This window comes from Oryctolagus cuniculus, chromosome 6 (genome assembly GCF_964237555.1).
Source record: "Oryctolagus cuniculus chromosome 6, mOryCun1.1, whole genome shotgun sequence".
Lineage (NCBI taxonomy): Eukaryota > Metazoa > Chordata > Mammalia > Lagomorpha > Leporidae > Oryctolagus > Oryctolagus cuniculus.
The window spans coordinates 2,581,324-2,864,086 of NC_091437.1; the positions used below are offsets into that span (position 1 = coordinate 2,581,324).

The 282,763-nt window shown below is 55.8% G+C and overlaps 2 protein-coding genes across 10 annotated transcripts; one reads left to right on the top strand and one right to left on the bottom strand.

Annotated features, from left to right (window-relative positions):
• Nucleotides 1–36,310: 36,310 nt before the first annotated feature.
• CAMK4 (calcium/calmodulin dependent protein kinase IV) lies at nucleotides 36,311–214,139 on the top strand. 3 transcript variants are annotated; one of them, XM_051834544.2, is made up of 12 exons: nucleotides 36,396–36,546; nucleotides 36,807–37,074; nucleotides 120,133–120,211; nucleotides 137,878–137,940; nucleotides 140,071–140,153; nucleotides 152,061–152,133; nucleotides 181,950–182,040; nucleotides 184,115–184,189; nucleotides 200,388–200,463; nucleotides 205,615–205,741; nucleotides 208,080–208,232; nucleotides 209,861–214,139. In XM_051834544.2, exons 2-12 carry the CDS (start codon nucleotides 36,911–36,913, stop codon nucleotides 210,263–210,265), a joined length of 1,389 nt encoding a protein of 462 aa, XP_051690504.2. In that variant the 5' UTR covers nucleotides 36,396–36,546; nucleotides 36,807–36,910; the 3' UTR covers nucleotides 210,266–214,139. The 3 variants fall into 3 exon arrangements, with proteins under 3 accessions (XP_069932070.1, XP_051690504.2, XP_051690505.2); XM_070075969.1 differs by lacking the exon at nucleotides 120,133–120,211 and having other exon boundaries at nucleotides 36,311–36,546; XM_051834545.2 differs by lacking the exons at nucleotides 36,396–36,546; nucleotides 36,807–37,074 and adding an exon at nucleotides 37,277–37,650.
• A 2,151-nt stretch (nucleotides 214,140–216,290) lies between these two features.
• On the bottom strand, nucleotides 216,291–236,085 carry STARD4 (StAR related lipid transfer domain containing 4). Of its 7 annotated transcripts, none has more exons than XM_008248409.4 (7): nucleotides 235,884–236,015; nucleotides 227,886–227,970; nucleotides 227,655–227,768; nucleotides 226,621–226,670; nucleotides 224,157–224,283; nucleotides 220,562–220,676; nucleotides 216,291–219,801 (listed from the first exon to the last, which is right to left on the bottom strand). In XM_008248409.4, exons 3-7 carry the CDS (start codon nucleotides 227,757–227,759, stop codon nucleotides 219,572–219,574), a joined length of 627 nt encoding a protein of 208 aa, XP_008246631.2. In that variant the 5' UTR covers nucleotides 227,760–227,768; nucleotides 227,886–227,970; nucleotides 235,884–236,015; the 3' UTR covers nucleotides 216,291–219,571. The 7 variants fall into 7 exon arrangements, with proteins under 7 accessions (XP_008246631.2, XP_008246628.2, XP_008246629.2 ...); XM_008248406.4 differs by having other exon boundaries at nucleotides 227,876–227,970; XM_008248407.4 differs by having other exon boundaries at nucleotides 227,876–227,979; nucleotides 235,884–235,980.
• Nucleotides 236,086–282,763: the final 46,678 nt, after the last annotated feature.

Genomic DNA, 282,763 nt, shown 5'->3' on the forward strand with positions numbered 1-282,763 from the left:
CCTTTTTCCTCTCTGAGTTTATTTACTTGGATCTTCCATTTCTCTTGGTTGCCTGGCTAAACAGCTGTCAGTTTCGTTCATCTTTTCAAAATGCCAGCTCTTTGGTCCACTCGTCTTTTGTTTACATGTTCTTTTCAGTTTCTATTTCATTTCTCTTCTGCTCTGGTATTTCTTTCCTTCTAATTCTGAGTTTGACTTGTTCTTGACTTCCCAGGTGCTTGAGTTGTTTATTTAGAATGTTTCCTTTTTTTCATGTGTAGGTACTTACTGCTATAAACTTTCCTCCTCATACTGTTTTTGCTGATTCCTACAGGTTTTGGTATGTTGTGTTTTTATTTGTTTCAATAATTTTTTTAAGATTTATTTTATTCATTTGAAAGGCAGAGGCAGAGAGAGAGAGAGGTCCTCTTCCATCCACTGGCTCACTCCCCAAATTGCTGCAATGACCAGGGTTGGGCCAGGCCGAAGCCAGAAGCTTCTTCCAGGTCTCCCACGTGGGTGCTGGGGTCTAAGCCCTTGGGCCATCTTCTGCTGCTTTCCCAGGCACGTTAGCAGGGAGCTGGATTGGAAATGGAGCAGCCAGGATTCAAACCGGCACCCATATGGGATGCTGGTGCTGCAGGCTGGGGCTTTAACCCTCTGTGCCACAGCTCTGGCTGCTCAAGAAATTTGTTAATTTCCCTTTTGATTTCCTCATTCAAAAAAACGTTGTTTACTTTCCATGCATTTACATGAATTTCTTAATTTTCTCTTATTGATTTCTAGTTTTATTCCATTGTCATCAGAGAAGATATATGCTGTGATTTCAATTTTTAGAAAATGTTTGAGACTTGTTTGTGGTCTTTCATGTAGTCTAGCCTAAAGAATGTTCCACGTGCTGATGAGAGGAATGTGTGTCCTGCAAGTGTTGGACGTTCTTCAAACGTCTCTTAGGACCTTCGGATCTGCCTTGTAGTCTAATTCATGTGGCTCCTTGTTGATTGTTTTATCTGTACATTCTGTCCATTGATGAAAATGAAGTGTTGAGGACCTTAACTGTTTCTGTGTTATGGGCCATCTCTCCCTTAAGACTGATTTGCTTTATGTAACTGTCTGCCCCACCACTGGATGCATATATATATATATATATATATATATATTTATATATATACACATATATATGCACTTGTTATTCCTCTTGTTTAATTAGTCCCTTATCATGGCCTTCTCTGTCTCTTTTTACAGTTTCTGATTAAATTCTGTTTTGTATAATGGGAGCTTACTCCTCTCGGCTCACTATTTCATTTAATTGTCTATCTTCCTCTGCTCTTTTACTTTCAGTCCACATGTGTCTTTACTGGTAATTGAGTTTGTTGTAGACAGTGTATCATTGGGTCTTTAAAAAAAAAAAAAGAAGAAAAGATCCACTGGGGCTAGTGCTGTGGTGCAGCAGGTTAAAGCCCCAGCCTGCAGTGCCCGCATCCCCAGTGGGCACCAGTTCACGTCCCGGATGCTCCACTTCCATCCAGTTCTCGGTTGTGGCCTGGGAAAGCAGTAGAAGATGGCCCAACTCCCTGGGCCCCTGCACCCACGGGGGAGACTTGGAAGAAGCTCCTGGCTCCAGCTTCAGATAGGCTCAGCTCCGACATTGCAGTCATTTGGGGAGTAAACCAGCAGACAGAAGACCTCTCTCTCTGGCTCTATTTTTCTCTGTTACTCTGTTTTTCAAATAAATAAAATAGATATTTTAAAAAAGATCCATTAGGCTAGTCTATATATTTAAATCGCAGGATTTAATCCATTGATATTAAAGCTTATCATCGACGTTAAGACACACTCCAGTCATTGTGGTCATTTTCTTCTTTTTTTTATAAACTTTTTTAAAGATTTTATTTATTTTATTTGAGAGTTAGAGTTGCAGACAGAGGTAGAGACAGAAAGGTCTTCCTTCTGGCACCATACGTGGAGGATTAACCTACTGCACCACAGCGCCGGCCCTGGTCATTTTCTTCTGATTATCTTGTGCATCCTCTGATCCCTTCTTCCTCTTTGACCATCTGTGTGGTTTGGTGGAGTTGTGTGTTGTGTGTTTGGTGGTGTTGTGTGGTCTGGTGGTATTGTGGGTTGGACCATGTGGTTGTGTGGTCTGGTGGTATTGTGAGTTGGACTGTGTGGTTGTGTGTTCTGGTGGTATTGTGAGTTGGACTGTGTGGTTGTGTGGTCTGGTGGTATTGTGTGTTGGACTGTGTGGTTGTGTGTTCTGGTGGTATTGTGTGTTGGACTTTGCCATTGTGTGGTCTAGTGGTATTGTGTGTTAGACTGTATGATTGTGTGATTTGGTGGTATTGTGAGTTGGACTGTGTGGTATGGTGGTATTGTGTGTTGGACTGTGTGGTTATATGTTTTGGTGGTATTTTGTTTTGGACTGTGTGGTTGTGTGGTCTGGTGGTATTGTGTGTTGGACTGTGTGGTTGTGTGGTCTGGTGGTATTGTGTGTTAGACTGTGTGGTTGTGTGTTTTGGTGGTATTGTGAGTTGGACTGTGTGGTTGTGTGATTTGGTGGTATTGCCTGTTGGACTGTGTGGTTGTGTGTTTGGTGGTATTGTGAGTTGGACTGTGTGGTTGTGTGGTTGGTGGTGTTGTGTGTTGGACTGTGTGGTTGTGTGATTTGGTGGTATTGTGAGTTGGACTGTGTGGTTGTGTGATTTGGTGGTATTGTGAGTTGGACTGTGTGGTTGTGTGATTTGGTGGTATTGTGTGTTGGACTGTGTGGTTGTGTGGTTGGTGGTATTGTGAGTTGGACTGTGTGGTTGTGTGGTTGGTGGTGTTGTGTGTTGCACTGTGTGATTGTGTGGTCTGGTGGTATTGTGTGTTGGACTGTGGCTGTGTGGCCTGGTGGTATTGTGTGTTGGACTGTGTGGTTGTGTGGTCTGGTGGTATTGTGTGCTGGATTCTCTCCTCTTTCTTTCTTGTGTATCTGCTCTCTGTTGCGTTGTGCACTTCCATGTGCTTTCGTGATGGTAGTTACACTTTTGCTTCTGGTATGGGACTCCCTTAAATTTTTCCAATAGGGCCGGTCTGGTGGTGATGCAATCCCCCATTTTTCTTGCCGTAGAAAGTATTTCTCCTTCACTTCTGAGGGGTAGCTTTGCTGGGTGTAGTGTTCTTAGTTGGCAGTTTTTTTCTCCCAGGGCTGTGAAGAAATCTGGCTCTCTCCTGGCGGGACGGTTTCTGCAGAGGCGTCTGCTGCTGGCCTTGAGGGGATCCCTTGTAAGTGACTTTGCTCCTGCTGTTTTTAGAATTCTCTCTCTGTTTTGCACATTTTGGTTTGGCTGTTACACACCTTGGAGAGCATCTTTTCTTGGTTGAATCTATTAAGGGTGCTTTGAGCTTCCTGCACCCAGATGTCCATGTCTTTCCCAAGATTTGGAAAGTTCTCACCAATTGTCTCGCTGCATAGGTTTTCTATGACTTTTCCTTCTCTTGTCCTCCTGGAAAATCCACAATGCAAAGGCTTACTCCCGAAACAATGTGTCATAAGTCTCAAATGCCTTCTTTGTTCTTTCAGGTCTCCCACATGGGCGACTTGAATCGTCACCACTGGCACCCAGGGTCTACACTGGGAGGAAGCTGGAGCCAGGGCCTAGAGCTGGGTTTCAAACCCAGTGACTCCAGTATGGGATGTGGGTGTCTTAACCAATGGGCTAAATACCATACCCATACCTCTTTCTTTTTTTTTAATCTGACTGCGTTATTTCAAAAGACCTGTCATCGAGCTCAGAGAGTCCTCCTTCTACCTGCTGCGTTCCTGTATTTTTTATTTCAGTTCTTGAGTCCTTTACTATGAGGGTTCCCTGTTGAGGGTCCTCTCCCCGGTGCTTCCTGGGACCGAGGGCGGAGAGTGTCTGGTCTGCAGGCCCTCGGTGTCTCCAGCAGGAAGTGACTCAGCTGCCTGTGGCCAGGGTGGGGACAGAGGGGGCCTCCCACTTACCCTTTCCCCACTGCAGGAGGCCCCCGTGGTTCAGGGTTGTGCCTGGTTCCCTGCTGGGTAAGGCCTTCTAGCCTCTACCCGAATATCGGTGAGGTGGCGAGTGGTGTTTCTGTCTGCGAGTGCGTTGTGATTCACTTAGCCAGGAACTCTTGATGTGTACCTGGGCTGTTTTCTACTTTTGTTATAACAGCAGTGCTGCAATGCAGAGTCCTACACATAGTTTATGGGTGTGTGTACTAATTTAGTTGTATCTTAAACTCCCAGAAATGTGATGACTAGGTTGAAGGGCAAGTGCATTTGACAAATATTGTCAGATTCCTGCATCGATTGTGCTGTTTCTTACTCCTTTCCCATGGCTTTGCCACTAGAATGTGTTGTCACACTTGGATTTTTGAGGATAAATGAGAAACAGTATCGTAGTGTCATTTCAAGGTACATTTTTCATTTATGATTTGAATTAAATAATTTTACATGTAAAAAAATAATTCATATTTATTTTTCTATGAACTCCCTATTACTATCTTTACATCTTTGTAAATTTGTTGACCATTTATTTATTTATTTATAACGAAGCAGTATTTGGAATTACAGACATTGTCTCCTGTGATACGAGTTGCAAATCTGTATTCCAGGAGTGCCATTTCTCTTGGGTCTCACTGAAATCTGCCAGACAGGAGTCTGTATTGTTGTGATTTAGTTGTTCTTTTACATTTCTGAATGCTGAGTCCTAGAAAGTCCCCTCCAAACCCAAGGTAATAAAGGAATTCTTCTATTACTTCCACTTTTATATTTCCAGGTATCAGTTTCATCATTAGAATCTACCCTGTGGTTTAGTCTGGGATGTGGATCTAATTGTATGTTTTCCAACTGCCCAAGCACCATGCATTAAAAAGTCCAGCTGTTCAGGATTTTCGATGTTCAGCCTTTACGCCTTATTCATTCTCAGTGTGAATTTAGCTCTGTGTCTAGACTTCCTGTCCTTTCAGCAGAGTGTAAAGTGGGAGGCAGAAGAGACCACTGCTAACGTATCTCACACTCAGCTAAGCTTACCACTTGCTAAGGAAGATTGAAAACACGTTGTTAGGACACCATCTTTCTTAATAAAACCAAGAGCGACCCTTGCAGAGCCTGGGGAAACCTGGGAGTCAGGGGCTGACGTAAGAGAGGGTGAGGACTGGCTGCGGCTGGCCCGCTGGCCATGCCTGGAGGGACCCTGACCTCCCAGCGGTGCCCTGAGCCAGCGCCCGGTTGCTTATCTGCAGCCTTAGACCAGGGACCATGCGAGAGTCAAGTGTGCAGGGTGGGAACTTCTCTTTCTCTGTTCTGTTTTCTTCCATCTACACAGGTCTCGCCGTGGGCCTCTCGGGAGGGAGGTGATCACGCAGCCACATGAGATGTGGAGGCTCTCTCCGGCCCCTGCACATATGCCCACAGGTTGTTCTGGCCTCCAGTTTCCCCCACTGGCTCTAAGCACTGTGAGCAGAATGGGGGACGGTTGGCATTTGGGGGTTTACAATCTCATTTAGAATATATTTTATGAAATGTGTGCTCTGATTCTGTTACTAGTCAGGGAAATTACCAGCCTCAGAGGAAGTCGTGTAGATGCCAATTGTGTGCACAGATGTGCACCTGGCCGTCCCGGAGAGGAGCACACATCCAACCCTTCCAGCATTTCAGTGGAATTAATATTTCTCACTTGAAGAAAAAACCTCAGTATCAACAGAAGCATCTCTAGGGGCCTGCACCGTGGCTCACTTGGTTAATCCTCCACCTGTGGTGCTGTCATCCCATATGGGCACTGGGTTCTAGTCCCAGTTGCTCCTCTTCCAGTCCAGCTCTCTGCTGTGGCCCGGGAAGGCAGTGGAGGATGGCCCAAGGGATCGGGCCCCTGCACCCACATGGGAGACCAGGAAGAAGCACCTGGCTCCTGGCTTCAGATGGGTGCATCGCCGGCCGTAGCAGCCATTTGTGGAGTGGACCAATGGAAGGAAGACCTTTCTCTCTGCCTTTCTCTGTCACTGTCTATAACTCCCTGTCAAATAAAAGATTAAAAAAAAAAAGCATCTCTAAATGGGAGGATGAGTGACGCCGTGTCTGTTCCGTGTTTGCAACCCTGGCAGTCTCAGCAGACTGGAAGGGGAGTTCTCTGGAGTGGCCCTAAGTTGATGAAATCTCAGGTTTGCTGTTCTTCACCTCGCGGCCTTCTGGGTTTCATTGATGTAAATTTCCTGACCATAATTCTTCTTCTGTCCTGTTTTCCCATGTAGGCTGTACCTTCGGAATTAGTTATCTGTTACTATGACTTCATTGGGGTTCAGTTGGGAGAAGGGGTCCATGGGAGTGTTCATACACCTTCAACTGGAAACTGCCCCTTGTGTGGTCATTACTGTCTGACTCACCTGTCTCTTTGGCCAAGTGACTGTCCCATGAGAGAACACCTGTGACGTATTCGTTTTATGTGGTCAGAGCTCCAGCCCACGGTCAACCTCCGTAAGTTTTCTCCAGATGATTTTATTTTAACTTGGGCCCAGGAAGTGCAGGCACGTGGAGAAGGGACTCGTTCCGTGTGGTATTAGCAGCAAAGCTCCCATCAGGGGTGTTGTGCCCTGAGTTGTTTGGTTCTGATGGGAGTCCAACTTTTTCTGTTCAGTTCTCATTATCTGTCTTAATCCATTTATTCTCCATATAAGCAGCTGACTTAGATTTGAAATAAGATTAGATCCTACCCAGAGGAAAACAGAACAGGGCAACAGAGTGAATTGCTGTCATTTTATGTCAAGGAAATAAGTTGTGTATTTTGATGCTAGGTGGCACACTCTAATGAATTCCTGGCGAGATCACTCTGGTTTGAGGAAACAAATCGTAAGCATCCCTTCCAGATACCAGCTTTCTACCACAAGAACTGCATCTTCCGGATGGAAACCCAACACCCACCCATTGCAGTGGACGGTGGATCGGTTCTCCGTTCACTGAGAAAGCGAGAGGAGCGAGCGGATCATTCTTCTGGATGTTTGCACTAATGTTTCTTAACTCCCAGTGCCTCCTTTGACTCCAAGGGTCGAAGAGCTGGCCATGTTTGCATTACACTGCTCATCCACAGGGGGCGCTGTTAACCACGCTAGGAAAGTGAACATTGCCTCTGTCAAGAAGACGAAGCTCTTGATGCTAACTCCTGGTGAAGCCCCGCGGTCACTGCTCCTTCCAGCCCAGCCTCCTTCCACTGCTTCCTTTCCCCACGCTCCTTGAAGGCAGAGGAGGACGTAGATATATGCCCACTGAGGCTGAGAGGGTCAGGCCGCTGACTGCAGCCCCGGCATCCCACATGGGCACTGGTTCAAGTGCTAGCTCTGCTCCGGGTCCTGGGAAAGCAGCAGAAATGGCCCAGGAGCTCGTGCTCCCTCCACCCATGTGGCAGACCAGGACGCAGCTCATCTGGAATCTCTCTCCCTATTTCTCTCTAACTGTGCCTTTCCAATAAATAAATATAAACCTTATAAAAAATGGGGAAGGTGGTCTACGGCACAGAGGCAGCTGCTGCTGTGTGATTCCAGGTGTACTGTCATCATTGCGCCTGTGTGTGTGCAGACATCACACTTCTTATTTTTCTCACATGTGTGCAGATCACAATACATTGTGCACCTCCGATTTCACTTTGTATCACAGTAAGAGATTCCACGCTTAGACAAGTGCTGCCCCAGAGCTGGGTCTGCCGTTTCACATGATCAAGTCCACGGAAGAGGTCATGGGTAGTTTTGTGGTTTGTGTTGCTATTTGGGGGTGGGGGGTTGGTGGGGGGGGAGGATGCACACACACACACACACACACACACACACCTGGAAGCTGCCTTCTGTCCAGCCAGAGGACTAGCTGGCTGTGTCGCCCTCCTCTGGGGTCTTCAGCAGTGCTGTCTACAGTGTGCTGACCCGCACACTCCCAGCAGGCTGCGAGCTGTCTGCTGGATTCATGACTCGCCTGTCCCTGGTGAGCACTGCAGTGTTGTTAACTCCTGTGTCGGGGACTCCACACCCCACTGACTGGAAATGCCGTATTTCTCTTATAGCAAATGCCCAGGGTCTGTGTATGGATTCTTCATTTGCACTGCCATCAACCTTCTGATTATGTGATTATTCTGGTTTATTTTGATTATTTTGGTTATTATGATTATTATTATTATTTTGGTTATTCTGATTATTATTCTGGGTTATTTTTTCCCAAATGAAGAAGCTTGTCTTCTGTCACTCCCCCTCTTCATGGAGGAACGACACTAAACCCTGCCTAGGCTTCCTATCCGAGTCACGGCACCATTATGTCGCTCCCCGTCTTCGTGAAGGAACGACACAGGACCCTGCGCTGTTCTTTCGTCTGCTCGGCCCTCCCCGGGTTTGCTGCTGGTTCTTCCCGGGTTGGCTACCATCCCTTCCACCTCTGTGGAAGGGCGGTTCCCCCTGCCACTTTCCCCACTTCCGCGGGGGAGCGGCACACCACCGGCCGGCTCTCTTGGGGGCTGCACAGGTGTTCCTTCAGCTAGATGTTCCTGGTGCATGTTGTCTCTCTCCTCCTTTATAGTCCTCTTCCACCAATGCCAACTCTGCTACCCACACGCCGAGTACGCTGCTCTCCTCCAATCAGGAGCAGGTCCTGCTGTTTATTGGTTGAACTGGAGGCAGCTGTGTAGAAGCTGTTTCCTCCTCTCCCAGCGCCATATTGTGGGAGAGCAGATGCATAGAATAAGTCTTAATTCGAGTAACAGTCTAACCCGAGTTGCTCCCCACAGTCTTCTCCTACCCCTTTCACTAAAAATACATCAATTGCCTGATTCTCTCTCTTTCTCTCTCTCTCTGTCTATCCATCACTTGTATTGTGCTTACCAGAATCTAAGTCTTTACAGATGTTAACTCATTTTTGTAACGGCTCCCTAGGCACATTGTATTATTATCCCACTTACCGATGACGACACGGGGCTCCAGAAAGGCCAAGTATGTCAGCTGTGACATGCTGGTTAACGAGCCTGTGGCTTTCAGTCTTCGTAACCAAGGGCAGGTGTGTCTCTCTGCTCGGTGAGGTTTTCTCTTGTACGCTGTGGTTGGCTTCCTAGTTTTGTTCCTGTGGATCCCACACCCTCTGAAGTTCTTTCCTCAGCTGTACCTCGGGTTTTCGCCACTCGTCGTGTCCCGTGATGGACTGCTGCTCTCACCATGGGAGGCCAGGGCACTGGTTTCCGGTTTGCGTGGTGCCCCCTCTGAGAGCTGGACTCGCGTCCTGAGGTTTCTAGGAATACGGCTTTCTTCTCCTCCGCTAATCGGTTCGCCTCTCCTGTCCATCACTCACCTGGCATCTACCTGTGCATTGCACTTCCACAACAATGCGGCCTGTGCCCTGTGTGGGTGTCCTCACTGCAGATCTCCGCTTGCGTGGAGAGCGCTCGGTCAAGAAGGAACCTCAGACGTCGGAAGGTCTTCTCATTCCCGTCTGCTAGCCATGGTGTGCTTGTGGTCCGTTTGTTTTAGGATTGAAACTCCAAGACCGGGTTTAATTGCTGGGATGTGATAGGTGCTTATCAAATTTGTACTGTCCACAGAAGTCAGCTGGAGGCTGGACAGACACACAGCACCTGGGGACGTGTGCCCTGTTCTCTCACTCCTCCTGATTATTTTTCTCACTGAGCTGCTTTTTTGCTACCACATGTTCTGCCCTTGAGGCTTGTTTTGTTTCCATACGTTCACGCCTTTCCTGTTGTCGGTAACCTGCACCCTGTCTTCCATAGTCTATGTGCTGCGGTCCCACCCTACCTATGAACGCCCCGTCTCCACCATTCTCCCGATGCTTGCTTTTCTCTCTGAGGCCATCCTCCCCTTCCCCCACACACTGGCTCAACCCACCACCGTGTCTGCACTATGGGTTCCCTTGAGGGCTTCCCCAAGTTCTTCACCTTGCCCTGTGTCCACCCAAGTCCTGTTCACTCTTCATGTTGTGAGCTCAAGGTTCATCTCCATCAAAACATTCCTAGACTCCCAGTCTTTGTTCCCGTGCGTTTTCTTTTTTTTTTTTTAAAGATTTATTTATTTATTTGAAAGAGTTACACAGAGAGAGGAGAGACAGAAAGACAGAGACAGAGCCAGAGAGAGGGAGAGGTCTTCCATCTGCTGGTTCACTCCCCAATTGTCTGCAACAGCCAGAGCTGCGCCGATCCAAAGCCAGGAGCCAGGAGCTTCTTCCCGGTCTCCCATGTTGGTGCAGGAGCCCATGGCCTTGGGCCATCCTCTACTGCTTTCCCAGGCCATAGCAGAGAGCTGGATCAGAAGAGGAGCAACCAGGTCTCAAACCGGTGCCCATATGGGATGCTTCAGGCCAGGGCGTTAACCCACTGCGCCACAGCACCAGCCTAATCGTGCATTTTTCAAAACACATCATTAGGGTAACACTGGGTACCTTAGTAACACTTTTTTAAAAATTTTTTTAATTTATTCATTTGTTACAGAAAGAGAGGAAAGAGATGGAGAGAGAAAGATCTTCCATCGCCTGTTTCACTCCCCAAATGGACTCAATGGCCAAGGCAGTGCCAGGCTGAAGCCAGGAGCCGGGAGCTTCTTCTGGGGCTCCTATGTGGGTGCAGGGCCTGAGCACTGGGCCGTCTTCCTCTACTTTCCCAGGCGATTAGCAGGAGCTGGATTCCAAGTGGAGCTGCTTGGACTTGCGCCGGCCCCCTACGGGTGCCAGCGTTGCAGGCTGCGGTTTAGTCCGCCGAGCCACGGGTCGGCCCCAGCACTGTTTCATTCATTGTGACATCCGAGGTAAACTGTGACCTCCACGAGGGCAGCATCTCGGGCTGTCCAGGAGCCCTCGGGCATCTTCCCAATGCTCAGGGTGCAGGAGGCTGGGCTGCCAACTGGTGGCTATCAAACGCCTGTGAACTTGATCTTGTCTGTGGGCTGAAAGCAGCTCTTTAACAAGGGAGCATGAACGCCCGAGGCTGCGCCTGCTGCCTCTGTTTGTCCCAGCGTCCCTCCTGTGCCGTGATGAGGCTGGCTGTGCACACCGGTGTCACCTGGCTGGCGCGACAGGCAAGTTCGTGATATTGCCGTGACAGCAATGGATGCAGTGACAGCCAGACGGGCATAAAATGCGGCGCTTTCTGTCTCCAGTCGGAAGCTGGGTTGGGTCCGGGTGCTCTGGCTCTGCTGCTTGGATGTCAGCACAGCAGAATTCTGCTTCCATGAATAAGCAACACGGAGGGGCACACTTGTCCTGTCCCAGGGGAGGCTGGGAGACGGAGGATTTCTCACGCTGACCCTAAGCGAAGACGGGACTCTTCAGTTAGCAAAGAGAAAGTGGGGGTGGGTGTTGGCTGCAGCAGTTAAGTCCTGCCTGTCGTGTGGGAGTGCCTTGTTTGATCCTGGCGGCTCTGCTTCTGACCCAGCGTCCTGCTAATGCACCCTGGGGAGCAGCAGATGACGGCTCAATACTTGGGTCCCTGCCACCCACGTGGGAGACCCAGATGGAGCTGCGGGCTCCTTGCTCTGGCCTCATCCAGCCCTGGCTGTTGTAGCATTTGGAGAGTGAATCAGCAGATGGAAGATCTCTCCTCTGTTTCTGTCTCTGTCTACCTTACAAATAAAATTAAAATTAATTGATTACTTCAAAAACAAACTTTTAAAAGAAAGAAAATAGATGTTCATTGGGTAGGCAACAGCAACATGTGCCATGTATAACCATTTTTAAAGTGAGAGCAATATAAGTAGACATGGGTCACAGTTGGATAACTTAGAGACTGTTAGAATGGGACTGGTTATCTGTATAGAAAAGTAAAAACAAGGTGTGTTGACTAATTCATACATTCAGTGAGTGTGCTTAAGAATGGACCCTACAGGCGGGTTGCTGCACCTTTGTAGATTTGAGAAACAAGTCTCAAACAGAACAAGACGGCCAACTAGTTGAGACCAGAATAACCATGTAGGATGGTATTCTTGCCATATTAATTAGTTATGGTGAGATCTGGGCATCTTAGAGTGACAAACACAGCATGTGCCGTGTGCAGCCTTTCAGTCAGCACGGGCTGTAGGTGTCATGGTGACGCCATGAGACTGTACCTCCTGGTGACGAGGTCTGATCTTAGCCTGTGAAAGTCCAAGTGTGTCCCACGAGGTCCACACCCAAAAACCACTGAGGACCCACTTCTCAGAGCATGGCCTTGTCCTTAAGTGCCTCGGGACTGTAGTAGGTGGTAATGAAGTTGGGTGACATTCGTGAGTTAGAAAGGAGAGAGGAGTTCTTGTGTTCCAGTGAACACAGGGGTGAATGTAGATAACAATAATGCACTGCATTTTTTACAAAAATGCAAGAAAGGATTTGTAATATCTCCACAGTGAAGAAAAGGTAAATGATAGAGGCAGTAGATGGGTTTGCTCTGATGTGACCATCACATGATGTATCCACGCATCAGGACATCACATGGTACCCCAAAACATGTACAAATTGTCCCAACTCTGTGCCTTGCCTTTTCTGTGTCTTAATAGTGATTTGATTCACAGAAGTTGGGTATTTTTTTAAAAGATATATTTATTTATTTGAAAGGCAGAGTTACAGACAGAGAGAGCCAGAGGCAGAGAAAAAGAGAGGGGGTGGCGATCTTTCATCCACTGGTTCAAGGCTGGGCCACGTCGAAGCCAGGAGCTTCTTCCAGGTCTCCCACGTGGGTGCAGGGGCCCAAGGACTTGGGGCACCTTCCACTGCTTTCCCAGGAGCATTAGTAAGGAGCTGGATTGGAAATGGAACAGCCAGTACTCGAGGCTGCACCCAGTGTAATGCCAATGCTGTAGGCGGTGGCTTCACCCGCTAAGGATAGCACCAGCCCCAGAAGTCATCTTTTTTTAAGAGTTTAGTGCATCCTTGTTTTCCTTGTTTTAGGACCAGTTTAAGAAATATTTGCTCATTTCACAGACATAAGATACCCTCCTGAGGTTGTCTCTGATTGCCTTGTTATGTTACTGTTAAACGCAGAACCTGTCAGAAATGACTCTCTGCTGTGAGGCGGGGATCAAGGCACCTCCGTGTCTACACGGACGGCAGTCGATGAAGCGTGTTTGTTGAGAGGACTGCCTGTCCTCCTTGCCTCCGAGTGAGGCTGTCGCTCTGCACCGCTGACGCTCGAGAGCTGTGCGGGTGCCGGCGCTCCTCTCCCTCCAAAGGGGCTCCAGGCTTCCACAGAGAGAGATGGGCAGGTGGGCAGCCGACATCCACTGGGGCGAGCCCAGTGATCGGATCACTGATCCCACTGCCACGAGACTGTCGTCCTCGTACGCTGAGGTGACCGACACTCTCGGGTCCTCGCTCCCTTGAATTGTAAGATCGTGCTGTTCTGCCGTGCTCAGAGCTTTGCACGAGGAAGATGGACGCTGTGAGTCTGGGGCCGTCGGGCACAAAGCTGGTTTCCAGCGATACTGCTGCCGTGTTTATTCCAGGGAGAGCCCGACAGGAAAGTCGCGTGTACACTTGGAGACAAAGCTGGACTAAACACTTGCATATTCCCATCTACATGGACTTCTAGAATTTTCCAAAATGACTTTGTGTGTAGTTTCTAACTAGACTAGTACCTGAAGACAGACCCTATTTGAAGAAAAGTCTGAGATTAACATGAGCCGGGACTGAGAGGTGACCTCGTGCGTGGACGCTGACAACACCTTCCAATGTGTGTGAGGTAGTTTAGGTCTCACGGATCCCTAGCTGATTCCGTACATCAGGTTTGCTCTGGAAAAGTGACCGTGCTTCCTGCGTCCACTGCTGGGCTCTGGCCGATAGGTTATTGTGGTAGGGAAGCAGGAAGCTCTGTGAATCCTGTGTAACCATGTGAGCTGCCATCCTGGATTTGGGGACTGGGACAGAAGATTCCTTTGGCAATATTGTAGGCATACTACAAATGAGGTAATTTCTGCCGTTTGGGTTTGTGGTATGAACTTGCACGGAGGCGTAAAGTCCTGATGTCTGGAATTTGCATTTTTGTCCTTTTGGACGACCATGAGTGCCAGCACTGACCTGCGTGATGGGATGACTCACTGCGGTGTGCACGGCCCGCTGTCCCCACCTGCGTCTGGCCAGGCGCGTGACCCTCAGCCAGTTCCCATGGCCTGGTTCCCACAGTAACTTTTCTTGTCTGTGACTCAGCACCCGCGGCAGAGCTGGCAGGATGCTCCCTGACCTTCTGCAGATGTCGGGGCACGGAGCACCCCTGTTGGACAGCGCGCCCTGGTCCAGGCTTGTGGATGAGCACAGGCTGTGGTTTTACTGTAGCGTACAGCCAGAGGGAGTGCTGGCCATCTCCAGAGCTGTCTACTGTGACCTCTGGTCACTGTGATGCAATCAGCTCCAGGCTGCCTGCCGTGACCACTGTCCACTGTGATGGTGGTTGTCTCTGTACTGTCTACCACAACCACTGTCCACTGTGATGGTGATTGTCTCTGTAGCTGTCTACTGTGACCATCGTCCACTGAGATGCGATCAGCCCCACGGCTGTCCACCATGACCCTATATTTTAGCTGTGGTATAGAACCCTAAGGTAGTGATATCCAAGCATCCCCATAACTATTTAACATAATTTTGACCACAGCAACAGTCACAACCTCATCTCCCAGATCTGTGCTGTCAGTGCATCAAGCCACACGCCCCATTCACTGCTCTAAAATGAGATGAGACACTGAAACTACAAAACATACTTGGTGGCCAAATTCTAATGAAAATAGAGAATTGCTCATAAAATTAAAGATATGCAAATATTAAATACAACTACAGCAGAAAGCTTCCTAAGGAGGCTAATTATAAAGTTTTCTTTTTTTGGATTTATTTATTTATTTGAAAGAGTTACAGAGAGAGAAGGAGAGACAGAGAGAGATCTTCCATCTTCCGGTTCACTCCTGAGATGGCCACAAGGTCCCCAGGCTGGACCAGGCCGAAGCCAGGAGCCAGGAGCTTCATCTAGGTCTCACGTGGTTGGCAGAGGCCCAAACTCTTGGGCCATCTTCTGCTGCTTTTCCAAGGCCATTGGCAGGGAGTTGGGTGGGAAGTAGAGCAGCAAGACGCAAACCAGCCCCCATATGGGATGCCGGCATCACAGGCGGCAGCTCCGTGCTCTGCCCCAGCAGCCCCTGTAGTTTCTCATAGTAGGTGGGACTGAAGAGAGCTTGATCTGGCCGTTTTCAGCTCCAGAACACAGGAAACCATGGGGCAGAGGTGCGGAGGGTGTGGAGATAGAGCCCAGCACTGGACAGATAATAAGAGACAAGACTCACCCATAGGTAGTAGCAATGACTCACCTCAGTTGAAATGGGGACAACATATCAAACAAACACAGACAGTGGCCTCTGTCTCTGGTGCTGGGGGGCAGAGGGTTGGATGTGGACCAAAACAGAGACACTGGGCCACAGACAGGCTGTGCACCTGAGACTAGAATTGAGGAAAAGGAAGAGTAACAGGAAACCCAAAGAAATAATTTTAATATAGGCTTTTATAATGCAGATTTAACCTGTGCTACAGTTTGAAATTGCATAGAAAGCTATAATATAATCAAAATAATAAACTATTAATAAACCCTGTAAGATCCTCTAATGTCACTTGTCTCTGTTAACCTACAAATATGTGGTTCTGGGTCTGTTAGAAGGAGCCTCCATCCCCTTTTACATCTCTGCAGGTGCATAGGAACACAGCCCAGTAGGGAGGCTGTGTTGTCCACCCAAAGGGGCCGGCATTGTGGTGTGGTGGGTAAAGCTGCCGCCTGCAGCACCAGCATCCTATATGCACGCCAGTTCAAGTCCAGGATGGTCCACTTCCAATCCAGCTCCCTCCTGATGTACCTCGGAAGGCAGTAGAAGATGGCCCAAGTGCTTGGGTCCCTGCACTCATGTGGGAGACTCAGAAGAAGCTCCAGGCTCCTGGCTTCTGCCTGGCACAGCCTTGGCTGCTGCAGCCATTGGGGAGTGAACCAGAGGATGGAAGACCTCCTCCCTTTCTCCCTCCCTCTCTAACTCTGCCTTTCCAATAAATAAATAAATGAATATATTTTTAAAAAAATCCACAGACACTGCTGTCCACACAGTGATTTCCTGAGGCGATGGTCCACGTTCCAGCGGCAGCCTTGAGAAATGTTAAAACCGAGAGAAACACTGGGTGACTGTGTCTCACAGAAGCTCTCCGAGTTCCTGTGTGGCATACCTGCAGCTCAGTGACGGACAGCTGCGGGGCTCCCGTGTCCTTGAACTCTGGCGTCTCAGAGCCACGCTGCTCGTCCCGGGCACTGAACACCACGACACCACGGGGCACTCTGCCTCGGCAGGTCTGGTCCCGCTGCCTCGGACATGGCACGTTCCGCTGGCGTGAGAGGCGTCCCTCGTGGACTCTCACAGGTAGGGAATGCCGCAGCAGAGGGACGCGGCGCTGTTCCTGAGCTGTCCTGCAGGGTTAAGGGGGCGGTGCTGAGCACGCTGACACTCCCCAGGGCCAGTCTCCTGTTAAGTGTCCCCACACAAAACAGGCAGAAACAGGAGCAAAGGACACCAGGGGACGAGGGTGGTGCTGTCGCCGAGGTTGTGGTGGCGATGGCGGCCGTGTCCTGTTTGCTGTGCTCTCAGGTTTGGGCAGTGACTCTGTGTCCACGTTTCATGAGCGTCTTCCTGGGCTGGCATTTTACAAAGGCTCTGAGGAAAAGAAAGCCCGTGTTCAAGACCTGTTGGTAGAAGCGGCTGCTCCAGTTCCTGCGCACGTTCAAGTCCCAGCGGGGAGCTGCAGCAAACACATCAGAGTAAGTTCACGGGAAAACTGATGGTGGATAAACGTGGAGGAGGAGGGAGCGTGGCAGAGAAGCCGTTGACGTCCCAGGGAAACTAAAGGACCAGCGAATGGCCCAAGCACAGCCCGAGACCCCGAGGGGCTGTGGGCAGTACTGCTGCAGCAGCAGAGGGCAGCGCCAGCACCCTGGGCCGGAGCCACAGTTGCCTTCAAGGACCGGGAGCACCTGCTGTGTTCACTCCTGCTTTGGGAATGATGACTCAGCCGAGGGCTTCCCCAGGCACCACTTCATTCAAATATTTGAGGAATGCTGTCAATGATCTAAAAGAAATTGTGTTTTTTCTATTGGGAATCTTTTTTCTGTTTAGCACATATGTGTTGCAGGTTGTTTTGGTGTTTGGCATGGGTTAAACAAGGGAGAACTTTAGACTTGATCTTAGTGGGTGCCTGGGATGAAACCTGTGCTAACCCCTGGGCCCTGCAGGACGGAAGCTGTGGCTGTCTGAGCCACTGCTACCCCGTAACCGGGGCATCTGCCAGGAGAGCCAGGGCTGGGGACCGGCGCCCGTTTCTGCCACAGCGCCAGTTTCCCTGAGCTGTGACTGCTGTCTGCTTGCCTGTCCTTCCACCAGTCCTAACAACTCCAGTGGAAAACCAGCGAGAACTAAGCCTTACAGGGATGTGACAGGATCTCCCTCCGCAACTTTTCAAGTGATTTTTATAGGCGTGACAGTTATCACACAGTGGCTTTTGGTCATTGTGTTGTTTCATGTACAAGTACCTGCTGACTACGTTTCTAAATTGTGCTTCTTATCATATTCTATAACGGCTTTTTTGGTCTGAGTAGTGATTGTATTTTTTGTCTGAGAAGTGATTCTATTTGCAGAACATATAAAATACACCTTGCTCAACATATTTCTGTACATTTCCTTCTTGTTGTTCTTTATGGCATTTGCTTAATATCTATGTCCCTATTTATAAATGTCATTTTTAATTTATTGTTTTAGTTGTATTTCTTATAGACAACAAACCGCTGCAGGGTTATTTTTGAACAAAATTGGAGCAATTTGGCCGATTGATGTTTCTCTTTTTTCTTTTTTCTTTCTTTCTTTCTTTCTTTTTTTTTTTTTTTGACAGGCAGAGTGGACAGTGAGAGAAAGAGACAGAGAGAAAGGTCTTCCTTTGCCGTTGGTTCACCCTCCAATGGCCGCCGGGCCGGCACACTGCGGCCGGCGCACCGCGCTGATCCGATGGCAGGAGCCAGGCACTTATCCTGGTCTCCCATGGGGTGCAGGGCCCAAGCACTTGGGCCATCCTCCACTGCACTCCCGGGCCACAGCAGAGCTGGCCTGGAAGAGGGGTAACTGGGACAGAATCCGGCGCCCCGACCGGGACTAGAACCCGGTGTGCCGGCGCCGCAAGGCAGAGGATTAGCCTAGTGAGCCGCGGCGCCGGCCCGATTGATGTTTCAATGAGAACTTAATACCTGCTACTGTGCTACTGATATTTAAAAATTTTTTCAATATTATTTATTTGAAAGTCAGAGTTACAGAGACATGGGGGGGATGGGAGAGAGAGAGAGAGGAAAGGAGGGAGGGAGAGAGGGAGGGAGAGAGGGAGAGAGAGGGAGAGAGAGGGAGGGAGAGAGGGAGAGTGAGGGAGGGAGAGAGGGAGGGAGGGAGGGAGGGAGGGATGGAGAGAGGGAGGGAGGGAGAGGGAAGGAGAGGGAGGAAGAGGGAGAGAGTTTTTCCATTTGCTGGTTCACTACTCAGATGGCTGCAATGGCCAGGGATGGGCCAGGAGGAAGCCAGGAAACAGGACCCTCATCCGGGTCTTCCACATGGGTGCAGGGGCCCAAACACTTGGGCCGTCTTCTGCTGCTTTCTCAGGCTGACAGCAGGGAGCTGGATGGGAACTGGAGTAGCTGGGACAGGAGCCAGTGCCCAAATGGGAGGGCAGCACTGCAGATGGCGGCTTTCCCCAGTATGCCACAGCGCCGGCCCCTACCGCTTACTTATCTGTGCTCTTTCCTCCTTTACCTTCCCTTGTTTTTCCTGGTATGATCAAATTAGTCTTCATCCTGTCTCCTCTTGTTCACTGGAAGCTGTGCCTCCGCTGAACCTCACCCACCGCGCTGGGAGTCCCCTCCCCGTTTCACAGGGAGTCTGGCTTGGGGAATCCAAGCCGAGCGCCCCCTTCTGCAGTTCCCTGCCGACTCTCCCCTCTGCAGGAGCTGAAGTGCAAGCCTTGAGAGCTTGGCTGCTGGCTTTATCTTGGCCGGGAGCGCTGGGGGAATCCTGCGGGCTGGGGTAATGTAGCAGGAGCCGTCTGGGGCGGGCTCCCAGAACAGGAGCACAGCTGCCCACACCTGGCTGGCGTCCATGGCTGCCCCCGGCTCTCGTTCTTCTTCCCACCTAAATCGCAGGTGTCCTGCCCGGGGTAGAGCAGCATCTAGTGACAGGGACACACGTGTGCACACGTGGATGAGGTCTCCGCCCACCACCTGCCCCTTTCTCCGCTGCTCGTGTCCCTGTGTCGAGATCTGCCGTGACTCACGTCTCGAGCTGAGGGTGCCTTGTGCGTGCTGTCCTTCCTCTGGTCCACGCTGGCATCGCTGCACCCTCCAGCTCCAGGGTCTCGGGTGGGAAGCAGCATGCCAACCTGTCTGTGTTTCCCCCCGCAGCTGATTCTTCCTGCCCGTCAATACGCTTTTAGCCATGAGAGTCACGGATTTCACCGTCATCCACAGGGCCGCTGTCTGTGGCAAGTCCCGGCTGCTCAGGTGCGGCGAGCGCTTGTCATTTGCGGAATCAAATCCTTCCAGAGTTTCTGGCCGGCGCTCGAATACTGCCCCCTTCCCTCGCTGCACTCTCCTCACCCTCCTCGATGGGATTCCTAAACCCCATTTCTCTTCCCTCAGACTTCCTTCCCTTGGTTTTGCTCTGTGTTTTGAAACATTTCTACACTTGGATGACCCACAATGCTAATTCAGCTCTCAGCAGAGCTCATCTGGGCCGTCATGTCGCCTATTGCCCTGTGTGTTTTAAACACTGAAAGCCCTGCCTTTATTTCTGGGCTGTCTATCCTGGCACGGTGACCAAATGCCCGGTGCCCTGGGCCTGGTGTGTATTCATGGTCAGGAGGGAGCAGGGTCTCGCCGGCCACTCCCCACCACCAGGAGCCGCAGCTCCCCAGAGCTGCTCCCCTGTGACAGTGGCGCCCCTGGGCACTGGCTTTGTTGCCTTCGGGGCTCAGTTCCCCCTCACTGGTGCCGCAAATGCAGCATACCCTGGGCATGGTGGGAGACATGGCATGGATCACCCCGGGAGTCGGGGAGACAGCAAGGCCCCCGGGGAAGCCTCACTCCCCTCCGTTCTCCGCAGCAAAGGGGCGTCAGCCGATGGTGTAGCAAGCTAACAGCCTGTGAGAAGATTACGTTCCAGGCCCTGTCCCAAGTCATTTATGAAAATTTTAACAACTACTGGGCTTACCATCATTTTATTTTAGAAAAGGAGCTCAGGTCCTTGCCCAAGCACCCGTGACTTGGGAGTCTTGGGGCAGAGCTAAGTCTGGGTAGTGGGTCCACAACGGACAAACTCCTCGGCCCACGTGAGCCTCCTGGCGTCAGAACCCAGCATGCACCCGGCACCTGCGCACCAGCAGCTCCTCAGAGCCCAAGGTCCTCTCACATCCTTGCCTGAGTCCTGTCCACTGCGTGTGCAGGCTCTGGGGTCAGAGGAGGAACACATCCCCCCAGGTCACTCCCACGACACCCAGGTAGGGCAGAGGTGCTGCACCCCCACCTGCAGACCCCACCTCCCTGCCCAGCTGTGCTGCACAGAGCTGAGGGCGCGGCTGTTCTCGCTGTTTGGTGGCATTCACCGTGTCCAGCACACGTGGGGACGGAGCAGCGACTCAGCGACAGTTACTGAGTGAACTACACACAGCAGCTCCTGGAAACCAAATACCTTAAAGGAATGTGTGGACCCCATCTCAGACCAACCTGTAGCCTAGGGTGGGGGGGAAGGGAGGAGGTCATACCAGGGAGAGACTATGGAGAGGAGGCTGAACCCTTCCCCAGCACCCGGTGCACAGGTGAGCTCTGGGATGTTGTGTGTGTGTGTGGGGGGGGGTGTTGCATCCACTCGTTCACTGAAACAGAATGTTAGAGGCTAGTGATAGTCAGATGCTAAAATTTTGAGAGGTAAAGCGACTGATCGGGACCGACACCCCTTACCAGTCCCCAACAGTAAGTCACACAGTTCTATAGAATTCTGTCCACTAGGGCTACAGTTTTGAAACTCTTGTCACGCAGTCACCAGGCCCAGGATGTAGTTGTAAGATTATTGTGGCGAGGCACATTTCTTTACTCTTAGGCAGAACAATGGGTTGGGCCTTTTCTTGGTCCCTGGAATTGGCCCCAGAGTTTGGTTTCACAAGATAACCGTTAGCAAGCAAGCAAGCAAGACTGATGCTTACAGAAGCAGGAAGTCACGCAGTTAGCTTTTAACCACGCTTACTCCATTTTGATTTCAACTCCACATTTCCCCCTTTTTAGACACTAATCAAACCCTTGATTCATCTTTTTTAGTAATTTTTAAAGGTTCATAGTTTGTCTTTAGGACCATTAGTGTTATTGTGCTCATTCTTTCTCTACGTATCTGGTGACCCAATTCATAATACATGGGCCTAGAAGCAGGGCCAGCTAATGCCGCTAACAGAGTAGTGAGCCATGGCGAACTGGTGAGCCAACCCTGGAGCCATCCACAGGTTTCTCGTCTAGCTGTTCCCTGCCTGATATTGTCTCTCACTAATGCTGATGTATCTTGATGATTCCTGACTGATGGGCACGAAAGCAACAGTTTCTCCAAGAGCCACACAGAAGCCTCCTTCTTTGATGGAGAGTAAGTCCAATCCCCTTCTGCTTTGCAAAACGACTTCCCCTAGTGAATCTGCCTGCTCTAACCTGGACAGAGGACTCTACGTGCCCTAGATCTAAGTCTGTCTGCTTGCTTAGCGCCTTGTAATTTTGGTCCCTGTAATCAAGGCCGCTGTTCCTGCAGCATAGATCCAGCCGGTTCTAACCTACCAGAAGAGGTTCGAATACAGAGCAGCCCTGCACTGTCTCCGCCCTGGGGCCTGTGATGTTCACATCCAGCATCTCCACCATACAGACAGACTTATGGCAGCACACGGACCAACACACAAAGTTCTGGTCCAACCGATGTGTTGAAAACTAGGGCTGCAATGCAGGAGGTGAGGCCAGATGCACAGGCGAGCCGGGTCCCTTCAGGCGCAGCAAAGAATAGGTGTTGCAGGAATAGTCTGTCAGGGTAGGATTAGGGGGAGCAGTCACACTACAGTTTACATTGTATGAGGAGTCACTTAAAGGAGCAGTGGATGATTTAGTACATAGTCCCTGGACGTCATCCAGAGTGCATCTAGGCCTGGTGGAGCCCCAGCAGTCAGCGAAGCTGGGATTTGAGGAGTCTTAGGTTTCTGTCCCTTTGATTTCCAATTTCTGCAGATGCAGCTGTGCCCACCTAATAAGGGGTTTAGGATCCAGACAAAACCAACACTCTCTGGTCACATCGGGCTGAGTTCGGCTAACAAGTAGAGACATAGACCTTATGACAGATAGCCAGTGTTCAGTAGGGGGTTCCCTTGGGGAAAGTCCACAAGTTTACCAGTAACTGGAGATGCTGTGGGCCCCTCCATAGGTTTATGAGGCCTGAAGGGTCTCTCATTATGTGGTCTGGGCGGCCTTTGTAAAGGCCTATTAGGACCAGTGGGGTCGGTTGTGCGTATCTTTTTGGTTCTTTGTACAGTGAACAATATTCCTAGATCATATCCAAGAACATGTGCTCTGAGTCCACAGGTTAGTCCTGGGTCCCACACAGTAAGGGTGTTAAATGGGTGCCCCCAGATAATATATTTATGGTGACATTATTCCAGGCCTCCTGGGTCCGGCAGTCTGATTGAGGCTGATGAGTAAATGTGATGAGAGGGTCTATTTTTGTCCAAGGAGCGAATGATACACAAGACCATGGGCACAATGATACTGCCCATCTCCTTGGCACTCCCAAGCACCGGATGACGGACATCCATAAAGCTGAGTTTTGGTCACTATTTTACTAGACCTGAGATCCCTGCATGCATATTTTGCCCCTCCCCAAGTGGGATCAAATTCCTTCCCCCATAAATGACACAGATGGAAGACAGAAACAGGCTGACACCCTGATAGGCAGTGACGATGTCTTCTGTTATTCTGTCCCTTAATTCCCACGGGTGGGGGAAGGGGACTAAGGATCAGATGGTGTTCCTAGACATAGTACAGGCATCAAACTGGTTAAGAGCAAGTAAGTCTTAGCCTTAGGGGTCCGCCAGGGGGTTCTCGACCCTCCGTCGCCTCGATCCGTCAAGGCCTTTCGGTGTCCCCTTCTGGTGGGAGATGGTGGTGTCTTTTTTACCTGGAGTAGAGCATCCAGTCTTTATGCCATCTCCCTTGACAGCCGAGGTGTTGCTAGAGTGACAGCGTGAGCTCCTTTCCAGTGCAGCTCCGAGGCCTCCGGGTCGTGTCTTCTGATCCAAACCAGGTCTCCGGGCTGGAAAGGGTGAGGGAGGGCAGGGGGTGAGGAAGAGCTGCTCTGACAGCCGTGGAAAGATCTTTCTGTATTCTTTGAAGAGCTGATAATGACGCCGGCAGCTGTCCTGCTCCGAATGCACCGCCACGTCGTCCCCACGCCTCGGCAGAATAGGAGGTGGCCTTCCAAGCAAGAATTCCTAGGGAGAGAATCCTTTAACGGAAGGGGTGCACCGAGTGTGACAACCGGCAGAGGAGGAAGGGGAGGACTGAGCCGGGGAGGAGTCGCTCAGGGTGGCAGCCCGCTCCACGGAGGAGGAAATGTTGCCTAGCAACCGGAAGTTTCAGGAAGCACAATTCTCAGTTCCGGCTGGGCGGGGAAGGTAGGTGAAGGCCTCCCTAGGGCAAGGCTTCTGAAGGGAGCTCGGGTGGGCGACCTGAGACACACTGCTGCTTCTCCTCTGTACCCGCTGATAACGCGGCCCCGTCCCAAGGCATGCGTCAACCAGTGAGGGGCCACGTGAATACGGTGGCCACGCTGGGGACCCGTTTGCCCACCACAAACAGAGGGAGCTCTGGGCTCCCCGCGGCCGCCAGTGCGTGAGCGTGTTGTCTCTCTCGGAGAGATTTCTCAAATGCAGAAGCGTTAGGAGGAAGCCAGGACGGCAGCGCTGTGTGCGCCTCCTCTGCTCCCGTCCACCCGGTAGCCCTGTGCCAGTGCCGGCCTGTTTACACACACGCTTGCTGCGTCATGTGTGCCACAGGGCCCGTATTCTCCCTCCTAGAAGCAGCGTGGGAAGTTTTTCACGTGCTCTATGCAAGTTTTCCCCACTCTTTCCAACATGCCGCTCAGCGTACACGGCCCACGGTTTCCCCACGGGCAGGCACCTCTGGGCTGTGCAGTTCCACAGGGGCACAAATGGCCCAGGAGCGCCATTGTGAGTGTGTTTCGGGCAAATGCACCACTGGAGGTGGCAATGTGAGGCCAGAGGCATTTAAGGTTCAAAATACACTCGCTGATTGTCCCCCCCAAATACTTCCCCAGAGTCTGCTCTGTGCTCCGTGTGAAGGCACCAGTTCCCTCCCGCTTTTCTTGGGCCTGACAGTTTACGCCATCTGAGAAGTGAAAACCATACACACGCATGCACACATGCACACACACACACGCACACGCTCGCACGCACCAGTGCCAGGGAAGACGGATATCCTGCTCGTGCCGCTGGCCGCCCTGCCTCCTTGCGGCACTGCCATCTGGCAGCCTTTCCTCACTTCAGGGCTGAGTTGTTTGTTTCCCTGAGTATTTATAGCAGTCTTCATGCACCCCGGTTATTAATGCCTTGTCTGCTGAGTGTGTGGCAGTAATTCATCTCTGCCACTTGTATCTTTTTGGCATTTTCTCCCCAGTTATGCAGAGGTTTTTGAGTGTCTTAGGTGAAGCTCTGCACTGTGTGGTTTCTGGGTTGAGGTTTGGCACAGGTAACCTTCGCTACCCCACAGCTTTAAAATGCGTTCTGCATTCTCTCTAACATACTTGTGTTTAGTCAGTTAAATCATCTGGAATTTGAAAGGGATGTGCAGTGTAGATATTATCTTGCTTTAATTTCATTCTGATAGTTAAGTTTTCATACAATTTAGTGACTATACAGTCTTCTTCCACTGATTAGGAGGCCAAATTAATCATAAATTAAGGTCTTACCAAGGCAGGAGTCTGTTTCTGTATTCAATTTTGTATCCTATTTCCCAGTTCCTAAAATCTTGAAATGGAGTTAGCACAGGCCTGATCTCATGCACTCGGATCAATTACAAGTCCTCTCTCACTGCTGACCTCCCGAATGCTTTTGCTGTTTTGGGATCTCTTTTCCATATAAAAGGCATCAACAGATCAATCAATACCAAGTAAGACACTTAGACCGACAGACAGATGGACGGATGGTAACCTTTTGGGTTGTATTTTCTAGGCATTTTATGCATTGTTAAATGAGATCTCTTTTCTTACTGCTATTGTTTATAAAAACAAATAGTAGCTCTGCCTCCCAGGTTCTACAGGATACCTTCTGTCTCCCTCCTGGGCTTGGCTACTCCAGGTGTAGCCTTCACCGTGGCTGGGCTCCTTGTCTTGTTCTTGTCTTTGGTCAGAGTGCTTCTCCTATTTTGCCATAGGACAAATGCCACAGTATATGACTATGGTAGTGACACAGGGGCCCCTGGAGGGCAGGCACCCAGCTGAGCAGCCCAGGACACTGCTGTTGGGTGACTGTACTGAGTCATGTAGCTGCTGATTGGGTCCTGCTTGTCCCCAGGCCCTGCCCACCATGGACCTGTTTGGGCACTAACTTCCCTTTGTAACATGAGCGAGGCCACTGATGATTGGTTCATGGCCAAACCAATCATACCCAGGCTCTGCTGACTCCCGATTAGTTCACTTAGAATACCTCATTAGCATATGCTTGGATGAATCAGACAAACTTCTTCCTTTAGAAACACAGAGATAGGAGGCGGCCGGTGCCTGCTGGCCTGGCAGGCAGCCCTTTGGGGGCAGTAACTCCGGGCTGGCAGAGAGCTTTTTTTGCTTCTCTCTTCCTTGTCCGTCTCCATCATTCCTCATGGTCATGCAGAGAGGAGAGCTGCGACATGGCAGCTTCCCAATTCCAGGGGCAAGACTCTGCACAGGTCTTGGGGATGAGACAGACACAGCGATCGGGCCACAGAGCCCTCCTCCGCTCCTCCCGCGGCCCCAAGCCAGAACTTCTGCAGCCACCTTTGCCCTCACTGGGGTCCTGTCTCCTCCTCCCGTGGGTCAGAGCACTTGTCCTGTTTTACCATTAACTGGCAATTTCTGTAGATTTCCCATAATCACACGTGACTAGAGTGACAGCGTTTCTCTCTGATCTCTACTGACTCCTATCGTTGAAGCATTAACAGGCACTGTAATGAAATGGGTGTTCTCCATCAGTCCTCTAATGACTGCGTACCTGTGTTCCTAGTGTGTAACCAGGCATTCTGGTCAGCCTTGGGTTAGGCCCTCCTTTGTAAGTACACATTTTAAGATTTTTTTTCTGTCCCTTTCCTACCAAAGGACAGAGGAACTGAACTGTTGAACCAGGGTGAGAAGGTACATGGACAGTAGCTCTTAGGCTTCCTGAGAACCCAGTGGCACCAGGAGAGGTTAGACCAGCACTCGCCCACCCATATTCCGGGGAGGGAGAGTCAATATTAGGTCACAGACATGAAAAAAGGAAGCAATTTCAAGCAAAAAGCTGGACCCGACATGGTAACATCTGAATTCTGTGTAAGTGGTCAGCGCAGTCGTACTTTATCTTCTACATCTCTCAGTGGCCTGAGTTCTCTGGCTCTTCATCCTACGTGCTCCCAGAGAAGCAGGTTTTCTCTGCTTTGTGCAAATGTCTGAGACCTCTACTTGATCATGATGCAGCCTCGAAGTTTACTCTGGGCGTCGAATGTTCATATTTACTCTGGGATTTTGGCATTCATGCACATGGGGAGGCTAATTAATTTCTCTTGTACACTTTGGTCCTTTGCTGACACCAGAGTTTTGGTATTCTGATAGAATGACTAATAATACTTTCCGTATTTTTGTTACTGCTTTGGGACTGTTAGTACATAATGTGGAAAACATCTCCCGCTTACAGTTTGACGGGATGCTTCCATGAGATTACCTGGACCTCAAACATTCTGTAGAGTAGACTTTGTTGCTTGCTCATTTCTTCACTAATACTTCCAATTATTATACGCCTTGAATTAGTTGATGTAACATTTTCTATGAAAAATGTGTATTATCCCTCACCTAGTTTTCTAAATTGGTGGCAAAAGCATAGTGGACATATTTTGCAACAGTTCTTGGTCTGTTTAATGTACTTTAAGTTCCCTTTCTACTCACAGCGCTGTCACTTGTGTCCTTTCTGATTCTGTTTTCTGCCACGGTTGGCAGATGTCGACTGCGAATCTTTTCCTGAGAGGACGCAGGCTGTCTCGCACAGCAGAGGCCTCACGTGCCTCTCACAGGGACTGCTGGGCCCTGCGGCTGCAGCAGCTCCGCAACTCCAGGTTTCCCAGGGCATTGGCTGAGCTGCTTCCCTTCCACAGCCCGGGTCGCCTCGTTCTGATAAGCGCCTTGTCCTTGGTACAGCAGGCCTTCCCAGAGTGAGAATTCCTTGCTCTCTGGCACTGGCTGTCTCTGTAGCGAGGCCCTGTGTGTCCAGGGCAGGAGCAGGAGTCTTCTGGAGCTGCCAAGGAGGCCCTCTGGCTTCTCGCTCTGCCTTAACTTGAGGGTGAAGGTAAGCATTCTTGGACTTTGGTTCTCTTCTTCCATCTGCTTCCATTACAGCGACGACTTTCTCCCAATTCTGCAGAGCTTTGAGCCGCTGTGGCCATCTGTGGGGGGCAGGCTCAGTGGGCAGTCACCGTGGCTGGGTCACCCGCATGGCTGGGAGCCGATGCTGGCTTTAGAGTGGAGATCACCTGTGACCCCCTTTCCTGGCATTGTCGTCCCGCCTGAGCGCACCAGCAGTGAAGTGGCGATGGCCTCACCCGTGGCCGCGGGTCTCCAGCCGTGGGGCTAGTCCCCCATCCTCCATGCGCTTCTTGCATGCACTGCCTGTTTCCTCTCCCCTTGAATGCAGCCAATACTTGTGATTGCTCTGATCAATAGATACGGTACAGTGGTGCTGCACTGCAGAAGGTGTTGGCCTAGTCCTCAATTGATCTAGCAGTTCACCTCCCTCCTCTCAGAATGTTCGCGCGATGTTCTCTCTCTCTCTCTCTTAAGCTTTATGTATTTATTTGAAATGTGGATTGGAGAGGGAGGGGGAGAGAGAGAGGTCTTCCATCTGCTGATTCACTCCCAAATGGCTGCACTGGCTGGGGCTGGGCTGGCCTGAAGCCAGGAGCCAGGAGCCAGGAGCTTCTTCAGGGTCTCCCACATGGGTGCAGGGCCCAAGCTCTTGGGTCTTCTACTGCTTCCCCAGGCTCATTAACAGGCAGCTGGATCAGAAGTGGAGCGGCTGGGACAGGAATCGGCACCCATATGGGATTCTCTGTTTCTGATTCCTGGGAAGTGCCTTTTGTTTTCTTGCACTTGGGCTTGATTCTGAATTCATTTTTCCTTTGCACTGTGGACAGTGATTGCTTGGTTTTCTTCCAGCACCCGTTTGACTAAAGAGAAGTATGTTGAAATTCTAACAACTGAACCTTGCAATCAACCTGGCTCTTCTGAGAAACTTGTGTTGCTCTTTTAAAAATCTTAGTTATTTATTAGAGAGAGAGAGAGAGAGAGAGAGAAACTCCCAACTACTGGTCCAGTCCCCAGTTACCCAACTCCCATCTTCTGGTCCAGTCCCCAGTTACCCACAGCGGCTGGGGGCAGGTCAGGGTGAAGCCTGGAGGAACTCAGCTCACTTGTCCCAGGTGGGTGCCCGTACTTGAGCCATCACCGCTGGCTGCCAGGGCTGCACTGGTGGACAGCTGGAGCCTGGAGCTGGGGAGAGGCATCTGATATGGGACACAGGTGTCTTGACTGCTAGGCCAAACACACACCCTAGAAATCTGGGTTCTTAGACAGCATCAAGGCGCATCCCTGTGCAGGCCTTCTTACCTCCACCCTGTGCTTCTGGGATGGCAAATGTATTGACCATAAATTATGCACTTTTTTGGTCTGGCTTTTTTCACTCAGGCTAGTGTTTTTGAGATTGATCCATTCTCTGTGCGTATTTGTAGTTTATTTTTGTATATTGCTGAGTAGTATGGTTCATTTTTTGTTTCTTTCCTAGTTGTTTGTTATCAACATATAGAATTACAATTTTTATGTTAAATTTTGTATATTGACTTTCAGTGACTACAAACATTAATTTTAAGAATTTTTTTAGAGATTCTTTTGGTTTTCCAGTATAAGCAATCATGTTATCTATGAATAATGACAAAGTCTTTTTTTTAAGATTCATTCATTTATTTAGAAGGCAGAGCTCCCTGTAAGTAGGATGCAAAGAGGGAAAGCTCTCCCATTGACTGGTTCACTCCCCAAATGGCTGCAACAGTGATGGCTGGCGAGGGCTGGCCAGGCCGAAGCCAGGAGCCTGGAACTCCACCCCATTCTCCCATGTGGGTGGCAGGGGTCTGCTGTCCCAGATGTATCACAAGTCAGTCAGGACTCAAACCAGTACTCACATGGGATGCCAGCTTACAGATGGTGGCTCAACCCACTGCGCCACAACACTGGCCCTGGCCCCAGATTCTGTTCAGTGCTGACCTTGCCTTATTGCATTGGCTAAGACTCCTTGTTCAGTACTGAGTAGAAGTGGAAGTGGTGACAGGATGTTTTATCACTTCAGGTCATGCAGGGAAACTTCAGCATTTAACCATGAGGTGGGGTCATTGAATCAAACTTCTTTTTTAGCCTCTACTGAGATGATCATACAATTATTTCCTCTTTGAGCAAATGCAGGTGAAATATATGGAAATATATGAAAAATATACTCAGAAAAAGTACATGTAGGATTTGTCTTCTTTCTTTTTAAAAAATGTAGAATTGACAGGGAGGCCCTCTGGGTCAGGTTTTGTGTGCATGTGTGTGTGTGTACATGTGTGCACACCTGTGTGTGTATGGACATCTGTATGTGAGGGGTTAGACTAGAAAGTCAGCTTCTTCCTTGGATGCAGAGAGCCAGGTGTTTTTTTCTTGGCATCACTTTTAGTAGGTGATTTTGCCCCAGGAATTTTCTGTTTTATTCAGACTTGTGTAATGTCCTCTTGCAACTTTCTGAGTTTGTCAGACTCACGGTAAACTTCCCTGCTTCGATTCTGATAGTGGTTACTCGTGTCCCTTTCCTCCCAATTCATCAATTTCTTGGGGTGTTTGAAAGCCACACTGTGGGCTCCGGCCGTATCTGTTCACATTCCTCACCACTCCCTCTCCTCGTGCACAGGATTTGCTCTTCCCTCCTTTCCTGAGAGGGAGGCTGATCATTGCATATCAGAGGCAGAGAACCTCAGGGAAGGTGAGCAAGGCAGAGACGCCAGCCACTGGGCCGGCAAAGGCTCCGCCGAGGCTGGAAACCCAGACGGCATTTAGAGAACGGGGCCTCGGCTCTCCCGGGAGGGGCAGAGACTGGGAACGCAGAGAAGCAAGGCGGTGCAGTGCGCTGGCGCACTATCCGGTTCTTAACACCACCTGTAGATTTCATATAAAATTAAACTGGAGGAACAGGGGCGGCCCGTGGCCATGGACGCGCCCACTCTTGCCTGCTGACAGTTTTGTGGGTGTGTAGACATCCGAGCTCACCAATATGTCCACTGGAAGTACTTGCAGTTACTACGTTAAGGGTGCTGCCACTGAGCTGTTCAGACAGCACATCGTTGTAGAAAGAGCTGGGACAAGAATATCCTGCCTTGTCTTATATGACAAGTTTAGTGCAATTTCATTTTGTTTTTCTGTATGCAACAGATTTTTTCTTTCACTGCCTTCAAATTCTGTCTTGTGGTTTCCAACAGACTCAACAGAAAATGGCTGCGTGTCATATTTGCATGTGTACTCACAGACACAACACAACATACCTGTGAACACACATACATATACCGTACACAACACATGCATGTAACACACCGCAGCACCACACGCATCACATGTTTGCCACACGTGTGACATACGTAACACACACAATAGCTGATGCTCAGTCTCCTGGCTGTGCTTGAAGCTTCTTGCACCTGTGGGTTGGTGTCAGTTACTGATGCGTCACCGTGACTTCTGCAAGTGTTCTCCTGCCGCCCTTCTCTGGGGTTCCACCCGGCTGCGGCCGGACCTGCTGCGCTTGTGCCGAATGTCTTAGGAGCTGTGCTCTCCACTCCAGTTCCGGGGTTTCTCCGTCTCGGGTTCTCCCCATCTTCCCAGGTTGGGTCACGAATCCGGTGCGTGTGGGAATGGCAGTCTTCGTTATGTCACGCCGGGGTTTTTGTGTTTGAAATCTCCTATGATTCTTTCAGCTTTCGTTTCTTTGCTGTAATTCCCTCGTGATGTCATATGTTTTCACCATTTCCAGTAGAATCTCTAACACCATAATCATAGTGGCTTCTGAGCTGCTGTCAGATAATTCTAACATCTGCGATTCTGGTTCAGTCTGTAGCTTTGTTTCTTGGCAGTGATGTTTATCTCTTTCATTTTGTTTGCCTCATAATTTTGTGTCGACTGCTGCTCATCTTGTGTGTGGGGGCAGAGGAAATGGGAGGCAGCCGGCTTCCTGCTGCTGGTCGGCGTGCCAGCCGGGCCTGAGGCCTTGGTGCACGGCTCTGGGTTACCCCGGTGAGGAAGCGGGGGTGGCGGTGGACTTGCGGTCTACCCACGCGTGCTAACCCTCAGTGCTCTCTGGGCTGCTGGCTTCTCCGGTCGCCAGCTGGGGTGAGGCTTTGTCTCTGTCCCCTTTCCTGGCCCTGGGCCTTCCACGTGTGCTGGGTGCCCGAGGGCCTGGCCCCTGCTTCTGCACCTCTCACCAGTGTTCTGCGTCCACGTGGCAGGAGCGAGGGCGCTGGCTGCGGCTCTAAACAAGCCTGGGTCTACGGGAGCCCAGCCCAGGGCGGGGTGCGGGCCACAGCGCCTCTGCACCGCCGTGCCAGCTCTGCCTCTCCCGGCTGGGCCTGGGCGTTCCGCGCCCGCCCCCTCTCTCCCCAGCTGCAGTGGGCTTGTCTTAGGTAGATCTAGATATGGCTTCATTTCCATTTATTCTATTTGGGTCGATCTGTAAGTTGATTTTTTAAACACTAAATTGGGGGAAATTTCACCCATTAATGTTGTAAATAAATGTTCTGCCCCAGTCTATTTCTTTCTCTCCCTGGGGCTCCAATGAAATGTAAATTGTCTTCATGTCCCACAACTCGTGAAGATGTATTTTTCTTTTTCAATTCTTTTTACATTTTTGTTCTCTAGACTGGCTAATTTCTATAACCATATTTTTATTAATTTTTTCCTGTTGCATAACACATTACTACTAGACTTAGTGATGTCAAACAGCAACATTTATCTATCATTTAGCATTTATCTATCGGTCTCTGTGGACACAGAATGATTGGTCATCTCACTTGGGTCTCAGGAGGGTGCAGTCGGACGTTGGCTGGGGTTGCTGTGTTGCTACGTCTGTGATGTGGGCGTCACTGGGGCTGGGGGCTCTACTTCCGTGGTGGCTCACCCGGTGCCTGGCCAGCTGGCTCCTCTCCGTGCCAGCCTCCCACTGCTGTGGTCACTCACTGGGTGGCTGGCCAGCGGGCTCCTCTCTGCACCAGCCTCTCTGGGCGCTGCTGGCCAGGCATCCTGCCGTGCAGATATGTGATCCGAGAGCCAGAGGCCTTCTTCTACACCTGTGTGGCCTTGGAGGCCACACGCCTTCTCTCCTGCCACATTCAGGCCGGCCGTGGCACAGAGCGGGAGGTAACCCAGAGAGACCTCACCACTGGGTGGTGTTGGCCGTGGGCCGTCTTCGAGGCCGGATGCCACGTGGATCTTGTGTTTGCCGCTTTTGCTCCCTAATTGCACTCTCTAATCCTTCTGATTCCTTTAAACAATTCAGATAGCTTGGCTTGTTAGTTCTCAAATTTCCAACTGTTTTTAAATTTAGGTTTACTGTGTATATGTTCTTATTTATTTATTATTAATATGCCCAATGGTTATGTTGTACTCTTTTCCACTTCTCTGGTAGGAATCCCCGTCTCCATACTCACTGTGATGATCTATTTAATTATCTGAACGTATTCAGAAGAGCCATTTTAACCCTTTTGTCTGAATATCATCCTGTGAAGTATGCTGGGGTGGGCGCCTGCTGATTGATTTTTATTTCAACTGTCATTCACATTTTCCTGTCACTTTATGTATCTAGTACTTTTTTTTTTTCAGATCTATTGTCATGTTTAATCCCAGTGAGAGTCAAGTTGGGAATTGATAATTTCTTTTTTTCTTTCTTTTTCTTTTTCTTTTCTTTTTTTTTTTTTACAAAAGATCAGTTTAGTATGCATTAAGTAAAGATTTCAACAGTTTGCACCCCCATAGAAACACAAAGTGAAATATATTGTTTGAGTACTCGTTATAGCATTAAATCTCAATGCACAGCACATTAAGGACAGAGATCCTACGTGAGGAGTAAGTGCACAGTGACTCCTGTTGTTGACTTTTCAAATTGACACTCCTGTCTACGGCATCAGTAATCTCCCTATGCTCCAGTCATGAGTTTCCAAGGCTATGGAAGCCCTCTGAGTTCTCCGACTCTTATCTTGTTTAGACAAGCTCATAGTCAAAGTGGAGGTTCTCTCCTCCCTTCAGAGAAAGGCACCTCCTTCTTTGATGACCTGTTCTTTCCACTGGGATCTCACTCACAGAGATCTTTTGCCAGAGTGTCTTGGCTTTCCATGCCTGAAATACTCTTGTGGGCTTTTCAGCCAGATCCAATTAGGCTTTGGATATTTTCAGTGATTCCTTGTAGAGATTCTGTTATGTTTTTCTGTAGGTTGTTTCTTTTTTGTGCATATTTTCCTCCTAGTACACACTAAGTTGCTGGGACTTAGATGCCACACCGTGTGCGACATGCACAGGGCAGCAGCTGAAGCCTCCTAGACCCGGATGTCCCGTGGTGCTGTTGTTGTTCCCTGGGTTCTCCTGCACTGCATCGGGCACCGACCACCCTGGTACCTGAGCACAGTGGTATTTGGTGTTCTACTTCTGTCTGGAATTTCTTTCTCCATTTCTTTAAGATTTATTTTTTATTTGAAGTGCGGAGTTACATAGCTAGAGATCCTCCATCTGGTTGTTCACTCCCCAAGTGGCCGATGGTTGGGGCTCCCCATTTGAACCAGGATCCAGGAACTCCATGTGGGTCCCCGTGGGTGGCAGGGATGTGAGCACTTGGGGCACCTCTGCTTTCCCAGGCATAGTAGCAGGGAACTGGCTTGGAAGTGCAGCAGCCGGGGCTCAAACCCACACTCACACGGAATGCTGGCATCGCAGGCCACAGCGCCGACCTGCCTTTGTCCATTTCTAACTGAGAGCCCAGAGTTCTGCTTTCTGACACTGAAGCTGACGGGGCGGCTCCGACTCCTCCACATGGCCTCCTGCTGAGGTGAGAGACTTCCTCCTAGTGATTGTCCCATCATCGGGAATGTGGGGCTCAGTCCTTCCCTGGAAACTCTTCCGGAAAGTTACCATGTGTCCCCTTTGTGGTTATTTTAGTTAAGGCTTGATAAAGAGCGAGATGAATTATATGGATTGGATCGCCGTTCATCTGTTTTAAGATAATACGTATCAATTTATCTGTTCTAAGAATAAGAGCAAGCCCATGGGTTGGCTAAAACGCAGCAGCGCCCCTCTATCCGTGCGGCACTTGTCCCAAGATGCTGCGTGGAGGCTTGGAACTGTGGAAACCACCACCCCCCGCGCTGGTCTCTCCTGTACCTGCACACCTCAGAGAACACTTGGGCCACAAGTCAGGCACAAGAGGTTTGCACTGACTGATGAAACAGATCGATGGCGCTAACACACTCGTGTCACTTAGCGAAGGGCTCGTGTTCGGAGAGCGGTGCTGTTAGACAGCTTTGTCCTTGGAGGGACAGCACACAAGGCGGGAGGCTGTCCGTGAGATGAGCAGGACGCTCCGGGTGATAGCCTCCCGAACCACCCTGGGCGATGCTGTCTCTGCAGTCCTTGCACCTGCTGGGCACTCAAGTTATGCCAGTGCGCTCTTTCTTTCTAAATATTTACTCATTTGAGAGTTACAGACAGAGGGAAGAGGGTGGTGGCGGGCGGGGGAGCTTCCATCCATTGCTGGTTCACTCCCCAAATGGCTGCAACGGCCTGAAGCCCGGGGACTCCATGCACGTCTCTCACGGGGCCCAAGCACTTGCGCAGGGAGCTGGATTGGAGGTGCAGCAGCGGGGACTGCATAGGGATGAGCTGTTGCGGGAGGCGGCTTACCCGGCTGTGTCACAACGCCGGCCCCGTGAGACGGTTCTTCAGGAAGCACTTGACGGCTTTGCACACCCAGATGTGGCACCTCTGTCCTGAGCGCTGGGGCCATTGTCCATAAAATGACAGCTGTGTGGGCAGGAGCACTGGGTACCACAAGGCCTGTGTGATACCCAGGGGGGCTGCGAAGCGCTGAGAGGCGGGCAGTGGTCAGTGTGTGTGCTGGACACAGGGATCCTGCACACCGTAATTCAAACATTACGAGTCGGTTTTTCTGGAATTTTCCATGTAGTAATTTCAGACCACAGTAGTGAACTGCGGATTGGGGGAGGACGGGGAGTCGTGCGTCCACTTGGTAGATGTGACTAACAGCAGCTTTCCAAGAGTCGGGGATCAAAGGACACTGCCAAATCACTAGGCCATCACCGGATGCAAAATCGGGCCCAGGTCACCTTGCCCTGAGAAGCAGCTGCCTTCCGGCCACTGTGCCCTAGAGCAGTGAGAAGGTATAGAGCCCGCTCCGTCCCAGGTGATCCGCCTGGCTGCGGGGCTGTGGCTCCTGGCCACCACCTGGTGCCCCTGTGTCCACCTGTCGGGGCAAGCTCCGTGAGAAGTAGCGTTTAGAGAGCGTTCTTACTGCGCTTTGCTTAGGAACCTCGTTTTTCTAACAGATTAGCAAATTCCCCGGAGAGTAACACATCCTGGGCATTTCCGGCCCTTTGCAAAACAGGTGTCAGAGTTCCTAGGAGCCCACAGAGCCCGGCTGTTGCTCAGAGCATTTCAACTTGAGCACGAAGCCACCTTCATTTCCAACCCATCATATCCCTGCCAGCACTTGGTGGGATTCGGGGGTGGGTAGTTTGCTGATACAGCAGGAGAGCTGCGAATAATCAATACATTAGAGGAAGCTATTGGGTCACGTCTGTCTCCTGCCTTATCAGAAATGCAGATTTACTGCGGAGAGTTCAGGGCTTGAGGGAACAAAGTCAGAAACAGGAATCCTATAAAGGTAACACCTGTGAGATCAGAGGCTGTGACGCCACTGTTCGCATGAATGACGCATGCACCAAAGTGGCCGGCCGGCGTGCGCCCTGCGGAGGGTCAGCGGCCGGGGCCAGGGCTGCAGAGCGAGCCTGGGCCGGAGCCGCCCCCCGCGGCCCGCGCGGCGGCCGGCCTGGGGATGCCGGGGCGGAGCCGCGAGACACAGCGCGCCCGTGGCCTTGCAGGAAACGCAGCGGCGCCCGTGCCAGCGCCCGCCGAGGACTCTGCTTGCAGGTGAGTCGGCCGGCGCGGCCCGGGCCTCCCGGCGGGGCTGGCGCGAGGCTGGGGCCGGGGGTGGGGGAGGAGACCACCCCGGCCGCCGGGCTCTCGGGCCCAGGCCTGCCGCGCGCACCCGTGCGCTCGCGGGTCCCAGCAGCGCTGGCGGCGCGGGACGAGCCGCGGCTCCCGCACCCGGAGGGGAGGGGGCGGGGCGGGGCGGGGCGGGCGGATCCGCGCCCCCGCCCGCGGCGCTGAGCCGCCCGCACCCTCCGCAGGGGCCGCCCTCCCGGCGCCGGGGGGCGCGCGCGCGGAGGACGCGCCTTCTCGCTCCGGCGTGCGCAGGCGGCGGCGGCGGCGGCGGCCGAGTCCCGCCGCGAAGATGCTCAAAGTCACGGCGCCCTCCTCGTCCGCGGCGTCCTGCTCCTCGGCCCCCGCCAGCGTGGGCCCGGCGGCGGCCAGCAGCCTGGTTCCGGATTACTGGATCGACGGCTCCAACCGGGACGCGCTGGGCGACTTCTTCGAGGTGGAGTCGGAGCTCGGACGGTAAGGAGCGGGCAGCGCCGTCCGAGCCCGAGCGGGAGCGGGAGCCGCGGCCGGGCCAGCGGGGCCCCTCGGTTCCTCCCCGCCTCGCACGTGGGCGGCCCGGCTGGCGCCCGCGGCCTGGGGGGGTGGGGGAGTTCCGCGCGCCCGGCGCCCTGTGCGTGCGCCTGGGCTCCTGCCCGCCCCGGGCCGCTTCCCGCAGCGCCTCCGGAGCTCGGGGATGAGTCACCGGGGAGTTGAGGCGGCGTGGCGAAGTCCGCCCGGCGGCCCGGGGTGGCCGCGGACGGCGGCGCGGCCTGCCCGGCCCTGCCCGGGTCCTCGCGGAGCCGCCCGCGCCGCCTCCCCTGCTGTCCGCCCTGGTTTGAGACCCTGCGTCCCGGGGAGTCTGGTGTCAGCCGTTCGCGAATGGGTGTTGCTGTGCCTGCTGCTTTGCCATCCCATCGCCATCTCCATTGTCTTTCTGCTGTGGCGGTGTAGCCAGCAGCCATGCATCCGCTTTCCCACGCTGCCGCGGGCGGCCGCGGCGCGGGACCCGGCCCTGGCCCTCCGCTGCGCCCGGCCTGCCCTCGCCGGAGACAGGTGCGTGAGGAGGGGACAGGTGCGTGAGGCAGGCAGACCCCCGCGGAGCACGGCGTGGCCGCGCACAGGTGGCGCGCGTTTCAGCATGAGCCCCGTGTTTCAGCGTGTGCGTGAACGGGGTCTCCTGCAGACCTGTTGGCCGCAGGTGGCGGGAAGCGGCCCCGGGCGTCCGCGGGCGCAGGTGCAGGGCGGGCTGCGCGCGGGGACCATGACCGACCTCACCTGCTGTGCTGGGCGCATGGGGAGCCAGAGGCCCCGCGCAGGCAGGCAGGCAGAGGAAGCCCCGGCTGCAGGGCCCCTGTTTCCCCGAGGCGTTTCCTTTCAATGAGGAATGCCAAGGGGCAGAAAACAGCCACTCAGTCGCGGTGTTTTTCCCCTAAGTGCGGGGTTCCGGGTGGCAGTGAATTTTGCAGAGCGGATACTGCTGGCCGCCCGGTCCTTCCCTGACAGAGTCACAGAATTAAGATATTTTGAGAGGAAAGCAGAGTTGGTGCTGCGCTGCGCTCAGCCCCGGGCTGCCCTGGGGAGTTCAGAGAAGAGCGGCCTGGATGCACCTGCTGTGTGGAGAGGAATGGTGCCGGACTCGCAGCTCCTGCTTTCTGCACAGGGAGGGGGGCACCGGGACACCACGAAGGCTGGAGGCACTGCTCACCGTCCCCGGACTCGGTCACAAACCTCCTGACACCAGAGGCCGTTCCCGGTTTCCAGTCTTGGTTCTGGGTCTGGGGCCGGGGCCCAGTGCCCCCAGGCAGAGACGCTGAGACTGAGACATTGAGTGAGTCTCGGAGTTGTCACTGGCGTGACCACAGAGCCGTGTGTGCCTGGCTGCCGCTGTGGTCAGCTCCTGGGTGTGGACAGATTCAGCTCTTGGTGCTGGTGAGCTCCAGGCACAGCTGTCTTGCATCCCAGAGGCCTGCACTGTGGCCAGGGAGCATCACCCTGAGATGTGTTTGCAAATCAGGGCCTGGGGCACCTGAGGGCTCTGGGCGACTGGCGAAGGCAGGTGTGGGTGGGCCTGGCCCATGCTCGACCTGCGGACCAGGGCAGCTGAGACAGCTTTTGGGGTGGGAGTGGAGGGCTTAATTAACGGTATATAGCAGATGAATTTTCCCAACATCACATTTGCGAATAGGGTTTGATTTGTGAGGGTGTTGGCGGTGGTGATGCACCAGCGTTGGCCGTGGTCATTCGGGGCTCTCTGTCCTAGACAGCAGTTGGTCTCCTGCCCGGTGATGTGAGGAGCTGGCACTTGCAAGGCTTTTCCTGGGGAGGAGGGAGCTCGCCTCGGTCAGGGCTGTGCAGCGGTTTGGCACGGGGAGTGATGGCAGCGGGCCTGGCAGGCTCCGGTGCTCAGTCGTGTCCCACTTGGTGTCTCGGCCCTGGTTCCACGTTGAAGGAACGTTGATAACAGAACCAGATGCAGCCCAGACGGGCAAAATCCAGAGAAACCCAGTGCGGGGTCCTGAGGATGAAAGAGTTAAATGACCGTGGGTTCGATTTTGCTGCTTTCTGTCTCCGTTCCACGGGATGCACTTGCTTGAGGTAGTGACCTCAGTTGCCTCTGCCCCCAACCGCAGTCACACAGCGGTCCCAGAGCGCTGGCCACCGTTCAGCTGGAGCGGAGTTCTGTGGGCTCTCTTGCTGTGTGTGACCACCTGGACACAGATACGTGTGTGTGCACACGCGGTAGAAAAACCTTCCTAAGACCCTGTCTGTTCTTACAGCCCTGTACTCTGATACTTTCTCTCTGCGCCGTTTGATTCTATCTCATTAAACACAACAGGCGGAACCCCTGTGATTTCACAGCCTACTGATGGGCTGACTCCACGTTTGCTTTAGGGCGTCCATCTGGGCCAGGCAGAGTCCTGCAGCTGAGGGCGTCAGGCACGCCTGTGTCCGTGCACACCTGGGATGCACTGGCGATGGCTCCAGTGCCTGGTCCCTGCCATCCACGCGGGAGGCCTAGACAGAGTTCCAGGCCCCGCCCTGCTGTTTCGGGCATTGAGGGAGTGAGGCAGTCTGGGAGAGCTGCCTGTCTGCCTTTCACACAGATGAAAGCGGAAGCTGCCTACAGAGCAGTGCGCGCTGGGGCAGGGGCGGTGCTGGGAGCCCCTCGCCGTGAGCGGGGCGCTTGGAGGCTCCGCGTCCCAGTGGGGAGCTCTGGCCCGGGCGTGGTCAGTGCGTGGGAATCGTGGGTCATGCCAGTGCTCTCAGCTCCAGCTGCTGCAGCCGCCAGCCTTCGTTCAGCTCCGGGGGCTGGGAAGTCCTCGGGCAGGTGCGGCGACGTGTCTCCCCTGACGTGCATTGGCGGCCGTGTGCCGGGAAGGCGCAGCCCACGGTGCCCCGCACGAGGCCGCAGACGGCTTGGAAGAGGAGGGATCGGCAGTGCTGCAGTGGCCGCGTCACTCATCTTCGAGAGCGCGATCCCTGCTGCTGGCCCCGGGGTGGGGGGAACGTGCTGTGACCTGCTCGTCCTCTCCCTAAAACCCGCGTGACCATGACCACCCTCCCGCCCTGCCCTGGTTTCCCTCCTGTGGCCGGTGTGGGAATCAGGCCTGTCTTACAGTGAGAGGGGTTTGGTGTCACCGCCCCTGCTGCTTGGCCACGGGTGTGTCAGAGTTAGCAGCCGCAGGATGACACGTCCCCAAGGACACCAGCTGCTGAGGGTAGGGACCCCTGCCGTAGGAGCTTACCGTACGTTTTCAGGTGTCAGTGCTGTCCCAGGGTTTAAAATAACACCCCATGTTGGGGAGGGGGGGAAGACAGGGGCTGCCTGCTTCTAGATTGTTCTGGAGAACCTGGAGAGAGAACGCGAGCCAGAATAGCCTCAAAGGTCTGTCTTGTAAACACCTGCCCTCGGGCCTGCAGGTGTGGGTTCTGTGTGCGGCGGTGGGTGTAAGATCGGAGAACTGAGCCGCAGCCCAGCAAGCTGTGTCAGCTGCCGGTTGCTTTTATGTTAATTATTTTTTTTTCTGTTTACTGCAGACTGAAAAAGTAGCATTTTTGAAGTTCCATTTTGGGGCAGTTAGCCTAAATAATGAAAAGGCTGTTAGTTACTTTAAAAGCTTCAGAGTCGTGGAGAGCCCGGGAAGCAGAGGTCTGGGGTCCGGACGCCCTGGAGTGACGCTGCTCGTCCCCCGTTCCCTCGCCTTTGCGTCGCGCAGGGGGTCCGAAGGCCTGCTGGCCCATGAGGAAGCCGTGGGGCTCATGCATGAGGGCATGGACCCCTCAGGCTGCTTCCCCGTCCCGGTCCTGGAAGGAGGCGCTGGCGTGGGGCCGGGCACGGCAGTGAGAGGTGGGCTGGGGGCGCTCCTTGCCCTCCTGCTGCAGACAGGGCAGAGGTGGTGAGGACAGGAGTGGGGGCTGGGGCCGGGGCGCACACACCAGCCGTCCCTTCCCTCAGGGCAGGGTTGGGCCTGAGTCTGCCTTGGGCTTGTCCTGGGCAGCACCAGAGGCTTGGTGGTGTCGCTGGCCACCACCTGCCAGATGCCGGTAGCAACCCCTGCCCGTGTTGTCTCGACACCGTCGCGTGTGCCAGCCCAACCCCGCCGAGAGACCCTGTCTTAGAAGCTTGATGCTGCCCGTGGGTGTGACCTGGGTCGTTTCCCGGGACCACAAATGGCAGGTCAAGTTCGTTCTGCTTGGCCGAGGGTCTGCTGCAGCCCGGCACCTTCGGTTTCCAGGGGTACCGCTGGGACGCCTGTCGTGCGTGCCTGCCACTGGTGCTGCTGTTTGCTTGGTATTCATTTAAAGCACCTCGTTTTTGTTGACCTAAATTTACTTACAAAGAATAACTAATTTTTCACTGCAGTGGAAGCCGTAGGTAGAAGCAGCCTGTGGAAGTGGCTCCGTGGAAGCGTAGCCGTGTTTATTCTGTGGCGGAGGGGATGTCCGCCTGCAGAAGCCCGTAATCTGAGGGTTGTTCTCTGTCACAAAGCGAGATTATCCAAGATTAGAGCGGCAGATTGAGGCTTTCTCCCTGATGCAATCAGGGTGATTGAAAGGGGCAGGGGCTCTCATTTTTGGATTGCTTGTGATTTGCTCCATGCTCCGTGCCCCTCAGTCCGACCCTTGAATAACCTGCCCAGACCATGTATGCCGGCGGCGCGCACGTGTGTGTGTGTTGGGGGGAGAGGTGCCAGGGCATGCGTGTGTGCGTGCATATGGTGACTGAAGCATGATCTGGCCTCCCCATGAATGGTTCACTGACAGTAAATCTATTGCAAGATAAAGAAATCGATAAAACTAACGTGGGAGAGAGCGCGGGGAGGGCGCCATCTGTGTGACCCAGGGGCCGGGCGTGGATCTTGGAACCTGGCCGGATTTTTTCCACAGCCCTGCAGAAAGCGCGTGCGACAGAGAGCCCGGGAAGGGGCAGAGAAGTGCAGGATGCACATTTCATTTTTGCAGAGTTTACAGTGCTTGAGGATCCCAAGGCGGGCGAGGTTGGTGGGCGAGGTGTTGTCAGACTGTGCTGTGGAAAGGCGAAGCCACAGATGGAAGGAAGGTGACCCTCAGGAGAGCAGAGCGTGGCTCTGGTGGCCCCAGGGACCTGGCATTAACACAGGGGTGAGACTCAGGGCTGGGTGGAGAAAAGTGCTGCGTTGGGTTAGAGAGAGAAACCAGCCGAAGCCCGAGACCGGAAAGAAGGGGGAGGGAGGTGTGGGGTTGAGGCCGTCACCCAGACCCGGGTGAAGCCCTGGCCAGGGCAGGGACACGGGGGCTCCGTGCCCAGACAGGCCCAGCTGTGCCGTGGCTGCGTGCAGGCAGGTGGGGCCTGCACGATGACCTGCAGAGCCATGTTCCCTGGAGCCTCAGCGACAGTGGTGCCGCTGGAATGGCCAATGATGTTCACCCCACAAAGTGTTCTTGTAATTTCTAAAAGCTGTTTTAAAATGGAGGACTCGCTCTTAGATTGCAAACCGTGCAGAATCAGGGCTCACCAGGACGAGGTTCAGGTCCGTGGTTCCGCGGGATTCCTGCTCGCCGTGACACCCAGACCCGGGGGCTGCTCGGAGTCTGCCGGTCCCGCTGCAGATGCGTGGGCGCGGGTGCTGGGCGGGCATGCACTGTGGACGCACGCTCGGCTTTGTCCAGGCCCACTGACACCACCTCAGGCCACCCGTGTGTGTGGCGTGTCGCCCGGCTCCCTCCTTCCTGTTCCGTCGATGGCGCTAGTGAAGTCGGCCGCCCACAAGGTTTTTGAAAGTGAAAAAGGAAAATGCTTTCCCTGAAGTGTGTTCAGGTGCAAGTTCTGTGCCACGGCAGGTGTTTGTCTCCGAGGCTGACGATTGGCGGATACTTTGTGGTGCAGGATACACAGGTTTCCAGCTGGTAATTCTTCCATTGTGTTTCAGGTGACAAGGGCTCACCTGTCACAGGCAAAGCGTACTGCCTGGGCCCTTGCTAATAGAGCGTGAGGATGCTGAAGAATCCCTCCGTGTGCTTAGTGTGTATCTTAGGCTAATTAAATCCTTTCGATTGGTGCCCTGTTTAAGTGAACGATATCTCTGAAAACAAGTTCTTCCGTGCCTCCAACTGAGGCTGCAGAGAGGGTGCGTTTTGTTCCTTTTTGTAGTGTTTTGCTTTTATTTTTCCTTTTGGATGCGTTGAGCACATCCCGTGTTGGTAGCATCTGTGGTCATTGTGAGGGGAGCTGAGCCAACGTCTCTGGTTTCAGTCTCCCTCCGCCTGACAAGTGTTTGCCGCGGCAATGCCGATCAAAGTCGGAAGGCAGTGCCGGCACAGGATGTCTCTGCAGGGGGAAGCGGGCACCTGCGTGCCTGACGGGCCTCTGGAGGCTGCTGTGGGAGCTTGGGTGGGAACGCACGGCCGTTGTAGCCAGGAGTGTCCCAGAGAAGGGGACAGGAAAGGAGGAGAGGGGCAGGGCTTGTCCTGGAGCAGAGGGCGTGGTGGAGACCGGGGCCCTGCAGCTGGGAGAGGAAGTAGGGAGGGGGGAGGCCCAGTGCTCGCTTGCGGGAATCTCATTTTCAACTTCACCAGCTTGCCATGTGGCATGTGGGCCATGTGGCATGTGGGCCATGTGGCATGTTGGCCATGTGGCATGTTGGCCACGCTGCTGGAGGCCTGGGCCCCAGCTGCTCTAGGTGGTGCTGAGAGGCGCGTGTGGTTTCTGCCAGGCTGGGCTCGGTCCTGCTGATAAGCACCACGTCGCTGCTTGCTTGTGGGGTCCTGGGCCTGGAAAACCCAGCAGGTGCACAGGCATTTCTTGAGGTGCAGGGGACGTGGTGGTTTGGCCTGGTGGTTAGGTTGGCCCCGTCCCACATCAGAAGGCCTGGCCTGGCTCCCGAGCACAGCTTCCTGCAGGTGCAGACCTGGGGGACAGCTGAGATGGCGCGGGGGACTGGAGGCCGCCGTGGCTTCTGTCTCAGCCCAGCCCTGTCTGTTGAGGCATTTGGGGAGGGAACCAGCAGACAGGATCTCGCTCTGTCTCTCTTGCTCCGTCTCTCAAATAGATAAAAGCTTAAAAACCACTTCTTGATGAAAAGGGGGAGGGGCTCGGACTTGCGACCCGCCTCTGGAGTGTTTTCTGGAAGACCCGGCGGACGTGCCACGTTCCCGAGTGTCTGCTCACGTTCCGTATTAGGCCTTTGTGTGCTTTGCCGTGTGTCGAGTCTAGGGACCGTGCAGCCCAGAGCGCGGGCGAGAGGGGACAGCTCGTCTCTAATGGGGCGCACGTGTTTGTGGGTGCAGTGCAGTGTGTGGGTCACTCCCCTGCACCCAGCCCTCACAGGCTGCCCCCAACCCCGAGGCCTGAGCTTGCATTTCCTACACTGCTCAGAACTCGGGCTGCTTAGCCCGGTGGCTGCCTTGTTGGCCTGTGTGGCAGGGACAGCCAGTGACTGCGTCAGCTTGGTCAGTGATGTCCTTCTCTTGTGAGTGACAGACTTCCAGAGTGTTCCGTAGATGCCACAGCTGGGCCCGTGTTGGGTCTTTGCCAGGGTGGGAATGCCAGGCCACCTCAGATGCTTCATGGAAAAATGGAATTAAAAGACAAGTTTGGGCTGGCGCTGTGGCTCACTTGGCTAATCCTCTGCCTGCAGCGCCGGCACCCCGGGTTCTAGTCCCAGTTGGGATGCCGGATTCTGTTCCGGCTGCTCCTCTTCCAGGCCAGCTCTCTGCTGTGGCCCGGGAGTGCAGTGGAGGATGGCCCAGGTGCTTGGGCCCTGCACCCCATGGGAGACCAGGAGGAAGCACCTGGCTCCTGGCTTTGGATCGGCGCAGCGCCGGCTGTAGCAGCCATTTGGGGGGTGAACCAATGGAAGGAAGACCTTTCTCTCTGTCTCTCTCTCTCACTGTCCACTCTGCCTGTCCAAAAAAATATAAAAAAATAAATAAATAAAAGTGTGGGACCAGCGCTGTGGCGTGGCAGGCACAGCCGCCACCTGTGAGGCTACCATCCCGTGTGGGCACTGGTTCATGCCCTGGCTGCTCCGCTTCCAGTCCAGCTCCCTGCTGATCACCTGGGAAGAACAGAAGGTGGCCCTGGCGCTTGGGCCCCAGGCGGCAGACCCGATGACGCTCTAGCCTCAGCCTGGCCCAGCCCTGGCTGTTAGTAGCCATTTGGGGAGTGAACCAGTGGATGGAAGATCTAACTCTGACATTCAAATAAATAAAACTTTTTTAAGAAAAAAAAGACAAAAATTTTAAGGCTTGAGAGTTTATTTTCATGTAGAATATTGAAATGTGTGTAATTTTTTAATAATACACATTTTTATGAAATTCCTGAAGACCCCTTGTAGGCACCTTTTGCACCAAAATAAATTTCCACACCTGAGCTTATATTTTAATTGCATGATCCATTAACTTTTTTCTCAAGGACTTGCGTATTTGAAAGAGCTACACAGAGAAGGAGAGGCAAAGAGAGAGAGGTCCTCCATCCGCTGTCTCACCTCCCAATTGGCCACAATGGCCAGAGCTGGGCCGATCTGAAGCCAGGAGCTAGGAGCCTCCTCCGGGTCTCCCGCATGCGTGCAGGGGCCCATCTTGTACTGCCTTCCCAGGCCGAGCAGAGAGCTGGGTCGGAAGTGGAGCAGCTGGGACTTGACCCGGCGCCACAGTGCCGGCCCCTCCATTAACTTTTTAAGGCATCCTTGTATTCCGCTAGCTGTTCATGTGAGTCCACGTAGCTTTGCAGTTCCGGGGGTGAGTCGTCATGGGACAGCCACTGAGAAAACACGAGGGTTCACGTGACCCAGTTCAGAGATCCCGGTGGACCTGCTTGGCCAGCCGGACGTTCCTGGAGGTCCTGTGCGCCTGGAAACCTCGGCCCCGCTCCTCTGGGGCCTGGCTCTTCCCTGTGGCTTCCCTCCCTGGGACCTGTGAGCTCGTCCTCGTGTCCCACAAGGCACCCACGGGAGCAGGAAGCGGAAGGCTTGATGGGCAGGGCGTGGCAGGCATGCGGTCTGTGTGTATGTGCGTGCGCCTGCCACACCGGGCGAGGGCACGCCTTGGCCGTCTCTAGCAGACCGCATTGAGATCCCGAAGAAATGGACGCCTGGGCCCGGCCAAGGGAGCGGGGAAGCCCAGGCCAGACGGGGGCAGCAGAGCAGGTGGTGGCGGCAGGGCTGTCCCCAAGGCTGGAGGGTGACCCCCCAAGGCTGGACGTCCTGCAGGCCCTCTAGAGAGCTGAGTGGGTCGGGGGGGGGGACTGCTACCCGATGGCTCTGCTTCTCTGGGCACAAGACCCATGTCTCTCATCTGTCAGTCAAACGTGGGTGGTGGCCAGGGTCCCCTGCGTCAAACAGAGCTCCTGCCCAGCACAGGGCCAGGATCCGTCCCCTCCCTGCCGTGTGCCCGGCACCGGGCGGTGCTCTGAGTAGTCAGCTGGAAGCCGGGGGCTCTGTCACGAAGGCCATCGCTGCGGCGTGGGGCGAGTGGACGCCTGACCCCAGTGTCTGCCTCTGTGCTTCCTCCCAGGCCTCCCGCAGCCCTCGTCAGGGCCAGGCCGCCGTGGAGCGAGCCGGGCTCTCTGTGCAGAAGCCTTGAGGACCTTGGCGGTTCTGGTCCTCCTCTGGTGTTTTGACTGCCTCGGCTTCCTGTAGGAACACGCGTTCCCCTGGTGGACCGCACGCAAGCCGGCTGGAGCTGCTCACGTCCAGGTCAGCATTCAGCCAGAGCTGTGCCTCCCGGCCTTGCCCACCCCTCGGCGGTGACCAGTTAGTGTCCCTTGCCTTGAGCGCAGGGGAGGAGGCCAGGCGCCGTGGAGGAAGTGAGGGTGAGGTCCGCCTGCCCCGCGTCTGCCCTTGTTGGGAGATTATTTAAATACCGTCAGAGATTTTACGATTGATTGATTTGAAAGGCACAGTTACAGAGTGAGAGAATGAGAGGGAGGGCCTCCTTCCTGTGGTTCACTCCCCGGGTGGAGGCAGCGACTGGGGCTGGGTCAGGCGGAAGCCAGGAGCCAGGAATTGCCTGTGCGTCTCCCCCATGGGTGCAGGGGCCCGAGGGCTAGGGCCGTCTTCTGCTTTCCCAGGAGCATTAGCAGGGAGCTGGATCGGCAGTGGAGCAGCCGGGACTCACACTGGTGCCCATATGGGGTGCTGGTGCTGCAGGCTGCGGCTTCATCCGCTGTGCCACGGCAGCGGCCCCTACTGAGGCTTTAATCTGTTGATCAAACGCTCTTTTGTGACTTGACTTCCAAACAGGGTTGTTAACTCTATGTTCGTGATCCTTATGCACTGTCAAGAATACGCCCACAAACAGGCGAGTGGGGAGAAGGAAGTGGGAGGAAGGGGGCAGAGCCGGGCTGGGGGCAGAACTAACGCTTCCCCCGCTTCCCCAGGGGCGCCTTGTTCCCTGCCCGCCCCGAGGCCTCTGTCCCCTTGTCCCTGCAGGGCCAGCTCTGAGCTCATTTGTGTCTCCCCCTCTCCAGCTGGTCTGTTGAAGCCCCCCTCCCCCATACGCTGCTGTTGGGAGTTGAGCCTTCCGGAAGGAGCAGGTGAGGTCATGGAGCTGGGCCTCATGGTGGCGTTTGTGTCCCCACAGAGGAGGCACCAGGAAGCTTCTCCCCGTCTGCCATGTGGCGAGCTGGGGCCTGCAGGCCCCTGATGGCCCCCTGCCAGCCTCCAGGGCTATGGCTGACGGCACCTGCTGCTTCCTGTGTGGTCTCCGGTTTGTCGGGTGGCCGGGGACTCCTCCCCTGAAGTGCTGTTCATGCCTCCCAGAGGTGGTGTGGGGGATGCAAGCCAGAGACCCCTGTGGGGGGGGGGGAGGAGGGGGAGGAGGAGGAGGAGGGGGCAGCCCCTCCTCGGTTTTATTTAGGGCGGTGGAACTGACTGTGAGTTGCTCTTTAAAAAGAAACAAAAGGCGGGCTCCCTGGCTCGCTGCCGCTGTGCTGGCCAGGGACCAGGCAGTCCTTCCGTGGGCAGGGGTGTCCCCTCTTCCTCTCTGCCTTGGCGCCAGCAGCACCCGGGCTCATGCTGCCGATGCACCTGCCGGCCTCCCAGGCGCTCGCCAGCGCCCTGCACGCCACTTCCTCAGCAGCTGGCGCTGGCTATCTTGGCTGCCAGCTAGAAGCTCAGCTGCTAAGAAAATAAGACTTGGCCCGTCTTGGGTGTTGTACGTGTCCATCATGCTGTACTACGGGCGCTTCTCCAGGGCCTGGAGCTCCGGGCTGCTCCTGGCTCTGAGCAGGTTCCCACCTGCTCACTCTGGGTCTTCTCCGGCCACAGGAAACCCGTGGGCTCACGGCAGGTGGAGGGGGGCCGGTTTCCCAGCTTGTGCTTGGTCTTACCCATTATTAAACCTGTTCATTGCCTTGTGTGGCTGCTGGTGTCAGTTCCCGAGAGCCAGGTTCATGTTGGGTGGACACCGGGCACAGCTGACTGGCAGCCCTGCAATGGAGAGACCGGTGGTGGTGTTAAATATTAGCAGGAACTGCCAGGTGTGCTTTGTGGGGGCGTCTCAGCCGGCCCGGAATCGTCTTAGTCACCTTTCTGGGAGAGCCCTGGTGTCTTTGTAAGAGGAGGTGAGGGGGTCAGGGCCACGCCCCTGTTGGTGGATGACTTTGGAATGGCCACCTGTCCGTCAAGGTGGGAGTGGGCTCTAGATGATGCAGACCACAGTCCCCTAATGCTGTGTCCAGTGCCAGGGCTGGCACGGCTGTTGGTGGGGGGACCGTGGGGGTCCTCTGCTGTGCTCCCGGCTGGCCTCCTGAGCCTCCCCACGGCCCCTCTGCCCAGGGGTGTGCTGGGCGCTGTCTGTGGGTGTGTGCCTGCTGCCCTTTGCACCCTCACGCGGGAGGAACTCGTGTGGAGCCTGGGGGAGAGGCTGGCTGAGAATAGCTCCTGTAGGTGGTTCCTTCTGCGCAGCGTCTGCTGTGTTTCCGAGGGTGGAGGAGTTGGAAAGCGTTGGTCTCCCTGTTGCTCTGCTCCGCCGTCCATCACAGAGTGGTTCTTCACTGAGACAGCACATCCTTCTCCGGCCAGGTCTGCAAGGACACGCGCTGCTTGCCCCTGCCCGTGGCTCACGAGCAGAGACCTGAGTCCTGGAGACCACAAGGGTCAGGAGGGAGTGCTCCACAGCCCGCTGGTCGTGTCTGCCGACGAGGGGAAACGCAGCGGTGGAAGACGCTCCTTGTGTCTGGGCGAGGCCCTGAGCGACGGGCCACGCCTGGACAGTGTGTCTCCACCACGCGTTTCCTTGGTGATGACTGACTCCAAGTGCCTTTAGCTCTCGTCCGGTGAAGCGCACGGTGCTGAAAGAGACGAGGCAGTCCTGTTGAGATGCCCGAGTGCCGTTCTCATGGGTCACGCGTGGTCCCACACCACGCCCTCCCAGGGTGTCTGCTCCTCCCAAGGTCCTGGGAAGTGTCGGCTCTGGGTCACTTTAGAGTAAACTGTGGGGGGGGGGGGTGGGGTGGCATTGCTGCGGAGTAGAAAAAGCTGCTGGTTCTAACCCCGGCTGCTCCACTTTCCATCCAGCTCCCTGCTGATGCACCCGGGAAATCAGTGCAAGATGGCCAAGTGCTTGGGCCCCTGCACCCACATGGGAGACGTGGGTGAAGTTCCAGGCTTTGGCGTGGCCCGGCGCTGGCTGTGATGATGATCTGGGGAGTGAATCAGCAGATGGAAGTTTCTCTGTCTCTCTCTCTGTCTCTCTGTGTAACAGCCTTTCACATAAATAAATCTTTAAAAAATGTTTAGAACAAACAGTGGAGCTGCAGGCCACATAATCTGAACCCAGGACTCCAGCAGCTACTAACGGGACCCCAGAGCCACCGCGGGGAGCCAGGCATGCTGTCCCAGCAGCTTTTAGATGGTAAGGAGCTCGCTCGCATGGGATTATCACAAAGATTGAAAACAGTACGCGGTGGCACTGTGTAAGTCAAAAGCTGTGTACATACTGCGTATTTTATTTGAACAGCAGTAATTGTGAGTTACTCTTTCTGTTACCTGCAGGCCTGCTGTGGGCTTTGCCAGCTGCCACGAGGACCCTCTGCCCTGCAGCTGCAGTTAGTAGCCAGGTCCTCCTTGGTCTGTGACCTCACAGGCTGTGACCTGGAAGGTTGTGACGGTATTGGGAGTGCTGCCAGTGTGCTGCCCCTCGATCTGGGCTGGCCGGAGGCTTCTCAGGACAACCTGGGCTGGTGGCTCTCCCCCAGGACGCCCTTTGTCCTTTGTCCCTTTCTCACGCTGTTTAGTCCCTGGAGCCGGGTGACCAAGTCCAGCGACCAGGGAGTGGAGGGGTGAACGCCACCACCCAGCATAGGGGTTGCATAAATGGTTTATTCTATAAGGAAGGTTTGAGGTGTTACACTTTTTTTTAAAGATTTATTTATTTTTTATTTGAAAAGCAAAATTACAGAGAGGCAGAGATAGAGAGGTCTTCCCTCCCCTGGTTCACTCCCCAAATGGCCATAACAGCCAGAGCTGGGCTGATCTGAAGCCAGGAGCTTCTTTGGGTCTCAATGTGGCAGTGTGACCTAAGGACTTGGACCGTCTTCCACTGCCTTCCCAGGCCATAGCAGAGAGCTGGATCAGAAGTGGAGCAGCTGGGACTTGAACCGGCACCCACAAGGGATGGCAGTGCTGCAGGTGGCAGCTTTATCCGCTATGCCACAGCACTGGATCTGTGTGACACATCTTGATATTGAGAAATTCTCACTCTTACAGGTGTGTAAAATGAGTGTCGCTTTCAGAAATCCCATACAAGTGCAGCTCTGCCCATGAACCACGTGATGGGTCACGCTCAGTCTGTGTGGATCTGCCAGGAGGGGCTCTCCCTGGGGTCCTACATGTATACAGGGGTGCCTCGGAAATGGGGGTTAAGGGAGGGTGCAAAGAGAGAAAGTCCCTTGAGTGAGGGCACTTGGTCAGCACCGCACGGCCGCCAGTCTTGTGGGAGTCTTTCAGTGTCCGAATCGTGGAGCGACCCTCAAGGGGCTGCTGGGACTCTCATTGTGAAACCTGCCAGTCACCCCACACCCCAGCCAGAGTGAGACCTGTCACTCACTTCATACCCCAGCCACAATGACACCTGTCACCCACCACACACCATGGACACCGTGACACCTGTCACTCACCTCACACCACAGACACAGTGACACCTATCCCTCACCTCACACCACAGCCACAGTGAGCCCTGTCACTCACCTCACACGACACTGTGACACCTGTCACCCACCTCACACCTCAGCCAGAGTGAGACCTGTCACCCCACACCACAGCGAGACCTGTCACTCACCCTACACCACAGCCACAGTGAGACCTGTCACTCACTTCACACCCCAGCCACAGTGAGACCTGTCACTCACTTCACACCCCAGCCACAGTGACACCTGTCACCCACCTCACACCATGGACACCGTGACACCTGTCACTCACCTCACAGCCACAGTGAGACCTGTCACTCAACTCACACCACAGACACAGTGACACCTGTCACCCATCTCACACCACACAGTGAGACCTGTCACCCACCTCACACCACAGCCAGAGTGAGACCTGTCACTCACCCCACACCACAGTGAGACCTGTCACTCACCCCACACCCTGATTAGATCGAGACCTGTCACTCACCCCACACCACAGCCACAGTGAAACCTGTCACCCCACACCACAGCCAGAGTGAGACCTGTCACTCACTTCACACCCCAGCCACAGTGACACCTGTCACCCACCTCACACCATGGACACCGTGACACCTGTGTTAGACCCTCGGAGTGAGGATGCTAACACGTCGAGAGGCACACCCCAAAGACTCAGAGTCTAGACCAGCTGATGCAAAAGCAAGAGGATTTATTTGGTGTCTGCGCAGACGGGCCTCCTGAACTCGGGAGTCCAGAGAGCGCCCCCAGCACAAAGCCACACGGTTTATATACCCACAGTGACCAATCAAAAGCACTATAGAGTCCATGCACACAGCAGTCCAATCCGTGAGCTGATCATGTGAAGGGCATGCGTCTTCTATCCAATCAGCTATGGGATCACATGGGAGGCATGCACCTTGTCGCCATTTTGTTGTTTACTTCTTTAGTAGTTCCTTTCCCTGCCAGCGCCATCTTGTTCACCCTGAGGGGGACGACGTCTCGCTCCCTTTGTTCCCCTGGTGGGAGAGCGGCGTCCTGCTTCCCACTCCATTATTTGAGTATTAGGAGGCATACAAACTGGGTTAGGTCTTAGCACAGCCAGGCAGCTAGTGTCGCAGCTAGCTAAGCATAGGGTCCCTTATTTTTATAGCTGCACCTAATTTTAGCTTTGGGGGAAAAAGTTTAGGGCTGTAATTTTTAAACTTTAATTTTATTTGGGGCAAAGGTAACTTCTTGTTTTTAATGGTATTGGCTTAGGTCACTCCATCTTGGTTTGATTTTTAAGGTTCTTCACCTGTCACTCACCTCACACCACAGACACAGTGACACCTGTCCCTCACCTCACACCACAGCCAGAGTGAGACCTGTCACTCGCCTCACACCACAGACACTATGACACCTGTCACCCACCTCACACCACAGCCAGAGTGAGACCTGTCACTCACCCTACACCACAGCAAGACCTGTCACTCACCCCACACCCTGATTAGATCGAGACCTGTCACTCACCCCACACCACAGCCACAGTGAGCCCTGTCACCCCACACCACAGCCAGAGTGAGACCTGTCACTCACCTCACACCACAGCCACAGTGAGAACTGTCACTCACTGTACACCACAGCCAGAGTGAGACCTGTCACTCACCTCACACCACAGCCACAGTGAGAACTGTCACTCACTGTACACCACAGCCAAAGTGAGACCTGTCACTCACCTCACACCACAGCCAGAGTGAGACCTGTCACTCACCTCACACCACAGCCACAGTGAGAACTGTCACTCACTGTACACCACAGCCAGAGTGAGACCTGTCACTCACCTCACACCACAGCCACAGTGAGAACTGTCACTCACTGTACACCACAGCCAAAGTGAGACCTGTCACTCACCTCACACCACAGCCACAGTGAGACCTGTCACTCACCTCACACCCAGAGTGAGACCTGTCACTCACCTCACACCACAGCCACAGTGAGAACTGTCACTCACTGTACACCACAGCCAAAGTGAGACCTGTCACTCACCTCACACCACAGCCAGAGTGAGACCTGTCACTCACCTCACACCACAGCCACAGTGAGAACTGTCACTCACTGTACACCACAGCCAGAGTGAGACCTGTCACTCACCTCACACCACAGCCACAGTGAGAACTGTCACTCACTGTACACCACAGCCAAAGTGAGACCTGTCACTCACCTCACACCACAGCCACAGTGAGACCTGTCACTCACCTCACACCCAGAGTGAGACCTGTCACTCACCTCACACCACAGCCACAGTGAGAACTGTCACTCACTGTACACCACAGCCACAGTGAGACCTGTCACTCACCTCACACCACAGCCACAGTGAGACCTGTCACTCACACCACAGCCACAGTGAGACCTGTCACTCACCTCACACCACAGCCACAGTGAGACCTGTCACTCACCTCACACCACAGTGACACCTGTCACTCACACCACACCCACAGTGAGACCTGTCACCCACCTCACACCACAGCCAGAGTGAGATCTGTCACCCCATACCACACCACAGCCACAGTGAGACCTGTCACCCACCTCACACCATAGCCACAGTGGCACCTGTCACTCCACAGCCACAGTGAGATCTGTCACTCACCCCATACCACAGCCAGAGTGAGACCTGTCACTCACCCCACACCACGGTGGCTTTACCCACTATGCCAGGGACCCTGCTGGGGCGTGTCCTCTGGTTGTCACCTGTGTGTCTACAGTGTCCTGGAGTCACCATCTGTGTGGCTGTCTCTCAAGTGTCTCCACCTGTGCACATCCTCGTGCTTCAGGTTCTCTGTTGGGTTTCTCAGGACCTCAGAGCTGGACAGCACCTCCTGTGTCCACCAGGCGCTGTTCTGTTCCAAGTGGGCATGTGACAAAGCAGAAACCCAGGGAGGCTGGCCACAGCCTGGTCATGTTAGCACCGGGACCAGGACCTTGGCCCTCTGGGCTGTGGCTGCACCTCCCACTCTGTCCTCTTAGGGGTGGTGGCAGAGGCCTGGCTAACCCTACTCCTCCTCCCTCAACTGCCCGGACTTGTGTCCAGACGCAGTGTCTCCTCTGCGGGAAGCTGGCTCGGGTGCTGATGCTGAGATTTGCACGGTTTCCTCCTTTGCACCTTGGACGTCGTGCTGAGTGTGTACTTGAGAAGCTCCGGTGTTGCAGTGAAGCAAACCCTGAGCACTGGAGAATGCCGTGTGCCCGACTTCTTTCCCGCTGCAGCATCCGCCTTTGTAAACAGCCCTGGTCCCCGCGTGGTGGGAGTCACAGTGACTACAGCCTGCACGTCCTGTCCCTCCGCTTCCCATTCCCGTCTTGCTGGGATTTGGGATCCGAGAGGCTCATTAGTGTGTGATTCTTCGAGGAAACCAAATACGCAAGTATCCAAGTCACGTCATTAAAATGCAAACTAAACCCCCTTTTGGTGGCTCCTCTGACTCCAGGAGCACTGGGTGGTGGGGCAGGTGTACTGATGGGCCTGTTCCCCTGGGTGGTGGGGCAGGGGGATTGATGGGCCTGCTGTCCTGGGTGGTGTGGCAGGGGGATCAATGGGCCTGCTGTCCTGAGTGGTGGGGCAGGTGCATTGCCGGGCCTGCTCCCCTGGGTGGTGGGGCAGGGGGATCAATGGGCCTGCTGTCCTGGGTGGTGGGGCAGGGGGATCAATGGGCCTGCTGTCCTGAGTGGTGTGGCAGGTGCATTGATGGGCCTGTTCCCCTGGGTGGTGGGGCAGGTGCATTGCCATGCCTGCTGTCCTGGGTGGTGGGGCAGGGGGATCGATGGGCCTGCTGTCCTGGGTGGTGGGGCAGGGGGATTGATGGGCCTGCTGTCCTGGGTGGTGGGGCAGGGGATTGATGGGCCTGCTACTGACACTTAGCAGGCTTCAGGGTGGGGGTGTGGCTCGTGGAGTGCTGAGACGAGGCTGATCCTCTTTGTTGGGGCGCTCTTGGTTCCATAGCGATTTGTCAGAAACACACTGGATGTCTGAATTTCAGTCAGTGCTGCTAGCGTTCTCATCTTTGTGTAATCGCACTGACTACAGTGACAGGCAGGCTGGAGAAGTTTGATTTTTTTAAACTGATGAGAATCCTTCTACTTACTGCTGACAGCAGCGGCACAGGCTTTCTTTGTTGGTGACAAGGAAATGACAGCGCCATCCTGTTGCTTTAGTTTCCGTGTGGCTCGGCTCAGCCCACGCTGAGAAATGGCGATGCCCACAGGGTCCACGCCCGCCCCTCTCTCCCCCTCCTGGCGTGGTTGACCTGACCCGAGTCAGCCCCGCACGCTTGTCCTTGCCTCAGCGTCCACCCTCTCCTGTTTCATTCCGGTCATTCCATTGTGACTGTTCCACTGGGCTCCCGCCTCCCCAGGGAGATGTCCGGTCTGAGTTTCAGCCTGGCACCTGCCTGGGAATCTGTTGACGGCCTGCGTGCCCTTCCCTTCCTCAGTGACCTGACGACCCACTGGGTGCGGTCCGGGCAGGGCTTCCTGTTGGGTGTGCACGCTTGTCAGCCTGGGGACAAGCGGCTCCCACGAGGGCCTGCAGCTCGTGTCACCTGTGTTCAGCCACAGCCTGTTTTCCTCTGCTGTGTGTGTTTACAGGAAGCCTGGGTGTTAACAGCTTTTCTTGTGGTGGGCGGAGCAAGGGTGCAGCTTGGATGGCAGCCTCCGTGGTGCCGGGGTTGTGAGCTGCGGAGGCTGCTGGAAGGGAAGCTTGATCCTGGGGTGGAAGCGTTTGTCCGAGGAGAGTGGCCACGGTTTTCGTCAGATCCCCCGACATGCACCAGGTGCTCTGCCGTGGGAGGCTCGTCCGCAGGAACACCGTCCCGGCAGGGCCCGCGTCAGCCGGTGCTCGCGGCTGGTCTTGACCTGCTTGTGTAGCAAACTGCGTCTTCCCCTCTGTCCCCAGGGAGGGCCAGCTGTGTCCCCACTTGGAGTGAACCCCTTCGGGGCTCCCTCCTACCAGCCAGGGTGCTCCCCAGGAAGCGTGGTTTGGCAGCAGCAACACCGGCTCTGCCCCCGCCCCAGCCACGGACTGACTGTGCCGGCCCGCGAGCTCCCGTCCAGCGGGCACTCGGGTCTCCCACAGCCTTTCAGTGGGCTGCAGCGTGCTTCTGCGTGTTTGTGTCCTCTGCTCTCCTGTCAGTGATGGTGCCGTCTGAGCCCTAGCCTGGGGGCCAGCAGCACCGCCCATGACGATGGGGTCTCCACGACCCCCAGCTTCACAGAGCAGGGCCCATGCTGCCAGCCAGGGACACGCGTGTGGCGGCTGCCCCAGCCCTGGGCCCTGGGCCAGGCATGGAGAAGGGATCATGGTTTATGCCAGGGGGGCCACTTTCAGGACTTGGCCGTGCCAACTTGTGTGTGCCTGTGCACGCCTGTGCTCCTGTGTCAGGAGAGAGTTGTGCTGGGAGAGACAGCATGTGCAGTGCTGCAGACAGTGGGCAAGTACTGCGGTTCCCAGAGGAAGTGACGCGAGACAGTGGTCTCTCGGGGTGCTGCACCCGTTAGGGCTCCACCAGAGAAACGGTGAAGCCAGTCATGCATAGGCACACAGTTACATGTGTATATATCCACACACGTGTCACACACAGCACATACACACACATTATATACATACACATGCGTGTATATGTAACATACACATATATGCCATATACATGTTACATACGCACACCCCACATGCATGCTATACACATGCAAATATGCACATAGACACATGCATGCACATGTAATGTATACACGTATATATGCATGCATATGTATGTGCCTACACACATGTAAAACACATGTACACATGTACTATATGTGTTTGGCTTATATGCACATGTGATATTTGGGCATACACATATAAACACATATGTATTGCACACGAACATGTAATATGTGTGCACACATGTATATGTACACGGATTCACATGTTTACACATTTTATATACACATACACATGTTCACATGTATTACATTTTGCATGTATACATATACACATGTAGCATGCATGTTGTATACATTTACATATACTTTATGCACATATATACATGTCCTATATGTGCATACACTATACACCTTCACATACCTACACACAATATATGCATATACATATAATGTATACACATATACACTTATACATACCCATGCACACATACATACAATATGCACACACATATATGGATAGAATATATACACATATGTACTCATGCAGTATGTGTAGACACATAAATATGTTTTATGTATACACATATACACATAGGTGTGTCATGCACACATATGTATGTACACATATGCATTCACACATTTATATATTATATACATTTATCCATTTATATACCAAAGCATATGTACACAGGATATAGCACATGTGTAATATGTATACACACATGTATACACACACTGTGCACTTACTCAAATACATAATACATACTATATATGCATATTATACTTACACATATATACATTAATTGCACGTATACACACATGCACTTGTAATGTTCACGCTATACACATATTCACACATGCACATGCACTGCATACACATACAGATGTGATGCATTTGTACACATGCATATGTGTAAACGTGCACATGTGCACACATGTTATATGTGTGTATGTACATACACACATGTGATGTGCACATTGTTAAAAATTTATGCATGTGCATACAGTATATAGTGTTCACATATATGCATTATATACATGTACACACATATAGTCCACACACTGACATTAAAATGCACGTTATAGACATATGTTCTATATATACATTATGTATAAATATGTACACTACAGACATATATACATATTAGATGTATATATAGATAATATATGCACAGTACATAGCATATGTATATGCACATGTACACACAGTATGCAGTATACACATATAGCATGTATATGCATGTACATGTGTTAAGTACACATTAAATACACAAATGTGCACACAATGTATGAATAGCTCCACGTTATATGTACACGTTATCTATGCACACATATACACACAGTCACATACATATACATTAGATATATACGCATACACCTGCATGCACGTGTATACACAGTATATATACACACACATGTGAAAAGATATATTGTAGCTACATCAGCACATACATGCATCAATTTATTTTTTATATTTTGTTAAATATGTTTGTATTTTATATATAAATATACATAAGTGTACAAGTGACTTTTATAGTTTTCAGATTTAGAAATTTAGCTGATGAGTTTATCATGACAGTTGTGGGTTGCTGTTTGGCATTTGTGAGTCAGGGAGTGTACGGCATGGCTTCCAGGTGCTGGCCGGGGGGCCGTGGAGGCCGTGGTGCAGGCCGGCGGTGCTGGGGCCTGGGGCTGCGGCTGGAGCTGCTCCTGCTACCCGGCCTGCATGGGTAGGGGCAGCCTCCTGTAATGACCCTAACCGTGGACGCCAGCTGTATTTAGGGAACACGGTCTCAGTGTCCAGGGGCACGCACCTGTGCAGTGCTTAAGATGCCGTGTGGAACTCCGCATCCCAGTGGAACGTCCAGGTCTCAGCGTTGCTCCTAATTCCAGTTTCCTGCTGGTTGATGTGCGCGGGGAGGAGCGGTGATGGCTCCAGTAGTTTTCCTGCCGCCCGTGTGGGAGACCCTGACTGAGTCCTGGGCTCCTGGCACAGGCCTGGTTGTACCGTGGCAGGCCTCTGAAGATTGTACCCATGAGCAGGAGGTCTCTCTCTGCATCTCTGTCAGAAATTGACAAGTAACTAGCATTCTGAGAGCGTGCCGATGAGTAAGGTGGTTCTCTGGCCTAGCCACGCTGAGTCCAGACGTGAGTGTGAAGCCGAGGGAGTGTGTGAGTTAAAGGAGTTTGTGCACAGAGCCCCAGGGGCTGGCTGCAGCGTGTCCGGGTGTGGACACGCTGTGTGCTGGGGTGGGCAGCGTGGCCTCGCTAGGGAGGAGTCGGCTTGGCAGCCTGTTCAGTGTGGAGGATCGTGGAGGACAGGTGAGATCGCCTCTCTCCCCCTGGCCCTCATGGTCCTTGAGACCAGGGTTTCCTGTGGGGTTGACATGACCGAGTCCTCTGAACCTCACTCACGGATGTCAGAAAGTACCTACATGTGACGCCACACTTGACTGTGGAAACCGGCAGTGGTGCTCTGAGCAGTTGGCTGGTAGTTTGTGTCAGAACAACGAGGCCTGTGCAGGAAGTGGCACGTAATGCAGTTTAAAATATTTATTTATTGAAAGTCAGAGAAAGAGAGAGGGAGGTCTTCTATCTGCTGGTTCACTCCCCAGTGGCTGCAATGGCAGGAGTTGCACTGACCGAAGCCAGGAACCAGGCACTTCTTCCAGGTCTCCCACATGGGTGCAGGGGCCCAAGCACTTGGTTCATCTTCTACTGTTTGCCCAGGCCACAACAGAGAGCTGGATGGGAAGTGGAGCAGCCGGCACGGCAGGCAGTGGCCCCCATAATGTAATATTAAGAATGATTTTGACTGAACAGTTTGTGGCTTGGTGCATTTTTTTTCCTTGAGACCTTCTTTGGTCTCTGATCCTTCTGATGGACAGAATGAGGGCTGGGTGAGGATGCAGCCCCCAGTGTGACGACAGGTGCTGGCTTTGCACCGCACAGCATGGAAGATAGTCCTCAGGTCCGTCGATGCCACCGGCTGGCAGTGACGCGACAGGCTGCGAGGCGGCGGGGGAACACGGGATGCCGGTCACACCTGCACTTGTCTTGGCTTTCCTGCACCCCCCCACCCAATTTCCCGGAGACTTCTCTGAGTTTGTTCGGTCTTTGCTGATGGAGCGGCTGGTTTAGAGCGGCACAAACAGCTGCGTCTCACTGGCGAAGTTTTGGACCTCGCTGGGAGGCCGGTCCTGGTCACTGTGTGGGGAGAACCCCGCCTACCGCTCATCTCCCACGGCACCCGCGGGTCTGCACACTTGGCGGGAGGGGGAGGTCAGAGTGGGGAGAACCCCGCCTACCGCTCATCTCCCACGGCACCCGCGGGTCTGCACACTTGGCGGGAGGGGGAGGTCAGAGTGGGGAGAACCCCGCCTACTGCTCATCTCCCACGGCACCCGCGGGTCTGCACACTTGGCGGGAGGTCACTGTGTGGGGAGAACCCCGCTTACGGCTCATCTCCCACGGCACCCGCGGGTCTGAACACTTGGCGGGAGGTCACAGAGTGGGGAGAACCCCGCCTACCGCTCATCTCCCACGGCACCCGCGGGTCTGCACACTTGGCGGGAGGTCACTGTGTGGGGAGAACCCCGCTTATGGCTCATCTCCCACGGCACCCGCGGGTCTGCACACTTGGCGGGAGGTCACAGAGTGGGGAGAACCCCGCCTACCGCTCATCTCCCACGGCACCCGCGGGTCTGCACACTTGGCGGGAGGTCACAGAGTGGGGAGAACCCCGCCTACTGCTCATCTCCCACGGCACCCGCGGGTCTGCACACTTGGCGGGAGGGGGAGGTCAGAGTGGGGAGAACCCCGCCTACCGCTCATCTCCCACGGCACCCGCGGGTCTGCACACTTGGCGGGAGGTCAGAGTGGGGAGAACCCCGCCTACCGCTCATCTCCCACGGTGCCCGGGGGTCTGCACACTGCATGTGGAGGCTCCTGGAGCCCACACTGGTGCTGCTGTCCTGGGCAGGCCTCTGAAGCCCACTGCAGATGCCAGCCACACTGCTTGCCTTGGCCGGCACCTGGGGCAGGGACCGGTTCAGGGCGGCCTGAGCCTCGGCTGCATGGAGGTCAGTGTCCGGATCCACGGAGCTGCTGCCCGGCGAACTCGGTGCTTCTGCTTTTTGATTTTCCTTGAAGACAGCACAGTGCTGTGTCACAGCAGCCAACAGCTTCCGTGATGGCCGTGTCAGAAACCCCAGACAGGCCGGCGTGGGGGCATAGCGGGCCAAGCGCCCTGTGTGGGCACCAGTTTGAGTCCTGGCTGCTCTGCTTCCAGTCCAGCTCCCTCCCAACGCGCCTGGGAAAATATCAGAGGATGGTCCAGGTACTTGGCCCCTGCACCCACGTGGGAGACCTGGATGGAGTCCCAGGCTCCTGTGTCAGCCTGGCCCAGCCCCGGCTGTTGTGACCATGTGAAGATTGAACCCGCAGATGAAAGATATGCTCTCTCTCTCTGTCTCTCCGTCTCTCCTCTCTGTGTAACTGAAATAGAGAAATCAATCTGAAACAGAGCAGGAGTGAACAGGGCGGCCCTGAGAGCGGCTCGCCTTCGGGTCTGTGACTCCGCCTTGCGCATTTTGTGGGAGACTGAGGAGGCTCAGCTGACGGCTGCCGAGTGTTTGGTGCGTGTGCGATTTCCAGTCCTGTCGTCTGATGGGCTGTTCATAAACACACGCACTGAGGTGCCCTCGCCTCCGGCCATCTCCAGCTCCATTGGACTGCGCGGTGACTTCCCAGGGGAGCCCCAGTGGCTTGTGAGCCCAGAGCTGGTGATCTGTCTCTGCCTCCTCTGCCTGTGCTGCACGTGGAGGCACGGCCTCTGCGCCTTCTGCTAGATACCATCAAGGTCTGTCTGGAAATGTGGGGCAGCGGCTTCCGTCCTGCCTGCTGGGGCGTCTCTGGGTGTGCCGCTACTTCCTGGATGTCTCTGGGTTTGACACACAGAGAGGCTAGTGGGAAATGGGGCTAGGGTGAGGCTGAGACTCGGGTGGGAGGTGGGAGGGGGGTGTATGTCCATAGTTAGTGTGGGGCTGAGGCACAGAGGGGATCTGTGTGCTCATTGGGGTGGGGCTGAGGCACAGAGGGGATCTGTGTGCACACTAGGGCAGGGCTGAGACACGGACGGGATCTGTGTGCACACTAGGGTGGGGATGAGACACGGGATCTGTGTGCACATTAGGGTGGGGCTGAGACACAGGGGATCTGTGTGCACACTAGGGTGGGGCTGAGACACAGGGATCTGTGTGCACAGTTAGGGTGGGGATGAGACAGATCTCTGTGTGCACACTAGGGTGGGGCTGAGACCCAGGGGATCTCTGTGCACACTAGGGTGGGGCTGAGACCCAGACATCTCTGTGTGTGCAATTAAGGAGGCCTGGAGGGAGACCCTGTGGGCAGAGCTCAGGAAGCTGGCCTAGGGGCTGGCACAGGGCCTGGCAGCGTGGGCCGTGAGCCCATCCCAGTCACTGTACAGAACTGGTTGCTGGAGGTGAGTGGAGCTGATGCCCTTGGTGAGACGCGGGGGCAGCCCGTTACCCCCGCCTAGCTCCTTCCCACTGGTCCATGTGGCGAACCGCCGTGTAGGTCAGCTCCAGTTTTCCAGTGTCTGAGGCAGTGCTAACCTAGGCCGTGAAAAACGGAACCCATGAAGGAGGAAGTGGAAGACGTACAAGGAGTGTTTCTCAGAATTCACAGAAATGCGCTGGGGCACATCCTGCAGCTCGTCCCTCCCCTGGGGCCTCCACCTGCAGCCCTGGGCTGTCTGGAGTCCCTCCCTGTGCACCTGTGCTGCCGAGGGCCGTATCACCAGGCCCGTGTCTCCTGGGGGCTGGTTGTGAATGTGAAACCAGCCAAGGGTGTGGCGGCAACGGCTTGTCCCGGAACCCCTGACTTTCCCTGGCAATTGCGTGGGGGCTGCGTCCCTGTTGGGGGCGGGGCAGGGAGCGCCCTGTGGCAGCCGCATTGCCCTGAGCTCCGTGACTGCACAGAGAAGACCGCAAAGTCCAGTGTTCCTTCAGCTGGGCTTTGTCTTACTTCTCTGAGGGTCCGTGTCCTTTTGAGTGACTGGAGTTATTAGGGCTGACCTGGTTGGATTGAGGCGTGTTCCGTTGGCGTGGTTCAGAGATCTCCTGTCAGGTTGGCATGCTTCAGCTGGCCTCAGAGCCCTGGGCCCCTCCTTGGATCTGCTCAGGGTGCTGGCTGAGGGGGGAGGTTCCTCCCGTGCCCGCGGGAGCCGCAGTGCTGCTCACAGGGCGTCTGCGGTGCCCCGCGCCTGCTCTGCGTGGGCTCCCCCGGAGCCGCGCCCCGCGAGTGGATTTCTGCATGGAGCAGGCTGCCGTCCTCATTTTCTGGAGTTCAGGGAGCTCTCTTTGCTGATGACTTCGGCCGGGTCGGGGTTGGTGGAAGGTGGACTTAGAGCCGTTCCCTGACAATGCCTGAGGTCCTCGTGGCCGATCCCGGAGTGGCGGTTGCTCTGCCCCATGGCCCGGTGCGTCTGGCCGGGAAGGCCGCCAAGTGGGTTGTTTGCGCCCCAGAGGCCCTCTACGCCCCCAGTGGTCTCTGCTGCATGTTGTTGTGGTCCCACGGCTTCACCTTCGTGGCATTATCACGCCAGGGTTTCTGACCCCACGGGGAGCTGTGGTGACACCCGTTTCCTGGCTTCTCTTGCACCGGCCTCCCCGGTGTGGGATCTGCAGCATGGCAGGAAGGAGACGCAGACTCTTCCCCATGGCGCGTTTCCTCAGACAGGACGCACGCGCAACCCACGTGCGGCCGCAGACCCTGGTGCAGCCCACGTGCGGCCACAGACCCTGGCGCGTGGGTGCTTCCACAGCCAGTGTCATGTCCATGCTGTGGCCAGTCCTTGGCAGGAAATCGTGACAGGGTGTTGATGCACAAAGTCACGTGGTCACCCTCAGGGCTACAGGCAAGGGCAAAAGGTATAAAAAGCCAACCTTCAGGAGGCGTCCATCCACATCACCCTTACAACGTGACGGATTATGGAGGTGGAGGACGGATTGGGAGTCTCCAGGGGTCGAGGTGGAGGTATGGGTGGACTGTGCTGGATGTGGCTGTGAGGGGGGCACGGGAGATGGGTGTGTGGTGACTGTGGGTGAGGTGGAGCCACACGCACACTGTGCCAGGGTCCACCTCCTCGCTTTCACATTGTACATAATCAGGTGACGTACAACCACTGGGGAAGCAGGGGAGGGCATTCGGGACTCACGCTGGTTGAACTTCCTGTGTGTCCGTAGCCATTCCAAAATGTTTGTCTTTCAAGCCCTCAGCGTAATAAGAGCGAGCCCGTCCTTACTGGTATCCGCACCACGTACGGTGATGGTGAGTGGCACCCGGGGCTGGCAGGTCTTCTGGCATCATTGTCCCTGGCCGCTGGCAAGCGAGCGTCAGTTACTCAGGAATGGCTTTGAAACCCACCTGGCAACGGAGCCTGCCTGGCAACAGGCTGTGATTGGATGGCTTTGAAAACTGCCTGGCAACAGGCTGTGATTGGTTGGGGCATAGACCGCCCCTTGACCAGATTGGCTGGTCTTGGCTATATAAGCTGCTGTACCAACTGAAATAAACGAATCTGTGGGCTGCCCCCCTCTGGCTGCTTTCACCCGACTCTTGGGGTCTGTGTGGTGACTCCGTGCCTCTTGCCCCCACCATGCTCCTTCTCTCAGAAATGAATCCACTGCAGCATCCTGAGGCTGCCTTGGCGGCTCACGATGACCCTGCCATCCTGGTTAGCTGTGGTGAGGGCTGCAAGGAAGCCTTCAATGCGCATGAGTGGGGAGGCCGGCCATGGGGCCCCAGCTGGGTCCTCCTCAGCGGCTGTAGGAGGCTCAGTCGTCCTGGGCTGCAGGCTCTGCAGGAAGCTCTGGAACCCTGCCACCCACATGTTTGCCATAAATGTAGGAGTGGACGCAAAATTCAGGCCCTGGATTCCAACGCCTGTAAAAAGGCTTCTGCTAACCAAGGGCCGAGGATATGCTTGTGTCTTTCCAGAGAATGTGGGACAGCCCATTTGGGTACCAGCCAGAAACATCAAGCCTGCAACTGACAGCAAACCAGAACCAGCTGAACAAGACTGAGAATCTGCCTTGTTAGCAGAAGCACCTGCCCTATCATCCTACCCTGAGAACCTGCCCATCGCCATATCTGTTACTGTTTTGTACCTCACTAGCTCTGGTCAGCCACTCAAATGGCCCACAGCCTGTGTGTGGTCATGCCATTCCTGATAACAATTATTTCTCATTCCTACCCCTATCTGAGCAAGCAATCCTGTGGTCTCTCGATTTGAGCGCTGGTTAGTCAATGACGGGTAAGATCCCCTGGGGGACAACCTAAGACAGGCACAGCTGCATACGGAGACCACATGGAAATTGGGTCAAAAATGGTATGGCCAAGAGTCATGCCTCCCATTGCTCCAAAATAAACGAAAAGGAGGAAATGTGGTGGAATGAGAAGGCCATGCCAAGGTGGCCTCTGGCAAGTGAGCGTCAGTTACTCAGGAATGGCTTTGAATCCCACCTGGCAATGGAGCTTGCCTGGCAACAGGCTGTGATTGGATGGCTTTGAAACCCACATGGCCAACGGAGCCTGCCTGGCACCAGGCTGTGATTGGATGACTTTGAATCCCACCTGGCAATGGAGCCTGCCTGGCAACAGGCTGTGATTGGATGGCTTTGAAAACTGCCTGGCAACAGGCTGTGATTGGTTGGGGCATAGACCGCCCCTTGACCAGATTGGCTGGTCTTGGCTATATAAGCTGCTGTACCAACTGAAATAAATGAGTCTGCGGGCTGCTTGCCTCAAGCCCACTTTCACCTGACTCCTGGGGTCTGTGTGGTGACTCTGTACCTCTTGCCCCCACCACGCTTCTCTCAGAAACGAATCCACTGCAGCATTGTTGAGAAATCAACTGCAACACCTGGCCTGTTTTTCTTGACTCCCGTGCTCCGCAGCAGCCTTGCTATCTGTGGCGAGTTGTATGCTGCCATGGGTACACCTGTGTGTGTCACCTTCCCGCCCTGTGGGCGGCGGAGCTGTGCCAGCAATGCCCCAGCAGCCCAGAGTCCAGTGCGTTTGATTGACAGACATGTGTGCTCTCAGTGGGGGTTTTGTTTCTTAAGAACTTTGATATGGTGGAAAATGAAATCTAAGAAAGAGGTTTGATGTGTTGATGTTACCATGCACTGTGGAGGGATCGTGACAGCCAAGCTCCTCACCGCGTCCGTGACCTCTTCGTGGTTTCTGTTGCGTGTGCCTGTGCACGAGTGTGGTCTTGGCCTTCTGCTTAACACTCACTGAGCGCTCCGGGATGGATACGAAACTGGTGCTCCAGACAGCAGCACCATGTGTGTGGACGAGAACCTAGGGAGAGCCCAGGAGAGAGCTGGGCGCATGGCCTGGGACAGATGTGCGTGCGTCAGCATTGGGTCCAGGGAGGGAGGGAGGGAGGGAGGGAGGGAGGGATTAACTCTGCCAGATGGTGCGTTTGGGGTGTGCTGGCTGTACCCAATCCTCTTCCCCCACCGTGAGGTCATCGAATAAGAGCCTCACCCAGGGGCACAGAGCGGCTGCTGTAGACACACAGGACCTCTGCATCTCACTCCCCTGCCTCGGCTTTTGCCACAGACTTTAATATTTAAATGGTAAGGGTCACAGCCAGCGTTATGTTGTGACACAGTGGGTTAAGTCACCCCTGCAGTGCCAGCGTCCCATGTGGGTGCTGGTTCCTGTTCTGGCTGCTCCACTTCCGATCCAGCTCTATGCTAATGGCCTGGGAAAGCAGTGGAAGATGGCTCAAGTCCCTGGGTCCCTGCACCTGCATAGGAGACCTGTATGAAACTCCTGGCTTCAGCCTGGTCCAGCCCTGGTCTTTGCTGCCCTCTGGGGAATGAACCAGTGGATGGAAGACCCCTCCCTCCCTCCCTCCCTCTCTCCCTCTCTCCCTCTCTCCCTCTCCCCCCGCCCCATCTGTTAAGTCTGCCTTTCAGATAAATAAGTCTGAAAAAGAAGAGTCACTAAGTATTTGGGACCCCAGCTTCTTTAAGTTTGAGCGCAGTGCAGGGAAGCGTTGGGCTGTGGGGAGGAATGAATGGGTCGTCTTGGTGTGATGTGATTGAAGACCAGCAAGGAAAGGAAGGATGGTTCTAACCTAACGATGTGCTTCCCGAGTCGTGCCGTCCACGGGGAGGGGCTTGAGGAGGACAGTGTGGGGGGTGTGGCCATTGTGTTGGCAGGGCCAGGGGTCTGCTCCCCAGGAAACCACTCATCCCACGCCTGTTGCTGCAAGTGATGAGATGATGGTATCTCCTCAGTTTTAAATTGTAAGAGCTACTTTGACACATAGCAATCATCACATTCATGGGGCGTAGTGTGACATCTCAGTGTGTGGGCAGGGTGACTGGTGTGTGGCCATCTCAGACATTTGTAATTTCTTTGCGTGGGAACAATCGCATCCGCTTTGTGTGTTATTGTGAAATGTTCGTCAGTTGTTAGCCGTAGTCAGTGCTGTGCCTTAGCCATCCAGCTGCACCGCCGCTCTGCACACCCGGTCCCCTGGACTCTCCGTGCCATTCTGTTCTCCATGGCTGCGAGACTCCCGGCCCCCGCCTGTGAGTGACAGTGCGGTGTTCCTCTCTGGCTCACTTCGCTCAGCAGAGTGCTTTCCACTTCCGTCTGTGCAAATGGTAGAATATTGCTCTGACGGCTGAAATATATCGCAGTGTGTGCATGTGTGTGCGCACACACACACACATGGACACACACAGACATACACATGCACACACGATCACACATGGACACATGTGTCATACACGGACACACGTGCACATACATGTTCACAAACCGGCATACATACATGCACACATGGGCACACATGTGCACATACACATATGGACACAGACATACACATGGACACAGACATACACATGGACACATGTGCACTTGCAAGTTCACAAACTGGCATACATACATGCACACATGGACACATAGATATGCACATACACATATGGACACATACACATGGACACACACACGTGTGCTCTCCAGCCGCTCATCTCCCATGAGCACCTCTGGTGACTCCACGTCTTGGCTGCTGCGATTGACGGGCAGTGCTGCGTGGCGTCGGTGTTCTGGTCTCACTTCCTTGGCTGCGGTGGGATTGCTGGATCCCATGCCGGCTCTGTTTCCTTGGCTGCGGTGGGATTGCTGGATCCCATGCCGGCTCTGTTTCCTTGGCTGCGGTGGGATTGCTGGATCCCATGCCGGCTGTTTCCAGTTTCTTGAGTGAGTTCGGTTTTCCTTTCTTTGGTCAGGGCTGAGCTAGTTGCAGGTGGCCCCTCCTCACCCTCAGCACCGTGTGTCCCTCTGAGGTGAGACGGCACCTCAGGGGTTTGCTTCTCACTTCTCTGATGAGGGGTGGTCACGCGTGCATTCTGTACTTTTCGGCCCCTCGTCTGTCGCTAGAGAAGCACCTCTTCGGGCCTGTTGCCTGTTTTAAGTTTGATTATTGTGGCAGTGTTTAGTTTGCTGCTGCCGTTGAGTTGCTTACATGTTCGCCGCAGTTTTTAAAGACCACGTCGTGCGTGGGTCTAGTTGTTCTGGTCTGAATTGAGGAAATGCGACTTCTAAAGTATACATAGGACTTGGCATTGGCAGAGCTTCTGTTGGCTCCACCCACACCGTGTCTGCCGGTAGAACCCCCTCTTCGCCTGCCTGTCCTGCCTTCCTCACGGCTTCTCCTTCTTGGTCTCCCCCAGGGCTCCACCCTCCCCATCTGCCTCCATCTTCAGTTCTAACCCAGTATTCTTGTCTCAGATTTGTGTGTTCAGCCCCTAACTCTCTTCCGAGCTGTAGGCCTGGTTTCCTAATATGAATATTTTATCTTTCTTAAAAACAAAAACCCCGAATGGTGTATGCCTCTGCTCTGGGAAGCTGCAGACCTCGTGTTAGGGGCGTGTGTGTGGCCCGCGGTGGCGATTAGTTTTGCTCACTAAGGGCAGCTGGCCGGGAGTCACCTGCAGCCACAGCCAGGCTGGTTCCTTCAGGCCCGGCGCTGTCCACTCTGGGGAGCCCCAGGCAGAGGCCTGAGGGGGACTCTACCCTTACTCCTGCCCCTGGTGGGGAAGCGTGCGTGTGCAGGGAGCCCTGGGACCCCTTGGGCCAGCCCATCTCCTCTGTGTGTTGGCTTCCATGGATAGGGACACTGGGTGTCCTGCTAAAACAGGTGCTGAAGGCCCCCTGCAAGGCCACTCTGCAAGTGTCTTAATTATTATGCAAAGGACGCAGGTGTGTTTGCTGCAGGGCCACCTCCTTGAGGAGGAGGCCTGGCACTGAGGGGGTAGTGGAGACACAGGGGCTCTGCCCGGGCCAGGCCTGCCATTTCCTGCCCCTGTGGCCCCCACCCCGCTGTGGGTGAGGTGGTTCCTTTGTACAAGGACCTGTTAGCACTTGCAGGAAATTAAAAGAAGGGCTTCTGAGGTTTGGGGACTGTTCAATCAAATCTGACTCTGAAAGCTTAGAGGTGGGAGGAGAAAGACATGACAGCGGCCCTCAGGCTGCACACGTGTGACAGGATCTAATAGCTGGAAGGGCCGACGTGGGCGTGTGACGGGCCAAGCACGGGTTCCAGCCGTGGTATTTTAGAGACCCTCCCAACCCAGCATTCCTCTCCAGCGACAGCTCTGCCTGGAAGGTCTCAGGAAGTCATGTTGAGCAGGAAGAAGACAGGATTAAGGGAAATGGGATTTATCAGAGGAAAGCTTGCAGGAGCTGAATTCATGGGACTCGAATTACAGGAGTTCAGGACATAACTGGGGCACCAGTTGTGGCATAGCTGGTTAAGCCGCTACCTCCTGCGACGTTGGCATCCCACGGGGCACCGCATTGAGGCTTGGCTGTTCCATTTCTGGTCCAGTTTCCTGTGGACGGCCCACCAACATGGGAGACCCAGATGAAGCTCCTGGCTCTAGGCTTCTGCCTGGCCCAGCCCTAGCTTTTGTGGCCACCTGGGGAGTGAGCTAGCAGGTAGAAAATCACTCTGTCTCTCTGCAACTCTGCCTTCCAAATAAATCTTTTTTTTAAAGGCTACAACCTACAAATGAAAAGCAGCAGAACACCAGTAACTACCCATGGAGAGGTTGTTTGGGGCTGTGGGCCGCAGGGCTAGAGGGAAGGATGTGAAGTCGAGACCTGGGAATGGTTAAGAGTGGTGCTTCCCAGCGACCGCGGCAGGAAGGCTGCTGTGCCTCGTGTGCTGAGACGTGAGTGTGCACGTCGCCAAGCTTCTACCTGGAGAGCGGAGGCACTAGGCTCTGTAACGGGCGCCTCTCCTGCAGCCCGGGGCCTGCAAGGCTCCCGCTGGGAAACCGGAGGTGGCAAGGCTGCACCTGACAGACCGTGAATTCCTGTCGTCCTGTTCCCTGTCACTGTGGGTGGCTGGGTCTTTTCCTGGTGAGAATCCCATGTAGCGTGTAGGGGTCGCCTCACATTTGCTGGGTGCGGAAGGTGGAGTGAGCACTCGCTGGACAGGGGTGCAGGTCTTGGAATTTGGACAACACGCGTGCCCTGGGCACAGTGACCACTGTCTCCTGGCTTCTGTCCCTTCATGGTTAACATAAAGGGGGCGGGGGGCTGGCACTGTGGTGTAGAAGGTTAAGCCTCCCCCGTGGCACCAGCATCCCGTATGGGCTTCTGATCAGCCCAGCTCTGGCTGTTGCAGCCATTTGGGGAATGACCCAGCAGGTGGACGAGTTTCTTGTTTCTCTCTCTCTTGAACTCTGCCGCTCAAATAAATAAAATTCTTAAACCACAGAGGAGGGGCTCCGCCGTATGTGTGGGTTCGAGGGCACCCCCAGCGCTAGCTGTCGAGCAGAATGGGGCGGACACCGCCATCTCGCCCTGGTTTCTTGATTTGCTCCTTGGTGTTGTCCAGACGGCTGTGCCGGGCGGGGTGGCACTGGAGCTGGGGTGCCGCGGCAGGCCGGAGGGTCACAGAGGGCAGTGAGGACGGAGGCGTGTCAGCTGCAGGGCCCGTGGTTCCTGTGCAGCTCCTACGTTAGGGCGCAGTGAGCTCACAGGAAGCTCGGCTGCGTCCTGGGCTGTGCCTGGGCTCGCGCTTTGTGCTCGTGTTCCCCTCTCTTCCCCAGTCCCCAAGTTTGCTGCCTGGTTGCAGGTCCCCCGGGTCCCCCGCCTGCCTGGGATTTCACTCTTCCCTAGTCCTCGAGTTTGCTGCCTGGCTGCGGGTCCCCGGCTGCCTGGGATTTCACTCTTCCCCAGTCCCCGAGTTTGCTGCCTGGCTGCGGGTCCCCCGGGTCCCCCGGCTGCCTGGGATTTCACTCTTCCCCGGTCCCTGAGTTTGCTGCCTGGCTGCGGGTCCCCGGCTGCCTGGGATTTCACACGTGCTCAAGGCTCCAGGCCAAGACACAACGGCAGGGCCATTGCCCCGCACGCATCCCAGGGTCGCTCGCTGCCCACTGACTGCCGGGATCCTCTGCCCTGTCCCCCCTCAGTGCACTTCCTTGGAGCCCCCTGCAGCCCCCAAACCCTCAGTGAGTGTGAGGTGTGTGCTTCTCTCCCTGTGGGCCTGGGGTGAGCGAGAGGAAGAGTGGGAGAGGGACAGAGACAGAGTGAGTGTGTCTGAGTGTGTGCACAGTTCCCAGTGTGTCTGAGTGTGTGCACAGTTCTGAGTGTGTCTGAGTGTGCACAGTTCCCAGTGTGTCTCAGAGTGGGGTGTGCACAGTTCTCAGTGTGTCTCGGTGTGAGTGTGCACATTCCCAGTGTGTCTCAGTGTGAGTGTGCACATTCCCAGTGTGTCTGAGTGTGGGTGTGCACAGTTCCCAGTGTGTCTGAGTGTGGGTGTGCACAGTTCCCAGTATGTCTGAGTGTGGGTGTGCATGGTTCCCAGTGTGTCTCAGAGTGTGGGTGTGCATGGTTCCCAGTGTGTCTGAGTGTGGGTGTGCACAGTTCCCAGAGTGTCTCAGAGTGTGGGTGTGCACAGTTCCCAGAGTGTCTGAGTGTGGGTGTGCACAGTTCTGTGGGTCTGAGTGTGCACAGTTCCCAGTGTGTCTCAGAGTGTAGGTGTGCACAGTTCCCAGTGGGTCTGAGTGTGGGTGTGCACGGTTCTTAGTGTGTCTGAGTGTGAGTGTGTACAGTTCCCAGTGTGTCTCAGAGTGTGGGTGTGCACAGTTCCCAGTGTGTCTGGGTGTGGGTGTGCATGGTTCCTAGTGTGTCTCAGAGTGTGGGTGTACACAATTCCCAGTGTGAGTGTGGGTGTGCACAGTTCCCAGTGTGTCTGAGTGTGAGTGTGCATGGTTCCCAGTGTGTCTCAGAGTGTAGGTGTGCACAATTCCCAGTGTGTCTGAGTGTGAGTGTGTGAAATTTCCATGGTGCACGTGTGTGTGTGTGTGTGTGTGTGTGTATGTTGGAGGGTAGCTGCCACAAAGGCCAGGTACTCGAGAGGTGTGGTGGAAACATCCATTGTATTTGTGATTTGTGGAATTCTCTGCTTTAGTTCTGCAAGGAGCTCCCTTCAGCCACGGGCCCACTGGGTCCTTGAGAAGCGTGGAGGGCACCTCTGCTTTCGTGCCCTCCTCCCTCCTGTCCGTCTGTGCTGCAGGGGGGAACACGGTGCCGGGGTGAGGAGTCGGCCGCTCTCACGGTTAGGTGACTGGGTCCCCACAGCAGTCACGTAGCAGATACCGTGCCCTGTGCGCAGATAAGACCGAGGTGCAGAGGAGGAAATATCTTTCCCAGGAGCACACAGCTGTTGGGTGGCAGGACCTGGATTTCAGCAGTATTTGGGTTCTTAGGAGACCACCTCTTAGGAAAATGCACACAAAACTGAACCTTGGTTTAACAGATTCGTGTCGTGTACGGTGGCAGTGACTGTAACCCACACTAGGCAATGCTGCGTGGTGACACTGTCCTGTAGGTAACCACCCGGAAGTGCAGTGGGTAAAAGTCCTCAAGGCTTCCTGCCAGGTTGCAAAATGCTGCAAGCTGGTCGGTGTGGCGGGAGGGGGCCTCGGGACCGAGGGCCGGCGCCAGCGCTTCAGAGTCTGCGGCAGCTCGGAGCCGCCCTGGTGTCTCAGGGCTTTGCGCCGCGTCCTGGTGTGGCCCCAGTCGGTAGTGCGTGAGCTCCGGTGCACAGGGAGTTGTTTCCATCATGACATCTGAGCACCCATCCCCCGACGCCACTGCCACCTGCTCGGGAAGTCGTCGGCCCCCCTCGCCTCTCCCTGAAGGTCCAGTGGGCCCGTGTGCGGGCCTGTGTCCAGTTGGACCCCTCGTGATGTAAGTGACCTGTGCAGCCGCCTCCCTGCCACCTGAGTGACGACCTCCCCCTCACTCGTCTACACCGTCACCAGTGGGGCCACAGATGCCAACGATGTGATATTTACATGCTTATATGTAAATGCATAGATCTATGGTTGCATAGCTATGCAAGTACATGGACATGTATGTATGAGCACACGTGTGTGCACACAGTTTGGAGGCGGATGGAGCTGTCCAGGAAAGGCAGTGTTGGTGGGCAGGTACTCACCCGGGGTGGGGGGGGCGGGCCGTGGCCACACCTGGTCTTCAGTACACAGGTTTCCTGGCTGGTGAAGATGAGCTGTGATCTCTGGTTCTTAGTGTGGGGCGCAGGTTGCTGTCTCCTCCTTGGATCGCACCCTTGGGCTCTGGGCGAGCGTGTTTCTGTCATGGGCAGTGCACGGCTCCGGCCTGCACACGCACGTGTTTCTGCAGTGAAGAGCTGACAGGTGCACGTTGCTCTGCAGACTCCAGCCCGGGGCGCACACACGTGCTGCTCTCGCTCGCGTCAGCAGCTGGGTGAGCCCAGGAGACGCAGGATGAGATCCCAGTCCTGGAGTGGCCGCCTCCCCCGTTCTCCCCCTGCAGTGCTGACTGCCTCCATGCCCCTGTGATGCCCTCCACAAGCCCCACCCCCGCCCCAGACAGCTCCGCCCCTCCCCGGGGTCGGCTTCCTCTCTGCATCTCTGCAGCAGCTTGGCCTCATCACCCCACCCCTGCAGCTCCTGCTTTGCTTTTCTTGGTGCACTTGCTGCTGCCTGGTGGTGACAGGTTTATTTCTTCCGGCCTTGAGCGCAGCCCAGTGTGCCGCGGGCGCACCCCAGGGCGTGGCGAGCATGCCGGGCAGGTAACTAGGATCAGCCGTGGCGGTGCCGTGTGTGGCCCTGTCCTTGTGGCGGACACGCGCTCCAGCTTGCCGGGCACGTCTCCGAGGCTGTGTGGCTGAGGAAGCCGCCGGGGTGGATGCCGAGGACCCTGGCTGGACATGCTTGTGCATCTGAGGCGGCGACAGGCAGGAAGCAGCGCCTCTCCCACCGACCTCTCGATCATTCCCTCAGGCGCACGGAGCTGCGCACCCCTTCCCAGCTGTGTGCCCGCGAAGCCACTCTGCAGGTTTGTCTGCTGGGGAAACTGAGGTTAGGAAAGAAAAGGGAGAAAACGCATAACCGTCAGTTTCTGCCTAGAAGTTGTGTATTTTCTTCTAAATGTCATTTGTCCCCCCACCTCCAAACCTCCACCTGGATTCCTGAGCCCACCCGAGGAAGAAGGCGGGGCGGCTGTTAAGTGTAGCTCTGTTCACCATAAATGCCAGGGTCGCTCTTGGTATCCTCCTTAGTTTCCTTTGATTTTTAGTTGGCAAGTGGTAAGTGTATCTAATCAGGGCCACGGTGTGGTGTTGGGATCCATCCCTGTGTGCACCGTGAAAGACGAACCAGGCCAGGACAAGCCATCGCCTCAAAAGATCTCCAAAGCCTGGAGCTTCTTCCACGTCTCCCACATGGATGCAGGGGCCAAGCACTTGGACCATTTTCTGCTATTTTTCCAGGTGCATTAGCAGAGAGCTGGATCAGAAGAGGAGCAGCTGGGACTCGAACCAGCCCCCATATGGGGTGCCAGCATTGCGCGAGGCTTAGCCCACCACACCACAGTGCTGGTCCTGGAAGTATTTTTAAAGGATGATTTTTCTGCTGTCACTTGCCTTGCGCCTCCCTGATCCCAAGAGTTTGTCCCCTTCTGCCCACAAGGACGCGGAGCAAGGTGCCCTTGAAATGAAGCCTGCGTGTCTCGGATCCTTCGCTATGGACGGCGTTTGCTGGGTTCGAGCCCCACCGCTTCCTGTGGCAACCTCCCGGCTGAACGTCCGTTTCTCAGCTGTGTGTCCACGAGGCCTGACGCGCACTACTGGAAAGCCGATCTCTGGCTTGGTTTTCACTGGGATTTTTACACCCGGGGGATGCGCTTTGGGAAACTGGGTTTCGCTGATGGAGTGGAGGTCCCTGGTCCTGGGGAACACGGCTGTGGTTTCTGGAGGCCACGACTTCCTACCCCGTAATCTGGGGTCTCGGGGAGCTGGAGGGAGTCCTTGGCTGGATCGCACGGAGTTGCTGGACGGATCCCTTGGATTCGGCAGCGGCGTGTGGCGTGCTGTCAGGATGTGTTGGGAGCTCAGTGCGTCGCCCAGACCCCTGCGCCGGTTCCTGGGATTAAAGCCAAGTTTGCCAGCCAGCGGCTTGTCGCCGTTTCATTTGTCTTTCTCTGTACTTCCCTCTCAAAGCTGCCCATGAAAAGGTTACAGTGACTTCCATTTTGGCAAGGAATCATAAATTTCGGCAGTTCTGAAGGGGTCACCTGAGAACCCAGATGGTGTTTAGAGCAAAGCTGCACGTGGGGCGTTTTTAAATGCTGGCCGCGAAGCTCACTCACGGCTGTTTCCCTCTAAGGTCAGGCCCAGAGCGCGTGTGTAGTTCAGCCCTGGCTTCCGGGTGGCGGGTGCGCCTCTGTGTGCCTTGGGTGATGCTGCACCTCTCCCGATGCCTGCGGGATGAGTGAGTGGGACTGCCGCCCAGCGGTGAGTGCAGGGTGTGTCGCAGGGACAGGCTGACACACACACACGTGGAAGAACTTAGCTCCGTATTGCTGGGCAGTGTTTGATCATGTCCCAGGCCCAGGTAAGAAAGGGTAATTTCAGGGTGCCCTGGGAAGAGACACTTATGGGTGAGACACTGTGTGTGTGTTTTTTTTTCTGACAGGCAGAGTTAGACAGAGAGAAAGGTCTTCCTTCTGTTAGTTCACCCCTCAAATGGCTGCCATGATTGGCGCGCTGTGCCGATCCGAAGCCAGGAGCCAGGTGCTTCTCCTGGTCTCCCAGGCGGGTGCAGGGCCTAAGCACTTGGGCCATCCTCCACTTCCTTCCCGGGCTACAGCAGAGAGCTGGACTGGAAGAGGAGCAACCGGGACAGAACCGGTGCCCCAACCGGGACTAGAACCCAGGTGCTGGCACCACAGGCGGAGGATTAGCCTAGTGAGCTGTGGCGCCGGCTGCGAGACACTGTGGTTTTAGCACCTCGAGGACGGGCTGGCTGTGTCCTAGTGGCTGTGTGAGTTCTCTGGGCCTTCTCTCTCCTGAGGAGGGGGTTCCCGGGGGCAGGGTTCCATTTGCTCCTCTCTGTGGGGGTCGTCCTGCTGCTCCCTGCAATGCCCAGCGGACACGTGGCAGTGTGAGGGCCGGGGCATCCCGGGACAGCCCAGCTCTGTGCGTGGAGCGGGGCCAGGCCTCTCACAGGTTTATGCCATCACCAGCTTCATCGTAAACTGGGCTTGCTTTGAAGAGATGCTTTTTCTGAATCTATCTTGGAGACAGAGAGACACAGGGGGAGGGACCGACAGACCAGAGAGTTGCCTCCTGCTCTTGACTCCCCAGGGCTCGCAGTGGTTGAGGCTGGGCCGGGAGCTGGGAGCTCAGTCCAGGACTGAGTCCCCGAGGTCACCCACAGTGCCCAGGGTGTGCGTGAGGGCTGGGAGTGAAGCTGGGATCTGTGAGACTGGCCTGGGAGGTGGACTTACAGCGCCGCTGGGCCCAACACTGCTGGGGTGGTTTGTGTTCACAGCAAGGCTTAAACCGTCAGGGAAACTTGAGAAAGCCAGCCACAGGATGAGAACTTTGGACGCAAACGTTTTCAGAAGGTGTGTAAGGAATGGGCGTGCTGTCCTGGATACTTACGTTAAAGGATCCCGTTCTAGCCCCGTACATGTCGAGTCTGACATGTGTGCTTTGGTCACACTGGGATGTGTGACGCTGTGTCATGAGCAGGAGTCCCGTCGGGTCTCTGGAAGTGAGCGAGCATTCAGACGCTGGGGCCTGCGTGCTGCAGCAGGTGTGTGCGGTTCCGGGGTCCGCGCGGAGAAGCCCCGGGTTTCTCGGAGCCGCCTGCTCTCGTGGTCCCTTCTGTCTGTGGTGGAGCCGGCGCCGTCCATCGGGGGACTTGAGCGCTGGTTACTTTCCCAGCAGGGCTTCCCGGGCATCTGCGTTCTAGCCAAAGGGATGTGAAAGGCAGACACGTGGACGGCTTCCATGATTGCAGGCGGCGTCCGAACGCCACACGTGTGTGCAGCTCTGCAGAGGGCGTGTGGCCTGGGGAATCCAGAGAGGTCGTGGCGCGCCCGAGGACTGCAGGCAGTAACTCAGTCTGTCTCCCCGTGGGACCTCGGCGACGACCCTGGGCAGTCATGGCCGGCCTCCCTGTGGGCTTCTCAGCCCCGGGCCCTCTCGCGTGGGCCTGTGTCATTTACACGGACCTGAACCGCGTCTCGCTCCAGATCCCCTGTCCGAAGCGAACTGAGACACGGGCTTGCATTGCTTGTGCATGTTGGCCTCACGTTGGGACAGTCAGGGATATTCCCGGGTGAGGGAGCCAGTCCAGGGTGGGGTCGGGGGACCCAGATTCCTGGCCCCGTGCCTGAAGCTCACAGTGGAAAACCCCGACTGGGTCACTGACGAGGAGACGCTCTGTCGCCATGGCAACCCTGGGACCACAGCCGCAGAGCCCGGATCCCTGCCAGTCAGCCGCAGCCTAAGCCGCCAGCCCCGGAGGGTGCGGCCAGATGCTGCGTGTCCGGCCAGACCAGAGGGCGGGGGAGGACAGAGAGCGGCCTCCCGCCTTCCTGTGGTCTGGCAGCCAGCGGTTAGAGGCCGCAGCTCTTCTGCTTCGCGTGTCCGGCTGGTCCTGCACACACACACACACCCCCCCCGGTTGTTCGCTGCTCGTCTCCAGGAACTCCTCAGGAGTTTGTCTTCTGTGTGGAAAGGAGGGCCTGGTGCTGCTGCGTGGAGCTCTGGTTGGTGCTGCGGGTGCCAGGGTGGGCCTCTAGGCCGCGTGTGCACCTGCTGTGTGTGTGCTCTCCAGTGGGTCTGGAGCTCCCTCAGGCCTGGCGCTGTGTGCGCCTCCTCGTGGTGCCTTGGGTCTGTGTGGATGCGTGTGATCGGAGCGGCTGAGTTTACATGTGAGGCCCACGCTTGACGGCTTCCCCTGGGGCACGGGAGCGGGGCGGTCCACCAGGACACGGGCCCAGTGGTCCTTCAGGGAGAGGCGAGGGGGGCCGACAACTTCCCGAGCAGGTGGCAGTGGGGTCAGGGGATGGGTGTGCAGATCTCAGGGCCGTGGCTGATTGGGCAATAGCGATGGTGTCTACGTCTTGGGAATCAGCCCTCGGGAGTCCCGGCTTTGATAGTCTGAAGCACGGATGGTGGTGTCTCAGGACTGTTCCGTCACAAGGCAGTGGTTCGAGCTGTTCCTTGTCCGACAGTCACATCTGCCTTCAGGTGGCCTGGTCACGCCCACCCTTGTCAGGTTTCTGGTGGCCCCAGCGCTGCCCCTGCTGCCCCCGACTCCTGGGTGCTGCTCGTGATGAACGTGGGTGCAGAGAGCGAGGATTCGGTGAGGAAAATGCAGCCTCTCCACCCCCAAGTTCAGTCCCCTCCCGGAAAGCCAACCGTCCTGTTAGAAGCCCGGCAGCCTGACCCAGATCCGCCGACGGACGTGAAGGTCGCCGAGGTGCGTGCCTGGCATCCTGGGACGGTGCTGCCTAAACAGACGGTGCCAGCGACCAGGGTGCGGCCCGGGCACCTCAGCAGGGACCAGGACCAGGACCAGGACCAGGAAGGCAGCAGGCCGGAGCGGGCGCAGGCTCTCGCTGGACCTCTTGAGAAGTTTAATTAAACACAGGCGCAATTCAGAGTGCTTGGCTAGACCTCTGCAGAATATTAATGGGCTGTGAGCCCTGCTCGGCTTGTTGCTATGATACTGGCTTAGGGAGGCGGGGGCGTTTCTGGAATTCTCTCTGCATTTTGCTGAGTTTCTGGCTGTGGCTGGGCCCTGCCTTGCGCCCACCCAGGTCAGGTCTAGCCGCGCAGGTGAGGTGGACGGGTCTCTGCCTTGCAGCCCCGGGGCAGGTCAAGGCGTGCACGTGGCTGCATCTGTTTTCTGCTTCAGGGGCCAGGGGAAAGGGCAGAGGCATCCCTGGCTTCCGGATCCGGGGATCTGGAAGTCAGGAATCCGTCCCAGATAGTGGGCTGGTGGCTTTGCTCCGTGGGCCCTCGGGGCTCAGCCTGAAGCCCGCCGTGCAGGCTTGCTGACAGTGAGCCGACGCCGGCTCCTGCGCTGGCTCTGGCTCCAAGCGGCTGCAGTCGGCGCTGCGTCTGCGTGGCCTTCATGGCTGCAGACCTGGGCTCAGGCGCGGCTGTCGCCTGCCTCCCCATCTCGCCTGGCCCGCGGCAGCGCTCCGGTAACCCCGCTTCATGCTGCATTCCAGAACACAGCTGGGCCTGTGCGTGACCCCACAGACGGTGTTGGGCACGGAGAGGGCTCTGGAGAGAGGATGCAGCGCTGATGGGCAAAGTCGGGTCTGAGTGAGAAGCTCGTTGGGAGCTCACGTCTGTCGAGATGAGGGAGCCTGCCGGCCATAGACAGTGTGAACTGTGACAACAGTGCATCTGTGCTGACCACGTCCAGACCTCGCCTTGTCCTGGTCCCTAAAATCCACAGTGTGACCCCATGTGCACAGCCCTCAGCTTGGGTCAGCCTCGCAGGTCACCTGGGATGGTTTCTCATGTGGGAGGATCCTGCCTTCCGTGCGGAGGCCACTCGCCATGTGGGCAGGGACTGGCACCCTCGGGTTCTGGCTTCCAGAGGGGCCAGGGACCCCTGCCCCGTGGGTACTGAGGGGTGGTGGTGTTTGCTGTGGTCGGGTTTTCCAGGCCTGCGGTGCTTGAAAAATGTATCGGAAGTGTGAGAGACTGTTTCCTGTCCTCTCCCTCCTGGCCCCAGTTAACTTCCAGAATTAGCGACATTTGCTTCGCTCCCTGCTTCATATTTGATGTCCGTGTGTGTAGCCACGAAATACAGATCACCGCCGCCTGGAAGCCCTCCAGAGTGCACAGGGCTCTACCGTGTGCATACTCCTACGGCCCCGCTTTCTCCCCTCTGCAACACGCCAGGATCCTCCCGTGTGTTTGCGTGTAGGTCGGCCGTGTTTGAGTCATCACTTTTTGTGTGGATTAAACTGACACACTTCTCCAGAGAACTCCTGTAGACTCCCTTAGATGTGGGTGTTTATCACTTCTGACTCCATGCACATAGATAACGTATGAAAAATTAATGAGTCCACTGAGATACTCCTGAAAGCTCGTCACCTTCTGCTCTGGGTTAAATCCCCGGGTGGGGGTGGGTCGCCGCTTGGTGCTGGGACGGCGCTGCTGGCTTTCCCAGTGCGGGTTTTTTAGAGAAGCAGGGGACTGCTGTTCCCAGGCCGCCCGGGGCGTGGGCGCTCACGCTGCCTTTCTGTGTCCGCCGGCACCGCCCGTTGGCTCCCGAGGGCTGAGGCTGCCAGGTGCACCATCGGGCACAGCGGTGACCGCGGCGGGGTCTGACGCTGCGCGGGGATTGTGAGCCTGGTGCGCGCAGCTCGCCGGTTTCACCTGGAACGCGGCGTCTGTTCAGAACCCTCACCGTGCTCTGTCCTGGGCAGCCGGCCGCCCTCCCTCTCACCATGCTGTTTCTGCTTCCCGACAGGAGTTGTGGTAAGCAATTCTGAAAGGAATGAGGAGGCTCTCATGAAACGGAAGGTCCTGGGTGTGGTTCCGCTGGCATGTGTGCCGTTGTAAAGGTCACTAACGGAGTGGAAGTGTTGGTCCCCCCTAAACCCGTTGTCCCAGCGAGCCTCCTAGATGCTGTGCTTGGTCTCACACAGCACTCTGTTAGCCGGAGGGTTTTCAGCGTCTGCCTCGGCAGAAAGGGGTTTTGTATGGGGCTTTGACGTGTGGTCTGACACCTCACGGTGAGGTTGCCGCGCGCCTGGTCCGCAGTGTGTTCCCAGGGCTTTGAGGCTGGGACTGTGGTGTGATGGCACCTGCAAGGCCCCGCTCAGAACCTTTGTCTTCCTCACGCGTCTCCCCTGCTGGACTCTGAGCAGGAGCCTGCCACGCACTTGGGCCAGGCCCCAGGGAGCAGGAGGCGGCGCCGGCCCAGCAGCCCGCCTATGCAACCGGCCACGCCCCCGCTGGTATGCAGCCGGCCACGCCCCCGCTGGTATGCAGCCGGCCACGCCCCCGCTGGCCGCAGAGGGAGCAGCAGGAGCCTCTCCCCAGAACATACTTGAATATTTTTACTAACAAGGAGAAATACGAAGCACGAAGCGTAGGCAAAAAGAACTCATAAATTGACCAAAAATATTTGTTTATAAATTCAGAATGCTGTATCTTATTATAATTTTGTTTTACCCAATTTTTTATTTACCATCCTTTAAACAGAATAAAAAATTTTGTTTACTTCTTTGTAGGTGAGGTCTCTCCCAGGTGCTCATGCACACCCCAGATGCCCACAAAGCTGGGAGCCAGGGTTGCAACCCAGGTCTCGAACCATCATCTCCACCTCCCACGGTTTGCGTTAGCAGGAGTTGAGGCAGGAGGCAGAGCAGGGAGCTGAACCCAGCAGGTATGGGGGCAGGCGGCAGCTGCTGCTGCTGCTTTTTCAAAGATTTTATTTGAGAGGTAGAGTTACAGACGGTGAGAGGGAGGCAGAGAGGTCTTCCTTCCGTTGGTTCACTCTCCAAATGGCTGCAATGGCCAGAGCTGCGCCGATCCAAAGGCAGAAGCCAGGAGCTTCTTCCTGGTCTCCCACATGGGTACAGGGGCCCAAACACTTGGGCCATCCTCCACTGCCTTCCCAGGCCAGAGCAGGGAGCTGGATTGGAAGAGGAGCAGCCGGGACTTGAACTGGTGCTCATATGGGACGCCGGCGCCACAGGTGGAATAGTAACCTATTGGGCCACAGCGCTGGCCCCAGGGGCAGGCCTCTTAACCACGAGGCTGCATAGTCTGCTCCTAAAGGTTTTCTGGTCAGCAGTAATCATTCAGCGTGACGCTCCAGTGCGGGCACAGTGACGAGAGCCCTGGAGCCCCTCTGGCTTGCGCTTTCAGCGAGCACGTGATGGGTTACTGTGCGCTAAGGCCCCGCACTATGTGGGCGTCACTAGGACAGGACTCCCTCTGCCCAGCCCCCGGCAGTACTCTCCGGTGCTCAGGTTGAGGGTTTTCTACCTGTAGCGAGGACTTGCCTTGGAAAATGTGACGTCCTCTTGTTCCGTGATGGAGTGCGCCACAGCCCCCCGATCCGTCCTCTGGTTCCATTGTGGGAATGCGCCACAGCCCCCTGATCCGTCCTCTGGTTCTGTGATGGGAGTGCACCACAGCCCCTTGATCCGTCCTCTGGTTCTGTAATGGAGTGCGCCACAGCCCGCTGATCCGTCCTCTGGTTCCATTGTGGGAATGCGCCACAGCCCCCTGATCTGTCCTCTGGTTCTGTGATGGGAGTGAGCCACAGCCCCCCGATCCGTCCTCTGGTTCTGTGATGGAGTGCACCACAGCCCCCGATCCGTCGTCCTCTGGTTCTGTGATGGGAGTGCGCCACAGCCCCCTGATCCGTCCTCTGGTTCTGTGATGGGAGTGCGCCACAGCCTCTGATCCATCCTCTGGTTCTGTGATGGGAGTGCGCCACAGCCCCTGATCCGTCCTCTGGTTCTGTGATGGGAGTGCACCACAGCCTCTGATCCGCGCCTCTGCTGCTGGACTCCAAGGCTGAGTCCCTACCTTGGCTGCTGCACTAGTGTGGAGCAGGTGTCTCTACGATGATTCTGTCTTCTGCGTATACCTGGGACTGGGATTGCTGGGTCCAATGGCACTTCTGTTTTTAGTTGTTGTTGTTTTAAGATTAGATTGGTTTATTTGAGAGGCAGAGAGAGAGACAGAAAAGTCTTCCATCCACTGGTTCACTCCCCAGTTGGCCACAAGAGCCAGAGCTGAGTGGATCTGAAGCCAGCAGCCAGGAGCTTCCCGCACAGGTACAGGACCCATGGACTTGGGCCATCTTCTCCTGCTTTCCCAGGCCATAGCAGAGAACTGGGTGGGAAGTGGAGCAGCTGGGACTCGAACTGGGGCCCATATGGGATGCTGGCACTGCAGGCGGGAGGCTTAGCCTACTACACCACAGCTCCGGCCCCTTTTCCGAGTTTTTAATCCATTTCCATACAACTGTTTCGCACAGTGGCTGCACTTACATTCCCACCAGCCGTGTAAAGTGCTCCCCTTGTCCACATCCCCGCCCGCTTTGTTGCTCTGTTTCTGGATAACAGCAGACGGTGGGGGTTGCTCATCGTGGTTTTGATTTGCATTTCCCTGATGGCTACTGATGCTGAAGAGTTGTACTTGCATTTGTTGGCCACTTGTGTGTTCGTGTCTCGGGGCCTTTGCTCATTCCTGTACTGGATTAGTGATTCTTTGTTGATGCTCTCAGTTTCTCAGGCATTCTGGTGTCACCCTGCTGCTGGGTGACTAGCGTCCGGGTGTCTGCTCCCCCGTCAGGCGTCTCTTCACTCTCGATGTCTCCTTTGCTGTACAGAAGCTCTGGGTTAGCTGTCATCCACTTGTCGCTGTGTTGCCTGTGTTTTGGGGTCTCATCCCAGAAATACTGTTGCTGCACTGCTGTGTTTTTGTAGCATTTCGTAATTTCAGGTCTTAGGTTTAGGTCTCTGATCCATCTTGAGTTGGCTTTTGTATGTAGGAGAAGTAGGGGTGTGGGGCTGCCGACGGGCGGAGCGTTCCGGGGCCGATGCTGGGAGCTGTGCTGCCGCGGCTCTGATGGCATTTTTGGTGACTGGGAGGGTGAGCTGCTGGCACCTTTCAGGACGACGAAGAATGCACTCAGGTTCTGCTGCCCCCAGCTTGGGCTTTTCTCTTGTTCCTGATTTAAAACAAAACAAACACAATGGAAAAGATTGCTCCCACCCCAGATCGTCACAAGCCCTGTCTCACGGAGGTGCACACGGGAGCTCCGGAGCAGTACCAGCTGTTCCCACGTCACGAGACACAGCCTGCCGATACTGGGTGGCTGCTGCTTTTCTGACAGTGCACGCGTGGCACGTACGGAACATCTGCCACGGGATAGGAACCATGGCGCACTCTGTTCAGCTGGCGCATAAAGAGAAAGCCTGGCTCTCAGGAACCGAAACAACCGAAAATGGCCTTAAGCTGGTTGTAGGAACCAGAAGGCAAACAGCTGTGCTTGGTAGAATATGCAGGATCTGTGGAAAGAGGAACATAAGTGAGCAATGGGTGCACACTCAGAAGTGAAATGCACGCGGCCCTGAGACACACTGTGTTCTGCTGTCCTCTCTGCTTCGCCGTGGCTTCTCAGTGTCTGGTGAGCGTACGTGGCACGGCTTGGCAGCGTGGGTTCAGCGAGAGTGGGGCGCCGTGTCAGGTTCTGACTTCCGTGTTGGCTATCCTAAGCAAGCCTGGCACCTGTGAGCCTCTTGACTCTCTGTCCGCACGCCTGCGAGTGCTGCCGCCGCCAGGGGGAGGTGCCTGGGTCACCCGCTGTGCTGTGAGCCCGGCTCATGGAGGTGATTTCCTGATTCACTCGGAATCCGGGCTTTGGCCAGGGAGGTTCTTCTGCCCGTTCCCTTACTGCCGGGACTGCGCCACGCTCGGGGAGGCAGTGGTGTCTGGAGCGGGCTGCCCGTGCTCCTGTCGGCTCATCAGCAGGTGCCCCTGTGGTGGCAGAGCCCTGGTGGGCGGGTGGGGGCGTTAGAACTCACTCCTGCCCCCTCGTTTCTGATGCGGTGAACCCACCTGGAGTTTCCGCAGCCGGAGCGGTGGCCCTGGTTGTGAGGAGGCGATGGGGCTGCGGGGCCACCCCTACCCCTGCCTCCGAGGGACCAGGGCACAAAGGGCAGGTCTTCGCGCTGGCATCACACTCCCGAGAGAACAAAACGACCGAGCGTGCAGAGTTCAGTGAAACAAAGCAGCCTCGGTTCGTACCCCACTGGGGAATGGATCGTGCTGCGGCGTGCGCTCCGGCGTGAGTGATCTAGATTTCACGTACGCCGTTTGGAGCCTTCATGGCTCAGTGGAGATGGAGAGGATTATTCGGTATTAAGGAAAGCTCCTTTCTCCACGAGTGTCCTCCTTGTTGCCGTGACAGTCACAGTCCCTGACTCTGGTCCACACATCAGAACTCTGCCGGGTGCTGTTTTGTGTGTTGGGACTTTTCACGGTGCTGGCGCAGCAGTGGCCCATGGCTCAGGTGCCACAGCGTTCACTTACTGGGCTGGCAGACGCCGTGCAAGGCCGCGTCTTCGTGAGAAGCAGACTTGGAGCTGCACGTGCACCTGCTGTTGCAGCAGACCCGTGGGGACGGAGCAGAACACGATGAGGCTGAGAGGCTGAAGCCGGCGCCCCAGGCAGGGGCAGGGGCCCGGTGTCGCTTCCAGGCCTGCAGCCTTTCCTCGCCACAGCCCTGCCTCTCAGGACAGTTGGCTCCCCTGCTCAGCCCTGTGCTCCCTCCACTGAGCACAGTCCCGAGCCGCGTGGCTTGCATCTGCCTGTTGTGAGCTGTTTGTGATACGGTGCCGTGTGTGATTTCTCACTGTTTCTCTCGCTCAGAGTTCGCGAGTGCCGTGAGCATGGCTGTAGCTGGTCATTTTTCATGGCTGCGTAGTGTTCCGTTGTAAAGCTGTAGCGCCAGCTGTTTCTCCATTCGCCTGCTGGGTGGTGGGGTGGTCTCCAGGCCTTGGTGGTCACTGATGGAAGGTGCCACAGACCCTGGCCCTGTCAGTGGTGCCAGGCACAGGCATTCCCCTGCACCATGTGATCCAGGCTGGGTGGACCCTTGGGGGTGCGGATTCGAGCTTTGTTAGCGTCATGTGTCCCGCTGCACCAGTGCTGGGGAGAGTCTTCGCTGCATCACAGCACTGCCAGGCCCCACAGCCCTGAGACTTGCCTGACTGGGTTGCTTGGCTTTTCTTGGTCACTAACACCCGAGCTGCTTCCTGTCTCCTCCCGCGGGACCCCTGCAGACCCTAGCGCTGCTGGGCCAGTGCCGGCTGTGGCTGTGTGTCATCCGTCGAAGCGCTCTGCCTCTCGGTGCCGAGCTCTCCTGGCCTCTTTTCCCCGACAGTGGATCTGGGAGGGGTGGAGACACCGGCACCCAAGGCTCAGGGAGCGTGGATGGGGAGGAAGGCGGGGCTGGGTGCCCTGGTGCAGAGGTGCTGCCGAGAGTAACAGCTTCAGGATTGTCTCACGGAGCAAGAACTCCGAGACCCTCTGCTGTGGGAGAGGGGAGACAGCCCCTGTCCCTGCCCAGGGTGCTCCTGGGCTGCCCTGTGTGTGGGTGAGTGGGAACGGTCCCTGTCCCTGCCCAGGGTGCTCCTGGGCTGCCCTGTGTGTGGGTGAGTGGGGACGGTCCCTGTCCCTGCCCTGTGCCCCTGGGCTGCCCTGTGTGTGGGTGAGTGGGGACCGTTCCTGTCCTGCCCAGGGTGCTCCTGGGCTGCCCTGTGTGTGGGTGAGTGGGGACGGTCCCTGTCCCTGCCCAGGGTGCTCCTGGGCTGCCCTGTGTGTGGGTGAGTGGGGACGGTCCCTGTCCCTGCCCAGGGTGCTCCTGGGCTGCCCTGTGTGTGGGTGAGTGGGGACGGTTCCTGTCCCTGCCCAGGGTGCTCCTGGGCTGCCCTGTGTGTGGGTGAGTGGGGACGGTCCCTGTCCCTCCCCAGGGTGCTCCTGGGCTGCCCTGTGTGTGGGTGAGTGGGGACGGTCCCTGTCCCTGCCCAGGGTGCTCCTGGGCTGCCCTGTGTGTGGGTGAGTGGGGACGGTCCCTGTCCCTGCCCAGGGTGCTCCTGGGCTGCCCTGTGTGTGGGTGAGTGGGGACAGTCCCTGTCCCTGCCCAGGGTGCTCCTGGGCTGCCCTGTGTGTGGGTCAGAGTGGGGACGGTCCCTGTCCCTGCCCAGGGTGCTCCTGGGCTGCCCTGTGTGTGGGTCAGAGTGGGGACGGTCCCTGTCCCTGCCTAGGGTGCTCCTGGGCTGCCCTGTGTGTGGGTCTGAGTGGGGTGTGGCAGCCATGGGGAAGCTGAGGGTGGGAAAGGAGATGGAGCCCCAGGTTGGGGTGTCTGGCTTGTGAGGGGACCTTGACTGTGCAGTGCAGGGTGGCCCAGTTGCCTCTCCCAGGCCCAGGCAGTGGCCATCACAGCCGCTGAGAGACGTGTGGCTTGCAGGTGGGTGAACCAGGGATGCTGTTGGTGGTTACAGGCGATCCCTGGGCTGTGTACACTGTGTGGCCCCGAGTTCTGATCCCGGAGAGGGCTGAGCCCTGGGATGGGTTGCTTTTGTCGGCCTCCAGCACCACAGGTGCCTGCACGTGCCGGGGACACGCCGCCTACTCGGATGCTCCAGCACTCTCACTCTGCTCCCCCGTGGCGTCCCCATTCACGACACGAGGACCCAAAGCTACAAGGACAGGCAGTGTCAGTCCTGCCGAGAGGTCTTGGTGAGTGTTCTCGGGGGTCAGTGAGCCCCGGGATCAGGAAGACGTGTTCTCACGGGTCAGTGAGCCCCGGGATCAGACAGACATGTTCTCACGGGTCAGTGAGCCCCGGGATGAGACAGACGTGTTCTCACAGGTCAGTGAGCCCCGGGATGAGGCAGACATGTTCTCACGGGTCAGTGAGCTCCGGGATGAGACAGACGTGTTTTCGCGGGTCAGCGAGCCCCAGGATCAGACAGACGTGTTCTCGTGGGTCAACGAGCCCCGGGATGAGACAGACGTGTTCTCGGGGGTCAGCGAGCCCCGGGATCAGACAGACGTGTTCTCGCGGGTCAGGGAGCCCTGGGATCAGACAGACGTGTTCTCGTGGGCCAGCATGCCCTATGATGAGACAGACATCTTCTGTTTGTGGGTCAGTGAGCCCCATGATCAGACAGATGTGTTCTCGTGGGCTGCCGAGCCCCATGATCAGACAGACGTGTTTGCTCCTGCTTGTGTTAAGTGGTCCCCTGCAGAACTCAGAGCGTGAGGCACAGTTCCTGTGGGGCCTCGCCTAAAGAGGGACATGCATCCCAGGACGGCGGGGAGGGGCGGGAGATGTGGAGGAGGGTGAGAGAGCCAGCAGAGACCGTCCCACGACTGCCCCCGGAGCTGCCGCCTCTTCCAGGATGGACCATCAGTGGCCAGCTGGGCTGAGCGGGGGCAGAGCTGTTGTCCGTGGCTCTGGCACTGGTCCTGCCCGGCATCGGGCGTGTGGGACGTGGTGGGGGTGGACAGGTGGTGTCGGCAGGGAGACCTGTGCTGGGAAGTGGGTGCCTGCTGGGCGGGCGTGAGGCCAGGTGTGCTAGGTACCAGAGAGTTTGCCTGGGAGGTGCCCGTGCGAGTTGAGCAGAGTGAGGGCCCTCGCGAGCAGACCTGTACCCTGGCCCGGAATGGGGCTTACGTAGCCCAGAGTCACTTCCGAAAACGCCACGTGGCGCTGTGTGTGTCCGCGAGGAATTTTAAGGAAAGCATCTCGGTGTGCTGTGGTTTGTGTATGCTTGAGATTGAAAATTGTGGCTGAAATAGCCTTGAAACTTTTAAAGGGTCACTGTCTCGATGCCAAGTTATCTGATAGAAAATGCACTGGGCTTGAGGATAGAATGTAGGTGTTCGTTACGTGCTCAAAAAGCAGCGGCGGTTTGAAGAACCGGTGTTAACAGCGATTGCTTTCAGTGGTCGCACGACTTTCTCTCTGCTTCTGGTGTTCTCTGAGTGTGAACGTGTTCCATTTGTGGTAAGACACAATGCAGTGAGCATTTTTTGAATGACAGACGTGGACGCTTGGCAGTTAGGGTGCCCGTGTCCCACATCAGAGGGCCTGGGTCTGATGCCCGGCGTGGGCTCCTGACCCCGCTTCTGCAGTGCGCATGTGGTTGGGTCCCCGCCACCCACACGGGAGACCTGGGTGAGGCCCCGAAGCCCCGGCCGTGTGGCATTTAGGGAAGGAAGCAGTGGATGGCGGCGCACGTGCTATGTCCCTACCTCCCTCCGTCTCTCCTCTTTCTCTGGTTTTCTCTCTCTGTCTCTGTCTCTCCAGGAAATAAAATTTTTAAAAAATGTGTCTCCAAACTGGAGATTTTCCACCTTTTTTTAAAAAGCAGGGTACGTTCTTCTTAGGGACGCGATAAGAAGCCAGGCTGATTTGACCTTGGATGGCTTTGAAATTGCTGCCGGTGCTCGGCCGTGCAGGGCAGTGCCGTGCCTTCCGCTAAATGTGGCAATGCAATCACCACGATGCCGGCTGTCACAGGGAGCTGATTCTTCACCCAGGGCATCAGGGGCGTGTTTCGCCGTAGGGACAGGTGACTCCGAAAGCCAGAGGTGTCCATTCTCGGGTAAAGTCACGTGGCGGCCGCTCTGGCCCAGGAGGGCTTGCTTGTGGTCATTTGGGTTTTGAATTGAACCCTTCATGGTGATTCTCCCAAAACAATGCCTGTGTCTCCCCTCGAAGACCTTCAGATGAGAACCGTGGGCAGGGAGGGGCTCGGCAGCAGCCCTCCACCCACGTGGCCGCGCTCACAGCCAGGCTCCCCTTGCTGTGCGGTGGGTGCATTGTGGTTCGAGTCACATTCACGAGCTCTGGACCCAAGGTGACTGCTAAGAACGAGAGCAGTCTATGCCTCAGCCTGCAGCCCAGTGTCGATGAAACCACAGTGGACGGTCGTGTGCAGGGAGACGCAGGCCTGCGTGGGTCCCAGCTCCCGAGTCAGGTGCATTAGGGGAGAGCTCCCAGGGAGCCCCGGCTGGACGCCCACACTTCCCCGCTAGGAAGTGGCTCCCCTGCCAGCCCCAGTGTCCCACGGCTGCCCCTGCGGTGTGGTGGGTACCGCAGCACGTGCAGCTCGGCCGTGGTGGTGGCGGAAGCGCCTGGTAGCTCGCTTTCGAGGAAGTCGGCCTTGCCTTTGGGCAGCACTGGAAGACAGCCCCGGCCCTGTCATTCCTGCACCCCGTCCCGCGGGAGAACCGCCAGCGGGGTTCTGTGGTGGGAACGGGCACACAGGGCGGATGGTTCCCACTCCTCTCTGCTGGCCGGTGCTTTCCCCTTTGTGTTCTGTGGTTGTTCTTTACAAGTAAGTACTTCGGCCCGAGGCACCCTGTGCACACACCTGTGCACGCACAGCTCTGTCCGGCGGTACGGGTGAGTGAGAGCCCATGGCCCCAGGGAGGCTGAGGAGTAGAGAGGTGCCCGTGACTGCATGAGGAGGAGCTGCAGCAAAACCAGAGCCAGCCCCAGGGTCCCTGCTGCAGGCTGGGGCGTCGGGCCTCGGGAGCCTGGGGCCCGGGGCTGGGTGTTTCTGACCGGATCACAGCCACCCTGAGGCCTTGCTCGCACGGAAGGAAAATGGCTTTGTTCAGTGACACTGGTGCTGAGGTTCTGGAAGGGGAAGCCGGTTCCGTTCCTGGTTATTTAGGACGGCCACAGCCCCTACCTGGCGGGTGCGGAGTGAATTAAATGCTGACAGTCGGCACACGCCATGCTGTCCTCGGAGGTCTCCAGCGCCTTCACGGACCCCGGCTCACCATCCGAGCTGCGGGGTGCAGGCGGCTGGAGAACCCACTCGTGACTTCTGCCTGCTGGGCCGGCGCTGTGTCCAGAGCCGGGCTGAGGTGCGGGAGCAGCCCACTGCACTCTGGTTTTCCTTCCTCTCCCGTTGCTCCCTGGCTGGCTCTCGGTGCCCGGCCCGGCAGCACCACTGCTCGAGGCAAAGAAGAAGTTAAGCCGTGCGGGTCCTGTTCTCGGTCACGACTCGGCGTCGATTTTTCCACATTGACTTTGATTTGCTTAAAGATGACGTCAGAGATCTGTTAATCCTGATTTGAAGCTGAGTGCTGCACCCTGCCCTCCCTGGCCTGGCCCCGGTGGCCTTGTGAGGCCATCTCATTGCCCCGCTGTGCCAGCGCAGACACCTGTCAGTCACACGTTGAGCTGCTGCACCCGCTCCTGGGTGTGAACCTGTCACTCACTGCATCTGAGCTCCGTGAGGAGATTCTGTGTTGCCTGTCATCGGCCGTCAGACGCTCAGCTCTGCGTATTGTAAGTCTCTGAAGCTGGGTGGTTAGTGATTGGCATCTTGGGTTCTTTCTGGAATGACTGACAGATGTCAGTGCCTCCAGGATCACAAGGTGTGGGGTTCACCACAGCCCTGGATGCAGGAACAGCCTTGATCTCTGCTGGGCTGTGGGGAGCAGCCCGGACTGGACTGAGTTACTGGAATTAAGACTTATTCTATGCATCTGCTCTCCCACAATATGGCGCTGGGAGAGAAGTAAACAGCTTCTGCACAGCTGCCTCCAGTTCAACCAATAAACTGTAGGACTCGCTCCTGATTGGAGAGCAGCGTACTCGGCGTGTGGGCAGCCGAGTTGGGATTGGCGGAGGAGGACTATAAAGGAGGAGAGAGACGGCATGCACCAGGAACATCTAAGGGGAACATCTAGCTGAAGGAACACCCGTGCAGCCCCCGAGAAAGCCAGCCGGCGGTGTGCCGCTCCCCTGCGGAAGTGGGGAATGTGGCCAGGGGGAACTGCCCTTCCACGGAGGTGGAAGGGATAGTAGCCAACCTGGGAAGAACCAGCAGCAAACCCGGGGAGGGCCGAGCAGACGAAAGAACAGCGCAGGGTTCTGTGTCGCTCCTCCACGAAGAGGGGGAGCGACACTGGGCCTCGACACACAGAGAACGTGTCAGGGTGGGGAAATGGGTGAGTGCCTGACTCTGGAGTTAGATGACTTCCACTGCTTTTGCAGAGCTGCGGGCACAGCGGAGGACCCAGATAGGCTCCTCCTCTGTCCACAGGGACCGGCATGTGGCCTCTTTATCCTCTCTCTCCTGTGGACGGCTTCTCTCCCCTTCCACGCTGTTGGTTTTGCTCACAGCATCTGCCTAGCATTGCAGCTGGAGCGCGGCAGGGACCCCAGGATGGCACTGCGTGCACTCAGGGTTCCACTGAGGCACCTGAGCCAGCCCAAGTGGGTTAGACGTCCACACCGTTGTCCAGGCTGTTGTCAGGAGGGATCCCAGAGGGTGAGGCAGGGATGGTTGGGGCAGGGCGGCCACGGGTGGGCAGCGAGAGGGCTGTGAGCCAAGGAAGGACGGTGGCTCAGGAGCCTCGACGAGGGACTCTCCTGCGGGCTGCGTTGCCACGTTGCATTCATGGTCTCGTGTTCCTCCACAACCTGGGCCACTCCCCTCTCTCCCCGGTGCTCCAGGGAGCACCCTCACTGGAATCAGCCCTTTCTACGTGGCAGCCAGCAAGCATGCCCTCGGCCGTGGTCCTGGCCTTACTGATCCTTGGGAGTGGCTGGGCCTGTGACTGATAAGAAGAGACAAGCATTGGCAACGTAATGGAGCCGGTCCCTGCCTCCCCAGCCACTGAGGGTCCAGCCTGTGCAAACCGCGGCTCTGGGGCTCACTCGTGTTCGTTCTGTGTGGCCGTGTGGCCGTCCACCAGCGGCCCACGAGCACTGGATGGTGGATGCTGCAGATGGGAGGCGCCGTGTGAGAAGAGCTCAGGAGGAGCCCGTGGGGACAGCAGGTGGACCTGCAGGCCGTGAGGGTGGGTTGTGTGTGGGCCACGTTCCCAGACAATACAGAGGTCATCAGACGTTTGCCTACAAGCTTTGCCACAGGAGAAGTAACATCTAGGAATCGGAAAGGCCGCCGTGGGAGTGCAGCGTGAGGCCACCTGGAACCTGTCTCCAGAGCCAGCCGTGCCGGTCAGCTGTCGCGAGCTGGACAGGCCGCTGCCTGCGCCCGGGGAAGCTGCGCTGTGCCGGGTGCTGGGCTGAGGTTCACAGAACCTGCGAGGACCAGGGAAGCAAGTGCTGGGGAGGGAAAACACCTGGGCTTGGGGCACCGGTGGCAAGTGCAGGAGGAGGGGTTTCAGGGATCTGGGGATGGGCCCCTGGGAGAGGAAGGGGTGGGCGGCCCAGGCAGCGTGAGCCAGATCCTGAGCTGAGCCACGTGGCACCCTGAGGAGTGCCCCATTTAAACTCTGGTGACCCATTTTAATTAGTTTGAGAGACCTCACAGAAAACAAGTGTTTGGAGCAGAAGCAAATGAGATTATTTTAACGTTTCTTTTAATTTTTTTTTATTTATTTGACAGAGTTATAGACAGTGAGAGAGAGAGAGAGAGAGAGAGGTCTTCCTTCCGTTGGTTCACTCCGCAAATGGCTGCTACGCCCGGCGCTGCGCTGATCCGAAGCCAGGAGCCAGGTGCTTCCTCCTGGTCTCCCATGCGGGTGCAGGGCCCAAGGACCTGGGCCATCCTCCACTGCCTTTCTGGGCCACAGCAGAGAGCTGGACTGGAAGAAGAGCAACCGGTACTAGAACCCGGCACCCATATGGGATGCTGGTGCTGCAGGCAGAGGATTAACCAAGTGAGCCATGGTGCCAGCCCACATTACTTTTAATTTTTTTTAAAGATTTATGTGTTTATTTTGAAAGTCAGTTACAGAGAGACAGGGAGACAGAGAGCTTCCATGCACTGATTTACCCTCCAGGTGGTCACAGTGGCCAGCATTGGGCCAGGCTGAAGCCAGGAGCTTCTTCCGGGTCTCCCAAGTTGGTGCAGGGGTCCAAGCACTTGGGCCATCTTCTGCTGCTTTCCCAGGCCAGAGAGCTGGATTGGAAGTGGAGCAGCCAGGACTTGAATTGACACCCACATGGGATGCCGACACTGCATTCCACACATCACAACACTGTCCCCTTAACATTACTTTTTTATTGCATCCTCAGGATTTTCTTGAAGAATTTGAACTGCATGTGTGAATTTTAATCAGTTGAATGCATAGGCATGAAGATTAACAGGTGATTATGAAGGAAATGAACGCTTGAGAAACTGGTGGATTCCACATATCCCTGTGTGTTCATGTAACTCGGATACAGGGCTCTGCTGATTGTTAGGAAACTCAGCAGTCCAGCAGTGCATGCTGGGAGAGGGTTTATGATGACGGTGCTGCTTGCTGGCTCGTAGTTTGTCAGGGCTGTGGGAGAGGCGTGTGACGGTGGGCATCCTGACTCCAAATGTGGTTTGTTTCTGCCTATCTCTAGGACCAATATGGCCTAGCGTGCTGCCAAAGATTATTTACCTGGGAAATGGCAAGAGAACACTTTCCACCTACACTGAGGGGCTTACATTCAGGACACTGAACAATTGCTACAGGTGTAGCCATGTGCATTTCCTACATGTGTGCACATTCGTATGTGCACCTGCAGCCTGGGGTAGGTACAGGTGACGGGGGTGTGAATGTGTGCCTGCAACCTGGGATAGGTATGGGTAACAGGGTGTGTGAGTGTGCACCTGCAGCCTGGGGTGGGTACAGGTGAGAGGTGTGTGAGTGTGCACCTGCAGCCTGGGGTAGGTACAGGTGAGAGGTGTGTGGGTGTGTACCTGCAGCCTGGGGTAGGTACAGGTGAGAGGTGTGTGAGTGTGCACCTGCAGCCTGGGGTAAGTACAGGTGAGAGGTGTGTGAGTGTGCACCTGCAGCCTGGGGTAGGTACAGGTGACAGGTGTGTGGGTGTGCACCTGCAGCCTGGGGTAGGTACAGGTGACGGGGGTGTGAATGTGTGCCTGCAACCTGGGATAGGTATGGGTAACAGGGTGTGTGAGTGTGCACCTGCAGCCTGGGGTGGGTACAGGTGAGAGGTGTGTGAGTGTGCACCTGCAGCCTGGGGTAGGTACAGGTGAGAGGTGTGTGGGTGTGTACCTGCAGCCTGGGGTAGGTACAGGTGAGAGGTGTGTGAGTGTGCACCTGCAGCCTGGGGTAAGTACAGGTGAGAGGTGTGTGAGTGTGCACCTGCAGCCTGGGGTAGGTACAGGTGACAGGTGTGTGGGTGTGCACCTGCAGCCTGGGGTAGGTACAGGTGACGGGGGTGTGAATGTGTGCCTGCAACCTGGGATAGGTATGGGTAACAGGGTGTGTGAGTGTGCACCTGCAGCCTGGGGTGGGTACAGGTGAGAGGTGTGTGAGTGTGCACCTGAATCCTGGGGTAGGTACAGGTGAGAGGTGTGTGGGTGTGCACCTGCAGCCTGGGGTAGGTACAGGTGAGAGGTGTGTGGGTGTGTGCCTGCAGTCTGGGGTAGGTACAGGTGAGAGGTGTGTGAGTGTGCACCTGCAGCCTGGGGTAGGTACAGGTGAGAGGTGTGTGGGTGTGCACCTGCAGCCTGGGGTAGGTACAGGTGAGAGGTGTGTGAGTGTGGACCTGCAGCCTGGGGTAGGTACAGGTGAGTGTGGACCTGCAGCCTGGGGTAGGTACAGGTGATGTGTGTGTGGGTGTGTGCCTGCAGTCTGGGGTAGGTACAGGTGAGAGGTGTGTGAGTGTGCACCTGTAGCCTGGGGTAGGTACAGGTGAGAGGTGTGTGGGTGTGTGCCTGCAGTCTGGGGTAGGTACAGGTGAGAGGTGTGTGAGTGTGCACCTGCAGTCTGGGGTAGGTGAGAGGTGTGTGAGTGTGCACCTGCAGCCTGGGGTAGGTAAAGGTGACAGGTGTGTGTGTGTGTACCTGCAGTCTGGGGTAGGTACAGGTGACAGGGGGTGTGTGTGTATCTGTAGCCTGGGGTAGGTATAGGTGAGAGGTGTGTGGGTGTGTACCTGCAGTCTGGGGTAGGTACAGGTGACGGGTGTGTGTGTGTGTATCTGTAGCCTGGGGTAGGTACAGGTGAGAGGTGTGTGAGTGTGGACCTGCAGCCTGGGGTAGGTAAAGGTGACAGGTGTGTGTGTGTGTGTGCACCTTCATTCTTCTGTAGTTCAGGTGACAGGTGCATGACTGTTAGCCTCAGGTGACGGAGTGTACAGGTCTAGTATGGTTCTGGTGATGGTTGCTGGCTTGTTTGCAGGTGGAGTTCACAAAGCCATGGATTGGGGGTGACTAAAGGGGCTGAGTCTGTCTTCCTGGCAGCTGTTTCTGGAGTTGGGGTGCCCTGGAGGGGCCTTTGGTACATTGAGTCTTTATCTTGCCTTGCGGGCAGTGTGGGCGGGAGCAAGGTGGGAGCTGAGCTGTTCTTGATGAGCGTGGCTCTCCCACAGGTGTGGAGACCGTAACAGAACCCAGTGAGTGGGATTTTCCCGCTGTGGGAGAGGAGAATTTTTTGGTCTGCACCCTTGTGTAGCTGGCCCTGTGGTTTGCCCACGCTGACCTGGGCTCTGGAGGTGCAGACCGGGGCTGGGCGGAGGTACGAGGTGCTGTCTGCCTGCTCGTCCTGGCACCGCTTGTCCCCTCGACACTTCTCCTGGCAGGGAGATGCAGTTTTCCGTGTGAGGAGACGTCTCTCTGCTCACTTACTCTGCAGAGCTTTGGAGACGAGGATTCAGCTGCGTGGGGGCAGGTGAGGACGCTGACTCAAGGCTAGAGGTTCCTCCATCAGCTCCGGACTGGAAGGAAACCCACGAGGGCTGTGTCTTTATCGACCCCGTTCTCCCCGTGTCCGCACTGCTGCTTGGTTGAGAGTGGAGCACTGTGAGGGACCGTGCTGTTCCCAGGGTCCCAAAGTCACCTGACTAATGTGTCAACTGGTTACTATGAAAACGTACTTGGATCAGCTAACAAAGCATTGGGTGTGCTTAATTCTGAACAGACTGGGGTTTAAAAATCCAAACGTGTACAACATATAATCTAGGGGTTGTAATAAGGATTATGAAAGGACAGTGTGCTGTGGAAGGAGTTGATCAGTGTCTTGCTAAAAACATTAATTTCCGGGTGGTGTCTGACCTCACCTTTCAGGGGCGGTTGGGATACTCTGATCCATGGTGGCGGCCTGACTCTGTGCCCTGCCTTGCTGCTCATCTCACTTCCTGCTGGTGCACACCTGGGAGGCCACGAGTGGGGGCTCCAGTGGTTGTGTCCTTGCTGCCCACGTGGGAAGCCTGGGTTGCTTCCTGACTCCTGGGTCTGGCCCAGGTCCAGCTCTGGTTGTTGGGAGGCATTGTGGAGAGTGAACTCTAGGCTCTGTCTGGTTCTTGTTTCTCTCTCTCTGGCTTTCAGAGAAAATTTAGAACCTTTTTAGCACAATGTATGATTTCAGGGCTGGCATTGTGGCACAGTAGGTTAAGCTCCTCTTGCAATGCCAGCATTCCATATTGGAGCACCAGTTCGAGTCCCAGCTCCTCCACTTCTGATCCAGCTCCCTGCTAAAGCACCTGGAAGGCAGTGGAAGATGGCCCAAGTGTTGGCCCTGCATCCATGTGGGAGCCCTGGACAGAGTTCCTGGTTCCTGGCTTCTGGCTGGCCTAAAACTGGCTGCCGTGGCCATCTAGGGAGTGAATCAGCAGATAGAAGTCCACCCCCCACCACCACTTCATAGATAAATCTTTTTAAGAAAATCAGTTCCCTTTACTGTTATTTCTTAGTTACAGATATTTGTCTATAGGCTACACAGTTTGCAGATAAAATTTAATTTAATTTATTCATTTATTTTAATTTATTTGATAGAGTTACAGAGAGAGAGACAGAGAGAAAGGTCTTCCTTTGGTTGGTTCACTCCCTAAATGGCCGCCACGGCCAGCGCTATGCCAATCTGAAGCCAGGAGCCAGATGCTTCTCCTGGTCTCCCATGCGGGTGCGGGGCCCAAGGACTTGGGCCATTCTCCACTGCCCTCCCGGGCCACAGCAGAGAGCTGGACTGGAAGAGGAGCTACTGGGACTAGAATCCGGCGCCCACATTGGATGCAGGCAGAGGATTAACCAAGTGAGCCACGGCGCCGGCACCTGCAGATACAATTTAAAACAGAGGCGTGAGCAGTCCTCTCTGAAGATGAGTCCAGAGTGAGGGGCTGACACTGGGACCGGGACCGACAGCGAGTGCAGAAGCGAGGGTGTGGCTTAGAAGTGTTTAGTTGATTGGCTTGTGTTTTAAGAAAGTCGCATGAAATTCTCCTGGAATCACACGCAATGAAGTAACAGCTCAGGACCTGGCCTTGAGTTCCAAATATTGAACTCATTAAACAAAAGCCTTCTGAGAGAGGTCTTTGAATGCATGCTGCGAAACAGTGGGCGTGGATCTCAGGTCTTTGCACCAAAATAAACGTGTGCATTCTGGTTTTGCACCAAGTTTTTGAGGTGCCCTCGAATCGTCTTAGAAGGAAACCTCATGTTTACTTAAATGGTATGCCTTCGTTTGGAAGCAGCACGTTTAATGGCTCAGTGTGGTTTTCCCGGCACTTGGCACAGGGTTCACGTGTGGTGTGGCTGATGGTCAGTTTCGGGCTTTGCCCCTTAAGGACGCTGTGCTGTCCACGTCCCCATGAAGCGAGGTCCCCCTGCTGGTCCTCTCGGCCCTGCCTGGGCTGAGGGTTTGAACCCGGGCTGGTGTGGCAGGGGCGGAGACGGTGGGTGGTCCGGGACTCTGCCAGGTCCTGGCCGCCTGCCTCCCTCCCTGGGTTCCCCGGCCTCTGGGGCAGACGGTAGGCCCACTCTTGTTACACGTGGCCTTCCCAGGAGGTCTCACCAACACGGCTGATGCTGAAGCTCCTGAGACCTCTGCCATGCCTGGCCCCTGGCTGAGCCCTGCGCTGGCTCCGCCTACACTCAGCCCAACCGCCCTTCCTCCCGGGGGCTGCAATGCTGCGGCTTCTCCATGCCCGTGCCCACCCCACGCCCAGTGCTCCAGCTCGGGTTGTGAGAATGAGTTCCTGAGGCTCCTTACATTCTGTTGTCCTGTATTTTTCAGTTTTAGAACATGACTTGAATGAGTTCAGTATGAGAGTTGAGAGTTGGGGTCAGCCGTGGTCTTGGTGGTGGTTGGCGTTGAGGGCGGACGTCACTTGAGGGTTGTGTGCCCGGCTGGTTGCTGGGCCTGCAGGAAACAGATGCATGGTCAGCGGTGGGCTTGGAGAGAGCTCTCAGCGGGTCTCTCTGAGGACGGCAGTGAGTGGCGCAGGGTTCAGCCCCAGTCAGCCCCAGTGCCCCGTGCTCCACGAGCCGGGAGCCCACTGACACCCTTCTCCGCGTGCTCACTGTCCTGCTCCAGAATCGCGTTTCCCGTGCTCCTGCGTGTCCCTGGTGGAAGGCGCTGTCTGCTCGGTTGCTTGGTTGCCGCTTCCCACGCCAGGCCCCGGTCAGCACCGTTCTAATGTGTGTGGTGCTGTCCTGGGGGAAGCGTGAGCAGTCCTGCTTAGTGTCTTCTGTGTGAGCGTGCCTGTCCCACTCACACGTGTGTCATGTATGTCACCAGCAGGTGCCACCAGAAACGACCCCCCAGGCTGGCATCGTTGCAGGCGCTGGGAGCAGAGCAGGCCGAGCCCACTGGTCAGCTGCCTTGCGGGTCGTGCTGAGGAGTTTGGATTTTGTCCACTGGAGTACAGGGTTATTGTGAGATCTGTAACAGGGGGTGACAGAAGCAGCTTTGAGGCGCAGGCTGACTGTGACAGCAGAGTGGACGATGGCTCGCAGGGCTGTGGACCAATGCCCAAGCTGGAGCGTGGTGCACGGGAGCCCCTCAGGGACGGCCAGCTTGCTCTTCACGCTTCGGCTGCCCCTGTGCTGTGGGCAGCCGGCAGCCTGCAGACGGAGGACAGATCTGACATGGCCCCCGCAGCAGGGGTGCAGCGTCCGGCCGTGGTGTCCAGGTCCCTGTGTGTGCAGGGTGAACAGTGACGTGTCCCGGTAGGTGTGCCTGTGCAGCATGCAGGCATGGATCGGTGCCTGGAAGGCTGCCCTGCACCAGGCACCCTGCTACCGCATCCGTCATCCCCAGACTCACACCAGCCCTCAGGCCAGCCCTTCCCCCGTGGCCAGCAGTGCAGCAGGCTGACCTTACACGCTGTGTGCAGGGTCCCGCCGTCAGACACACAGCCTCCAGTTGCCCTTCCCTCCCCCTCGTCCTCTCTCCTCTTACCAGGGTGTCCATGGTCAGGGTGCTGCCAGGAGGACACCACAGCCTCCAGTCTCCCTTCCCCACTCCTCTTCCCCCTCCCTCTCCCCCTCTCTCCCCTTACCAGGGTGCCCATGGTCAGCCTCCCCGTGGTCAGGGTACTGCCAGGAGGACACCACAGCCTCCAGTCTCCCTTCCTCACTCCTCTTTCCCCTCCCTCTCCCCCTCTCCTCCCCCTCTCTCCCCTTACCAGGGTGCCCATGGTCAGAGCGCTGCCTGCAGGACACACAGCCTCCAGTCTCCCTTCCCCACTCCTCTTCCCCCTCCCTCTCCCCCTCTCCTCCCCCTCTCTCCCCTTACCAGGGTGCCCATTGTCAGCCTCCCCATGGTCAGGGTGCTGCCAGGAGGACACCACAGCCTCCAGTCTCCCTTCCCCACTCCTCTCCCCCTCCCCCTTCCCCCTCCCTCCCCTCACCAGGGTGTCCAGGGTCAGCCTCTCCATGATTAGGGCACTGCCTGGTGGATACAACAGCTTAAAGTCCCCCCTCCTTCCCCCCTCCCCCTCCCCCTTGTCCTCTCTCCCTCTTTCCCCTCCTCCCTTTTCCTTCCTCCCACGCCCTCCTCCTCCTCTCCTCTATTGTACTGCGCAGAGCGTGGCATCAGTATTGCTGGAATGAGGTTGTGATTCTGTTCTAGGCTAAAAGGGAAACATGATCTGGTTCCTCTTCCTCAGATTCCTGATGATGGCAGACGGGGGGTGGGGTGCCTGCTGGCACGTGGGGGTCACCCCGGGCACAGGGGCTGGCGCTGGAGACAGCAGCCGGTGATGGCTGCCGTGTGGCCTGCCTTTGTTCTGCGTTTTCTGTTTAAGGAGATGTTGGTCTTTGTGGGAGAAACTGCGTAGGAGCAAGGGAGCACCCCGAGTTGCCTGGTGGCCCCAGGGCAGCGTGGGACCCCCCAGGCGAGGGGACACCTGGGCCACAGAGCACCAGCCCTGGGCCTGTCAGAGGGAAGCTGATGGCTGCTTTCCCTGGGGGCCTCGCACGGATGTTATGAACGACAGCTGTGGTGCCGTCTCCGCTGGGCAGGTGCCAGGGATCAGGAGCCGGGTGGAGGGGTGCCTCGCGGCTGCCTGCTCTTCTGCCTTCGTTTTGTGTTTTTTTAAGCTGTGCATTCTTTCAGGGTTTGAGGAAAGCCAGGCTAAAAGTTGTGCTTTAAAAAAAAAAAAAAAAAAAGAGAACCAAAATCAAGAGTGGGGTCCGTCCTAGCTCTGGAAGTCCTTTCCTCTTTAAGAAAGCAGCTTTCTTGGTTTTCTCGTGAGTTTTCACACAGAGTCCTGTTTGCTCCAGGAAACGTCTCCATCTCACTGCGTGCCCAGGCACCTGCAGCATTGCGCGGATCCCGCTGTGCAGCTGGTGCCCGGACCTGAAGGCCTGCGTGGAGGACCTGGGCCTGGGCGATCCCCAGAGGGCCGGGTGCTGTGCTGGTGCAGGCACCGGGAACGGTGTCTCTGCTCGGCGTCACCTCGTGCTGAGCAAGCGCGCCTCTGCCTGGGCTCGCGTCTGCACTGTGGCGGGTGTGTGGCCCCAAGTTAGGATGCCCGCCTCCCATATCGCAGTGCCAGGATCGGAGCCTCTGGTTCCTGCCTCCAGCTTCCTGCCAGTGTCGACTGTGGAAGCCAGAGCGATGGCTCTCTCAGGGGGAGCCTTGGACTGCGTTTCTGGCTGCACGCTCCGGCTTCAACCGTGGTGGGCGTTGGGGTGTTAACCGGTGGGTGGGAGCACTTCTCACGTGTCTTTCTCACTTTTTCTTTTTTTTTTTTTAAAGATTTATTTATTTATTTGAAAGTCAGAGTTGCACAGAGAGAGGGGGAGAGGGAGAGGGAGAGAGAGAGAGAGAGGTTTTCCATCCACTTGTTCACTTCCAGATTGACTGCAACAGAGTTTCTGGAGCCAGGAGCTTCTTCTGGGTCTCCCACGTGGGTGCAGGGGGCCAGGACTTGGGCCATCTGCTGCTGCTTTCCCAGGCCATAGCAGAGAGCTGGATGGGAAATGGATCAGCCAGGAGTTGAACAGGTGCCCATATGGGATGCTGGCACTGTAGGCGGTGGCTTTACCCACTTCGCCACAGCACTGGCCCCTCTCAGTTTTTCTCTCTCTGCCTCTCAAATGAAAATGAGACTCCCTGGCTTACAAAGCTCTCCTGGATTGAAGTGAAATAATGCATGAAGAGAGTGACAGCTGCTCTAGGGCTGCCCTCTGTGCCGGCCTGTTTTGTGTTAGCTGCTGTGTGTCCCACGAGACCTGGACTGTTTGTGCTGTCCATCCCAGCCCTCATTTGAGTGTCCACAGGCCTCCGTCCACGAGATATTCTGGGAATTTTAATTGCAGGACACCAGTGGATGATCCCGGAACCGCAGAGGAGATGGAATTCTTCAGACCACTCCTGACTCCTCTAGGGCAGCCCGGAAACTGTGGGAGCTGAGTTGAAAACAGTGCAGGAGGGAGCTGGCGCGCAGCTCCCTGTGGGAGAGGTGATTGTCAGAGGGGCTGGGCGCACGTGGGCGCCTCCAGTGGGCGGCCTTGGAACAGCGGCTGCACGCGGGGCGCGTCAGGAAGTGTGTAAGAGATGCACGCGGAGACAAGGTTACTCTGGTGCAAACCATCCATGAAATCGTGCGTAGGTTTCCCTGACGCATTTTCCACAGACTTTGAAGACCCCTGCACTTTGTAATGTGGCCCCTTTTTTTCCTCTCATTGTGCAGATACGGTTTAAAATTAACTTTTTTTTCCACCAAAGTTAAAACGGAGCTTTAACTGAAGTCTGAAGGGTTTGAGGACCTTGCACCTGTGGGTTTACGATGCTGGACGGGAGGACACTGGGCCTAAGCCGAGCCGGGGTTCCTCAGCACTGCTAAGGTCTGGGTGGGCGCGGGCACGTCCTGGGCACTGCTGGCCGTGTAACAGCAGCCCTGCCCTCTCCTTGCAAGATGGCGGTGGCCTCTGCCAGTTATAGAAGCGAGACTTGCACAACTGAACACACAGTGGGGCGTCCCTCAGGACTCCATGGATGTGTGCAGCGTGTGTGTATAAATGAAAACAAACCCAGGCGTCTCCAGCCCCGGCCTCGCAGGCTGGGTTCCCAGTGCTCCTGGTGAGCGTCCACACTGCTCCCGGTGAGCGTCCACACTGCTCCTGGTGAGCGTCCTCACTGCCCCCGGTGAGCATGCTCACTGCCAGGATGAGAGCCGGAGACGTTTGCTCTTAGAAACTCCGTCATCAGCTCGCTTGCCTCTACCCTTAAGGAAGTGCAGGTGTCCACACCGCCTTTCTCGTCCTGGGCACCTCGGCGTTCTGTCCTGGCGCGGCAGTCACCAGGCTGCCGTGTACACCGTGGCCAGTGAGCGCCTGGCGTGTGGGACTCAGTACCCCTGCTCTGTGCACTGTCTCTGTGAACCGCCCAACACCCTCCGCGAGTGCGTGTGCTCTGTGAGGGGGGCTGCGGCGTCGGCGTGGCTGTGTTGCTGCCTTCGTCCTGTGCAGGTGACCCGCGCCTGCCGTGCCCAGGAGGCCGCTCGGCAGTGTGGTCCTGAGGGGCCACGGTGTCTGGTCTCTTTCTCCACAGCTCAGCGCTGTTCCCCTGAGTGCAGACAGCGGAACACGTTGCTTTGTCCTTTCAAGACTGTGCTTCGGCACAACTGGCATTTCCAGCGTGGAGGAGCAGGTTGTTGTCCTCCCAGGGCTCACCGGTCATTTCTGACCCACAGAAGCCTGGGCTCCGGCCTCACGCCCATGGCGTTCCCCCAGGCTCCTCGGGCCATTCCCACTGCGCGCTCATAGGCCGGGAGACGTCACCAGGCCCTGGAGGACAAGGCTCCATGCAGCTCCTTGTCCGCGGCCAGCCTGTGTGGTTCCAGGCCGGGGGCTCTGAGGTCGCCCCCGCCCCGCTCCCATGGGGGAGCCCCTCCCTGCAGGCACGCCCTGGAGGCTCCGTGTGAAGTTGGGGACCCTGGAGCTGTGACCTCTTTTCCCTTCTCTCTTTCTTTGAAGATGAGGACAGCGAGCGGCTGCTGCTTCCCCTTTGAGCCTCTGATGGTTGCGGGGTGGGGGACGGGGACCAGAGCCTTCCCCGAGCGGGTGTCAGATCCACGGCCACTGGCACTGTGTCTCAGAGATGGTCTCACCGTCACTGGCACCTGTGTCTCAGGGATGGTCTCACCGTCACTGGCACCTGTGTCTCAGGGATGGTTCACCGTCACTGGCAATGTGTCTCAGGGATGGTCTCACCGTCACTGGCTCCTGTGTCTCAGGGATGGTCTCACCGTCACTGGCACCTGTGTCTCAGGGATGGTCTCACCGTCACTGGCACCTGTGTCTCAGGGATGGTCTCACCGTCACTGGCACCTGTGTCTCAGGGATGGTCTCACCGTCACTGGCACCTGTGTCTCAGGGATGGTCTCACCGTCACTGGCACCTGTGTCTCAGGGATGGTCTCACCGTCACTGGCACCTGTGTCTCAGGGATGGTCTCACCGTCACTGGCACCTGTGTCTCAGGGATGGTCTCACCGTCACTGGCACCTGTGTCTCAGAGGTGGTCTCACCATCACTGGCACTGTGTCTCAGAGGTGGTCTCACCGTCACTGGCACCTGTGTCTCAGAGGTGGTTCACCGTCACTGGCACCTGTGTCTCAGGGATGGTTTCACTGTCACTGGCACCTGTGTCTCAGAGGTAGAGCTGGTCTCACCGTCACTGGCACCTGTGTCTTAGAGGTAGAGCTGGTTTCACTGTCACTGGCACCTGTGTCTCAGGGATGGTTCACCGTCACTAGCACCTGTGTCTTAGGGATGGTTTCCCTGTGCTGTGCTCTGGTTGCATCATTACGGAAGGTGGTACCTGTAGGGACTCGATGCCTGACAGTGCTGATGAGTCACTGGGAGCAGGAATCTGACTGCAGGAAAATCACCTCTTCAGGACCAGGAGCGGCAGTGTTCTCCCGTGTTCCTCACTTACTCAGTGCTGCCCGTAAGCCGTGGTGAGAACAGAAAGTGGGACTTCTCCCTCCTGCACACGTAGCTGAGGGGAGGATCTTGGGGCTTCACTGTGACACTTCCAGCTGGGTCAGCTCCTCGCTTTCACTTTCGATCCCAAAGAAAGACACAGGGACATGACCGATGGGGCATTATGGAAACTCTCCCTGCAGGGCAGAAGCCGTGCGAGATGGGGGCGTGGTGCCTGTGGGTGTGTCCCTGGGCAGGAGGTGATCCTGCAATTCTGTGGCCACAGTTGGCCCAAGATTGTGCCGAAGCCTAGGCTTGCATTTTCACCGGGGAACGTGTGGTGTTCACCTGTGCGAAGCTTGGCCGATAGGAGGTGCTGGGCCGTGTTTGTGACATCCACGGAAAATCATGGGCAGGAGCCAGGAGCCAGGAACCGTGGCCCAGACTTCTTGTGAAAGCATTGTGGAGCCCGCAGGCGAAAGGCCCCCATCCGACACCGTCCGCCCCGTGCGGGTGAGCCGTGCAGGGTCGTGGCTCCCCCAGGCCCGAGCCATCCCCCAGGCCCCTGTGCCCGCAGGGGCCTGCCTCTGGTGCCTGCTCGGCTGCAGCCCTGTGGAAACGCTGGGTCGTTTCTGAGCCGGGGGCTCTGTACTGCTGATTGCAAACAGCGTGTTTCCTCTGCACGTCAGTCCAGGGTCCCAGCCTGGGGAGGAGCTTCCCGCTCTGCGACAGGGCCGTCCCAGTCACGTGTCTGAGATGGCAGGATGCCAAGGAAGCAAGGCAGGTTGGTGCGGAGTGTGCCGAAGCCCTGGGTTCGGCTCGCACGGCTGCTCGGTCACGTCGTACTGTGGCTTGTCATTTGCGGCGAGAAGGCCGCCGTGAAGGGTGGCAGATGGCAGATGGAAGGATTTTACTTACTGCAGTAATGGCCTTGGCAGGAAGCGCAGTTCTTGTCTGTCACACAGAGGGGCAGTCAGCAGTAGCCCCAGAGAGCGGTCCAGGTGTCCACGTTGGGGTTGGAGCTGGCCAAGGCCAGCAGCCGGTCAGCTCTTCAGGGTCTGTCACAGGATGAGACCCCAGACATGCCTCTCGCCTGTGGTCAGGGAGACAACACTCGGATGGCGCTGCCCAGGGTAACCTGACCACCCGGGACAGGTGTTCCGACCCCACGGGAGCCTCCTCACCTCTGAGGGTGGACAGAAGGGGCAGGGGCAGCCTGGAAAGACCGGGTCCCTTCAGCTGCCTGGCTCTGAGGCTGCACTGGGACAACACCAGTGGAGCTGTTCCCAGCCTGCACTGGAGCAGAGGGGCTCGGCTGTGGCCTGGAGGGCACAGGGCGGCACTGGGACGGGGCCAGTGTAACGCGGAGCCCTGTGCACCCGAGCGGAGGAGACGCACGGCCGTAGCCCTGTCGGCACGTGTGCTGCCGGGGAGGCCCTCGTGTTCTTCCTCCTCTGTGAGGGTAGTCTTCCTCGCCCGCCTCGCCCCTCCTCCCTTTCAGAGCAGGTGGAAGGCGTCGTCACGGGGGAAGTCCTGAAGAACAGGGGGCCCTTCCCTCGCTCCCTTTTAGTCCCCCGGCCACTGTCACAGGTGTGCCAGGCCGGTCCGAGTCCACCCTCCATCGGACTCGGGGGTGGGGGAGGCACGGGCCTGTCTGACGGAGCAGCGGGTGGTGTGCACTGAGCCCTGAGGGGGAGGCTGTGGAGCAGGGAGTTAACTCACCACGGCAGGGGGCTGGGGCGTCCTGACCTCTATGGATGGTACCCCCCACCCCACTTCACCCAGAGAGATCCAGGACCATGAGCTTGGGTTTGGCCTTGGCCACGCCCCATGGCAGCACAATGCTCATTTCTCATGTGGCGCTTCCTTGCCAACTGTGTCCTGGGCTCTCACCCCCCATGAGTGTTCTCAGTCTGTAGACACCTCTCGGCACCCACTGCCCTGTCCCAGCACTGGGCCCTGCGTCCTGGGCTCTCGCCCCACCATGAGTGTTCTGTCTGTAGACACCTCTCGGTACCCGCTGACCTGTCCCAGCTCTGGGCCCTGCGTCCTGGGCTCTCACCCCCCATGAGTGTTCTGTCTGTAGACACATCTCGGCACCCGCTGCCCTGTCCCAGCTCTGGGCCCTGTGTCCTGGGCTCTCACCCCCCATGAGTGTTCTGTCTGTAGACACCTCTCGGCACCCGCTGCCCTGTCCCAGCTCTGGGCCCTGCGTCCTGGGCTCTCACCCCCCATGAGTGTTCTGTCTATAGACACCTCTCGGCACCCGCTGCCCTGTCCCAGCTCTGGGCCAGGCGCTGGGGGACACGGATCCGGCAGGTGGTCCCTGAATGCCAGGAGTCCGGGTCTGTCTGAGTGCCGCTGCTTGCAGAGTCCAGGCCGGCGCTGTGAAGGAGTGAAAGGACAGAAACCAGGGGAGGCAGGTCCCCGACACGCCGCGGAAACTGGTGGCGACGGGGCTGTCTGTGCCAGCTCCGGCTGCCATGGCCATCCACCGGGACTGGTCCCGTGGCTCTGGGCTTAGCACTCTTCCTTCAGATGTGAATGCCGCTGTGTTTGGTGTTGACATCTGATCAAAAGGATTGTCTCAGCGTGTCGCAGGCACGGTGTGACGTGACTGCCAAGGCCTCCTGACGCCGCTCTGCACGGTGCGGTCTGGCAGACGCAGAGGGGAGGTCAGGGGCCAACATGGAGCAGGCTGGGCTCCCAAGAGTCCAGGGTGGAGCGGACAGAGTGGGACACGCGTGCTGCGGAGGCCACTTCCTGGGAGCTCACGACTGCTGAATTAGAGTGACCGAACCTGCTCAGCAGAGCCTCGGGGGAGATGACGCACACAAGAGGGCGGCCCGTTGAGGACTTGTGCACTTATGTGGCTGGAAGAAGAGGGAGGAGCAGGGCCGGCACTGTGGCACAGCAGGTAAAGCTGCTGCCTGCACTGCTGGTGTTTCACATGGACGCCGGTTTGAGTCCCGGCTGCTCCACTTCCGATCCAGCTCTCTGCTATGGCCTGGGAAAGCAGTGGAGGCTGGCCCAAGTCCTTGGGGACCCCTACACCTGCGTGGGAGACCAGGAGGATGCACCTGGCTTCACATCGGTGCAGCTCCAGCCATTGCAGCCATTTGAGGATCTCCCTCTCTCTCTCTCTCTCCCCCCCACCTCCCTCTCCCACTCTCCCACTCTCCTTCTCCTCCTCCCTCTTCCTTCCAAATAAATAAATTAGAAAAAAGGGAGGAGTGAGGAAGTGACTCCAGAAGAGAGAGCAAGACAGGAAGTGTCCTCCCACATCTAACACGCTGCGGATGTCGGTGCCCCACACGCGGGGCGGCGAGCCCAGGGAAGCTGTTGGGTCTGTTTCCGTTCTGGGGAGGCCCTTCCGCCAGCAGAGCTCCCGAGAGGCCCAGGGCAGGGATGGGAAGAAGGTGAAGTAGGGCAGCGGCTGTCAGTCTACGACGTCGCCATCTTAACTGGTAGTGAAATGCACGAGTCAGGCTTTCAGCGTGTCTGCCCTCTGGAGGCATCCTGCGGCCCACGGGGGCGTGGCTGACCTGGAAGCAGCTTCTCCTTCTCTGGCCGTGCCGTGAGCCGTGATCTACGGCGTCTGTGCACTGGAGCGGCAGCTGTGGATTCCTGACCTCGGGCTGGACTGTGAATCCCAGGCGTGCAGGGAGCTCCTGCAGGTGGCTGGGAGCCCGAGGCACCGCTGGTCTCTGGTTCCCGCCCCCGAGGGGGCAGATGGCGGGGAAGAGGCAGTGACCACATAAAGACAGTGGTGCCGAACCCCAGGAACGCTGGCCACGGGAACGTTGGGGGAGATCACTCAATCTTTAAATGCTGGCGAGAAGCTCAACACTTTAAAAGACACGTATTCAGGCCGAGCGCACACGTGTGTCCTGACCACGCTGGCAGCCGTGCCACGGGCAGCTGACTTCCAGTCCTTGGAGTTGCTCAGAATGAATCGCTGGTGTCACCGCGTGCCGGGGCGGGCACGTCTCCTCCGTGCTGCACCAGCCGTCTGGCGTGGCTCCTGGCACACGGATCCTTTAGCAGCAGCTGAGGGGGCCGTCTCGGGCCTGTGATCTAAAACGGGTTCGTTATTTTGTCCTGAAATGTGTCTGTTTGATCATCTTTCAACAGGAGCGGTTCTCGCTCGTGGTGTTTTGACACACTTTTATCTCGGCCCGATTCCTTTCTTCTCCAGAAACAGTGGCAGATGCTGTTGACATTTAGGAGCTGCCCGGAATGCCATCAGGATTTGGTAATTCTGCCCTCGCGGATTTACTGTTTGCTAATCTCCTTCCGTCACAGGCTTTGTCAGTATTTGCAATTGACCCCTCATAAATGCATAAAAAAGAAACGTTCCTCTTCTCTTCTGCAGCAATAGCTGATTCAAACCCCGAGGTGACCCAGGTGCCTTCAGTCTGAAAGGGAAGATGCTGCTCCCAGCAGTGGTGGAGGAGCAGGTACCCGCTCGGCCTGCTCCTGCAAGCACCCCAGACATGTGTGAGACAGGTGTGCACCAGACACTGGACCACGGGCAGTGCAGGGCTCGGTCCCTGAGCAAAGCGAGCCCGGTGAGGACCGCCGCCGTCTTGGCCATCTAGCTGGGAACCAGGCGTGGAGGCTTTGAGACCGTGCAGGAGCAGTGTGCAGGGGCTGAGAGCTCCAGGGACGTGGGAGGGCAGAGACAGGTGCAGGCTGTTTCAGGCTGCAGCGGCGGGAGGGGGGAATCCAGGAACAACTCAGGTATTTGACCCCTCAAAGTCACACACTAGAGCAAGAGCTGTAGCATGGAAGCAAGATGGAAACTCAAATAGATCGAACAATAAAATAAAGCCAGGCTTGCTGGGGTCAAAAGACTCGGTCATCCGTGGAGAGAACAGGGACCCTAGAAGAAAACCCATGAATTTGCAGCCCACTGATCTTGGAGAAGGGTGCTGAGAACATGCACTGGGAGAGGGCGATCTTTTCAGTAACCCGTGCTGGGGAAGTCGGATGTCCACATGTAGAAGAATGCGACTCGAACCCTGCCTCCCTGAGTACAAAAATCAACTCAAAATGGACTAAAGATCTGAATACGAGACCTGAAGCTTTGAAATGAGAAAACACGGGGAAGACTGCGGGCACTGGGCTGAGCAAGGATTTTCTGGGTCAGGACCTAATAGCACAGGAAACAGAAGTAGACAGATGGGATTTCAGCAATCCAGCGAGGGCTTCTGCACGGTGCAGGAAGCAATCAACAGAACAGACAGGCTGCAGAGCGGGAGGCAGTGTGTGGGGGTGAATAACCAGGCTACGTATGGAAACGCAAATTTAGAAAGTGGGCCGTAGATCTAAACACGTTTCTCGAAGGAACGTGTACGCGTGGTCAGCAGATTCCTGAAGAGTGTTCAGCATAAGTAGTCATCAGGAAAATGCGAATCGGCGACAGTGAGATGCCACCGTAGCCTCGTGGCATGAGCTTTATCAAAGAGGCAGCAGCCAGCCGGTGCTGGAGAGGACGTGGAGGAAGGGAGTCTGGCGCACTGCTGGTGGAAGACGGTGTGGCGGTGCTTGGAAAACTGGACTAGGACGTGGGCATCATCCGTCAGTCCTGTGACTGGTACACGTCCACGGCTGTGCGGGAGTCTGCACCGTTCACCATACCAGGAGAGGGAGACGCCTGTGACTGTCCACTGAGGCGTGGGTACAGAAGACGTGCCTGTGTGGGCACGGTGGCGTGTTGGCCATAAAGAGCACAAAACCTTGTCATTTACAACGACGTGGATGGGACGTGTGTGAAGTAACCCAGGCACAGAGAGACAGATATCACAGAGCTCCCTTGTCCTGCCCGCGCTCCCTGTGGGGCCCTTAGAATAAGTGTGCGTGTGTGTGTTCTCGTGTGCTTTCCACTTCATGTTGTAAGGCTGTGAAAAGCCAGAGCCGTGCTGTGATCCCCTGGAGGGCATGGCGTGGGGTACTCTGGCTGGATTAAGTCTAACTCTACTTTCAGAATGAACAATCATTTCAGCGGCTCTTGCGGAGGCGCCCAAATACCGCAGCCACTCACACGGCTTAGCCGTCCCTTTCTTCCAGTCTGTAATGTCATTCCTGATGGTGGAGCTAATGATGGTGAAATGGCTTTTATTGTCCTTCACAATCAATTACATTTTATCCTGGGTCCTCTGTGGAAATGCAAGCTTGAAGCTGTGAGCGAGTGTCCGTGAGCTGCTCCGTGTTGTGGGGCTGGCCTCGCACGGGGAGGGGTGTATTTGAACTTGGTGTTTGGGAAATCAACATTGCGACTTCCTAGACAGGCCTCTCATAGACAGAAGGGGGAAGTGCAGCCTGTTACAAAGTTATAATTAAATGGTAGAGAAGCTATTTTAAGAATGTCCATTAAATTTGGGTTTGAATCAGTTAAAAACCCAAATGTCCCTGAGTCACCCTGGACAAATAACACGTGCTGTGTTTGGCCAGTGGCACCTGTTACGAGGGCTCGCTTAGATATGAGCATTGACAGGTTGAAGGCTGAGATGTGTGGTGTGATAACCACACCTCCACGTGGTGATACGTGGTATGGAAAAACAAGTGTAAGTGTCACTTGCTGATGGGAGTAAGTCTAAACGAAGCTGTGGAAGGTGGAGAGGGTGGGCAGACGTGAAACGTGGCGGGTGACGTGGAAAAGAAGTCAGCGGGCCTGGAACAGAGGGTGGCGATGTCATTGGGCTCTAAATGATGAGATCTTCATGCGCAGTCACAGAGAAAAGAAGAATGTTCACAGGAAGTTCGATTGGTTGACACTGACGGCTGACGATGAGGCTCTAAATATTCTCGTGCTCTACCTGTGATAAAATCTGACGCTCCCTTATTGTTGGCAGTGGAGAACGGGCTCACGTCCTAAAGAACTCTTGACCCCAAAGCAACAGGGTTTTTAAAGGCGAAAACCACGACATCGGGAGGGGAATACATGGTTGCTAGGATCGGGGGAATACACAGTTACTGGGTGAAGTGACCCAAAACCTATGTAAAATATCAGTTATAATCTTAATACCAGTTACAATCTTAACAGTTGACATGAATCAGGTATTGACTTAAATCCTACATAGGACATAGACAAATCACATTTTTCCATTAACTGAGGTGCAGCCTATCCACTTCCAAGCTTGAGCGATCACGCCAGGGGGTGTCTGTTGCCAAGTGTGATGTAGTGGACTGCTGTTGTCCGCATGTATTCGATCCTGGTTTCAGACCCGAGTCTCACAGTGGGGGGAGGGTGGGGGTGCTGTCTCAAGACAGAGTCTCCGCTGCTCCACAGTGGAGCCCCTGCTGTCACGGCGTTGCTTCACTCCAGCAAAGAAGGGGGCTGAGCAGACCTGAGCCCCTCGTGCCGCAGTTTTCACTGTTGCATCGCTTGGTGATTGAGAAGAAACACTCAGGCCAGCTTGACCAGTTCCGCAGCAGCGGAGTTCCCAGCATTTGGATTCCAGAGATGCTTCGGCTGCTCCTTCATCCGAGGCAGGGATCCCATGGAGGCTGAGAGGCAAGGGCCGTGTGTGAGCTGGTCCTCAGATCCGGGCATCAGGACCAAAGTCACGGCCAGGCGTGGTGCACCTCAGGAAGGTGCTGGGCAGACAGAAGAGGACTTGGAGAGACTGGGGCCACCCAGGGGGAGAGTGCAGTGGTTCATGGTTCAGGCTGGCGATCGGAGGTGCGGGGTGCAGGGGTTGCCAGTGTGAGTGTTGAAGACAGGAGGGTAGGCGAAGACTACCTGGAGGACAGGGCTGTGGAGCGAGCTGGCGTCTCCGGGACACACGGCATCCCGTGGGGAGGCAGCTCCAAGGGGGAGGTCAGGAGGCCACGCGTGCTAGGACTCGGCGAGTGAAGCCGGGAGGGAGGAGGGCAGCTGTGGGCAGATCTGACCCCAAGTCTGAAAAGCTGCGGTGCAGGCACTGCCCGGGCTCTGCAGCCCTGAACAGACGCGGGAAGCCTCTCTGCACCCGGCCCTCGAGGGCTGGATGGGAAATGACATTCCTGAGCGCTGTGGGCAGTTTTCCTCCTCTCCTCTGAAGACTCGGGGTTGGTCATTTTGTTTTGTGTCTTTGGGGAAGTGCTGATGGTGTTGGGAGGCCGCGGGATGGCAGAGCTGGAGAATGAGACGGGCGGGGTGGGGGGAGCTCCCCGCTCCCCGCCCGGGGCCGGTGTGCGTGCGGGTTCGGTGCTGACCACTCCGGCTTTTCTCTCCTCTCTGTTCTTGGGATCCCTCTGCTTTCATCCCTAGGAGAATCAGTTCTGGGGTTGGAAGCAGTCTTCCTTAATAATTGATCTAATCTAGACATCAGCGCAAAGAACAGGCTGGCTGAACATGGAAGGAAGGCGGCGGCAGGCAGAGGTGCCGGTCTGACTGACAGTTCTCCTCTCGTCGTACTGAGCAGCAGGAGTTTCCTGCAAGCCCGTAGGCACACTGAGAATAAAAATGTGGAAACAAAGCACAAGAGAACAAACAGTGCATGCACTGAAATTCTTAGAAGCGGTGTTTGGGTGTGACGGTATTTAAGCCAGCACCTTCAACATTAATGATAACGCGACTTTCTGGTTCAGTTTCAAAGACCCCTTCCTTGACAGAACGGCAGGAAGCCCCACTGCTGTAGCTTCAGAGACCTGGGAAGTGCAGGCTGAGGCCATGCGGCTGGGAGAGGGTGCAGAGATGCAGCCACATCAGACAGTCCAGTCGGGGCTGTGAGCGGGTAGAGGGGGTGGTGGTGCTGGGGGACGGGGCTGTGAGCCGGTAGAGGGGGCGGTGGTGCTGGGGGGCGGGGCTGTGAGCGGGTAGAGGGGGCGGTGGTGCTGGGGGGCGGGGCTGTGAGCGGGTAGAGGGGGCGGTGGTGCTGTGAGCGGGTAGAGGGGGGCCCCCGCACCCTCGTCATAGCGGAGCAGACCCCCAAGTGTCGGAGCCTCCACCGTAACCTCGCCACTTCCTTTGCCTCTCGGGCAGTTTTGTGGTGATCCCCTTCTGTGTGGTTTGAAATGGGCGGCACTGCTGTACAACTATTTTTTCTGGGTTAAAAGTTAACTGTTGCCGGCACCTCAGCTCACTAAGCTAATCCTCCGCCTTGCAGCGCCAGCACACTGGGTTCTAGTCCCAGTCGGGGCACCGGATTCTGTCCCGGTTGCCCCTCTTCCAGGCCAGCTCTCTGCTGTGGCCCTGGAAGGCAGTGGAGGATGGCCCAGGTGCTTGGGCTTCTTCCAGGTCTCCCACATGGATGCAGGGCCCCAAACACTCGGGCCATCTTCCACTGCTGTCCTAGGCCGTCAGCAGGGAGCTGGATGGGCGGTGGAGCAGCCGGGGAACTGGTGCCCATGTGGGATGCCGGTGCCACAGGCGGAGGCCCCTCTCTTCCTTTTTTACAAATTTCATTCCCCAGTTACAACAAAACAGAAAATGGGTCGAAAGCTAACCAATCAGTTTTGGTTGTGTGTGTGTAATTGTGCACGTTATGGTCTTTCTGGGAGGACTTTGCCCTGTATTTGTATTAAGGTGTGATGGACGTTACAGCATATCTCCCTGCTCTGCCTCACATGTCACTGCCCTCACAGAAGTAGGTGGTTGTGTGAACGTCACCACGGTCCCATGCAGCTGTCGTAGGTCCTCCCCAGCTGCGCAGCCCCCGGAAAGCCCTGGGAGACTCCGCTCCTGCACACCTGTGTCTGCGAGAATGTCCTGTGCTTCCTGTGTGCGGGACACAGCTGGGCTGGAGATTGGCCCACTTGTGCCCCGCCCAGGCCTCTGGGTGCGGGGCTGGGGGTGAATCACGTCACGGTGGAGGGGTGTTGGAGCCCCTCTCACTGTCAATGATTTCCAAGGCTGTGGGTGCGCGAGTGTAGCTTCGCCTCCCTCCAGCAGGACCCGGGGTGAGGTCAGGGGGTTCTTGCCCGCGGTGCGGGAGCCTCGCTGTGCTCCGTCCTGAGCATGGCCGTGCCTGTCCCTCGGCTCAGTCCGCGCCTCCCTTTTCCCGGCGGGCTTGGCGCACGCGGCCTCCGTTGTGGCGAGGAACGAGCCTTCCGTGCCTGCCCACTGCGTGTTGTGTGTGCATTTTCTGCGTCTGTCGAGTTGGGCAGACGGTCTGCCCCTGTTGGAGTGTGGCGCAGAGTCTGACCGTCCTTGCGCCCCAGGAAAGTCCCCTTGGTCCTGGCGAGTGGCCTTTCTACTTGCAGAGGAATCTGCCGGCTGCCCCTTGGTGGAGCACGCTGGCCCCTGCTCTCTCCGTGTGCTTCTGGTGTTGGTTTCCAGAGACGCTGCCCTCACAGAGCCAGAGCAGACCTGTTCCGGTCGCTTGAACTTGCTGGGGCAGTCTGAGAAGGACTGGCCTTGGCTCCCTGTGAGTGTTTGCGGGAACTCAGCAGGGCGCGTCCGCCTGGGCTTCTCTCTGCAGGAGACTGCAGGACTGACTCAGCCCGCCCCCACCCCAGCCCTGCTGCTCTGAGTGGGGAGGCTCCTTGATGCTCCCGTGGGGCGGGGCGGGGGCGGGTGTAAGTACGGAGACCTGGCCGCTTCTTCCAGGCTGTCTCCCGTGGTGGTGGATCATTTTCCACGGTGGCCCCTTGGGACCCCTAGTGCTTCTGTACCAACAGTCGCATGTGTTCAGATCTTCTGCCCATTTTAATGTGCTTTGTGTTTGCTTATCACTGAGGTTTGAGTTCTTCACATAATCTACATACAAATCAGTTTCACGTAAGTGAGTCACGAATATTTTCTGTCTGTGGTTTGCAAAAGGCAGTCATTTTTTTGGTGAGGGAGGGCGGTGTTTAGGCATCATTACCACCTGCAATGCCAGAGTCCCATTCGAGGGCTGGTTGGTGTCCTGGCTGCTCCACTTCTGATCCAGATCCCTGCTAGTGTGCCTGGGGAGGCAGCAGAGTGCTTGGGCCCCTGCACCCATGTGAGAACCCAGAAGAAGCTCCTGGCTTAGGCCTGGCCCAGTCCTGGGCTTTGCAGCCATCTCGGTATTGAACCAGCAGGTGGATGATCTCTGTATCTCTCCCTCTCTCTGAGTCTAAAGGAAAAAGTCCAAAGTCTAAAAAGAGAAAGGTAGGGACTGGCACTGTGGTACAGCAGGTTAAAGCCCTGGCCTAAAGCACTGGCATCGCATATGTGCACTGGTTCAAGTCCCGGCTGCTCCCTTCTAATCCAGCTCCCTGCTATGGCCTGGGAAAGCAGCAGAAGATGGTCAGGGACCCCGTCCTTGGGCCCCTGCACCCATGTGGCAGACCTGGCAGAAGCTGCGGGCTCGAGATTGGCTCAGCTGTGGCTGTTGTGGCCATTTGGGAAGTGAAGCAGCGGATGGAAGACTTCTCTCTCTTTCTGTCTCTACCTCTCACTATAACTCTATCAAATAATAAATCTTAAAATTTTTTATAAAGAATGGTAGACACCCCTGAGGTCCAGTTCATTTTTTCTTCCATTTATTGTATTTTTGTTTTGTGCCTAAGAAGTATCACCTAGCTGATGGCCTCACGTTTTTTCTTCTGTGTTTTTCGGAGGTTTTCAAGCTGCAGGCTCCACGTTTCTGTCTGAGTGACCTTTTGCAGGGGTGAGGTGCGGACGACTTCGGTTCTGCGTGTGGGCGCCCAGTCGTGCCCGCAGTGCCGCGTGGTGCCGGCAGAGCTCCCTAGGGAGTCTGCAAGGCTTTGTGTTCGGCTCATCGACGTAGCGTTCTCGCCACGTGTCAGCTACGTAGTTGGTGATGCCACTCGGGTCTTCTGTATCCTCGATTAGTGCTTTTGTTGTGTTTTGACGTCTTGTGCCGGTTCTTAGAGCGTGCTGAAGTCTCCGAGTGCATTGATGAGCTCCCCTTTCCGTGCTAACAGGTGTCGCCTCAGGTGTGTTGAAACCCTGATGTTTCTGTGTGCACATTTTCATTCATTATTCTATTTGGGGAATTGACCCCTCGATAACTAATTACGTCCCTCTTTATCCTTATTCTTTATGCTTTGTCTGATACTAACATAGCGATTCCTACTTTGTATTGATTAGAGTATTATACCTGTTTTCCATCATTTTATTATTGGAAGCTATTGATGTATTTATATCTAAATGGGTTTCTTACACATAGCATAGAGTTTGGTCTTGATTTTTTAATATAATTTATTGCTTAATTGACAAAATTTCTATATAATAAAATCATTATATGACTGAGAACCAGCCACACATTTACTATTTTAATTTTAAAATCTTTCGGTTTTTATCCTTTGTGTTTTACTTTGATTATTTCCTTAACTTCATGATTATCATTGGTCTTTCCTTTAAAGAACTGTTTTTGTCATTGTTCAGGCTGTACATCTCTAACAGGTCCTGAGGCCTGGGCACTGTCGTGTGGGTGGGGGGTGGTCCCGAGGCCTGGGCGCTGTCGTGTGGGTGGGGGGTGGTCCCGAGGCCTGGGCGCTGTCGTGTGGGTGGGGGGTGGTCCCGAGGCCTGGGCGCTGTCGTGTGGGTGGGGGGTGGTCCCGTGGCCTGGGCACTGTCGTGTGGGTGGGGGGTGGTCCCGAGGCCTGGGCACTGTCGTGTGGGAGGTGGGATGGTCCTGAGGCCTGGGCACTGTCGTGTGGGTGGGGGATGGTCCTGAGGCCTGGGCACTGTCGTGTGGGTGGGGGTGGTCCTGAGGCCTGGGCACTGTCGTGTGGGTGGGGGATGGTCCTGAGGCCTGGGCACTGTCGTGTGGGTGGGGGATGGTCCTGAGGCCTGGGCACTGTCGTGTGGGAGGTGGGGGATGGTCCTGAGGCCTGGGCACTGTCGTGTGGGTGGGGGATGGTCCTGAGGCCTGGGCACTGTCGTGTGGGTGGGGGTGGTCCTGAGACCTGGGCGCTGTCGTGTGGGTGGGGGATGGTCCTGAGGCCTGGGCACTGTCGTGTGGGTGGGGGATGGTCCTGAGGCCTGGGCACTGTCGTGTGGGTGGGGGGTGGTCCTGTGGCCTGGGCACTGTCGTGTGGGAGGTGGGATGGTCCTGAGGCCTGGGCACTGTTGTGTGGGTGGGGGATGGTCCTGAGACCTGGGCACTGTGGTGTGGGAGGTGGGATGGTCCTGAGGCCTGGGCACTGTCGTGTGGGAGGTGGGATGGTCCTGAGGCCTGGGCACTGTCGTGTGGGTGGGGGATGGTCCTGAGGCCTGGGCACTGTCCTGTGGGTGGGGGATGGTCCTGAGACCTGGGCACTGTCGTGTGGGTGGGGGATGGTCCTGAGACCTGGGCACTGTCGTCTGGGTGGGGGATGGTCCTGTGGCCTGGGCGCTGTCGTGTGGGTGGGATGGTCCTGAGGCCTGGGCACTGTCATGTGGGTGGGGGATGGTCCTGTGACCTGGGTGCTGTCGTGTGGGTGGGATGGTCCTGAGGCCTGGGGGCTGTCGTAGGGGGGTGGGGGTGGTCCTGAGGCCTGGGCACTGTGGTGTGGGTGGGGGGTGGTCCTGTGGCCTTGGCACTGTCGTGTGGGTGGGGGATGGTTGAGGCCTGGGCACTGTCGTGTGGGTGGGGGATGGTCCTGAGACCTGGGCACTGTCGTGTGGGAGGTGGGATGGTCCTGAGGCCTGGGCACTGTCGTGTGGGTGGGGGGTGGTCCTGAGACCTGGGCACTGTCGCGTGGGTGGGGGATGGTCCTGAGGCCTGGGCACTGTCCTGTGGGTGGGGGATGGTCCTGAGGCCTGGGCACTGTCGTGTGGGTGGGGGATGGTCCTGAGGCCTGGACACTGTCGTGTGGGTGGTTGATGGTCCTGAGGCCTGGGCACTGTCATGTGGGTGATTGATGGTCCTGAGGCCTGGGCACTGTCGTGTGGGAGGTGGGATGGTCCTGAGGCCTGGGCACTGTCGTGTGGGTGGGGGGTGGTCCTGTGGCCTGGGCACTGTCGTGTGGGAGGTGGGATGGTCCTGAGGCCTGGGCACTGTCGTGTGCGTGGGGGATGGTTGAGGCCTGGGCAATGTCGTGTGGGTGGGGGGTGGTCCTGAGACCTGGGCACTGTCATGTGGATGGGGGGTGGTCCTGAGACCTGGGCACTGTCTGGGTGGGGGGTGGTCCTGTGGCCTGGGCACTGTCGTGTGGGTGGGGGATGGTTGAGGCCTGGGCACTGTCGTGTGGGTGGGGGATGGTCCTGAGGCCTGGGCACTGTTGTGTGGGTGGGGGGTGGTCCTGTGGCCTGGGCACTGTCGTGTGGGAGGTGGGATGGTCCTGAGGCCTGGGCACTGTCGTGTGGGTGGGGGATGGTCCTGAGGCCTGGGCACTGTCGTGTGGGAGGTGGGATGGTCCTGAGACCTGGGCACTGTTGTGTGGGAGGGGCATGGTCCTGAGGCCTGGGCACTGTTGTGTGGGAGGTGGGATGACCGCGTTGTCTCCCGGCCGTCGGGGGGTGGTGTCGTGTACTTTCCTCTCCACAGTGCACTACTGAGGACCCTGAGTGCCGTGTTACCTCGTGTGTTCCATCTTCAGATCCTTTCGTTGATGGGAGCGTCACAGCTCACCAAAGCTTTCACGAGCTGAATACAGTTTTCCCCAACAAGCAGCACCCTGTGCTGTGCCTGCGTCACCGGGAGTGCGTTCCGTGCCTGCAGTCCTGGGTGCCCACCTGGAGTCCAGGGCTGCGCACCTGCGTCTGTCACCAGGGTCCCTCGGCCTCGCCCTAGGCGTCGGGCAGGCCGACACTGCCTTTCGGGCTCTGTCTCTGTCCTCCCCCACTCGCTGGGTCCGTGTCCCTCTGGGCCGTGCCGTCCGCTTCTCCGTGCTGTCGTCTTGGTCGCCCTGCCGGGATGTGGAGGCAGCTACTGTTCTCCCCCAGGAGAACACGGGGTTCCCCTTCCCGTGCCGTGAAGCAGAGGTGTGGGCGGTCCTGAGCTGCCAGGGCACCCGACTGCACCTCTGCCGGGGTTTCCTGGGGGGGCGTGTCCCCCGAGTCTGTGTTCCCCAGAGAAGCAGGCTTCCCCCCCGCCCCAGCCCTGGGAATGCAGCAGGTGTGTGGGACTCTGAGTGCAGCTGTCGCCTCGCTGGGGTGGGGCAGGAGGGGAGTAGCGGGCAGTCCAGGGATGTTCTGAGCCGGCTGCCTGGGGCTGTGGGGAAGCAGCACCCTTGACAGTGGGGCCTGTCTCGTAGCCGAGACAGCGGCAGTTAGGAGGTAACAGAGACGTCTGCGAGCTTTCCCCTTGAATTCGTGTCCAAAGCATAACCTTCTCTTTTTGTCTTTTTCCCCCTCAAGGGGTGCTACCTCCATTGTGTACAGATGCAAACAGAAGGGGACCCAGAAGCCTTATGCTCTCAAAGTGTTAAAGAAAACAGTAAGTCAATTTCCTTATATCCTGGCGTCTCTAGGGGACCTGTGGCCTGGACAGGCAGGGGCCGGAGAGGCGCCACGCCCGGCTGGCGGTCGCGACAGCGCAGCCCCCGCGGGCACTGTCTGCTGGGCACCGCGTGACTCCGGCAGCAGCTGGATCTCGGCTCGGCTGGGGGTAAACGTGTTAGAGCTGGCGGGGGAATCTCGCTGTGTGCACACACGCACACGCACACGCATGCACAGTCCAGGGAAAGGCAAATCATGAAAAAGCTCTGCATGAATTTCGAGAGCTTTGCACCCCCGCGAACTTCCCGTGAACTCTGACGTTGCTGCCCGTGTGTTACGTTCTGCTGATCAGAGTCTGATGTCTGTGGTTGGGAAAGGAGTCCGGTGCTGCCACACGGCCGAGGCTTCCAGATGCCAGGTCGCCCCAGCCGCGTGCGAGGGCAGGGCTGCCTGTGTGGGGACAAGGAGTCCCTTCTGCCGCCTCTGCCGACGGGTGGGTGGGGCAGACGCAGGTGGCTGGGCTGGTCTCTGAGGAGTGAGCATCCCGACACCTGACCCCCTGCTTGCACTTGGCGTTCTCTGGGGGTTTCCACTCCAAAAGCCAAAGAGAAGACACTGACAGCACACTGCGCCTTTGTCAAATTGTGTGTGAACTGCACGGGTGTCTGAGAACCCGCTGTGACGTGGCCCACGTTCCGAAGTCAAGGGAGGCCCTGTCCGGGCCGAGGGGTTTCCCTCAAGGCAGCGGCCACTGCTGCACTGTCTGGCGGAGCCCTGTGTGCTGAGGAAGAGTGCAGAGCGGCAGGCGTTCAGTTGCGTGGAAACAGAGCGTCGTCTGGAGACCATCTGCTGGAGCGTGAAACCATCGCGAAGTAACAGGAGCGTCCCGGAAGCCGGGAGCGTTTAGGGGCACCGGCTGCTGCTAAGCTCCGTAGCCTGAATTTCCCGTCTGGTGGAGGCGGTGGCTCCTGCTGCAGGATGTGCAGGAATCCTGTGGTGAATACTGTTTGGGATTTTCCCTTCAGTCAAATTTCTTCTGGTCTTAAAATTTATCTGAACTAGAGCTTATGAAAAATTTTATGGAATAGCAATTTCATACTAAACATCTACTTTTTATGAAAACAGCACACTTTATAGCAGCTGCCACGTGTGAGGCATTTTAGACTTGGTTCTGTGTTCTCGTTGGTGAAAAAAAAATTGTGAGCACAATTGAGAATATTTTGAACGTAAAAAGTTACATAAAATTCCGAGAAATAAACAGGATGCATGCCCAGTAGCAGGGTTGCTGGATCAATGGCAGCTCCATTTCTAGTTTTTTTCTTAATTTACACATTGATTTACTTATTTGAAAGTCATGGGGAGAGACAGAATCTTCCATCCACTGGTTCACTCCCCAGATGACCATAATGACCAGGCTGAGCCAGGAGCTTCATCCAGGTCTTCCATATGGGTGCAGGGGCCCAGACACTTGGGCCATCTTCTGCTGCCTTTCCCAGGCCATTGGCAGGGAGCCTAGATCAGAAATAAAGCAGCCTGGACATTAGGACATGAACTGTTGGCACCTGGGATGCCGTGTTGTAGGCAGGGCCTTACCTGCTGTGCTACAACGCCGGCCCCTGCCATGCGAGCTTCACACTCTTTCCCACAGTGGCTGCTGTCACTTGCATTCCTGCCAGCAGTGCACAGGAGCTCCCCTTCCCCACGTCCTCATTTGCTGCTGTCTTTTAGCACGAATTCAAGGGGAAAGCTCACAGACGTCTCTGCGACGTTGGTAGAGGCCCCTGGTTGCACACAAGTTTCTGTGTAGCTGTGGCCTTCGGGCCTCGTCTCAGCCAGCTGCAGACCACACATCGTGACTTGCTTATTGCCCTGTGAGCTCGTGGCTCACAGCCGATGCTGTAGGCTGCTGTCCCCGTGGTCAGTGCCTGTGTGCTCTGTGCTGTAGGCTCCTGTCCCCGTGGTCAGTACTCATGTGGTCTGTGCTGTAGGCACACACAAGCACTGACCACGGGGACGGGTGCCTACAGCACAGACCACATGGGCACTGACCACGGGGATGGGAACTTACAGCACAGACCACACGGGCACTGACCACGGGGATGGGTACCTACAGCACAGACCACACGGGCACTGACCACGGGGATGGGAACCTACAGCACAGACCACATGGGCACTGACCATGGGGACGGGTCAAAGTGCTCAAAGTGGGTTTTGGAAACGCCAGGCTGAAATGTAGCGAGCACCAGTGGAGCGTGCTGTGGGCGCCGTCTCCCACGGTGACCCTGTAGGCGGAAGAAGGGCGTCAGCCCAGCTTCCCAAGCCCGTCTGGGGGTCGAGCGGCGTCTTCCCCATGAGCTCCTGGCCCGCCGTTCGGCTGGGTGTGCTCTGGGCGGTGTTGGTGTGAGCTGTTGACCAGGCGCAGCCACTGCTGCCGTCCTCCTCGCCCAGAGCACAGGAGGGAACCTAAGGCAGTGTCGGTTGGGCCGGGACGGTCAGGAAGTCCGCCCTGGACAAGTGCTTCTCTGAACCAGCTGGCGTCTCGCCCGCGTGCCTGCGCCGCAGACCTCCCAGTCTTTGCAGGAGCTGCGGGAGCTCCCTCGCTGAGCTCCTGGGCCTCAGGGGCTGTTTGCACCTGCAGGGGCACTGGCGGGAGAATTCCATCGCAGCATGATAGCGAAATCTCAGGTCAGCCCGCCGTGTGGGCCGCGGTAGGTGCCACGCAGCCGTGCAAGCCCCGGAAGCCCCAGCTCAGTGAGAGGGAGCTGCAGGGTCCGCCGGAGCAGCCGTGAAGCCCCGGAAGCCCCGGCTCAGTGAGAGGGAGCTGCAGGGTCCGCCGGAGCAGCTGTGAAGCCCCAGAAGCCCCGGCTCAGTGAGAGGGAGCTGCAGGTTCTGCCGGAGCAGCTGTGAAGCGCTAGCGCGTTTCCTGAGCTGGCTGTCCGTCTGCTGGTTTCGGGGTACCTAATTCAAGTCCAGACTGAGCCCCTGACTGGCCACTGTTTCACAGGAAGACGTCAGCAGGGTCGGGGAGGTGGGGGGAAGTTGGTTGAAGGCCTCTGTCCTGATGAGGGGACCCCCGGCCTGTCTGGGGAGACCCGCGTGCTGTCACTGTGCCTCCAGCACCCCGTCTTCCCCCAGCCTTTGGGAAAACCGGCTGCAATCCATGCAGTGTCCAGGTCCTGTGACCTGGGTGAGCGAGACGGACAGCTCCCCCGGCTTCAGGGTTGGCTTCTGGTGACCTCGGCCGTCAGCCCCTTGGAGGTGCTCATCTGTGTGCTGTGGATGTGTGGGTGAGGTCGCCTTGGTCATGCTGGAGACGGGTGACCAGTCACCGATCAGGTGGACGCCGGACCTGGCTGAGTTCCGGGAGAGCATGAAGGGAATGGCTTGGCCCGGAACAAGCCGTGTCCAGGGTCAGTGACTTAGCTCCGTCTGCTGGAGCCTCGTGGTTGTCGTGGAGACCACTGAGCCCAGCCAGCTGGACAAAGGGCACGGGCATTTCTGTTGAGTTTGTTGCAGGTGCCCACCCACGGGAGAAACGGGGCAGGTGGGGGTGAGTGCCTCGGCCTCACGCTGCGCCTCCCCATGCAGGGTGTGCTGGGGCCTGCACGTCGTAGAGCTCGCTGTAGTGCTGGGCCCTTCTGCTGTGACAGAAACCTCGAGTTTGTCAGGGCTGGCCTGCTCACCCGTCCCTGCCTTCCACGGCTCTCATAGGTGTTTTTCTGCCTTGCTGTCACAGACCCCCCAATTCAGAGCTTAGCTGCTGCGTGGGGGAGGGAGGGAGGACGGATGAGAGTGAGCGCTGAGGGGCTGGGTGCTGCTGCCCACCCCCAGGTGATCACCCTGGAGCCCGAGTTCTCCCACAGGATGTACAGCAATGCTCCGCCGGCAGGTGGAGTCAAGCAGGACCCTGGCTGGGGCTGGGGTCTCGGCAGCCAGAGGCTGGGAGTTAGCGCCTTACCCTGGTTCACGCTGGGGCCTGGGAACCAGCCAGGGCCGAGCCACAGGGAGCTCCTGGGAGCACCCAGTCAGGAGGTGGGGCGGGGGAGGCGTGGACAGAGCAGGAGCAGGGCTGGGAGGGCGGAAGGAGCACCAGTGGCACTTGGCGCTCACTCGGTCACTCAGCGTCTTCAGGGCGGAAAGCCGGGCCCTCGGTGGGGGCGGCCGTGGCCTACTAGGTGAGGACTTCCGTTACGGCACAAAGCTGAATGGTGGTTAAGGTGGCGTCCGTCTAGGTGACGTGAGAGAGGAGAGAAGGGGGTGTGCAGCTCCTGGCAGTCATTTGCGGGATGGGGGGATGAGTGACGGGGTGCAGGGGGTGCGCTTTGCAGGGGACCCGGGCAGTTTTCAGCTCTGCTAAAGCCAGGCCCTCGCCAGCTGCCACATGTCCCTTCGTGGGTTCCGCAGCAGAGGAGCCGCAGGAGTGCTGCCCTGCTCTGCTCTCCAGCTGTGCAGGAGCCCCCGGCTATGTGTGCCCATTGCTCCCCGAGGGAGCCGCACGGAGCGGGGACCCGCCCCGAGCAGCCGCCTGCGCCGTAGCACCCCGGAGCTGGGCCTTCGCCCTTGATGTCCTCGGAGCCGTGGTAGGGACAGAGGCAGAAAAGACGTCAGGAGTGACCTTGGCCCAGATTCGGAACTGAAACCAGATGTTGCTCCTTGGAAAGCCGTTACCGAGACAGAGCACGGGGGAGACGGGCGCTGAGGGCAGAACGCTCGGGAGAGACGGACTCACAGGTGAGCCGGACCTGGGACGGCCGTGTCCTGTGTGAAGCCGCACAGGGGACTTCCCTGTGCAGGCAGTGCCGGCAGCACAGGTCTCCACAACGCTCAAGTCCTGGCTGAGTGACACTCAGTGTGCGGGGGGGGGGGGGTGAGACCTGGCCGCCCACTGCTGGCGGGGTGCGAGCCTCTCTCCGCCGTCTCAGTGGGCCAGTGTGGGTCCCCGTGCTCGCTCGGCCACGAGGGCTGCCCCAGGACAGTCTGACAGCTACCTGTGGCCGCATGGAGAAGATGCCAGCAGCCAGTGATGTCACTGCCTGCTTCTCTCCCCACCCCGCCCCCCAGCCTCCGTGCTGTCACCATGGGGTCTCTGAGCTGTGGGGGTGGGGCTGGTCTGCGACTGCCCGTCCTGCCTCCAGGACAGCTGGGGAGTGGCTTCTAGGTCCAGAAGCAGCACCCCCGCGTGTTACATGTGACATGTTTTTGTGGAAGGAAGTGCGGGAGAGTGTCGAGCCAGAGTTATCTTCCACACTTGCGTCTGCAGAAGAAAAACGTGCAAGGATCTTCTGCTGTCTACGGCAAGAAGTCCTCCCGAGGCTGGCGCCACTGAGTGCCCCCAGGAGAAACGCCCTGAACTTTGCCAGTACGGTTTCTCCCGGCTTTAGGGCTTCCTTAGCTTGCGAAGCACTTCTCTGTGTGGGGAGGGTATCAATCTAAGCGTGGCCACATATTGGAGCCCGTCCCTCACTCTGACCGTGCCACTGGCTCTCAAGACAGGAATGGCTCAGGAGACCTGTGGGAGCTTGGCTGTGAGGGTGAGCTGGGCACAGCAAGACTACGGCCAGACACTGTGTGCCAGAGGTCCAGCCAGGGAGGCACCTGCAGCTGCTGGGGGCTGGGGGCAGATCCTGGGGTTCACCTGTGTGGGGCAGACCCATAGGGACAGGACAGACACTGAGGGTACAAAGGAGCCCCCCAGCACCAAGTCAGAACCCAGCCGGGGTGTGCGTCACAGCCCCTCGAAGGGGTCCAGCATGCTGCTCCCACCTGACAGGCCTGGAGTGTGACCCTGTCCCCAGAGGGGCTTCAGGGCATGCTGGTGGGAACCCTGAGGAAAAGGAGCAGAGAACCACCAGGCCGGGACTCTGGTCTCAGGTTCCTGGGAGGGGCTCTTTATGAAAAGCGGAGCTTGGGGCCCCCTGCCCCCTGGATGCCTCCTCCCCAGAGGGGTCAGGCCAGAGCTGCAGGCCTGCGAGGAGCCCATTGCCAGGCTGCTTTTTGAACGTAACCCACTAGTTTTCAGCCAGCAGTTTATAACTGAATTGTAAGGGAAACCTCAGGTCCTGAGGCGTCTTCCCCACATCACAGGGTCTAGGTCCAAGGGTGCACAGCGTCCGCCCCCCATCACACCATCTGCCCCCCACCATCACAGTGTCTGCCCCCCATCACAGTGTCTGCCCCCTGTCACAGCGTACACCCCACATCCCAGGGTCCAGGCCCTGGGAGTGCACAGCGTCTGCCCCCATCCCAGCGTCCGCCCCCCTGTCACAGCATCTGCCCCCGTGCCAGGGTCTGCCCCCCACCCTAGCATCCACCCCCCGTCACAGCGTCCACCCCATGTCCAGGGTCCAGCCCTGAGAGTGCACCCTGTCTACCTGCACACCAGTCTGTGTGCAGGTACAATCAAGTCATTATTGGCTGAAAGACAAGTGAAAACTGAAGCGTGCTGTTTCCATGGCTTCTTATACCTTTAAAAGCATTCTGAAAATCATGGTCTTGACCCATCTAAATTGGCAAAAGCCGCTTAGAAGCCGGAGTGTGCCGCATTTCAGTTAGAGCCATGTATGGGCAGGATGTGACCCACTCACCCTCTGTAATCAAGTCAGGGTGACCTGGTGGACAGCGTTCCTTAGGAGATGAAGAGTGGGCTTGGGCCTGCCCGAGGTGTACGCAGAGCAGGGCAGTTCAGACCCGGTCTGCAGAGAGTGGGAGGGCGGGCGCTTGTTTAGATGAAAATTGACATCCATCCGTCTCCCTGGATACCATCAGGCAGGAAGGTTGTCCTGAGCCACAGTCCAGGAGTCGGATGCTGCCCTCCACGGCAAATGAAAACCAGTGGAGCTAAGATGATGATTGCTGTTGAGTGGATACTGTTCCCCGTGCTCATAAACACCAGTGTTGTTAAATTTCTGAATTTAGTGTGCTTCCGTTACAGTGCCTTCTCTGGCAAGAATTAGTTTGGAATGGAACACTTGGAAATGCTTCCCTTGGTTTTAAAAGTCATCCTAGAACAGGCACTGGCATCTACCCGGCTTCTGCTGTGGGACCAGAAGTCTCAGAGCTTCCTTTAATTCTTCAAGCACTAACACTGCAGTAGCTCATGGAGAAATCCAAGCTTCCTCGTCCAGATTAAAGAGTCCGCTAAAAGCCGAGCCAGGTTCACATGGACAGCTGCAGTGTTTTCTTTCAGTTATGGTGTGGAAGGCCCCAGGGGTCTGGCGTTGGGTGGAGAGCCTGCATTGGAAGTGGACTTGAGGAGCAGCCTGAGTGCATTAGGCGTCCATAAAACTGCATATTATCAGTGAAAATGTAATTATATTTTCACGTTTGAAAATATGGAAACAAATATACATAGTTTGGGGCTGGCATTGTACAGAGGGTTAATCTGCCACGTGCCATATGTGGCCATCATCCCATATGGGCACAAGTTCCACTTCCAATCCAGCTTCCTCCTGATAATGGCCTGGGAAAGCAGCAGCAGATGGCCCAAGTCCTTGGCCCCTGCCACTCACTGTGAGACCCAGATGGAGCTCCTGGCTTCAGCCTGTCCCAGCCTTGGCCATTGTGGCTATTTGGGGAGTGAACCAGCAGATGAAAAATTCTCTCTCTCTCTCTCTCTGTGTGTGTGCGCACGCGCATCTCCCTCTCTCAACTACTTTTGAAATAAATATTTATAGAAGAGAGACACATAGTTTAAAAGCTGAAAGGGAATGAGATCTTAGCTGGGCTACCATGGAGGATGTATTCTCTTTTTTTTAATTTGACAGAGTTAGAGAAAGGTCTTCCTTCCGTGGTTCACCCCCCAAATGGCCGCCACAGCCAGAGCTGCGCCGATCCGAAGGCAGGAGCCAGGTGCTTCCTCTTGGTCTCCCATGCAGGTGCAGGGCACAGCATTTGGGCCATCCTCCACTGCACTCCCAGGCCACAGCAGAGAGCTGGACTGGAAGAGGAGCAACCGGGACTAGAACCTGGCACCCATATGGTACGGCAGGCGGGGGATTAACCAAGTGAGCCATGGTGCCGGCCCAGATGTATTCTCATTCTTAGTTTTTATCTCTCATTTTAAATTTTTTGGCTATATTTTAATAAAATGTGTGTTATCTGTTATTTTCTTTCATTTCTGATGACATGAGGCTTCACATTACTTCACTTTTTATTATAGAATATTGGTTTCTTTCTTGGAAGGTTATCTGAGCCATGTTGGTGCCTTCCTGGAGAACCTGGGGAGTAAGGGTTCTGCAAAGCACAGGGGGACAACAGCCACGGCCTCTGAGCTGGGGAGTACAGGATCTGATGTGAAGACGTTGCCTGGCTGGTGTGTGCAGATGTAGTGACAAAGGCAGCAATCTAAGGGGAGCTGAGCTAGGAAGTGCCGTGGCCTCACAGCCTGAGAAACGGAACCCTGGCAGGCGGTGCTTGATTGGTTTTGACTCTTCCCTCATGCGTGAGCAAGTGGAGAGGGCCCGGTGACAGGGAGCAGATGGTGGGCAGGGCTGGCGAGGACATGGTGGGCAGGGCTGGCGAGGACATCCTCTGGGGCTGGGAGTGTTAAGTCACTACCCCTCTCCCCACGACAGCAAACCAGAGAGGGCAGGAGCTGCTGCAGCCAAGGAGGGCTTTCCACCCTGGACACCAGGCCCCTCCCCTTCTCCCTCCCACTGCTGAGTCACACCTGCCCCCAGTGAGTCTGGCACCAGCCACATGCTGTGTACAAACTCCCTTCAGCTCCCATTTCAGTCAATTGCCTAAGTAACTGTGCCCAGTGAGAAGAGTGGCTGGTGCCTGCAGGCAGCAAGGTTTGTGTTCAGTGTCTGAGAAGGAAGGAGCAGGGTCACTGCTCGGAGATGCTGCCTGCCCTGAGGACCCCTCACTCACAGGGCTCAGGGTCCTGACCTGCAGGTGTCTGTCTTGAAGGAAGGAGCAGGGTCACTGCTCGGAGATGCTGCCTGCCCTGAGGGCCCCTCACTCACAGGGCTCAGGGTCCTGACCTGCGGGTGTCTGTCTTGAAGGAAGGAGCAGGGTCACTCCTCGGAGGTGCTGCCTGCCCTGAGGGCCCCTCACTCACAGGGCTCAGGGTCCTGACCTGCAGGTGTCTGTCTGAGAAGGAAAGAGCAGGGTCACTCCTCGGAGGTGCTGCCTGCCCTGAGGGCCCCTCACCCACAGGGCTCAGGGTCCTGACCTGCAGGTGTCTGTCTTGAAGGAAGGAGCAGGGTCACTCCTCGGAGGTGCTGCCTGCCCTGAGGGCCCCTCACTCACAGGGCTCAGGGTCCTGACCTGCGGGTGTCTGTCTTGAAGGAAGGAGCAGGGTCACTCCTCGGAGGTGCTGCCTGCCCTGAGGGCCCCTCACTCACAGGGCTCAGGGTCCTGACCTGCGGGTGCCTGTCTGAGAAGGAAGGAGCAGGGTCACTCCTCGGAGGTGCTGCCTGCCCTGAGGGCCCCTCACTCACAGGGCTCAGGGTCCTGACCTGCGGGGGTCTGTCTTGAAGGAAGGAGCAGGGTCATTCCTCAGAGGTGCTGCCTGCCCTGAGGGCCCCTCACTCACAGGGCTCAGGGTCCTGATCTGCGTGCGGGTGTCTGTCTTGCTGGTCACGCCTCTGGGAGATGCTGGTGCTCTGCTCTAACTCTATGGTAGCCACTGGTTTGCTGCTCTCTGGGGAGATGGTGCCTCTCTCCTCTGGTTCTCCCAGCGTTTATGGGGAGCAGTAACTGTCAAACTTTCAAACAGAACTTGAGGCTCACCATTTCAAAGCCATCCTCATCTGATTGGAATGCTTTATTAATACTGCTTTCCTGTACTGGCCTCATGCTGGTCCGAGTCAAATGTAAAACAAGGGACTCATTCCCCCTCCTCCACCACCTCACTGTGTCCAGAGCACGCCACTGCCCCACTTCTAGGCCATCACCTCTGTGCAGCTGACCTTCATCCTCTGCACTCAGCTCACACCCACACTGCAACCCAGAGCATTCTGGACCAAGAGCTGTGAAAGGCAAGGCTGGGAGGCCCAGGGAGGGTGCCATTTTGGCTTCTTCCAGGTGCTCAGGGTGTGGTGGAGAAAGGGTGGAGAAAGCAGGGAGCAGGTGAGTGGTGTGTTCAGCACCACGGACAGGGCTGGTCACCTCTGGGAGTGGGTGGTGTGTTCAGCACCACGGACAGGGCTGGTCGCCTCTGGGAGTGGGTGGGTGGTGTGTTCAGCACCACGGACAGGGCTGATCATCTCTGGGAGTGGCAGCTGGTGATGGGTTCAGCACCGTGGACAGGGACAGGCCTCTCTGAAGCTGCTCCTCTGTGGCTTCCCTGTCTGGAAGCAGCCATTGGAGCCTTTCTGTGTCTCATCCTTCACACTTTCCCATGCACATCCCACATCCAGCCCCCCTTCAGACACTGACAGACGGTCCCTGCCTGAAGGCACCCATGCCCTTTCGCCTGCTCCCTCACTGCTGCCTGGGCCCAGCTCCCCCTCACCTGGACTACTGCAGGGCCTCGGTGTGGTCCCTGTTTCTCATCAGCCTCACCCTGCCAGAGCCATTGTTTCCTTTAGGAGCTCGGCTGGGGTCATGTCCTTCGTCCCGTGGTGGCTGACCCCTTGTGGTCAGCATCTGCTCCTGTCATCCACTCTGTCGTCCTCTGCCCTTGGCTCTGGCTGCCCTGGCTCCCTGCCCCAGCTGAGTGGCTGCAGGCCCTTTGCATGTGTGTTTCTCCATCTGGTGCCCTCTCTCACCCTCCCCTCAGCTCAGCTTTGATCTTTTTCTTTCCTTCCTTCCATACTGAACTTAGCACCTCGGGACCTTTGCCTACTTACTTATTCCTCTTCTTAGGCCAGGAAATCCGCTTTTCACCACTAGATCCTTACGCCCAGAATAGCATCAGTACAGAGTGGGCGGTCAAAAACGCCTGGGGAATAGGTGGATAAAGCTGACTGAATGAGATGCCTCAGGCTGGGTGGACTGGTGGACGACAGGCAGCGCTCGGAGGGCCCTGTGGCGTTTGGAGTGCATGTGAAAGCAGGGCCAGCCCACGTGGCTCTGCATTTGCTCCGTTCAGGCGCAGAGAGGAGTGGAGTTTCACCAAAGGGAGGGCTTTGGCTGTGAGGACGGCAGAGGGGTGGGTGTTCCTGTGGACCTTGGACCTCAGCAGAGTAGGAGCTGGACAGACAGGCGGCGGAATCTGCGCATGCAGTGAGTGTTGACATGAGGAGTACACCAAGGTGGTTTCGAGTGACTGCTGTGAGGCTGTGGGTTTCCAAGCTGAGGCCAGGATATCGAGCAAACCGCGTCCTGAAGATGGAGTCGCTGAGAAAGGTGACGGCAGTCATGGCTGAGATGGACATAAATGCACAGGTCTACAGTGTGGAGACAAGGGGACGGCTGCTCCCAGGAGGGGGGTGCAGGAGAAGCCAGGGTTTTGCAGGGAGAAGAGAGGAGAGAGCGTAGACGCAACAACAGGGAGCAGGAAGCCCTCTCTCTTGCATCAGCCTCTGTGGTGCGGCTCCTCCTGGAGCAGGAACAGGTCGTGTGAGAGATGGCCATGACGTGTCCAGACTCTGTTAGGCAGTGATCAGAGCTGGGGGAAATGCTGCAGTCTGGGGAGGTCACAGCCCCCGGTAGGAAAACCGCAGCATTTGTGTGTATCCTAGGGTGGAGCTTGGTGTGGACAGAAGCTGCTCCCAGCTTCAGATACTGGTGGACTAAAACGGCCATCGCTGCATGTAACAGAACCCCAGGGGCCAGGCCTTTCCACCGGCGTGAGTGCTGGCGTGGACTCGTGTGTTGGAAAGCGGACGCCACACACATGGCAGCCATTGTGGAGCTGGACGTCGTTCCGTCTTTTACCCATGGTCAGTTTATATCCCGCCTGCTTCCACGGAGCACTGGGGAGTCCGGAAGCTGTGCTCCATGTCGTGGTCTCCAGAGGCCGTGCAAGCCAAAGAGGCTGGGAAAAGAGTAGAGAAACACAGGGTTCAGGGTCCCGGCCCCCGCGTGGACAGTGATGTGAGGCCTCATACTGGGTGGAAGACTGCGGTGCCCACTGAGAGGGAGCCAGGAGGGCCGCACCCCTGGAGGCAGGGGTCACCCAGGCCTCTCAAGAGTTGAAGTTCATGTATTCCCCTCAGGGCTGTGGCTGGGGGACTGGAGCCCAGCCTCTCCCTTACCTCCCCCAGGCCATGCACGGCAACTTCCTGCAGCCGCCCATCATGCCCACTGAGCAGGAGCCGCTGTTCTGTTCTCCACTTCCTGCGCTTTCGTCCCCACGTGTTTCCCGGTCCTTCCTCCCTCCTTGTCCTTATGGATCACCCCAGGCCTGACACAGGGCGTACTGGCTGTGTGTGTGCACAGGGGCCTGTGTTCAGCCCACCCGGTGCCAGCCGGGAGTCTGTCCTGGGGTGACTTGAATCAGAGCTCCTGTCCACGGCTTTCTCTCCACCCACTTCAGGGCAGACAGCAAAACTGGGCTTTCTCTCTACAGGGAGGAATCCGGAGCTCTGTGGAGTTCTGAAACCAGGCTGGCTTTTGTTATGTTTTATTAATTTTTCCTGTGTGAAAATGTTTAAGTCTGTTTTATATTGAAAGTGTATTGGGGCCGACGCCATGGCACACTAGGCTAATCCTCCGTCTGCAGCGCTGGCAGTTCGGGTTCTAGTCCCAGTTGGGGCGCCAGATTCTGTCCCGGTTGCTCCTCTTCCAGTCCAGCTCTCTGCTGTGGCCTGCGAAAGCAGTGGAGGATGGCCCAAGTGCTTGGGCCCTGCACCCACATGGGAGACCAGGAAGAAGCACCTGGTTCCTGGCTTTGGATTGGCGCAGCGCCGGCCGTGGTGGCCATTTGGGGGGTGGACCAATGGAAGGAAGACCTTTCTCTCTGTCTCTCTCACTGTCTAACTCTGCCTGTCCAAAAAAAAAAAAAAAAGCAGAAAGTGTATTGGGGGCTGGCATTGTGGCATAGTGGGTAAAACTGCTACCTGTGATGCTGGCATCCCATATGCACACTGGTTCAAGTCTTGGATGCTCTAGTTCTGATCCAGCTCCTTGCTGTGTCCTAAGAAAGCAGAAGAGCCTGGTCCAAGTGCTTGGGCCCCTGCACCCACGTAGGAGATTTGGATGAAGCTCCTGGCTCTGGCCTGGCTCAGTGCTGGATGTTGTAGCCATCTGGGGAGTGAACCAGCCTAAAGAAGATATTCTCTCTCTCTCTTTAACTTTTAAAATAAATAAATAATTTAAAAATAAGTACGTCAGAAGCCATGGGGTCCTTGGGGTGGTGGGAGAGGAGCTGCAGCGAGGCTGTGAAGAGCAGCCGGGAGCTGAGCTGTTTGCCGATTTCCCATTCCCTGCTGGCGGCCAGCACCAGGGCCACAGAGTGCAGGGGAGGCAGGGTGCTCCCAGATGTGCTGTGGGACAGCGCCTGTGAACCCTGTGGTCTCAAGTGCCCTGGGCTGGGCTAGACACCGGGGGGCCTCCCCAGGGTCCCTCTGCCCACCTGCGCCCAAGCCAGGAGTGGCCACGCTGCCCTGGGCCGTGTCTCGCAGGGAGCCAGCCAGCAGCACCTGACATCCTTGCACTTCCAGCCACTTTGGGTTTGGATGGGGTCTGGGCTGCCCAGAGAGGGTGTGCATCACAGGTGCCTCCCCACAGCTAGGGAAGGCCCAGCAGGAGGAGGAGGCTTCTGGGCAGGTGAATCCCCTCTGTCCTCCTCCATCCTCCCCCGGGGGCCTCCTCAAACCTGGCACGCCCTGTGCAGTGCCTTGAGCAAGGCAGACAGGACGGCCGGTCTGCTGTCTCCACCTCGCAGTGCAGGAGCCGACCTGGCTGCTCTGTGTCTCCCCCCTTCCTGTGTGCCGCTTTCCTCACTCGCACCTTCCAGACAAGCACCAGTGTGGAACGTTGCTGTGGCAAAAGCCACCGTTAGGGTCGCAATGATGCCACCCTTCAGGGTACTCTGTGGGCCCAGGTGTGGGCCAGGCTTCCAAGGTCGTTGGGGCCAGTGAGACGTGGTGATGACGGCGGTCATTCCGCCACCCAGTGACCCCTGTGGCTTTCGTGGTGGGGTTTTCTAGGAGAGGAGAGCTCGCTGAGTGGGCGGCACGAGAGGGCGGAGCCTCGCTGAGTGGGCGGCACGGGAGGGCGGAGCCTCGCTGAGTGGGCGGCACGGGAGGGCGGAGCCTCGCTGAGTGGGCGGCACAGGAGGGCGGAGCCTGTCCATGCAGCTCCTGGTGGTTTGGGAGGGAGTGCAGGAGTGGGGGATAGCACTCACTTCTGGAACCAGAGGCATCTCAGGCCGGCAGAGATGAGCCAGCCGTCAGGACCCCGTGTGACCTCCGAGCTGTGACACCGTGGGCACCGGCGCTTGGTGTCCCAGCCACGGCCCTGTCAGGTTCTCTTCTCTCCATGTCCCCTCTCCCCTCTGCTGGGCCCGGGTTCCAGGGCTGAGACTTGGGTCCAGGCTTCGTCACTCACTGTGTCTCCCGGGTCGTGGTGTTTGCTCCCCGCGTCCCCCGAGCTGCTTCTCAGCCTGTGGCCAGGCTCCTTGTTCTTCCACTGAGGTGGCCGCCAGCGCGCATTTCTTTTACTTCCTCCTCCGCATTCTGTTCTCGGTTGGTAATGTGAAGTTCTCAGAAGTAGTGGTTCTCCAATGCTGTGGCCTTGGGAGCCCTGCATGCCTGGGACATTGTTGAGGACCCCAGTGATGACACGCATGTACTGTCCATGTTTAAGACTTTGAAAGTTTTTAAATCTTGATTTTTAAATGACAGTGATAAACCCGTTACATTTGGAGGTGATGTGTTAACGAAAACCTCTCTGCTAGGGCCGGCGCCGAGGCTCAATGGGCTAATCCTCCACCTTGCGGCGCCGGCACACCAGGTTCTAGTCCCGGTCGGGGCGCCGGATTCTGTCCCGGTTGCCCCTCTTCCAGGCCAGCTCTCTGCTGTGGCCAGGGAGGGCAGTGGAGGATGGCCCAAGTCCTTGGGCCCTGTACCCCATGGGAGACCAGGATAAGTACCTGGCTCCTGCCATTGGATCAGCGCGGTGCACCGGCTGCAGTGCACTGGCTGCGTGGCCATTGGAGGGTGAACCAATGGCAAAGGAAGACCTTTCTCTCTGTCTCTCTCACTGTCCACTCTGCCTGTAAAAAAAGGAAAAGAAAAAAACCTCTCTGCTTTGCAAAAGAGAAAGCATTCAGTGAGGAGAGTGGCACCATCGTGCGCGGCTCTTACTCTCATGTCTTAGAAGATGACTTGGCTCTCACCCGCTCCAGCACCCAATTTGTGTTGTTTAAAGTACATGGAAAACATCTGGCCTCACTGCGATACATGAGTGGGAGGGGGAGGACCTCGCGGGTGCGCTGATGGGGTCCCAGGAGGTCTCAGGAGCCCGGGGTACTCAGCGGCCATGCTGTCAGTTGAGACTGGTGCAGTGAGTGCCGGGAAAAGTGTCCTCTTCAGATTGTTCTGAAGGAAAGTGAATTCCAGACGCGGTGACTGACACAGTGGGGGGTTGCTGCTGCAGACGCTGGGCATTCGGACCTACCGGAGCCTCTCAGAGTTCATGTTTTACCTCCCAGAGAACTGACACCCCAGCGTGCTGTGTGAGCGCACGCCGTGGAGCACAGCAGAGCGTCCATTTGTGTCAGAATATCCTTTGTTTAACACAGGTACATCATATAAAAATAAGACGCCCTAGTATCATAATTTTACATTAATCAGAAATATAAGAAAACAGGAAGGGGATCCTGTGTCACACACACCGCAAAGCTGTCATGAGAAAAGTAAAGTTCAATACCAGGACTTTCAGTGCAGGGACACCTGTGCCCTTCCTGCACTAGCGACAAGTGTGCTTGTTTGTGCCGACTCCTCGGGGACCTGAGGAGGGAGGCAGAGGTGTGTGGGGTGGGCCAGTCTGGAGACCTCAGGGGCTTCTACCAATCTTGTACAAGGCCAGGCAGAGCTCTGGAGAGGCTGTGGGGTCCGCTCAGTGTCCAGCAGGTGCCTCTCTGTTCAGATACCCCCTACTTGTGTCCAGTTCAACAGCAAAAGAGCCCCTCCCCGCCCTGGGCCATGCTGCGTCCCCACCAGCCACAGCGGCCGGCACGCTCACAGCCTCCTGCGCCCTCGCACAATCGAGCAGAGCATTCCATGTCCGGGATGAACAGTCATGTGATTCTTTAATTGCTAGTAACAGCAGAGTCTTTTAGAGTGAGGCCCCATTTGAATGTTTGCAGTGTTTCACCGCGTGTAAAATGATGGCAAGTATTCCCTGTGTCGGTACAGGGGTGTGGGGCCAAGCACCCCACCCCACAGCTGCACTGTGATCTCGCTGCAGGAAGGCCCGTTTTCCTTGGTGTCGCACGTCCCCCGTTGCCCCCGTTGTCCCCCATTGCCCCCCGTTGTCCCCCGTTGCCCCCCGTTGTCCCCCGTTGTCCCTGTGGGGCTGAGCACGAGGACCCTCGGTAGATCTCACTCCTGAGCACTCGTCCCACAATCAGGGAGTACACGGGCGCCCTTGAACCTGCAGCTCCCTGAGACACATTCTCTCGTTTTTAAACGGTCCAGCTTTTCTTAAATGCATACTTTCTTGCCTCGGAAGTGTTGAGAATGTGAGGAAAGCCAGGGGCTGTCTCCTGCCCTGCAGGGGACGGAGATCTCAGAAGCGGCTTTGTCCAGACGTCCATGCCAACCTTCCCTCCCGGACGGGGCCGCTGTTTGCTTCCTCGGCGTTTGTCACTAGGAGCATCAACAGTGGGCACAGCCCCTGCCCGGGAGCAGGGGTCACGGCGGGCTGGGCGGGCTGTGGCTCACCCACCAGCCGGGCCACTGCCTCCCTCAGTTTCCCGTGTGGATCTAAGAGAATTCCTAGCAAAAGGGTGCATTTGGGTTACCAGTAAACACTCACTGTTCTCTGTGTTAAATCTGATGGCAGGAGTTACTGATAATTAACTATTGATCATTTATTGGCCAGTCCAGGATCTGAAAGAATCAGGAAGTAGTTCCCCAGGGCCTAGTGCCCGTGGGAGACAGAGGGAACATCACTTCAGGCGGTCAGCAAGGGCGGCCCTGGGACACAGGAGCCAGGCCGCTGCTTGGGACACTGCGTCCCCTGTCAGAGTGCCTGCGGTTGAGTCCTGCCTCCACCGCCATCCCCCTCCCTGCTCGTGCACCCTGGGAGGCAGCAGGTGATGGCCCAGAGTACTTGGGTCCTTGTCATCCATGTGGGGGACCCCAAGGAGCTCTGGGCTCCTGGCTTCAGCCTGGCCAGCCCCAGCCCCAGCCCCAGCCGTTGTGTCTGGGGAGTGAACCAGTGGATGAAAGCTCTCTCTCCCAAGTTGTCTGTTGGCTCCTGATTTCCTTCAAACAAACAACCAACAACAAGAAAACGTCGGCGAAGGCGTTCTTAGTGTGTGCCAGCCGTGGTCAGTGGAGGGGCCTGACCCCCGCTTGGCCCGTCAGTCACTCGTCTCATACACGCGTACCAGAGGAGGCCGAGACCAACCTACGAGAGTGGTCCCTGAGGTCAGAGGCAGAGGGAGCTTGCGGGTAGAGACGGAGCACGGAGCTCCTGCGGCTTTGTTTCCTGCCACAGAGAGACAGACAGAGGTGGAGTCTGGGGCCCGGGACTGGGCTGCTGCTGCTGCTCGGACCCCAGGCCAGTCTGCCTCAGCTTCTCTCTGACCTTGCCTTGCAGGTGGACAAGAAGATCGTGCGGACTGAGATAGGAGTCCTTCTGCGCCTCTCCCACCCCAACATCGTAAGTGGCTTTTGACCTCTTCCCATTAGTGTCCCGGACTGCAGAGCAGGGCCTTGGTCCCTCCCTGTCCCTGCAGATGACCAGAAGGGATTTCCTCTGCCTCTGGTGGCCACCTCGTGTCTGTCCTCATCCGTCTCAGTTCTCGGGCTGAATGAATCTGCTCCCAGAAAGCTCACAAATGCACAGGCGTGCGTAAGAGGATGAGACCTGGCGACCTGGCCTGCCTCCTCCCTGCACCGGTCTTAGGGACACCCGGGTGCTGGGGAGCCGTGAAGAGACCACGTGACTTTCTGGCTCTGGGGTCTCCTGTGAGGTTCTTGGGTGCAGGAGCACCCTGAGACGCTTGCTGAGGGGTGGCGAGGCTCTGCTTGGGGCAGGTGTGGACCCCACCCAAGGGAAGGGCCCGGGAGGAGCCCTCGTGAGCCAGGGAGAAGGGCACAGGCATCTCCGGGGCTGTTGCTGGTCGTTAAGAAGCGAGGTGTCCCCTTGAAGAAGATGTCACAGAAGCCCGTGGTGTCACAGGGAGACGACAGTGCTGAGGGCCAAGCTGAGGGACGCACCGGGCCGGCAGGGCAGGGGCAGGTGTTCCTGTCCATGGGCTCGGCTCTCAGGAGCGCCGCCCAGCGCCCGGGCACTGCCCTCGGCTCCGCCTTCCCCTATGCTTGTGCCCCTTGGTCCTGCGGGGTCTCAGCACAGTTCTGCCTTGGACACAGGAAAAGGATGGAGGGGGTGCGCAGGGCCCCAGAGGAGGCCACCAGGCTGTCAGGCACCCAGCTGCACAGGGCTGCTCCACCATGGGCGTCACTGACCAGAGCTGCCCCTGCCCACTGTCCACTGCCCAGAGGCCAGCAAACCAGGCCCAGGGCCACCCTCTGCCTCAGACCTGTCCTGATCCACAGCTGCTTCCCTGAACAAACTCAGGGTCCTGTTTGCCCAAAGTGCTGGACAGAATCCGGCTTGGCCACCACTCGTACAGGTCTCCTGGATTCCAGAGAGGGGTCAGAGTGGGCTTCGCACCACCGTAGAGCCGTCCTGGCCCCTGGCTTCTCAGATGTGCAGAGGGAGCATCCGAGATCAGCTGGCTTACCCGAGTCACATCACCGCTGCTCCCGCTTTTCCGGGGACGCCTCACCTGCAGCAGCGGGTCCACTGCGCAGCACACTGAGTCCAGAGAGCCTCAGCCCTGCCCCCGCCTCACCTCCCACCTGCCCTGCCCCTCCCCCCGTCCCTCACCTCCCCCCTGCCCCTCACTTCCCACCTGCCCCGCCCCTCACCTACCACCCTGCCCCTCACCCCCCTGCCCCTCACCTCTGACCCTGCCCCTGTCTCACCTCTGACCCTGCCCCTGCCCCACCTCCCACCATGCCCTGCCTCACCTCCCACCTGCCCCGCCTCACCTCCCACCCTGCCCCTCACCTCCCCTGTCCCCCACCTCCCACCTGCCCCTGCCCCACCTCCCACCTGCCCCTGCCCCACCTTCCACCCTGCCCCTCACCTCCCCCCTGCCCCTCACCTCCCCTGTCCCCCACCTCCCACCTGCCCTGCCCCACCTCCCACCTGCCCCTGCCCCACCTTCCACCGTGCCCCTCACCTCCCCCCTGCCCCTCACCTCCCCTGTCCCCCACCTCCCACCCTGCCCCTGCCCCACCTCCGACCCCTGCCCCTTACCTCCCACCCTGCCCCTCACCTCCCACCTGCCCCCACCCCACCTCCCACCCTGCCCCTCACCTCCCCCCTGCCCCTGCCCCTCACCTCCCCCCTGCCCCGCCCCACCTCCTCCCTGCCCCTCACGCCTGGCCTCCAGCAGAAGCAGGCATTTTCATCCCTGGCAACCACGATGCCTTCAAGTGTCTTCGGCTTCTTAGTTGGTTTTGTCCAGATTCTGCAGTTGGCGGAATGTAGCGAATGTTCCAAAGGCAGCTGCTTTTCGGCTGTTAAAAGGCACGGTGTCAGAACCCTGTGGCATCTTGGCAGTGTGAGGTGGCTGATGGGAGCGGCAGGTGCAGAGCAAGGGCCTTCGTCCGCCACGAGCCAGTGTGGCGCCGCGGCAGACTGCTGTCTCAGCCGCGGTCTCCCCGGTCTCCAAGAACCGAGAAGGTAAGGAGTACGTGGCCTTTCTCCTCTCCCCAGATAAAACTCAAGGAGATATTTGAAACCCCGACGGAGATCAGCCTGGTCCTGGAGCTCGTCACGGGAGGGGAGCTGTTTGACAGGTCAGTGGCCCAGCGTGCAGCCCCGTCTTCCCGGGAGGCTGCGCCTGCTGACACCCACAGGTCCTGGCGCGGCCGCCTGAGCGGCAGGGAGGGGGCGGGGGTGCTTCCTCGGGCGCCGGAGGCTGCTGCTGAGTGGGGGGTGGGGAGGGCCCTGGGACACCTGCTCACCTTCCCCACGGCGGCCAGAATTTCCAGTCCTCCAAAGGGGGACTTTGGAGGCCGCGTTTGGTGGGAACCGTGGCCGGGTGAGTGTGTGCTGTCCTGGTGGTCCGTGTGGCGTCCCCACACTCAGGAGACTCGGGACCTCCGAGGATGGCGTCACAGCCGCTTCCCTCAGCCTTCTGGGTTCCCGTACAGCCCGGTTGTCACGCCTTCACCCACCGTGCAGAGCAGAGGTGTGAGGGGTGGAGGTGCCCAGGACTCTGCCCCAGAGCGAGGCGCAGGCAGGCGGTGGGGACAGGGCGCGCCAGACGGATGTCTGTTGCCTCCCCGACCTGCTCAGAATCCCACAGACTCATGGGAGCCCTTTGCTGGGTCCATCAAGTCAGCTAGAAAGGGTGGAAGTGGAAGATGACAAAGAGGCCTGGTGGGTGCACGCTGGGCACGGCCAGCTGTGCAGGGTGAGTGTAGGGTAGGAGAGACATGGGGGGAGCCCCGACACAGCCTGGGTATTAGCTGAATGGATGGAGGAGCCCCTGTGGGGGGAAGGTACCTGCAGGAGATGGGCGTGGGATGTGCGGCAAGGGGAGCACCACTCCCTCTGCCGTGGTCCGAGTGTCTCCCCCAGACTCACACGTTCGCACCCGACCCCGGGGTGAGGCTCCAGGGCTGGGCCTTGGGGAGGGGACGAGGCCACATGTCAGAGCCCTCACAAGTGGGCGTAGTGCTCCGACAAAAGGCCCGAGAGATGCCGTGTGCCTGTGAGGCCACGGGTGCTGCTGCCGCCTGCAGGGAGTTGGTGCTTACCGGGTGGGCGCCCTGCTCCCCGCCCCTCCCCGCCCACCCCTTCGAGAGCTTGCTGCAGGCTGCGAGCCGCTCTCAGAGGCTGTGGCTGTGTAGCACTGCCCGGAGGGTCTGGGTCCTCAGGTGGGTGGGAGAAGACGGCTCAGCTTGACGGGAGCCACGTGGGCATTCCTGGAACACAGTGAGCTGTTAGGATTTAAAACCGGTGCCCTCTGGGAATGGTTGTTTGGCCTCGTCATCAAGATGCTGGCTAAGGTGCCTGTGTCCCGCCCCAGGAGGGTTCAGCGCCGACTCCAACTTCTTGCTAAGACGGAGCCTGGCAGGCGGCAGTGGTGGTCCGGTAGCTGGGACCTGACAGCCCGTGTGCGGTTCTGCACTGCATCCCTGGCTCTCGGCTCAGGCCTGGCCGCTCTGGGCGTCCGGGGGCACTCGGTGAGCACGTGGGGGTGTCTCTCTCTCTCTCTCTCTCTCTCTCTCTCTCTGTCTCTCTCACACACACACACACACACACACACACACACATCTCCCGAGGAGCTGATTTGGAAATACTGTGCTCTTTTCTGATTCTCATGTTTTAAGAGCAGCGAGTCACCTGGAGGCAGTGAGCAGCAGCAGCCTGAGCAGACGCCGGCGTGGTTCTGGGCGGGTGTCATCTGTCCGCCCGCCCGCCCATCCGGCAGCCAGGCTCACTGTTCTGAACGCTGGCCTCAGGAACTCAGCTGTGATGACTGCCTGAACTTACTGGGTCTCGGGCTGTTTGGGAAGCTGTGCTTTGGTGCTGGGAAAGCTCACTGGGCCTGGATCTGCCGTGCCGGCCTCGCTCTCGTTCTGAGCTTAGACGAGGCCCCTGCACCCACTCGTTCAGGGGTCGCCTGACTTCTCAGCCCCTGTCCTCCCTGTCGGCCTCTGCGCTGACCCCTGTGGGTGTCCTCCTCCGGCTCCCCGCAGGGCGCCTCACAGCCGGATCCTGCTGGGTGGAGCCCCCAGGCCTCCCCATGTGTCCCTGTGGAGTGTGGGCCTGAGAGAGACTGGGGTCCCTGGTTGTGAATTGTTCAGGGCAGGAGTGTGTGCCCAAGCTGTCACCCTCAGGCCGGGTACAGTTTCCCTACCTTCTCCTGCTTGGATTAATTTGGAATAGAGGCTTTCTCCCTCCCTCCACCCTGGGCTTTCTTCCGTGAAAGAATCTGGGGTGGAAGTTCATTCAGTTCTGGATAAAAAGTGGAGAGCTAAGAGCTAGCGTGAGTTTCCGGGGCAGAGACAGGTGGGTGGAGCAGTGACCTCACCATGGCCTCTGAAGGACGACAGCCAGGGAGCACGGGCCGCCGGCCCCTCCTCGTGGCTCAGGGGACGACCTCTTCCTGGATGTGGCTGGCTGCGTCGTCGATGAGCCGAGATGAGCTTGGCCTTTCCGTTAATAACTTAATTCCGCAGGCTGGCAGTGCATCCTGCATTATCATCCGCTGTTGGAGTTGTTTTCCTTCTTGAGAGCTAGTGTGGTCTCTTTGCTGCACTCAAGCCAAGACCAGACGTCTGTAACTGTGACGATAAGAATTCACTCCCTGGCTAATGATGCCTCTAATTGCGCCTAACAAATGAGCTAATGGAGGAACTGATGGAGAGATAACCATGTTAGGTCATAGCAGTCAGAATGGTGTATTTTTATTAGTAAGGATGCAGGGTGCTTACCAAAATTAAATAGTCAAAATCCAAGTGGAATCGACTGTTTCCTGTAGAATTTAAGTATTAATATGTAGGGCAGGTGATTAGAAATCTGGGGATGAAATCCATGATGATGTGCACGTCCAAGAAAACAAAAACAACAAAGTGAAGCCCCACACGTCCGACATCACGGGAAGAACATTCCAGAACTTGCTCTCCCATCCTTCCCCGCTGTGGAGTGTCACTTTGGCAGACACCCCAAGTGGGCCAGGTGTGAGGGGTCTGTGCAGCGCTCACTTCTCCCTGCCCCACACAGGGCCTGTTTTAAAGGGACTGGTTCAGCAGCACCCCCGCCTCTGATTCAGGCAGAAGTTCTCCCCTCTGGTTCTGTCTGTTGCCCAGGGCGTGTGCACACGCAGTGAGGTTCGGGTCTCGGCCTTTCTCGCTCTCTGATCCGCCAGCCTGGGTCTGCAGGCTGCCGTTCCCGCGTTGCTGTGAAGGTTTAGTCTTTGAGGCGTGGAGGGCTGGCACTGCAGGGTCTGCGGGGCGGCCGTCACGGAGCCGCACTGCCCTCCCAGGGAGGACCAGCTGCCGTGCGTTCTCGCTCCCGGGGCTGTGCCGTGAAGGGCCCCACTCTAAGCCTGGGGTTTGCCGGGGCTCCTGGGCAGGTCTGGGCGCTGGGCCCTGGCAGGGCCAGTCTCGCTCAGCCCACGCCTGTGGCCAGGGCCAGCCCTGGGAGCAGCTGTGCTTTGGTGGCTTTTTGTGCTCTCCAGGATCGGGGCTCCTGATGCCTTCGCCTCCTCGGTAGCTCTCTGATGTCTCCAAATAGATTTTTCAGAAGTACCGCCTCTGGCCTGCTTCCACCGCTGCCGTGAGGCCCGCCTGGCCCCGCACTGAGAGCAGAAACTCGGGCAGCGCTAACACGCTCTCACAGACACGGCTGCGTTCTCTTGAAAAGCCCACCCCGTGAGCTAGAGTACGGGAGAAGCACCCCTTGCATGGGTGTGGGCGGGGATTAGCCGAGGCCGTGACCTTGATTGGCTTCCTCTGTTAAGTGCTGGATCCTCAGTCTCTCATTTCCAGGGGAGTCCGTCCACATCCCTTTCGCTCATGGAGAGATCCTGAGCTGAGCTATTTGTGGGGTTAGGTCACTCAGAATCCCTTCCGTGCCCTTTGGTGAGGTGTTGGCTTCCGTGTTTTCCCAAGGGCAGGGGATAAATTCAGATTAAAATTCTGATCTGCCAGACCATGCTTTTTTTTTTATTTTTTAAAAGATTTATTTATTTGAAAGGCAGAGAATGGAGGGTGGAGACAGACAGACAGACAGATAAACAGACACAGAGACAAAGAGAGATGTTTTCCATCTGCTGGTTCACTCCCCAGATGGCCACAGCGGCCAGAGCTGGGCCGATCTGAAGCCAGGAGCATCTTCCAGGTCTGTCACATGGGTGCAGGGGCCCAAGGACTTGAGCCATCCTGCACTGCTTTCCCAGGCCATTAGCATGGAGCTGGATCAGCAGTGGAGCAGTTGAGACACAAACGGGCGCCCTGAATATGGGATACGGCGCTGCAGGTGGAGGCGTGACCTTCTACGCCTCAGCACCGGCCGCATATTCTCTGCATTTTCCAAAACTGAAACTACCATGGGAACTCCATGCACGGCAGCAGTGACGGGTGTGGGCCCTGCGCATAGCTCCTAGCCGCCTGCCCAGCCCTGGTGGCGCATAGCTCCTAGCCGCCTGCCCAGCTCTGGAGGTGCGTAGCTCCTAGCCGCCTGCCCAGCCCTGGTGGCGCATAGCTCCTAGCCGCCTGCCCAGCCCTGGTGGCGCATAGCTCCTAGCCGCCTGCCCAGCCCTGGAGGCGCGTAGCTCCTAGCCGCCTGCCCAGCCCTGGTGGCGCGTAGCTCCTAGCCGCCTGCCCAGCCCTGGTGGTAACCGCCACCTCAGCCTCCCTGGGCCGCCGACTCTTGGAGAAAAGGAGCTGAATCCTCCGAGCACTGTTTTTGGGAAAAACTTCCAGAAGTGGAGCTGAGGCCGCTCTCGCATGTCTCCCCAGGGCGGCTGGAGCTGGGTGCCCAGACTCAGAAGGGTCCTTGTGTGTGCAGGTCAGGAGGAGTCATGTGACGCAGTCTGATGGGCCGTTCTGTAAGGTCTCCGTGTCCGGAGAGCGATTAGTCGCTCAGCTGAGGGTCGCTGTCCAGCTCCTGTCAGGGTCTGGGCAGCGTGCAGATATTACTAAAATGATCTCGTTCAATGCTCACAGCAGCTCCTGTACGAGGCAGGCCCGATGTACGCGTCTCACAGACAGCTCCTGTTACGTCTCAGCCCAGCTAGGACCTTTGGGGGCCGTAGGGACGCAGGGCGGACTTGGGTGTGTCGCCCCCCAGGGCCTGTGGCTTGTGCTCTAACATCTAAAAGTCAGATTCTGTGAGTAGCCTCACACTTGTTCTTCCTTGAGTGTTGGCCCAACTTGAGCTTGAATACGTCTGGTTGTTTCTTCAGCCGTGAGTATGCTAAATGCGTCTCTTTATGTGGCTACAGATGAAGACAGCGTTCCTGGATGTGTCTAGGGTGAGTCTGCTTTTCCTAGCTGCTTGGCTGTAGAGGTGAGGTGGCAGAAGGGGACTCGGGAGAGTGGGGGCCTGGTGGTCATTTCCAGGGTGCCCCCGGAGCACGTGGGTGCAAGCAGCCGAGATCTGTGTGGAGGCCCCTGTCTCTGCAACACCATCCCGGAGCAGGCTTGGAGGGGGTGAGCTGTAGAGACAGAGGAAGGGGTGTGTTTAGGTCGAAGCTGTTTGTTTTTTCAAAAGCAGAAAGAGAGGAGACAGACGCATCAGAGAACCCAACAGGCCGGACGGTTCTGGAGGAAAGCGGCTCCGAGGGCGGGCTGTGGGGACGGGTCTGAGTCTGCCGCCTGGCAGCTGAGACGGAGCCCTTCCTCCTCTGTGGTTGCTGGTGAGACACGCGGCTCGGGTCAGAGACCAGTGGCTTTGTGCCAGGGGCATGGTGGGCGCACCTGTGTCGGCTCTCCTGGCCCTGCGAGGTCAGGGGGACGTCCAGCAGGCCTGGGAGGGGGGGTCCTGGACACAGAGTGAGTGTGTCACAGGAGAGAAAGTCCCTGGCGTGCAAGCGCGAGGCACAGTGGGGCCGTTCGGGGGAAGAGGGGTGCTCCCTCAGCGCACGGCACTGTGGGCCCCGGCGCTCCGCTTAGGGGAGAGAGGCAGACTTGTCTCTCGTGGAACTTCAGGACGGGGCAAATCTTTGACGTCAGAGCCGTGCCAGTCTGGGACTGGGGATGGGGCCGTGGGCAGCTCCCACGTGGCGGGGTCGGTGTTGCTGAAGGTGAGCCAGTCCGGACACTTGCTGGGAGGGGTGCGAAGGCGGCCAGGGTCCGGCTGCAGCTCTAGGGCTCTGCTGACGCAGTCTGCGTGTTAGAGACTCGAGTCTGCCCTCCACGACGTCTGTCTGGTTGTCAACTTTCTCCTCCTGGCTCTCTTCCCCGAGTTCGTCTCTCCTGCTCCGTCTCTATGGGCACATTTCCCGGAACTCCTCCCGTGCTCTCCAGGTGTGGGTTTGACGCTGAGCTGTGGCAGGGGCCATGCTGGCACCGCCCTCTCGCCTGGCGGGCGTCTCCCCAGCGCATCCCCATGGCACCCCTGGGCCGGTGAGTCGTCTTCTCCATGCTCACACGCATCCCACCCTGCCACACGCGTCCCACCCTGCCACACGCATGCCCTGGGAACGACTCCCCCACTGAGCTCGTGAGCGCTGGTGCCTCCCTCTTCTTCCACAGCTCCCCATCCGCTTTGCCACTGCTGTGCCCTGAGCCCTCGTTCCCCTCCCTGCCACATGTGTCCATCCCTGCCACATGCGCCCCACCCTGCCACACGTGCCCCACCCTGCCACACGTGCGCCCCTCCCTGCCACACGTGCGCCCCTCCCTGCCACACGCGCCCACCCTGCCACACGTGCCCCACCCTGCCACACGTGCCCCACCCTGCCACACGTGCCCCAACCTGCCACACACACCCCAACCTGCCACACACGCCCCACCCTGCCACACATGCCCCACCCTGCCACACTCGTGCCCCACCCTGCCACACCTGTCCCACCCTACCACCCGTGCCCCACCCTGCCACACGCGTGCCCCACCCTGCCACACCTGTCCCACCCTGCCACACCTGTCCCACCCTGCCACATGCGTCCCAGCCACACACACACCCCTCCCTGCCATCCTTGGGTGGAACGCCCAGAACACCACTCACAGCTTGTGGTTCAGATCAATGCTTTCTTGTTTTTTTTTTCCTAAGATTTATTCATTTATCTGAAAGGCAGAGCTAGAGGGAGAGACAGAGAAAGATCCGTTCTCAGCTGCTTTCGCAGGTGCATTAGCGGGGAGCTCTGCTGAAAGGGGACGGCTGGGGCTGGCGGTCATGGAGTGCGGCTGTTGGAGGTGGCAGCTGTCACCCACCGTGCAACACTGGCCCAGGTCAGGGCCTTAAACATGACGAACAAAACCTCTCGTGACCTGGCCCCTCCATTCTGGCTTCACCAATCCTGAGGGTCTCTTACCACCGGTCGATCTGCACCTAGTGTAGAAGGTGAAAGGTACAATGCGCGTGGAGCCCAGGGTGTTTGAATGCCACTGTTAGCCTCGCCTTCCACAGCACCACGGGAGAAACCAGGGCTGGAGGCTCAGGACGACACGAGGACCCCATCGTGAGCTGCCTCGCGGGTGCCAGAGGCGGCCCCACTGGGCCCCACGTGTGAGGGTGGGGATGGTAAGTGCTGGGAGGGGATTTCTCAGTCGGATGTGGCCTGAGGGGGGAGGGGGCGTTTTGAGTCTTGTGTGAGAAACAGGAGGTCGAGAGGTGGGGCAGGGGAAGGGTCTTCCAGGGCCGGGGGAGATCCACAGCCCTGCACGCCGTGGGCACCAGGGGCTTCGTTGTCTGCATTTTAGATGCTGGGCCAGACTGAGAGGGCGCAGGCCCTGCTGGGTGAGTAAGCAGGTATCAGCTCGATGGGTGTGTAACCAGTGTGCCGGCAAGCTGCGTGATGTCCTGCGCCAGTCCTCAGTGACGGCATGGGAGAGCTGGGTGTCCCTCAGCCCTCTCTCAAGTCTGCCTCTCTGGGGACGCCAGCTCCATCGGTCCCTGTGGCACCCTGGTCCCCTCGCTCTCTCCATCACTGACACCGAACAGCACAGGCGCTCATGGCACCATGGGAGTTGATCAGTGACCGCTGTGCGCACAGATGCACCGTCCGGGAGGAGTCAGCGGCTGGAGCCCATGGGGTGGCCGGGGGTTTGCGCCACATGGCAGGTGGCAGGTACACATCGGGGTCGTTGTCGGTGACGGCATCTCGGGCACTTGCAGCCCTGAAGACCTGGTCCTTGGAGCGCCTGTGGTTTGGGATCTGTCACCACCGTCTGCTGCTACAGGACACACTCTCCTCAGAGCAGCATCTTTCTCACGGAACCCGCAGCTGTGGGCAGAGCCACGGGGCTTCCGGGCCACCAGCCACGGCGTCTGAGGCCTTAGGGTGCGATCAGATCAGAGCCCACAGGCGGCCTCGCTGCGCTCACTGCCTGCAGGGGGAGGCGTCGGGTTCGGTTGGCCGCGGTTAGCCTGACAGAGGCAGCATGCCTGCGTCGATGCTTGGAGAGAGAGAAAAGCGTCGCCCGTATTCCTTGTCCTACAATTTTAAAATGATGGGAAGGAAAGCAGAACGAGTACCTGGGCAAACGCAGTAGCAGTGGAAGTGGAGCCGTCGCGGAGCTGGGAGGCTGGGGGCAGCAGCCCAGAGCCCGGACACGGCGCCGCCCCCTCCCACCCGCAGGTGCCTGCCAGGCCCGCAGGAGCTGGGTCCTGGACAGCCTTTGAGTCTGTGTTGTGATAAAAATCCGAGGGGACTCTGATTTCTTTTTTTTTTTTTTAAGATTGATTTTATTTGTTTGAAAGACAGAGTTATAGAGAGAGGTAGAGACAGAGAGAGAGGTCTTCCATCTGCTGGTTCACTCCCCAGATGGCTGCAGTGGCTGGAGCTGCTCCAATCCAAAGCCAGGAGCTTCTTCCAGGTCTCCCACGTGGGTGCAGGGGACCAAGGACTTGAGCCATCTTCTACTCCTTTCCCAGGCCATAGCAGAGAGCTGGATCAGAAGAGGAGCAGCTGGGACTAGAACCGGCACCCACTGCGCCACAGCGCCCGCCCTGGGACTCTGGTTTCAACACTGAACCTCCTAGCCCAGCCTGCAGTGGCATTCTGGGGCCACCCTCAGGCCCCTGTGCCCTTGGCAATGATTTTGTGATGCTGGGAGCAGCTTTCCTATCTCACAGCACATGAGAACAAAATTAGTTTGGCAGATGTGAAGAGAAATACAGCAATAGCTGTGTTTAAATATAAAAAAAATGCCAACCGAAATTATCCCCTTCTTTTTATAGCTTTAAAACTCCTACGGTGATCGAAAGCTTCGCTGCTTCTGTCAGGGAAGCCGCTGCCATGTGCAGTTTCACTGGCAGCTGTTTAAACGCCAGCTCCGTTCTGTGCAGGAGCTGTTGCAGGTCACTGCCTGAAACACACGCTGTGTTGCGTGCGAATCGCTGTGGCTTCGTTCAGGTTGGGTTTCTGAAGAGATCCCTGTCATGGCAGGTGAATCTCAGACCGCGGCCGTGAGCTGCCTCCGAAGGCGGCGGTGGTCTCCGGCGAGCACTGGCGGGCCCGCCTCCCTCTGCAGGGCATGCTGTGGGGTGCAGCTTCCCCTGCGCCCCCCACGCCCGTTCTCCATGAGGAAGAGCTCCGGGAAGGCGCCGTCCCAGGCCCGCGGCCTGAGCTTCCCCTGCCCAGTCACTTGGCTGGGCTCCGAGGCCACAGACGTTTCCTGCTCTAGTGCAGCCTGCAGGGAGAGCCCGTGCGCAGCTCTGGGAGGAGATGGCGTTCTGCCTCAGCACCCGCAGGGGCCGTCGGCCAAGCGCCTCCCCTGCCGTCAGAGCTGAGATCCGGAGACATCGATTTGCTCTGCTTGGTCTCCGACGTCTTCGGACAGTCCTCTTGCTCAGTTACAAACCTGCGTCTGCCACCGGAGACCTTGCCCTTCCTGCCCAGCCACGGGTGGCCAGGGTGGCCAGGGTGGCGACTCGGCTTTCAAAGCACTTAACTTGAAACCTAACCTGCGACCAGCTGGTCGACCAGTCTCCTGAAACAGCAGTCCTTTCACAGAAGCCCCGGAAGAGAAGAGGCTGAGGGTGACGGGGCTGTGACAGGACACCCAGGGTTCAGTCGAGGTGGGATGGGCGCCCCACATGGGCCTGGAGGAGCCGCCTGTCACCGCAGCCTCCGTGCACCGCGTGGTGCACACCTCCCGCGACAGGCATTCCACTGCGGTCGTGTTTCTGTGCGTAAGCTCTCTGTGGTCTCCCTGTCTGTCCGGCAGGCGCTGGTTCACAGTAGGCACTCCAATGGCTATCGCTGCCCACCTCGTGTTCTGCCCATCAGGGTTCCTCACGGCCAGCCCTGGCATTTGCAAAAGGCACATGCACCTTTCAGATCCGAGCTGGGACGCGGCTGTCTCCACAATCCGCCCCTCACCCCGTCCCTGGGCTCCAGGGTGGGATTCTGTGCCTTGTGGGGAGCTCAGGCCGTCCTCTGTGCCGCCGTCATAGCATCTAGCTGTGTTGGACTCAGGAAAGCGGGAGAAACCCAGGAACGCAGTGGCCGCGTCCTGCTCCCGACGGAGTGCCCTGCCGGGGATAGTCCCTCCACACTGCTGCATACACACATGCGTGCCTACATCTGCTGAAATGCGTCCCTTCTGCTAATGAAATCCTGTTATTGATTAACATTTATTGGGGGAAATCGGTGAAATTTCCAGCAAGCATTCTTTTTTTTTTTAATAAAAGAAGATTTACTTATTTATTTGAAAAGGCAGTTACAGAGCTAGAGAGAAGGAGAGACAGAGATCCTCTCTGCCTGTTCACTCTCCAAGTCACTGCAACGGCTGACGCTGGGCCAGACTGGAGCCAGGAGCTTCTCCCAGGTCTCCCACATGGGTGCAGGGGCCCGAGGACTTGGGCCATCTTCCGCTGCTTTCCCAGAGCAGAGAGCTGGATTGGACGAGGAGCAGCCGGGTCTTGAACTAGCGCTCATATGGGATGCGGGCAATATAGGCTGCGGCTCTATCCAGTATGCCACAGTGCCAACCCCTCTATGCAACTCTTTTCCATCTTTTTTTTTTTTTTTTTTTTTTTTTTTTTTTTTTTTTTTTTTTTGACAGGCAGAGTGGACAGTGAGAGAGAGAGACAGAGAGAAAGGTCTTCCTTTTGCCGTTGGTTCACCCTCCAATGGCCGCCGCTGCAGCCGGCGCACCGCGCTGATCCAGTGGCAGGAGCCAGGAGCCAGGTGCTTTTCCTGGTCTCCCATGGGGTGCAGGGCCCAAGCACCTGGGCCATCCTCCACTGCACTCCCTGGCCATAGCAGAGAGCTGGCCTGGAAGAGGGGCGACCGGGACAGAATCCGGCGCCCCAACCGGGACTAGAACCCGGTGTGCCGGCGCCGCAAGGTGGAGGATTAGCCTATTGAGCCACGGCGCCGGCCCTCTTTTCCATCTTTTTAACAACTTCTCTCCTTCAAGACTGGAGGAAGCAGGTGCAAACATGGGGGAGACACTGGTGGTGTTGGGTAGGTCAGTGGGTGGACCAGAGACCCACAGTGACAGCAAATGAGAGAATGACGGGATGGACGCCAGGGCGTTGTCCTGTCACAGCACCTCCTGTCTCCCCTCCCCTGTCCTTGACTTTAAAACAGGAAGTGTTGGCCCACAGATGATTCCAGTTGACTTTTCCTATGTGAGCTACCTAACCCAGTTGCTGATTTCAAAAACATTTGAGTTGTCTAAGAAAATATATGAAGATGACTTTCAAGAGTAATAATTACTAATTAGCCTGTAATGTTGTAGTCTGTTCATTTTATTTTGACCCTGGTGCGCAATGAGCACCCCAAAGTGAAAAGATGCGGAGGATTGCCCCGCCTCCTGGCGGTTGTACCAGCCACGTGGCGAGTGTTTATGGGATTCAATGTTCAGAGTTTGAAAGAGAAAGAATGGTTTTTCCTCCATGCGTACGGGCATTCAAGCCCAGGCCCGGTAAATGCCTCCCCTCTGCTGAGTGAGCAGGTCTTGGGGCGCTGGCTCGCAGGCCCGCCGCCTGGTTTGGCTGTGCCATCTTTACCGTGCAGGCGCCTGCTAGCCTCCTCCTGCTAAATGCACGTGACTGAGAGGCTTTTCGTGTTGTAGGATCGTGGAGAAGGGGTACTACAGCGAGCGCGACGCCGCCGACGCCGTGAAGCAGATCCTGGAGGCCGTGGCTGTGAGTACGAAGGGGTGGCCTGGGCACCCTGGCTCCGCGGAATCGCCGCCCAGGGAGTGCGTGCCGGCGCGAGCCGGTCTGTCTCAGCAGAGGGGCGCAGAGCAGCAGCAGGTGCGGCACAGAGCGGAGCCCCTGGCGGCGCAGCCCTCCTAGCACGCAGGAGCTGGTTAAAACTTCCTGTGCTGCGTCCCGATGTCACGTCAGACGTCAGGGCCCTGGCTGCTCCTGCTCTGTTCCTGTGCCTCAAATCGGTGTCCTTATTGTGTTTGTGTTTTCTAGTTCAGGGGGAAGTGGAGGGAGTTTGAATGTGATAAATATAGACCTTGGACATGGGTATTTGATTTTTCTTTCAAGACACTCCAGGTAAATTTCATGAAATGAATGAATTAGAAGGAAAACTTGGGTAATTTATTGTTTTTAAGGAAGAAATTTTTCAAACAGGAACACAGATTTTTGTAAATGCACACACATGTCCACATGGACACACTCTGTCTGTGTGGATTTCAGGAGAAATTTGCCTACATTGAGCATCTACACTGGTTAGAACCTTCTCGTATACTTAGTGGTGCCCAGCACCTTCTGGGGATCATTGCTGATTTGTTTACTGAATGTAGAACCAGAAAAAAATTACTCTCTGAACAACCAGGGCAGAGCCCAAGGGGGCTGTTCCCAGGGCGCGTTAGAGGCGAATCTGTAAAATATGCTCGGAAGACACATTCTGTCAGTCAGCCACAGTGGCACAAGCACTCTTCTGGGGGCTTAGCAGAGCAGAGCTGGGGGAGGGAGCTCGCGCTGCTTGAAGACCAGTGATGAGAAGGGGCACACACCCCCGGCCAGGCTTTGCAGAGGGCTCCTGTGATTGGTTTAACCAAAGCCCTCATTGGTTGGTTAGCACCAAGTGCCGGTATCTACAGCTCGGACCTCCTGGAGGATCCCTTCCTGTGAGGGGCTTTGGTCTTTGCTGTGGGGTGGGTTAGGGTGGGAGTTTGGACGGGAGTGAGTCGCAGCAGGAGCGCAAGCCGTCACGTTGTACCCAGTGCACAGCACAGCTGCTGAGGGTGTGGACCCTGGACATTAAGTTCCTCCCCTCACTGGACCCCGGGTAGCCGCCGCTCTGGAGTTTTCGCCATCCTGATGGTCGCGGGTGCTTGTCCACCCTTAGATCCCCTCTCTCTCTGTCCTAACAGCCTCTTTCCAACCTCAGTCGAGCCTCCTGCACGTGCTGAACCTAATCCCATTCCCCACCATTCCGTGACTTTCTCTTTCTTTACAAAATAATTCTAGTTGCTTCCAATTCTTATTTGTAAACATGTAAGTCTAGAATTGTCTCTCATGATTTTTGTTTTTTCATTTGTAAGTTCAGTAATGGCAGTTTCAGGCCTTAAACCCCATTTTCAGGGAGGGGATTGTCATGGCACAGTAGGTTAGGCTGCTGCTGGGGACACCCACATCCAGTCTCAGAGTGCCGGCCCAGGTCCCAGCTGCTCTGTTTTCAACCCAGCATCCTGCTTCTGTGCCTGAGAGGCAGCAGACGTCCCAGGTACTTAGGCCCCTGCCACCCAGGAGGGATTCCTGGGTGGAGTTTCTGGCTCCTGGATTCGCCCTAATCTAGCCTTGACCCTTGTGACCATCTGGGAAGTGAACCAGAGAGAGGAAGATTCTCTCTCTCAAATTAACAGATCCTAAAATAAAGGCACTATAAAATGTCATTTCTGTTTTTTTTAAGGAATGTGTTTTTTTTTTTTTTTGTAAAGATTTATTTATTTGAAAGAGTTAGAAGGAGAGACAGGTCTTCCATCTGCTGGTTCACTCCCCAGATGGTCACAAGAGTCAAGGCTGTGTCAGGCACTTATTCTAGGTCTCCCATGGGCAGCAGAGATCCAAGCACTTCGGCCATCTTCCACTGCTTTTCTCAAGCCATTAGCAGGGAACTGGATTAGAAGTGGAGCAGCTCACACCCATATGGGATGCCGGTGTTGTAGGTGGCAGCTTTACCTACTATGCCACAAAGCTGGCCCCAGAACTTCAATTCTTCATTCAAATAAACTTGCTGGCCAGGACCCGCTGTGCCTTTCCCAGGTCAGGCGGGCAGTGGGCGTGGCAGGCTTGAGTACCACCGGCCTCCAGCAGCAGCTTGGGGTTCTGCGTATAAGGACGTGGGCACGTCCTGAGCACCTTCGATCATCGATTCCTTGTGTAACGTGGTGGGGGCGGTCAGCTGTGAGGGTGAGGAGACAGCAGATGGGATTCCATGTGGAAGCCACGGTTGTGGTCAGGAGGGGAGTGACAAGGGTGGGCTGCGTCAGACCTGGGAGCATCACGTTCACATGGATGTGAACGCCCTACAGAGAACCCGACTCCCAGCTAAGAACTGAGGTGCAAAGCAGTCGGGTCGTGTGTTCCGGGGTCTGGGGGCTGCGATGTCACTGCAGTGCGGGGACTCCTCAGGGAGAACTGACCTGAGAGCTTCGAGCCTACATGCGGCGTGGGTGGCAGGCGGAACCCCCAGGAAGGCTGCCCGGCTGCACAGCCAGCTCCCCTCCTCCTGGGCTGCTGCCACTCAGCCTCCCAGAGCGACGCGTGTCCACCCCTTGTCAGCGATAACCAGGAACTTAGCTCTGACTAAAACGGATACAAAGATCACTCGACCTTGATCCCAAACTCGGGCAGAGGCTGTGTGCGGCTTAGCACGACTCCCTGGTCCCATTTGCTGAAGCTGAGGGAGAGCAGTGCCCTGCCCGAGTGGGGCTGTCCACGGGGGAGGGGCTCGCACCGGAAGGCGCACCTTCCACTTCCGTCTGTTGGCACCCGTTACGGTGCTTCTGTGTTCTCACATTCGTCCTCTCTGGATTTCCGCTGGATCCTGGATCTGTTCTTCACGGCTGGATCCTGGATCTGTTCTTCACGGCTGGATCCTGGATCTGTTCTTCACGGTGGTCTGCTGGCCACACAGGCCTGACTTCACTGGGAACGTGGTTTCATTGCGTAGAAGCCCCAGCGCGCCTCCCATGGGAGCTGACTTCAGAGACCCTCTCGCTCGCCCTCGCATCCCGCCTCTGTGGCTCACGTGCATGTCCTGCAGTAATAAGGCCAAGATTCTCTTGTTCCCTGATGATGCCAGCGTGGGATTCCGACAGCACCTGCTCCCCACCACGTGTCCATCTGAATGGCCATGTCAGTCAACCATCGTTTGCTGAAATCCTAGAGCTCACCCTGTGTTTGCTGACCTCACATCCCCCAAATCCCATCAGTACATCCTGTCAGTCTACCTCCCAGTCAGGACCTGAGTTTGACCATTTTCCATCCCTTCCCCAAGCTGCCACTCCTGTCTCCCACTCACTGAGAAAGCTTGTAGCCTCCAGCCCACGTCCACTGTCCGAAGTCCCTCTCGCTGTCATAACTGTGTCGTGGTGTTTGTGTCACCCCACCGGTGGCACCCCATTGGACGTAGGATACAATCAAAATTCCTTAACCAGTCCTTGGAGTTCTGCGACCACGGCCCCTTCCCACACCCTGGCCTTGCTGTGTAAACCTCTCCTCTCCCGCGTTGTGCGTGGGCCACACTGGCTGTGCTTCTGACGCCCAGAAGGGCCTGCTCAGTTCCCTGACGGGGGGGGCCCTTGCTATTTCTCCTCCTGGAGGCTTGTGCCCAGCGGGTACTTGTTGAACGCGTGTTTGAGGATCAGCGCGCTGTGACACAGCCACCATTCAGCACTGTGCTTTCTACAGGGTGGTGCCTGTTCTAAACGTCTCCTCTCTTTCTCCATCTGTTTTATATGGAGCAAGGCTTCGGTGCATGGAATTCTTCCCATCATTGCATTCTTTTCCTGTCATTAAAACTCAGTGTCTCAGCAAGTCATCGCTGGTGTCTCCATCCGTTCACACGGCGGCCATGCTTCCATTGTGTGATGCACGGGAAGCCGTCTGGGAAGCGTGCGTTCCTCTGTGCGAGAGGTGGGCTTCTCAACATCAGAACGTCCCCCTCTTAGAATTGCACCAATTGAGACTCAAGTGGCCCCAGTAGGGGTGCTCCAGCCAGGGGTACCCCCCAGAACAGGGGCCAGAGTTCCTAGGACTGTTCCAGATGTGCAGAAATAATGGTTCAGCTGCTAACATTTTTTAAAGTTATTTTTTCCTACTCCCAAAGTGCAGTTTGGGAACCAGGCTTATGCATGAATTCAAACACTCTTTGAAAGAAGCTTTAGAAACCGGCGGATTTTCTCTGACTTCTCCAAGTAAAGGTTAGCTTGAAGAAAAAACCTCCTCCTTGATGTTTCGCAGGTAGCCAGCAAGGCAGCTGGGAACACTGAGCAGTGGCTGGCGTTTGTGCAGTAATTCATCACCCACCACCTTGCCAAAGACGGCTTTGCAGTGGGCAGTCAGGAGCTCCGGCGTCAGAGTGCCGCTCACGGCTGCTCTGGCCCGCGGCCGGGATGCTGTGCGGCTCCTCGCAGAAGCAGAGGGCTGCAAGATGGAAAAGCTCCGGGAAACACATCGCAGGTGTCTCATGTCCCTCACACAGCACGGCTTGCCGCCCCCCGCCCACCCCACTTCTTGCCCCTGGACTTCACGTATTTGGCGGTACGTCTCTGAGTGGAGCCTGCTCCTTCTGCTTTTTGGGCTTTAAATAGCATTTGTGAAAGCTGCGGATGGGAACGTGAAAGCTGTTTCCCCTTTGCATTGCAGTTCCTGTAGTTCGCCTTTGACGGCAGCTCCCTAAGCCTTCTTGAATGTTCTCTCTCCTTGAAGTGAGTCCCGCTGCTTCCTGGTGAGATGGCCCAGGTCCGTGTGGACCCTCTGGAGGGGTCTGCTCCCCCGTACTTGTGGAGACGGCCAGGGCCAGCCGTCTGCTCCGACAGCTCTCGCTGCGCCCGTCCTTGGTCACGGCCGACACCCGGCCACTCCTCCGCTTGGAAACAGTCGTCGGCCCCTACTGCTTCGTGTCCCTCATCCAGCCCGGCTCTCTCAGGAGGGAGTTCCAAGGCCACGGCCTGGTGGCCTGGAGCGAGTTGGGCCTGTGCAGTGTGGACCTGACCTGACACGTCCACCTGCCGTCCCAGCACACATGGCTGTCGGGTCCAGATGCCGGACAGTGGCAAAGGGGGGAAGAGCTGCGCCGGAAGCGTCCGACCCGCTGGGCGGCGTGAGGAGAACGAGACCCAGGTGCCGAGGGCTCAGGGGAAGGCGAGGCAGATGGCGCTCCGGGCAGTGCCACTTCCAGATCTCTGCCAGGGCCCTGGGGAGTGCTCACAGACAGGCGGAATTAGAACGTTCTGGGCGCCAGCAGCATCGGGATCCACGCGTGGCTTCTCCGTCACCCGCATTTCCGGAGCGCCCCGAAGCCCAGCCCTTAGGGTAACAGCAGTCAGGTCTGTCGGGACCGAGGCCGGACGCCGAGCAGAGCCTCGCGGGGGTCCTGCCACTGCACCCCCTCCTCGTCTTGATGGGCCAGTCTCCCCGCCTGAAGCATGGAGGATGCCAGAACTTGCTTTGCAGGCCTCCTCTGACCTGGTCCTGCCCAGCGGACCCCGGGCACCGGTCATCCTGGGAGAGCCGCCTCCTACGAGGCTGGGGCAGCAAAGGCTCGTCTGCGTCAGGGCTGTAACGGGCTCTGCGCGGTGCTGGGAGCCCTCTGGCTGTCTCCTAACCAGAGAGAGACACGACTGGGGTTGAGGGAGGCAGAGAAACCACCTCTGGGATGCTCCCCTGCCGGTGGCCCCGAGAAGCCCTCCGAACATAAAATCGATGGCTGGGCTCTAGGTGATGTGAGCCATAAATGGCCTGGAGCCGTGGGTCACAGACGGAGGTGACTTGAGCAGCGGTGGGTCCTGAGCCGGGGGTGATGGTGAGCCGCCGTCCGCCCCGCCGTGCCTTGGGCTCCGGAGCCTGTTGCTTCTGTTGATGCTTTGGCGCCCGGTGTGCACTCTTCCTAACTTCCAGCAGTCTCTGTTAGGATCAACTTTTTCTTTTTATTTTTATTTTTAGCTTCCGCATGTGGGAGAGAACACGGGAAATGGGTCTTTCTGTGCGTGGCTGATTGGCCCTCTCATGACATGGGAGATGGATTTGGATTAACATGGGGATCATAGCACTGTGACTTCTTAGCATGAACTTTGCACATAAAATGTGAACACATAAGTATTCCTGTGAAGATGGAGAGACCACAGTTAGTGTGCCTGTTCTATGTAGACACATGGACCAGTGTAGGCCAGCGGCTATAGCAGCGCGTAGACATTTGAAAAAAATACTCTGTCTTTTGAAGTTACAGCTAATTGTTGGGGAAATGGAGGTCCAAACCTAGTTCCTGCTTGGTCTCTCAACAAACAGCAGCAGTGAGAGCAGTGATCACATGTGCGCCAGCTTCTGCCTGCATGGCCAGGGCCACAGGGGATCCTGGAGCACACGGCCAGGACTCTCTAGCTGCCACACACAGAACATCGTTGCTTCCATTCTGAATGAAGGAAGGAGCCTCTGCTGCTGCAGGTTTCGTAGATGTTGGGTGATGTCAGCAACTCAGGTCGGACATTCCTCTCTGCGTGCCTTGAGCCAGAATGTGTTCTAGGTTCCAATTCAGACGTCTCCCCCTGCCTGTCCCGGGGTGCATGGCTTTTGAGAGGCCCTCCTGGTCGCACAGTTGAGGCCCCAGGGTCTTTGGCTGTAAAACCGCAGCCCTGATGTGGCATGAAGTCCAGTCTGGAGAGCTGCAAAGACAGGTGAGAAACCTGGTGCTGTGATACGTCATGAGGACTTCAAAGAGTTTGTGAAAAAATGGGATGACAAACAAAAGCTCAGGGCTGGCATCTGGCCCAGGAGTGAGGACACCAGTTAGGATGCCTGTGTCCACGTCAGGGCACCAGGTTCCAACCCCTGACCCAGCCTCCTGCGAGTGTAGACCCTGGGAGGTAGCAGGTGATGGCTCCCAGCCTTGAACTGGGCCAGGCCCAGCCTGCATTTGGGGCATTTGGTGTCCTCTCCTCACCCCTGAAATTCTTCCCTCCCCCTCTCTCAAGTAAGTAAGTAAATTAATTTTTTTTTTTTTTTGACAGGCAGAGTGGACAGTGAGAGAGAGAGACAGAGAGAAAGGTCTTCCTTTGCCGTTGGTTCACCCCCCAATGGCCGCTGCGGCCGGCGCACCGCGCTGATCCGATGGCAGGAGCCAGGTGCTTCTCCTGGTCTCCCATGGGGTGCAGGGCCCAAGCACTTGGGCCATCCTCCACTGCACTCCCGGGCCACAGCAGAGAGCTGGCCTGGAAGAGGGGCAACCGGGACAGAATCCGGCGCCCCGACCGGGACTAGAACCCGGTGTGCCGGCGGCGCTAGGCAGAGGATTAGCCTAGTGAGCCGCGGCGCCGGCCGTAAGTAAATTAATTTTAAAAATTCTATTTTAGAATCCATGCATAGATTTTTATGAGATTCCTTCTCCATGAATTTTTTGGAGACTCCCACCTAAGTGTATCCGAGTGACCCAAAGGCATCAGAGAGAAAGCTGTTCAAAATCTAGAGGGAAACTGAGTCAGGGAACTCTTGCCAGAGATAGTCTTAATTAAGGTTTAACAGGAAGTTTATTGTTTGTTTGAAGAGTTGTGGGCTGTTTAACGTTTTTGTTAAATCCTGATTTCTTTGCATGAATGAGAAGGAATTCCAGGAGTCCTCCCCTCTCCCACACACTGGAGCAAAGGGGCGTGGCCCGAGCTGCTGCCCTCGGTGCTCACTGGGATGCCAGGTGCACAGAGAGCTGGCTTGAGAGAGGCAGTGCCTGCCCTGGGGTGCGTGGCCTCCGAGGGACCCCCAGTGTCCTTGGCTGCAAAACCACGGCCCTGATGTGCCATGAAGTCCAGCAGCAGTGAGGGCTGTTGAGGTTGTAAATGCTGAGTCGGGAGAGAGAAAGCACCCCCACCCCACCCCACCCCCAAACCAGAACCTGGCCCTGTGAGTCTGAGAAGGTGGCGGCAGTCCAGGGCTCCCCTGCTGTCATCGTCAGTGTCCAAGGGTACACCTCGTGTGAGAACGTGGGGGTGAAGTGGCCTGGAGCAGGACTGGCGGGTTCTGGAGCACTCGTGAGATGCCATTGATTGACACCTGCTGCAGCGGTGGTTCTCAGCTCCGCCCACCTCCTCTCTGAGGTGCTATGGGTGCACGGTTCTCAGTGACCTTTCTCCTCCATTGCCGTCTGCTGCTTTTTTCTTCTTAAGCTCTTTTTCTTCTACTTGAGCTGAGAACCAGAAATAGGTAAAACTTTGGTAGCAAAACAATAGACATTTTTAACGACCAAGCAAAGCCCCTATTCTGTGCTAACTGTCCACCATGCACAAGACACGTGTTGCTAGCCTGTCCTCAGTGCACATTACACACATCATTAGCCTGTCCATGGTGCACGCAACATGTGTTGTCGGTCCTCAGGACAGCTGCTGAGAGTGACAGGAGGCGGGCTCCCCTGCAGCAGGGTCTCAGCAAGAAGAGCAGAATAATAACGGCATCTCATCGTCCATTGTTGGGAGGAAAAGCCCTGGACCGAGATGAGTGTCTTCACTTTGGCCATGAGCCCGTTAAAGCTGTGTCAGCATGAGGTTGCCGATGCGCACAATGTGAGTGAGTGTCGCGTGGGCGTGGATTGTGGGCTGCGGCAGTGCAGCCACAGCTGCCTGGGCTGTTGGTTGCTTATGGAGTGAGAGTCTCAGAATCGTCAACTGCAGCGCAGCACTGGGTAGCATCACGTGGGGTGCAAGGCGTTGTGTGGTGAACAGCAGTGGATGAACGCGGAACCTGAGTGTGCTGGGAAGTCCTCTTGGTGTCCTGCTGGGGTCAGGAGAGGCATTTCCGTGTCTGTCGCAAAGATCCGTGCGAACCAAGTTCCAGAACAAGATTTTGGGTCACACATCGTTGAAATCTCATTGCAAGCCGATTTGCAGGGGTTGCGAGAGGCGGGTCCTGGCACCCCACCCTGACCGTCTGTCCTGGTTCCGAGTCCTTCGCGCTGCGCCCCGCCGCTGCATGGGCTCTGCTCCTCCGACCCTGTGTGCTCTGAAGCCCTGAATCCCAGCCCGAGTCCTGCCACTGCCTTCCCCACAGGGCAGCCGCCTGCTGCGGCCACAAGGAGGAGCCTCCCTGGACAGAGCCTGTGACAGTGACCGCCCTGTGAGAAAGGACGGAGCGGGAGACGCCAGGGTGCTGCGGCCGAAGGCGAGCAGCCATGCTTTCCTTTGCCCCTGTTTCTCTGCAGGCGTGGCTGGGTGTGGCGCAGGTCCGACCTCAGTATTTCTGTGTTGTTCCTGCGCTGAGTGCTGGCTGCGGGCTGAGGCCGATGCCGTGAGTGTGTCTCCTTGCTCTCTGGTGACAGCTGTTGGCCTGGAGGCTGAGGGAGGAGAACCCGACGTGGAGGAAGTGAAGTCTGTTCTGTGTTACGTGGAGTGATGTGAACCCCCTACTTAGATCTTGAGCCCATAAAAACTGGATTCTTTGGGAATGACTGATTCAGGGAGGTGCTGAAAGAACGAGGAGACCTCTGCAATAATGCAAACTGTAGTTACTTCTGGGTCGGAAGGGACATCGCAGTGACCGTCTGTTAGCTTCCCGCCTTGGCCGTGGAGCTCTGATTCATTGCGGTTGGTTAGGAACAGCGTCACGCCTGCTGGGTACGATGACTGCCTGCAGGCCGAGAGGTGGGTGTTTGCCGGTGACGGAAGAAGCTGCCTGTGCGGTAGTATTTCATCTTCTCTTCTCAGGTGAGAGAGACAGATGTTTCATCTGCCGGTCCTCTCCCCAGATGGCCATAACAGCCAGGGCTGGGCCAGCATTCGCAGGGAGCTGGGTGGGAAGCGGAACAACTGGGACACAGACCAGTGTGCATTAGGGATCCCCGCATTGCAGGTGGTGGCTTGACCTGCTACGCCACAACGCCGGCCCCTCATGTTTTATTAAATGTTCAGAGATAACAGTAACAAAAGTTTCAAAGTGTCAGCACCTCTGGGTCCAGGGCATGCTCGTCAAGAAGCCTCCCAACGGATAAAACGTCGGCTGGAGGGAAGACAGGAGTCGGCCGGGGGCCGAGAGCGCCTCGCCTGGGCCTGCCGCGCGTGCTGGCCGAGGACGCCAGAGGGGCACAGGGGCCTCACCGTCTCGCTGCGTCTCTCAGAGTCACAGCTGTTTCATTCCTTCCTCTCCACTGTGTCTGAGCTTGGACTCCAAGCCTCAGAAAGGCAAAAGAGTCCACAAAAGATCCTAGAAGGAGCCGGCAGATGTAGGCGAGGCTGCAGGCAGCAGGGTGTGCGGACACGCCCGCTCTCAGGGCTCTTGCAGCGCATGGAATGTGGCAGGTACCAGAAGACAACAGACGGCTTCACAGTCTTGGGGCATAAATTCCTCATTGCCATGCGGAGGAGCAGCTAGACCACCGTGGGAACCCGTGGCGGCGGAGACGAGGCCCCAGTGCTTCCCGGGGCCGTCGGCCTGAGCAGCAGAGGCAGGCGGCAGTGACAGTCCAGAGGAAGCCGCTGTCCGGGCTCTCGGCAAACACTGGCTTCACTCGGCTTTAATTAACTTTGTATAAAGGAGAGCAAAGATAGCAGTCCCATTAAAGTACTCGGAAGTACAAAAGCAGAGAGAAACATCTTCAGGATACAGTGTAGGGGCATGGAAGGAATCGTTTAAAGTCATCTGCTTTCTTCATAAGATCATGTGTTTTGGCATTGAAACAAGCTCAGTGTTGGACAAATTATTAAAAAATAGTCAGGGGCAGGCCTGTGGCCTAGCGTAAGACATCCATGTCCCTTATCACAGTGCCGGGTCCAGTTCCCGGCTCTGACTCCTGACTCCAGCTTCCTGCCAGTGCAGACCCTGAGAGGCGGCAGTGATGACCCAAGTAGTTGGGGTCCTTGCTCCCCGTGGGAGACCTGGGCTCAGTTCCTGCCTCCTGGATTGGCCCCAGCCCCAGCTAATCAGTCATCTGGGAAGTGAACCAGTGGGAGGGATCAGTGGCTCTCCCTCCTTCTCCCACCCCCCATCTCCCTCTTCAATAGTTCTTCTAAAGTAAAAACAAATATGAAATAAAAATACAGCTCTTCATAAGTATTGACATAAATGATAAGATGCGTAATATAGTAGCAAAATATTGCAAAAAAATTAAAATTGGAATTGAAAATTGTGCAGTGAGGAGTTGGAGATGATTGAGTGACTTCCTGTCCCATTTCTCAGAGAAGTTCTGGAAGGCGCTTCCCCTGGTCTGCGGTGCCCGCTCCCTCGCTGTGACAAGTCCTGAAGCTAAATGGATGTATCAGTTCCTGTTTTCTTCCTGAGCGATAGGAGTTGAGAGTTTGGGCCGTTCACTTTCTCCCCTGAACCACCCATCTCGGGCTGAGTCACTCACGGGTCTGTTCCTGTGATTCCCACCGGGCCAGCAGCTGTGGCTTCCTCCCCTGTGTCTGTCATCGTGTCCCCTGCCCTCCACCCCCAGGCCCCTCTGTATCCCCAACAGGGCAGACCAGTGCAGAGGCACCGACTGAAATCTGAGCATAGACATTTAATTTAGGATCCCAGCATATCGAGTCTGGAAATTTTTCTGAACTGATTGGATGTCCATGTTTTCTAAGACACACTAGGACTCCAGATATGTTGAAGAATTCAAGAAAGTGTTAAATCACACGCTTTCAACAATGATAGCTACGGTCCAGCTCTGTGGGAGAGCATCTCGTGGATCGCAGAGCCGTGGCGCGTTCCACTGCGAGTTGGAGCAGGTGTGCCTGATTATGAGACCACGTGGTGGACTCCGGGGAGGCCCACGCTGAAGAACGTGGCTTTGCACAAACACCGTGCTTTCCAGTCCTGGGTTCTACTTCTTGAATTCAGTGTTGAAATACGTTGTTAGCATTTTATTTGAGAGGCAAAGAGAGATGGAGCTCTCATCTGCTGACTGACTTCCCGCTGGGCTGGGCCGGGGCAGAGGTGGAGCCCATGCAGATCTCCCACCCGAGTGGCAGGAACCCAGTCACTCGGGCATCGCCACGCCCTCCCGAGGCCTGCACTGGCAGGAAGCTGGAGTCAGGAGCCAGAGCTGGGACTCGAACAGCTGAAATCCGTGTAGCTTGTTCACACCGAGCATTTTCTGCCGACATCCAGAAGGTCCCCCATGGCATGCGTGGATTTCAAAAGTTTTCGCTCTCAAACGTCATCTTGCAGTTCCGTGAACTTTTTCAAGTGCCCTCGTCTGATGGACATGCTGTAGGTTCTGACGTCCGTGTGATTCACCTTTTGAACCGGTTCCTTGAGCGTGGCACTGATGCAGAACCACATCCATCATCTTCCTAACTGGTGCCTGTGGAAACTGCCACGCCCAAGACAGCATGGCTCCGGCTCCTGCAGAATTCTAAACGCTGCCTTGTTGTCAGCTGCTGTCACTGGCGGGTTGACAGCTTCTGTTTGCCCATGTCGTGGGCCGTCGAGTACAGGGGCTACTATGCTGTATTTTCCTAAGCCTTGAAGGAAGCTAGAATCTGGGGAGGAATATGTCACCGAGACACATGTGGCTGAGACCTCGCCGTAAGGACCTCGGTAGTAACTGCTCTCAGCCTTCCCTCATGAGTTCCTGGACCCCGCGGGGGCGCGGGCTTTCACTTCCAGCTCTCTGCCTCCTAGCACGTACTCCTGCCAGCTGCAAGGATCTGACTCTCGTTCTGCAGATTCCACGCACAGATGAGGAGATTAAGCTTCGGAGAACTTTAGTAACTTTCCCGAGACCACACAGCTGGCTCCTAGCAGTGCCAGGATTAGACCCAGAATAAAAGCTGACTTTGTGGTTTCTATTGCTAATCCCCCTGCTGCCTGCCTCTCACTGCTAAATCCTGCCATCATTGCTGTTGGGCCCAGGCCATGGAAACAGAGGCTGAGGCCTTAGCATGGCAGAACTTGAGGGATGAGATTGAAACAAGGCAAGAGAGAGAAACCCGCTGAAGACGCCGCATAGCAGAGGGAGAAGGCCGTGTTTAAGAGAGGGGGGTGATTTGCAGCAGGTGTGCCTATTCACACTTTCCTTTTGGATTCAGTGCCGGAAAACTGTGTATGTGACCTAACCAGAGTCCCTTTGTGTGCAGTAATATAAAAATTACGTGTTTCTCAAATGCACTAAGGACCTGTACAGATGCACCTCCATTCTTTGGAGGACAGGAGGAGCTGGCACTGGTGATCCCTGTGCAGGTGTGGCTGTGGCTCGGTCAGCATCTGCAGTGATGGAGTGGTCAGAGGCTGAACGGCCCTGCTCTGAGTCAGCAGGAAGAGACTGGGAGGAAGTTTGGTTCATTTCCTGGTCTCCGAATGCGGCTTCAGCTCCTGTGCTTCCTCCCAGGGACTGGCTGACCTGCACCAAGTTTGGGGTCGTAAAATCCAGCGCAGCCCCCGGGAAGCTGTCGGTCACAGTGGCTCCGCTTCCTGCTGGTGACCAGGTGACTCCCGGCTGCCCTCACACTGTGTAGCATAGATCCTTTTGTCCTCAAGTCGAGGCTAGCTAAGAACAGAATTGGCTTGGCAGAACTGGGGATTTGTTCATTCACCCAACTGTGTGAGTACCAAGAAAGCTGAGGAAGACAGGTTGAAGCAGATTTGCGTGGGTGCGACAGATAGAACCAACCCAGGATAAGAATAACCATTTTGGCACTGGGCAGCCTGTGAAACAACTGATTAGCTTCCTACGGACTTAAAATCCTGTTTCTGTAAGAACCACAAACCACTTCTCTATCTGTATTTCTGTATTATATTTCTGTGAAATGAACATGAAATTGAGATGTATGGAGTTTGGCTTCAATATAGAATTCTACCTTAGCACCATCTCAGGAATAATGACTCGGAGCCTCATCATCTGAGTTCTGTAGCAATAGACTATTTTTTGTGTGTGTGTGTGACAGGCAGAGTGGATAGTGAGAGAGAAAGAGAAAGGTCTTCCTTTTGCCATTGGTTCACCCTCCAATGGCCACTGCGGCTGGCGCGCTGCGGCCGGCGCTGAAGGCAGGAGCCAGGTGCTTCTCCTGGTCTCCCATGGGGTGCAGGGCCCAAGCACTTGGGCCATCCTCCACTGCACTCCCGGGCCACAGCAGAGAGCTGGCCTGGAAGAGGGGCAACCGGGACAGAATCCGGCGCCCCGACCGGGACTAGAACCCGGTGTGCCGGTGCCGCAAGGCGGAGGATTAGCCTATTTAGCCACGGCGCCGGCCAGCAATAGACTATTTTCACAATGGCATTTGACCTGAACTGAAAATGCCAGGACATTTAAAGGATGGTGTAGTGTGGATAATGGGATGATACAACTCTATTTTTTGACTCTCAACCTCCTGAAGTCATTAAAACATTTTGCATTCAGGGCTGGCACCGTGGCTCACTTGGCTAATCCTCCGCCTGTGGCGCGGGCATCCCATATGGGCACCGGGTTCTAGTCCTGGTTGCCCCTCTTCCAGTCCAGCTCTCTGCTGTGGCCCGGGAGGGCAGTGGAGGATGGCCCAAGTGCTTGGGCCCTGCACCCTCATGGGAGACCAGGAGAAGCACCTGGCTCTGGCTTTGGATCGGCGAGGTGCGCCAGCCATAGCAGCCATTTGGGGAGTGAACCATCAGAAGGAAGACCTTTCTCTTTGTCTCTCTCTCTTACTGCCTATAATTCTACCTGTCAAATCAATTAAAAAAACATTTTGCATTCATGTGTGGAGTACTCGACCAAACCCATGGCAGATTATATTTTAAGAGCACAGCGGATTTGGTGGTGTGGATCACGCCTCCTTCCGGACAGTGCAGGAGGACTGGCTTGGAGGTCTCACAGTGTTAAACAGTTCTGCGATGTGTTGGGTAGATGTTCACAGGACCCGATGCCGTGTTAACGTCAGCTTTCACATTCCCCATGTGGAGGAAGCGGACGGCACAGAAGTGCAGGGAGGATGCCGCGATCCTTCCTCTGTGCAGGAACCAGAAATTTTAGCGTGAAAGTGATTTTAATTCCTTCGCCCGCCCTGGGATACTGAGCCCAGCATCTCTGATAGCCGGGGGGTCTGTCCTGCCGTGTGCCAGCTCCCAGGCGGAGACGCTGCAGCCCAGAGACAGGAAGGGGCTATGGCACGTTTTTCGGTGTCTCTCACTGCTCTTAGTGGAAATCACCTATGTGCCTCGGAAGATGTATCAGTCGACGAAAGTCCTAGCCCTGTTTGGTTTGGCTTGCGTTCGTCACTGGGGCTGCCGTCCCTGCCGTCCTGCTGTGCCTTGGCGTCGTGACTTCTCTCTGCTGTAGCAGAGACGGACCCTGTGGGCTGCAGAGTCCTGGTTTCTGACTGACAACAAGCAGGCCAGTCACGGTTACTCCCTGACGGCGCGTTGTGAACACACTGGCAGCACGGTGTGGAGGCGAGCGCAGGATTGTGGGGATGAGGTCACAGGAGCCGCCGTTCTGAGAGGAGGAGTGAAGCCAGGCACCCAGAACCGGAGGACCGGGCCGGACTGGGCCAAGAGTGCCGCTCACGCAGTAGGGAAGGCAGAGTTGGTGGTGACTGCCGAGTGCTCGCTCCAGAACCTTCTCTGACATGCTGCTGCTTTTTCTCAAAAGGAGCGGCTCTGGGCTCCACCACTCCCTGTGGAAGAATCCCGGTGCCTGGGCTTCCTGCCCAGACTTGGGCCTTTTTCAAGGATTTTTTCACTCTTTTTTTTTTTCTTAAAGATTTACTTGTTTGAAAGGCAGAGTTACAGAGAGGCAGAATCAGAGAGAGAGAGAGAAAGAGAGAGAGAGGTCTTTCATCTGCTGGTTCCCTCCCCACATGGCCACAATCGCCGGAGCTGGGCCGATCAGGAGCCAGGAGCCTCTTCCGGGTTTCCCACGCAGATGCAGGGGCCCAAGGACTTGGGCCATCTTCCACTGCTATCACAGGCCACAGCAGAGAGCCGGACCGGAAGAGGAGCAACCGGGACTGGAACTGGTGCCCATATGGGATGCCAGCGCTTCAGGCCAGGGCATTAACCCACGGTGCCACAGCACCAGCCCCAATTCCTAAGCTGAAACTTCTGAAAGCAAATGAGAACTGTGGGGTTTGCTCCAATGCTGTGAAAAGCGTTGAGGGTAAGACACGATCTGTCCATTCCCCAACAACCTCTCCACTCTTCTCTGGTGTAGCAGGTGAGGCCAGGGACTCTGGGACAAACTGGGGCTTCAGACCCAGCTCTGCTCGCAACCCTGGGAGCCGGAGCACAGTGGTTGACTTTGCTTTCTGTGTGTGTGAAGCAGAGATACTACAGCTGTTTGGAGGATTGGTGTATTTCATAAATCACCCAGAACAGTTTTCTCTGCCATAGTACAACCACACAAGAGTTATGACATAGAAGCGTTGAGTAGTTTCGCTTGCGTCGCTGTTATGCTGCCTGCCTACTTGCTGAGTTTGGAATTCCAACTCTGAGTGGCTCTGAAGGTCTGGACTGGTTTTAGGATCCTTAGACTCTCCCTCAAGGCCCTCAAGGCCCCTGCCTTGAAGCACTTTGCCTACTTAGACTTAGTGCCATCTGGAACTTTGCTTCATGGATGTGTAGACTCAGGGTGGCTTCCAGAGTATGTATGCGTGTGGCCGGGACGTCTGTCACTAGACAGTCACTGCCCATTCAGGACGTCTTCAGAGTCGCAACATTGTGTCTGATTTAACTGAAATGTCACAGAACACGATGGTTTCTTAGTTCTGGGAATTCAGAGAACAGTCTACCAAACTACACAGGCAGAGTTGATTGTATGATTTTCTGAAGCATCTACCTAAAGTATTTTCATGAGTAAATGAACTATCAGTGTTGCTGCTGTTACCCGAGTACTAGTTACCTCCATCACAATGTCTCACATCCGTTCTCTAAGCAGATTGCTTTCTGTGCAGGGCGGCTCCGGTGCAGCAGCAGAGGTGGTGCGGCGAGCACGTGGCTGCTGTAGCCACGGGAGTGACACCGGCACTTCCTGATTCCGCTGCTGTGGCTGTTCCCACCCTGCCCTCTGCTGGGGAAGGAGGGACGGAGACCACCTCCGTGGAAGCGTGGCGAGGGTGCAGGAGGGTGCGGGAGAGGAGTCAGTGTGGCGGGAGTCTCCAGGAGCTCCCTGCTCTGGGGAGCTGAGTGCGTGTGTGAGCAAGGCTGGTGCTGGGCGTGGTCAGCGTTGTCCCAGGCCAGGCTGAGCTGCTCCTGGTGCGTGTGTGAGCAAGGCTGGTGCTGGGCGTGGTCAGGGCTGTCCCAGGCCAGGCTGAGCTGCTCCTGGTGCGTGTGTGAGCAAGGCTGGTGCTGGGCGTGGTCAGGGCTGTCCCAGGCCAGGCTGAGCTGCTCCTGGTGCGTGTGTGAGCAAGGCTGGTGCTGGGCGTGGTCAGGGCTGTCCCAGGCCAGGCTGAGCTGCTCCTGGTGCATGTGGTGAGCAAGGCTGGTGCTGGGCGTGGTCAGGGCTGTCCCAGGCCAGGCTGAGCTGCTCCTGGTGCGTGTGTGAGCAAGGCTGGTGCTGGGCGTGGTCAGGGCTGTCCCAGGCCAGGCTGAGCTGCTCCTGGTGTGTGTGTGAGCAAGGCTGGTGCTGGGCGTGGTCAGGGCTGTCCCAGGCCAGGCTGAGCTGCTCCTGTCCGGGCACCTGCTGCCGTGCCTCTGTGACAGCAGACCGTCCCCAAGTGTGCGTTTTCCAGAGGCCTCGTCACTCCCGTTCCCATCTCCTGCAGCCTGGCTAGGGCAGGAAGGAGAGCAACCCCAGCACGTTCTGTCCTGAAACGTCTCGGCTCCCTCCCCGAGGGGCGCTGCCCCACCCCACGCGCCCTGGCGCTGCTCTGACACGCGGTGCCCTGCATGTTCCCATGCATGTGCTGAGGGCGTGAGCCACGTTTCGGCTTCCTTTCTGGTCCGACATGCGGTGCCCTGCGTGTTCTCCTGCAAGTGCTGAGGGCGTGAGTGGCACCCGGCTTCCTTCATGTTCCCGCACCGAGATGTGTCTGTTAGAATCTGAGAACGAACTTTGCCCCCGTTACTTCTTTGCCTGGTGCCCGATGTAAAATCATCGCCGTTCACTTAATCATGGCTGTGTGGAAAGCACTGACGAGTGTCTCATGGAAATCTTAGCCAGGTGATGGTTTTCGGTTTTGAGGGCCGGATCCTGTGCCGTGGGGTCAGCCGCAGGCTCGGGCCGTCATCCTCAGGACCAGGGTCCCACGGTGCCCTCCCTGCCGCGCCGAGGCCTCCCGGCTCCGTCGTACTGTGGCGCTGATGGAGGGGCCACTTGAGCCGCTTGACCTCGCCTGTGCCCTCACTGCCCTCTGATGCTGGCAGGCGTGGGCTGTGTTTCCCCCATGAAGGGCCTGGAGAGGGAACGGGAGGTGACTTTTTAGCCGCCTTGGGTGCTCAGATCTCGGGTGCGGAGAAACGGACCCACCCCAACCACCAGCCTGATGCGCCTGCGGAACAGAAGCAGGTGTGCCGCTCGGCAGGTGACACTCTGCCTGCTGACCCCACGGCTCACGCTGGGCTTTGGCTTTTCTCAAGGAGTGAGCACCCCCTCCCCCATCACTCTTACTTCGCTCCCACCAACCCTCTGTGTCCTTGGAGAATTTCTTCCTGTCCTGCTCAAGAGGCAGTCAAACCTGGCGTGGCTGCCTCCCAGCTGAGTCTGGGCAGGTGCCAGTCCTGGCAGGGGCTGCTCTACCGGGCTCTGTACCCTAAAAATAAATGCGAGAGACACGTTTGAGGAGAGGGAAACCTGGTCACCCTGCCATGATAACACTTGGTGTATATGCGTGCAGACAGGGTCACACTGTGCCCTGTAAATGTGTATAAATCGTGGTAGAGAAGTCGTAACCAGGACAGAGCCACGGTGTACTGGGAGAGAAAACCTCGTCTCGCAGTGGACCGCTGCAGGGGCCACGGTGGCAGTGAGGAGCTGGGACGCTGGTGGCCGGGCCAGGTGCCCGGGTAGCTGAGGGGCAGGTGCGTGGGGTGGAACAGAGGGCAGAGAGGGCCAGGGTGGCAGTGAGGAGCTGGGACGCTGGTGGCCGGGCCAGGTGCCCGGGTAGCTGAGGGGCAGGTGTGTGGGGTGGAACAGAGGGCAGAGAGGGCCAGGGTGGCTGTGAGGAGCTGGGACGCTGGTGGCCGGGCCAGGTGTCCGGGTAGCTGAGGGGCAGGTGCGTGGGGTGGAACAGAGGGCAGAGAGGGCCAGGGTGGCAGTGAGGAGCTGGGACGCTGGTGGCCGGGCCAGGTGCCCGGGTAGCTGAGGGGCAGGTGCGTGGGGTGGAACAGAGGGCAGAGGGGCCAGGGTGGCTGTGTCGGCAGAAGTGGGCCGGTGAGGAGCAGAAGGTGGGGGATCGATGGCAGGGACGAGCGACTTAGCTGTTCCGTGTGCTCGACCTGGACTACGGTGAAAACACTCAGGTCCACCACGGAGCGCCGTTCAGATGTCTGCGTGTCGCTGCCGCAGACGGTAGCCACGGGCACAGCACATCCGTGCACCTGTGCGTTCTCTCCCTGAGACCGTCTGCAGGGTGAAGCAGATGTGTGCCTGATGCGCTCTGTGTAGGTCATCCTGTGCCCCTTGGGTAGAGGACTCGCAGCAAATTAGACGGAAAACAATGCACGTGCACATCGCCATAAAGTGCAACAGGGAGCTGAAACACAGGCAGAGGAGGGGAGAGCTCACCGCCCCCAAACTAGGCCAGAAACCTGCAGCCTCCCGCTGAGCTGGGAGGCAGCGACGCGGGGCTGGAAAGTGGGTGAACTGGAAAGAAGTATTTTCTGATCAAAGGCGCCTTTGATACCTGAGCAAACAGCCCGCTTCCCACAACCCAAACGATTTCCAAATGCGTTTCACAAAGACCCGAAAAGTCAGTGGCAGAGGCCTCGCAGAGCCCCCGGACCTGCTCGTGCTGTGCTCCCGGCACCTGCCCCGTGCCCTAGCAGTCGCTGCGTGCCCTCACCTGCCCCGTGTCCCAGTGCTCACCACACCTGCCCTGTGTCCCAGCACTCACTGTGTGCCCTCACCTGCCCCGTGTCCCAGTGCACACTACACCTGCCCCGTGTCCCAGCGCTCACTACACCTGCCCCGTGTCCCAGCACTCACCACACCTGCCCCGTGTCCCAGCACTCACTGCACCTGCCCGTGTCCCAGCACTCACTGCACCTGCCCCGTGTCCCAGCACTCACCACACCTGCCCCGTGTCCCAGTGCTCACCGCACCTGCCCCGTGTCCCAGTGCTCACTACACCTGCCCCGTGTCCCAGTGCTCACTACACCTGCCCCGTGTCCCAGTGCACACTACACCTGCCCCGTGTCCCAGTGCACACTACACCTGCCCCGTGTCCCAGCACTCACCACACCTGCCCGTGTCCCAGCACTCACTACACCTGCCCGTGTCCCAGCGCTCACCACACCTGCCCCGTGTCCCAGTGCTCACTACACCTGCCCCGTGTCCCAGCGCTCACTGTACCTGCCCCGTGTCCCAGCACTCACCACACCTGCCCGTGTCCCAGCGCTCACTGCACCTGCCCCGTGTCCCAGCACTCACTACACCTGCTCCGTGTCCCAGCGCTCACCACACCTGCCCCGTGTCCCAGCACTCACCACACCTGCCCCGTGTCCCAGCACTCACTACACCTGCCCGTGTCCCAGCACTCACTACACCTGCCCCGTGTCCCAGCACTCACTACACCTGCCCCGTGTCCCAGCACTCACTACACCTGCCCCGTGTCCCAGCGCTCACTACACCTGCCCCGTGTCCCAGCACTCACCACACCTGCCCCGTGTCCCAGCACTCACTACACCTGCCCCGTGTCCCAGCACTCACTACACCTGCCCCGTGTCCCAGCACTCACTGCACCTGCCCCGTGTCCCAGCACTCACTACACCTGCCCCGTGTCCCAGCACTCACCACACCTGCCCCGTGTCCCAGCACTCACTACACCTGCCCCGTGTCCCAGCACTCACTACACCTGCCCCGTGTCCCAGCACTCACCACACCTGCCCCGTGTCCCAGCACTCACCACACCTGCCCCGTGTCCCAGCACTCACTACACCTGCCCCGTGTCCCAGCACTCACTGCACCTGCCCCGTGTCCCAGCACTCACTACACCTGCCCCGTGTCCCAGCACTCACCACACCTGCCCCGTGTCCCAGCACTCACTACACCTGCCCCGTGTCCCAGCACTCACCACACCTGCCCCGTGTCCCAGCACTCACCACACCTGCCCCGTGTCCCAGCACTCACTACACCTGCCCCGTGTCCCAGCACTCACTACACCTGCCCCGTGTCCCAGCACTCACTACACCTGCCCCGTGTCCCAGCACTCACCACACCTGCCCCGTGTCCCAGCACTCACCACACCTGCCCCGTGTCCCAGCACTCACCACACCTGCCCCGTGTCCCAGCACTCACTACACCTGCCCCGTGTCCCAGCACTCACCACACCTGCCCCGTGTCCCAGCACTCACTACACCTGCCCCGTGTCCCAGCACTCACTACACCTGCCCCGTGTCCCAGCACTCACTGCACCTGCCCCGTGTCCCAGCACTCACCACACCTGCCCCGTGTCCCAGCACTCACTACACCTGCCCCGTGTCCCAGCACTCACTGCACCTGCCCCGTGTCCCAGCACTCACTACACCTGCCCGTGTCCCAGCGCTCACCACACCTGCCCCGTGTCCCAGTGCTCACTACACCTGCCCGTGTCCCAGCACTCACCACACCTGCCCGTGTCCCAGCACTCACTACACCTGCCCCGTGTCCCAGCGCTCACCACATGCCATCACCTGCTCCGTGTCCCAGCACTCACTGTGTGCCCTCACCTGGCCCACACCCCAGCGCTCACCATGTGCCCTCACCTGCCCCGTGTCCCAGCGCTCACTGCATGGCATCACCTGCCCCTGCCCCAGCACTCCCCGTGTGCCCTCACCCGCCCCTGCCCTAGCACTCACCACTCACCGTGCGCCATCACAGACCTGCGAGCTGGGAACGAGGAGGCAGACGAGGGGTTGAGGCACATCGCTGGTGTGCAGTGTGCACCTCTCAGGAAGCTGATCTGTAATAACTGTGCTTGTTCCTTACATCAACCGTGCCAGCTGTTCTTCAGATGACATGGTGTTTATCTACACTTTTAAAGCCTGCACTCTAACAATGCGGCATCAGTGAATGGCCTGTGCTGCCCTGCCCTGCCCCGCCCCTCCGTCCTGCCCGTCAGTCCTGTGCTTCTGACTGATCTGTGCACACCTGCTGTCGGCTCCTCCAGGTTCTCTGTTAGCGCTCACTGTGTCAGGCCTGCCTTTGGTGGCTAGGTGTGCACTTGTGGATTTACCCGTCTCCATTGCACGGTTAGACTCGTAGAGAAGCTTGACTAAACCTCCGTCAAGCTGTTTGCTCTGTTGAATTATGCTTACTTTGGATACTTGGTTTATTCCAGAATGTCCTTTGATCATGTTTAATGTTTCTGGAGGTCTCGCCTGGTCGTGTTGAATCCCCACGATGTGAGTGATCTGTGGCTAAAAACCAGCAACCGCAGAAGGGCATGGCTCTCCGCAGTTGGGCATTCTTTGTTGGTTCCACTCCATCGTTAACACGATGTGATAAAGGGACTCTGCGTGCCCCCCTACCAGGAGGACTTGAGGCACGGTCCCTGCCGTTTCTCCTCCCTGTGCAGTGCCCCCCGGGCGCTGGGGGCACAGGTGCACGTTGCCGTTGAGCTGGTCTGGACATGAAGGGAAGTGTCCGGGGCTCAGCCCCTCAACAGCTCTGAGTGAGGCCTTGAGCGGGCAGCCGAGGGGCCTGGCTGCGGCCTGTGAGATGGAGGCCACTTTCTCCCAGGGGGCAGCACTTCCAGCTCGGGAGAGTTGGGGGCCGTTCCGGAGGCTGCTGCGTGGGGTCCCCCAGTGGCTGATTGCAGAAGTAGCAGGAAGGACCTCACTGGCTTCCGATAAGCCAGAAATCAGTGAAGTAGTCAAACTATAAAAGGCTCGGGTCTGCTCGCTAATGTTTTTGTTTCAGAAAATACCTGGTTTCACTTAAAAAGTATGTGTTAAAATGCCATGAGTTTACTGTTTTTAAAATTAATACATATTTTAAAAATTTCTTAGTTTTAACTAAGTAAATAATGCCAAAATATAGCTCACATGACTCAAAAGCTTTTTGGGGTCCAAAAGGGTTTCTGAGGCAGACACATCTGGGACCCACGCTCTCCAAGTGTTGTTCCTAACGCCTGTGTCCCCTGCTCCCGCTCTCTCCCTGGCTTCCTGGTAAGAGGAAATGTCAAGTTTGGGGCGAGCATTGTGACCCAGCAGGGGAACCCACCCCCTGCAACACCAGCACCCTGTATCTGAGTGCGAGTTTGAGTTCGGCTGCTCCTGTTCCCACCCAGCTCCCTGCTCATGGCCCAGGAAGGCAGCAGGTGATGGCCCAGGTGCTTGGACCCCTGCACCCTTGTGGGAGACCTGGGTGGAATTCCTGGCCCTGGCTCTGGCCTAGCTCAACCCCGGCTATTGTGGCCATTTGGGGAGTGACCCCTGGATGAAGGATATCTCTCTCTCTCTCTCTCTCTCTCTCTCTCTCTTGTTTATCCCTCTTTCTCTGTCATTCTGCCTTTCAAATAAAAAAGTCTTAAAGAAGAAATGTCACGTTTGGGAATCGCGTGGGTGGAAGGCGACTGGTAGATTTGAGCAGATGTGAGCCAGTGCCCTGCCCCCCACCTGTGTGTGAATCCCTTTGCTGCACACGGCCGGGATCCTTCTCGCATTGTGACTTCTGATCTTTCCACGCCAGGTGCCCTGCGCAGATGGCCCTGCATGCCTCTGCAGAAGCCAGGATTGTGCCCCGCAGGGTATCACTCTGCGTGTCTTACACAGCTCCGATTCCAGTACGTTCTCTGCCTCGCCGCCTTCCTGGAGGGCCAGGGCTGTTCCTCTTCCGCTGCCATCACTGGTTTTGTTCAATTTGTGCTGAGAATGCAGCACCGTTTCCACTCAAGAAAGAGGCGTGGTGTTTTAGGAGGATCTCCCCGCCCCCGTGCCTGGCCGCACCAGAATTCCCAGGCGGTTCTATGTGTCGTGTGGCTGTTACCCTGTGGCCAGTGTGGCTGCCGGGTCTTCCCGAGGCACTGGAGTGTCCAGTGCTCCGGGAGAGCTCGGTGTCTCCCACGGGCCCAGACTGCGTTCTTGCCTCCCTGCTGCCCTCTGGTCCACGGCGGTGCCAGCCTCTGTGTCCTCTCCTGTCCCCTCCCTGCAGCGTTCCTCTCTCCTCCCCTGTGTGTTCTCGTCCCTCCCCTCGGCACGTCCAGTGGGAGTCACAGGCAAGGCAAGGCCTTGCGTCCAGCCCTGGGTGTGAATCCAGCCTGCCTGTGACTTGGCCCAAACCTCCCAGCCTCTTTGTGCAGAACAAGCAGAGGAGTCAGTGACAGGAGGTGCTGAGGGCGTGCTTGGCAGGCGTGAGATGGCGCCTCCCTGTGGTGATGGCCCAGGGACCCCGTGTGACCCTTGGTGTTTCCCAGTGCTGTTTGGACACATGCACCCCATATGCCCACCCTTCCCTCCCTCCCCTCTGTGGCTGAACCTCCGGGCCGTCCCCTAGCTTTCCCGGTCACTCCTGGGTAGGGAACAGTCCAGAATTCTAGACTCAAATCCAGCTTGCAGCTTCTGCCCTCCTGACCTGCACCGCACAGGTCTGGCCGGGACAAGTCGTCTTGTTGCTTCTGTCACTGCCGCTGTTTGCTCTTCCCAGCCACTGCCCTTGCTTGTGGTCCTGCGGGGCTGGCAGGCGTGGTCCCGGGAGGGGAGGGGCAGAGGTGAGGACAGGTGGGGTCCTGCGAGGTCAGGCTGTGAGCTTGGTGGAACAGGCCGTGGAAGGTGAGGCCAGCTCTCAGCAATGCTGGGTTGGGGTCTGGCCACGAGTCTCTGGGCTTGGCAGGCTGCACAGGGCTGTGGGAGGTCATGGGCAGGCCCCTCCTGCCAGTGACCCTGAGGGGTCTGTGCCTGCTCAGCTGTCTGTGTCATCGCCTCAGACTCTGCCCCCCATGACAGGAAGGTGGCATTACCAGCTGGAGACACTCCCCGAAGGACCACTTCACGGAGTCCGTCCAGCCGTTGTTTGGAGGTGGCTGGACCTCAGTGTGGCCCAGCTGCCCCTCCACCCTCTCGTCCCCTGTCCCTGTTCCCCAGGTCCCCTCCCCTGGCTGCAGAGCGGGACCCTTCCTGCCCTGCCCAGGAGGTCACACAGCATGACTGCCTCTCTGAAGCAGGCAGAACACTGGACAGAGGATGAGAGAAGCAGGTTGGGCAGGGAGACCGAAGACCCACAAGCCCAGAGGGAAGCCCACTGCACCAGTAGGTGCACTAGGAAACCGAGAGAAGCTTCTAGATGCACTGGTAAACCGAGACAGACAAAGCAAACTTAGGACACAGTCTCTATATTCCAGCTCAGAGAAGGTTAAAAACACGCCTTGAGCAAAATCCCTATCGTACGTGGCACGTGATCTGTGTGAGAGAGAGGTGATGGCCCTGGTGGGAGAGTGGTTTGCAGTATGTCTTTATTTATTTATTTATTTATTTTTATTTAATGAGCATAAATTTCCAAAGTACAGCTTATAGGTTACAATAGCTTCCTCCCCCCCCCATAACTTCCCTCCCACCCACAACGCTCCCCTCTCCCACTTCCTCTCCCCTTCCCTTCACATCAAGATTAATTTTCAAGTATCTTTATATACATAAGATCAATTTAGCGTATATTAAGTAAAGATTTCCACATTTTGCTCCCACACAGAAACACAAAGTGTAAAATACTATTTGAGTACTAGTTATAGCATTAATTAAACACCTAAGAGTAATTGTGTATTAATTACAGAGTTCAACCAATAGTTTTAAGTAGAATATAAAATGCAACTTGTGTATTGTTGTGGCTTCCCCCCCCCAACCTCCCTCCCTCCCGTGGCCCTCCCCTCCCCCACTCTCTCTCCCATCCCACCCTTCATCGAGTTTCATTTTCAATTACCTTCATATACTGAAGATCAACTTAGTATATCCTAAGCAGGGATTTCAACAGGCTGCACTCACACAACCGCACAAGATATAGGGTATTGTTCGACTAGTAGTGTTGTTTTTAAGTTTCATAGTAAAACACATTAAGGACAGAGATCCTGCGTGGGGAGCATGAACCCAGTGACTCCCGTTGTTGATTTAACAATTGGCACTCTTATTTATGATGTCAGCAATCACCCGAGACTCTTGCTATGAGCTGTCTAGGCTGTGGAAGCCCCTTGAGTTCACCAACTCTGAATTTGTTTAGTCAAGGCCATATCACAGTGGAGGTTCCTTCCTCCCTTCAGAGAAAGGCGCCTCTCTCCTTGATGGCCTGTTCCTTCTGCTGGGGTGTTGTTCACCAGGATCCTTCATTTAGATTGTTTTTTGCCACCGTGTCATGGCTTTCCATGCCTGCGAGACTCTCATGGACCTTTTAGTCAGATCTGAATGTCCCAAGGGTTGATTCTGAGGCAGGAGTGCTGTTTTGGGTGTTTGCCATTCTATGAGTCTGCTGTGTGTCCTGCTTCCCCCGCAGGATCATTCTCTCCCTTTTGATTCTATCTTTCATTATTTGCTTACACTGGTCTTATTTGTGTAATCTCTTCGACACTTACCCTATCTTTTTGATCGGTTGTGTATTTATACTTATCACTTTACCAAGTGCACTGGCATTGGTACCTGCCTCCTTGGTAAGGTTGAGTTGAAATCCCCTGGCACATTTCTAGTTCCACTATTGGAGGTAGGTCTGAGTGAGTATGTGCCGTCCTATATATCTCCTCCCTCTCTTATTCCCACTCCTATGTTTTACAGAGATCAATTTTCTGTTAATTTCTAAACACTTAAGAATGGTTGTGCATTGATTGCAGAGTTCAACCAGTGGTCTTGTGTAGAGCAAACCAAGCAACAACAACAACAACATGCAGTATGTCTTAAAAACGCTGTGTGCCAGGCAGGCGCTGCAGCTCAGTGGGCTAATCCACCACCTGCAGTGCCGGCACACCGGGTTCTAGTCCTGGTTGGGGCGCCGGATTCTGTCCCGGTGGAGGATGGCCCAAGTTCTTGGGCCCTGCACCCACATGGGAAACCAGGAAAACCACCTGGCTCCTGGCTTCGGATCAGCGCGATGCGCCAGCTGCAGTGTACTGGCCACGGCGGCCATTGGAGGGTGAACTAACGGCAAAAGGAAGACCTTTTTCCCTGTCTGTCTGTCTGTCTCTCTCTCACTGTCCACTCTGCCTGTCAATTAAATAAATAAATAAACATTGTGTGCCAGGGCCGGCGCTGTGGCATAGCCGGTAAAGCCGCTGCCTGCGGTGCCAGCATCCCATATGGGTGCTGGGTGGATTCCTGGCTGCTCCACTTCCAATCCAGCTCTTTGCTGTGGCCTGGGGGTGCAGGGAGGGGGGCAGTGAAGGATAGCCCAAATGCTTGGGCCCCTGCACCTGCGTGGGAGACCCGGAAGAAGCTCCTGGCTTCCGATGGACACAGCTCTGGCCATTGCAGCTGTCAGGGGAGTGAACCAGCGGATGGAAGACCTCTCTCTCTCTCTCTGCCTCTCTGCCTCTCTTCTCTCTGTGTAACTTTCTCTACCTCTCAAATAAATAAAATCTAAAAACAAAGTCGCTGTGTGCCTTGGAACAGCACCCCACCTGCACCAGGTGTCCCAGAGAAACGCCAGCGAGATCAAGAGTGCCCTGCATGCATGGGCTCCCGATGGAGCGTTGGTCTCTAAGCAGTGCGGTAGAACACGTGTTTACATGGCACTTTTGCGGTGGTGGGTGTGATAGGTCACTGTGGGCCAGGGAATCCTTGGGACTCCTGGAGCCCATTCCCCACGGCACTGAGGGACAGTCACACAAGTGCTGGAATGTGAGTTACTGCGCTGCTTTCACTGTTTTAAACACAGAGTTGAGTGTCCATCAGAGAGAAACAAAACGAAGTGTGGTAACGCAGTGCACGAATGAGATAGGATAAGCAGCAGTGTTGGTCGGAAGTGCTTCAGACATGCTAGCAAGTGCAAAAGGTACAAAAGTCATGTGAAGCCTGCTTTGAAGCAAGAAAATGGAAAATCAGGACTGCTCCTTACATACATATTTAGGTGTTTGTAAATGCATAGAAAAAGTTTAAAATTAAAAGTAAAAAAAAAATTTCAAACTGATAAATGATGGCTTTTGAGGGGGGGGACTGGAAGTGGGCAGAGAGGCCAGGAGGGACTGTTAGAGTGTAGGAGGGACTGTTATAGTATAGGTGGAACTGTTAGAGTTTAAGTGGGACTGTTAGAGTGTAGGAGGGTCTGTCAGGGTGTAGGAGGTCTGTTAGGGTGTAGGAGGGACTGTTGCAGTGTAGGAGGGACTGTTAGAGTTTAGGAGGGACTGTTGCAGTGGAGGTGTGACTGTTATGGTGTGGTTTTGCTCAGCTCAACAAATGACCTACAACAGAGGAAACGAGTAGAGTGGCCAGAGGGGGTCTTAGCATTCATCCCAAGTGTAACTTGCAGTGTTGGGGTCAACAGTTGGCCGTGGTGGTCACCTTCCTGGAGCCTCACCAGGGCACTCAGCACCTCCACCAGCATCACCACCAACACCACCACCACCATTACCATCACCACTGTCATCACCATCACCACCGCCTCCGTCACCATCACCACTGTCACCACCTCCATCACCACCACCACCATCACCACTGCCATCACCACCTCCGTTACCACCTCCACCACCACTGTCATCACCGTCACCACCTCTGTCACCATCACCACTGTCACCACCACTGCCATCACCACCTCCGTTACCACCTCCACCACCACCGTCATCACCATCACCACTGTCACCACCTCCATCACTGCCACCTCCACCACCACTGCCATCACCACCTCCGTTACCACCTCCACCACCACTGTCATCACCATCACCACCACCTCCATCACCAGCACCACCACCACCACCTCCGTCACCACTGTCATCACCACCTTCATCACCATCACCACCACCTCCGTCACCACCTCCATTACCACCTCCATCACCAGCACCACCGTCATCACCATCACCACTGTCACCACCTCCATCACTGCCACCTCCACCACCACTGTCATCACCACCTCTGTTACCACCTCCACCACCACTGTCATCACCATCGTCACCACCTCCATTACCACCTCCACCACCACTGTCTTCACTGCCATCACCACCTCCGTCACCAGCACCAGCTCCGCTGTCATCACCATCACCACCACCTCCATCACCAGTACCACCGCCATCACCTCCATCACCACCTCCATTACCACCACCGCCATCACCTCCATTACCACCTCCATTACCACCACCGCCATCACCTCCATCACCATCTCCATCACCATCTCCATCACCAGCACCATCTCCACGCCACATTTACTGACGGAAGGGACCCTGGAGCCTCCTCCCTCTGACTGCACTCAGCAGGGATCGCCGAGCATTTGCTGCAGCTCTGAGTTTCCAAGCTCGAGCCTGCAGTTAGGCTTTTCAGACAGCGGACCAGACGAATGCCGGCACACGGCGTTTTTATTCCGTGATTCCAGCCGCACTTACCGTGGATGAATTGAACTGTAGCTAACACTCCAAGGAGGAACTGTTTCGTGCAGTGTACATTGCATCTCACATGCAGCGAACTGCAGGTGATCCGTGCGTGTGTGTGGCTGGGAGCTTTGTCCGCGGTGGCATCTGTTTTCAAGTGCAATGCGTGCGTGTTGTTGACTGGCCTACGTTAAGATGACTGTAGTTCTTAAGAGGTGGAACGTACACGTTGGAGCCATAGCCAGCACTGCACAGATGTCCTGTGTTGTTTTCCCCATGTAGTATCTGCATGAAAATGGGATTGTCCATCGCGACCTCAAACCAGAGAACCTGCTCTACGCCACGCCAGCCCCAGACGCACCGCTCAAAATTGGTGAGAGCATGCCCGGGCCCCGGGACCCCTTCCCCCCGAGCAGAGACACGGGTTCCACGGGACGTCCAGCGTCGCCTGCCTTCACTTGCCTCGCAAGCTGGAAAGAACGAGGCCTTGTTTTGGGGGGTGGAGGGGTGCTGATTCCCGCTGGTCTCACGGGAAGTCGGTGTGGGGAAGCTGGTGGTCAGCTGCCACATATGGGGGCGGGGTGCCCAGCTCAGTGGGGTAGACAGACAATCCCTGGCTTATTTTTTTCTTTTTTGGTTGTCAACTTCTGTTCTCACATTGTTTGAAGCGCAGTTTTAAATGCCCAAGAGCTTCAACACAAGAGTCCTGAGTGTAGCTCTCCAAAGCAGACGTGTGATGCACCCCCGGGGTAGACTCTCCTTAGCCGACTGTAACCAGTGTGTGCGGGCCTTGACTGCCGGCCATTCCTGGGGTAGACTCTCCTTAGCCGACTGTATCCATGCGTGCGGGGCCTTGCACTGCCGGCCATTCCTGAGGTAGACTCTCCTTAGCCGACTGTATCCATGCGTGCGGGGCCTTGACTGCCGGCCATTCCTGGGGTAGACTCTCCTTAGCCGACTGTATCCAGTGCGTGCGGGGCCTTGCACTGCCGGCCATTCCTGGGGTAGACTCTCCTTAGCCGACTGTAACCAGTGCGTGTGGGGCCTTGACTGCCGGCCATTCCTGAGGTAGACTCTCCTTAGCCGACTGTAACCAGTGCGTGCCGGGCCTTGCACTGCCGGCCATTCCTGAGGTAGACTCTCCTTAGCCGACTGTATCCATGCGTGCGGGGCCTTGCACTGCCGGCCATTCCTGAGGTAGACTCTCCTTAGCCGACTGTATCCAGTGCGTGCCGGGCCTTGCACTGCCGGCCATTCCTGAGGTAGACTCTCCTTAGCCGACTGTATCCATGCGTGCGGGGCCTTGCACTGCCGGCCATTCCTGAGGTAGACTCTCCTTAGCCGACTGTATCCATGCGTGCGGGGCCTTGCACTGCTGGCCATTCCTGAGGTAGACTCTCCTTAGCCGACTGTATCCATGTGTGCGGGGCCTCGCACTGCCGGCCATTCCTGAGGTAGACTCTCCTTAGCCGACTGTATCCAGTGCGTGCGGGGCCTCGCACTGCCGGCCATTCCTGAGGTAGACTCTCCTTAGCCGACTGTATCCAGTGCGTGCGGGGCCTTGCACTGCCGGCCATTCCTGAGGTAGACTCTCCTTAGCCAACTGTAACCAGTGCGTGCGGGGCCTTGCACTGCCGGCCATTCCTGAGGTAGACTCTCCTTAGCCGACTGTATCCATGCGTGCGGGGCCTTGCACTGCCGGCCATTCCTGGGGTAGACTCTCCTTAGCCGACTGTATCCACTGCGTGCGGGGCCTTGCACTGCCGGCCATTCCTGGGGTAGACTCTCCTTAGCCGACTGTATCCATGCGTGTGGGGCCTTGACTGCCGGCCATTCCTGGGGTAGACTCTCCTTAGCCGACTGTATCCATGCGTGCGGGGCCTTGCACTGCCGGCCATTCCTGAGGTAGACTCTCCTTAGCCGACTGTATCCAGTGCGTGCGGGGCCTTGACTGCCGGCCATTCCTGAGGTAGACTCTCCTTAGCCGACTGTATCCATGCGTGCGGGGCCTTGCACTGCCGGCCATTCCTGAGGTAGACTCTCCTTAGCCGACTGTATCCAGTGCGTGTGGGGCCTTGACTGCCGGCCATTCCTGAGGTAGACTCTCCTTAGCCGACTGTATCCAGTGCGTGCGGGGCCTTGAACTGCTGGCCATTCCAGGCCTTCTCTCCACAGTCTGCATTCTCGAGGTAACGTTGTGACAGCTCGGCCATTCAGCCCAGGGAGCCTTGGAGGAACCTGAGGCCTGAGAGCCGGCGGCGGGGGAGGGGTGGAGGTTAGCGCAGTGTTTTGGAGCCGTCTCCAGGCTCCTTCCAGGTGACCCGCCCACCCTCACGGCCTCACACCGGCGGGCAGGCACGCACACGCGCTGGCTGCATTTCTGCTCTGTCACGTGGTGCGAGCCGAGAAGACACTCCCATCACCGCATTTCTCTCTTGTGTTGTCAGCTGATTTCGGACTCTCCAAAATCGTGGACCACCAGGTGCTCATGAAGACCGTGTGCGGCACCCCTGGGTACTGCGGTAGGCGCCCTACCCCAGCTGGGACGTGGGGGCTGCTTTGGGGGACCCTCTGCCATCTCCTGCAAACCCTGGGCCCTCCCCCCACAAGGGCTCTGGGGCGGTGGGGCAGGGGCCAGGGCTGGGCTGTGAGGGGTGTAGTTGTGGCTGCTCTGGGCACAGGCAGGAAGGGAGGACCCCGACCCGGAGGTGGGCAGGGGCCTGCGGAGCTGTCCCAGCGGCCAGCAGGTTGTCACGGTCCTGCCGAGGTTTCCCTGGCAGGGCACGGGAGGTGGGCGTTGCTGAGGGCATGGCGGGCAGGACACGAGGCCGGCAGTGAGGGTGGGTGGCCCCGGCTCTCAGGGCGCTGGCCTCGCACGCTAGGGCAGGCCGTCGCGGGCTCTCCTCACCAGGGCCCCATCCCCGTGGATGGACTGCACGCAGCATTCTGCTGGGTGGGATGCACCCCTGCCTCTTAGCTCTTTCCTTGGTGGCTGGGTGAATCCACACAGGCTGCGGTCCATGACGTCACAGACACACCAGAGTCAGGAACAGGTGCTCATTAATGCATGTGGCGCGGATCATGCAAACTGTGATCTGGTTGTGAGGAAAAGAAAGGACAAGTTAGCACTCACAGGACTGGAGTCACTCTCCGAGCAAAGGATCTTCCCTCACGTCGTCATCCCCACTCAGCTTCTCACACCAGCCCTGTGTGGTGAGCAGAGGCCGGGCTGCCACTCATCCCCTCAGCCCTGCTGTGTGGTGAGGAGAGGCCGGGCTGCCACTCATCCCCTCAGCCCTGCTGTGTGGTGAGCAGAGGCCGGGCTGCCACTCATCCCCTCAGCCCTGCTGTGTGGTGAGGAGAGGCCGGGCTGTCTCTCATCCCCTCAGCCCTGCTGTGTGGTGAGGAGAGGCCGGGCTGTCTCTCATCCCCTCAGCCCTGCTGTGTGGTGAGGAGAGGCCGGGCTGTCACTCTTCCCCTCAGCCCTGCTGTGTGGTAGGAGAGGCTGGGCTGTCTCTCATCCCCTCAGCCCTGCTGTGTGGTAGGAGAGGCCGGGCTGTCTCTCATCCCCTCAGCCCTGCTGTGTGGTAGGAGAGGCCGGGCTGTCACTCATCCCCTCAGCCCTGCTGTGTGGTAGGAGAGGCCGGGCTGTCACTCATCCCCTCAGCCCTGCTGTGTGGTGAGGAGAGGCCAGGCTGTCTCTCATCCCCTCAGCCCTGCTGTGTGGTCTGGAGAGGCCGGGCTGTCACTCTTCCCCTCAGCCCTGCTGTGTGGTCAGGTCAGGCCTGGGCACCTGGGAGGCACCTGTGCTGCCATAGCCCTGCTCCAGGGCCTGCAGTCTGGGAGGGTGTGGACACACCTAACAGAAACAGTTGCACCTGGCAACCCGGAGGTGGCCACAGCGTGTGGAAAAGTGTGAGGTTTGCAAGGAAGCGCATTGCGGGAGACACTCGTCCTACATGACCGTCACGTGTGCCTTGGCGTCAGCCCCGATTAACCGCACAGGTAGCTCACGGGGTGTCCGCAGAGGTCAGAGGTGAGAAGAGCGGTAACAGCTTCCCTGAAGGCAGGTGCCATGAACGCCCTGACGTGACCCCAGGTGTCATGGCCGCTCACCCTGGCTGCACGGAACCGGAGGGTTCCGCCACTCCCCGGGACGCCGCTGTGACCGCCAGCGTGGAGGGAGCAGTGCCCGGTGTGCAGGGTCTGTCAGATGCAGTTTCCTCCTTAAACCCCGTGCAGACCAGGCCAGTGATCACCGAGCACGCTGGCTTTTCCAGGTGTCCCCTCTTCTTTGTTAAACCTCGGGGCAGTCCTCGGTCCCTGAAGAATTAGAAATGAAATGCCTGTGGCCTGTGCCCCTGCGGCCGTGAGCCCCCGTCTCCCCCACGCGTCTCCCGTTTGCTCCACGCACGTCACCCTTTCCTCCCGCGAGCTCGTTTCCCTGGGGAACGTCACAGGTCGTCTCCACGCACTCGCTTTTCCAGAAAGCCGCTGCCCACACAGGGGCGGCGTCCCTGGCTCTCAGGTGAAGCCTGATGTCCTGAGTCCTCCTCCAGCCCTTCGGCTCCTGGGAGCCAAGGTCAGATGAAAGTCGGCTTGGGGGAACCCGGGAGAGCTGTGGCTCCAGGAGATGGGCGTTCGTGTCTCCCTGGGGCGGCTCTGTGGGCTCCGCAGCCCCCAGGATGGGGGACCCAGGCTCTGCGGGCTGCGTGAAACCGTCCTCCCTCTGCAGTCTACACGCAGGAAGGAGCCTGGAAAGGGGCGGCTGCCCGCCCGCAGCTGCACGGACTGGACTGGCGGCAGCCACGTGTTGCTCATACTCACGTGGCTTTGTCTGCCTGTGGTCACGGCCAGGCAGGAGCACGCGAGGGCTCTGTCCCCAGCTGGCCTCATCCAGCCTGGCTGCTGTAACAAGACAGCGTAGAAACAGCAGAGCTCCCAGCTCTGAAGCTTAGGGCGTCCAGAGGAAGGCGCCAGTGTGTGTGGCGAGGACGCCTCCAGGCGCACAGGCGGCAGCTCATGGCCGTGTCCTCACTGGGTGGAGTGAGAGGTCCCCTGGGCCTCCTGCCACCATCCTCGGCACTGGGAGTTTCAAGCCATGAACCGGGGTGGGGGCGTTGGGGGGCCACAGGCACTCAGAGTAGGCGGTGGGTAGGAAAGCTCAGGCCTACTCCAGACACAGAACTACCCACGCGTGGACAGTGAACATGCGAAAATGTTGCAGAGTTCCAGGCTCGCTGCAGGCGCCCGCCTGTGTTGTGTTGTTGAGTTTTCTTGGAGCTTTTGCCGACAGCCTGTCCACGGCTTTCCCACCTGACAGCGCCACGCGTGCCACGTGTGTCTCCCCTTCAGTGCACGTGTCCTGACTGCTGCTGCTCCTCCCCATGCCCTCTCTGCTTCCAGGTCTCCCAGACGATGGGGTGGGGCGGAGGGAGCCCTGGATTCAGTACCGCGTGCCCAGCAGGGCGGGCAGTGCTCATCGCTGATCACTGAGCAGTTGACAGGAGTGGAGGAGAATTGAGGACAGGATTTGAAACAAGTCACAGGTTGCCCACAAGGCAAAGCTGTGGCTCGGTCCTCTTGTCTAACACAGACACTAGGAACTCCCAGGAGTGTGCTGGCTTGGACAGCTCCCCGATGGCTGGGTCAGGACGAACCGCTGGGGACCTCCGGCTGAGAGACAGCAGCACCCTGGCACGGTCATACCGCCCGTGGCGGAAGCAGTTCTGTCTGGCAGCACCCATGGCCTTGCCCTCCGGGGAGGAAGGGCGGCCTGCACTCGAGAGCACCAGGTTTGGTGCAGTGACTTCTCTGTTCCTCTGAGCCCGGGCATCTGGAGCGGGGGCAAGCTGGCAGCTCCGCTGGAGCCAGGCATCTGCGTGGCCACAGCAGGACGAGGAGGAGCTCGGCCAGTGAAGAGGAGGCCGGGACACGGGGAGAGCCAGGCCACGGAGGACTGGCAGGTTGCGGCCGTCGGTCACTGTGTCACCTGGCACGGCTGGAACACGTTACAGATGAGGCTAGAAAGGCGGGGTGTGCATCTACATCGGGTTGCAGGAGTCGGACTGGGCTTTGTAGGCAAGCTCTTCAGTCAGGCCGTGTTTCAGGATCATCTGAATCTGGTAAGCACTGTGATGAGATCGCGACACCTCGTAGCAGGTGGCTTTGGGAGGAAGGGAAGGCAGCCGAGTTGGAGTGCGATCGTGAGTGCTCGCGGTCTACACACAGCTTCCCGGCCGATGCTCTACACGACCTACCCTTAAAGCCAGTCGTTTATAAAAGCTGTACTAGGATTCAGCGTCAGGCCCTAACAGGAGGCTTCTGTTTGTCTCCCTTTGTGGCGGGGAAGGAGGGAGCTGGTGGCTGAACGTGGTGGCAGTGACCTCTGCACTCCAGGGTCACCTAGCTCGGCAGGAGGTATGGGAGGTATGGGAGGTGGGTGGTCACGGCACAGAAGGCAGGGGCAGGCCAGGGGCTGTGTGCCCGTGTGGTTACCTAAGCTGGGTCAGGCCAGGGGCTGTGTGCCCGTGTGGTTACCTAAGCTGGGGCAGGACAGGTGCTGTGTGCCGGTGTGGTTACCTAAGCTGGGGCAGGCTTCAAAGTCGGAAGCAGGCTGAGTGCACTCAGCTACGGCAGCAAGGTCCAGGCTGTGTGCAAACACGCGTCTGACCACGAGGAGCACCAGGAACATGGCCTCTGCGTGAGCAGGCAGAGGGCGGCGTGGGAGGGGGCGTGTGTGCATGGTGACTCCGGAACTGGGTGAGACCTGGGCCCGGGAAAACAGATGCCGCCTCCAGGAGCCACACCAGGGTTCTGGATTTAACAATTGGCAGCGTAGCAAAGAGTTGTGTTTGTCAGCCTTGTGGAAAATCGGGTGCTCGCGTGGAAGGCCAGCGTCCCCCCGGAGCGTGGCCCTGCGTTCCAGCCCTCTCTGCCCCATGCCTGTGGGTGCCAAGGATCAGCAGGTGGAGAGGAAACCGCCCAGTACAGGAAGGGCTGGCAGTGGGGCCCACGTCCAAAGCTGGCGAGAGCGCGGCGTGCAGGTGTTCCTTTGCTGGGTGGTGAGTCAGGTGGGCACGAGGGGGACCGCAGAAACAGTCACCCATGACACCCACGGGTGCTACGGGCAGGGGCGGGGCTCAGCACACAGGGCCACAGCTGGTCAGGAAGAGGAAGACTGGAGCTGGGGCGGGGCCCTGGCGGGGCAGGTGAGCAGGCTGGGGTCAGCCAGGGCCGTCACTTTGGTGGGGTGGTTCCTGGGTGCCCCTGTGTGACTGCCGGACAGCAGTTGCCTCCCGGGTGTAAGGGACCCCGTGGAGGAGCCTGGCTCTGGCTGAGTGTGCGGGTCAAAGGCGGGCCCTAGGCGGGGCCCTCTGTATCCTTAACCATTATCCAGCCCTAGTCTTCGCAGCCAGAAAGGGTTTTTTTTTTTAAGATGTCAAAAACATCATAGACTGAAAATTGTTAAACGGTGTGCCCAATCTAAAGCAGGCTGCAGGCTGCAGAAAGAAAACCCGGGGCCCAGGTAGGGGCTCAGTGCCCCGGGTTCTAAGTGGTCCACAGACACTGAGTGGGCGCTCGGCATCCTGCTGGGAAAGGAAAGGGACCCCAGAGGGAGGGGAGGAGGGGAAAAGAGGACAGGGACAGACAGAGGTGCCTGCCTGGCCCTGGCCTGCGGAGCAGGAGCTGCCGTGCCCGTCCTGCGGCAACGGCACCAGGGCACTTGCACAGCCCACGGGGAAAGGAGTCCAAAGACATTTCCTTTGGTCAGGAGAACTTTGAAATCCAGGTGCTGCTTTTTCATCATACACACCCCATGAACTTTTTGAGGATCCCTTATGCAGGTTATCTGAGTGGAAAATAACCAATGTGGAGAGAGTGGTCCTGTCGAAAGTCGGTTATCTGTACATAAACTGAGCTGAATTAGCCATCTACATGGATGGTTCACATTTTTGTTTTTTATTCACATTCTATTTTAAGAGCTTAATAATTGTGAAGAACTTCTTTTAAAAAATTATTTATTTGAAAGATTTGCCATCTGCTGATTTGTTCTCTGAATGTTGGCAACAGCTGGGGCTGGGCGAGGCCAGAGCCAGGGGCCAGGAACTCCACCCAGGGCTCCCGTGTGATGGCAGGGGCCCGCGTACCTGGGCTGTCATCCGCAGCTTTCCCAGGTGCATCGGCATTCCCTGTGGGTGGGACTAGGGTACCTGGGACTCAAATGGGTCCTCCGGTGGGGGCTGCTGCAGTCACAGGCCTCGTCCAAACTGGCTGCGCCACAACGCCAGCCCGAGAATTCATCTTTTTTTTCCTAAGATTTTATTTACTTATTTGAGAGGTGGAGTTACAGACAGTGAAAGGGAGAGACAGAAAGGTCTTCCATCTGCTGGTTCACTCTCCAGATGGCCACAACAGCCGGAGCTGCACCAACCTGAAGCCAGGAGCCTCCTCCGGGTCTCCCACGTGGGTTCAGGGGCCTAAGCACTTGGGCCATCTTCCACTGCTTTCCCAGGCCACAGCAGAGAGCTGGATCGGAAGAGGAGCAGCCAGGACTGGACCGGCACCCATATGGGATGCCACACTGCAGGCCGAGGACTAACCTACTGTGCCACGGCGCCGGCCCAGAATTTATCTTCTTTTGACTTTTGCCACATTCTTGTTGTTTTCGCGGGCAGTCCTTGACACAGCTCAGATGGAATATGCGTGCCTAGAAGCGTCCTATTCCTCTGTGCAGGCTGTCGTAATGGCAAGGAAACATCGTGTTTCAGTTTCAAGACGAAGTGAGGAGTGACTCTTAGCAGCTGGGGAGTGAGCTGTCAGAACGCGGAGGTCTCTGCGTAGAGTTGCAGGTGCTCCCTGGGTTCCCATCGGAGGGGACTGTGCAGATAGGGAGTCTCAGGGAGCTCCTGGAAAATGCGGATTGCAGAACGATGGATTCAATGTTCTGCACCAAGATAAAGTGATATTTTAGTACGGTCTCCTCGAACTTTTGAAGGACCCTTGTTTTCTGTATGTACACACTTGGCCTCAAAAACTGACAGCTCTCGGGAGCCGATGGCTTCTGCCGTGTTACAGGTAGTGGAATAGCGCTGGGTGTGGGCCAGTGCTCACCCTGGGGTGCTCACCACTGGCACGTGCACATGTGAGAGAGGCCCCAGAAGGCAAACAGCCGTGGCCTCTCAGGAGGGTGGCTGCTCCCCTGACGTGCAGCGAGGAAAGCACTTGCAGACCGCCCATCTGCACCAGGGCACCCAGCGTCTGGCCCGGCCCTGCTCGCCGTCGCTCACGCTCACGCTGGGGGTTGTGCTGTTGATGTGTCAAGCCCCGTGGGCCCTGCTTCAGGTCCTGGCGAACGTCAAGGACCACAACTCAGCCCTCGTGCCCCCACTGCACAGTGGGACCTACCCTGACATCACCCCGTGCTGAGGCTAGAGGGGCACATGAGACTCACGGCGTAGTACCTGGCACCTAGACCGTGCCACAGGTCCCGGGCATTAGGAAAACAATGACAGTAATGAGTGTTGGCGGCCTCTTATTACTACTGCTAAAAATGTGCCCGTGCCTCAGTCAAGGTCCATACCCCCCGTTCTCGTGTGGTGTGTCCTGATATCTGGGGAGCTGGGTTTACGATGTTAGAAATTGCATCATCTCTGCCACAATTATTTTGCTTTGAAATCAACTATTTTTTGTTCTAAGATTTCACCCACATGGGTGGTTTCTGAACGCTATGGTTTTTGTGGCAGTTTCCTAGATTGTTGGTCTTTTTTTAATCACGTGCACACGCCCACTCCTCTCTGCTGGCTCACGCCCCCGAATGCCCACAAAGGCTGTGACAAGGCCGGGCTGAGCAGAGGTCTGGAGACTCCGTCACAGCCTCCACGTGTGCGCCAGGGGCCCACACGTGAGCCCTCACTGCTGCCCCCAGGGGCACTAGCAGGAGCTGGAGTAGGAGCAGAGCAGGGCTCTAACCCCGCAGCCTGATGTGGGACCTCACAGCCTCGCCGGCTCGACCACCGGGTAAATGCCCAGCCCTAGACTCAAGCAGTGGTCGTTCCTGGGCTTGCAAACGGTGAAGCGTAAAGAGTTAGAGGAGATGCAATCATTTTATGACTGTTGGCTTTTCAGATGATACTTTTATGAGCAGTTTCTCTAAGTAAACGTGAAGTTACCCAGAAAAACTCCCTCCAGAATTGGAAAGGACGGCCAGAAGGCAGGTGTGTCAGTGGCCATGGCTGCTCACTGAGCTGGTCTGAGGGATCCAGCAAAGCGCCCGGGTTTGCCGAGTTGGCTTCACTCTGGTCCTCCGGCGACGTGAGTGCCCGAGGGCGCCTTCAACCGTGCTTTGTGATGGGGGACACGGAGCTCACGGGACGCTGCTGGCTGCCTCTGCCCAGCACCCGCGCGTCGTCTGCATGGCTGTGGGACTGAGTTTCCAGTATTCCTGTAGTCAGTGACGAAAATGTTGAAAACTGTTGACTATTTTAACAGGTGAAGGAGGATAATTGAACAGTACTGGTTAAAGTTGGGCGGAATAATGCATTCTCTCCCCATCACAGGCAGACCATACAGCACACTCCTGCACACAGCATGCACAGAGGCACACAGGTGTACACACACACACACAGATATACAGACACAGACACACAGGCACAGACACACAGATGTACTCACACACACACACAGATATACAGACACACACAGGCACAGACACACAGATGTACTCACACACACACACAGATATACAGACACACAGGCACAGAGACACAGATGTACTCACACACACACACACACACACACAGATATACAGACAGACACACAGGCACAGAGACACAGATGTACTCACACACACACACAGATACACAGGCACAGAGACACAGATGTACTCACACACACACATAGACTCACACACACAGAGACACAGACACATATACCCACACAGACGCATACACACACACACACACACAGGGACACAGATATACTCCACAGAGACATAGACACACACATATACCCAGACGCATACACACAGGGACACAGATATACTCACACAGACACAGACACACACATATACCCAGACGCATACACACACGGACACACACTCACACGTGTACCCATATACACACACAGACTCTCACAAACACACACACATACACCCACACAGACACAGGCACACACACACAGATGTACTCACACATACTCATAACATACACACATAAACTCACACATTCACACAGCACACTCACATGTACACAGATATACTCACACGTGCATACACACATAAACATAGCCCCATGTGTATACACATCCACTCACACAGTCACAAGTGGACTCACACAGAGACATACACTCACCCACACAAATACTCATAGACGCACATAAACATAGTCCCATGTGTATACACATCCACTCACACAGTCACAAGTGGACTCACACAGAGACATACACTCACCCACACAAATACTCATAGACACACACAACTCACACATTCCCACTCATGCACGTACAGACGTACACACTCATACACGCACAGACACACCCAGGAATGTGCACTCACACGCACAAAGGCACACTCATCCATGCACACAGATGCACACACTCACACTCACACGCCCATCGCAGGACCATCTCCAAGGATCCAGAAGCAAAAAGCTGCAGAGAGGAACTCTGGGAGAGCTCGCTGGAGCGTGTCGGTGGGCCTGCCGCGCGCGCGCCCTGGGAGTGTCACCGTGTGAGCCGTTTCTGGGTGCTGCCGACGGAACACTCGTCCAGGCCACGAGCAGTGCCGGGCCGCGGTCACTCCCGGGGCTCCGTCAGACCGCTGCCTCCTCACCTCCCGACGTCACCCGCTGGTTTGGCACAGCTGAGGAGACGGGCGTTCCGCGAGTGAACACACAGACCCTGTAGAGTAATTAACAGAGAGGCTTTCCCTTGCTTCAGTGGACGTGGTGTCTGTTCATGTCTAGAAGAGTGTGAAATAATGCAGGTGTGGCTCACCCTGCCCGCTGACCCGCGAGGGCTGATCTCAGTCCATCGTGACCCACGGTGGCGGCCGCCTCCCTGCAGTGAGCTTGTTAAGAGCGAGTTGAATCAAATGCATGGTTGGAGGCGGAGGGACTGCCTGTCCCCACGTGCCTGGTGCAGGTGGGCCCCGGGTCCCCGTGCTGCCTGTGGACAGTGGGGAGGAGCAAGTAGGGAAGGTGCGGCCCCAAAGACGTGCCCCTGGCTGCTGTGACAGGCATCTCACGGCACCTGGGCCTGATGGGCATGGCCCGGGACAGAAGTGGACTGGGGACAAGGTGGTGAGCATCGGCCACCAGCGGCTCATCTTGTTCTTGTCTGGTGGGGAGTAGCCGGGGACTCTGCGGGTTGGAGTCCGGCTGACCTTAAGCCCTCCCAGAGAGTTGAAATCGGATTCCAGTGAGTCTCTTGGGGCCTTTGCGTGGGTCCGGAACTGCCCTAAGCAAGGTGCATGCAGTAGGCGCTCGGCCCTTCCTCGCTTAGTGAGCGGTTCCTGAGCTGTGCGCCAGGCTGTGTTGCAGGTGCCAGGATCCATGCAGGAAACCGAGACAAACAGCAGCTCAAGGTTGGTGCATTTTACTGGGACAGGACAGGCAGCGCGGTAAGCATGCTGTACCCACAGAGACAGGCAGTCCTGTCTGGACAGACTTAAAGTTGGGGAAGGAGCCAGGGCTGCGACTTCAGCCTGATGGCGCAGTATGTGGGCAGATGTTTGGACGAGGAGAGAACGGTGTGCAGGCAGTGGCGTCCCCGGTGAGAGAGGTGCACGGTGCCACAGAGGCAGGGCCGTGCCTGGGCACCGCGGTCCAGTGAGGAGGTGAGTTGGTTGGAGCACTGGGGCAGGTACAGGAGGAGACAGCTCCATCAGGGAGACTTGAGTGGACACCGGCTGAGCCGGGAGAGCTTGGAGCAGCAGGTGTGGGGCTGGCTGATTCTGAGATGCCTGTTAGAGACCAGAGTGGAAACAGGGCATGGGCGGCAGGGTCTGCACACGTGAAGTTCGGGGGCAGGGGTGGTTGTTGCTTTCAGTGTGGACATTCTCCGCGCAGGGGTGGGAAGGTCGTGAGACTCCCAGGCGTCCCCGGGGACCACCACCATGAGAATGCCGCCACGAGGAGGAGGCCCACGGTGGTCATACACGAAGTTCAGACGGCACAGTGAGCGCCGAGGGCAGGGCCGGGAATTGTGAGTGGAGGTCGCTGCACGGATTCCTGGCTCAGGGTAGAAGCAGCATCCTGACGAACAGCCGAGTGTGCCGTGGACGCGGCTGCTCCCCTGGCGCGGGAAGGTGGCACAAAGGCCATCGGCCCCTCCCAGGGAAGCCAGGCGTCGGCAGGTCAGGAAGAGGAGGAGTCCTGTGGCCTCGGTGGTGCCCGCTGGTCCTCTGAGGCCAACACAAAGCGCTCTGTGCGGTCCACGCTGGCAGCGAGGGTAAGCATCCTGGCAGCCAGCAACGTCTCCCTCTCAGATACGTAACCGCGGCTCGGAAATGGGGTCTCCCCCAACATGGCCCTCCCTCCACCCACGTCCAGGTGACCCTGGGACACTAGAAGACAGAAGCAGCCAAGCCGGGGGACTCGCAGGTCCCTGTGTCCCCCACTGTGACTGCACCTGTGAGGGTGCAGCCACGGGGGGAGCCAGGTCAGGGGGGAGAGGTGATTGACAGCAAGTGGTGGAAGACGCTTACCGTGTGAGACTGAGTCCCTGGACACCCACAGGATGTTCCCTCGGTTCCACAGAAAGGAAATGGTGGCAGAGTGCTTGTGGTTAGCACGCTTCCCTCCCCTAAGTGGCTCAGAGGAAAGCAAAGGGGGTCCCTAGAAGCAAACAGAACCCCTAGCCTAGGACTCGGCCGTCAGCTTCCGCCTGCCTTGCCTAGACCTGGCTGTGTGCAGCTGAGGCCTGGCTGTGTACACCTGGGCCTGGCTCTGTGTGCCTGGGCCTTGCTGTGTATATCCCAGGGCCTTGCTGTATGCACCTGGGCCTGGCTGTGTGCACCCAGGGCCTTGCTGTATGCACCTGGGCCTGGCTGTGTGCACCCAGGGCCTTGCTGTATGCACCTGGGCCTGGCTGTGTGCACCCAGGGCATGGCTCTGTGTACTTGGGCCTTTCCATGTGCACCCAGGGCCAGACCATATGCACCGGGGCTTTGCCGTGTGCACCTGGGCCTGGCTGCTGTGTGTAGCTCGGCTTGGCTGTGTGTATCCAGGGCCATGCCATATGCACCCGGGCCTGGCTTTGTGTAGCTGGGCTTGGGTGTATGTACCTAGGCCTCACCATGTGTATCCAGGGCCTAGCTGTGTGCACCCAGGGCCTGGCTCTGTGTACTTAGGCCTTGCCATGTGTACCCAGAGCCAGACCATATGCACCTGGGCCTGGCTGTGTGTACCCGGGGCCTTGCCGTGTGCACCCGGGGCCTTGCTGGGTGTTCCCGGGACCTGGCTGTATACACCTGGGGCCTTGCTGTGGGTACCCAAGGCCTGGCTGTGTGCACCTGGGCCTGGCTGTATGCACCCGGGGCCTTGCTGTGGGTACCCAGGGTCTGGCTGTGTGCACCCGGGGCCTGGCTGTGTGTACCTGGGCCTGGCTGTGTGCACCTGGGCTTGGCCGTGTGCACCTGAGCCTGGCTGTGTGTGTACCTGGGCCTGGCTGTGTGCACCCAGGGCCTGGATGTGTGTAACTGGGCCTGGCTGTATGCACCCGGGGCCTGGCTGTGTGTGTACCTGGGCCTGGCTGTGTGTGTACCTAGGCCTGGCTGTGTGTGTACCTGGGCCTGGCTGTGTGTGTACCTGGGCCTGGCTGTGTGCACCTGGGCCTGGCTGTGTGTGTACCTGGGCTTGGCCGTGTGCACCTGGGCCTGGCTGTGTGTGTACCTGGGCCTGGCTGTGTGCACCCAGGGCCTGGATGTGTGTATCTGGGCCTGGCTGTATGCACCCGGGGCCTGGCTATGTGTGCACCCGGGGCCTGGCTGTGTGTGCACCTGGGCCTGGCTGTGGTACCTGGGCCTGGCTGTGTGCACCTGGGCCTGGCTGTGGTACCTGGGCCTCACGTGCCCCCTGCTCCTCCCTTCTGTCCCAGGACCTTTGCAGCCTTGCTCAGCCATTCTCGCATGGCCTGGTCTGTCATGCCTCTGCTCACATTTCCAAGACTGCCCTGAGCAGGCCGGCCCCCTGTTCGAGACACCACCCCGGAGCACCCCAGCCCCTGCTTTGTGCATCTTCCTGGGGGGGGGGGGGGTTGGTAAGCACTGACCTCCCCCACAAACCGTAAGCTCTGGGGTGCTGGGGACTTGTCCCCTTCAGCTGCCCTCTGCTCCCTGGACGCCCCAGCACTGAGCCATACAGCAGGTGCTTGGTACGTGGTTGGTGATCGACTTCGTGTGGGAATGAGTGACTCTGTTGATTTCGGTCTCTGTAGGCCTTTGGGTTTGTCCTCAGAAGGGTGCAGGGCACGTGGCTCGCCCCGGGAGCAGCACGGCTGTGGGGCCCGGCGAGGGCGTCCGCAGTGGCCACCTCCGTCCCTTTGCTTTCCTGCTAGAGCCTCCGGAAAGGAGGGCGGAGCTGGCCCGAGTGGGCCTGGGAGTGCGGCCTGGGCCCTGCCTGGTGCTCTCGCTGGGGTCCACTCCAGGGATGACCCTGTGAGTCTCCAGGGCTGCTGTGGGGCCAGGGTTAACCCAGCGGTTAAGACACCCACGTCCCACGCGGCATCTCCACCCCACCTCCTGCCTCCTGCCTCCAGCTCCTGCGAACCCTGCCGACGACGGCAGCTGGTTCCGGCCGTCACTCAGGGGCCCCGGGGGCCTTCCTGGCTCCTGGTTTGGGCTCAGCCCAGCCCTGACTGTTGACAACATTAGGGGAGTGAACAAGTGGGTTTCTGTGTCTCGGGTTTTGAAGAAGCACTGTGACATGGGTGGTGTGTTGATGAGTTCGGAGCAGCTGCGGTTTGATGTGTGTGTGTGTGTGTGTGTGTGTGTGTGTGTGTGTGATTTTCCTGTTCGCTGAAAGCAGTTGCTGGAGAGCGGCTTCCTGGGGATTCTGAGACCGGCCACCAAGATGGCTGTGTGGGAGACGAGCGTGGCGCTGTCTGCGAGCTCTGTAGTGTTTGCTGTTGGCGTGCAGCCGTGTGAGGGATAAGACAGCAGACAGCTTGAAGGCAGGCAAACCAGCAAGTAGCTATTGACACTCACGGGACGATCCTGAGCTGTTCAGAACGCGTTGTTAGAGCCGCTTGCTGCCGGGGAAGGACCTCCTGCCCTCGTGTTGTGTGTGGGTGAGGCGGTGAGAGCTGTCAGGGCGGCCGCGTGTGTACAGCGCTGGAACGTGGACTGGGCCATGTCTGTTCTGGACAGTGCAAGTAGGCAGCCCAGCAGAGCCTCAGACTAGAAGCGCTGGCGTGCCCAGCCCGAGCCGCCCCCGAGGAGCTCGGGGCTCTCGGGAAGGTGCAGGGAACTCCTGGGCCAGCTCCAGGGACCTGCACAGAGCAGGGCTCCGTCACCCGGTGGTTCACGGTCATCAAAGGTTCCCGAGAATGGTACCTACTTGTGTCTTAAGTATTCAAACTTTGCTTCACCCAGTTTTATATAACAATTTTTAAATATTAAAAGTTCCTTTTTTTAAAAAATTTTTGTTTTAAGAACCACGATACAAGGGGAAAAGAAGGCTCCCTGTTGCTCCTGTGCCAGGTCGCCCACCGTGGGTGGCTTTCACACCACCTGCGGCCGTGGACACGGCTGCGGCTTCAGCCCTGAGCCTTCCAGGACAGCAGTCGCCTCAGGTGTGGCTGTGGGGGAGCCACCTGCTCAGGCCGGTGGGGCCATCGGCACGGTGCTCTCCAGTACCTGGAGCTCTTGGGCTGAGAGCCTGGGGAGACGACCAGGGAACCCGCCCAGCCATGCTGGGCTGTGTCTCTGGCTGCACAGAACGGGGCAACGGGATGAGTCCGCTGGGGACACAGCGTGCAGCAGGTTCCGCTGCAGGAACGCTCAGGCCTGTCCCCCCACCCCCACCCCCACCCCCACCCTGGCTCGCTTGAACCTCAGCAACCAATCCCGTGCTAGCACCAGAGTGGGCAGCAGCTTAGAATGCAGAGTGACCTTGGAAATGGCCAGTGCAGCCCACCTAGGTGTCAGAGGATGTCCTGATGCTGCCTGGCGTATTTTTGTGGTTGGATAGCAGCACAGGGCTGATGGCAGTCACTGATGGCAAAGATCTGTGTGGGGGCTGACACCTGCTAAGTACGCATGCCCAACACACACGTCCACTAAGCACGAGCACACCCTGTGTACGCGTGCTAGACATTCACACATCCATGCACTCCCAGAGACCGGGAGACCGGCACCCCACCCCGTGTCTGTCTGTCTGTCTGTCTGTCTCTCTCTCTCTCTCTCTCACACACACACACACACACACACGGTGGCAGCCTAACTCAAGTGCCCTGTACCATCTGCCGTGGGGCCCCAGGCACCCGTCCGTGAGGTGCAGGTGGCCCTGGGAGATGCAAGCCGACTCACAGAGGGACGATGCTGGCATGGGGTGTGCCTTTTTCTCAATTTTGTTAATTAAATCTTAGAGGGAAGGTTTCCGGGAGTAATGCACTTGTAGATAAGACTCTTTGGCTGCAGGCACGGTTCCGTGTGGTGGCAGGGCTCCGTGCGGTGGTGGCAGGGCTCCGTGTGGTGGCACGGTTCCATGCGGTGGCAGGGCTCCGTGCGGTGGTGGCAGGGCTCCATGCAGTGGCAGGGCTCCATGTGGCAGGGGCGTCCTGGCAGAACTCAGGGCCTCTGCCCACGGGCCTTCCCCTGCTGTGCCCAGTGGGGAAGAGGAGATGCCGACTGGAAGAGGGTGTCTGTGTGTGTCTGTGTGTGTGGAGGCTGGTAGGAGGAGCCACAGCGCCCCTCCCCCATGTCACCTGCTCACGCGGACAGCCTGGAGACAGCCTGGAGGGGAGTGCCGTCTCCTTGTCCCCAAGACCCCCTCAGGAAGCCCCGGGCCTTCAGCGAGCAGCCCCTTCCTCAGAGACCCCAGCCTACCCTCGGCAGCTTTGCTCAAGACGGAAGGAGGCATCGCTGGGCTGGGGGCCTCCCTGCTCCCCCCTGGGCCCTGGGACTCCCGCTCCTCCCACCCCTCCCACCCTTCCTGTCCCACACCCAGCGCCACCCGTTTCCCTGGTGCTGGAGTGATGCAGGCAAGACAGCCCAGGGCCACGGCTGATGGGGCCCTGCCTGGCTTGGGGGTGGGCGGGGCTGACCAGGGCAGCCTCCCTGTGCCCACCCAAGTCTCCTGTCTCAGTCTGTGGCCCGAGTGAGTGGGGACCGCTGCCCCCCGGGGGCCTCCGCTGCCGGGTCCCCGGTCCCCGCCCTAGGGACCAGGCTCACGCCCTGCCAGACGCCCCCGCTCCCTGCAGACTGCGTCTCCCGCAGCCGCCTCTGCCCCTGCGTCCCTGCTGGCCTCCGTGTCCCCCTCTCCCTTTCCGGGTCAGAGCCCGCGGTGGGGAGGCAGCCCTTGCTGGCTGGCGTGGCAGGGCCTGGTGCGCCAGAGCAGAGCAGCCACGTCAGGAACCTGACCCCCCCGCCCCCCCCCCCCCGGTGGTCTGGGAGGGAAGGGCTGGCTGCACAGCTGTCCTGCGGCCGGGTCGGGGAACTCGCTGCCTCTGCCAAATACCGAAGCCCAGCTCGATTTCACACAACGTCTGCTTTTCCTGCAGCTCCCGAAATCCTCCGCGGCTGCGCCTATGGACCCGAGGTGGACATGTGGTCGGTGGGCATCATCACCTACATCCTGTGAGTGGGGGGCGCCAGGGCTGCTGTAGGTGCTTGGTGATCTGTTTCGTGCTGCACGCAGTCGGTGCTAGAATTTGCTGAGAACAAGCATTGCTTTTGATCCAGCGTTTTCGGGGGGGCCAGACCTTCTGTCCAGGCCTTCCCACGTCTGCGTCCACTGTGCAGTGTGTGGTGGATGTGGGGAACCCTCTGCCATTTGGCCAGGGCAATGCGTGTGAACCCCAAGTCCCCCTCTTGGCCTATTTGCTTCTCATCTAAAGTAATGAAACAGACAGCTCTCTGATGTCTGAAGCAGTCCCGAATCAGTCCTGCTTCTTAGATCAGGGCGGGTTTAAATGCATTTTCATCTGTGATTGTGTTTCCTCTCTCCACGAGGTAGCTGGGGGTACTGCCCTGTGTGAGTTCACCTGGGCGAGGGAAGTGGGTTTCACATCTCACTCTGGTATTCCCAGCTTCGCTTCTGACCTGGGGTCTGATAACCAGGAGTTTCCAGAAGTTTGCCCGAGAGAGGCTGGACAGGCAGGTGCTGCCGAGGGGTCCGCCCACCGCGGAGAAGGGAGCCCGGTGGTTGTGGGATGACCACAAAGCAGGCAAGCCGCGTTTACTCCGGAGAAGCAGGCTTGGCTGCCAGTGGAACCTGCACTCGGGACGTGCTGAGAGCCTGGAGGGTTCCACAGGGGCTGAACCTGCCCAGGCTGCTGTCACAACACATGTGGGCTGGCAGCTCACGCCCCGGACGCCGGCCTCCTCCCGGCTCTGGAGGCCGCACGTCCCACACCAGGGTGCCGGCGTGGCTAGGTTCTTGCAAGGGCCTCTTTCTGGCCTGCACTGCCTTCGGACGATGTCCCCACATGGCAGAGAGAGACAGGGAGAGCCCTGGGGTCCCTTGATAGAGGTTGCTGATCCCAGGAGGAGGGCCCTGCCCCCGGCCTCATCTAAACCTGTCCCTCCCAAAGGCCCGCCAGCACACACTCACAGGGATTGGGGCTTCACAGAGCACGCTCCAACATGGGAGGGACGTGGTTCAGCGAGGGCTCTGACATTCAACACTCGCACGGGGACACAGCTCGGCTAGGCTTTTGACATCAGACACACTTCAGCATGGAAAGGCTCGTGGTTCAGTGAGGGTCTGACTTAGGACACGCTGTAACACGTGAGGGTCTGACTTAGGACACGCTGTAACACGTGAGGGTCTGACTTAGGACACGCTGTAACACGTGAGGGTCTGACTTAGGACACGCTGTAACACGTGAGGGTCTGACTTAGGACACGCTGTAACACGTGAGGGTCTGACTTAGGACACGCTGTAACACGTGAGGGTCTGACTTAGGACACGCTGTAACACGTGAGGGTCTGACTTAGGACACGCTGTAACACGTGAGGGTCTGACGACATACTGTAACATGTGAGGGTCTGCTGTAACACGTGAGGGCTTGACACATGTGCTCTAACAGGGAGGGGTCAAGATTCACTTGGGGTTTTGGCATCCAACACCTGCTGACACAGGAGACGCGGTTCGGGGGGGCTCCAACATACGACACACGCTGACACAGGGGACGCGGTTCAGGGAGGGCCGCGACATGACACACGCTGACACAGGGACACAGTGGTTCAGCATGGGCTCCAACATACGACACACACTGACACAGGGGATGCAGTTCAGGGAGGACCCCAACATACAACACATGCTGACACAGGAGATGCGGTTCAGGGGGGGGCTCCGACATACGACACACTGTAACAGGAGGCCCCAATCTATTTCAGGGTCATTTTGGGTTTTTGCTCTTGGCAGGTGCAGTGTCCAGTGGTGTGGGCTGGTGTGGGGCAGGTGACCAGGGTAGGCCCCAGACAAGCCAGGCAGCGTGTGGCATGTATCTGTCAGTGATACCCGAGACAGAAGGTTAGTCAGCAACCCGCAGACTAGCCCGTGCGTGGTTAGATGTCGGGCTATTCTCAGTGCTCAATTGCCTGTGACTGTAGAATGTTCTAAAGCTTGGAGAATTAGGAGAGGCCGAGAACCGTGCTTTTTGCATATGGGAGAGCACTAGTAGGTAACTTTGTTGGCCACACTAGGTGCTTCGTGCAGTGAAATGAATTGTGGGCCATTCCCAGCATCCCTTCTGCTTGTGTCTGAGGTGGGGTTCACGCCAGGGACAGCAGGTGACGACACACTTAGGGACAATCTGTGAAAAACTGAGTGGCACAAGCAGGGATTTGGGTTGGCCCTAAAACGTGACAGTTTCCTGTTGGAATGTCCTTGGGGGAGGAGTCTGTGGCATGAAAACATAAAGAACTTGGAGAGACAGGAGAGGAGAACTATGTCACATGCACACTGGAGTGTGGCGTGGACGCCGCAGGGGAACTGTGTGATCGCTGTGAAGTGCTTTCCCGACCCTGAAGGCCAGCCTGGTGGTCTGGGTTCGTTCCTCCAGTCCAGCCTGGCGATCTGGGCTCCGCTCCTCCGGTCCAGCCTGGTGATCTGGGCTCGTTCCTCCGGTCCAGCCTGGCGATCTGGTCTCCGTTCCTCCAGTCCAGCCTGGCGATCTGGTCTCCGTTCCTCCAGTCCAGCCTGGCGATCTGGTCTCCGTTCCTCCAGTCCAGCCTGGCGATCTGGGCTCGATTCCTCCGGTCCAGCCTGGTGACCTGGGCTCCGCTCCTCCGGTCCAGCCTGGCGATCTGGGCTCAATCTTACAGTCCAGCCTGGCAATCTGCGCTCCGTTCCTCCCGTCCAGCCTGGCGATCTGGGCTCCGTTCCTCCCGTCCAGCCTGGTGATCTGGACCCCATTCCTCCGGTCCAGCCTGGCAATCTGGGCCCCGTTCCTCTGGTCCAGCCTGGCGATCTGGTCTCCGCTCCAGCCTGGTGATCTGGGCTCTGTTCCTCCAGTCCAGCCTGGTGATGTGGACTCCGTTCCTCCAGTCCAGCCTGGCAACCTGGGCCCCGTTCCTCCTGTCCAGCCTGGCGATCTGGGCTCAGTCCTACAGTCCAGCCTGGCGATCTGGGCTCTGTTCCTCCTGTCCAGCCTGGTGATCTGGGCTCCGTTCCTCTGGTCTGGCCTGGCGATCTGGGCTCAGTCCTACAGTCCAGCCTGGTGATCTGGGCTCCGTTCCTCCAGTCCAGCCTGGCGATCTGGGCTCGATTCCTCTGGTCTGTTTCTGAACCACACGAACCGTGTCTTGCACTTACTCCTCTTCATACACTAAGGTCATCAACGAGGTGTCCAGGGAGCGTCGCACGCACCTGCCCTGGTTCAGGACGAGTTCCTGGGGACTTCTTCCTTAACCTGAACCTCCAGGCACCTGGCTCGGAGCCAGAGCAGGGCACAGCAGCGACGCACTGCAGAGCTGCAGCCGATGGCTCCTGGGAAGGCTGATGGCACCTCGACCCCAGTCTGTCCTCCCTCTCCCCCACCCGCCTGTTTCGCGGCCCCTGTGTGTGTGCACGTGAACTCTGCGGGTGCAGGCCGGGCCTCTGCCTACCGCAGTGACCAGACCAGGAGCAGGGGCACCACCGCTTCCAGCTCAGTCCGCAGCTTCCAGCATTGTTTTCTGCAAACGGGCCTGGAGCTCTGCTGGGTGAAACACCCGAGCCACAGGCCTGAACAGCCCAGCATCCCCCTCGGCTGCCATGGCTGGGATTTCAGTGTCACCGCCTGGAAGGCTTGTACGCCTGAGTGTGTGTGTATGTGCATGTGTTGTGCATGTGTGTTCTTGCCTATCTCTGTGTTTACATGTGCATGTAGATTGTGTGTGTGTGTGTGTGTGTGTGTGCTGCTTGGTGTCGCATTTCTTCTCTGTTGGGTGTTTCAGGCTGATGCACCATGAACGTCCTATCATTATCAGAGCACAAAGTCACGGGCTGATGGAGATGACGGAAAAGGCGTTTGTGCACGGCAGCTTCTGAGCCGTCATTGTGTCTCTGGGTTTTCAGCAGGGGGGGCGCAGGGCCCCCTGACCTGGGACGCTGGCAGACTTGTGTGGGAGGAGCCAGCTGCAGGCTGCCCTTCTCTGGCGCTGCAGGGGCTGGGGCGGCCACAGGCGCCTGCTTCCCGCCTGGGCCCGCAGGGGCTCAGGGGCACGGAGGGTGGGTGGCTTGGCTCAGGCTCTGCACTGCCAGGCCTTGCCATTTCCGGGGTGCCCAGAATATCCTGCCGAGACAGAGACTAGCCCAGTGGGAAGTTCCGTTGGAGTCCCTCTCGCCATCAGGGGAAGATGTCATTTAGCTTGTTCACCCCCACCCCATGCCTTCTGCTGCAGCACGTGCAGCACACACCTTGGCGTGATGGTCTTTTAGCTTATTCACACACACACATGCACACACACACGCACACACCCAATGCCTCCTGCTGCAGCACACACCCTGGTGTGATGTCTCTTAGCTTATTCATGCACACACACACATGCACACATGTGCACATGCATGCACACACATGCACGCGCACACCCAATGCCTCCTGTAGCACGTGCAGCACATGTCCCGGCTTGGCCTTGCCCACAGTGCCGGTGGTTCCCTGTGAGTCCAGAACCTCCACCCACGCGCACACGGTGCAGGCGTGGAGTCCCCACGCAGCCGGCGACGCCTCTCGGGCCTGAGGTGCTGCGCTCCTGCTTCCCCCGGTTCCTCTGTCTCGGGAAGGGAAGGTGACCGGGGCGGGGCCCCGCCTACAAGGGGCTGCACAGCAGGAGCCCCGGCGGTGGTTCTAGTCCTGGCTGCTCACGCGGACTTCACGCTGCAGTGGACGGAAGCCAAACGGTGCGTCAGGCATTGCAGAGAACCCCCTCCCCGCGCCCCAGAACCCTAACTCCTGCATCTGATGCTCACTGGGGCTCTGAGCCGTCCCTGTCTTCTCAGTTCCTGGTGCCCTGGTGACGCTGGTCCCTGCTGCGGTCCCTGTATTGTCATTCCTGGCACCACAACCCCCCCCCCGTGTCGTGGTCCCTGGCACTGCCAACCCCGTGCCGCCACTCCTGGTACTCCCTAGTTGCTGGGGAGTGCTGAGCCGTGTCGTACCCTCTCACTTGCTCACCACCTGCCGTGGGAGTGCAGCAGGGAGCCCCCACAGGGCCCGTGTAGACCCGGGATTCCTGCAGAAACCTGAGGAGATGCAGCTAGGCTGTTCGTGACGTCATGTTGCCCACGCTTTGTCTCTCTAGGCTTTGTGGGTTTGAACCGTTCTATGACGAAAGAGGCGACCAGTTCATGTTCAGGAGGGTGCTGAACTGCGAGTACTACTTCATCTCCCCGTGGTGGGACGAGGTCTCCCTGAACGCCAAGGACCTGGTGAGTGTGGCCGGAACTGGACTAGTTCCCGCGAACGCCGGCTTCCCTCTCACTGCGGGTGCACAGGGTGTGTGGATGCGCCTTCCGTACCTGCCGTGACGGTTCGCCGTGGTCTGACCCCTCACGTTACGGCACTGCAATCCGTGGGTTTTTGCCGCGTGGTCGGCCTGGAGCCCTGCTTGTGGAGGAAGCTGTGCGGGTGAAACCAAACACAGAAGGATCCTGTTTTAACGTGGTTGGCAGCGGTCTAACGGCTGGTGGACTTCACCTAAAATAAAATCGCTTCCCCAGATCCCATCCAAATGTTACCACGTCGGGACCATGCCCCAGGTGTCTGCCTCGTGGGTCCACCGGGCCAGGGGCGCGCTGTGCCTGTCGCTGAGTGCTGGCGCCTCTCCCGAGCCGACGCCCACTAGGGAAAGTGCTCCTCTGTCGCCCGTGCTGTGCGGGGACCCCCTGGAGATCAGCAGGGCTGACACCCGAGTGGGTGCCTGTGTGCAGGTGGCTGGGAGGGTTGGGGCCACAGCGCTGGTGAGGGCGCCCACCAGCCACCCTGGCGAGACCCCCCGTGTTCCCGGTCCCCTCGTTTCCGTCCATGGCAGACAACGGGGACAGGATGAGCGGTGGCCTTCCTCCGTTCCCAGCCAGGTTGGCCTCTCGCTGTACTGAACTCTGGAGCGGAGGGAACACGAGCCCCACACGCGTGTTACTAGCAGGACCACGCGGCTGTCACTGGCGGAGGGGCAGAGGCTGCAGTGCTGGCGCGGGGGGGTCGGGGTGCGGGGGGCCAGGGGGCCGCAGCGAGGCCTTCTGCGAGCTGCCAATCAGTTCAAGTGCAGCCGAGTCTTCGAATGTGCTGACCTGCAGTAACCCCTTTGTTTTCATGATGGTCATGAGGAGGAGGAGCAGGAAGTGGGGGAGGGGCGTACTGGCTGTGAGGCTGTGGTGAGGGTTCGGTCTGGTGTGCATGATGCTGGCACACACGGTCAGGTTTTGGTTCCCTGCCATGCGCCCCTCTTAACCTGTGCGGCCTGCTGCTGCCTCGTGGGGTTGAAGGCCGGGCAGCCTCAGGTCTGTGCCCTCTGCAAACCCGGTGCGTCCTCCCAGACCCACGGGCGCTGGGAACCTCGCAGGAGCCAGTGAAAGGCACACGCACAACCCGCTGCTCCCGGACCAGTGTTGCCGCACTGGCTCCACCTCCAGCTACGGAGGGGGCGGGCCCCAGACCTGAAGCCACCAGAGTGGCTCGGCTGACACGGGATGTCTGGCTGCCTCACGCAGGATGGCAGGGAGCGGGTCTGATCCTCACCCACCCCGGCAGCCCCTGACGCCCAGGCTGTCAGGAGGGTCCCCGCAGGCTTCGGGGGCCTCACGGGCGTGTCACGAGAGCATCCCGGGAGGGGCCCTGGCTCCTGCAGAGGTGTGTGGGGCCACAGGCGGAGGCGGAAGCGGGCTCACCCCCCTCTGCGCCAGGCCAGCATGGTCTTTGTGTTTCTAGCAGTTTACTATCCGCTCATCTCACACACAGGAGCACCCTCCGGGCCTGGGCGCAGGCCGGCCCAGCGAGGCCCTGGCTCCTTCACTCTGGCTCTCAAAGGGCTCCTGCCGCAACTTGGGGCCCACTGCTCAGGTACCCCCAAGGGGTTCGCAGGAGCTGGAAGCGCAAGCCAGGGGGAGGGGTGGGTCCGCCAGGCGGGCTGGGCCCTCTCTGCCCTCAGAGAGCGGTGAGGCAGGGAGATTCCGTCAGCGCAAAGCTGTCCCCTGAGTTCCGAGTTCCGGGAGATTGTGAGGTGGGCTCAGGCCTGCTTCTGCCTTCAGAGAGCGCACAGCCCCCGGGCAGCCTGCACCTGTGTCCTGCAGCTCCGCGGGAGAGCAGCTGCCACTCCGAGTCTCAGGTGGCCCAGCACTCGCCCTGAAGGTGGCCCTGCCCACGGGAACCCCTGGGAGCTTAAGCCCTTTTGTCTTTAAAGATTGATTAATTTTTTATTATTTGAAAGTCTGAGTTGTGGGGGTGGGGCAAGAGCTATCCATCCTCCATCCACTGGTTCACTCCCCAGATGGCTGTAACAGCCAGGGCTGTGCCAAGTCAAACCCAGGAGCCCGGAGCTTCTTCCAGGCCCCCGACATAGGTGCAAGGGCCCACGGACTTAGGCCACCACTGCTCTCCCAGGCCATTAGCAGGGAGCTGGATCTGGAGCAGAGGCTGGGACTCCAACCGACACCCATATGGGGTCCAGAGTGGCGGATGGCAGCTGAACCCTCTGCCCCACAACACCTGCCCCTGGAGCCCTGTGCAGCGCGGGCGGCACTCCGAGTGAGTGGTTGTCTGTCCTTTAAGGTCAGGAAGCTGATTGTCTTGGACCCGAAGAAGCGGCTGACCACCTTCCAGGCTCTGCAGCACCCGTGGGTCACAGGGAAGGCGGCCAACTTCGTGCACATGGACACTGCGCAGAAGAAGCTCCAAGAGTTCAATGCCCGGCGCAAGCTGAAGGTAGGATGGCCGGGGCTGGTTCTGCTTTAAAAAAACAAAGACGAGCGAGAGCGAGAGCTTTCTCTTGACGCGTGCATGACGGTTCTACCGTCTTTGCTACGTGGGCACCTCACAAAGCCTGTGGAACAGGCACAGCCTGTTGGTCCCACTTTCCTGTGAACTTCCGGAAGTGCCCTCCAGCTGCTGTTCACTCCAGGGACACCCTGCTGGGACCTCCCCACACTGTGCCAGAAAGTCGCTGGTGGCCACTGCCTGATGCAGGGGGAGGGATCCCGATGTGGGCCGTGTGCCCTGGGTTCACAGTCACAGGTGGCTGTCACCCCCTGCAGGGGGAGGGATCCCGATGCGGGCCGTGTGCCCTGGGTTCACAGTCACAGGTGGCTGTCACCCCCTGCAGGGGGAGGGCTCCCGATGCGGGCTGTGTGCCCTGGGTTCACAGTCACAGGTGGCTGTCACCCCCTGCAGGGGGAGGGCTCCCGATGCGGGCTGTGTGCCTGGGTTCCCAGCCTCACGGGGCTGTCACTGCAGGGGGAGGGCTCCCGACATAGGCGGGGGGGGGGTCACACAGTTGCGGGCAGCTGTCACCCCCTGCAGGGGGAGGGTTCCCGATGCAGGCTGTGTGCCCTGGGTTCACAGGCACAGGGGGCTGTCACTGCAGGGGGAGGGTTCCTGACATAGGCGGGGGGGTCACACAGTTGCGGGCAGCTGTCACCCCCTGCAGGGGGGAGGGCTCCCGATGCGGGCTGTGCGCCTGGGTTCACAGGCACAGGGGGCTGTCACTGCAGGGGGAGGGCTCCCGACAGGGGCCGTGTGCCCTGGGTTCCCAGCTGCAGGGGGCTGTCACTGCAGGGGAGGGCTCCCGATGCGGGCTGTGCGCCTGGGTTCACAGGCACCAGGGGCTGTCACTGCAGGGGGAGGGTTCCCGACATAGGCGGGGGGGTCACACAGATGCGGGCAGCTGTCACCCCCTGCAGGGGGAGGGCTCCTGACAGGGGCCGTGCGCCCTGTGTCTGGGTTTGCTCGCAGACTGGGATGCTGCCTCTCATCTAAGGGTGACTGAACGGGCAGAGTGGCGTGTTGTTCATGACACTGGCCTTTGTTAGAAAGTTGTTTCCTTCTGAATATGGGAGTAAATCTTGAAGCTCTGCTTAGTAACGAGTAGGTAACTACTTGGCCAAACTTGAGCGGCTTTGGTGACATAATCACAGAATACATCGGTCTTACGGAACACGGGATGGAGACTGGTGCTCTGCTGTCCCAGTGGTGCCGAGCCAGCCCCGTAAGCACGGGCTCGGAGACCGCGTCCTACTCGGCCGCTGCCACACTGCTTGAAGTGACAGTCACTTAACCTGGGGTGTCTCAAGTTCATTCGGCCATGCACCTGTTTCATCACCAGAGTTCCCACTGACACCAGTGTAACTGGGGTTCCATGAGACAGACACTTTGGGAAACAGGCTGACATCGGTCTGATCTTCCGTGGGGACGCCCACCGACCCGGGCTCCAGCTGCCCAGCGGAGAGGTTTTCCTCGTCCCTCTCCAGCCTGCCCTGGGAACGCGCTCCCCTCCCCGAGGCAGGGCCGGGTGCGGCCCTGACCCAGCTAACACTGCACACTTCTCCCTCCGCCAGGCGGCAGTGAAGGCCGTCGTGGCCTCGTCCCGGCTGGGCAGTGCCAGCGGCAGCCATGCCAGCAGCCAGGAGAGCCACAAGGCCGGCCAGGAGCCCCCACCTGCCCAGGAAGGCAGTGAGGCCGTCGCCGCCCCTGCAGACGTCGAGGAAACCTGGGGAGCCGAGGCCCAGCTGGCGGCGGAGGGAGCCCAGGCGGAGCAGATGAAGGTGCAGGCCCCCGAGGAGGCGGGAGGCGCTGAGGCGGCCCTGGAGCAGGGCACGCAGGCGGCCACCCCCGCGACGGAGCAGGCTCCTGGGGAGAAGCTGAAGGCTGTGGACGAGCCCGCGGCCCCCAAGGACGAGCCGGAGAGCCCCGTGGCGGGACTGGGAGCCCCGCAGCAGGGGGTGGCGCTGCCGGAGTACTAGGTGGCTCCTGCCTCCGGGAAGCCACCGCCCGCCCCTCCCCGGCCTTGGACGCACTTTGTCCTCCAGCAAGGCAGGTGTGGACGCATGCTACGCACTGTAGTGATTGTTTCTGAGGTGCAAATACATGTATACCAGTTGATCATCCTAACGTCATGCATGACTGCTTTCTGACAGTGACAGTGTTCTGAGGCATGGAAGGGCCCCCCAGGACCGATGAGTGACGCGTGGCACGCGTCTGGGTAGGGGCAGGGCTTGGCCTGGACTCCGCCCCCGTGACTTTCACTTTCCTTCCCATCGCTAGCATGTGCAGACTGTTCGCAAGGAGACGGTGGCAGGAGGCAGGGCTACACAGGTCAGAAAAACAAACTCCATGTCCAGGGGTGAGCGTGCAGCACACTTTCACGGGCACGAAACCAAGCAGCCCGAGGCGCGTGTGGGGAGGCCGCCTTCAGTCTTCTCTGCAGACGCCGTTGGTAGTCCCAGAGCCGCCGCTTCTCAGTCCTGGACCAGGTGTCACAGACGCACACCAAGCCTCACGTGCGTCCAGCGTCCAGCGTTTCTGCTGGGCGAGGCCCGGGGGGAAGGAAGCGGAGTGAGGCTGGGCTTAGCCTCTCCAGGGAGCGCTGCCCTTCATGTCCCAGGCCGCAGGTGTCCGTGCCTGAGTGCAGCCTGACCGGAGGGTTTACAGAGAGCCTAGAATCGCCACATCCCAGGTCAGGTGTTTAGAAACGTCTCTCCCACGGATCGTTGCCAAAACCTCCGAATACAGTGGGAGAAGAGTCCGCTCCAAGATCAGTACTGACTTGATCAAAGGAAGGAACTGTTCACAAGCCCGTGTCCTGCACAGTGGACGGTGACACTGCTTCGACGCTGGCGATGCTACGAGGAGCAGTGCATCTCCTCACACTCGGGATGGACATGCCCGCATTTTACAGTGCAGCTCTGAAAATTTCCACATCAAGAAACTCGCAACACTGCAGTTTTTAAATTTACTTTAAAAAACAAGAACCAAAATGCTTTAAAATCTCACTGATTTCAAATAAGATTCTTAGAGTTAGAACATTTAGACCTAATATTGTGGGTTTTTTCCCAGAATATGATTTTTCTCTTTCATATAAACTTTTTCCTTACAGAAACCATAATTAATCTAAATAACTCAAATTTATAAGTTAATCTCAAAATTTTCTTAGTTTGTTGAAATGCATGCACATCTTATCAGAGTCATTATAAGGTACTTTTTTGATAAGTATCCTTAATTTGAAAAAAAAAATATTTTCAAAGACCAAAATGAAGATAATAAAAGCAGCCATCATGATAAAATCCCCATCAAATAAGGTCTTAAATTTTTTTGGCTCTTCCTCAACACTTCCAGTAGGAAAATGGAGTTACAGCTCTGGCTCCTGAGGCGGCTGGCCGTCCTGGCGGGAGGCCCCAGGGTGTCTGTTCTTCTGTGCTCGCACCGTCCAGCAGAGGGTGCCCTTCCTCTTCCCTGTGTGTCCTGGCCTCCCTCCTCGGCGTTAGCATACCCTGTGCTTAACCTTTCAGACTCCCTTCTTGATTCCCATTTAGGAAGTCTGCCTCCTGGAGGTGTACGTAACTGCTACCTGCGGTAAGTGTTCCATCTCAGGGAGCAATGAGGAAAGGGGCAGGGCCCGGTGAGGAAGTGGCCATTAGGGGCGCCGGGACCCGCACCCCCAGGCCTCCCCAGTGCTGGCCGGCAGCTGTGACCTCTGCAGCCCTGGGAGGGGGGCCGCAGTGGCCAGCTCTGTGGGCTCTAGGACAGCACTGCAAACGCAGGCCAGGGTGCGGCAGACTCGCCTGGGGTGGGAGCACACGGCTGCTCCTTGGTGAGTATCAGTGTGAGGTCTATAAACGGCCTCCTGAAAACCCATGGAGGTTCGAAAAACTCGGCTCTGAGAGTACCTAATTCAGTCACCTCGGTGGGAACCAAACATTGATTACGTCAGTTCCTAGAAAGCCCAGGTTGGGTTAATGATGTCACAGTGTTTTTTACACAAAGGCTGACCTACTGCTAGAAAATGTATCTCCAAGATGAGCTGAACAGTGGGAGCGTGCAGAGCGTGGAGAAAACACTCCACAGCGTCCCTCCTGAGTGACGGGCGAGTCGCAGGGCAGAACTAGGTTTCAGGTTTGCACACCAGAGCTGTCGAGGCCGGCACTGCTGGACTTTATTTTGAGATGAGCTCGGATACAGAGCATCGGCGTCACTTCCACAGTGCAGAATCCTGGAGTCTCCCCCACTGAAGCGTCTGACCAGAACTGGCCTTTCCCAGATGTCTGAGGGACACACAGATTGCAGTCAGAACAACGTGGCCGTGGACGGCATGGTCTGCAACAGGTGCTGTTTCTCAGATAGAACACAAGCCACGTGTGTACTTTAAATTTCCTATTAGCTTCATTTTTAAAGTTACGTTTTAATCAAGTATACCCAAATTACATGAATTTATAGTCAAATGTTAAATATTTTGAATTCTTTATTTTTATACCAAGTTCTCCAAATCAAGAGTGCACGTGAGATCTTCAGTGCATCAAGTGCGTCAGCCTCTAGCTGGGCCAGCTGCACGCAGACTGGAGCACTCTCACTTGAAGCCAAATGACGCTTGCATTTCTGTGCTTAGATCTGAGCTGCCTGCACTTTTTTTACGCTGACGAGTTGGTAGGAGGAGAAAATGGTCCAAAAATTAGTCAAAAGCCATTGGCCACTCCTGCCTCAGACGTACCACAGAAAAGGGCTTCCCGACAGGATGGCACCGTGCCGGGCCTCGATAAACTGTCTACTGGCCACAGGCCCTCGGCCAGCCTGGAGCACCAGAGCCCTGACACAGCCAGGTGGTGCTGTCTACCAAACCACCCAGGGCCAGCCCTGTGTGTGCTCTCACAGGCCCAGCTCAGCTGGCTGTCGCCGTGTGGCCAGCACTAAGTCCTCCTCAGAATCTGAGGTAACACCACAGGCACAAGACAAAGCTGCAGGACAACGGTGCCATCATGCCCGTGACCCCTAAACAGGGACATGGCCCCCGCTGGCCTGTTGGATGCTTCCCTAGGAGGGTGTGACCAACACTGCCGTTACACATGGGCTCACTGGAATTTCCTTACGTGCTGAGTTTACAGTAATCCTCGAGGCTCCGTAGTCAGACTGGCACCTGACCCGTATTTTAAGCCTGTGTTGCTCACCTCCTGTCGCCTCAGGCACTGGCGGTGTGTTGCCCACAGGATGAAGGTGGAAGGAGCTCTCGGGCCTCGTAACCCAGCTGACTGCACAGGGCACAGCCTGCGGGGCGCTGCTCTGGGCCGGCTCCAGGTGTGCAGTTCCCTAGCATTTAGAACATCCTTGTAAATACCACGGGCAGGTCCCACGCGTTTCCTTGCCGTTCACCATCGACGTCTTCCTAATCAGGGCTGGTGCTAACACCTGGGAATTCACTGGTTGAATGCTGCTTATGGTCAGACTGTTCGTGTGAGTGCATGTTTTAAAATAATTATGTACATGTAATTCCGGCACTGGTATTATAACCACGTGGTAAGCAGAAATGTACCCACTAATTTTCTACAACTTCTTTCTCAAATTCTTCTGTTCCCCGGACACTCAGGGTGAGTTTGTAGTTCATGGACAGAGCGAGAACGCACTGGGGAGCTGTGCTACCCACAGGGTAACTGAGTTTAGCCTTTCCTCCTGTATTTTGACCCAGTCAGGGCAAGTTTCTGTCATTATTACTTCCTGTGGCTACTACCTGAGATAATGCAAGCCCAGCTTATAAAGCCCAACCATTTCTGTAATTCTCTCGGACAGCAATAATGACTACTGTGATTGTTTGAAAAGCCAGTTTTCATAAATGCTCTGTGATGTATTCAAGACGTGTTGACTGCATGATTTTCATTTCCCTCAACACTCAAGTCAACTGTCCAGGCCAGAGGCCCACCAAGGGCACAGCAGAAGCCTTGAGGGTGTGGACCGCACGACTCTCTGCAGGCATGGACCCGACCACCTGCAGCTGAGCACCAGGGGCCCCGTGCTGCTTGCTTTTGGAGACTGCCTTGGGTGGCTGAAAGACGAGCAGCCCCGGATCGTCTGCACTTTCCCAGTCTTGGTCTGTAGCCACTCGCCCTGGATCGGAGTTTGTTCTGTCCTATGGCCATCGGGCTCACCTTCTAAGACTGTGAGTTCCTCCCAAACCCTGCCAGAAACTTCCCAGTCTAGCGAGTGGGGAGAGGGCGGGTGTCTGTCGGCCCGGATTTAAATCTCGAAGTCCACATAGGAATGCTGACTGCAGCATCACTGTTCCCGTGAGTTGTCGTCAGGGCATCCCCGAGGATACAGATCTAGTCTGTAGTCCACATCATCCAGTCTTTCGTGCCTGCAGTGCACCTCACATTGGGCGGCTGAGGACAGATGGCACACCCATGGCTTGGCGGGTTGTCTGGGCGGGGCACCCCTCACCTGTAGTATTTGGGTGGTACTCTAACAGGGGTGTGTGCTGAAGTAAATAGTTCCACATGCCACACAACACTTAACTGTCCTGTGTCCTGCACCTGTTGTGCTGTAGTGTCCTGTGAGGTCAGGGAGTGGGACGCCTGAACCAGAGGCTAAGTGATTCTTTATGCCCAAGGACCAAAGGGTGCACAGTTGTCAATCAGCAACCTGGGGCTGTTCTGCACTTAATGGTCTGATTTCCAGTCTTTTTATCTCTGACCGTGGAATTGTGCATAGAAAATGGGCCCGAGTTCTCCAAATCAATCCCCAAAGAACAGTTCTGAGGGTCACACAACCTGGGTCACGGAGCAAGGGCCCTGGTCACGGCCGCGCTCACCCTACTCACTGGTGGGTGGCTTGAGGGCTGCACTGGCCCTGCGCCCCCTGCCCGGCTTGGCTCTGATTCCCCTGGTCCTCTGTCTCCCTGAGACCAGCGCCCTTTGTTCCTGACTTCACAGTATTCCCCAGGACTGGAAGTGATGTGGCACCCTTACTCAGGAACAAGAGGACGGCAGTTCTTCCTTCCAGTCCCCTGCTGTGAGCATTTTCCTTTCCTGTTTAGACATCCAAGAAGGGCTGTTCTGTCAGCCTACTTCTGTCACAAATTATTCGTCCCAAAATCTCTGCCTTGAGGGAAATGGCCGATTCTGCTACTGAAACAGCTATTCATAGCCTTTGTGCTTCAGTCTTGACTTTGAGTATCTGGAGCCAGAATAAAACCTGTTGCCAGCTTTCTGATAGGATTATCTAAAGTTATGTCATGACTCTGAACAACATACCTTAAACTTGCAGTCATCAGTAGCGACAGAGCCACTGCAGAGTAGCCCAGGACTCGGGAATGAAGGCCTGAGTTCTTGGCCAGCCTTCACAGGTGTGGGAGGTGAGGCTCAGCTGGAAAGCAGTGGTTGTATTCTTACCTTAGAAACGAAGACCCCAGAGGATGGGCTTCACAAAGCACGCATCAAGGAAGTGATCTGCTGACTTGGACATAACCTACGCCAGGAACCCTTTTCCCGGCATAGCTTCACCTGTGGTTGGTGCTAGGCCCAGGCAGCTGCAGGGGAGTGCATGGCAGTGGAAGATGCGGGCTCCGTGCAGGCGTCAGGGGCCACATCGTGGGCAAAGGCTGAGTCAGAGTGGAATCTGGCCTCCTCGCTGCACTCTTATTCTGGGATACGAGCCCTGTGCACTGGCTAAGCAGGATACACCTGTGACGACAGAAGACTCGCCTCCGGAGCTGCTAGAGGGTGAGACGCTGGCCTGTGGTAACTCGGGTTTCCAGGTTTATAAGACTTTACTATTTAAAGATGCTGGTATCCATGTTGTGATGCCTGGCCCCACGCCAGTTCCAGCTTCTTGCTAATGCATACCCTGGGAGGCTCACCCTGGTGATGGCGCAAGTGGCTGGATCTCTGACACCCACATGCAGACCTGGAACGAGTCCCTGGCTTTGCGCAACCCAGCCCTAGCTGTTGCAGCAGGCACCTGGGCAGCACACCAGGAGAACACAACTCATCCACCATCAACAATCAATTACAAAAGTGTCTAGAAATTTTTATTCAGATACATTTCATGGCCATTTAAAAACATTTTCATACTAATTCATGCCCTAATATAATTTACTAGATCATAAAAGAATGATAAACTTCTTAAAAATAAAATCTATGTATTATACAGCTTTCATTGAATTGCCAGAGATGATTTTCACACTTAACTATACAGATAAAGTCTTAGAGGCAACATAGTAATAACGAAATTACAATGTCCTTCTATGCTCAGGCCACCCTCCCAGTGTGTCTCCCAAGCTAAACAAGAGACACTGAACACAGAGGTTTGGAGGCACCTACGGAATCCAGTACATCACAGTGATCTAGGAGCAGCCACAGCTCCCATGTGCATTCTGGGGGGGGGGGGGGGTTGTTTGGGCATAAAGTATGTAGTTAAGAGTTTGCAGCCTGAGGCGGTAAAATGTCCTCCCATTAGAAAAAGACACGGGAAGGACACAGTTCTAGTAAGTGGGACATCACGTGACGCCACACAGACCTTTAAGAGCACTGAAGAGATGTCTAACATTTATGATCTCTCTAATCTCTAGCATTTTATAACTGTAGAATGTTCAGTTCTCATTTTTGCTATTTTAAGCTTCAAGGGTTAATGAGTTATCAACACATTTTATTCAAGAGTCACAAGTCTTTTTCTTGTATGTTAAAGTAGGTACTACGTACTAAACATAGCACTAGGGCAAATATTTCCAACACATTTCTGATGCAGCCTAAGCCATAAGCTCTGGAAAATAACCAACCACCTCACCACCAGGCCAACACCACCCTATCAAAAATTATCTTCAAAGGAAAATTTTCTTCTGGTAAATACTAATTGATCTATTTCTAACATTCAGACATCCTACTTAGCAAGCACTGAAGGCTCTCTCCTTGAGAAAGTGACTCCATGAAACTGTCTGCTTCTTCTCAAAGCAGGACAAGTCAAGAGTCTTGTACTTTGGAACTGCTTTTCGGGCAAGTACCACTGGCACGCACAGTGGGGCGAATCCCTGTCAGTGAAACGGAAGACTAGGAGCATCTGAACAGTTTGGTACACTGACTATATGCTGAAATGATAACTATTTTGGATATATTGAGTTAATTAAAATTTTTGCTATTCTCTGCATAGCTGTAGAAAATATAAAATTATACATCTGTCTCATCACCATGCCTACATAGCAGACTCGATTATGTTAATATCAATCCCAACCCACATGGGTGAATTTATCATTATGGTATATGAGATTAGCATTCAGTGCATTTTCACACAGCACCTGAGCTTAAAACCAAACCCTAACGCAGCCATGTTCCCATCTGCCCTGGCACCCCTTAGTCTGTAGCAGGCAAAGAGGATTTCTGGGTGATAGATTCTAAAAAGAAAAAAAGTCACTAATTACAGACTTCCAAGGGGTAAACTGAATATTTGTAAATTATATCTCAAAGCTATTTTTGAGAAGAGTAGAGCTACAGCCCAGTAAATCTAAAGTGCCACCTGGAAGCTAGATATGTTAGGTGACTGAAATACACTCCTGACTTGATATTAACCCGTGGTGAATTTTCATTGTGGCACTAACACTCACTGGCGTGGGAGAGAAGGACAACAGACCCCAGATTAGCTGTGGAGTTTCTCGGCAGCCCCGCCCGTGCCTCCTCCTAGACAGACAACCCTAAGAGACCTCCTACTGTACGCAGGCAGGAAAACAGCCAAAGCTTACGTTGAGCAATTTCCAAAGGAAACTGAAAAGTACACTGATAAACTTTTTCCCCAGTGCAGAAGAAAAGAAGTTACTCAATTTAGAGAGGGATACTGGTGATCAATGAACCTACAAATACAGATTCCTTTCTGCATTGCTTCTGTCAGATGTTACGACACATTATTTTTCAAGCCGAAAACCAGAATAGTCGTTAAGACGATCTTAGAACACCAGCATATTCAGTAGTCAAAAAAAGTTTCACTTTGTCAAAATGGGTCTAAAGATTCTCATTTTCACCAGAAGAACAGAATAGAGCAGAACACACCCCAGACCATCATGCACTGGGGCCAGTCCAGCACATCGGTACAAGGAGAATGTGAGTTTGCCAGGAACTTGTCCAAGCTCACTTATCTCCTGTTAGCCTCCAAAAACCAATGAGGCAGTGGAAGCAGTGACACTGAATGCTGACATTCCCTGATGCATGTGTTTATACACAAAGATTGTTAACATGCACTGAGTTTCTCATTTTAGAAATAAACTACAAGGTGGGCAGCAGTTCAAAAGCCAAGGAATCACCTGGAATGTTCATTTAAGGAAGCCAGGGAACCAAGAAACCCCTTACAGCCCCTTCAAGCCATAATTATAAAAGGCCACTAGGCACTCGGACCCATCTAAGAACGCACTTGGTACAGTTCCAGACTGGAGTGCCATGACAACTGGGACTACTCACGATGCCATCTGAGAGGAGTGACATCAGACAAGAGCACGCACGCAGCCTCTGCTGACCCAGACTTTCTAGGGATGACTGTTGGTACCTGCGGCCGCCTCAGAGCCCAGCAGCCAATGTGCTGTCTCCAGGGCACACCCGGCAGCTTTTTGGATTAGAATATTGATGCATAAATGGTTTAAGACAGAAGCATATAAAAAAAAAAACAATTTTAAAATATATCCTTAAAAGTTGCTATACAGTTATCAAAACTAAATTGCATTTAATTGTACCTGCAGTTATCTGATACCTTCTCATTTGGTATCTTTCTCATTTTTGGTCTTTTCAAAACAAAGCAGTAAAAGTCCATCCACAGTAGTGCAAGTCAATCACCAAGATAACCTTTATAAAATACAGAGAAGTGCCTTTTTCTTTTATCCAAGATACGGGCAGACTTGGCGCTACCAAGAGTAAAACCCTGATATTTAACTTCAAAAACAAAAGTTTGCGAAATGTTCATAAGCCTCTAACACAGATGACTTTAAGCTAACACGACGAAGCTTGTGCTGTCTCTAATGTCAGTCCCTTAAAAGTGGTCACAGACCCACATCTCCAGCGTGTGTACTCCTGTCACTCTCCATCCCTAGACACACTGCAAGCCAATCAATACACAATTAGCTGAGGAAGTCACAGTGCCCTCTCCTAGATGGCTGTTTACTTTAGGAATAAAGTCTTCACTACCGAAAACATCTCAAATGTGTCTACAGGCCATACAGATTTTTACAGGCCCTGCAGCTGAGACAAAGAGCAACACAGGGTGGGGTGGGGTGGGGAGGGGGTGGGGTGGATCATGGCAGTACACACGTGAACCTGCTATGGGTTCCGCAAGGCCTTCCGTAAGTCTCCGTAGAAGTTGGTAAGCGTGCTTGCCATGGCCGTGTCCACCGCAGACTGCGGAACCATCCCACGCAGGTCTGTCTGAATGTAGCCTGTCAGCAGGCTCTGGTGTGGACTCTCCTTAAGTGGAACACAAAACCAGCCACAAGGATGGTTATATCCACGAACAAATTCTGGTCTCTTTTCACTCCAGTCAAGACTTATCCCTACAAGGCAATTTTAAAATAACATGAGTAATGATTGACACTGGTCTGAAACTCTCATCAAAACATATTACCAAATTATCTAATCTTTTATTATTAATAGATGAAAATTACGCCCAAGAGTGACCATGACAGTGAAAAATATTAACTACCTAGGACGATTCTGGCAGGGGGCTGGTACATGGGAGAAGGGGAAAGCTCCAACTTCATCAGAATAAATGACTTCCTGTCCCCTGGTACCTCCTTGGAAACCACAGATCTTCACTACGGCAGCCCAGCCTCAACTCAGTGCCAGTTAGGAAATCTATGGAACCACGATTCCCCCAGGCACAACCATACCTGATGTTGGACTCGCTGGTTAGGGACACTGACCTATGACTGCTTAGAAACCAGCAGCCTTCCGATGGCATTTTTCATCTCTAACAGCACACACAGCTCCAAGCAGGAGGCATGCTGTCACACACACCGGGCCTACACCCTCCAGATCTAGGACCAAGACGCTGCTCTCTGAGCACTGGACCCCTTTCTCAGAGGTGGTCATGTGATCCACTTTTGCCATCTGTGACTCGGGAATGCTATTTAATTGGGAACAAAAGCTAGAGATTTCAAAACCCCTCCTGACATTATTTTACAACCTAGCAGCTTCAACAATAACCTTTGTGACTACAGAGTCACCGTGGGGCCTGAAAATACATCTCATGTGTAAGGAAACAGGCAGACTAGAAATCTTGGGTATTTATATAACAGGTCTCGAGATTATTACCACAAGATAAAAGTCCTTCTTTATAGCCCACAGTGTAGGAGAAATCCACAAACTCTCTAGGAGAAATGATGTTCCAAAGCTGGCCGGCAGTCGTGTAACGCATCACACAGCAGTTCTGAAAGAGAGAGGAGACGGGGGTTCCACCGTGGGAACAGATTCACACACCACAGCAATCTCTGGTAACAAACTAACGCCAGTTAAAATGCTTCGAACTTAAGAGTGCTTGCAGTTCAGAGACTGACAGGCCCACAGCCCTATTCTGAATCTCACTGCTGTTATGTGCCTATGAGCAGAGTAAGTAATCAATGCCCAAGGCCCAAGGCCCCCAGTGTCCACATCTAATGCCGTCAACTGCTCGGTCTACAGAATACCCACAGCGTCTCAGGAGGCCGAGATTCTTCCAGAACATTTAAAAATCCGAATACGTTGACCACACATCAAGTGTTTTAATTAAAAAACCGAACATGGCAAAAATGAATAAAAACAAAAAGAACAAGCCATTTTTGTTACCTTTTTGAAGTATTTCTTTATTTGAAAGAGCGACAGAGAGGAGGGAGAGATCGACCTTCCATCTGCGGATTCACTCCCCAGACAGCTAGGCCCAGCAGAAGCCAGTCACTTCATCCAGGCCTCCCACATGAGCAGCAAGGACCCACGAATTTAGACCATCTTCTGCTGTTTTTCCCAGGCCATCAGCATGGAGCTGGAGCAGAAGTAGAGCAGCCAGGACAAACCAGCACCAGAGGAGGCAGCTTCACGCGCTGCCCTGCTACCCACCTCATTCTTTAATGCTTGCTGTCATCACCTGTGGCCTTTGTCGCTTAGTAAGAATGGAAACCCTACACACACAATGTAGAAATCTTAGTGCTGGAGATTTTCTTAAGCCACAAAGGCAGAGCTGCTGTGGAAAACAAGCTCCGCTCTCAGACTCATTAAGTAACAGCGGGCGCGCACACTTGCTGCACGACACAACAGGCCTCCCCAGGGCACCTCTGCACCTGCGAGCCCATGCTCACACCGGGAGCTACTGCTGTCAGCTGGCCCAAGTCTCCTGGCCTCCAGCATCTGACCTTCCCCAGAGCCTCAAACGGAAGTGAGAGAGCGAGAACCTGAGAATTAAAACCATGTGAAAGAGACTCTGACAGCAGAGAACAGCTTTAAGTGGGAAGATGCTACAAGACTTGGACAACCTTCATCAAGGGTTGGCATCCAAGGCCTAAAAGTGTGTCATCCAAGATGATGACTGCTGACATGGCTGCCCCTGGTGCTGAAACTGAGGCGCCACTGGAGGAGACACCGCGGTTTGCTGATCGAGTGTCGGCACTCCGGCACACCGCGGTTTGCTGGTCGAGTGTCGGCACTCCGGCACACACACCTGGAGCGCTCTCTGCAGTGGGTGCAGTTAAGGAAGAAGATCTGAAGCTTACATCAGAAACCATCTCCTGGACAACACACAGAAAGCCTCAGGTCAGCTTCCAGTGGTTTCAAACGGACACAAGCGAAAGAGGAGGAGACCAAAACCCCTTCTTTCCCTTAAAACTTCTGAAGATGCCCAAAGTTGCAGTACCTTTATTTGTGGCTTCACAATATTTCTGAAGATCATATCAGATGTAGGCAAAATTAACTATTTAACTAGAGATTTCCACAAGTTTGCGTATTATGCTAATCTATCAAACCATGCAAATGCAGACATAATTAGAATTGCATAGATTTACAGCACTTGAAGATAAAATGTTTTATCAAATTTACTTTGATTTATGGGCTTAGTACTGTCTCATTATAGGCTTAGTAAGATATGTAAGAAAAGCCCACCATGTTGTGGAAAAGTGACCAGAATCATGTCCTGAGTGCACAGCTCTATGTACCTGTCCACCATGCTGTGCCTCTTCCATTCCCTCCCTTCCCCCCAAGAAAACAGCTTGACATCTGAATGTAATTTTAATAGTTACTCACCACTTAACCAAAATAAGATACTTTCTCAGCTAGGGTTTGTCATTTGTGATATTTAGTAATAAGAGAGGATTGCTGGTTTCTCTTTTATCAACTGAAAACAGATGGAGACTAAAAAAATTATTTTCCTAGAAAGTGAATTGTCAGAATTGTTAAAAAACTTCCTTTTGTACAAGATAATCCACTTGGTATCTGTAAAGACAGGAGTTCTAGTCGTGTGTATTTAAAAACAGAAAATTTGGGGCCAGCACTGTAGCACAGCAAGTTAAAGCCCTGGCCCAAAGTGCCTGCATCCCATATGGGCGCTGGTTCTAACCCCAGTTGTTCCTCCTCCGATCCAGTTCTCTGCTGTGGCCTGGGAAAGCAGTGGAAGATGGCCCAAGTCCTTGGGCTCCTGCACCCACGTGGGAGACCCGGAAGAAGCTCCTGGCTTTGGATCAGTGCAGTTCCAGCCGTTGTGGCCATCTGGGGAGTGCACCAGAGGATGGAAGACCTTTGTATCTATACTTCTCTTTTTCAAATAAGTAAAATAAATCTAAAAAAAAAAAAAAAAAAAAAAAAAAAAAAAAACAGAAAAATCTTCAGGAAAAATAAACTAGGTTGTAAAAGTACTTGGTAAACAAAATAGTGAAGCAGTTCCAAATGTTTTCACTCCAGATTTGTGTTATCTCTAGTACAGAGTAGACATTTTGGGGAATATATATGAAAATGGATTGTTTAAAACCTTACATAGCCACCACTGGAAGAAAACAGTTACAGAGAGTTTGGTCTCAAGGTTATCTGCAGTGCCCAGCAGATCAACTACAAAATTCCTTGAGCATTTTAGTATCAGAATCATGAATAAATTGGGAGAATTTCACAAGTGTACTAATTGATGATCTTGCTCAGTATTTTATCTTGCTTGTTCTCCCAGAATTTTCTGTAAATCAACTTTGTTTGCAGAGTTTTCATCATCCTTACACAATTTTTTAAAAATTTAGTTTGCAGATTATTTGGTAAGGGAATAATCAACATCAGAAGTAATATTAAAATGTTTTAGGAAAAGAGATCAAATAATAGAGTTTATTATTATATCCTTTAATCATGGAATAATCTTATGTATTAATGTAAGATCTGATGATTGACATTAGCTGTATGAATATTTAATAGTTGTACCGCAAGCATTTTGGATCCTTTTTATGACCTAATTGACAAATATTTAAATTATGGTGCAATTATGCCTTGATACTTAATAAAAAGCTGTTTCAGAAAAAAAAAAAAATGCTCACACCCACACACTCTCGTTCCCACAGCAGAAGCAATGTTTCTTGGGCCAGTGCTGTGGCATAGTTGACTAAGCCTCCACTTACAGCGCTGGCATCCCATATAGGAGCTGGGGTTTGTGTCCCAGCTGTTCCTCTTCCTAACCAGCTCTCTGCTCACGGCCTGGGAAAGCAGTGGAAGAAGGCCCAAGTGCTTGGATCCCTGTACCCACATGAGAGACCCAAAGGAGTCTCCTGGCTTCTGATTGGCTCAGCTTCGGCCGTAACAGCCATCTGGAGAGTGAATCAGTGGATGGAAGACCTTTCTCTCTGTCTCTCCCTCTGTAACTCTACCTCTCAAATAAATAAAATCTTTAAAAAAAAAAAAGTTTCCCAATAGTTACCTCTTCAAAGTGCTTCAAAATATCCAATGAAGTCATTAAACTATCCCAATCCAAGCGACAGGGCCCTGGACGGATATGGTCGACTACGGTATTGACAACGTCATCTATAACACCTTGGGCTTTGTAGCTAGAGAAGGAAAAAAATGAAGTCAGATGTCAGTAGAACAAAAACTTCAGCATGCTCTTAGTTCAGAGCTAACTTTCAAATCAAGAGTAAAAATTAAAAGGGACTGAATTCCAACAACTCCCTAAGTTTTCCCAATTATTTAGTTAAAATAACGCTTCATCCGAAAAGCTAGTAATAAAACTGAAAGTCTTCATGGCAGAGTAGCCACAAAGTCCACAGAACATGCAATGCTCCACCTGTATATTATTATTTCTTCAGAAACCTCACTATATTAGTATATGTGTATTTTTTACTTTTTTTTTTTTTTAGGATTTTATTTGAAAGGCAGAGGGGGAGAGATAGCGAGAGAGAGGTTTTCCACCAGATGGTTCCCTCCCCAAATGGCCACAACAGCCAGGGGTGGGCCAGGCCAAAGCCAGGAGCTTCATCTTGATCTCCCACGTGAGTGCAAGTGTCTAAGCACTTGGGCCATCCTCCACTGCTTTCTCAGGTTCATTAGCAGGGATCTGGATCACAAATGGGGAAGGCAGGACTCAAACCAGTACCCATATGGGATGCTGGCAGAGGCTTAACCTCCTATGCCACAGCGCCGCCCCCTTACCCTGACATTTAATTAAACAAACAACAACAACAACAAAACCCTCCTATTAAGAAGGGAAAAATCGATTCATGAATCTTTCAGAACCCAACTCATTTTCAAGGCACATTATACATCACTGGGGAAGAAGGTACTCTTCCATAAATGGTGCTAAGTTGGGTAGTTATACTTACAAAGAAAATAAAACCTGGACCCCTCTTCTATACCATTCAAAACAATTAAATCCAAAGAGATTCAACAGCTCTGTATAAAATGTGAAACATTAAAACTAAGAAGAATGTGAGACTTCTATGATCACAGACTCTAGGAGGATTTCTTGAATCTGTAAAAGCACAAACCAGGCGGCACTGTGGCTTAGTAGGCTAAGTCTCTGCCTATAGCACCAGTATCCCATATGGGCATCAGTTCATGTCTCACTTGCTCCTCTTCTATCCAGCTCTCTGCTATGGCCTGGGAAAGTAGAAGATAGCCCCATGCTTGGTCCCCTGAACCACATGGGAGACTCAGAGGAAAATCCTGGCTCCTTGGTTCAGATCAGCCCAGTTCCAGCCACTGTAGCCATTTGGGGAGTGAACCAGCGGATGGCAGACCTTTCTGTCTCTCCCTCTGTTGGTAATTCTACCTCTCAAATTTTTTTAAAACATAAAACCACAAATACAGAATACTGGTTAAGATTAAAGATGTACATACCATACACAAAAACAAGTAATTTTTTAAACTAGCCACAGACTGTTGGAAGATATATGGAACACACAGAATTGTTCATGGAGGACACAGGAACAATTCCTATAAACCAATGAGAAAAAGACAGTGCAAAGAACCACTAGGGAAGGACATAATAACCAGAGATGTCAGTAAATATACACAAGATGCTCTCTTCACTCATAATCAAGTAAGTACAAGATGCCATTCACTAAGACTCTGCAGATTGGCAGATATTAAAAACGTAGTAACAAATATTAATTGAAAGGGGACAAGAATTCTTAAACTGCTGCTTTAGAGAACTTGGCAAAGTCTAGTAAAGTTGGATGTTGGACAACCTGAAAACCCAAAGAAAATCCCACAGATGCAACAGGAGGCAGTACCAAGAGGTCTGCTTTAACACTGTACTCAAGAGACAAGAATTGACAGCCCGAGTCCATCAATAGGCAACTGCAAACAGATACACACTGTGGTTCTGGTTTTCTCTTAACCCCTTTCCCTCCACGGTAGCTAACTAGTCACCATGGTTTATCAGGATGGTCTAAAGCGCCGAGAACAACCACCACCATAAGCACCCATCTCTACCACCACTGCCGCACTTAAAATGGTTCCACAACTGTGCTACCTATTTAGCCTGTTTCATAATTCAATCATTCAATTGAGTCAAGCTGTATATAATTTTAATATTTTAAATAATGCTGTGATAAAACTGCAAGTACTTAAGTCACTAGGAACTTTCTGATGATTTCTTCAAGATAAATTCCTACAGAGTACCAGGAGGGCCATGCACACTATGCTGAGACCAAGATTACATCAGCCATCCAGTGTTACTGTGATCACCTCACACCAACTCAGGCCATAAAAGACATGGATACTCTTAAGGCTTTTAAGTCATAATGCCAATTTGCTTTTCAAAATCCTTAAAATTTTAAAGGCAAAATTTACCAGCAATGGTATTTAGTGATTTTGTATTATGTGTACTTCTATTGATGTTTAGCAGTGTCTTGAGTTACACAAAACTGTAGGAATTTACTTACAGATATCCATTAAATTCTTCTGAGGGCTTTCTCCAAACTGTTACATCTTTCTAGAAAAATGAAAGCATTATACGGTGATAATTACATAGATGGAACCATAGATACAAAACTGACAAGTTCATGAGTCTAGAGCTTGTCTTTCAATTAAACGTAAAATTCTAAAAGATACATAAAAGCCATCTATGAAGTGACCCACATGTGAGTTCTCTAATTTAAAGTTCTTCACATTTGGACTCAAAGATGACTCAGTAATGGCAGAATCTCAGTGGCCACCGAGACCCGCCTCAGTCCAGTCTTATCCATGTATCGCTGAGACACTCAGACTACAATACTAGAAACACTAAACATTTCACTCTGAAATTGTTTATGCTTCAAAAAAATTAACAATTCACATTATAACCTTGACACCTAGAGTTAGCTCTTCATTTTTTCCACCAACCATCTCCCAGTTAATTTTGATAATCAATGGCTTGAGCACAGAATACCCAGGAGAGGTAGAGCAGAGAAGTCGTAGGCGCCCACGCTGTCTCCATCAGTGCTCAGTGTGGCGATCAGGTGTCAGACTGGTAGAGCAATCCTACCACCACCCGGCCTTGACATCTGAAACTTCCAAACCATCAAGGACTACACTTCCCTAAACTAGCAACGACACACCTCATTTACTAAGAAGCTGTTTGACTCTGGCTTCCATGAGTCCATTCTCCTATCTCCTACCTTCAGAGCTAATGACAGCAGTGCAGAATTCACACGGATATCTTTTCTTGCTTGTGGGATGTTAGATAACCCACCCATCTGACAGCTGTCTATCTTCTACAGCCATCCAAAGTGTGCTCTCTTCCCAGATGAAGCTCCTGACTTGTGCCAATTTGGGGAGTGAACCACCAGATGGAAGATCTAACTTTCAATCAATCAATCTTTAAAAAAAAAAAGTGTGGTCTCGTCTCCACATTTTCCCATATCATTTTGAACAATTCACTAGACAGAAGACACATGCATCCCACACATATGTAGTGAGTAATGGGATTCATTCTTACCGTTTTCTTCACAACACGCCACTGATCGCTGTCAATGCTGTGGTACTGGATGAGCGTGTTTTTAAGTTTAGTCGAAAAGGTGGCAGCATCAGGCAGGCTTTCCATTTGCTCTCTCTGTTAGAGACCAAGATCAGCATCAGCAACACAGCAGTTAAGAGGCAGCAGACCAAGGTCCCCCATCTCTGCACAAAGGAATCACCTGGGGGGGGGGGGGTCCTCACCTCAACCTACCAGAGCACAGACCTAGCAGAACTTTCCCAGTGGCTTCCAGGTGGGAACCATAGCCAGGGACGAGAACCACACACTCTGACAGCTACTAAAAGGACTCATAAATACATACATTACATAAATATTAACAGTCAATAAATGGATGGGAGGACACAGGAGGCTGGATTTCTTACACATGGGGGGCTAATTCTCAAATACTTACTGCCCACTCTGTCTCCCCAGTGAGGTCCACAGTCCCAGTTCCAGTAGTAAAGAGATCCCTACTCACACCAGCAAACCCCAACACCTCCAGTGTTCTGATCCACTGGGTTCTTCAGGGGTCACAATGGCCAGTCTTGCTGCTGACTCTGGGTCTCTGCATCAGCTGCTTCTCTGGACTGCTGATCACAAATCCTACCACAACCAATAATCTGTAACGTCAATTTCAGTTAACGCCTCCCTGGCTTCCTGCCACACGTGCGGGAGATCCAGATGGTGTCTGACTCCTGGATGCAGCCTGGCCCAGCCTGCCCAGCTCTGGTTACTGCATCTGGGAAGTGAACCAGCAGACGGAAGATCTCTATCTCAAATAAATAAAAAGTTAAATTAACTAATTTCTTTGCTGGTGTACTCTTCCCTTTGACCACTTTATCGCAACTAACAGAGCACAGGTCCCTGTCCACTTTTTCACCATTAGGTGCTTAGCCTGGCGCACAGCAGGCCCTGAATAATGTGGTTGAGTGTCTTGCTTCAAAACAGACATGATTGTGGTATCACTTTGTATTCTCTTGGCACTAGGGTACCACTTTCTTAGCATAATTCCTGCTTTTCCCAATACTCTCTCTATTCTACCATTCATTAAAAGACTAAAAGAAATTTTGGGGAAAAAATTCCCATCACAGTTATTATGGTGAAAAGGCACACTGATTTTAGCCATGAGAAGATTCCAGGAAAACAAAGGACCAAGTTCTAAGGGACAGCTGGAGAGAGGTTTGCAGAGGAGAATGGACAGAACACAGACTTCAGGGAGCAGCCGGGGGGGAGGAGGGGGGACACGCCAGAAGATGGCAGCAACCCACCAGCAATTCCCACGGCACAATCTTCCCAGGGCAAGAGGAGGCAACTGTGGCCCACACCACTGGGGGGTCTAACTGAGGGAGAGCTCCAGTCGTCACTGACTACGTCCACCCCGGGGAGCTGGCGGGACAAGGTGTCCACGTAGCCCACTGAAGGGAGGCCACGTTGCCTCCTCCCGTCCCCTCACAAAGCGCCAGGCTCAGTGTGCTGAGGCAGAGCTGCAGCTGACCTCTGTCCTGACTCTCAGAGTGGGAGGTCGCTCACTCCAGGGACAGGGAGGCTCACGGCGGGGAGAGCAGACCCTCCGCTGCCTGTGAGAGGTCTGCCCAGGCCACAGAACGGAAGACGGTGTAAAGTGTGGCTGGATTCCAATTCCAGAAGTCATACTACAGAGCACACAGGTGCTCTGTGGATCACGTCTGAGTGGATGGGGTGCGTGGACTCTAGGCAGTGAGTCACCTGGTTCACCACGGCCGGAGACTGTCACCACGCCAGCCGCGTCAACACCCCTCACACTCACTGATCACAGTCAGAGGAGCTCCACTACACTCAACTTGGGTGCCACTCTGGACTCTGAGTCACCCACAGTGGCCAGAGCGCCCTGGCCCTCACCCAGCACACAACTCCGGATCCCTGACATAAGCTACAGGCATTCCCCAAGCCAGAGGCACTTTCCAAGAAGAGAGCCTTCAGGAAACAACAAGTGATTCCCCAGATACAAAGTCAACAAAGACATCCAAGACACATAAACAGGCTCTCCAAGAGAACACAGTAATACAGCAGTATTGGACTGCAAAGACAGGGAGACTGATGAAATGCCTGAGAAGGGATTCAAAAGAATGGCTGTAACCTCACTCAGAAACACAAGCAGTTGCATGAAATAAAATCCATACATGCCATGCCACAGATGGAGAAATTCAGCAGATAGAAATACTAAAGAAAAATCAAACCAGGGGCCGGGGCTGGGGCTCACTTGGCTAATCCTCCATCTGCGCTGCCGGCATCCCATATGGGCACCAGGTTCTAATCCCAGTTGCTCCTCTTCCAGTCCAGCTCTCTGCTGTGGCCTGGGAGGGCAGTGGAGGATGGCCCAAGTGGGTGGGCCCCTGAACCTGCGAGGGAAACCAGGAGTAAGCTCCTGGTTTCGGATCGGTGCAGCGCCAGCAGTAGCGGCCATTTGGGGAGTGAACCAACGGAAGGAAGACCTTTCTCTCTGTCTCTCTTATTGTCTGTCAAATAAAAAGAAAAAGAAAAAGAAATAAGCAAAATTGATACAATCACTGATCCAACTAACCACAAAAAGGGAGAAGATGCAAATTAATAAAATCAGATATAAAAAGGAGACATTACAACTGATACCACAGATATTTAAAAAATCAGGAATTATTACAAACAGCTATAGGCCAACAAATTGGAAAATCTAGAAAAAATGGGCAGATTTCTGGAAACATACGATTCACCAAAATTGCACAAAGACATAAAATCTGAACAGACTAATAACCAAGGCCGAGACTGAATCAGTAATAAAGAGCATCTCAGCAGAGAAAAGCCAGGAGTGGACGGCTTCACTGCTGAATTCTATCAAACTTCTAAAAAATAACTAATCCCAATAACTCTCAAGCTATTCAAAATAACTGAAAGGGAAGGAATCCTTCCAAACTCTCTTCAAGGCCAGCATTACCTTAATTTCATAACCAGAAAAAAGATACTATAGAACAGTATCCCCGATGAACATGCATGTAAAAATCTTCAATAAAATACCAGCCAATTAAATCTAAAATCGAAAGGATCATCCATCCGGATGATCTGAGATTTATCCCAGGGATGCAAGGATGGATGGCTCCACAAATGCAAAACAGCAAATGCGATACATGACACCAACAAGATGAAGAACAAAAACCATATGGTTATTTCAACAGTCGCAGAGGAAGCATTTGATATTGATAAAATACAACATCCTTTAATGATAAAAACCTTAAAATCTTGGATATAGAAGGAATATACCTCAACATAGTCAAGGAATGTATGACCAACCCAGAGCCAGCACCACACTGAACGGGCAAAAGTCAGAAGCATTTACGCTAAGATTCAGAACAACACAAGGATGCGCACTTTCACCATTACTAGTCAATGTAGTTCTGAAAGTATTAGCCAGTGCCATTAGGCAAGAAGAAGAAATCAACAGGATACAAATTAAAGAGAGGGAAGTAAAATTATCCCTGTTTGCAGATGACATGGTCCTTTATATAGGTAAACCGGAAAAGTCCACTAAGAAACTACTGGAATTCATAGCAGAATTCAGCAAAGTTGCAAGATAGAAAATCAACACACAAAAATCAATAGCATCACTTAACAACAGTATATACACTAACAATGCTCTAGCTGAGAAAGAATTTGTTACATAAGTCCCATTCAACATAGCAACAGAAAAATTTAAATGCCTTGGGATAAATTTAACCAAGGATGTGAAAGATCTCTACGATGAAAATTACAAAGTATTATGGAATTAAAATATAAAACAAAAAATAGAAAACTCTGTCATGTTCATGGATTAGAATATCACCCAGACTGGTGCTGTGGCATAGTGGGTAAAGCCGCCACCTACAGTGCCAGCATCCCACATGGGCACCGGTTTGAGTCCCAGCTGCTCCACTTCCGATCCAGCTCTCTGCTATGGCCTGGGAAAGCATATAAGATGGCCCAATGCTTGGGCCGCTGCAAGAAGCTCCTGGCTCCAGATCAGCATAGCTCCGGCCGTTGCAACCAACTGGGGAGTGAACCAGCGGATGGAAGACCTCTCTCTCTGCACCTCTCCTATCTCTGTGTAACCTAGACTTTCAAATAAATGAATAAATCTTTGACAAATAAGCAAAAATCATTCCCTGAAGAAAGCTCAGTCTCAACAAATGGTGTTGGGAAAATCTCCACACACACAGGTATGAAACAAGATCCCTACCTTACACCCTATATAAAGATCAACTCACCATGGATCAAGGATCTAAACCTAAGACCTGAAACCATCAGATTACTAGAAAAAAACAGAGGGGGAACAACAGCAAGACATTGTCACAGGCAAAGACTTCTTGGGTAAGATCCCAGAAGCACAGCAATCAAAGCAAAAATAGACAATGGTGCTTACATCAAGCTAAGAAGCTTTTGCACAGCAAAGGAGACACTACAAAGTGAAGAGGCAACCAACAGGATGTGAGAAAATACCTGCAAACCATGGAGCTAATAAAGGACTAATATACGGAATATATAAGGAACTCAGGAAACTCAATCCAGTTAAACGGATAAAGGACATGAACAAAGGATGAAACACAAATGAGCAAGAGACACATGAAAAAATACGCTCAGGATCACTGGCCATTAGGGAAATGCAAATCAAAACCACAATGAGATATCACCTCACCCCAGTCAGAGTGCTATCATCCAAAACTCAAAAAGCATCAAATGCTGGTGAGAAAATGGAGAAAAAGGCACCCTAATACACTATTGGTGGAAATACAAGCTGATACAACCATTATGAAAGACAGTATGGCAGATTCCTAAGAAATCTGAAAATAGATCTTCCATATGACCCAGCTATCCCACTACTGGGAATTTACCCAAAGGAAATGAAATCAACATATGAAAGTTACTTGTACTCCTAAGTTTATAGCAGTTAAATTCACAATAGCTAAGATATGCAATCAACCCAGATGCCTGTCAACTGATGACTGGATAAAGATATGTGGATGGGTACACAGACACACAGATACACACAAACAGAATACCATCTGGCCACAAAAAAAAGCATGAAATCTTGACTGTTGCAACAAACTGGATATAACTGGAGTTCATTATGCTTAGTGAAAGAAGCCAGACCCAAAAAGAAAAAGCATCAGATTTTCTCTTATTTGTGATAGCTAATATAGAGTATAAAAATTTTAATGTACATGAATGAAATTCACATCTTGGAATTTGATCATTGTTCATTCCTACTGAACAGTGGTGTTTCTATTTTTTACTTGAACTTTTATTAGTGGAGCATAAAGTCTTTGCCTATAAAGTAAATTTAAAAGAAGTTATAAAAATCAAAAAAGAAAGGCAGAGGGAAGTATCATTATATTCTTAGAATTATCTACAAACTATATGAAATCTGTCTTTATATTAATACAAAATTTTTAAAGATCGAAAAAAGACTCAAATGACATCTCAGGTCTCACATCTTTATCGAAATAAAGCTGCTAACTGTCAACTAAAGACACACATACCAGAATCACCTCAAACATCTGTTGCGAGTTCTGCTGGTTTTATCTATAAACAAGTTACAGGGCCTGCTGCCAAACAACTCGATTCATTCTGTTCCAGAGCGAGCCACAGTAATTTTGGTCATTTAATAATGTCACACTGGTCACTCTTGTCCAGCCAGGGTGGGGAACCGCCAATATCACAACGAGAGGTGACAATAAATCAAGACTGTAGCCAGTATTTAAATAAACAGCATAACATGGAGCACATACACCATCAAAACTGATAAATACTGAAATTATACAGAAACACAGGAAAGTACATATAGAAAACTCAGTAATATGGAATGTAGATTTATTTACGTGACACAAAATGTGCATTAAGTAGACCTCCTCCCCAAGAGCGGAAGGTGGATGAGCGCATTCAGAAAGTCTGCCAGTCAGGAAAAGTCCGTTTCCACTCAAGAGGCTGACAGCCTGACGGCGAGAACACTGACCTCGTCCAAGGGTGAACAAGCGGCTCCCGAGAAGGCCCCTGACACGCACAGCTACCACTGGCATCTCTGAGTAGCAATGTTCTTGAAACCCAGAGGTTGCCTACAGGTGCCGGAAGCTGGCAGATAAGAGCATTTTTGCAACAGAAATCAGAGGAGATGGAAAGCAACTATCATCCTAAGCAAACAGGAGTGTGCAGACCCAGTACAGAGAAGCAAGCTCTAACAGCTGTGAGAAGGAAGAGGCTCCGGCACTTCAGCGTTGGCGCCAGCGACAGCCCACCAGTGCCCCCAGCACCCAGTCAGCTCCGCGCTCCCCGGGCCTCTGCTGGCCTGGCTGAGCTCCCTGTCTGCTTCCTGCCCTGGACTCCCCTGCAGACCCGGGCAGCTCCCACCCAGGTCTCTCACAGCACGTCTATTTACGTGTTACCCTCTCCACCCAACTATGAACTCCTTTGGGGCAGGACAAGTGGCCCAATCCATGTTCTACTCCTGCGTCTAGTGACCACCACAGGCAGACAATCCAGGACTGAGAAGGTGTGGCAATTGATACCGACCTCCTCCAGCTTCCGAACACCTCAAAGTCCTGTTCCCAAAACGAAACGTGACAAGTTCCCAAGGATGCCGCTGCCCAGGTACCGGAGCCTGCTGGCTCTCAGGGGGAGCATGGGTGGGAGCCAGGAAGCAGACACAAGTAAACCCCGGCCCTCAGTACAGGTCACGGCCCTCAGTACAGGTCAGGTCTCCGAGGGCCGCCTCCCCTGCTGTGCCACAGGAGCGCCCTGCCTCTAACTTCACACTTCACTGCACTGTCAGGGCAGCCAGCACCCTTATCAGACTCTAAGCAAGACGGCGGTGGCCCTGTGGCCAAGCAGTGAGCAATGGCGGCAGCTCTATTTTTTTCCGTAACTGTTTCCTAAGTCCTTATCTGTGAAGTGACCACTGGCAGTGCCCAAGAGACAGGATATGTAAACAACCGCCCTCCGCAGGTGGCTCACACACGAACCAGCGCACAGCTTTCTCCAACAAGCAGCCAAAGCCAAGGACCCCCGACGCCGGGCGGTCAGCACGAACCCCGCCGAGGGGCTCCAGCAGCCCCCAGACAGCTCGTCGGCCTTGGCTTCATCACCACAGTGCACACACCCCGTGGAGCCTGGCCGCAAACGAAGCACAGAGGTACCGCGAGCAAGTGAGCCCACCTGCGCCCGCGCCCACAGCGACCCTCCCGACCGGCCCTCAGGCCCTGGACGCTGCTGGGGCTCGGCCCGAGGCTGTGCGGGGCACCCCGGCGGTGCTCGCCCCCCTGGCCTCGGTCCTCTCCTAAATTCATCCCCTGCAGGCGAGGAACGCCGGACCCTCAGCGCCCCTCCCCCACCACCGCCAGGGGCAGCCGCAGCCCACTACTAAACGCTAAATGAAAGCACCGACAGGTGCACGGACAGCACGCCCGGCTCTCACGCACACGCCACGGCGAGACGGCCGCGGGCTCTGCCCCACACAGGGAACGTCGCACCCCCCCCAACCCCTCCCGGGAGCGCGCGCACCTGAGCAGGGCGAGCAGCCCGCAGCCCCCGGCCCACCCGCGTCCACGACGCCCCTCACCTCACGGGCCGCTGGGAGCCAGGGCGCCGCAGGGGCCACCCAGGTGCGGCACCAGGCCCCGCGAGAATTACACACGCAATCCCCACGGCTTACGAGGTCACTCCAAAAGGCGTGTGGGAAAAGGGAATTAAGAGAGATGTCTTTATTCTGCTGACCAAACACAAACAGAACTCGGAAGCCCACGCAGTCTTCCCACAACCCGCATTTTCCATGCACCTCAGAGACCCCTCTCGGGCCCGCCCACCGCCCAGCTCCACCTGCGGGGCCTTCAGGGACCCTCGCGCGGGCGAGCCCGGGTGCGGGAGACCCGCACGGAGTCCCGCACCGTCGCTAACGGGGAGCCCCGGGGGCGCGGCGGGCCCCTGCCCGCTCTCCACCGATTCTCGCAGGAGGCGGGGTCCCCCCGGCCGGCGAGGGCGTCCTCTGGCCGACCCCGCCACAGCCCGCGCGGGTCGCCGGCATCGCGGGGCCGAGGACCGCACCGCAGCCCAGCCACGGCGGCGACCGGACACGCGCGGCTCCGGGCTGCTCCCGCCCGCCCGCCTCGGCTTCCTTCCCTTTCTCTCCACCCAGCACCCGGCACTGCGCCCCCTCGTCGGGGTCCCGCCGCCGCTCACCTGACGAGCGGCAGGAGCGGAGGCGACGCCGGCGACCGCGGGAACACCCAACCGCCGAGAGCCGCCGCCGGAGGCCCCCGGCTCGGCTTCCCCGCCCGCCGGGGCGCGCCAGGCAGCAGCCAATAGGCGCCGGGTCCCGGCCGGCCGCATCCAATGGGAGAGCAGCGAGGGCCACGAGGCAGGGCGGGCGACGCGCCAGCCCCGCCCCGCCGGCGGGCGCGCGGGAGGACCCGGGGCGATGTTGGCGGAGCAACGTGTATCTGCTGGGATTGGCTGGCCGGGCAGCGTGCGGCGCGCTGATTGGCCGTCGGGAAATGGACCGATCCGGCGTGCGTGTGGGCCGGCGGGCCGGGCCAAGTCGCTGTGGGCGGGGCGGCCGGCGCGTGCTCCCTCCGGGGCTGGGCGTGGCCTGACCTTTGCCCGCAGGCCGTAGTTCTCCTCCGGAGCCGGCTCGGCACGGGGCGCGCGGGGCGCCGGGCGGGGAGGTGGCCGCGTGCGGGCGTGGGCCGTCTGGAGACCCGGCGAGCGGGGCTTCGAACCCGACCTGCTCTTTCCGTTTCCCGGGAACTCAAGCAAACGCGCGGCTTGAGAACCCACGGAGGGTGGGGAGCCATGCGCGGCCGCGCCATTCGTGGGTTTGGAGAGATTTGCCACGGGACGAAATGACACTCCGCGAAGTACTGCATTGGCCGCAAAGGGAGCCCAGACCCTGGCTTCCGGAAGTGTCCAGGGGCTTTAAGGCATTAGTTACTGTCTGTTCCCGGGGTCGTCCTGTGGGGGTGCCACTGGACAGGGGTTTCAGTTGGGTATGTTGAGTGGCCTGGGGCTCCTGGGGGTGGGGGTGGGGGTCCCCCCCTTACAGGCTCAGCCCTCTCGGCTGCCCGCTCTGGGTGAGGGTGCACCCACCTGGAGGTGTGATTTAAAGCCACAAGGTCCCACAAGACAGCCAGGGTCTCCGGGAGCCGGTGCGGCTCTCCCCAGGGCCCAGCCCCTTCCCCTGCCCGCTCTGGGTGAGGGTGCACCCCCTGGGTGTGATTTCAGTCTGCAAGGTCACACAGGCAGCACAGGAAGCTATCAGTCGGGGAGACGCCAGTGGGTCTGGAGACGGGATTTCCAGCCACGGCTGGCAGCCTGCCTGTGAAGGACATTCCACCTGGGTCTGAGGGCCCGCAGACCCCGGCCCCGCTGGCCGGCCTCACTGAACTTTGCCCGCTTTGTCTCTGATCCCGTGGCGCTAAGGTAGGGTGTTGACACACGTGTTGCCCTTGCAGTCTCCAGGAAGGTTAATTGCTGAATGACTGGACTAGAATCTGGCCAAAGTCCACCAGATTCTTACTCGTGAGAAATGACTTTTTCAGCGCTTATTGATTCCCGTGTACTTGAAAGGCAAAGGGAAGGCACAGATTTTTCCATCCATGAATTCACGCCCCAAATGCCCACACCTGGACTGGGCCAGGCCAGAGCCAGGAGCCCAGAACTCCATCTCCTTCTGGGTCTCCCAAGTGGGTGGCAGGGGCCCAGGCACTCCAGCCGTGACGGCTGCCTCCCGGGCACCTTAGCAGGGAGCTGGATCAGAAGCCAAAGTGGCAGAGCCAGGGCTGGAAACAGCACTCCCACATGGGGTTGAGTGTCCCAAGGTCAGCTCGGCCCACTGTGCCACGGTGGGATTCAAGGGGCTCACAATGTCCACAAAAAACTCATGCTGTGCCTCGCAGTTCCTCGTCAGAACGGTGCACAGTGGGGACCGGAAATGAAAGGCCTACCCCCGCCCCCACCCTTCGAGGCTTATGCAGTTTGCTTGCATTGGGGAGCAAGTCCTCGGCGGAGCACCCCGCTGTGGGGACCCGGCTCTGCCAGGTCACTCGGACGCCCCGCCTGTGTGCGGACACGGTCACTGTGGCTTTGTCTGGCGTTGGGGACGGAGGCACTGCACTTACGCTCCTGGGAGTTCTTGTCTGATTTCTGGGAGATTTCCGTTGCTTCTCCTTTGTTCCTCCACTGTTGCCCTGAATTTCCTGGTCAGAATGAACGTGGGGCGGCTGAAAACAACCCTGCCACTTTCAAAGTAGAATGTCACTAGTGCAAAACTGCAGCTCCAGGACAGACAGGACACGTCATCTGAAGCTAACACTGGGTCGCCAGTAACCCAGACGTGGCGAAAAGCAGGCATGCACGAACAGGGAGCTGCAGCATTGGCGGGCAACAGAGCTCTCCCCTCCAGATAGTCTGCAAATGGGGAAGTAGGCTTTCCACCCACAGCGAGAGACAGAATTTTAATTAAGATCCCTAAAAAATTCTAAACCACAGAAATAATAAATTTACCATTTCCTGCCCAGGAATAATAAACCTAGAAATAAACAAAATAAAAACAGACATGTGCAAATATCCCCAATGACTTGAAATTTTTTTAAAAGTCTGTCCTCCAGACTCTTAAGTCACAGAGAAAATTAAACACTGCATACTGAAAAATATTAATAATATTTCAAATTATTAATAAATACTGTATATCAAAGCCAGGGAATATGACAAATCCTAAATTTAGAAAACTTGAACTCAGGAAAACTCATGGCCTGATCCAATGCAACAAATATTTATTAAATGTCTGCTATGTATACCATGTACTAAGGATATATTTCGTCTTACCTGAGAATCTTGTATTTACAAATGACAGCTAAGCCAATAAAAAACTAGATACAGGAATATCTTATAGAAAGATACGAAGAGACTGGCATTTGGCCCACTGGTTAAGTCACCCGCAAAGACACCCACATTCCGTATTAATGTGTTTGGGTCAAGCCTGGCTCCACCTCCTGAATCCAGCTCTCTGCTTCAAGTGCCCTAGGAGGCAGCTGGGATGCTCCTGCCACCCACATGGAGATCAGTGTTGAGTTCTCAGCTCCTGGCTGTGGGCACCAGCACATTTGGATATGAACCAGCCAATGGGAGATTACATCCGTCTGTCTCTACTCTGTCACTCAAATGAAGTTAAAACTGTTAGGAAAAGAGTGCACATTGGTGCTTCCTCACACAGGGCACCAAAATGTTAGGAAAAGAGGCAGAGAGGAGACAGAATATGAACTCACAGCCAGACCGAATTTATTCAGAGAAAATAAATCTGCAGAGGTTGACCAACTACCATCATGCTCACAGAGCAAACACATGGCAGAAGCCTAGAGGTCAGGGGCTGGGTTAATACCTTAGGTGGCCTAAGGGGAGGGGTGGGGAGGGTGGGGAGGCAATAGGCAGTGATGATCTTCTCCATACTGGTTCTTCCCGTTGGCCCTCTGGCTTCCAAACCCACTGAAGAATGCAGGGGGCGGGATGGGGACAAAACAATCTCTTGAAAAAGGCAGGAATAACAAGAAACCTAAAATGGCTGAGGCTTAAGTCCTTGTTCCATCAGAAACAATCATTTAAAACATATAGGAATAAATTGAAACAATCATTTAAAAGGAATAGGAAGCTGACTTACAAATTTTATCTTACAGAAATTTGCAACTCAGAAGTATGAGCCACAGACCAGCAGCTCCCGTATCCTGTGGGAGTTTGCTATAGACAGGAGTCCTAGTCCCTGACCTGCTGAATCAGCATTAACAACTGGGTCATCTGCAGGCGCACTGAGTCTAGAGAAGCGCCATTATAGAACACAGGAGCTTGACTTACGCTGAACCTCAAGCCAGGGGGACACCGCAACCTAAAGGTCACCAAGAACGAGTGCCACAGTGCCACGTCAGAAGCTGCGTACTTACACGCCCTTCACTGTGCAAAGTTACATTTCAATTAATGAGCAGAGTCGATCAACAAGCAAGTTCGGGAAAAATTCAGAAGGCAGAATTAACAATATAGAAACAAAAATACTGGGAAAAATTGGAAAGCAAAAAAATACATGACCTGGGTTTTGGTGGGGTGGGAGTGAATTTGAACACAGTAGAATTTCAACAGTATGTCCAATAAAGAAGGAAAAAACAAGAGAAGAGTTAAATGAGTATGAATAAATGGAAGGAACTTCCATTGAAAATTAAGTCAAAATGGTGAGCCTTCATTAATTCAAAATTTAAATCTTGGTAAAATGAATACAACCCCAATAAAATGTAAATCACCAAATTTGACCAGAAAAGGAATTTGAGTTAGGAGTCTAATCAATTTGTACAAATAAAAACTTTGAGACTATTAGGAAAACACTACCACTCAGCACAGGACAAGAGCATTTCACAGCCTAATTGTTCAATTCCTAAAGAAACTGGTCATTCTAATGTTCTTACCACCAGTTTTAGACCTCAGATTTATTTATTTATTTATTTATTTATTTTTGACCAGGATTGAGTCAACACACAGCAAGTCCAAGCCACGGGGCACATTTGTGGGAAGCACTGGGTTAGGCAGCAAGGAGGATGATTTCCAAGAGGCTTGGTCATGGTTCTACCTGGGAGTGGGACAACGAGCCACATTAGGTCACTGCTAACCTGAGGGAGTGTCCAGGGTTCCCCTGGTATCGCGAGAAGAGAAATGAAGGAGGGAAGCCAGGTCAGGTCTGGGTGACAAGGTCAGCTTGATTGTCCTCCGAAGACCATGGCAGTCATGAGGCAATCTGGTACTTGCTTAAAGAAAAGTAGATTACTGAGGGTTTTTTTATTTTATTTAAATTGCTTTTATTTAAAAGTGGATCTGGGTATTATTTCAATTAGCTTTTCCCAAGGCCACATTGCATGCAAGGCAAAGTCACTCCTGGTGGAATTTGCATCCCAAATTATACTCCTATCATCTAACCAGACTCACTAAAAAGGCTTCTGATATGTGCACCACACAATAATATATAAGCCTAGCTTCTAACGTGAACTATATGATAACTATTTAATGAATTAAGTTAATCAAATTTGCTATCACCCATGCAATTTAATATAACAACCCCCCAGAACCCCAGAACCCTTTCAAATTAATTTCTTGTCCCAGTGGAAAAATACAACTCTACCAAACTACCTTGCTCTCCTAATCCACCTAAAGAGGGCCAACACATCTCTTCCCCGATTTCTCTCACCCTCTGGGACCCTCTCCCTACCTGGGGTCTCACAGAAGTGTGTGGGTCCACCTGGTGTTTCTTCTGGCTGTTGGGAGACCTAATCGGACAGGTTCAGCTTCATTGGCAACAAGCAAGTTTGTGAGGCTGAGACTCAAAAATGGGATCTCTGCTACGAAACTTCAGTCCTGGCCATGAGAGGCTTTCTCTGTCAGCACACCCGGAGTCCATCCGCTCCTCAGAAGTCACTCTAGAACCTGCGAGGATGAGGATGAGATGGATGGTGACACAGCTAGCTTTCTTGCTTTGCCATTTATGTGAAGACAGCAATCCTGGAGTCTTCCAAAGGTGGAAGGAACCCAGCGTTGAACAGAGAAACTAGTTGGGGGTGTTCCTCCAGAACCTCCAGGCCTGACAACTGGCCGATGCCAGTCACCGACATGGGTGGAAGAAGGGAGGTGTGCACTTCAGAGCGCAGAGTGCAGAGCTGGGCTGCTCACACAGACTCCCCAAGGAGTGCGGGGTGAAGGTTCTTACAGACTGAAACGGGCTGAGAGGAGTGTGGTCAGCTCCTGTCCAAGTTCCCGATTGGATTTACGAGGTTTGTACGCGCCTTGAAGTCAGAGACTCTGTATCTTCGCCCCGAGTCCTGCAGGCAGGAAGTGCAAGGTCACGTGAGCTGCTAAATGTCTGAGTCCCGCTTCTGGCTCTGCTGTGACACAGTTAATAGCGAAATCGGTGGGAGGCCTGAGGCCAGCTTTGAGTCCTAGGTTCATTCGCTCGCTCGCTCACGTGCTCACACAGTTGGACCTTAGACACTGTTCCAAAGACACCCCAGGCCCTGGGGAGGAAGAGTGAACGCACCCATAGCCACTGGGCCTTCTGCTGGGCCGGGCTTGCTCCTCCTTGATCCACACCCAGTTCTACTCTGCTTCCTTACATAGCCGGGGGCCATGCTCTCCAGAGGATTACTGGGTTTTTTATTCCTTTATTCAGCGGATTGTGTTCCAATTTGCCTTTGGGAGCTACTCCTTTCCCACCTACAGTTTCCAGCAGTTGGGTGGCCAAGTGCTCACCCAGCTCCAGGGCTGGGCCCAGCACGAGGGTCTGCGATCAAGTGCCTGGCAAGAGCAGCCCCACTGAGCCGCACAAGCCAGCCCAGTGCAATGAGTTTCTCTCCCTGGCTGTTTCTGGGAGAGGTCTGCCAAGTGAAGCTGTCTTTTGATGGGATTGCTAACCCACAGTGTGAAGTGCCCTGAAGCTCGTGGGAGCCTGACTCGGGAGAGTGAAGCCTGACACAGGGAAGGCAGGAAGAGAATGAGATGGAAACGGCGTGCTGCCCCAGCAGCCGTGTGTCCAGCCAGCACCACAGCCACGTTTAGTCCCAAATCTTTAATTCATGGGCCCAACCATTCCTCCACTCGCTCACAGCTCTGTCTCAGCTGACTCTCCCACTTGGGATGAAGCAGTTTTCAGTAAATCCAGGGTCCTCTCCCCACTCATTTTCTTCCTTTGCCTTTTCCCACAGTGCCTGGGCCCACCTCCATGCAGGGCTGCAGGGAGTACACATCCTCACAGCAGCCAGCACCGCAGGGGGGCCTGGGGTGTTCATCTACGGGAAAGAGCAGGCAAGTGGGTTCCTGAGGTCCCAGGCAGCTCCCGTGCAGCCTAGAGCCACTGCACGGGCACAGCCACCTATCTGCCTGTCCGTCAAGACACAAGATGAGAACCACCAGTTGCCTCGGGTTGTTTCAGGTGTCTCACATTCCCAGGGCTGTGATGAATTCAGTTTCCATAAGGCAAAGCTGTGTTTTCTACATCCAGTTTCCATGACATTCTCCTAGATCTTTTTAATAAGCCTTTTGCATACCCATGGAATGAGTGTCTGGTTTCTGCTCCTTGTAATCCTTGACTTTCCCAGAAGTCCAAGGCCTGGCCCTGTTGAGGTGGATTCATTCTGAGAGGAGGAGCGTGGTGGGGGCAAGAGGCGCGGAGTCACCACACAGACCCTGGGAGTCGGGTGAAAGCAGGCCAGAGGCGAGCAGCCTGCAGACTCGTTTATTTCAGTTGGTGCAGCAGCTTATATAGCCAAGACCAGCCAGTCCAGTCAAGGGGCGGTCTATGCCCTAACCAATCACAGCCTGTTACCAGGCAGTTTCCAAAGCCATCCAATCACAACCTGTTGCCAGTCAGGCTCTGTTGCCAGGTGGTTTCTGAAGCCATCCAATCACAGCCTGTTGTGAGGCAGTTCCTGTTGTCAGTGGCCACCTTGGCATAACCTTCTCACCTTCTCATTCCACCACATGGCCCCACCCTCAAAGTGCTTTGTACACACATATACAAATGAACAAAGGTCAGCCTTGCTATTAATCCCACACTCTTGTAAGTGAAAATGGCAGAGGTGCACATAGCAGAACAAGGCCCCAGAAACCTCGAATCCACAATATCCCTGGAGTCCCTGCCACACCATAAGAGTGCTTCAAAACATTCAGGGAAAATGGTGTTCACATAAGTTTACTTTGGTACAAAAAAGCTGAAATCCTCACACAGCACTGTCCATGATACACACTTCCCAGGAACGTTGTGGAGACCCCTGCTGTGCCAGCACTAACTCCTCACAGCTGCAGACTTTGGCCTTAGCACGGCTGACCTCAGTGTCCTCTCCTGGAACAGGTGAGTATGCCTGCTTTGCAGAAGTTATGATACGGCAATGAACATACTGGTTTTTGATCCAGTTCCCGCCTCCACAGAAGTAGAAACACTAAGCAGAGACTGGTGTGCTGTGCAGACAGGAAACAGCGGGGAACAAACGTACATTCATGGCAAACGTGAGCGGCCTCACATTGAGCAACACCCAGTGTCAGTAGCCCAGAACTGCCCCTAAACGAGAGAGAAGAGTCCACTGAAAACAGTGCCTGTGATTAGGAAGGCCCCTCCGAGCTCCGTGGCAGAAGGGCGCCCATGGGAGTGCTGTGTCCACGTGCGTTCCACGCTGGAAACAGTGAAAACGGGAGCAGGGCTGCAAGCAGGGCCCACGGTGGGAACAGAGAACATGGAAGCGGTTCTTCTGCACAGGGTCCACGGAGACAAGACGGCTCCCTCCATCTTGCTTTACAAGGCAGGGGGTGGTACCCCATTTGGATATGTAAAGGGGGTCTTACTAGGTGCCCACATCAAATAGGAAGTTAAAGAGACAGCCTCATTTTGCAGGTAGCTGCCCAGTTACCCCGCCTCAGTCACGAATGTTCCAGGCAGACCCACAGGGAAGGCCCTGGGTGAGCACAAAGAAAATGAGAGCGGCTCTGGGGGAGGAACCCCTGGATGAAAACGTGAGGGTCTGGGGCAGAGACCTCCAAGTCCCCAGTGCTGCTGCCCCTGCAAGGCACTGTGATGCAGATTTCAAGGCCCTCTAAGACCACTGGTTCCGGCTCTGTAGTGCTGAGGGTCTTCTAAGGCATCCCTGGGGGGAAGCCCCAGAGCCAGCCTTGGGCCAGTCTGGGCAGCGATGGAGAACCAGCGGCGGAGGCCAGGTGAGGCGCGTGGACAGCCAGCTCCCCAGAGGTCAAATGCGAGACGCCCATGGCATTAACTCCCATCACCGACGCTGCTCGGGGATTTTCTCTTGTGCTGTCTGCTCTGTTGTTTAATGCTTATCTTAATGATGCTGTTTAATGCTCAGTTGGCTATTTTTTAAGTAAGTAAGCTTTTGAGAAAATTTAGGTCAACTACTGATGTAGAAGAAATATTCATGTTAGGAGTCCATAATTAAAACAAATAAAAACAAACCAGCAAATAAAAAACTCAAAACCTTCTTGTTCATATATCAGAATATTCCAGTGAAAGTGAGGCCAGTTCACAGTATTATAACCACAGTGATGTAACTGGCTGGCGCCAAAGTCTCCAGCAGAGTCAGCTCTGTGGGTGCAGCCAGTTCCACCTGAGCCTCTGCAGCACAGGAGATCCAGTGCGCACATCCCAAGGATGCCCAGCCAGCAACAGCAGAGGCCAGCGGGGTCCCTGTGTCCTGGCTCACCGTCCTCCGGTCTGCACCAGAAGCCTGCCAGGGAATCCACGCCCAGCAGCCACTGCTTCGGGAGCAGCTGAGCAAGTCGGTAGCTCCTTGCTGTCTGCATTATGAAAATGCTTGTTAGGGCTGGCACCACGGCTCACTTGGCTAATCCTCCGCCTGTGGTGCCAGTACCCCAGGTTCTAGTCCCAGTTGGGGTGCCGGTTCTGTCCCGGTTGCTCCTCTTCCAGTCCAGCTCTCTGCTGTGGCCTGGGAAGGCAGTGGAGGATGGCCCAAGTGCTTGGTCCCTGCACCCGCATGGGAGACCAGGAGGAGGCACCTGGCTCCTGGCTTCGGATCGGTGCAGCACACCAGCTGTGGCGGCCACTCGGTGGGTGAACCAATGGAAAAGGAAGACCTTTCTCTCTCTCTCTCTCTCTCTGTCTAACTCTGCCTGTCAAAAAAAGAAAGAAAGGAAGAAAGGAAGAAAGAAAGGAAGGAAGAAAGGAAGAAAGGAAGAAAGAAAGAAAATGCTTGTTGGCCTTACAGAAATTTTGTGTTGTATTTAGATTCATGAGCTGTCAGAACACTGATACACGACCTCACAGTGGAACCAAGAGAGGGAGGTGTGGTTTCAGACAGGGCAAGTTAGCCAGAGAGTGGTGTGGGAGAGAGGCAAGGGGGACAGAGCATGCCCACGGGAGCCCATGTGTGGAGAGATCAGCAGGGACCGTGTGGCAGCTTGCTTGCTGTGAATTCTAAAACAGGGGCCAGGAAGCTACATTCCACGTGCCCACCTAAGCACCCTGCCTTTGCTCTCGGCGCAGTTCTGTTGGCGCACAGGCACAGGCACCCTACTCATTGACGTGCCGTCCACGGCAGCTGTCACCGCACCACGGCAGGGTTGTGCGGCTCGCCAGACGGAACACACTGCTGCCTGGCCCTTAAACTTGCTGACGTCTGCTCAAAAACATATTCACCAATCTAGACTTAGGACTTACGTCAAAGAGGTGAGACCAGGCTTATCTCCTGGGAGCACAGGTCTGAGGAAACGGGAGGCGAGGCCACTTGAGCAAGAGCAGGCGTGGGTGGTCCCACTGGGCCAGGTCTCCAGCCGCAGGGTCAGTGAGGCTGAATTCTGCACACAGCTCAGGGCCCCTGTGCTGCAGCCGGACACAAAAGGCGCCAGGCGATCCTGGCGTGGTTTTCCTTTCCCACCCCAGATCTCACGTTTCTGATTTGGATTTCTCTCCTTTCCAAGAGGGCACATGTACAAAAGAGCTTCAGAAATTTCGTGGAACATGCACAGTACAAAAAAAGTTATGCATAGGTTTCAAAGATTTTGGCACCAGGGAAACACTATCAATTGTCCTCTGAGTTTCTGAAGTACCTCTGCGTAGATTCCACACATCCCTCAGTTATCAGGGGCCCGTGTGAAGCGGCAGGAATCTGCATCTTACATTCACAGTCTACCTGTTCTTCGACAGCTCCCTTCTCCTTTCCTCTTGCAGGTCCTAGCCTGGCCCGTCCTAGTCCAGAACGACAGACATTCCCCAGGCCCTGCTGAGCTGCAGAGCTGGGCTGCCATGGACTCTGCGCATCAGAGGCCTCCCCGAGAGCGTCACAAGGCGGCGGTCTGCATCTGCACTGCTACTGCGGCGTTCGGAACCGCAGCTCCTCTGCCAGCCGCCAGTCGAGATGGCTTCAGGACCGTGCAGTTTGACGGCAGCATGGGGTAGGGGTCCAGCCCCGACGGTGAGGGCGGGATAGCAGCGTGGATCACTGGACGCTCGGATTACTCAGGACCACGAATCTGAAAGATGGTTGCTGAATTACCGTGGGAGGGAGATTACAGGCTGGCCAGGGTGGGAGCTGTGCGCTGGACCACGGAACTTCAACGACGCAGGTGCATGTGTTACTTCCGTAGACTTTCGGTCATGTTTTGCAGAAGTGAAATATATCCAGATGTAGGTGCTGTGAGGGCAGTGGGAGGAACACACCGCTGCGAAGGAAGGGCGGAGACGCTCAGCTGCGAGAGAAGTCAGAACCTTGGTGGGTTTAGCCATCTGGTGACTCACGTGTGCAAGGGTCCTCCCCAGAGAAGCAATGACCCCAGCTGTTTACAAGCTCCTCTGCAAAACGTGCTGAGCCGGTGAGAGTCAGGCCAGCAGCTGGCTTCGGCCCAAGGTGTTGCCCTCCCACTCGAGTCCCTGCCCGAAGGTGTCCTGGACACAAACCTGGATTGGCTTGCTTGGCTGCTGTGGCAAAATCCCACAGACCAGGTGGCTTACACAACAGAAAGGCATTGTCTCTCAGTTAAGTTCAAGGTGTCTGCCTGCAGGCCTGCTTCCTTCTGAAGCTGCCCCAAGTCCCTGGAGTTTGCTGACCACCAGCGCCACTCCTCGGCTTGTGGCCTCCTCCCTGTGTGCCAGGTATTGGCTCCAATTTGCCTTTTTTATGAGGACCTCAGTCATCTTGGATCAGGGCTCACCTTAATACCCTCAATTTTTTTTAAAGATTTATTTATTTATTTGAAAGGCACAGTTAGATAGAGAGGAGAGGCAGAGAGAGTCAGAGAGTCATTGCCAATATTATCACACGTGACACGTCTTCTATCTGCAATGGCGAGAGCTGAGCACCTCCAAAGCCAGGAGCTTCTTCTGGGTCTCCCACGCAGGTGCAGGGGCCTAAGCACTTGGCCATCTTCCACTGCTTTCCCAGGCCATAGCAGAGCGCTGGATTGGAAGTGGGGCAGCTGGGACTCAAACCAGCACCTATATGGGATGCTGGTGCTGCAGGTGGCAGCTTTACCCACTATGCCACAGCGCGGGGCCCAATGACCTCATTTAAACTTGATGACCTATGTAAAGATCCTCTCTCTCAATCAGGTCACATTCTGAGGCCCAGGGAGGTAGGACTCGAATGCGTCTTTTCCAGGAAACATAATTCAACCCATCATGCCACCATCAAGTTGAGCAGCGGCCCTGCAGAGCTGGAGGCTGGTAACGGAGACCTAACCCTCAGGCGTAAATGCAGACAAGATTTCTATCTGAGTCGTTTGGGTATAATTCCCACCGACGCCTGTTGCATTCATGAGGAATGTTCACGTTTTACCAAGGAAATTCATGTTTTACCAAGGAAAACATCCCCCTGGCCCGCCCCTGCCCCTCCCAGCAAAACACGGTTGGAGAACATTTTGCAGTCCCAAGTAGGACAGATTCTCCGAGGTCCAACTCAGATGTGGCCACGCAAGCTAACGGACAAGGAAGGACGTCCAGGTCAGTGGGCCTGGAGCTGGGGGAGGAGCCGGAGGCAGTCAGATGAGCTGACCCCGGGAACACACAGCATCTGCTGTCAGGGCAAGGCCCTCCCCTTCCCGCCCAGAACAGCGTCTGTCCACAGGAACGTCTGATCCTAGCTGTTGTCACTCTGTCATTAAATAGTGCTCACGTGAGGGTTTGGCCTGGAATGATAACTTACCTGTCTGCTAGCTGGCCTGTCCATGGACTTGAGAGTGAGGACCTGTGTCACCCTGAGATCCTGGATCCAGTCTCTGCACAGGACCTGCAGGCCAGGCCTCTTGGCCAGGGTATGGACCTTGTTCTCTGGTAAAGGCCCTCCTGGGTCCCAGGGACAGGGATGGCCATCCAGAGACCTGACGCCCTGCTTTGGCGCCCTTGTCCTTCTCATCTCTGCCATCTTCCGATCCCGTGTCTCTGGACACAGACACCCTGAGCAACCGCGGTGTTCCCAGGCCTCCCAGGCAGCCCTGGCTCTGGTTGAGTTAGCATCTGCTGAGAGCTGGGCAGAGGCAGCATGGAGGCCTCTGGGCTGGGGGTGGGCTGGGGATGGGCAGTCCTTGTTATATGCACATGACACAACAGGACCTGCTAAAGACCCTGAACACTGCCAGGGAGACTAGGGAGTGAGAAAACAACAAACGTAGAACCAGCGCTTCCTGATGTAGCTCTGGTCTGCACGAGTCCCCTCCAAAATCCAGGTGTTCCCAATGGGACAGTCGGAAAGGGGTCTTCAAGAGGTAATTAGGGCATGAGGGTCTCTCTCATATAATAGGGGGTCCAAGGAGGGCCCTTGTCTTCCTCACTCCTCTGTGCCTCCCGCCCTGGGGGAACCCAGCCACCACTGGGTCACAGCCCTTGGACCCAGCACTCACTGCCTTGGACACAGTGGGCACTGAACCTGCCAGAGCTTTGATCCGAGACCTCCCAGCCCAGGGCTGCAAGAGGCCGAGATGCAGCTGTAGTGCAGAACAGGGGCTGGCTTTCTACCAGGATTAGCTCCATCTGGAGGCTGCTTCTGACTCCAAGGGGGCAAGACAGAAACTGACAGGCGCCGCCCCTTTTCCTGGGCACTGTGAGGGAAGCTGGTACTGAGTCTCTGGGGTGGGACTCCCCAAGTGCTCATGAGATGTCAGGTTTTACTTCAGAATTCTGAACAAAGAGCGAAGTGAGTCACAAAAGGAAGAGACAGCTTATGTCAGGGCACAGAATCACGAACGGCTCCTAGTTCTGAGCTGTGGCAATGGTAGGATGCGAGCCTGAGAAAGACGAAGCATGACGAGAAGCAGCTGGGTAACCAAAGACACAGGTGCACGGCAGGGGTGTGGGCGCCCTCGTTATCACAGGGACAGCTCTGCCCCTGCACCTGCCCGGCCCTGCAGACACGGGGGCTGTGTCCTCTCAGGGGCCTCTGGAGGGGAAGACGTGGTGATCAAACAACACAGTGTAGTAAGAGGGTCCTCAGATGTGCCCTGAGCGCAGAATTCAAAAGGGCAAGACATTTGAGAAAGACTTCCTTTCAGAGTGATGCAGATCATATTATCTTGTTCTTCCTCTCACATAATTGCTTTAGGAAACATTTCCCTCCATGGCGGAGGAAGAAGCTCTTATTGAGTAATGAGACAACATCACTGCCTGGTGCTGAGAAAATGGGTATTTTACAGATAAATGTGAAGACACAGTCTTACCCGAGAAAGCTACTACATGAAGGCAGAGCCGGCGTTCAGTTCCCACAGAGTCAGCTGCTGGTGGCATGGCTTCCTCACAGCTCCGCTCCGACGGCTCCCCCACAAGCCCCTGGAAGCATGCAGCTCAGATGTCCCCGCTCCCAGTCCTGCTCCACACTGCTCCTGATTAACTTTCCCAAACTGCTGTCTTCAGGAAGCCAGTCCTCCTCCAGGAACTCATAACCAACACGCTGATTAAGGCATTATGGAAATGTGCCCCAAGTTAGAAAAAGACAAGATGCTCAACCCAAGGGACTGCTGAGGCTAATGTGGCGAATCAGTAACACGAAATGCCGCACAGGCCCTAAGAACGCACTGTAGGAAAGAGTTGTGAGCTGAAGAAAATGCAAACCTGAAACCAACACAGAACAGTGCACACAAATACCATAAAAAGAAGTCAATGCATTGCCTCCAAACTTGTTTCTGGGCACACAATTGAGAATGGGTGCAAAGACTTCAAGTTCGTCTTCACCCACGGATTGTTTTTTAGTAGCACATAAATGAGAAACAACCGGCACGTCCAAAAATACGAGAGTGATTTCCTGTCCCCAGTCAAGTCAGCGGGACAAAGACATGCAAAGTGGGCACGGGAATTAAGGCAGAAATCGGAAAACAGACTCGTTTTCTGGAGAACTCTACATATGTGGAAATTAAGTTACACACTTGGGTCAGAAAAGAAGCCGAAGAGGAAACGAGGAATGTTGTTTAACAATGACAATGAAAACAGTCAGTGAGATGCACGGGGCCAGGCTGACGCGGTCCTCAGAGGGGACTGCTTTGCTCTACACACCTGCAGTAAAAAAGCAGAAAGATCTCGAGCGAAAGCTCCAGCTTCTCCTTTAGGAAACAAGGACAAACTTCACGTTGTTTAAAAGACACAAACTACCGACCTTTTCCAAGAAGAAACTGATAACCTGAAGAGTAGTACATTGAATCAATAGACTGGATTTGGAGTTTTAAATCTTCCCACAAAAAATTCCATTTTCAGATGCCTTCACTAATGAATTCTACTAAATATATGTGGAATAAATAAGTTAATTTCAACACAAATCTTTCAAAAAACAGAACTCTTCCCACACTTCCTCATTCTTTGAGGTCAGCATTCCGGTGATAATGAAACCAAAAACATAACTATGAATATAAATAAATATACTTATGACAAATTTGTAAATTTAAATAAAGCATAGGAATATAAAGACACAAGAAAATAATAGAAACATCTCTCTCGTGAACATGATTGTGACCAATTTTAACGAATCAATGTCATATTCACTTTTTAATATTCAAAATCAAATTTTAATACATTAAAAAGACAATACATCTCAGGAATGCAAAGTTAGTTTAACATTTGAAAACCAGTCAATGAAACTGACCATGCTACCAGGTTAAGAGGGAAGACCAACAGGATCATTTCAGGAGGTGAAGAAGCAGTGACAAGCACCCGGTTTCTGACCCCAGTAAGTCCCCCAGCACAGCAGGACTTGGAGGAAGGCCTCGAGCTGCTGGCGCGGTGCTGCCTGGCCTGCCAGCTGCTTTCTCTGAGACGCGGGCGCCAACCAGGCTGGGTGTGGTCTTGAACGTAGCTCACAGAGGTGTAGGGATTACACATATGTACCAGGAAGCACTGGGAGTACCGTGTGAACCGTGGTGAGCCCTCCGTACAGGTCAGCTGTGCCGTTACAGGGCCGCGGTGTCGTCATCACACCGCGTCCAGCGGGGAAGCAGAGGCTCTGACTTCAGGAAGCACTCTGAAGCAGCTCCTCTGTCCGGCTTCCTCAGAGCCTAGGAAGTCTCACACCTCTAAGCAGTGTGCAGCACACAAGGCTGGGATTGCAGACTGGACTGCCTACTGCAGGGTCCAGCTGTGCCCACTAGATGGCTATAAAACACCAGCTGCGGGTTTTAAAACGCAGCTACAAGGAAGATGATTGTCAGACATTCAGCCTCTCACCTTCACTTGGGTCACTGCTGCTGCTGCTGCTGCTGCTGCTGCTGCTGCTGCTGATCAAATAGGGGTGCGGGAGGAAAGGGAATGGGCTTGGGTCCTGCGCCCCAGGGCGCATATCTGGGGAGGGGGCTCTCCAGGGACTCCTGGCCTGAGGGCACACCCAGAGGCAGAGGCTGCCACCTACTGCGCACTCTGGACCCAGGAGTCTCATCCTTCCTCCCCAGTGCCGCCAGACAAGAGGGGGCCCTCCGACACCACCCACTGTGGCCCGCGGTCTCTGGGGGAGCCCAGTGCACAGCACCAGTGTGTCAGAGCATGGGCAGCAGCAGGACCATGGGGACAGAGGAGGGATCTGGAATCTTGTTCCTGAGAGCCTTATCATTTGTATTTTTTCCTAAATTTTAACAAACATGTAAATTCTATTTATTTGGGGGAGAGCACCGTGAGATGTTTCTGTGTGTGTATACACTGTATAATGTCCAGTGAGGGTAAATCTCTCCCAACATTTAACATTTCTGTACAGTGAAAAATGTTCAAAATCCTATCTTCTAGTGGTATACGAGATATACAGTACATCAGCATTATCTGTCATCACTCTACTATGCAATGGAACCCCAGAATTTCCTGCTGCTATCTGGCTATATGGGGGTGAGCAGGGTGAACAGGCAGACAGGAAAAGCCCCTGTAGGAATCAGGAAGCAGGCGTTTGTGTGAAACCTGCCATCTGCTGATCAGAGACACTGCCCCAGGAACACGAGAAGATTAATAGCTAGCATATACACTGGGCCCCACACCCATAGGCTACTGTAAGAAACCAGGCTCCAGCACCAGACCAGCGTACCCCAGAAAGCAGCATGTCACCAACTGTCATATCTCCCTAGTGGTCGGCAAGGTAATGTCTGTTAACTGATCAGGAATCATGATCAGTATGCGAGAGACACAGAAACAAAGCCAACCTGATGTACAGAAACTGTGTAGAAGGACTGCTCAACTGATCCAACTCCCTGTGTAAGCTCCCAGTGCCAGACCTGGGGACCCTCCTGGCAGCAGGAGTCTTCATGAGCCCCCAATGCCAGACCTGGGGACCTCTCCCTCCATGCAGCAGGAGTCTCTGTGAGCCCCCAGTGCCAGACCTGGTGACCCCTCCATGCAGCAGGAGTCTCTGTGAGCCCCCAGTGCCAGACCTGGGGACCCTCCCAGCAGCAGGAGTCTCCGTGAGCCCCCAGTGCCAGACCTGGGGACTCCTCTCTGTTTCTCAGTGAAATCTACTTTCATTTGCTTTGCTCGCCCATTCATTCCCTTGAGACAAAGAACCGCCTCGGAATTCCTATAATAACCATAACCAAGTACCCGTCAATCAGCCTTTCCCCCAGAATGTCCCCTGACTGGACATAGTGAAAGGGAAGGCGAGTGAGCCTGTAGATGCTAAAACTCATCTGTCCTTGAGCAGTGAATTAATCTGGTGTGACAGTGGCTCTGCTGCCAGGCAAGCAGTGCCAAGTTCACTCCACTGGTTCTGGTTTGTGGTGCTTTGGATCATTGGGTGTGCTTCAAGTTAAGGATTTTATATATATATATATATATATATATACACACACACACACACACACACATGCACATAATGTGCTTCAAGTTAAGGATTTTATATATATATACACACACACACACGCACACACTCACGCAATAATGTGCTTCAAGTTAAGGATTTTATATATATATATATACACACACACGCACATAATGTGCTTCAAGTTAAGGATTTTATATATATATATGTATACACACACACACACGCACATTATGTGCTTCAAGTTCAGAAGTACATATATGATCTCGTTAATAAGTTGTATCTCTAATTCCCTCACAAAAAAGGTCATGTCTCTACAAGGCCACTGAGCCAGCTGACTGAATTAGCTCTGGATAAACTCGATTTCGTACAGCCAGCTCAGACGACCGCGTTAGGCCATTTCTCCATCCGTGTATCTGCAGCAAACACACAGGCCTGGCCTGACAAAACGCTCCCATTTTCCTCAAGGAGGAAGTCCACGGCGAGCCTGTGGATGTCATTAAATAAAGGAGACATCAATTCACTTAGCATCAGCCATGAAAGAAGCATGGTCACATAAAAACCTTCCATGAAAACACAGCTCTCGCTCTGATCAGAGGTGTGCGCTGCCCAGTAAATGTCACTTCCTCCCAGTCCGACTCTAGACGACGCCCGAGCACGTGCTCCCTCTGCAGGCGCTCTCACCCCCGTGTCTCAGCGCCCTTGGGGAGCCAGAACACAGGCCCGCCTCCACCTGCCTCTCAGGAGGATCCAGACACTCAGAAAGGCAGCTGATTCTGCAGCAGCCATTAGGAATATTGCTGTCACCTGGGGGGAGGGTCAGGAGGCGCGCTGTCCCCTCGGGCAGAGCTGTGGGACTGAGACCAGGAGAGTGCTGGCTGCCTGGAGACTGGAGCTGCCCGTGGGTGAGGGCACTTCCTTCACTTCCTCTCTAGATGGAGACCTTGCCTTTCCGCTTCTTCATGAACACCAGTAGGGTGTTCCAAACTCCAAACTCCTTGCCAATTTTCATACTAACCACAGGTCTCCAGGATGCAGCTACCCTCCCTCCGCCTTGGGAACAGCCAACACCAGGTTGCACCCCAATCTGCTAGGGTGCAGTGTGGCCTCCCCACCTGCTGCCCTCCTTTCTGGCCTGAAAGCATGGCACACAGCGGTCCTGAGACGCTCTGTAAAGGCAGACAGCACGTAGGGGGAAGCGAGAGTCCACGAATATTCTGGGGAATCGGGGAGAGGGGAGAAGCTGGACAAGAGGGGAGACCAGCAGGCACTGCAGCTTCTCCCCTGAGGGCAGGGTGAGCCGAGGAGGGACTTGCTGGTGTTTGTACTTTCTGGTGAGGACTCAGGCTGTGGCCTGGCCATTTCTGAGAGGGGTCAAGAGCTTCCTTACAAGGTGTGAACATGCAGATGGGGACAGGGACCACAGCGAGGGGAGGGGTGGGAGGAAGCCCCCAGGACACAAAGCTGAGCTGTGAGGGACAGGGGAAGTCTTAGGTGACAGACGCACACACGAGGCCTGGAGACAGAGACCGAGTTCCCTGTGAGCTGTGTGGGCAATGTCCACAGGGAGCTGTGGCTGGCTCAGTCCTGCAAACTCGGGTGTGGGGGTCCCCAGCCAGGAAGATGCGCAGGGCAGGGGCATGGCGGGCAGGCAGCAGAGAGGTGTGGAGGCAGCTCCCGGGATGTACCCATGGAGGGAGGGAGGCAGCGGCCAGGCCCACCCAGTGACAAGGGCTCTGGCAGGGAGGGGACACCGCGCTTGTTCAAACTGGGGCTCCCATTCTGTCGGGACCCTCCAGCTGGGACGGAGCAGGCTTTCGTGGGACCACTCCTCTGCCTCTTGCAGTGGGTTGGATAACACAGCATCTAGAGACAGTGCTATGGCTTGAGAAGCTGACAATCTAAGAGCAGACCACGGAGCGGGTCATTTAAAAATGAATAGCAGAAGATCCTAGGTGAGAAACACCAGATGTGTGGCACCGCATTTTTCGACTGTCATTGGCATATTTATGTTTCTTTAGCTGGAACCCTTCCTTTTGCTATGTTGAAAACAAGGCCCAAGAGCGTACAGGTTAAGGAAGTGATTAGCAACATCACCTGGAGGAAAGCACCTGGTTGGCGGAGGTCATGGCGGGTCCCTCCTGAGCCTCCCCCAGGGCGTCCTGGAGGAAGGCAGCTGGCTGGCAGAGGGTGGCAGGTCCCTCCTGGGTCCCCCGGAGCATGACCTGCACTTCCCTTGTAGGGCAGCACATCTTGTAAGCATCTCAATGCTCCTAATTGTGTTGATCAAAAATTTACCCATCATTGTCATAATTGCTAAAGGCACTTCTGGAACCTCTTCAAAGCAGGCAGTGTTTCCACAGGGCCTGTTTCTACTCCAGCACATTCTCCTGCTGCACCACGAAGGGCATGCAACAGTGACGGAAGCTTCCACTACCGGCCGAATCCCCTGGTTAAAGACATTGCTGAGAACGGCCGGTGCTGCGGCTCACTAGGCTAATCCTCCACCTAGTGGCGCTGGCACCCCGGGTTCTAGTCCCGGTCGGGGTGCCGGATTCTGTCCCGGTTGCCCCTCTTCCAGGCCAGCTCTCTGCTATGGCCCCGGAGTGCAGTGGAGGATGGCCCAAGTGCTTGGGCCCTGCACCCCATGGGAGACCAGGAGAAGCACCGCGGCGGCCATTGGAGGGTGAACCAATGGCAAAGGAAGACCTTTCTCTCTGTCTCTCTCTCTCTCACTGTCTACTCTGCCTGTAAAAAAAAGACATTGCTGAGGACACGGACGGCTGCTAACGAGGTGGGGCCGGAGTGTGCGCTCAGCAGTCAGGAGGCTGGGTCTCCGTTCCCAGTCACTTGCTGTCTGGGTGCTGGGGGAGTCCTTCAGCTGCCCCGAGCCTGCGTGTTCTTGCTGTACAATGGGGCTCCCAGCAGGAGTATGAGAAAAGCACTCCATCAGCCCATAGGGTTGCTCTTCACACTGTCAGCTCCTGTGGAGACCAGTCACGGTATTATTGTGGGTTCACTGAGGGAAAGCTTAGTGTGAAGACACTTAGAACCTGGCTCTCTGTCCCCATCGGCCTCAGGGACTGAGCGCCTTCCCCGGCTGCAGACAGCCTCACCAGACGGCCAGTCCCTTTCAGCACTCGGTGGAATAGAGAAGGTCAATCAGGGCATTTTGTTGACCTAAATGACCAGATGTCACTGCTGCATGACAGACAAAATAAATTAAGTGACATCCAAATAGAGCGATTTTTATAACTGAGGTCTGGGAATCACTGTAACAGTTACCTATAGGTGAGTATATTGATGTTCGTGTTGCATAAACAAATATACATCCTAGCTTCAAAGTATAGGGCATGTATTCATATAGCATAATTACATGGATTTTCTACAAAATTTTTACCACTGCTTTTAATTAAAGAGAGAAAGAAGGTGTAAATAGGAGATTAATGCCTTGAACAATCTTTAGTATCGGCAACACATCTGCCAGGACTCGCTGAGGCTTAGTGTGGTCAGTGACCTCAGAAGGCGTGGACGCATGTCCTGTACTGGGCCCCTTAGCAGTAGTCCTGCCTCTGCTGCCCACAGACCTAGAGAGTAAGTACTCGACAAGATAACCCACCCATTGTTCAAACGATATTTTTTCTCTTCCGTTTTTGAACAAATTAATTTGTGATCACTCTTCTCATTGGGCCGAAATATAAACTTAACAGTTAAATGTAGACACAGGCAACATTTTTCCAGGTCTAGAGTGTCATTCATGCAGCTGGGCGACAGCACACCTGGTGTGTGTGTGACGACACCAGTGTTTACACAGCGGCACCCCTCCGAGCTGTCTCTGAAACCTGGTACCCTTTCTCTGGAGCCCAAACCATGGCGTCCAGAAACTTTGGGGGGCAAAGTTCCATTTGTCTTTAGGCAAGGACACCAGAGGGCCATCTGACCAAGGAGCTGCTCCACCACCAGTCGTGAACAATTGGACGCTTTTCCGGGCCCTGAGGGGAGGAGCATCCACCGGCAGAGCCTTAACCATCTGTCACTGTAATCCTCGCATCTGAACCAGATCAACCCAACCTGGAGAAAATGCAGTGCACTCCAAAGGTATGACAAAGCTCATCAAGGAATTCTGGTACTGTCTTAGCACTGACTTCCTGACACAAAGTCACACTGGATATGTACTTTTTCTCATGAAGATTCAGTGTTTGTAGTACATATGATCCATTATTGCAACTTACAAAGCATTGGTAATATATTTATTTCTTGGGTTATTTATGTAGAATTGCAGCTGTCTTACTTATTAACACGTCTCTAGTTCTTTGTCACCCTGAGGTTTTTAAGAACTGAGTGGATAAGAAAAGTTGAGAAAAGAATGGGAAAATGAAACAAATACTTGTGAACACACATGACAGCTGAATCAAAACTGTCATCTTTTATGATTGCTTATCATCCTACACAGACAGGAAATACATGAGACACTTCTCCCCCATCTTTAACAACCATGAAGCAGCACATCAGGGGGCAGGAGGAGGACGAGATCTCCAGGGAGAAGCTCCTCTTCTCCTAAGAGTTCAGTCTGTGCACGAAGCAAAGCTGGGCTCCCTGCCTTGGTCCTCACTTTGGGTGTGGCTGCCGCTCCCAGGAGGCTCCTGGAGCTCGCGCTGTGCTGCCCAGCCAACAGCCAAGGAGCAGTGACTTCCGACAGCGCTGGGATCAGACGCCCTGCAGGGCCGTCCTGTTGGCTCACTGGGCCGGACAGGACGTGGCCAGAGGCCGACTCACAGGATATGTCTGCAGTGAGGCTGATTCCACAGTGCTGAGGAGGTGGGTTCCCCACAGCGGTCTCTCTGCACACAGCGGTCTCTGCACACAGCGGTCTCTCTGCACACAGCGGTCTCTCTGCACACAGCGGTCTCTGCACACAGCGGTCTCTCTGCACACAGCGGTCTCTGCACACAGCGGTCTCTCTGCACACAGCGGTCTCTGCACAGGAGCACACCTCTGCCCGAGGGGACCTGGTCTCCCGGGGAGGGCAGTGAGGCCGGGCATGCGGCTCTTCCTTCTCCTCTGCCCCAGGCTCGTGGGCACCTGGGACGAGCCCCATTTCACCCTGGTTTCTACCTAGCTTGAGCAGACAGCAAACGAGGCTCCACGGAGCTTTCCTGCCATGGCCCTGCTTGCCTCCTTATTCAGCTGTGGTGTTGTTTCCCCCTTAAAAACCTCTGCTTTAGCTCCCTACTGTGCAACAGAACCCTGGACAGTGCCGCGCTGCACAGTGGGAAGCCGGAAGGGAGAGTTCTCAGTGTCGCTGCCCTAAGGAGATGGTAGTGCTTGCGGACCAGGCAGACGCGGGGCCCTGATTTCAACACCCACGTGTGTGTGTGTCCACGCCTTGAGACTCACATGGTAGCTCGCACACATGCACAATTTCCATGTGTCAGTTAAAAATGGACATTTTTGAAACCATTTTTAAAAACTTAATTTTCAAAAATGGGCCTGCAATCAAATTGACTTTTTCCTTTTGAAGTAGAACTCCATGAGATTCAACACACGTGGAGATTCTTGTAGCCACCACGGCCATGGCACACAGAGCTTCCCCAGGGCCCCCTCAGTCACACTCCCTAGCTGTAGCCCTGCAGCACTGCCCTGGTCTCTACCACGTAGTTCTGTCTTTTCAAGAAGATCAAGCAAACGGAACCATATCACACAGCGCTTTGAGAGCGGCTTTCACAGGCATCCACTGTCCAGCCCACCGCTGGCTTGCTCCTTCTGCGGTCAGTGGTGCCCGTTAGACGTGCGCACTACGCTTTGCTTTCCCACTTGCCCAGCAGAGGCCCCTGCAAATCCCCAGTTCGTGGCTACTACAGATGCAGCCACCCTGAGCACAGGCCCAGGCTTCTGTGTGAATACGCGTTCATCATTCCAAGCTGAGGATGCAGCAGGGGGGTCGCTGGGTCAGCAGGGGGTGTACTTCACGTTGCGTCAGAGTACGGACAGGTGCTCGGTGCAGCACTGAGATGCACTTGTGATGGCTACACCCCAGGTCAGAGGGCCTGGGCTTGAGTCCAGCTCCACTCCTGATCCCAGCTTCCGGATAACGCACACTCGGGCAGGGAGCAGGCAACCACTCAGGCTTGGATCCCTGCCACCCACCGAGGAGGACTGGATTGAGTTCAGGGCTCCTGGCTTCGGCCTGGCCCAGCCTTAGCTGTTGTGGGTATTTGGAGAATGAACCAGCAGATCAAATATCTTTGTCTCTCTGCCCTTCAAATACATAAAACAATTTTAAAACTCTAAGAGCTATCTCCAGGATGGCTATACTAGCAATGCATGGGACTTTTAATACCTTATTAGCATTTGGCATCGTTAGCATTTGCTTATTTTAGCCATACTCATAGGTGTGGGATAGCTTATTGTGATTTTATTTTATCTAGTGGCTAATGATGTTGAATGTCTTTTATTTTTTTAAAGATTTATTTATTTGAATGGCAGAGTTACAGAGAGAGACAGAGAGACAGACAGAGAAAGAGAGAGCTTCCATCTGCTGGTTCACCCCCCAACCCCACCCCACCCCCCAACCCCCACAAATGGCCACAATGGCCAGAGCTGAGCTGATCTGAAGCCAGGAACCAGGAGCTTCTTCTGGGTCCCCCATGTGGGTTCAGGGGCCCAAGGATTCAGGCCATCTTCTACCGCTGTCTCATTTGTGTTAGCAGGGAGCTGGATTGGAAGTAGAGCAGCTAGAACTCGAACCAGCACCCACATGGAAGCTGGTGCTACAGGTGGTGGCTTTACCCACCAAGCCACAGTGCCAGCCCCTTGAATGTCTTTCCATGTGTTTATTTGCCATCCTTACATTACATTCTCTTTGGTAAAGTGTCCATTCAAGTCCTTTGCCCACTTTTAAAACTGGATTGTTTTCTTACTACTGAGTTTCAATTGTTATTTATCTTTTTTTTTTTAAAGATTTATTTATTTGAAAGGCAGAGTGAAAGAGAGAGAGAAATCTATCCACTGTTCATTCCCCAAATGGCCACAACAACCAGGGCTGGGCCAGGCTGTAGCCAGGAGCCCGGAGTTTCATCCCAGTCTCCCTCATGGGTGGCAGATGCCCAAGCACTTGGGCCATCTTCTGCTTCTTTCCAGGTGTATCAACAGGGAGCCGGATCAGAAGTGGAGCAACTGAGACGCCAACCAGTGTCTATGTGGGATGCCGGCATCATGGGCAGAGGCTTAACCTGCTGCACCACTACTCTGACCCCTCAACCGTTCTTTATTTGGACACATACACTTAGATCAGCAACTTGGAAGCGTTTTCTCCATGATCATACCTACTCTGCATTCTCTTGGCAGGGCTTCAGGCAGATCGAAGCTGTCAATTTGTTCATTACTTTCCTTCCCAGATCCTGTTTGGTGTCATTCCTAAGAACCCTTCACCCAAACCTAGGCCATAACATTTTCTCTAAGAAATAGTCTCAAAGGAATAAAATGTTGCTTCCATAAGGGCACCCTAGTGGCACTACTGGTAGATGGTGAAAATCAGGAACAACCTCCAGTTGCCACCCCAGAGCAATGTCCCCATAAATGATTGCCCTATTTTCCTCTGTCAATTAAAATGTTACCAGGAATCTATAATAATATTACAGAGAAATTATTATGGCATGAGTAGCAGTCAGACACAATTATATGAGCTTTATATATGCCCACAGTTACAGGGAACACAAACCAACTCTGTTTAGGAAAGAGAAGAGACAAAGATCAATACCTGTGTTGACTAAGGAATACCACAGCGATTCAGGAGACATTTCAACGCTGCCTCTGTCTTGTATTGCCTTGTCTTCAAATAGATCTTTGACATAAACAACAATTTAACTTGTTTATTTAAAGTTACATATTTATTTACCTGAGAGGCCGACACAGAGATCTTCCACCTGAGGTCTCTGCCCCTAAATGCCAGCAATGACGGCAAGGGGGCGGGTTAAGGACAGGAGACTGAAGTCAGTCCAGGTCTTGTACAGGGGTGGCAGGCACACGAGCAAGACCTCAAGCCATCACCACTGCCTCCCAGAACGTGCACTCGCAGGAAGCTGGTGCAGAGCCAGGATGTGAGCCCGTGCTCTCAAATACAGGATGCGGGCCTCTCAACTGCTGGCACAACCCACACCCACATTTTATCTAGAAAAAAATCCACTCCACTCTTGATGTCACGTCTCGAGGGAAACACTGAGTACTGGCTTCTCCGGGATTCCTGCTGCACCCTGGCAAGCTGGCCCCAGGGACAGAGGAACATGAGAATGAGGACAAGAAGGGCTTCCTACACTGTGGGGAGAGTGGCCGCAGTAGGGGAGAACACATGAGCCTGCAGCATACACATTCCAGAACTCAGAGAGCAGGGTCAAGGGTTGGCAAGCCTGACTCTGAGAATGCACAGACAGGATATAAACACACACACTCACACCTGAGACCACAGCACTGTCTCCTACACACTCACACCTGACAACACAGCACTGTCGCCTGCACACTCACACCTGACACCACAGCACTGTCTCCTGCATACTCACACCTGAGACCACAGCACTGTCTCCTACACACTCACACCTGACTACACAGCACCGTCCCCTGCACACTCACACCTGACAACACAGCACTGTCCCCTGTACACTCACACCTGACAACACAGCACTGTCCCCTGCACACTCACACCTGACAACACAGCACTGTCCCCTGCACACTCACACCTGAGACCACAGCACTGTCCCCTGTACACTCACACCTGACAACACAGCACTGTCCCCTGCACACTCACACCTGACAACATGGCACTGTCTCCTGCACACTCACACCTGACAACACAGCACTGTCCCCTGTACACTCACACCTGACAACACAGCACTGTCCCCTGTACACTCACACCTGACAACACAGCACTGTCCCCTGCACACTCACACCTGAGACCACAGCACTGTCTCCTGTACACTCACACCTGACAACACAACACTGTCTCCTGCACACTCACACCTGAGACCACAGCACTGTCCCCTGCACACTCACACCTGAGAGCACTGTCTCCTGCACACTCACACCTGAGACCACAGCACTGTCCCCTGCACACTCACACCTGAGACCACAGCACCGTCTCCTGCACACTCACACCTGAGACCACAGCACTGTCCCCTGCACACTCACACCTGAGAGCACTGTCCCCTGCACACTCACACCTGAGACCACAGCACTGTCCCCTGCACACTCACACCTGACAACACAGCACCGTCTCCTGCACACTCACCTGAGACCACAGCACTGTTTCCTGCACACTCACAGATGCTGATCCTTTCTTTCCTGTATAGCTAGTTTGTGCCTGGTGTTCTGCATTTTTATAGAGAAAGGCGGCCTTCATCCATGCATTGTGAGGCCCCGAGTGAGGCCCTGTGTCCTCTGACACCCAGGGACCCCGGGCTACCCTTTCCATCACACTCCAGTGTCCCATGAGCCAGTAGCTCACAGCTCCTGGCAGCTGCTGCTGGGGCTGGCCGAGTCAGAGGACACCTCCCTCAACTTCTCCCCACTTCGCCCCATGCTTCCCCTTTCTCGGTCCCCTCCCCAAGGTGGCAAAATCGCGCTGTGCTTTCCCCCTCTGCATCACTGCTGCATTCCACTTCAGAGTACTGCTGGCTCCGGGGGCACTCGGGAAGCCCCAGGTCCTCCAGGGAACAGCCAGGTCCATTTATCCAGATTCCTTTTCTGCATGGCAACCTGACCCTCAGAAACGCTGCCCACCCACCAAGGCTGGCCAGGTTAATGTGCTGAGTCAATCTAGATTTCTGAGGTGCACTGCGCATATTCATATGGAACACGGAATCCACTAGCAGTGTCTGAGGGGAGACCACCGGACACTCAGTCACCTGCAGGGCCAATAGGTGGTCCCAGCATGCTGGCGAGGCTCCCTTGACGCAGCCTCACTGCCTCCACCTTGGCTGCCTCTGACCTGGGCGCGAGGCTATGCTGCCAAGGGCGGGGCTCGCTGGCTCTGTCTGTGCTGGTTTGGAAAACATCTGTGCCTTGTACACTGTATGGTCGGTAATCACACTTAAGGGCTGCCACGGGAGCTCAGGAGGGACTATCATGGGAGTTGCGGGCTTTAGAGCTCCCAGCCACACCTCAGGGCTGGAGGTCTTTGGGTTCAGCAACTGCCCTTTGCAAGAGCCACCCCCATGGTCTTGGATGGCTTCTTCTGCTCACGAGAAGCCGAAGGTGTGTTCAAGGGAGGCCGGGTGACTCGGGGGAGGGTGTGGCTGGAAGCCCGGCCAGGTCAGAAGCTTCTGCTGGGATCACAGGAAGGCTGAGACATTAAACAGCAACACCTGCCAGGAACCTTCACTGCAATGGACAAGGAAGTGCCCGCTGCCTTCTCACTGTCCATAGCAACCTTGCGACGTGATGACAAGCAGCACTGCCCGCGCTCTGATGCCAGAGCAGACAGCTCCACCCCTCCCAGAAACTGCCCCAGGTGACATCTCCAGCAACAGCCCTAAGTAGCAGGTAGGTTGAGAGCTGTGCCCACCCAGCAGGTGTGGTTTTGACCGCTCTCTCCTCTCCTCTTCTAACCCGGGGCTGGGGTGCTCTCCCCTTCAGGTCAGCCTGCTCCTCTTCACTTCTGTGTCAATTCTTTTTGTGCTGACACATGAGGGTGGGTGATCCACTGCTCTGTGTGTAGGCTGGGAGTCCCTGGCCACCTGGCGTGGAGGAGCCGTGACAGGTGAGGGACCCTGTCTGGCTGTCAGCCAGTACCTGTTTAGCAGCTCATACTGGCAGACAACCAGGAACACTGCAGACGGCAATGGACGGGATTTCTGTCCTTGGGAAGTGCAAGGGTGACATGCAGGGCCTGAGCACCAGTGAGAGGTGCTCAGAGAGCAGCCCTCCCCCGTCCTGTGGTCTGAGACCTGAACCAGGGTCAGGATTTGGAGATCAAGAGGAAGCACAATGCAGGTGAGGGGAAGAACCTGCAAGGGGCCTAGAGGGAACTGAGCAGGGTGCTCAAGGAATCAGCAGATGTGGGGGGAGCACAGACAATGGCACAGGATGAGGGAGGGAGGACTTGGGGGTGTCCAGGACAGTGCAGGTGGGCTGGGCTCTGGACTTGGCTTCCCATGCCTACAAAACAGGTACAGAAGCGCCCGGCAGGATGGAGTACACCAGTTCTACCACAGGGAGCAAGGAGAGACTGGTTCTGGACGACAGAGGCCTTGGAGGAGACCTGAATCTCCATCAGGGTGCCTTGGAAGGCAACTGGGAATGCGGGCCCCTTCCCCAGCAAGCTCCCACAAGAGGGCGCTCAAGCAGGACAAACATCTAGCTCAGACTCCCCGGCCCGCCCGGAGCAAACCAGGGCAGGAAGGCAGCTGCTGGTGGAGCCCCCGGCGCTCCTGGGCTCCTCTCAGACCTCATGATCTGTTTTCTTCTGGGGAGACTCCAGCCGCTGCAGCCCTAGCCTGTGCTGGCCACGTAAGCGGTGAGCTTTCTCCAGTCCTGGGATACTGAAGGTGAACCTTTGGGCCTCTCTCTTCCGTGCCCCGCACAGCAGACCCACCACAGACGCTGAGAGACTGTGTCGTTCTGAGTGAAATCTTGCTGTTCTCTGGGTGTTCCCGCACCGTATGGCCCTCGGTTTGTTAGGGGACTATCTTGGAATTTCAGGCCATTTCCTCGGGAAGTGCTATTAGCGGAACAGGACGCAGAATTCAGTCTAAGGAGCAGGCAACAATGCAGGGCCTGAAGCCCAGGCTGCGTCTTGGGTGATTGTTTAAACACAAAGAACCAGCGGACCCCAATCCTGCCCAAGGCCCCTTGTAACAAAGATGCTCGGATCCCCAGGGGTGCACATGGTGACACCTGGTAGATGGTGCCTCACTGCCCAGCCCTCCCCACAGCCCCACGAGGCCTCAGCTTTTTATGCTGTATCTTGGTTTTATGTTTCTTACAGCCCCTTCCACTTAGACAAGCTCCAGGTTGTCCTCCCTAAATGATGGTTCCCCAGGTTTCCCTTGGAGGGAGCCCTGTCCAGACCCAGGCTCTCGGCAGAACACCTGTCCGTCCTGCAGAACCGGGACAACAGCAACCATTCCAGGTCCCTGTGTGCTGTGCTGTGCCCGTGTCTCCCCCTGGCTCTTCTCAAGGGACCATTGTATTAAAGAGGAGGAAGGAAGTGACTACAAAAAGGAAGTTATGCCAAAGTCATTTCAAAGGTGTGTTTTCCAGAGGACAAAACTCTCCCAAGGCCAGGGATTCAGGCGGGGGAAAGGGCAGTGTAGGGAAACAGAAATCTGGGGGGAGGGGAGGGGACTCCTCTGGGGCCTGGCCCTCCCTTCTGCAGACTGCACTGAGCGTTGGCCCCTCTGCCACCCCTGGCTCCCTCGCCCAGCTCCGTCTGCCTCTCTGTGCCTGTCTCTGAGGCCTTAGAGGTGTGCGTGCCCACTTTCTGTCTCGTGGCTTTGCTTCCCTCTCTGGCATGTGGCAGCCCCTGTGCTGGCTGTCCATGGGTCACTGCCGCTCCCCCCCCCCCAGCTCCCATGGCATCATGCTACTCCATGCCACAGCCAGCGGCCACACCAGCCAGCAGTGAATCAAGGCGTGCGATTCTGTCCTGCCACGCCCTGTGCTGGGCTCTGCAGTGGGAAAACAGAACAACTCTGGTTCTCCGCGGTCCCAGGCCCTGGTGGCAGAGGCTGGCCTTGGGCTTCAGCTGAGAGGGTGTCGGAGGCACCGCGGCTCTGCCCGCTGCTCCCCCAGCCCCAGTGCCTGTCTCACTCTACATGCCCATTTTCCCCTTTGACATTCACGCTCACAGCAGCAGCGGCCATCTGTGCGGCCTCTGACTGCTAAAAGCTGCTCACCGTCAGACTCGTCAGCCTTGGCGAGGAGGCTCACGTCCGGGCGACACTTCTGTCAACTACCTAGCAAACACAGATTTCGAGTGTCACAGGTCCCCCCTGCACAGCCATCAGACCATGGACTAAATCCCGCCCCCAGCTGGTTCTCCTTCGGTTACCACAGCAGAGTGGAAGGCATTTGCTTCACTTTCAGGCTCACGTGTTTTTACGTTTCTGTCGCTGAGGGCGCCAAGCGTTCACTCTGATCCTCAGCCGTGCTCCGTGTTTTTCATTAACGCTGGCAGTTAGGCGGCTCATTCCAGTTCCTGCCCTCCTTCCGGCTATGCCTGAACTCGCTGGCGGCAGTTGCCATGCCAACCCCAAATCCTGGGGTCCTGCTCCACATCCCAAGCGCCGTGCACATTTCCTAACAGCACCTGAGTGTTCTCCAAGCTAAGTAACATATCTATCACCTCATCAACCCACCACACTTTTGTGCGTGGTAAGGGAGATAAAATCTACTGCTCTGGCAATTTTGAAATGGATAACGCATTACTATTAATTGTGGTCACCATGCAGTGCAACAGATTCCTGAAACCGACTCCTCCAGCCTAGCTGAAATTGTTTCCCCTTCCCCAGCCCTCCCCTAGCCTCTGGTGACAGCCTTTCTACTTGGAGTTAATTTTTATATTTCATTAGGTAAAGACCCAACTTTCCTCAGCATGCGAGTGACGCTGCTTGCAAAGCCTGTCCTTTCCCTCCGAGCCGTCTTGGCGGCCTTCTCCAACTCATGACCTCGTACGCGGGGTTGACGTCTGAGCTTCCTCTTCCACGTGACTGCTCCGCACGTCTGTCTGCACGCCAGCACCACGCGGGTTTGCTTACTGCACCTTTGGAGCAGTTTTTAAAACCAGCAGGTGTAGGCTTTCTAGTTCTGTTTTTCACTTTTGAGATTGCTGTGGTTATTTGGGGTCCCTTGAGATTCCACACACATTTAGGAAGGGTTTTTTTTTTTAAGTTATGCAAAAAATATCATGAGGATTTGGATATGAATCAAATTGAATCTGTAGACTACTTTGGGTAGTACTGACGTCTTAACCAAAATTAACTCATTTAATCCATGAACATGTATGTGTTTCCAGTAATTTATGTGTTCTTTCATTTTGTAGTTTCCATTGTTTCAACCTTTCAGTTCCTTGATTAATTTCTAAGTTGTTCCTTCTTCTTGACATTTGTATAAATGGGATTATTTTCATAATTTTTTTTCAGATTCCTCATTGTTAAGATATTGAAGGCCGGCGCCGCAGCTCACTAGGCTAATCCTCCACCTTGCCGCGCCGGCACACCGGGTTCTAGTCCCGGTCGGGGTGCTGGATGCTGTCCCGGTTGCCCCTCTTCCAGGCCAGCTCTCTGCTGTGGCCCAGGAGTGCAGTGGAGGATGGCCCAAGTGCTTGGGCCCTGCACCCCACGGGAGACCAGGAGGAGCACCTGGCTCCTGGCTTTGGATCAGCGCGGTGCGCCGGCCACAGCATGCCGGCCGCGGCAGCCATTGGAGGGTGAACCAACGGCAAAGGAAGACCTTTCTCTCTGTCTCTCTCACTGTCCACTCTGCCTGTCAAAAAAAAAAAAAAGATATTGAAACACAGCTGATTTGTTGACTTTGTATGTTACTATTGTACTTAATTCACTTATTAGCTCTAATAGGTTTTTTTGGTACATGAATCTTTAGGATCTTCTGAATGATGATATCAGCTATGACATAAAATAATTTTACTTCTTTGCTATTTGAATGCCTTTCATTTTTTTCTCGTATAAATGCTTTGCATGGATCATCCCAAATAGAAACAGTGAAAGGGCTTCAGGACAATGCTGGGCCTGCTCTTCATCCATACCTTGTTCCTGATCATAAATAAAAACTTTGTCACCACTGAGCATGATATTGCTGAGGGCTTTTCATATAAGGATCTTATTATTTCATGGAGATAGTTTCCTGGCTTGTTGAGTGTTTTCTTCAACATCAAACAAGATGATCATGTGGTTTTCTTTCCTTCATTATGTCAATATGGTACATTCCATTGACTGATTTTCATATGTTGAACCATCCTTGCCATCCAGGAAAAATTCCACTTGGTCATTATGTACAATACTTTAAATACACTGGTAAATTTGGTTTCTGTAGTAATATGCTAAGGACTTTTGCATTAAAAGATTTTATCCCTTTTTTAAAAATAAAGGATACTGGTCTGCAGTTTTGTCTGGCTTTGGCATGAGAGAAATACTGGCTTCCAAGAACAAGGTAGGAAGTATTCCCTCTTCTTCTTCTTCATTTTTTTTTTTTTGACAGGCAGAGTGGACAGTGAGAGAGAGAGACAGAGAGAAAGGTCTTCCTTTGCCATTGGTTCACCCTCCAATGGCCACTGCGGCAGGTGCGCTGTGGCTGGCGCACCACGCTGATCCGAAGGCAGGAGCCAGGTGCTTCTCCTGGTCTCCCATGGGATGCAGGGCCCAAGCACTTGGGCCATCCTCCACTGAACTCCCTGGCCACAGCAGAGAGCTGGCCTGGAAGAGGGGCAACTGGGACAGAATCCAATGCCCCGACCGGGACTAGAAGCCGGTGTGCCGGTGCTGCAGGCAGAGGATCAGCCTATTGAGCCACAGCGCTGGACCCCTCTTCTTAATTATCTTTTGAAAAGTTTGAGAAAATGGGCATGAGTTCTTTTCTAAGTGGTTAGTAGAATTTACCCAGGAAGCCATCAGGTCTAGGGCTTTTCTTGGAGAGTTCTGATAGTGATTCAGTCTCCTTACTAGCGATAATTGCATTCAGATCCTTACAATTTAGTCTTGGTAGATATTGTTGAACTAGAATTCAGTTCATTTCATGTAGGTTATCCATTTTGTATAAAATTGTTCATAGTACTCTCCTTTAATCATTTTTATTCCACTTTAAACAACAGTAATGTCTCTGTTCATTTCTGAAATGAAATTTAGTAAATTGAGCCATCTCTTTTCTGACTCCATCTAGCTAAAGGTTTGTAACTTCTGTTGATATTCTCAAAGAATCAACATTTGGTTTTGTAGATATTTTCTATTGTTTTTCTCTTATCTATTTTATTTATCTCTAATATTTTTCATTTCATCCTTTCTGCTAGTTTTGAATTTAGCTTGCACTTTTTTAGTGTGTTATGTAGTTGAAATATTCATGTAGTAATTTGACTTTTTTTGGTTTCTTACTGCAAGCATTTATAGCTGTAAATTTCCAAATTAACACAATTTTCATTGTATCCTGTCAGTCTAGTATCTCGAGTTTTCATTTTTTTAAAAAATATCTTATTATTTATTTATTTCAGAGGTAGAGTTACTGACAGTAAGAGGGAGAGAAAGGTTTTCATCCACTGGTTCACTCCCTAAATGGCTGCAATGGCCAGAGCTGAGCCAAGCCAAAGCCAGGAGCCTGGAGCTTCTTCCAGGTCTCTTGCAGGGGCCCAAAGACTTAGGCCATCTTCTACTGCTTTCCCAGGCCACAGCAGAGCTGGGTCAAAAGAGGAGCTGCTGACACTAGAACCGATGCCCATATAGGATGCCAGTGCTGCAGAAGGAAGATTAACCTACTGCACCACAGCACTGGCCCCTCATATTTTCATTTCTTCTTTATCTCTAAATGTTTTCTGATTTCCTTTTCTTCTTTGATCCATGGTGGCCATTTAATTCTCACACATTTGTGAACCTCCCAGTTTGTTGCTGACAGTGATTGTCCCACTTCATCCTGCTGTAGCTGGAGGAGGTACTTTGCATGCTCTCCGCCTCTTTAGCTTACTGAGACTTAACCTGTGGCACGGCGTGTCATCTGTCTCACACTCTCCGCCTCTTTAGCTTACTGAGACTTAACCTGTGGCACGGCGTGTCATCTGTCTCACACTCTCCACCTCTTTAGCTTACTGAGACTTAACCTGTGGCACGGCGTGTCATCTGTCTCACACTCTCCGCCTCTTTAGCTTACTGAGACTTAACCTGTGGCACGGCGTGTCATCTGTCTCACGCTCTCTGCCTCTTTAGCTTACTGAGACTTAACCTGTGGCACGGCGTGTCATCTGTCTCACACTCTCCGCCTCTTTAGCTTACTGAGACTTAACCTGTGGCACGGCGTGTCATCTGTCTCACACTCTCCGCCTCTTTAGCTTACTGAGACTTAACCTGTGGCACGGCGTGTCATCTGTCTCACACTCTCCGCCTCTTTAGCTTACTGAGACTTAACCTGTGGCATGGCGTGTCATCTGTCTCACGCTCTCCGCCTCTTTAGCTTACTGAGACTTAACCTGTGGCACGGCGTGTCTGTCTTGGAAAGTGCCCCAGGTGTGCTGGAGGAGCATGTGTCTGCTGCTGTTGCAGGGCAGTGTTCGGTCCGTGTCCGTTAGATGCAGCCGGTTCGTCGTGCTGTCAGTTCCCCTGTCCGCTGTGGTACCCGTAATTCAGTGTCCGGCACTGACACTTCCCATCTCACTGCAAACCAGCAGTTTCAATTCACCCTGCAGGACCCCTGTGATCACTGCTCACAGGCAGCTCTGGCGCTTCAGTTTACCTGGGAATGTCTTCATTTCTCTTTCCTCTTGCCGGATACAAGTTTCTGGACTGACATTGTGTGTGTGTGTGTGTGTGTGTGTGTATGAGAGAGAGGTGTGTGTGTGTGTGTGTGTGAGAGAGAGGGAGAGAGAGAGAGAGAGAGAGACCTGGAGTGTACTGATAAAGTGGTTTCTGGTCTCTAAAACTTGTGCTGAGAAATTTGCTGATAATCTTATTCAGAATCCCTTTTGTGTAGTGAGCGATTTCTCTCTGCTGCTTTCAAAAATCTGGTTTTCTCATTCATGAATTTCATTACACTCTATCTTGGCATGAGTCACTTGGAGTTCACCTTACTTGGAGTTCACTGAACTTCCTGGGATGTTTGTTTGTGTGTCTTTCATCAAGCCGCTATTTCTTCAGATATTCTCTCTCTCTCTCCTTCTTGAACTCTACAATGCACATGTTGGTTCATCGGATGGTATTCCGGAGGCTCTGCTCACTCTCTCTTCCCACTATCTTTGTGTTCCTCAGACTATCATTTCCACTGACCTATTTTCAAGTTCACTGATTCTTTCTTTAGCCTGTTCAAATCTGCTGGGGAATCCCTCTAGTACAGGTTTGTTTCTGTTACTGCACGGTGCAGCTGCACAATCTCACTGTGGTTTCTGGCAAGGCTTTGTGCCTGTTCAACATTCCCATCTGGTTCATCCTTCTTTTGGTTTCTTCCACTTCTTCCTTTAATCCTTTGAGAATTTTGCAGCCAGTTGTTTGTATATCTTTCCCCAGCAGATCTTTTATCGAGGACAATTTTCTTCTCACTTTTCTGTTTCTTTGTTACCCTGTGATTTTTGTTGCTGAAATCTGGGTACTTCATTCTAATATTGTGGTAACTCTGAAAACAAGAACTTCTCCGTTTCCTGGGGTTTGCTGGGATTTGCTGTCCATCTTGCTTTTCCTTGGTCTAGACAGTCTCTGTGCTGAAGAGCAGCCCGAGGTGTAAGCTTAAGGTCTTCTCAGATTTTTCTTCTGAGACTTTCCCTGTGCATGTGCAATTACCCTCTAGTTTTTCCTATGTGTGCAGTGGTTTTTGAATGTGCTATTTTTAAGTATTCGGTTTCAAAGGGACATGAAGCAGGGGAAGACACCAGTCCGTTAATCTCCTGGGAATCCCTTTGACCAAAGGAGGAGGGGCTTGTAGCGATAGAGGCAGCCCAACAACAATGGCTGCCCACCTCTGTGTCGGCATGCTTGCTCAGACACAGAAGTCTGGATTAGAACTCCAAGGCACTTGAACAGCTGCTTGCCGTGTGGCTGAAGAATGGGAGACAGCAAGTGCTGCTATGCTAAGGGCCAACATCCAGCAAAAGCAGCTGAGCTGACCAGGTAGGCCGTCCCCTGAAGGTCCAGGCCTGCAGCGGACTCCTGAGCTCCAAAAGGCTACTCCACAAAGATTCTCCCAACACCACAAGCCAAGCTCCCGGCACTTTCCAATACTACCGTCTTCCCAGAATCCTCTTAAAAAGAAATCATTTTTAATCCTAGAAGTACAATGTTGATAAATATTAAACCTAAACCGCTACGGAGAGGACAGACAGCAGCACTGAGGAGGCTGCCTGCGGCCTGTAGCCCCGGGTCAGCCTTTCTTTGCGAGCCTCCCAAGAACACTGCTCCCTACAGCCAAGCAGCGCAGCAGAGTGAGGACGACGCACACTCGGAGGGGAAAGCAAAGACAGCGAATGGCGTGGGCTTCAGAAAAAGGGAGGACTTGATCTGTCCATCAGGGGCCGCTGGCTCTGCACAGCCGCAGATGAGAGGAGAGCACAGGCCGCAGCTCAGAGGCAGGAAATGCTGCGATGCTTTCTCCTCCAGCGAGCAGACGGAAACCTCGCGGCCCTGCTGGGGCAACGAAACAGACAAATAGTAACAGGAAGCAGATAAAGACCCGCCGCTGGCTGCAGCCCTTCGCTTCCCGTGGTGGGGCTGCGGCATGAGGGACTGCATTTATCTGGGGAATGCAGGCTCGGCACTGGCAGCCTGGGGGGCTGGCGGTGTCCCCGCGTTTGCTACATCACTTCCTGTGAATGCACGTGCTCCCGAGTTTCCGCCACAGGTTCTGTGCACACAAGCCTCCTTACGTCCCCTCATTCATTTAATTACTTCTGTACGCCATCACCGTGGTCACAAGCTTAACGTCACATTGCATTTGTGAGCTCCGGAATCAAGCATGATTCCTGCCCCCCCCAACACACACCCACCTCGCAAGGACTGAAAAGTGTCTTTGCCCGTGGGACTCGGCTGCAGGTGCCTTTGCTGACACTTGTCACCTCCGGCCCTCAAGAGTGTGGTGGCTTCAGCCTCCACCTGACCAGTCATCACAGTGAGCACGCCAGCCAGCTAACCACCGATGGAGAGCTTGGCTCTCAGGGGTTCACGCTGCCTTTCTGACATGGTTACACAACTGCTGCCCAAGAGCTGCTGACGGCAGCACCCCGGGCAAATCAGATGAGGGTGGGGCTGTGGGGTGCATTCATCTCCAACCTTGGCTGCCCTGGAAAAGAGCCTGCAGGTGCAGGGCAGGGCCCTGGGAAGCTGCCAACAGGAGCAGAGGACAATCGCGGGGAAGAATGTTAATGAAAAATCCAGTTCAAGTAGGCTCCCAAGGGTGATAAATCAAGAAGCTGACCGGGCTGGAGCAGTGGACGGGACAGGAGCCAAAGCTTCAGAGTGAGGTCTGGAACAGACGCCTAGAAACACAGCTGAGCTACGGTTTCCCTAGGAAGTTGGAGACAATGCCCTGGCATCGCCTCCCGCACAGGACTCAGCCAGACAGGACCTCGCTAGATGGCCCAGGTCACCTGTAGAAGAGACAGTACTGGGAGACAACTATGCATGCACCAGCCTCAGAGCCCTGTTTCCTTGGTCTGCAAGCGACAGACGGGCAGTGCCGACTGCTGACCTGGGTGTGACTGATGAGGTGCTCCGACACCATCTGCGTGCAGCACCTGAGCTCTGAGCTCAGGCCTCTCCCAGCCCCAGCCCCAATCTCTGCAAATCTCTCCCTGGTAACCAGTGAACATCAACACTGATCCTCCCAGTAACTCCCTGGAGAGCAGACAGCCAGGACAGAGCACAAAGACACGGGCCCAGCGGCGCGGGGCACCTCCATCAGCCCCACAGGTCCCAAGCCAGCCCACTGGTGGGGGAAACGCCATGCGCCTGCAGCCCTGCAAAGTCAAGCACGCGGCCTGGGGAGCAAGGAAACCAGGCTGGTGCTTGCCAAGCTGGCCTGGGGTAGCACCGAAGCGCCTCAGCTGTTTCCTAAAGATAGGAGCTGGAACTCTCCCGGGGGAAAGCCGACTGCACTCACACATTTCACCCTTGGCCTGCTCTGTTTATCTTGGGACCAGTGAAGCATTCAGTCTAGACCAGGCAGCGTCCCAGCGTCTCTCGTCCCTTCGTTCCCAAGCATCTGGCTTTGCTCAGGCCGTGTGACTCAGCCTGGGGCCTTGAGCTGGCAGGCACGCACAACTCCTGAGGAATGTCCTGGCTGTGCCTGGGCCATGGCCAGTCACCTGCTGAAGCCCGGGGCCACCCTCCAAGGTGACCTCTGCAGCAGCACACACGCTGAGCTCGGGTCCTGGTCCCTCAGGGGCCACTGCCCCCGCACTCAGCAGCTGTGCCCTCGCGTCACGGCACTCACGGTTTTGTGTTTCTTTACGTTTGAAAGCCTGGAAACTCCATCAGTCAGCGCCTGCACTTCTGCTGTGCCGATCTAGCTTCAGCAAAGGCCCAGGCAGGCCCTGGTCTCAAGACCCCCTTCCCCGAGCTGAGGATAAAAACACTTCACCAAAGAACCAAGAGTGATACAAGCCACGCAGGCCTGAACTGTGCGTGGCCGATGTGGTCTGTGACCCGGGACCTGGAAAGACGGCTACGGTGGCTTTGGGGGTTTGCACAGAATCAGAGCAGAGGATGGGGAATGAAGGTTTTCGGCCTTATCCAATTTCAAACTCACGGCCAATAAGCAGGCAGTAATTGACAGCCCAGGAGGTATAACCTGGGGAGAGGCCACGAGAGAACTGACACCAGGCATAGCTGCGGGGACAGGCAAGGGGCTCAGAAGCACAGGAAGCTCTCAGGCCAGCACCGAGGGCAGCTGCCCCGGGATGGACATTTGTAAGGAGAGCGCTGCAGTGTGCAGCGGCACTGGCCAGGGATTCCAGCCGAAAGACAGCATCTGCCGTGGGCCAGCCCACCGGGTGCCGCTGGAAATGACCACACCTGAACTACTGGGACGCCCTGGGATGCTTATTTTCACACAGGCGGAAATGCTGTCCTGTGACAGTGAACACAGAGCTTGCGAGGTCCCTTCCTAAGACGAGGTGCAACCTCCCCTCGCCACGTGTCCTGTTCGGGAGGCCTGGGACAGTGCACCCCAGTGCGAGCCTCCACTTCAGACACAGCCCAGAGCTTGGACGGCTTTGGGGAACGTCACAGCCTCCGACAGAAAGAGCGCTTCTGCCTTCACTCACCTGACGGCCAGAACCCCCTGGAAGGACAGGAAGGCGCGTGAGGACAGAGGCCGTCCTGGGCCCTGCCACTGCGGGGCGCCACGACAGGACGTGGAGAGCCGGGGCTGAGCCTGCAGAGAGCACTGGTGCTGTGGACACGCAGAGCCGTGGGAGCGTCCCGTGTGGACTGCAGGAGGGGGGTGGTCACACTGCCTCATGGGAGACCTCCTACAGACCCTCCCCTCTCTCGGGAACTGAAGGGTGGTGAGGAATGAGCCAAGGAGCAGTCAGGGACAGGCGATGGCATTTCTTCCCAGGGTGTGTAAAATTCCACACGGGAGAGGAGCATGGGGAGGCAGGGGCTCTACCCCACGGGGTCACTGGGGGAGCCTTGTTCCCTTGTGAAGAGCTGAGGGTCGGTGTCCCCTGTGAGCTCACAGCTCTGCACGCCAGCGCCTCACGGGCAGAGTCGAGGACGGCACCGGCCATGGCACGGCAGCAGCCCGCTCAGTTACCTGAGCCCCAAGTCCCCCCCCCCCCGGGCACAGCAGCAGGGGGGACACTGGGAGGAAGCCTGAACACGGGCGTGGAGTCTCGTCTCGGGCTTCTGCCAGAGGGGGCAGGTCACCCTGAGGACTCACACATTTAGGGGGGGACGCCAGCTGCCCACCACCCAGAACTCCCTAGCCCCAGGCCGCCAGGGCCCTGATCGGGGCGGGGGAGCACCCTGGAGAGCTCTCGGCTCCTTCCACCTGCTTCCTGCTCCTGCGGGGAAGTGCTGCTCACCTGCCCGTTCCCCCAGCTGCCCTACTGGGACAGAGTGCCCACGCGGCCTCTACAGCAAACAGCCCAGAGTTCTGCCCCTCTCCAACCCAGCAAAGCGGGGGGGGGGGGACAGGGCTGAGGCAGGCAGGGAGTGCACACCATGTCCGTCCCAGTGTGCAGGGTGGGCGGGGCTGAGGCAGGCAGGGAGTGCACACCACGTCCATCCCAGTGTGCAGGGTGGGCAGGGCTGAGGCACGCAGGGAGTCCACCCCATGTTCCAGTGTGCAGGGTGGGCGGGGCTGAGGCAGGCAGGGAGTGCACACCACGTCCATCCCAGTGTGCAGGGTGGGTGGGGCTGAGGCAGGCAGGGAGTGCACACCATGTCCCAGTGTGCAGGGTGGGCAGGGCTGAGGCAGGCAGGGAGTGCACACCATGTCCCAGTGTGCAGGGTGGGCAGGGCTGAGGCAGGCAGGGAGTGCACACCATGTCCCAGTGTGCAGGGTGGGTGGGACTGAGGCAGGCAGGGAGTCCACACCACGTCCCAGTGTGCAGGGTGTGTACACCACGTCCCAGTGTGCAGGGTGGGGGCGGGCTGAGGCAGGCAGGGAGTGCACACCATCTCCCAGTGTGCAGGGTGGGGGCGGGGCTGAGACAGGCAGGGAGTGCACACCATGTTCCAGTGTGCAGGGTGGGGGCGGGCTGAGGCAGGCAGGGAGTGCACACCACGTCCCAGTGTGCAGGGTGGGCGGGGCTGAGGCAGGCAGGGAGTGCACACCATGTTCCAGTGTGCAGGGTGGGCGGGGCTGAGGCAGGCTGGGAGTGCACACCATGTCCCAGTGTGCAGGGTGGGGGCGGGGCTGAGGCAGGCAGGGAGTGCACACCACGTCCCAGTGTGCAGGGTGGGGGCGGGGCTGAGGCAGGCAGGGAGTGCACACCATGTCCCAGTGTGCAGGGTGGGTGGGACTGAGGCAGGCTGGGAGTGCACACCATGTTCCAGTGTGCAGGGTGGGGGCGGGGCTGAGGCAGGCAGGGAGTTCACACCACGTCCCAGTGTGCAGGGTGGGCAGGGCTGAGGCAGGCAGGGGAGTCCACCCCATGTTCCAGTGTGCAGGGTGGGGGCGGGGCTGAGGCAGGCAGGGAGTGCACACCACGTCCCAGTGTGCAGGGTGGGCGGGGCTGAGGCAGGCAGGGAGTGCACACCATGTTCCAGTGTGCAGGGTGGGCGGGGCTGAGGCAGGCTGGGAGTGCACACCACGTTCCAGTGTGCAGGGTGGGCGGGGCTGAGGCAGGCAGGGGAGTCCACCCCATGTTCCAGTGTGCAGGGTGGGGGCGGGGCTGAGGCAGGCAGGGAGTGCACACCACGTCCCAGTGTGCAGGGTGGGGGCGGGGCTGAGGCAGGCTGGGAGTGCACACCACGTCCCAGTGTGCAGGGTGGGGGCGGGGCTGAGGAAGACAGGGAGTGCACACCATGTCCTTCCCAGTGTGCAGGGTGGGCGGGGCTGAGGCAGGCAGGGAGTCCACACCATGTCCCAGTGTGCAGGGTGGGTGGGGCTGAAGCAGGCCGGGAGTGCACACCATGTCCCAGTGTGCAGGGTGGGTGGGGCTGAGGCAGGCAGGGAGTGCACACCACGTCCCAGTGTGCAGGGTGGGCGGGGCTGAGGCAGGCAGGGAGTGCACACCACGTTCCAGTGTGCAGGGTGGGCGGGGCTGAGACAGGCAGGGAGTGCACACCATGTCCCAGTGTGCAGGGTGGGGGCGGGGCTGAGGCAGGCAGGGAGTGCACACCACGTCCCAGTGTGCAGGGTGGGCGGGGCTGAGGCAGGCAGGGAGTGCACACCACGTCCCAGTGTGCAGGGTGGGTGGGGCTGAGGCAGGCAGGGAGTGCACACCACGTCCATCCCAGTGTGCAGGGTGGGCGGGGCTGAGGCAGGCAGGGAGTGCACACCACGTCCCAGTGTGCAGGGTGGGGGGATGGCCCGGCAGTTCTGCCTCCAGGATGTGAAGTGGACCAGCAGACGATCGGGCAGGAACCCAGTCCTGGTTGTCAGGAGACCCAGACTCGCCCCGGTTTCATCTTCCATGTTACTGACTCCTGCTCACAGGACCTGGCGTGCAGCCACGCTCATGGCCAGGCCCGACTGCAGCGAAGGGCCCAGAGCAACCACACCGCCGGGGCACCGGGGGCCAAGCCCAGGGGAAACAGCTGCAGGCCCCAGGGCGCCGCTGCGTTCCACAGCCAGGCTTCCACTCAGAGAGACAGAGATCTTCCAGCCACTGGCTTAGTCCCCAGAGCCCCAGTGGCCGGCACCAGGAGCCCGGGGGAGCATGTCCACTCTCCATCCTGGGTCGATATGTGCCCTACACCCACGGGGGGGTTAGCCTCCATTCCCGCGGGCCGGGCCGCCCCGCACCCAGAAACACCCAGCACGCAACCGCGAGGGCAGCGAAGGCCGAAATCGCACCTGTCATCCCGAAGGTCCGTCCCGGCTCCGGGCGGGAAGAGAGCGGAGCGGTGCCTCTGAGCCGGGAACGTTCCAGCCGCCGCCATCTCTCGTCGGATAGGCACTGGGGTCTGAGCATGCGCACCTCTCTGTCGAAGGCCGGGCACCGGGGTCTGAGCATGCGCACCTCTCTGTCGAAGGCCGGACACCAGGGTCTGAGCATGCGCACCTCTCTGTCGAAGGCCGGGCACCGGGGTCTGAGCATGCGCACCTCTCTGTCGAAGGAACGACATGCTGGTGACTGAGCATGTGCCCTGGCCCCAGGTGCGACAGGTGCATCCTGGGAAGGTGGGCGGCTCCAATCCACAGTTAAAGAGACAGTACCATTTCGCAAGGGCAAGTTCCCCTAAACTTTATCAGCCTTCCTGCTATTTATCCCTCATCACCAGGAGCCAGGAGCTCAGTCGGGGTCCAGAGAGACCCACCTACTGCAGTCCCCACCTGGTGCTCCGCAGGGCACATGTGAGCAAGAAGCTGGAATCAGGAATGGAGCCAGGAGTCAAGCCCAGGCATCGTGAGCAGTGTCTTTACTGTTGCACCAAACACCTGCCCCAGCCAGGGTTTTAACCGGGGCTGGTCATGCAGGCCCCTCCGCCTGAGCACATCCCCGACTCCTGGGTTCCCAGCAGGAAGAGGCACCCTTAGCACAAGCTACATTTCTGTGCAGTTTGGGCACTTGGGAGCCACTGTCACGGGAGCCTGGCGAAAGCCCTCCTGAAGCTCAAGACCCCAGACGCCAGCCAGGGCCACCCTCACCAGCAGGCGTCTGGGGTGGCAGCCTCTCGTCACACAACAGCGGGGGCTGGACACTGTCCATGCAGCTGCGGCCCAGCCAACACCTGAGGGACTGCACTTTCTAAAGAAAGGTGGGGAACGGGCGCTGTGGGTGATCAATCCCCGTGCAGAGACGGCTTGAGCTGCAAGCGGCCAGTGGTGGCGGCTGCCCCGTGCACATCACTCACACCTCCAGGAGTCCCCAGACGGGCACAGTTGTCTCAGGTGAAGTCCCAGCCCACCCAGGAAGAACGGGGAGGCGGGGTCTTGCTCATCGCTCAGCATTTGGCACGGCGGAGGGGATGAAGGCGTGGCCGGGCCCGGCTTGCGAAGCAGCACCTGTGCCTTCAAGTCAGACTTTCACAAAGTGGCCGCCAAGGGCCAAGCTGTTTCCAGTCGACCAAGTGGACCTGCACGCGCAGGGACACCCTCAGGGGAGAAATCCTGAGGCACGGACTGACAACACCGGCTCCTGGGGAGGAGGCGGGTGTCCACTTGTGCCTGGAGCGCACGTCGTGTCTGCAATGAATACTTCGGCTTTAGTAACCATTTTCTGCTTTGAGGATGGAGACCCTGCAGGCGTGTGGTGACCACACACCGAGCCCCTCCTCTCTCGGGGGCTGTGGCGGAGAAAGGGAGACAGCACGCAGGAACACGGCTCCGGGCTTGGCGTGCACAGAGGCACAGTTGCTAGCTCGAGTTCTCACGGGGGAGACACATTGGGGGAATCGCTGCTTTTGATAGTAGGTGAGGCAGTGCCCACTAGGCACCCGAGGCACGGCTGATTCTGGGCCCTCCCACGCCGCAGCCTCAAGAGGTGTTAGGGACACTTCTTGGGCATGGTCCTTGCAGCCCTGGCTCTGAGAGCAAACAGTGGTGTGGGACTGGGGTGGAATGACCCTAGTTACACACACACCATCCCAGTTACCAGGTAAAGTTGGCAGTGCAGATTGGTCCTTGTTATTAGAAAACTATGCGGTGCCCCTGGCCGTGCGGAGGATCTGGGCTCCACCCTGAGGGAAATGGAACCAGAACAGGCCCACTGAAACAGGGTGTGCCCTCGGGAGCCAGCGCCCTCGTGGCAGGTGCAGAAGGGACTGGCGAGACGTGTCGGAGCACGTGGATGGCCTCTGAAGCTGCAGGTGCAGAGAAAAGGCCCCACCCACCCAGGGGACACCCCCCCCCACGAGGGGAAGGACGCCAGGCCGCAGAGGAGCAGCACCATCAGCAGAGGGGGCTGCACCGAGGAAAGGGGCACCCAGCGGGTGGGGACCCAGCTCAGGAGGCCGGCAGCTGCCAGCAAACCTTCCCAGGCTCGGGAGCAAGGAGGTGAGGCTGGGACCCTCCCTCCACCCCAGCCGGGCCCACCCACATCCCACTCCCTTCCTCGTGGGACTGCAGCGCCACTGCATGTGCTGCACTGGTTTTGGTTCAGAGGGTCAGGCTGCTGTCGCCGCCATTGCTGCCTGTGCCGATGCCTGTACAGTAGGACCTGGTGAGCCCCCTGCTGCCTCGGGAGGAAAAAGCAGCCAGGGATCCCCAAAAACCCATCTTCTGGGGAACAGCAGCCCCTGTCACCATCAGCCTGAAGCTGTGCAGGTCCCGAGTGTGGATCCCTCCACAGCCATCCCTCCCGCGGGGGTGTCACCTCAGTACCTAGCAAGGGAGGAGACCTCTTCCTTTGGGAACAGCCCTAGGGCGAATGCGGACCCTGCTCCTGGGCTGCAGGGACAGGCACCAGACCCAGACCCGGCAGTGAGACTGTAGCACTCCCATGGCCACTGCAATTGATCAGGGCCAGGCAGACGAGGAAAGCCATGGCTGTCAAGCCCCAGGGCTGAAGAACACAGCGGGAGCTGCCAGTGTCCTCCCCAGGGCCCCCTGCACGGGCCCTGGCTCCGACTCCCCGCAGGGTGCCCCTGTCCCCCAGGACACGGCCCCTGGGAGCCGGCTCTCTACTGGGCCATGGCAAGGAACTGACCCCTACCCCACCGCTCCGGTCCTCAGGCTCTGCTGGAATTTTCCTCTCAAAGGCATTCCCGCCTCCCCTGCCCCTGCAGCACAGCAGCCCAAACACTTCAGCTGGAAGAAATACAGGAAGGAAAGACAAACACAGGAAGAGCCACTGCCCTCCAACCACGCAGCAGCAACAGGGAACTCAGTGCCTGACAGCTCGCTCGGCAGGGGACAGGAAACACAGGCATCGCTCGGCGACTGTCCCCGGGCCGGGCGTCATCCATCATCCTCCCCAGAGTGAAGACACACAGCCTCATACTTCCCCGCCAGGGCATCCTGTAGGGCTGTTTTGGGGGTTAAATATCTTAGTGCTTCAAAAAGAGTGGGAAATTGGTGATTCCGTTATTCATCCTTTCCACAAATCCCGCTGTCCGTTGTATGAATGGATAATAGCAGGATGTGCTATGGGTTGACCTTCTAATGAGGAGAGGCTTGGATGAGAAGCGGAAGCAGTGAGCCACACAGAGCAGGAGGAAGAGTGTCCCCAGCAGAGGGGACAGGCAAAGCAGAGGCACCCGGGGAAACCAGAGACAGACCAACGCGACGCAGCGAAGGCTCCCGCGATCAGATTCCAGACATACACATCACCCCCAGGGGACCCTCATCGCATTGGCAGGGCCTCTCCAGTCCTCTTGCCCCAGACAATCCAACTTCTGTTTCTGTCAACTTGGCTGTTCTGTGTGTTCTGTAACAGAATCATAATGCAATGTGCCTGGAGTCGTTCACTTCACGAGCTTTCCAGGCCGATCCATCATCTATCAAGACTGAACTTCCGATCGGTGAACCACTTTCTGTCCCACAGCACTGCTGCTTTCGTTTTTCTCTTCACTGGGCCTTGGCTACCTTTTGGCTAGTACGAGTCAGGCCATGCTGTGTGGACATATGGTCTTGCTGCTCTTGGGCGCGTGCCTAGGGGTGGAAGGTGCAGATCCAAGGGTAACTTCCTGTGTGATGGCTGGGAGAGCTGTCAGGTGCTTTGCAGGTGACCGTCCCCTTGTGAGAGCGCTCAGCCCCGCGTGAGGCTCCACCCTGGCTGCCTCCCAGCTAGCTAATTCTTGACCAGGAGTTCTTCAGAAAAAATAAATTATTTCCTAGATTTGAAAGTAATGCTCAAAATATTTTTCTCAGTTACCTCCAAAGAAAGCAACAGCAAGTGTTTAGTGTCCTCTCTTTCCTTCCATTTGTTTCGCTTTCTTTTATAGGCCCCTTCACTTAAAACACAGAAACAAACAGGACCCAGCTCCCTACAAATGTGACCACTGCCCGCAGTGAGCAAGGACTTCTTCCCAGTGATGACATGGGCCTTCCTGGTGACCCGGGGAGTCGCCTGTT

What these genes read in the sequence shown, in the direction of transcription:
- CAMK4 (XM_070075969.1), top strand. Translation starts at nt 36,326, where the DNA reads ATGACGCATGCACCAAAGTGGCCGGCCGGCGTGCGCCCTGCGGAGGGT. An exon ending in GCCGAGGACTCTGCTTGCAG is followed by an intron (nt 36,547 to 36,806) that starts GTGAGTCGGCCG and finishes CACCCTCCGCAG; the next exon opens with GGGCCGCCCTCCCGGCGCCG. An exon ending in GCCTCTCCCACCCCAACATC is followed by an intron (nt 137,941 to 140,070) that starts GTAAGTGGCTTT and finishes TCCTCTCCCCAG; the next exon opens with ATAAAACTCAAGGAGATATT.
- STARD4 (XM_002721575.5), bottom strand. Translation starts at nt 236,033, where the DNA reads ATGCGGCCGGCCGGGACCCGGCGCCTATTGGCTGCTGCCTGGCGCGCC. An exon ending in TTTTGAAGCACTTTGAAGAG is followed by an intron (nt 220,677 to 224,156) that starts GTAACTATTGGG and finishes TCTCTCTTTCAG; the next exon opens with AACTGCTGTGTGATGCGTTA. An exon ending in AGAAGGACTTTTATCTTGTG is followed by an intron (nt 219,802 to 220,561) that starts GTAATAATCTCG and finishes ATTGCCTTGTAG; the next exon opens with GGATAAGTCTTGACTGGAGT.